The sequence below is a fragment of the Eutrigla gurnardus genome, assembly GCF_963514095.1.
Source record: "Eutrigla gurnardus genome assembly, chromosome: 14".
In the NCBI taxonomy this organism is placed as follows: domain Eukaryota; kingdom Metazoa; phylum Chordata; class Actinopteri; order Perciformes; family Triglidae; genus Eutrigla; species Eutrigla gurnardus.
This window is the reverse complement of record NC_139937.1, coordinates 24,500,188-24,786,904: the sequence shown is the minus strand read 5'-3', so window position 1 is coordinate 24,786,904 and position 286,717 is coordinate 24,500,188. Positions and strand designations below refer to the sequence as shown.

The window sequence follows — 286,717 nt, the reverse complement described above, 5'->3', positions numbered from 1 at the left end:
AATTTACATAATGAGAATCCCGAGATAAATACCAAATATTCTTTGTTCCTAAACAACTTAAAATCCCTTTTTCTAGAGTCCTTCCAGAACCCTTTCATGTCACACATCTTTTTAATGGACAATCATATATTTGACATTTTTTTCTCTCCAAATAGCACAGTAGTTGTAGGAGTCAAAGAGGGAGATTAGGAAAAACACCCACACAAACACTCCCTTGCCCCGTTCATACAGCAAAGATTAAAACGGGCTAATGCCGTCACTGAACAAGGATTACACGTGTGCCTTGCAGCGATGACGAGTCGCGTTTCAACGCCGCTCGGCTGCTGATGCAGCTCCTACAAAATCCTCTTGAAAACTGATTTTAGATTTCAGCCTTTTTTCCCAACATATTGCTTTTTAAATTCTCCCGACACCTTTCACTCACATCTCCATGATGAACATAGAGCGGGGCAGGTTTGCGTGTGATTTCTACTCATATTTTAGTCCCAACTAGCGCCGATTCTTCAAACTCTCTCTACCTCGGCCTCGATGCGGAAGGCGTATGCATCCGCCGCGTAGCTGTAACGTTGCCTGCAGAGCCGAGATACAGTAATAGACTATGACAGGGCCTTTTCTCTACCTGCCCGCGGGGCAGTTAGTCATGTGCGGTTGAAGTCAAGCTCGCCCTCTCAGGACCTCCACAATCCAGAGCATATTCTGTCAGCAACCCCATCTCCCCGACAACATTCTGCTCATGTCATCTATCAATCTTTACCTTCGCTTATTCACGAACCCCCGAGTCAGGCCCGGAGATGTGACAGTGACTGCTGGTGCTTCTGGGGCTTCGCTGCCCCCCTCCTCCCCCTCCTCTTGCAGAATGGCCCATCGAGCGGTAGACGGCCAATCACATGTGACAGTATGAGGACCGCAGACCTTCGGAGGAAGCTGTTTGTGGCGTAAACAGCCTCTGACAGCAACACTGACTAACAATACACACAGCTGCAGAAAGTGGAGCTATTTATATCCTGTAAAAAAACCCAACAACCAGGTGACAGAGCAGAGATGAAGCATGCTGGGAAGCCAACGGCACCGACATGAAAAAGGAGAAAGAAAAAAAGAAACTCTTTTTGACATCACAACAAGCAAATATGAGCAGTCAACTTTCATTTGAGCAGAACGCCTTCATGCTGCCGAGATGTCACTTCAGCGCTTTTTAACGTGGAGCCGTAAAGCAATGGTTGAAGGTTAACGCAAGGACAACACGCATATACTGTATCTACAAATACAATTACACTGACGATGCCACCTTTCATGACGGGACATTGGAGAGAAGTCAATCGCAGTTTTTATATATCTGCCATGTTGTTGCAGCTCAACAGTTTGGCAAAGCCCCCAGACCCCCAAAGTGCTGACACGACTCCCTCTGCACACAGAAACAGCCACTTCCTATCGGTCTCCTGACGCACGGCAGGAACGCAGCGCATGTTTGCAGCTGCATCATAAAATATGGGACATGAATGCATTTTTCCTGCATGTCCAGGCTAAACGATGAGCGATGTCACTGGATGCGGCATCACTTCGGTTTTCAACGAGTTTAGAAATCACACCAGACTTCTTTAGTCCACACCTCCGGCTGCATTAGCCGGCTACCTGCGTTACACTAGGACTGAACTGTCCTCAGTCCAGTTGCATTGTGGGTAATGTAGGCACCAGGTTTTGACAAGAAAGAAGATAATAATAAAAGATATCTCTGGTTCTGCACCATCAATTTTGATCCTTAAAAAGAAAATAGCATGATGAGAGTGCATCCTCGTAGAAGCTGCGTTGTTTGGATAAAAACCAATCTGTTTGGTACATGTGTTATACTTCTGTAAGGTAATCCACATACGGACATATCGGAGGGGGTTGGAGGAGTGAAAGTGGTTTTCATAAACACCTTTATATTCTCCAGATGAATCCCCGTTGACAAAGTACAGCAAGGAAAACACAGAATCAGATGAAGCTCTGAAATGTTTGCTTCAGGATCCCAAATAACAAAAAACACAAATCTCACCTTTATATTATACATGTTTCTATTAAGAGAAAGCAGCAGTACACAACTTCAGCTAGTTAGTATATATATATATATATATATATATATATATATATATGATAAGTAGGCGATTAACCAGGTACATACTCCAACAATAAAAAAGCACAGAGATAATTGAAAGTAGCAAAAGCAGTTTTGTTGTTTTCCAGAAATACGAGAACAAAAAAGTTGCTAATACTCGAGGGTAATAGGGCAATGCGGAACGGCGAATGGATTAAGAAATTAACTTGTTTTCATCTTGTTGCAGTTCATTATTTCAAAGAGAATAAGACATTAAGATGTTCTTTCAATAAACAAAGGCTGATTAATATCCACGGCAAACAACGTCTAATGGCTCCTGTCTTGTTTGAGATTATTTGGGGAAATCTTCACAAACATACAAAGAAGCCTTTCATGCCCCCCCCCCCCCCCACATCCCCAATCCAACACTTACTGAGAGAGAAAAAAGGAGAAAATACATTACATTTGCCAGAAACAAACAAAGACTCCTGAAAGCAAGAAGTACAAAGAATGTATTTGAAGTGTGAGAAAAAAAAATCCAGGGTTTCAACTTCCAAATTGTCTTTTGTCAGATGACGTCGCAGCTTTGTGAGATATTAATAATGAATATTGTGGATTCAGACAGCAGGCATTAGAGCCGGGCTGACCCACGTCGGCTGAAATCAAACAGGTGGTGCTGCTCGTCAGGACCAAAAAAATCTGCCTCATTACGGACTCGGAGTCGTCAGCTACATCAAAGAAGGCCTCTTCTTCCTTTTTCCCCCCGGAGGGAGCGGCTCGGGCTACGACCTGCAAACTAAACAGCACTGAACCGGAGGGAGATTCCTGTCTGATCCTCACCTCGCCTCGCTCCTTCCCTCCATACAACATCTTTAAGGTGCACGCAACAAAGAGAGAATACATTAAATGGCAATTCCAGGTTTGCGTTCCACTGATGACCAGCGGAGGAGACAAGTGCTCACTCGGAGACCCGCCCACTAAAGTGATACAAATGAGGTGTTTATGTGGCGTCGACCTCGAGTGGTTGAACCATTTCGGAGGGGGCGGGGCTTGGGGGGCTTTACTGTCATGAAATAAATGTGATGATTAAGTGGATCAAAGGACAGTTTTTACACAACTTTTTTATTTGCTGCTAAAGTGGTTTGTCATTTTTAATTTGTGTCTTTGTTAAAGGAGTAGTTTGACATTTTTGGGGAATGTGCTGACGCTATAAGAAGGTCATTACTGTGTTAAAATAAACACTTATTATAACGACTATAAAACAGTTTAGGATTCTACTGGAGGCAGCAGAATCTTTCCCCTTTGCTAACCGTTATTATGCTAAGCTAAGATGAGTGTGTCCTGGCTCTATACATATTTATCACATACTGTAGACATGATAGTATCCATCCTGTTATGGGCAGGAAAATTAATGTATTTGAGTATGTGAATAATTTTTTTTAACCTTTATTGAAACAAGAAAATGTCTCATCTCTTTTACAAGAGAGTCCTGGCCAAGACAGGCAGCACCACAGGTTAGAAACAACAGAGAAGATATAAATATAGATCAAACAGAGCATGTACAGACTGTTCCAACATCAATAGGAAGGGATTTAAATCTGTTTAGAGAAACAGCTCCTTCAGTTTCAGTTCATTCTGCAGCTGGTTCCATGCGGAGGGCGCAGCATAACTAAATTAATGAATTATACCTCTCAAGATCGGGTTTGAGTCCAACGCTGGGACCTTTGACGTCACACCTCAGTCTCCAATCCGTCATCTGTCCAATAAACCTGACAGACGACAGATCTTCTTATAGTTTCTACATGCAGAACACACACATTATCGCTCAAAGTTAGGAGGCTTCTTTCCAAATGAAAGCTTGTATTATTTGTGACAATCTACCTTGTCAATCAAGATTAGCTGGAGTCACTGAAAGATGCAGGATTTCCATCCAGTTCAGTGCTTCCTCTGTTCCACATAAAAATGCATTATTCAAGTCAGGAGCAGCTCGGTTCGCGACGCGTCTTCACAGAGAAGTTTGAGGATAATTCATGGCGTATATGCAGCAGGATGATGATGATGATTCACATCTGTACACACAGCTGGGTTGAAAATATCACGCTTTAGCAGGAAAGGTCTTCTTGCAGTCCAAAAAATAGATTATATACTGTAAAAAGGCCATATTTTAAAGTTTCCATAAACATAAAGTAATAAAAGGAAGTGTTCTCATTATTAAAAAGGTGAAATTGTAAAAATTCATGTTTTTATTCCCGATGAAACGGAAGTAAGAGTGTCTTTAGGTTCGTATCAGACGTGCAAACTCACATGGAATCAACATTTGGACTGTCAACTATTATTGTTATAGTTTTCCCTGAGAGGCAACAGGTCCACACACACACACACACACACACACACACCCACACCCTTGTCATTTTCAGATTGATTGACGGATGGATGATAAGATACTATTGGTTGAAGTTGGTACTAACTCACATTTTATTTTGTTTTACAGGAAGAAAATATGATTAGATGTTTACATAAAAATGACAATATTTGTTAAAAAGGCCATTTTTCATTTCATCTGGACTTTAAGGCAGCGTGGACTGAACATTTTTTCAGATATACTGCAAGGCCGGGTGTTTTGCTTTGCAGCCACCTTTTTAATGTGGCATACCACTGCATAAAATGGTATTGATTGAATAAAAAAGAGCTGGCTTCCACTCCACCCTGGCATCCCGAGCAAGCAGCACTTACAAATTGTGATCTATGGTGAGTAAAACTCCTCACGTTGGCGAGTTGCCCTTTCATTTATCACGGTGAGCGTAATCACTGTTTATCTGTTTCGCATCATGGCTCCTACCTGCAGAGCGGTCACTTTTTAGTGGCATTAAGTGAACACGTGGAATTCGATGCACGCCCGGGAAATATCACCTTTAGTGCCGTGAAATAATATTCAGGAAACGCATTCATCACTGCAAGATATTTCAAATAACGTAGGAGACGTAGGAGAAAAGGAATTTAAACCCGACTGGGTTAAAGGTTCAGGAACTGCGAGGTAACTTCTCTAAGTGCTACTAAGGATAATAAATCTCATCAAGTTTATGTGTTTGGATGATGAGCCAAACTAGGTGTGAGGAGGGGGAGGGGGGGCGCTAATGATAGAAAGGCATCCAGACGAGCAGCGTGGTCGTGATTAGATCTCACCGCATGTCTGATGAGTAATTCATCTGCTCTTAATGTGCTGCAGCTGCAGCCTAATGAGCGAGGCCTAGAGAGGAGACCTGGACACCAGCTTAACCATGACTCGGCAGTTATCGCCTCCAATGTGTGGGGGTCCGGAGTTCAGACACGGAGGGCTCCACACTTCCACTTCAGTCAACTGGCAAAATCCCACCTATCTGTTCTGTATTATTTATATTAGCTCAGACTATACTGTATAGTATAACTATGACTCAATATACTATACTTTATACTGTAGCTATGACTCAATATACTATACTGTATACTATAACTATGACTCAATATACTGTACTGTATACTATAACTATGACTCAATATACTATACTGTATACTATAACTATGACTCAATATACTATACTTTATACTGTAGCTATGACTCAATATACTATACTGTATACTATAACTATGACTCAATATACTGTACTGTATACTATAACTATGACTCAATATACTATACTATATACTATAACTATGACTCAATATACTATACTGTATACTATAACTATGACTCAATATACTATAACTATGACTCAATATACTATACTATAACTATGACTCAATATACTATACTATATACTATAACTATGACTCAATATACTATACTGTATACTATAACTATGACTCAATATACTATACTATATACTATAACTATGACTCAATATACTATACTGTATACTATAACTATGACTCAATATACTATAACTATGACTCAATATACTATACTTTATACTATAACTATGACTCAATATACTATACTTTATACTATAACTATGACTCAATATACTATACTTTATACTGTAGCTATGACTCAATATACTATACTGTATACTATAACTATGACTCAATATACTATATACTATAGCTATGACTCAATATACTATACTATATACTATAACTATGACTCAATATACTATACTGTATACTATAACTATGACGCAATATACTATATACTATAACTATGACTCAATATACTATACTATATACTATAGCTTTGACTCAATATACTATAACTATATACTATAACTATGACTCAATATACTATACTATATACTATAGCTTTGACTCAATATACTATACTATATACTATAGCTATGACTCAATATAATATACTATATACCATAGCTTTGACTCAATATACTATACTGTATACTATAACTATGACTCAATATACTATACTGTATACTATAACTATGACTCAATATACTATACTGTATACTATAACTATGACTCAATATAATATACTGTATACTATAACTATGACTCAATATACTATATACTATAACTATGACTCAATATACTATACTTTATACTATAACTATGACTCAATATACTATACTGTATACTATAACTATGACTCAATATACTATACTATAACTATGACTCAATATACTATACTATATACTATAGCTATGACTCAATATACTATACTGTATACTATAACTATGACTCCATATACTATACTATATACTATAACTATGACTCAATATACTATACTGTATACTATAACTATGACTCAATATACTATATACTATAACTATGACTCAATATACTATACTGTATACTATAACTATGACGCAATATACTATATACTATAACTATGACTCAATATACTATACTATATACTATAGCTTTGACTCAATATACTATAACTATATACTATAACTATGACTCAATATACTATACTATATACTATAGCTTTGACTCAATATACTATACTATATACTATAGCTTTGACTCAATATACTATACTATATACTATAGTTATGACTCAATATACTATACTATATACTATAGCTTTGACTCAATATACTATACTGTATACTATAACTATGACTCAATATACTATACATACTATAACTATGACTCAATATACTATACTATATACTATAGCTATGACTCAATATACTATACTTTATACTATAGCTATGACTCAATATACTATACTTTATACTATAACTATGACTCAATATACTATACTATATACTATAATGATGACTCAATATACTATATTATATATACTATAACTATGACTCAATATACTATACTATATACTATAACGATGACTCAATATACTATACTATATACTATAACTACGACTCTATACTATACTATATACTATAACTATGACTCAATATACTATACTATATACTATAACGATGACTCAATATACTATACTATATACTATAACGATGACTCAATATACTATACTATATACTATAACTACGACTCTATACTATACTATATACTATAATGATGACTCAATATACTATACTATATATACTATAGCTATGACTCAATATACTATACTTTATACTATAGCTATGACTCAATATACTATAACTATGACTCAATATACTATAACTATGACTCAATATACTATACTATATACTATAACTATGACTCAATATACTATAACTATGACTCAATATACTATACTTTATACTGTAGCTATGACTCTTCTCTGTTCTGGTCCTCAGTGGTGGAACGAACTCCCGACTAATGTCAGGACAGCAGAGTCACTGCCATCTTCCAAAAAAGGCTCAAGACTCACCTGTTCAGACTTCACCTCGACTCTGCATAACATGACCCACTAACACCTCCCCCCTCCCCCCCCCAAAAAAGAAACAAAAAAACAACCTTATAGCACTCTGATCGTAGCACTGTTGCTCTTGAAGTACTACTTGACTCAGATGAGGACCTAACACTTGTTCTATTTTTAGCTCTTACTTTATCGGCAATGATACGTTGTGGTTTCTTTGTTTCCTTCTTTTGACAAATGTACTTATTGTAAGTCGCTTTGGACAAAAGCGTCTGCTAAATGACCTAAATGTAAATGTAAATGTAACGCCATGTTGTATGTCAGACTTCCATGTTAGACGCACGAACCAGGATTTCCAGTCTGAAGGAAGCGAAACGATAAAATTCACCTATGAAAAGAGATGCTACACTTCAACAACATCCACTGTTATGTGCCCAGCGTTCATTATTGCTCTTGTCAGGGCTTGTACGCCAGAAAAACGCTTTAACAACTGCATCATTAGGAAACAATGTTTGTACTCCACATTAGTGTGGTGATTTTAAAAGCATACTTTTTGTCTTTGAATAAACTGCCAGTTGTGTCTATGCGAAATGCCTCTTTACATATGGAGTGCTCTATAGCGTCCTTGTTGTTATGCTAAGAGGGCTGGAGGCTGGATGCATGTGTGGAGGGGTTGGAGAAATGATGAGAAACAAAAGGGAGTGACTGGCTGAGAGTGATGGAGGTGGCAGCAGCTGCAGACGTCGAGCTGCCGGTTCCTGGGCGGCTTTGCCTTCCAAGAACCTTCTCATCCGACACAGAGCTGGGCATAAGAACCACTAGCCCAGTCAGAAGAAGCGCTAATAAGAAGAGGCCTTATGAATTATTGATTGTGACCCCCCCCCCCCCCTCTTTGCAGCCCAGCACCCCTTTTAGAAACAGATTCCCGTTAAATCCAGGCGGCTTTGCTGGGCTCTCAGTTGTGGCTCTCTGAGCACAGCAGCTCTCCAAGAGAACGGGAGCGAAAGTTGTTCCAGAAAGAGAAACCAATTAAAGGCGGCATGGTGTCCTCTAGCCCCCCCCCACCCCCCATGCTGCTATCCCATGATCCTTTAACTCCTCTCCATTGGTCGGAGTCAAACCTTTCCCCCAGCAGTGTCCCACTAATGTTCAGGCTGCCATTGTTGATCTGAGGTCCAGACACTTCTTTCCTATTCTCTGTGGTCCACCACCCCAGACCCCCACACACACACTCACACACACACACACACACACACACACACACACACACACACACACACACACACACACACACACACACACCCCACCCTGATTGACAGTTTTCTCCCCCGTGGTGAGACCACACTGTTTGTTGTCGACAGCAACACGTAAAACCCAGAAGTCTCTAGATCGCTAACCACCCGGTCAAATGCACTCACAGTGTGGAGTGTGTGTGTGTGTGTGTGTGTGCGTGTGTGTGTGTGTGTTTGTGTGTGTGTGTGTGTGTGTGTGTGTGTGTGTGTGTGTGTGTGTGTGTGTGTTGGGGGGGTTTCAATGTATTCCCCGATCTCATTGTGCATTCTGGAAACACGTCAGTCACCCACTCAAGGACGGGCGAGGCCGTGTGCTTAACATGCAGGGCCTACATGTATGAAATCACCACTCTGATGCTAATAGATATTGACAAGGAGGCAATCTTGTTTCATGGTATTTGCGGTCCGGTGCAGACGTGACGAGCGGTTTGCCGAAGCTGTGTTGCAAAAATAAATAAATAAATAGCTGCAATTGACAATAAATATAAAGTGATCAGTCATTAAAATGCTAAATCTCCATTGTAGCTGCTTGGGAGCCCAAACAACCAGTAGATCTACAGAAAATATACTCTAATAATCAATTAATCATTTGAATAATTTAGCTCCAGCTTCTCAAATGTGATTTTTTTTTTCTTCCAGGAAAATTGAATACCTTTGGGACAAAATAAGAAATCTTTTCAGACTTGATGGTCATTTTTGTATTATTTGTTGTCGTAGAGAAACCGGTCGGTGGATGAAAGGATGATGGAGAGAATAGGTAGTTTACAGTGTGACTGCTTTGTGTATATTTACAGATATTTACTCCACAGTATTTTGCTCCTAGGTTTATCCATTCCCTCGGTGAAATGACCCCGAGCCTCCATCTGAAGAGGCCTGCTTCATTAACCAGGGGTGAAATGATTTGTGCTGAACAGAGCACCATGAAAGGGGACGGACCTGGACTGTGAAATATTTTTTTCTTCAATATTTCACTCTCTTGCGACAACTATGATGGAATCCACACAAAATAAACAAGAAAAATAGTTTCCAATTCTTTGCTCTTGTGGCTTTTTAACTTAGTTTATTTTATTTTATGCCTAGGCTATTTGAATAGAAAATCCAGAAAAAAATGATCTCCCAAATGAAGTCTGGAATTCGGTATCTGTTATCGAATTCAGTGGCTGTCCACACAAATGAGAGTGCGGGGAGATCTGGTATTCATGTGCTTGCTCACCTCGAGGCGAGCTCTTCACTTATATATGACTGTGTATAGTATCCATTCCACAGCTCGCCATGCGAATCTCTTGCTTCTCCCTCGCTCATCCAGGCAGGTCATAGGGGCTGCCAGATAAGCAGAGCTATATTGAAATATTCAACAGGAGTCAGAGACTAGACCGGAGTGTTAATGGTGTCTTGGTGGGCTGGATGGAGAGGAGGATGAGGGTGGAAGAAGAAGAACGGAGGAAGATGGAAAACAAGAAAACAGAAGTGGATGATGAAGATGAAGCTGAACTAAAGCCTGACGTTTCCCTCAATGCAGACTCCTTAGTTAGTTTCCTAACATCCAGAGCCCTCTCCTGGCCAGATGGATTCCCTGTTTGCCGTTCTGCTCCTTACCAGACCTCCGTACCCCCCAGATCCTCACAGATCAGGACCGATGATCATCATAACACGGCAGTGTGGAAGCTGCAGCGGCTGCCTTGGGTCAGCCAAGTGTATTATGAAGCCTCACACGCTCTCCAATCACGAGGTTAAGGAGAAATGGCGGACCGGAGTTTTGACAGAATTGCTCTCGCTGTGAAAAGAATGAAACACAATGGTGATAAAATTACAGTGCTGGTAAAAGGTTATTCTTTTATTTGCTGGGGACAAGAGGACTGAACCTTGTAATCTCTCTTGTAATCACCCTGAAAAATAAATTGATTCAGGAGGAGAAGCACAAGCCCGATGTACGGGTCGAAAGTAAATTAGCACATAATCACCCCGCTCTTTTAATCCAGCTCCACCAGACCAACGGTGCCTCAGTCCATTGTTGAAGTGGGTTAGTTTAAGGTGACTGCAGTGAGGAGGAGACAAGAGGAATTAGATATTAAAGCTAGAACACTGGCATATCAAGGACTTCATCTTTATTGTAAGTGACCTAATGAAGAACCCTTTTGACCTTTTTTGCAAAGCTATCAAAAGCACTTAGACATGCTGTCGATTTTATGTTTGTTTCCTGGAGAGTCTGGGGGGATTTACTCCCCGTGGGGAAGATGCAGCAGAGAGGACACATTATTTTTTGTCTCTCTGCTCATCAAGAAGCTTTTCCTTTTCTATGTGGGGGAAAAAAATCTCTATTTCCAACCCCCCCTCACCCTTTGCTTGAGGATTTATGGGAAGCCGTTTGTTAAACAGTACAGTCTATCGTGTGTGCTGACACTCTACAGTTTAAACGGCCATTAGAAGAGCCGTTTGCCTGTTAAAACGTGGTATTACACAGCAGCCGTAAATAAACACTCCTGACAACGTACAAATAAGTGGTCATGAACGTACCGCTTTATAGTCCCGATGACGCCACTAACCATGATTAAACAGCACTTCCAGCTTTATGCTGATTCTGATCCTCTTTCGTATTTCAACACTTTAAAAACGGTTCATGTGGCGCCCGTAGATTTAAGACGGCCGACATTAATGAAACGTCAAAAGGTTCAAATCTCACCATCTGTTTGTTTTTCTCTCTCTCCCCCTCGTCTCCCATGGAGCTCCAAAGGGTTCAGTATTAAGTAAATAATTATGAAATAAATCAACACATGAGAAAATTGTGGAAAACATATAAAGCAGACAATATTGTATTAAATTAAAGGTGCTAAATACGAGAATGGGAGCATTCAGCCACTCAACGACTCTCAACATGGTGAAGGCTGCTAGCTGCTAACAGTGCTAACACATATTTATTTCATAATGTTGTTAGTTTCCATTATCTCTCCATTATAACCGTCTAATAAAGGCGCATGTTGCACAAAAATTACATATTAACCTCCTTATGGGTGCAAAATGTTTTCTATAGAACTGCTGTGGTGCTTTTACAATGCCTCCCCCCTATGCACACACACACACACACACACACCAGGATAGGCTGATATAGAAAACTCATGTTTTCCTAGCACAGAAACCCCATTTTTTTAAATAAGAATATACACTATTAATAATATTTAACAATATTTAAAGATGCAACTGTAATATGTAATTTTCTTTGTGGTACCTTAACTCAAATGACATCATTTGCACCTCGTTCATTCAGGCAGCACATCTCTCTCTTTCTGAAACTGTGGAACAGTCCATGTTTGTTGCTTTTTTGAATTCCCCCTTTTACCATCGACATCGTCAGCGAGCCCAGCAGTGTGCATTAGACATTAAAAGCCCCATATATCTAAAATAGGCCTCTGAGCATTAGAAGGAGCTGCGCTGCTTTTAACTTGCTGTGGAAAATGGGAGCTTATGCTCCCTCGCTCCTTTGTTTCCTGATGGTTCCAGCTCCACGCTGCATCAGCTCTGAGGAGCTTGGGACTTCAGAGGACTCTCTTGAAGCCATAACATCAACCATGCAGAGAGTAACACAGAAACTGTTACAAAAGTACCCTGGGAATTTGACTGTTTTCAGGATAATAAGTAGAGAGAGCCTGTGTTAACTTAGGGAAAAGTCACTGAAGAAATCCAGCACATGTCACCTTCCCTACCTCTTCTATAAGACCACTGCAGCAAAAAAGGCAATTAATCCAGCAATATGTGAGAACATATTTTCTGAAACAAGAAGTGTAGATGTTGTAATTTGGAGACAGGTTCCACAGTCCATCTGTGTGGCTCATTTTTTCCAGGAATGATTAAGACATTTAATTGATATGTTAAGAAAAATCATACAAAATCTGTGCAGCCCTCATTGTGTTGTCGCTTACAAAAACAGAGGACAGAAATGCATAAATAAATAAAATGAAATCACGAAGGCCCCATGCAGACTCCCTGGTGTTCACCTGCAATATAAAATATAGATTTTTTTTTTTTTTGGTGGAGGAGCAGGATGCTTCCACGATCATCTGGAGCTCTGCTGAGCCCACCACTCGGGTCAGACCGAGTCACAAGCAGTCTGGGAGAAGGATGTGAGGGGGTCAAAGGGTCAGTAGCATGGGGGACACCATGCTGAATGTCAAACTGAGGGGAAAACACAGTAGACCAGCCGAAAGCCACAGCACAGCTCTGCACTCAGCCAGCAGCCCTGACCTGTTGACTGAAGTATTTTGCTCTTTCTCTAACCGTATACAGCATTGCACACCAAATCCAATACAGGTCAGACTGGCATTGACCATGCACTACATGCTGGAGCAAATGCCATAACATCAGAGAGGGTGTGTGTGTGTGTGTGTGAAGGCTGCTAAAACAAGAAACAACAAACCACCATTGGTCTCCGGACAGATAGTGATGATCAATACTAGGTAGCATCACATGAGAATGTTTGCAGCAGTTCATGACGGGGTTACTACTGCATACAGGAGGAGACTCCAAGTGTGTGTGTGTGTTTACTGTGAATGCATGTGTGTGTGTGTACCAGCTGTGGAATCGGTAGCTGTGAACAATAATGGACAGAAGGCCAGCGCTACCAAGTGAAGTGCAATAACCTAAGTGCATTGGGTCGTTCCCATGGTGCACTGGCGACAACAGCGTATGTGAACTGCTCCTTACCACTCAAATAGGACAGGAAACGGGGAAATGACGTGCCTAGATATGTCCAAGGTAACACAATCTGCCTACCAGCCCCATGGATTTAATCCTTACAAAAATTGGCAGCATAAAAGCTAAATCTTGGCCAATTTCGGCAGGCTTTCGTGCCAGACTTTAACTTCTTAACGAGCAAGCTTTAGAGATGCTGCAAGGCGGGTTTAGTTCCCTTATACCGAGCCAGGATGGTTCCCCCTGTTTCAGATCTACATGCTACGATAAGCTAAGCTAACTGTCTGCTGGCTCCAACTGCATATTACTGTGCAGACATGAGAATTGAGAATGGTATGCATGTTCTGATCTAACTCTGCAAGAAAGTATAGCCGAATTGATGGAGGGATTTATGTCATGATACCATCGGTTGAAAGCTGGTTGGTACAAGCTGATGCAAGCAAGGGTCACATTTTGTTCTCCAGGAAAAAGAAGATATTGGGTTTTGATATAAAACATACAAAGGAATTTAGTTTTTTTTATATTTTGTGCCTGTGACCGAGGATGTGATTTCAGCTCGACTTAAAACAATGTTCAAAGTGTGTCAGAGGAAACATCCTGCAGACCATTACATACCACGGCAGGTGTGGCCTCGGCTTCCTGTTCTGGCATGAGTGGCACCCGGTGTGGTCTTCGGTTTAACCCGCGTTTAAAGGTTCAGTAACCCTTTAAATCACCTTTTCCTTCCTCATTCTGCTTGATCTTCAGCTAATCTAATTCCAGTGAGTCGCTGCCACGTGATCAGCTGATTAGACGTGTGTGCTAACGAGCGGTTGAACAGGTGTACCTAATAAAGTGGTCGGTGAGTGTAAATCACCACGGCGACTGCTCATTAACTCTATTGGTGCTCTGATTAGCTGTTCGAGAAGTCATTGAGCACATTGTGTGCATAGCAATTTGCACCATTTTTTTATTTTTTTTATCTGCAGCCATGCTCGTCCCAAACTGGTGCCAGGAAAAAGGAGGGGGGTGATCAACTTAATTAAACCCTATTAGACATCCTATGAGGTGGATTGGATCAACCCTGTGAGTCGTGGATGGAGGAGACGCTGATAAACGAGCCGGTGCACAATCAGACACAAAACCATCAAAAAGAGTAACAATCATGTTGTCTCAAATGATAAAAATGGGGGCATTACTCCGGGATGGATTGCCTTTTGTATGCGTCCACCCCGTTGGGTCAATGCAGCCATTAGTGGAGCTCATATTTCTACATAAAAACCCTGCTGTTCGGCCCATCCGATTGTATATAACTACCATTAGTCTGTCAGGAGCGGCATCGGACCATGCAGGGTTCCTTGTAGCAATAAAGAGATTCCTCATTGACTTCACACTAATGCCTGCCCCGTAATGAGGTTATAAGCCCCCCCCCCCCTCTTCAGGTATGAATTAAATCCTTCAGGTTTATATGCATAACTGTAATAGGCACCTCTGATAGGGGCCACGGAAATCCAGCAAAACGACAATTGCAATTACTCCGAAAGTCACAAATTTACATCATTCAAAAAGATGAAAAACTGAAGCGCTGGTTTAGGGAATGAAATAACGATTCATGTTCACATCCTCAAAGTGAGTATTCAAACATGAGGGACATAAGAGCAGCGCCTCGGCATTGATAGGGCTCCTGAAACACCTTCAGACCTGTCATTACTGTTCCTCGTTGAAATGAGCATCAAAAGGGGGGAAGATCCCCCACGGTGACATTTATAAAGTTGCCATACCACCGCTTTGATATTTCAAACAGATCTAGGTTTAAACACGCCGTCTTTGAAGACTCCCCGTTTCTAGAGAATGTCAAAAATAATACTGGCACTTTGCAGAGGGGAGAATTTGCTTAAGTTTCATCAAACAGTGTATATCGGTGAAATGTAATGCTGCATAACGTGCGATACAAGCCTGAGGAAAGTTAATCTTCTTGTAGCCCGTGTAGACGCCTGTCAAACTATCAGTGGAAGGTTGTTGTGAGGTGGGATTTCAGCGTCACGTGGACGTAAAATGCCAAAGTATATGCCAAGGAATTGACAAGCTGATTATGAGCAGGCACAGTTGAAGATAGATAAATGTACAGTTATAAAACCACTTTTATTCATATCATATGCTACAGTTTGACCATGAAATGGTATAAGAAATAAGTTGCCCATAAAGTTGGACTATTTGGTGTTCAGACACAATCCTCTGTTTCCTATTTTATCCCCACTTTATGGGCGACCCTGTATAAGAAAGCGTGTTCTTGTCGAGGCCTCTGGTCATTTTAACCAGATAGACTTTTATTTACTTATTTTTGCAAACAAACTTCCACTCTCTTGTCACAGTAGGATATTTTTTGGTGGATTGAAGGTAATTGCCAGAAGGTTTGACCAAGAGGAGAATGTTCTTAAGAGTGGATTCCCGTTTTCTTTTTATCATGCCCTCAAAAATCTATGGTATTAGATGAGCGACTTTGAGTTCCAACCCAAAGGGAGTTAGCCATCCCTGCTGTCCCGTTAACAACGGTGCTCCTCCCCAACCACCCACAGCATCCCAGTAATGGTTTGTTATGGCCATGCCCTGAAAAGTGATGATACACCAGTTTGGCCGGGCCGTGCTTACTCACCGTTAAATAGGGATATCTCTCTTTTTCTTTTTTCTTCTTTCCCTTGAACACCTTGCTCCGCCGCTCTGTCCATCATAATAAGAGCTCTTGTATCCGAGCCCTGCCTGTGAGAGAGTAATCGTGTGAAGCAGGGAATAACATATCACTCGGTATGCCTCAAAGCTCCTGTAAAGCCATAGTCCTAATGAAATATTAATCTGCGGCTCCCCGCTAATGATAATGCACTATCAAGCATGAGTTGCTCCCGCTGTGGCGGGCAGCTTCCCTGTCACATCCGTGTTATGAAAGGATATTCCTGCTTCTACAGCCCGCAAATGAGATTTGAATCTGTGAATTACAAAATGGTTAAAGTGGGCAGGACCGCCGCCTTTATGAATCCTTTACGGAGCCTGATTTCCTCCGACAGTTGCACTAAAGACCTTTCAACAGTCGCCTGTTCTCACTCTCTCAAATGTACTTTAAGCCAAGACATCAGCACATTCTACAAAGTAGGCTGCTTTCTGCCCCGTGTAACCCTATTAATGCCTTTTTATTCAGTAAACATCCATCCATCTTTCCTTAACCTTAAGTAAGTGGTTTCAGTTGCCTTAACTTTAAGATGAAAACTGTAGAGCTCCTAAGGCGACGCCAGTTTCCAGTGAACACAAGATAGCTTCTGCATCACGCAGTTTCTCAGCCTCACTACTTTGGAAAAAACTTTTACTCATGCCCCCCCGAGGCCGTTCTCTCCTGTTATTACTGAGAAAGTTAATTAAAATGATGCTAACGCTACAACAACAACTGCTGAGCCTCACATGGTTTTACCTCGAGTAGCTAGCTGAATGAAAATTTAACAACAGCATGATGATGTCTTTGACGATTTATTTGCTTGTGTGTCCATCGAAAATTACCATACGATGACTAGGTTTTCATTATGTTGAAATATTTTCACGTCAGTATTTGTAGGAGGAATGAGCTGCTGCATAACATCCAAAACCTTTAAATATTCAGTTTACTATCACATAAGCAAATCTACTGAGAACCTTCCTTAATAAGTCAACTTAACAATTAGCAGAATTTGTTTTGTCATAGATTTTTGTAAACTTTTGTAAACTGTCTGCACTTAACCCCACTTTATTTATCAAACTCACAGAAATGTTTTTTGTTTCATTTCTTTTTATCTGCTATTTTATTTCACTAGTTTTAACTGTAAGGTTACCTTGAGTGTTCAGACAGGCGCCCTTAATTAAAATGTATTATTATTATTATTATTATTATTATTATTATTATTATTATTATTACATGTGCTACCTTAAAGTCACAGTGTGTCGGATTAGGGAAGGTTTGATTTTGGCGTTTCCGGTTTTCACGGGGATTGTCAGATTTTCTCTACAAATAAAAATCTGTTTTGAAAAATACCATCATTACATTAAAACAATTACATTAAAATTAACAAAAGGATTGTGCAGCAACTAAACCTGCAAAAAAAATTAGCCTAAAAGAAAAAGGTATAAACCCCGAAGCGCTTGCAAAGCGTGAGGCGCAACAGCAGCAAAAATAGTCCAATTCACATAGAACGGCACCAACAGCCAAACGCAGTGACAGTCATATCGTTAGCATTAGCTTCAGAGACTAAAATCCTAGTTTAGTTTTTTTGTCACGTTTGAATTCCCTGCCTGAAGACTTGACTTAAAGAGGTACACGATTCGTGTTCCAATCAGCGGCCTCCATCCACTCTTCCTCTGTGAATTCGCTCCACTTGTGCACAACACACTGGTTCTATTCAACTCCTTACAAATAACAACATGTTAGACCAGCGAGCCTCCAAAGCAGAAGATTATCTGAAGCTCCACTGTCCCCTCCAATGATTCGTGCCACGCCGAAGCGACAAATGTGTGTTTTGGTAGTTCACACAAGCAGCTGTGAACTCAAAGGTGTCCACCCACACGCAGCGTTTGAAAATCCAAGAGATCAGATCTGCAGTGAAGTTACACTGATTGACAAGCGAGTTCAAAAGGAGCATTTTATCGCTTCGCTTCAAAAGGGACGACGTGTCTCCAACCGACATCCAGCCGACGCCGGGCTCTTTCAACTCCAAATTAATTTCAGTCCGGCGAGAAAAAAGGATGGAAACATTTAAGTGTAAAATAATAAGCCACCTTCTATCAATTCTGCGAGAGATGCTATCAGAGCCTCTTGGTAATGAAACTGGAGATCTAATCCGGGGAGAAACTGTGTTGTCAACAGTGATTTAAAGCTCGCAGCAGAAACACCTCGCTGAGACGAATCCTCCGTCCGCCGTTAGAGATGGAAACAAAGCGCGACACCAGTTCCACGTCAAACAGCTTCAGCGTTGCTCGTGGGTGGATTAGCATTGGTGATTCCCCTGTGTGTTAAAACGCTTCCTCCAAAGCAGAGTCCCAGTACGACCTCTGACCCCCGGGGGTCACGACGTTGGGGGTCAAGGACGAGAGGAGTATATATGGTGTTGGATAAAAAGGAGTTCTTACACTTACGTCCTCTGAAAAGCTACATCCTGAGTGCAGCTTTCAATTCCAGCTGTAGAGTGTGTGTGTGTGTGTGTGTGTGTGTGTGTGTGTGTGTGTGTGTGTGTGTGTGTGTGTGTGCATACGGGAGTGTGTTGCCAGTAGGAGGGGCAGCCTGCAGGACCCTGGCACGGGAACTCCTGCCCATCAGGACTTGACGAAAGGAACAGATGGAGCTCTCTGAGGTGTGCTCTCAGCTCCGAGTCTCCCTGATCCAGCATCGCCGCCCCTCCCCCCCCCCCCTCACCCTCCCGTCCACCTCCCCCCCCCCCCAGCTGTGCACAGCCTCTACATTTCATCAAAGCACGCCGGTCACTGTTTTACGGTGAAGCCACGGCCTCGTGTTCGGGGCTAATGCAATATGCAGCGATCAAACCCGAGCTGATCGGTCTGAGTGATATTGGGAGGCGTCCAGCCACATTGTGCCGATCGCTCCAGCTGCTGTAAGTGTGTTTTATTAAATCACATGAGCGCTGCTCAGCCTGAGAACGGGTACGAGTGGGGAAGTTTCTGCTCGATGTTAAAGAAGGCAAAATCACGTCATTTTTCAGGTTTAAAGATTGACACATTACATCCTACTTCATCACATTTACCTTATAAAGACATTATTCTATGTTTCATCTATGATTTCTCTCGTGAGCAATGTCCTCATCCACACTCCTCTCCAGGCTGCTCAGGGAATTCGTTTTCAGTTCTTTTTTAGCTATCTCTGTTGTCACCTGTCTGTTAAAAAACTGTGAGGGTTTTTTTTATATATAAAAGTGTGAGAATTTCCTTGAAGGGAGACGAGCTGTCTATTTATTTGTCAGTATTCTTCCACAGGCGGATTCTAAACAATAAACTATATGGTTTTAATTAATCTGCACACAGCTTCGGTGTGTTTTCTTGAAGATAAAGTAAGGCAAAAGCAAGGCTTGATTTTTTAATTTCCCAGCATCGTTTGAACCTATGATTGCATATATATATATATATATATATATATATATATATATATATATATATATATATATATATATATATATATATATATATATATATTATTGGGAAATAATCAAGGACTTGTGGTGCTGCTGTTCTTTTCTTAAAAAAGTGTATTTACCCAGAAAAAGAGCCGAGCGCTGCTTTTCACTCTTCACAGACTTGCAGCTGAGAGATTCTCCGTACATTGCACCCCTGAGTAGATGCAGTTGGGGGGTTGAAGACCTTGCTCAAGGGCACCTAATTAGTAGTTGGGGGCAAGAGATTATTCGCTGCCTTCCTGCACCCAGAGAAGTTCAATCCGTTGACCTTCTGCTCACAATCTTGCTTCGCTAACCTTGAGGCTACAGCCACCTCCGTTGTATAAAAGAAGCAGAAGCACACAGCCGCGGCAAATGTGCTCCAGCATTACCACATTAAGGTGTTTCCATGCTTTTGTCTCCCACTGTACTCTCGTGTGAATTGGAAGGACGAAGCCGGTCTTTTTTTTTCACATCCTAATAACCTCTATAATCTGCCCAGTTGTTTCTCATTTATTATTCTTTATCGATTTTCATCATCATTCCTAAACCTCCTCGCAGCCCTTTCCCCAATGAATCATTCTCCTCTCTCTCTCTTACACTGTCTCTCTATCTCACACACTCACACACACACACACACACTCACACACACACACACACACACACACACACACACACACACACACACGCACTCCAGCTGATGTTGCAACTCCCAATCGATTCAGTGCCCCAAGCATATGAAGTATGGTGCTATTTTATTTCCAGTATAATACATCACAATCATGCATGCTTATGGTTTATTGTTTTGCGGACGGAGCTCGTATCGTAGAATGCATTGTGCGGTTTGGGTTATTGCCAGAAGTATTAATTGCAGTTTGCAATGTTGAGATAACTCAACAGTGTTTGACAGCTAAGTTGCGGTTGACAAAAATAAAACTTAAGACAATATGGGAATGGAGGAGGAAAAAAAGCAATATATCTGAGTAAACATGCAACTTTTTCATAACCTGAAACTATATTTTTAGCCTCCGCATCATTTATGAAAACGTGATTCTTCCTAATGTGTGTTTTTTTTTTTTAACGATCCAACAATCAAAAACAGAGAAAAGCACTCTTATCCGTAAAACTGGAAAAAAGAAATATTTCACATATTTGCTTGATATTTGCCTGTGTAATAACCTGGATTCAAAACAATCGCATTTCATCATTCTATCAATTTGTAGGCACATAATCCTGCGACATAAAGCAACACTTGATCATTCTAAGTTGTGTTTCTGGCTACCTGTTGAGTGTGAGTCCAGCTCTTTTTTAGCTCCGGTTTGGTCTCCACCAGCTCTTTATTTGCTCCAATGCTCCACTATGACATCCAAAAGTGTTAATTTAAAACAGGTTTCACATCTTCTTTTCATCATGAAACATCATGAAATGAATGCTGCAACAGCTAACCCACTCTATTATAAAAATATTGAGCGCCAAAAATGTCCTCAGTGATGAGTTGAGTCTGTTATGATGGGCTGCAGCCAATGAACAGCCAGTAAGGACAGAAAATGACGCCGCCTCCTATGAAAAAATGGATCGCGGTGAGCAGTCCCGAGGCAAGCGAGCGATGAAACACGTAAAATCCAGAAATACCCTCCGTCTGGTTTCGATGTAGCCAGACCATAATTAACAGTCATTAAGTTGATCCTTTATTTCTGATGAAATATATTTCATTACGTTCCTTTTTTTTGCTCTGTGCACGGCTGCAATCCCCAAGTAATAATTTATTCAATAACAAAATATTATTTTAGTAAAAAGCAGGATACAAGAAGATGAGAGTATGGAAATAATACAAAATGTAGCTTTTTTAAGCTGATTAATACATGATTATTTGAAGTAATAATGAACGGATTAGTCTGTATAAAACCTTTGCAGCCGTAACAGAAGTGTGTTATACGTGAGGCCGAACTGAGGTTATCAGTTGGTTCATTCAGCACTGATCTGGCACCGGCGGGTCAGCTCTACTCACTGCACTTTCCACCACTGTCTTTTCTAATTTCCTCTTACCAGACTCTCGTGTCATCGGGATCTCTATCTGTGGAACCAATGCCTTAAAGGATTAATAACTGGGGAGATGGAGGCGCTGATAAACGTCGCCTTGATGGTCTCCTGTCTGAGACTGTACAAATTAACTGCAGTTCACTTCTCTCTCCACGCTTAGTCGGCAAACATCATCTCACGGTAACCCTCCGCTGTGTTTGGCGTTCTTTGTCTTCAAACATCCTGGATCTCTAATCATGTCGGCAACTGACCTGTCAACAACAACAAAAAAAGATACGCAATTAAAGTTGCTTCACTGCTGGGGGTTTTTGCCCGGCGGCTGAGATTGTACCGAAATGATCTCTATTGATGCTCTGAGGCGCCCGAGTGTGAAGGGTTTTAATATGATAATACGAAGTGATGATTTGGAACAAATTCAAAGCTCTTAAAAACGCCTTTCAGAGTTGTAGCGGAATGTGTTCACAATCCATATGGTGAGAGCCGTGTCTCTGCCAGAAACAATATCTGGATGGTGTTGAAAGACCCGGAACGATGAAAAAAGGTCCATTAATGAGATTCTGTCTGGTGTGTGACTCCTAGAGGGGAGGAAGGGCTACCTGTTTGTTGTCTTCCTCCAGATGCCCATATCCATTTCAATGGCTCTGCCTTAGCCTTAGGTGATTTCATCTCGCTGGCTGGGCTGCAGTGAACCCACACGTCGTGTCCCAGGATGCAACACCTAGTATATTTGATCTATAGCTATAGGAGCTTTAATTCTCCTGCTCCATCCATTTGGTATTGATAACATCATTGTTATCAATACCAATACCGCTGTAAAAGACAAGACATTTGCCAATTATTCCACCTTCATGGTAGTGTTGTTGTGTTTGGCCTGTTTTACTTTTAGTTTTAGTCTAGTCTTTGTCTCAAGCTATCATTTTAGTTTGTATTAGTTTTAGTCACGTTCATAATATTTTTAGTCTAGTCAAGTTTTAGTCTCTAAAAGTCTGAGTAGTTTGGTCTCATTTTAGTCTCAATTGTCTAGTTTGAGTCTAGTTTTAATCTAGTTTTAGTCGACGAAAACTGACGTTTTAGTGTAGTTTTAATCTAGTTTTAGTCTAGTTTTAATCTAGTTTTAGTCTAGTTTTAGTCGACGAAAACTGATGACGTTTTAGTCTAGTTTTAATCTAATTTTAGTCGATGAAAACTGACGTTTTAGTCTAGTATTAATCTAGTTTTAGTCTAGTATTAATCTAGTTTTAGTCTAGTTTTAGTCGACGAAAACTGATGACGTTTTAGTCTAGTTTTAATCTAGTTTTAGTCGACGAAAACTGACGTTTTAGTGTAGTTTTAATCTAGTTTTAGTCTAGTTTTAATCTAGTTTTAGTCTAGTTTTAGTCGACGAAAACTGATGACGTTTTAGTCTAGTTTTAATCTAATTTTAGTCGATGAAAACTGACGTTTTAGTCTAGTATTAATCTAGTTTTAGTCTAGTATTAATCTAGTTTTAGTCTAGTTTTAGTCGACGAAAACTGATGACGTTTTAGTCTAGTTTTAATCTAGTTTTAGTCGACAAAAACTGACGTTTTAGTCTAGTTTTAATCTAGTTTTAGTCAACGAAAACTGACGTTTTACTCTAGTTTTAATCTAATTTTAGTTGACGAAAACAGATGACGTTTTAGTCTAGTTTTAATCTAGTTTTAGTCTAGTTTTAGTCGACGAAAACTGATGACGTTTTAGTCTAGTTTTAATCTAGTTTTAGTCGACAAAAACTGACGTTTTAGTCTAGTTTTAATCTAGTTTTAGTTGACGAAAACAGATGACATTTTAGTCTAGTTTAAGTCAGAATTGTCCATGACTATTTTAGTTTAGTTTAAGTCAAAGATTGTATTTAGCCAAACCCATTTCACGATTCAAACAAGATTATCTTATTATTATATTATTGTTACCTTATAGACTCAAGAATACATCCATTCCAGACACAGAAGACGCTCCGATTTGAATTTACAACATATTTATTTTAACAACCAAATATGTTATCGTGACATGACCACCATTTTCGCTGCGTCTCGTCTCGTTTTCCTCACGTGATAAAGACGATATTTAGTCATAATTATCGTTAACGAAAGCAACACCCTGATACACATTTAATACAGTAGAACTGTCAAAAAAATATTAAGTATAAAATAATAATAATAATTAGCATTTTGTGCACACAAACACAGTAGCAACATAATAAGCAGCATATTTCTACAGGTTTTGAAATGTTGATATGCGGAGCAGCCGTCTAATTTGTAGGTCGGGGTTAACGATGTCATTCCGACTTTCCGTGTCAGAAATGCGACTTCGGGTGGCGTTCCAGTTGAAATATCCAACTGGGAACTCGGAAATCCCAACTCCCCAGTTGAATTGAACGCAGCACTAGTAACAGTAGACATCACACACACACACAGTCACATTAGTGTCCGGGACCTCTGGGTGCTACAACGAGCCAGAAACATGGATTTTCTTATTCTGGCTGATTTTCTCCGATGTGTTTCAGAGATGCGAGGCAGAAAGTATCCCTGAGAGCAAACGTATTTGTCAAGGCAACAACATTGTGTCTGGCGTTCCCTCGTGTTCCCGTTGTTTGTGATGCACATCGAGGGCTGAAAATAAAACACTTAAAATGCAATCGGAGGTCAGGTTGAGTTGCATTTTTAGAGATTAGATTTGAACCAGATTTCAAGACACAGTTACGGTTTCTTTTTCTGTGAAAATGAAATTTATTATAATTTTATTTATAGCTTTTTTTATGGACCAGGCATACAGTAGGAGCCTGCAACCATAACTTCATTTTTTGTTTTTTTTTACTCTGCTATGTTGTAAATTTGGTCTCTAACTCGCAGTATTTCGGAGATGAAATAGATGTTGAATGAAATGTTACTCTTCTCTCCAATAAAATACATGAATACAGGTGAAGAGAAAGAATAAAAGTGACACTAAATGAAAAACTGATGTTTCAGTTCTATTTGAAAACACCAGTTTAGTACAGAAAAGCTACTAAATGGAATGGTGACATTCGTGTACATATATATATATATAAAGTTGGAATAATTAGCAAATGTCTTGTTTTCAAAGCACCAAACAAACGCATTAATTAATTTAATCTGGGTAATTGTGACACTTAATTTAATCATCGCACCTGGTCAAACGTGATTACTGATGCATTTAAATAGGAATAAACAGAGGAGGATTGTTTCTGAAAACAACTTTAAGGGCAACAGTGAATATAGTGTATGTATAACAGTCATAATATTTAATGCAGTCATCCATTAATGGACTTGGAAGTTGCTGAGTAAGGCTCTCTAAGTCCCACGCAGCTCCTCATCGTTCAACCAAAAGATGAATATTTCAGCTACTACGAGAGATGATTTATCAACGTTCAAATAATGATATTTACCCAAGAGTAGTCAGCAGATTAGGAAGTGTGTGTGTGGGAATGACTCATGATGGGGTTGTAAAAACGGCGGCGGAGTACTCGCCACACAGTTTAGTGGATTAAGGAGTGCCGGAGTCACACTCAGACGACTGTGTCAACAAGGCGAGCTTCCCCCCTGAAAACCGCCGGCGAAATCGATGCGCCGCACGCTCCCGGGACGCTTTAGAGGTTATGCAAATGAACGAGGGGCCGGGATGTGACATTTTGAAAGCCCTGGATGGATCACCCGCTATTAGCGAAGGCTTTGACGGATCTTAAAAGGTACTTTCCTTCCCGCGCGATGGCGGTTCATTCTCTCTCGCCTCCTCTTTCGGCATGATTTGTGGTCAGCGGGGTCATTGGTGAGGTCGTATAAGACAAACACCGCTCCTGCTGTAAAGGGAGGCCCGCCTCGTAAATGGAAGCACAGCGGAGCCAAGAAACCAGGAAGCTGATTCTGTGTTGCATCCCGCCGAACAAACCCGGAGCTTAGTGAAAAAACAAGCCTGTAGAACAGCGAGCACGTAGAGCTAGAACGGCAATTAGAGGCAATAATTGCTCATATGTTAAAAAATGATCACGCAAACACACATCATCCAATGAGAGAACGTCACATTCACTCTCTCCCCCGTTAAAAGGTGAACATTGTTTCCACGGCGCCCAAGTGACACGTTAACCTTCATATAAATTGGTGCTGCAGTTAACTGATGAGATGACAATAGCCTTAAAAAAACAACAAATGAAGGCAGATGAGGCTGCAATTATCTTGTTAAAAGCCCTTAAACAGAACAACTGGGTGAAAGAATAGGGATGTTGATTGAATTCTGACACACACCAGCACTCAGTCAGGGCTGGGATGGAAAAATCACTGTTACCTACAAATTATTTTAATAATTTGATCTATTTATGGCCCATTATGGGTCCACTTCCATTCGCCCACGAGGTACCGGCCATTCGTTCTATAATCACTCGGAGCTGCAGTAATAATAATTAAAACATTTGGTTATTTTCATTACAAATAACTCCTGGGTTGTGAATTAGTGAAAGGTCATTCCTCTGAGAACCAACGGCAGGATGTACAATGTGGACGTTTGGTATTTGGGGTTTTAAATGGGTTGCACATTCTGTAAAATGAGACTGCTGCAGGGTGACAATAAGAACCCACGACAACAAATAAAGACATTACAAATCCATCCCACAAACCTGCATTACATATAAGTCAGACAGCAGCTTTCCTATTATGTGAAATGTTCCATTTGTCGTCCAGGCGGTGGCACCCCGAAAGCATTTAAGGGAATATATACTACCAAGGGAAACATCCTGTATTGTGCAGGAGCAGGCACACAGTCTATTGACAGGGATATACAACATGATTACTATTTTTTTTTTTTTTTTTAAGCTCTAGCCGAGGCAGGCGTCCAAAGCTGTGAATCAATGTGATTGTGTGTGCTGATGGGAAGTGATGTCAGACATTCAGTGGTGAAGAAAAACATGTTTTTTTACGGGTTTGAATGATGGTCATCAACTCATCGTCATGGTAACAGACGAGTACAGTACAAGCATGATTATTCCAACTCCAATTACCAGAGGCCCACATCAAGTTTAATTGTTACATCATTACGAATGTGATTGGCTATTCAATTAAACTACATTTTCTAATCTTTAAATTCATTCTGTAAATCATCCACTAAACTATATTTAAAATATTAAACAGCTATCATGAATTACTTATTAATGTGTTCTTTATAATAATAATAATTTAACCTGTTGTTAAAATGATGAGTGTGACTGCAGTGATCCTAAACCAGCATCAGAGCTGGAGTAATAATACGTTTTAATACTAACGTAAGCGTTCACAGACGCCACATTCATCATGATATAACTTCTGGCGTCCGTGTGAACGACGGTAAAACGATGGTGCTAGAGAAAGTTCAGTGACAGAAACAATGGAGTCATTCACGAACACCAAGGGACCTGACTAGTGTCTGCACACAGAACAAAAAGAGGCACTTCCTGATGGTTGTCACAAAGGACCGCAGACATGAATATTTAAAGAGACGCCACCGGATGAAAAGACTAAAGGTGTGATCGTTAGGAGTCCCAGGACTCAAATAATCACATCCCGTTTCATTCAAAAGGCAAATCAATGCATTTTTCAGATGTTTTCTGTTAATTATGTGGACCTTTTGATTGCATGTACTTTATAGACTATAACATAAGTAGTGTACAAATCAAGCTATAGTAAACTCTGGGCTTTCTATGAACAGTGGCATCACCCGCTTTCAATCTCTAGAGGCTTTGATACTTGATACATGGTGATCAAACCCTTGCAGATCATTTAAAGACACAAAGCGAGGTGTGATTCAGAAACACCGCAGTTATTTTATCAATACAAGCTGACGTTTAAACTCCCTTTGCACATGTGAAGTAGGCGGGGCCAGAAGCTTGAGGACATAACAATTACCAGCTAATGGCTAACTCGTTAGCAAACATGTTTCATTTTTCAATTCCTGTCACATACTACCTTTAAAGCATTGCTTGTTTTAGGAGGCACTTTTACTCCAACAGAGGAGGGAAAATAAAACATGCATCAGAGCTTAGAAACAATGATTATTTCCTCAGTTTTGGTCTCAACGTCCTTCCCAAGGCTTGCTATTGGTCAACAGTGCACATTCTTTTGCATCAATGTTAAAGTTAATCTTGAGCCCATTCACACTAGCTGTGTTTCCATTAAATTGTCAATGAAATTTTAGCCAATGTTTTTAATTTGGCAAAACAAGGTATGCAGGTGTTTCCGTCAAATGGTTTGCTCCGAAGTTGGTGGTGTTGGCTACCAACACGTTGTCATTTCTATCTCGTCACAAGTAGTTTCACACAGGACACGAACCCTGGTCTCCTGGTTGAAAGGCCTGCGTTTGGTCGACCAATCCAACGTGAGGGGTTTATTTTCCATCTTTACACTCGGCGTTCCAAAGCTGCCTCAAACCAGCGTAAAAACTTTTCTCTCCACAGTTCATATCCATTGAAGTGACTGCTGGAATACTTGTTTATGCCAAATTAGCAGAACTCAGCTCCCAAAGCAGCTTTGATAAGTAGCTAGAATACTTCCAGGGATTTGGACCTTACTTGGCTAAATTCCGCCTTAATTAGGGCAGTACTTTGGGCTGAGAAGCGGTGACAACACAGCTTGAAAAAAGGGTCTATATTGACTTACCTTCTTCATCATAGCATTGTAGCCCAATCGAAGCGGTCGCTGTTCTTTGATCGAGGCCTCTTGTTTGGAAGGAAGGAAGCTGAGAGCGTTGTCTTATATTACTCCTACCAAGTTGTTCTTCCGAGCCAAAATTCAAACTAGCGACCTTGTCCAACACACACTTCTAAATCCATTAGTAAAAAACATGGATAACTACAGCCACTTCACTCAGTGTCGTAACATTATGTTCTGTGATACGGCATGAAGAAAACCTATTCCCGTTTTTTTGCTCCCACCATTCATAAATAGATCTCCATTGCGTATTTCACCAGAGGACAATGGAGTCACAGCGAGGCATGTCACACAAATCTCCATCGGCGATGTCTGACATCTAATCTAATCTTGTCCGTCCTCCATTTCATTTCACTGCTGGTTTAACAGACTATTATGTTTTTAGCATTTTTGCCTTCCGGAGCACAGACCCCTCCTGTAACGCATTGAGTGACTTCTCATCTGGGCCGGATACTTGGCTTGCCACGGCTATGGATGTCACGACGCCTCATAAACCTTCAATGAATCAATTATTGTGTCTGTCTAGCGGAGCTTTCCAAGGACTCCAATGAACTGTGTGGGGAAAAGAAAAAGTAAAAGTCTGCTCCTGAAATGACACGAACAAAAATGGAGATCAGAGAAACGACGATTTTCAATCAAATCATTATAAATTGGTAAGAAATGATGTGCCATCATGTGTATAGCATGTGAGGTTGGTTTCTCTGCATGGGAATGATATATTATTCCTTTTTATGGCACTGTGTGCATCAGTGTTGAACCAAAAAAAATAAATAATAATGTTCTGGGTCGTCTCTTTATTCCGATATTCTCATCTCTTGCTTCAGGCGAAGACAGCAATACACCAAATGTACACCCACGTGCATCATTTCAGCAGCATCCCCTTTGGTGACGAGTCCATTCCCACAAGCAAGCAACCTCACAAAATATCAAACAAGTAACAAAGGGGTTTAAAGTTATACGGAAATGTAAAATCACAGACTTTAATTAGCCACAATCAGCTCTCGTTAATCACATTTCCATAACTGTATCTTCTTATTTCGTCTTCTTCCCACAGAGCCTGCTTGATACTCTTTATTACACTTTTCCCCTTTACACAACGTACTGTAATTTTATTTACTGCTTTCACTCAGAGACCTTTGGCTCCGGCTGACATATGAGTCTGAGCAACCTGTGCCGCGATGCAATACCTGTGGTACCGAGATGATGAAGTCATGCATTCAAAATCACATTAGCATGGCTTTGACCAGTTTTACATAACGTATCCCCGGATGCTGCGGCTCCCACAGAGACGTGAATAAAGCATAAGGTCTTATGCAGTATCTTCCTGTGTTCTAAATATCCCAGCTCAACTTTTTTTTTTTTTTATAAATGTGCAGTATTTATCATTTGGAATTCCACACACACAAAAAAAAAACCTCTGTATATCACTGGGGGAAGGAGAGGGAAATTGCAAAGGGAGCACCGGAATAAATTATTCGCAGACAAACCTTTTATTCCAATACAGAGCACAGAAAACAAGTGTGCCAGCTCCCCCAGTAATTCAAGAGGTACTTTTTCTTTTGTTCTTCCCTTTGTTTCCAGCGCGAATGTGGAAATAGACGTTGCTAAATAATGCCCCTCCCATTTCCCAGCTCCCCCACGAGCTTCGTCTGTCTTTCCTGTTTCACGTTGGCAGCCTCTCCTATAAGCAATACATCATTACCTGTTGTCTGTTTTCACTAACTCCGAGTCTCCGCTCTATAATTTAAATTACAAGTGACAAAGTCCATGGTGGGAACTGGCGGGAGCATCCCCTCCAGTGTTTATTAAGAATACCAATTGAATAAATTACCTGCGATGGGCTGCATAATTGAGTTGACCTTATAAAAATAACAAGAAGAAAAGGCTCCCCCCTCCCCCTCGCCCTGTACGAACCTCACCCTCATTGTTTGGACTGGATCCCTCTTATTAAGACTTCATTACCGCCACACTATCAATATTTAATCCTCATTCTCTCCAGCTGCTTTGGTTGCGGTGAAGATGATAGTCAGAGAGGAGGAAAGACTTGGTCAAAGGAATGAGATGAAGGAACGCTCTTTCATCGTACATCTCTGAATGGGACTGTTGACGCAAACGAGGCTCGGGCAACGGGGTATTGTATAATGACTCGCACACCCATATTAATGTGTGTTCAAAACAACTAATTTTCAAAGTTTTGCATGATGACTGGAGCCTCCCAAACAACACACACACGCAGATGTTTCAAGCCATTGGTTGCGTCGGAAGCCAAAAGGGTCAAATATGCACCCAAAGAAAAACCTCTAATAACCGAGGTAACTTCGGACGGTAATGAATCTGTGTTTTCCCTCATTTTAAATTTTTTATTGTATTATACACAACTGCATTCATTTTCAAAGTTTTGCATGATGAGTGGAGCCTCCCAAACAACAGACACACTGATTTTCAGGCTCTTGGTTGTGTTGGAAGCCAAAAGGGTCAAAGAAACACCCAAAGAAAATCTCCTAATAACCGAGGTAACTTCGGACGGTAATGGTCTGTATTTTCCCTCATTCTTATTGTTTTACACACAGCTGCATTCCTATTAGGACGTTAAACACATTGTTAAAGACGATCTTTGCAGGGTTGGTATATATGAAGTCCAGGGATCCGGACTGAAGCCCACCTCGTCCAACGCTTCCCGTGAATGCTAAGGCTCCTAAAGAACGGGATTATTGCGATGGCGAAGCAGCTCGTGGGTAAAACCCTTCAAGTGTTGGTGTAACATTCTCTTCAGCTCAGTTTCTTGATCACTTCGAGTGTTGCGTCAATCCGAGAAGCAGTTTCTCCAGGAGTGTTCCTCAAGGCCTTGCTTTCGCTCCATACACTGCGGTTCAAGCGCGTACTTGAATTATTGATGCCCCACAGGTACGTACACTACGGTAAATGATGCATAGCCTAGCATCCACTCATCCACACTCGCTTGCCGACTGTATTAAGAAAGATGTTTTCTTATTGGCTCAAAAGAGGTTAATTGGCCGTTGTGAGCGACCGCTGTCGACGATCATCACACAGGAGAGAATAATTATCTACTTGTGGTGTCGAACGCCGTCGATTCTCAGCTTCCGAGCAGCAGAAGTGCTGCAGCGATGCAGATGTTTTGTACGACATGGAAGTGTGTTTACTTGGTTATCTGTGTGTGTTTTCTCCACGCTGTAGTGTGTGTGTATCTCCTGTATACTGCATGTGTGTGTGTGTGTGTGTGTGTGTGTGAGAGAGAGAGAGAGAGATCTTGAGATACCTGGCATCGCTGCTGCCTCTGTTTGTTTGGCTCCAGGCTTTCAGACTGTCAGCGCGAGGGCTGTGTAGTGAAACAAAACATGCTGTCATCTCCGTAACAAGTGTAGCCGCCGGGATTCACACACACACACACACACACACACACACACACACCTCAACAAGATGCTATGGCACAGCCTCTACCTCTCTGCGTTCTGGCTGCAGTGGTTGACACTTAGGACCACAACCGCTCCGGGGATGTTGGAAAGCCATGAAACGCTCTTCTGTTGCCGTGTTGTTTCTCCTCCGTGTTTCCTTTAAGCTTCATGCAGCTCAGTCATATTTTTTTTTTTTTTTTTGGGGGGGGAGGTTTGGTATAAGTACATTAAACGAGGCAAATGTGACAAGATTTTAATCATCTTGGGGAAAACAGTATCGGGTTGAGATAAGGACTGATACGTGGAGACAATCTACAAAAAGGCCGACGCCTTCTCTCTCTCTCTCTCTCTCTCTCTCTCTCTCTCTCCTCCATGCAATTCCAAGCCAACTTCCATGTTGTTTGTCTTTGCCCATCTGTTTTTCTAAACGCCGTGCTCCTGGAGGCACATCAGCCCTGGTCTGTAAGCTGTTACAGACGGGAAGTCAAGCGCCTCTTTCAATTACTCTCTTATTGGTTCGGCCCTCCCTGTGGACAGGCCGGGCCCAGTGTCAATCCTGCTGGTAATGAGAGGAGATCTCTCCCCGTGGAGACGCCGTCTCTTTGGGTCTACGTTATGTGTCCTCGCTCTCCGGCCCCGACCAATAGGAAGTGCAGATGGGGGGCAATGCATGTGTGAGTGTTGTTTTTTTAAACTCTGCTCTTGACATTTTCTGCAGTCGACACACACACACACACACATAATCTTTTTCACAATCTCCATCATCTGTGTGAATCCAGGCTGTGACCAGCTGAGCGCCATTGTTCGCCGCCACGTCTGACATTCTGTTCACCGGAGCACGCTGCGCTGTTGTCTACTGTAGCTGGTGGGTGTACATAATACAAAATCCTCTCCTCTAAACCCGGAGTGAATGGCGAGTGTGTGTTGCGGCGTATGTGTGTGTAAGTGTGTGTTTGCATTTCCCAGCCAGACAGCTGTACACCAGCCCAGTGTGAAGGTCAGGCTACAGGCCGACCAGCAGCAGGAGGTGTCACACCGGGACAGGCCATGGCAGCCATGCACAAAATTGCCTCAACAGATCACAGACCTCCACCCATCTGCTGTGACGCCAGATTGGGGGGGGGGGGGGGGGGGGGGTTAGAAGGTTGAATTCAGTGGTTGAGCTAATGGCCCTCAGACGGAGTGATTTGTAAATTAAGTGTTGGTTTTTTTAATTTGTGGATTCCTGAAATACGATCGAGATGCTCTGGGATTATTAATGAGGAGTGATGAGACGACTTAAATCTCCTCCTTCTTCAATATTTAAATAAAAGTAATATTGCCATCTAGCAATAACAGATTATGTATCTTGTGACAAGATGATGTTGTTGCTAGGCAGCATTTCCAGATCAGAGCTGCTGGGCCTGGTTTACTGTGTCTCACCACTAAACCTTGCCAGCTTTGACACCTGGTAGCTGACGTCACGCCGCCGCCTGCCATGCTGGAAGAATAACAGACATACAAATATTGCTTGTGTGTCAATAAGAAATAGCTGAGGAAAAACAAAATGAAGGAATGCGTCAGGAGCTCACAAACACTCCTGAAAAGCACAAGGAGCGCTGTAGTCGTGTGTTGCAATAGAAGCGGGATGACAATATAATACAGCATCATCCGCTCTCCTGGAACCTGACAGAAAAAAACACCGGCATCATCACAAAAAAAGAAAGGAATGATTTGGTGAAGACGTGGAGAAGGAAGTGACAGAGCAGCGACTTAAGTTTTCCTGCGTCAAAGTTTAATTACGTCGTCGTGGAATGGAAACACAAGACAAAAACTGCTGACCTCTGGGAGAATTTGATGGCACACTGCATAGAATATGTATTATTATTATTATATACAGCTCTGAGATTGGTCGGGGGAGCTGAACAGAAAGTCGAGCGCCGTTTTCTGTCGGCGGTTTCTATTTCTGTTTCCGCTCCTTGTGGCTGATGTGTCCCGTCTTGGAGGAGTCAATCTTCCTCACAAAGGAGGAGCCTGCCTTCCCCGGGGACATCGTTTATTCATGTTTCAGATTTATTTTTTGCTGCCATGGCCTCCCTGGATTCACACCGCATTCATTACGGGGGAGGGGAGGGGGGGGGGCGGTAATGAAAATTGAATTCATATGGCGAAGCCCCACATGCATTGTGTGACTCGGGTGCAATGTGAAGGTCTCCTCCCTCCGCTGTATCCGGATGCAGCCGCACTTCCAAAGTTGAGATAAGAAAACATTGCAGTTGAAAAAGTTTTCTAGGAGGAAAAATTGTGGCAATTTGAAGTAAAAAGAATATTGAAGGATATAATTTTTTTTTTTTTTTTTTTTGCAGGTAAAACTCTCAGCTTCTCTTCGTTAAAATAGAAAAATTGATTCCACGGATGGACCTGTCATCTGATATTTATCTTATCCAAACAACACGACACGTTACGAACCTCTGTAAAGAAAGAAATGCTTTCAAATGACATAATAGGACAATCTTCACTCTGAGCCCCGGATCTATACTCGATACTCCTAAATGTGAAACATTCTAAATGAAGTGATTTGACAGTGAGTTATTGATTGACGCTATTGTCCCACAGAACATCAGACAAAAGGGAAAACGGAGGAGCTGCTCACAGCTGGAGAAAACAGAAGAAATACAACAAATTGTTGAAAGTGGTGAGACATCTCCAGGAACATCTCTGAGAGAACTAAAGTATTACATCTGAGCAAACATCATTTGTCTTTGTTCAGTTTAATTGGCGGTAGCTTTTCTGAAATAGCACATTTGATTGACGTCTTGTTTCCGTTCCTGTTATGGTGAAGGATTCCTGAACAAACTAAAAGCTAAAATGCTGAAAACAAGCGATTGGCCGTTGAAGGTGAACGTGTGAACAGTGATTCCAGACAAATCAGTGCACATTTGCATTTGTTTGGAACTGTCCGTCTACTTTACATCCAATCAATGAATTCTGTTACACAGAAAATCCGTCCGAAATTCATTTAGTGGGCGAAGACAGTATGTGAGATTCATACAGTATGTCTGCAACCAGACTGCATACTATTTCCAGGTAAAATATAGCACACTGGACACATATCCCACAACGCAACGCAGTATTGATGACAGCGTTCATAACAGACAGCTGTGCAAAATCAATAACGCTGCAATTTAGGTGTGAGTATAAGATTGCGGTGGGTTGCCATAGTTACGCGTCCCATGGTTCCTGAGGAGGCTCTCGGGAAGTGATGTGATAATTACAGTTCACAGCATCAGGAAAGAAACATACTTATTCCCGCGTAGGCGTGGTGAAGTACACAAAGTGAGTACGCAGGACGCAACAACCATCGCATACAAACGCTGCTCAAATAATAACAATAATGTTCCAACATCTGGGAGGTAAATCTAAAAAGATGGTCGTCTATACTTCTAAGATCTGGCTTTTTTCAATCCTGCTGGTTGCTACTGGCAACCGAGTGGTGAACTGAAACCAATAATCTATATCTATAGTCAATAATCGACTGATTTCAACAGCGATTTAGGGAAAGATTATATTGTAAAATATAAACTCCCGTCTCTGTTATTGACAGGTAAAATAAATACATTTGTTTGGTGGTCTATCAGGGGGAGTGGCTTGATGTTGATTGACGGATTGATTTACAATATGAATGATCATATAATGCATATATCATGTTTATTTTTTACTTTGAAATGAGGATTTATTGTGACGTGCGTGCCGGCCGACATGAAGTCAGAAGATTCAAATAACTGGACTCAGAATAAAGTGAGGAGTCTTCCGTCTCCTTCCTCCTCATCTCCTCCTGCTTCATCTTCTCCCCGTCCTCTTCAACTCAGCCTGATCATTCGTCTCCTTTACCTTGAGTATATTCTCCCTTCATCCGTCTCTGCGACGCCTTTCTGCCGCGCGCTCTTGCCTGGCAGGTTGGCCTTTTTAAATGACCGTTTGTCATTGTGGGAGGCGTCAAGTTGCTTTTCGTGAGTCCTCAAGTATGAGGCGGGAGGGAGAAGGAGGGGAGTGGTGGCATGAAGGGAGAGGAGGAGGTGGAAGGAGGCAGGAAAAGGGCCGAGGGACACAGGAAAGAGGGGAGTGGGAGGCTGATTTAAAGAGAGAAAATAAATCCTCCCTTGGCTTTAAACGACTGTGTGAGAGAGCGTTTTTCACGCCTGATCCAACACCAAATTATGAAAGGTAATCTCCAGTGTGAGTGTGCGACACGGCGATAACTCGGGCAGGTGGAGAGGAATCCTACATCCTTAAGACCAGGAGCCGAGCCAGCTGATTTTATCAAACATGGCTGATGAGGCCTTTGCTGTCGGCGGTTTTCACTCCCTCTGTAACACCCTCCTCCCTCCCCCCTCCCCCCTCTCATTTCTGTCTTACAAGCTCACTGGGCCCAGCCCGCTGACATGCTTCACCACGACCAATAAGCACATCCCCACTGTCGGGTCTAGAGTTCACACTGCTGACATCGCCAATTCATTAGTGTCCACTGACGCACAGCCAAACTCTAAGTCATAATGCCACAAGGCATTACATTTTACTTTCTTTCAGATCGTTCCTCCCCCTCCCCTCCCCCCCTCCCCCCTCCTCCCAGTTTTGTCTGTTCAAAGAAGTGATTTAAAAAAAAAACCCTGATGTGCTCCATTCCTTCACACCCAACAACCTTAATAGATGAGATGAAGAGTGAATGTGAATGATAGTAAATTCTTCCTGTTGCATCTGAAGCCACAACCAGGAGAAAAAAAAACAGGCTCATTTATGTGGCTGGCTTCCTCTGAGCCCTTTCAACACTTTAATTAAATTGGATCTGCCTCCTAATTATTCTAATTGATAAATTATGACTTGATTATGTCACATTACAGCTCTGTAAATGTAAAATGCTCATTTGCTTGACAAATACAACGATGTGAGCGTTTTGAAGGGGGGCATGGGAGGCCTCGGCCGCACCGAGGGGAATGTGGGGAGCGTTCAAGATCGCGTTTATTATCAGTGGCTGCTCCGGGTTGGACCATTATTTGTCTCCTTTAATCACAAACGCACTCAAGAGCTCTTTTCATTTCATCTCAACAACTAATGTGGGAATCGAGGGTCCAGACTTCGTAACACACGGGATGTTATTATATTCTAAATACATGTTCTTTACCTCGGTGTTCACTTCTGTCTATATGACAGAACCAAACCAATATAAAGATATATAAAGATATATATAAAGATATATTTTAAACCACATCAGCTTGATGATTTTCTGAATGTAAAAAAAACAGCTCCTGGAGAAGGAATTATTTATTTTATTTATTTATTTATTTATTATTATTATCATTATTATTATTATTATTATTATTATTATTATTATTATTATTATTATTATTATTATTATTATTATTAATATAATTAATTGAAGTTTGTATTCACAACTTCAATTCATAATATATATATATTTTTTTAATGATTTTGTTTAGTTGTGATCCTATTTGAATATGATCCATTTATCATCAGCTTGATGATGATTTTCTGGATTTAAAAAAAACAGCTCCTGGAGAAGGAATTCTTTATTTTATGTATTATTATTATTAATTGAAGTTTTTATTCACAACTTTTATTCATAATATATATATATTTTTAATGATTTTGTTTAGTTGTGATCCTATTTGAAGATGATCCAGACCTCTTTGGTGTTTTTGTTAATCCCGTTCTTCTCGTTGAGTCCAGTGTTGTTGTTTTTTTGTTTTTTTTAATAGAAGTTATTCTTTAAAGGAGGTGAATATGACGACGACACAGATCAACTTCATCCACGGTCTAAATATTGGAGTCTAAATGCAGCTCAGCTGTGATGTGACTCTCTGATAGAGGAGTTCGGTTCAGGCAGGAACAGGAAGTCACATACACACTCATGTAACAAACAGCCTATAAGCATGACTTCATACACTGAGTGGAGCTGGTGAATTCACTAGACTAACATCTAAGGTAGACCCCGGATGTGTGATGTGACGACGGTTTAAATGCCTTCACAGGGAGATCATTAGTGTGGTGCTACAGTGCACGTCCTATCAGTTCCAGCTGCACGGCTGCAGTGTTTCTCTGCATGCGGCAGCAGAGCTGCTGCACAATGATGCTACTTTCAGCCGCCGGAATCGGAGGATTACAGGTTGAACACAAGACTTTGCCAGCGCTTCGCGGCTCTCTTAAAGGTCGTCTGAGCAAAGGGGAAGTGAAGATAACACAACGTGCTGATGGATATAATACTGGGTTAAACAAGACGCGCCTCAAAAAAACAGCCATTGAATGGGGATAATTGTTTCTCAACAGCTAGTCGTGTGATAACTTGAGGCACGTTTTGGCCTTGTGTGCTGCTAACGCGTGATCATTTAGCTTGAGGTGAACCAGCTCAAATATATGCAGAATATTCATGTGGATTTGGAAAAGTAACTGATAAATATTTTAAGAAAGTTTCAAGAAAATGTGTTGAATTCTGAGAAGGGAATATCTTGAGGTTTTAAACAAGTGGTTTTGCTGTTCAGGAACTTGTGAAATAGTCTTAAAAACCAACATGGAGGCACGATGGCGTGATGTGATATTACTGCCACGCCTTCCTGCCCCCCCGTGTCGCGTGCACATGAACATCGTCGTCCCCCTCGAGGGTTTTTTACTTCGCTTTCGAACTGAGCCACTATACTGCTGCATCCAGCTGCAGCTACTGTATGACGAGAATGTTTTCTGACCGAGCCGAAGTTAAAATAACTCAAATTACAGCGCGGTCATCATCCACTCGTCCTGGCCTCTGAGCATCAGACAGCAGATGCTGCCGGATGACACAGAGTGGTGAGAGCTCCCTAGTTAATGAGGTCTCCAGGGTTCCTCGCCCTCCCTAACTGCTTTTTATTCCCCCTGTGTTTCTTTGTGTTGGTTTTTCCCTCTCACACAAACACACAAACACACACAAGTGTTTTCTGTGTGCGCCGCCGATGGCCGCGGGCAGTTAAAGTTCATGCTGGGGGTCAAAGGTGGTTGCATGATGTGCAGGCTTCTTGGGAAAAGCTTAACATTGAATTTTTCTTTTGATTTGGCGTCCAAAATGCTCATCGGCCGCTGATCGTCCTGTTTGCTTCGAGGAGAGCGTCGACACTCACATGGGTTGATATCTTCATCACATTAACTCACTATGATGGAGAGCATCGATCATGATGTGTTCAAGTGATGCGTCTTCACCACGGAAGCAATTAAGTTTCAACAATTACATGTGTTTAATTAACGTTAACAAACATTAGGTTGATGATGTCACACACACACTAGAAGAACTAGAAACATTGTTCACACTGAGCAGTGAAATCCTTATTTTGCAGTTTCCCGTCACACAGTGACATCAAACAGAAAATAATACAAATATATACTAAAAACTAAAAGTATAAATGTATACAAATATGTACAATGTAGTTAGGTTTAAGAAAAACGTGACAATCTTAACTCCACAACACTTTGGGACACGAACAGTGGCCTCCTGCCAGCGACATGTAATTCACCGTCTGTGTAATGTTTGGGTTCTCTCCGGGTTCTCTACGGGTTCTCTCCAGGTTCTCTACGGCTTATCTACGGGTTCTCTCCAGGTTCTCTCCGGTTCTCTCCGGGTTCTCTCTGGGTTCTCTCCGGGTTCTCTCCGGACTCTCCGGGTTCTCTCCGGGTTCTCTCCTGACTCTCCGGGTTCTCTTCGGGTTCTCTCCGGGTTCCCACGTTCGTCTTCAGTGAAAACACAAGTAGCCCAAACTGACCGATCACAGTTCTTCGTGTGGTGCTCCATAACTCCCATACCCCTTTTCCACCAACGCGAACCATAGTTCAAGAGCCGGGCCGGTGCCGTGCTGGTTCGCAGTTGGTTCAACTTGCGAACCGTCCGAGAACCTGTTTGCGTTTCCACCGGCTAGAGAGCCCAGAGAACCACGTCATTACGTGGTTCTCTGGGCTCTCTAGCCATTCCCCGCAGCGCTAATTTCAAGCATAGCAGACATGTCTCTTCAGAAAAAGTGTTTATTTTGGTAAATAATACAATAAAATACACAAAATACTAAAATCACAACATTTTTTTAAAGTGTAGAACAGTGTGTGATCAATAGATCGGAGTGTTTGATGTTTAGTCTGCAGGTTGGACCTCCGTTCAATATCGCCGATGTCCGACAGCTCTACAAACACAAACCAGAGAACAGCGGTTTAATCACAAACGTGTCCACGACGCTGTGAACACAGATGTTATGTTACGTTGGTAGTTGGTAACGTTTAGTGAGCCAACGGCAGTCAGAAAGTGGCATGCTAACGTTGTTGTTAGCAATATCACGCTAGCTGGCTAGCTAGCCGGTCAGCCTACATTACCCGAGGAAGCAAAGCCACTAGTTGCTGCTGTTACGAACGTAATCACTAGCTTGGTAAACTAAACAGAAATGTGTCGTTGGTTAGCAACGAGGTGAAACATTTTAAAAGTGAAACTTACCGGGAACAGTAACGTTAGTAAAACTCCGCAGCGGCGTATTTTCCCCCGTTGCCTCGAGCGTTAACCCCGCCCCCAGCCCCTAACGTAAGCCGGGCCCTATTCCAGCCCAGCAAAGAGTTGGGGCCGCTCGGGAACCAGTTTTCCAGGCCGAGAGCCGGCTCTTTGTCTGTGGAAACAGGAAGAGCTGGTTCGCGATTGGGCACCGGCTCCGAACCGGCCCTCAAAATGCATCGGTGGAAAAGGGGTACCAGAGACCTGACTTGAAGCTACATTTTGAGTTGAACCAGATTATTTTCACCTCTTGATTTTCCAGGTAAACCTGTGATGTGTTTAATACTCCCTCAGTGGGCAGGTTTACTGTGCAGGTGTGCAGCTACAGTAAATATAGTACATTCAGACAGGAAATCGGTCTGTAATCTGACTTTGTGGTGTAATTTATTCCTCGCCTTCATGTTCTGAGGGGGATGACAACAAATAACTGTGGATTTCAGTCTGGGGCCTTGACTTGTCGCACACTGTTTGGAAATCACTCCTCGGCATATTTATCTCAGAAATGAAGCCGTGTGACTTTGAACAAACGCTGGGATGTGACTTTGTCTGTCTGTGTTACCTACTAGAGCCCTGGGATGGATTTAGACCTTCGCAGCAGTTAACCATGTGCCATTAGAGGTGTTAGCAACGGGGACATATCACTTGTCAGGACTAGAAGGTTGTTTTTGTTATAATATGTTTTTTCTACCCGCATTTAGACTTTAAATTAAGCACGGATCACTTAGACGGAGGAGTAAACATACTCACATCTGTGATGGCGTTGGAAACTTTCATCCAACGCTGAATATTTATCCAGCCGAACGTGTGACTTCATCTGTTTCTGTTTCATGTTCGCTCTTTGAGGAAATTGTATTTTTTCTTTGTAGCCACGAGCAGTGTGTGTTTTTTTCTTCTTCTCAAAGAGGATTGTTTTTATGTTAACAATTCTTTCTCTTGCAGATTAACTAAACTGTCTGCAGCGTTGATGACAGTGAACAAAGTGATTGCAAAGGATTACGGTGTGTATTGAGCTCCCAATTATGGAATTTCTCATGAATGCCTTCTGAAAATGAAATAGCAGAAAAAATGCCAGTGTGCATATTCCCCCCGTGAGGTGATGAATTCAAATCAAGGAAATCAGATGCCTCGGTGGTACTTTGAGTCTAGATTTTGTCTGTTCTCTTCCCCCCGAGCTCCAACTGACAGCATAAATCTCACTTGGTGGCATTTAAGGCCAAGGACAATATTGAATAACCAACCGCAGCGGAGTGACAGATTGATCTACCGTGAACATGATACAGATGTAACGATGCTATTCATCTTCTCAGCCTGTCAGTGTATTAAGATGCAAGGTGTGTTTCCCGTGCCCCGGTAAATAAGCTTTTATTGCATTGAAGCCTCGGGGACTCATCTGAATATTTAAAATCTTTGGATGAATACACTGATTTAGGAGCTTTGAATATTCCCCTCAGGGTGCTGATGAGAATTTATGAGAGTCGATTCAGTTGATCATCATTAATCTTTGGAGTGACAGAAAAGAGATGTTGGATGATGGTAGGGGGGAAATGAAAACAATCAATTAGGGTTAAATTGTAATTGATATGTAGAGAAAGGGACTTTTTTTATGAGAAAATATTTGTATTTTTAATGTTTCAGTGATTTACCTCCTAATGCCAATGAAAAAGAAAAAATGTGGAATCATCATGGCAGTTCTCAGAAACGAACCCATTTTAGCATTTTTAGTTTTATATTTCGATGTTAAAAACTCTGGCGAAATATTAAAACAAAACAAAAAAATTTGAGGCAAGGTGGGTTCAAAGTGATATCAAAACCTCAATCCATCACCGGTGCGGTATGTCTCTGAAAAACCCACATCAACTGAGGTGGATATTGATCATGATACCGAAAAAACCTGTGAGGTCAAGAAAAAAGGTGCCTCGGAGGGGCCTCCAATTCCCACAATCCCCAGTTAACCCGAACATCAGCACAAAGTGAAGCATCTCTCAAGGTCAGAAGAGACGCCTCTACCTACATAAATCATGAGAGGACTCATCACAAGAAAAACTCCAATGCCCATAAGCGTCACTCAGTCCGGGTACGTAAGCATTTTTTCCCCCCGCAAAGGCATCCATCACATTCTTCTTCTTGGATTTCTATTTCTGTTTTTTCATGATTCATCTGTTTGTTGCAGGCAATCCAATAAAGGTAAACCTACGGATCTATGTGCACAGATGTTTCATATATTCTTCTCCCTGAATTAAAACCTCAACTGGCCTGGAGGAGCGAGTCCAGGTCCGTGTGAAAACAAGCAAAATCAAAACTCCAATAAGCCTATTTACTGTAGAAATGTGTTGAAAATGTATTTTGTGATGGATGGTTGTAGCTTCTTTCGGATCATTTCCATGCTTTTAAATTCTCGAGTGCCAGCGATATCAACACTCGTTGGGTAAAATCCCCCCCCCCCCCCCCGCTCGTGTCTGGAGCTTTAAATGTGATGTTATCAGTTGCAAAAGTTGCCCCTGGAGGACAGAATGGCTTCTTTTAGCAGATTGCTGAGTGAAATGAAGACGTATAGAAATAGCATCTTTCCCATTTACAGCAAGGCTGGCGTTATTCTTATCATAAACGGATCCCATAAAAAAGACCAAAAAGAATCTAAACACTTTCCCGCCCCGATTACGGCTCTCAGCCCCGAGCCCATTTCTTACTACTGAAGACATAAATCTCTTTCAAATGTTTTTAGAAGTCCCAGTAATTTCCTCAACAGCTGCATGGTTAGTTTTCTACTTTAATAGGAGTAAATCATGCATTTGTTGGGGATTATTTGGTGGATTCATTCTCATTTGCTGCTCTGGAGTGGCGGTCACCAACCTGCTTGTGATATCTTACCACAGGTTGCACGTCTACGAGTAGCAAAAAACTAAAAGTGACTGTTTTATTCAATGTGTCTCAATGATCGGACAACAACGAAGGTCTATAGCGTCTAGAGATATGATCTCTATCAGTACTCTTACCTGCTAGGATCAATTAATTCTTGATTTCTATCCTTTAATTGAATGTTGGCGATAAGAAACACATGGAATATCAACATCATGCATGAACATGATGCATTATAGATAATAAATCTTCACCAGGCCTAGAAAAGAGTCCTAAGAATAGCAGATTTTGATGCGCTGTGCAAGTCTCTTGCCTTTCGCTCATCTGTAAGTTGTGGTCAAAGTTTCCCACAAAGGCCGCTTAGTGTTCCTTTATCACGAGTCGTTGATGCACCTTTTGAGAAAAAATGGCTAATTGAATAGTCGATACCTCTTGCGATTCCTGGAAATTTGCTTATTATTGATCCATCCTCCATCTTTCCCGCTGTGCACCAGATGCATTTCTCTATCGATCCTCGTATCAGACTGTGCAACGTACCGGCACAGTATTTTTTAAATCTCAGGCTATTATGTATCGATTGCGAAAAAAACTTTTCATTTTTGCTCTGAAATACATGCAGCTTTAGTTTGTGGGGGGGAGTCGTTTTCAGCTCAAAAGCAATATCTGACTCAGAGGAGCATTAATTGTCACATTCATAATTTAAAAGGCATTTGTTTCCATTAATTTGACTACAATGTTCCTGTGCTGCAGCTACAAAGGGCATCCTCCATCACAATAAAATCCTTTCCTCTGTCATCGCCAACATCATCCTTTTTCTGAGGCTGTTTGAAATCATCCAAATCAGTGTTAATTCAAGCCTGCTTTACAAGACGTCTATATATGGCTCCGACTTCAAGCTACACCGTTTGCGTTTTTTGTTTTTTTGATACAGAGGTACTTTGTTGTTAGGAACCTGAGGAGGAGAAAAAAAGAAAAAACAGAAGTCTATTTCTGTCGAGCGACAACCCTCTGCAGTCTCGTGGATGTCAGAAGTTGAATTTACAAGAGAAAGGCGGTGAGTGCCCCGCCGACACGCTGCAGCTCTGCTGACAGACGAGGAGGAAGAAGCGGCGGCAGCTCAGAAGAAACCGCGCTCCTTGTAAGCCCAAGTCAGACGTTTTGGCAACATGTCCACTGTTTCCAAACAACAGTCTGGGCTTTTGTCACTTCATTCTATCTAGTTTATGTTCGCCATGCATTTATCGTTTCTTTGGTCTCTATTTTGTTTTTATCGTTCTGAAAGTGAACTTAAATTCCGACTATGTTAAGCCCGCCATAATAAGGTGTAAAAAGCTTTACAAGGTTAACACGTTTAAGTATTTGTCGCATAATAAGTCATTTATCTTTAAAAACGCAGGTTTCCAGAATGATTTGACCTTGAGATTCCTGCTTTCCTCACATTCTCATCCCGACTCATTCAGCCTGCCGTCGAGCCGTCGACTTAACAGGAAGTAGTTTGACTTGTGTTTATGAGAAAAGTCCCTGTGTATGAATACATAATAGAGTTGTTTTTTTGCAGAGCCTCAGCCGTGATTATGACTTATGAATATGTATACTTTAAATCTTGGAGGCTTCGGCTCTGCTTTGGGAAGGTTTCCAGGCTCTGGGTAAGTGATGGAGAGCAGAAGACAAGCGGGGCATTGTCCCGGTGTCTGCATCAGCAGGTGGTCACACAACGAGGTGGCAACTCACAGATATGACAGTTATTATTTATGGATACAGATCCGCGTTGCTCACAACTACTGCTGTTATATCAAGATGCAGCTATAGGTTTCCTCCACATACGGTACGTTCGTTGTGCCGCCTCGGCTCTAGACGGACAGACAGAAGGACTCAGAATGCATTAAAGTCTATGTAACCTGTTCGGATGCACAAATCCAACTAGGATGCCATAGATGTGGGAGTGTCACATGATGAATAGCCGTGTTGGGTTGCTGTTGTTCAGCTCTGGTTCTAACCTCCTGTTTTGTTTCGGTGAATTCCCGCCGAGTCTGGATCATATCATGATTACATGTTGCAAACCCAGACCTTTAATATCATTCATATTCATTGTGGAGTTGATCTAGTAAAGGGTCGGGTCAGCCAAAGTACAGAAAGAGAGTTTTGTGAATACAATCCAGGTATTTTTTATTAACAGCATTGAACCAAATGACTTTCTGACCTGGTTAATTACTGGTTTACTGGTTCTGAAATCACTCCTTCGTTCACAACGCCTCGTATACGACACTCATTTACTCATTAGTGAGCGGTAAATTGAGATTTCAGACACGTTTCAATCGTCATGTTTTAAGAAGAAGAGAAAACATGTCACGATCAGAATTAAACAGGCAGTAAATATAAGGTAGGAAGTGATGTCAGAGCCGTCCACTGTTACTGTGAGTTAGAGTCTCGGGTCCTGCAAAGAGCTATTCGTTTTAATGCTTTCAGCAAATTTTATTCAATAAGCCCCCATTGTATTGGTGTGGAGACATAAATCTCTGCATGCCCAGATACATTAGAGGTAATTGACTTATGTTTTTATCTTAATTTAATACACCAGATTAGCATAAATATATAATAATTGATAAACCATTATATATAATATCATTTGTACAGCCTATCTGTTATTCATTTACATTTATTTCAATATAATCATTTTAATTATTGCAATCTTTGTTACCTTATGAGACAAATACTTTTAAACAAGTACTTTTAAAGCACATATATTTCACTTCGTCTCTGTTTCTATTAAACAACGTGAAGTAAAGAGAAGCTCATGTTTTTGTGTATGAAGATGAGAGATTTAGCAGAGTGTTATCCAAACGCTGACACACAGAAACACACAGCCTGCTGTCTCTCTCTCTCTCTCTCTCTCTCTCTCTCTCTCTCTCTCTGCATGTGTGAGTGAGAGACTACGGCTCGTACTGTGCCCAGGTGATGAATGACCGGCGGTGGATAAAGTACACAGCAATAACCTCCAGGCAATCCGGGAGCACATCGGGGACGAGCCGGCGAATTTATCATTCAAATGTCAGAGGATTTTTATCAGGTGTTTTCTCCCGTGTCCTCTGATTTATTCTACAATTTATAAAAGTCACTCTGAGTCAGCATTCGACAAGTGTCATCGCAGCCAAACACATGGGAGGCTCGGGGGGGGGGGGGGGGATTGAATTTAAAGGTGACCCCATTTGGGTTTTTTGTGCAAATTAATCTTAATTTTGCAAATTGTAGAATTATTAAATCTGTCTTCAGCATAGGAGCGTGAGTGGTGCTGAAGCCAACAGTGTGCTACAAAATAAACCGATGACCTCTCTCTCCCTCGCTCTCTCCCTGTCTCACTCTATCTCTCTCGCCCTCTCGCTCTGCTCAGATGAGTGGAGTGCGTGGGTTTGGGCGGCGGTGTAGGAGGCACAAACCCTGCTGAGCCCCGTGGGCTATGCACACTCATCAGCACATGGAGTGCACTTCACTATCTTGAACAGAATATACGCCCCCCTATCCCCCTCCCCCCCCCCCTCCTCCCATTACACAAATGGGTCTACAGCAGTGGAAAAGTTGTCTCAGCGAAAGCGCTTGGTTTTCCCTCTCTGGCGGGGCTAATTGTTAATCATTTTCCTTTTAATTGTGGTGGTGGGCCCGGCCTCTCCATCTAAAGTGGCAGGCCTCCCAAGGCTGGCCCCGGCGTTAATGTAATGTTCAGTCTGATGCGTTCAGTCTTTGGGCGGCAGGCTGTCCCCCCAGCAGTCACTGAGCACAGCATGGAGGCGGCCCTGGAGGGCCAGCCCTCTCTCCGATGCGTGATGTGTAAGCTGCTCCTCACTGGAGGCGGGGGAGCCTGGCTTCTCCGTCTTGCCCCGGCTCTTGCATCCCTCTCGGGGGGGCTTGGCAGTGCCCATGTGGGGGTGTCGGTGATTGATGGTGCCCACTCCGTTTAACACACTGTGGAAACCCAGCGGCAGATGGGGATCTACAGATGCACGCTTCGCCGCGACGATTCACACACAAACCCCAGATCTTGTGTCAGTGTGCTGTTTTTAAAAGTGCAGTAGTTCATGTTGGCCGTCTCTCCTCAGAGAGAGCATCCATATGAATTATCATATATGACACATAACGTAACTAATAATTCAAAGTACTATATCAATCTTAAAGACACAAAGACATGGAGCCTGTTAAAATATTCTCCAGCAATGTGAGGTTTCAACTGTTCTATCCATTAAAGCACCAGCATGTAGGATTTAGTGCCATCTAGTGGCGAGGTTGCAGATTTCAACCATTTAAATCCCCCCCCATTGTAAGGTTTGTCCTATGTGGGCTACTGTAGAAACGTGGATCAGCAACATGGTGGAATAATGGATATTCCTTTGCTTCCAAATTTTTTTTAATTATTATTATTTATTTAAAATTTGCCGCAAATGTTTGGGAAAATGTGAATCTATATAAGACTTCTAGCTTCAGCTAATTTTTTTTAATCTTTATTGAACATAATAACAAAAAAATAATAACAATACAAACTAAATAAAGCGAATGAGCAGTAAAAAGGAAAGCAAAAAAAGAAAAACAAGCAAATGGGATCCTCAGAATCCTAAGCGATAAATACATGACTTAAATAATATTCATGTTCAAAAGGGATAGGAAGAAGTTTAAAACTTTTCTTTCTATTTTTTATAATTATTTATCATTATTAATCATAAACAAATAAAAAATTCAGTTTGAATCAGTCAGTATCTGATATTTAACTCGTGGATTTGCAGCCTTTAAGTGTTAAGTGAATGAATCAGATGATAAGGAATGTACTGTTTGATGCAGACACTGCAGTTATATGACATATATAACATATAACATATTATATTATGTCATCTCAAAGTGGGCCACGTCACAAACAGCTGCTCTCTGAGCTCTTTGAAAGGTCGGCGGCCATCAAGGTCAAAGTTGAAATCATGTGAACTGAGAGCGTTACGTTTGGTGGCTGGCATGCAGACCGACGAGTGTCATTGTGTAATTATTGAACCATCATCCCTCCATGTCCCGTAGTGTCGAGTCAGGTTAGGTAGGTTAAGACATTTAATAAGTCCTTATCAACTTAACTAGAATACATATGTGAGTAACTTAAACATCCCAAAGTAGTTTCCATGCAGGGAAAAAGGGGAGGAGAGGGAAGGAGGAAGCTATTTGTCGGTCTGCTGAAGTGGGAGGAAGTTCCATTTAATTGGATTTTGATGTGCACCGTTGTCATGGCAGCCAGATCCCATCCTTACACATGAACGTACGTGTTGTTCTGTGTGTGTGTGTGTGTGTGTGTGTGTGTGTGTGTGTGTGTGTGTGTGTGTGTGTGTGTGTGTGTGTGTGTGTGTGTGGGCTGGAAGGAAAACTGGAGACAGGAAACAAAAAGGGGGGAAGAATGATCTGACACAGGAAATGAGCCTCTATAAAGAGCTTTTAGCCGTGATGGAGGTATAATCGGTATTATTGATCGAGAGAAATGAATTTGTTTGGCCGTTTGCCACGGCGGGCTCGGGCCACAGCTGGTTAAGTGACCAAAGGGTCCCTCCGTCGGTGGCGAAAGTGAAACCGCAGCCAAGAGGTTTAGTGCATGTGTAATGAAGGGACACAAAGTCCATCTGCATCTCAGTCTGCTTTGATGCTTTGATGTGGCATGTGCTCCGTCTCCATTCATCTCCGACGGCGACGCGAGAAAAACCTCAGATTAGCAGGACTCGCACATCGTTTGTCGGAGCCCCAAACACAAAAGTCCTGGGCCTGTTTGTTTCTAAAACCCTGAATCAAGCGTTGGAGGAAACGTTCCTATTTCCAAGTAACACGTCGGAGAAGTAATCGTTGAGACAGAAGCACGAGTCTCGCCTCACTCCGGTGGACGGCCTCGGATCTCAAGTGCATCGCTGAAGGGCACGTCACTGATAGTTCAAGTTCTCTTCTGACACTTTGATTCATATTTCCTAGAAGCAGTGTAGTCCAGCTGAATGAGGGGCACGGGCTCCGGGTGGCTCTCTGCAAAGGAGAGCCAAAAAAGCCTGTCTATTTTCACGTTATGACAGTTGTTTATTCCAGCAACACATTCAGGAAACACACAGCAACATTGTGAATTTATCGCCTCCTCGCGATGATTTCTGTTTATTTGCATCACTCAGGAGGAGGAGGCGCTGTACCTCCATGTAGCCAGCAACAAGGTTCCATCAATCAAGGCTGAAATAACTGATATTGGTTCGTAACATCATCTGGTTTACTACAGTGTATGAATGGATACATAGGACGCCGAAACGACTCCATCATGATGACGATTTGTAAAACGTCGGGAAGTCATGCTTTGTTAAGTCTCTCCACAAAACAACAAGCAAACAACTTTTAAAATGCTTGTTTTCTGAATGGAGTTTGGGTCAATCGGAGGAATGCTATGCTAACAATGTAGCTGCACCATCGACACTTATAATAACGTAGACCTAGACATAAATACGGCAGCGACCTTGTTGGTTTATACGAGAACAATATGAGAAATACTTCAACTTGCACGTATACACGGATGCAATATTTGCATCGTGTCTTTACATTGACTTTGCAAAAAAATATGCGAAAAAATGAGATTTTGGTTTGAACACACCATAATATTATAAACTGATCATGTAAAAACAACAACTAAAGACTAAAACAATCAGCTAAAAGACACTAAAAAGTTCTGTCCAAGTTGGATGATGACACTGTGGGTTTGTTACTATGAGCAACATTTTTACGACACACAGCAGTTTGATCCAGTGTGGATATAGTGCTAACGTTAAATAGTTCCTACACATTTCAGAGAAAGTATTTGCCAAAGACAGATGGAGAAATAAACTGTGGTTCTGCGAATGAAACAGTCAATAAAATATAAATAATGTCAGGCTAATGTGGGGATTCAAATCTATAACTTTCATATTGCTTTTCTTCGTTTCGCTCGTCTAATCTTCATGCCGCAGATTTGTTTAGAAAAAAGGAAACCGGACGTCTAAATGTGAAATCAAAGCAGCTTTGCATGAATTTGACTTGTGATTGATGATACGAGTGTGTGTTTAAAACAGCCAAACCCAACGGAGCTGAACGCACAACGTGAGGTAAATGCTGTCATCGCTGTGAACGAGACGTAGCAGAAGTAACCACTTCTCTCCACAAACACTCCGCTGAATTAATCGCCGGTCCCAGTCCACAGAAACAGAGTCATTAGTCTGGAATTCCCGGCCGGGTGCCAACGATGTTAAGAGTGACATAAGGCGAGATTAGCCATCCATCCTCAGAAGTACCGAACTGAGTCACAGCCGAGTGTGAATGTAAACACTAATATTGACATGGGAAGCTCTTGTAGCTTAACTGTACACAAGGGAGCTCTATAGCCAATCCACACACACACACACACACACACACACACACAGAAAGACGAGGACCTTATGTCATGAAAAGTACATCCTCCCTTTGATTTTGAACACAAGCAGAAATCAGATGCTATTAAAATAATGTACAGTCATTGAGAGAATCACCGTTAGTGTATGGAGGAGGTATTAATAGATATAATCTCTCTCTCTAAGTAAATATTACTTTAATAACTTCAACAAACTGTATGCAAGTAGAGCAGAAACAGATTGGTTGATTAACTCATTCAATAAAAGAATAATTGGCAACTATTTCGATAATTGTTTTAGGCAAAAAAAGGCCAAACATTTCACGGGTCCAGCTTCATTTGCTGCTTTCCCTCTTAATAACTTCAATTTATTTCTTTAAATGCAAGGTTTGGACTATTGATTGTACAACGTTATCACTGTAGCCGAGGGGTAAATGACATACTCCACTATTTTCAGAACTTTTACAAACTGAACAATCAGTTAACGGGAGGAAATAACAAACATATGAATCCATGATGGAAATAGTGAAAATATATTCATTATTTGAAGTCCTTTATACAATGGTGGCAACATATTTTCACTTTTTTCAGCATATATTGTTAAAAAGCTGCTGCATATGACAGGATATATTCAGCAATTTTCAGTCTTGATTTAAAATGAAATGTCATGTAGTGTCATATCACAACAGAAATTATCTCAGGACATTTAACACATGTTGCAGGACTAGAATACGCTCATGATCATGAGTTTTATACATTTATTAACACCCAACATCACCCAGGAGAAAGAGTTACAGCGACAGTGGTGAGAAAAACTGCCTTAACAGGCTTTCAGGCAGAAATCTGGTGCAGATTTGGTGTTATAGTAGTAATGTAGTAGTAGTATTAGCAGTAGTGGTAGTATTAACAGAAGCAATAGCTTTCATTAATTCCAGTTTTCCAATAAAATGCGCCACTACTATTATTTGTCCACTGGGGGTGCCACTGTCCCAGTAAGAGCAGGCCCTCTGCTGGATATGAATATATATTCAACGTGCATACGTACTATATGAGGCAACAAAACAAAGCAAAACAGAGAAAAGTGTTTTGGTGAATGAGAGGCCAGTGTGTTCACAGCTCCTTTCAGTGCTTAAGGAATATAATAATCGCTGCTCCTCTGACTCATTATGGTGAAAAATACTAGAAATTACAGGAGAACAGAGAAGATAAATGATTTGTTGGCAGGTTCCAGGAAACAACAGTCTGTTTTTTAAGTCGTAGCCCAAAGATCGGAGAGACATCTCAAGCTGTTCATTGTGTTTTTTTGTAAAGGTTTTCATGAATTGTGAATGTTTTCAGAATAAAACCATTAAAAGCTAAAAAAAAAAAAAAGAAAAGACAGAATTGGCTACAGACAGAAAAGAAAAATGACCATTCTGCCTCTGGATATGTTTTATATGTTAAAGCGACACTGAGTTATAATATGTTTCGTATTGTTGTATGCACAGACTTTTATTTTGACATCTGCAATGATAGAGGGGAAGAAGGAAGTAGGAAGAACATGGCAGCACCTGCATAGTTGTATAGCATCTCATCCAAATCAATCCATTGTGTGTCCCTCAGAAATCAGGTTTTTTCCCCATAGATTATTGAAACATTGGACATTTTCTAGGTTTTACAAACATAATAGCTTAATGAGTGCCTTCATGAGAGACTCATTCATTAGGTGCAATCATCCCAGGCTTTTCACAATAAGAGACATCTCGATGAAACAGCCCTAAAAGCATTTCATAATGCCTTCATTTCCACTTTAAATCATGCGTTTTAGTAGTCTGCAGGCACCATGAGCTTCACCAGAGTCTGCAGGCTCATCATGTGACCTTCACCTGCTTCTGCAGGCTCATCATGTGACCTTCACCTGCGTGTGGGATAATATACAGTAAAACTGCCTCTTCAAGACTTTTAAAGGATCATCTGTAGGGCTTTCAGTGAAAACCGCTACACTTTAACCCCAAAGCCTCTGGCTCAGGGTCCTGCTGGAAAATGAAAAATGGGAGCTCTACTACTCTTGAATAATCTTGGTTAAAGTAAAGGTAAAGGTAACAAGAGTGAGATTTCTGTAGAGATGCAAGCATCATTATATGTGACGGGGTCAGGATGATAAAGACACATTCCATTTAATATCCACCAAACAAACTGTTTTAGAGTGAATATCCCTTTTGGAAGGATGCAGCTGGAGCCTAAAAACCTAGAGCAAACCACATCACAGCATCTGAACATCACCTCTGGACAGACTGATGCTCGTAAAGTGAATCAGAGCAAAGTCGGAGGGGGTTTTAAGTCGAGGCACTTTAAGGTGGAATCTACAAATTGGCCATTTGGGTAAATTTGGGTACCATCTGTGCCGTTTGAAATCTTCTCAGGGAACCGTAAAACTAATTTGATTTCATGTCTCCATTGCAATTAATTACCTCTAAATACAAATGTTTTTGACTTTGCTTTGAAAGATCAATCAGTCAGACCTCTAAGTAGCTGAGATGTATTTATTAGTGCTCATTGAAATTCATCATGTGCCTTTCATGAGATAAACAAACACACATCTAGGACTCGTATGTTCCCAAAGAAAACCGGAATCTATTTGGATCGCTCAAGCCTGCATTGGGTGCCAAAACCTGTGTAGTACCCCTTTTCAACCACTAGATGGAGACATAGAATGAAAGGCTGGTTGATAGATGCTGGAATCGACGCAGAAATGACGTTCGCAGCGTTGATATACCCTTGAACACAACTTTTGATTAACACAGCGAAGGTAAAAGTGACATTTTTTCCCGTGTCGGTAATTTTATACTCAGAAGTCAAACTGTCGTTGCTTCATGTTTCTCTGAGCAACTTTGTTGTGAATGAACGGGGTCCCCTTCAAACCTTGTATCCAGTTGTCTTTATACGTCAATGGTAGCAGTCGCAAAATCCCTAGCATCACTATCGGTGCTAGCATCATGCTAGCATTGTTAGCATGTTGTTGATGTGTCCTCATTTAGTTGCTTGGAGCTGGAATCCTGTTTTGAACCCTCTAAAATGTGAACGTACAACTTTCACCTTAATTAAAAATCTGTTTTCTGGAATCGTGTTCAGAATAACATCAGCGGTAATTTGGGTTTGTACCTGAAATAACCTGGATTTTTCCATTTAGATGCAAATTAGGTTCATTAATAGATACATAAATGGATTGAAGCTTTCAAGAGAACTTTTGAAAGAAAAAATAAACACATCATCCTCTTTATAAGCAATGCAACACATTTGTAATGTAACAGCTGGTCCCAGTTTGGACCCTGTGGTCTTAATGGATCAGAACCACTAATATAGAATGGTTTAAAATGAACTCCACCTCCTCAAACAAGGACAATAAGATCCTGAGTGATGGTGCATGTGTAAAAATAGTCTAATCACATTTTTTTCCTGATTACACTTGTAGTGTAGTATTTTATAATATGGAGTAGTGGAAGAACTTTTACTGAAGCCTCTGAATTCCTCCTTCACTGGCAGGTATCCAAAATAGATGAGGAAGCACCTCGGCGTTATGTGCGAGCACTCAGATCTCACAACAGTGCTAACGAGGAATCTGGAGCATCCAAATTTAGTCGAACGAAATCCAGGGTTAATCACCCAGGATGCAACGCAGATACTCAAGCATCTGTTAGAAAGTATGGAGGCTTGCATGAAAAATCCATTTGCTCCTCAAATAAATAGAGGGGAACAGCGAAATGACTTTGAAATCCCTCAGTAGAGAAGAAACATGAATTTGTCTTTTAGACCAAGTTAAAAATTAAAGTTAAATTAAGTTTAAAAGGGACGTTGATTTAAACGGCAAGTGTTTTAAAAATGCATAAGCTATAATGGGCTCTCATTTCTCATTTGAAATGCACATTTTAATTGTGTTTGATGCCGAACGAACTCGCAGGAAGGTTTTTGTGTTTGGCGAGGCCGTATTTAGCTGGGCTGTGCAAATGTTGAAGATATTAACCCTCATCTATCGCAGGCCAAGTGAGCTTAAGTGCCTCATAAAAATCTCAAATATTTGGACTCAAACAAGTAAGATATGGTGATGGGTTTTCTGCACCGTGGCTAACCCTGCACTACAGAAAGCTTTGTTTTGTCCCCGGAGAGACGGAGGTTTCCTTTCGCGGCCGAATCTATTCTGTTCTATTCCATCCTGCTCTAACTTCCACACCTGAAGCTGTTGTGAAGATCCATCCATCGTCTACCGCTTATCCTGTATTCAGGGTCGCTGGAGCCGATCCCAGCTGTCATTGGGCGAAGGCAGGGTACACCTGGACAGGTAACCAGTCTATCACAGGGCCGACATGTAGAGACAGACAACCAAACAATCTACGGGCAATTTAGAGTCACCAATGAACCTATCCCCATCCTGCATGTCTTTGGACTGTGGGAGGAAGCCGGAGAACCCGGAGAGAACCCACGCTCACACGGGGAGAACATGCAAACTCCACACAGAAGGAACCCGACCTGACCTGGGAATCTGACCCGGGACCCTCTCGCTTCAACACTTATGTCACATTAAGTCCAATACAGAGAAGTGAAAAAAGAAAAAACAGAATCCTATGGGAAGATCGGTGCCCATTCATCTTTAACGTATCTCAACTTGCTGCTCCGAGGCTGGCGATGGAGAACGGAACCAAGGAAGAAATGGGAAAGGGAAGGAGAGAATTTGGAAAGAGAAAAAGAAAAGGATGAGGGAGGGGAGAACACTGTGAATGATTGATGAGCAGACAGGCCTGTTGGCTGCGTTCGCCAAAGCAATAAAAATAGACTAATCCATCCTTTTCACTCCCCCGAGGATCATAACACCACAGTCGCCACCGAGCCGAGTCTGCTCACTGACCAGTGTTCAGGAAGCAAAAACACTGGAGGAGTTAGTGCCAAATGGTATGCAGCCTTTCCTATCCCCCGATCTGTACCTGTCCGTCTGACTCTTGTTTGGTTCACAACAAAAAAAACTGTCCACACTCATCTCCTGTGTCATTTCCCCCTTGACCACCCACTCATTCACGCTGCATCCTGATGACCCTTTTTTTCTCCCTCTTGTTTTTCCATTTCTCCCCATCAGTCTTCTTTTTTTCTTTCCTTCTTCCACTAAAGAGTGACCCCTGGTGGTGGGGAATGTACTCACAGGCAGTAATGGCACATCTTTCTCTTCTCTGGGGGACATGAACCGTGAAATCAGCCTGGCATTGGCTACACTGTGACAGACCCTCTGTCTCAGGGCCATATTTGCCCCCTGCTCTCCTTCCTCATTTGGGAAGTAGCACCAGTCAGCAGGCGAGGTTGGCCTCCCTGCATCGCGGTGATTCTCCTCCTTTCTATGGCCACAGCTGACCATGTCATTAACAGACTCCGCTGTTAATCTAGTGGCAATCAGTGTTTGTCTCAGATACCTGAAATAATGTGTTTCCACAGTAGAGTAAGAAGTAGTTAGTTATTTCAGTTTATCTGTTGTTTAATTTAGTTTATTTACTGTTTACTTATTGTTCCTTCATATTGTACTCTTTGCCATTATTTCATTATTTATATTAATTATAATATATTATATTATTATTTATATTAACATTTACATGATCGAAATAAAGGCAAAAGACCAATATTTGTAAGTGTGTATTATGGAAATCAAGATTATTGCAATATATGTACAATATTTTAAAAATATCATACTAATAATACACATGTTAATACATTAATGTTTTGTAGATATTATGTGTAAATAATCCAGTGCTTTTATGTACATATAACACAATATCTCTCCACATCTCTACATTACGCTTTTGAATGTAATGCATTTGCCAAAAAAAGACATACATCCAAGTTATAGATGCTCTCACTACAGTAACTTCCCACATGCGTGTGTATTACGAATGAATGACAGAATGTAAGCTACAGTTGTCTCTTAGTTTTATTAGTTCATTAAAAAGCACCTCAAAGATAAACAGAATTATGACTTCTTTAGTTTTCCATTTCATCCGATACTGTTCTTCTTCATAACCAAATCAAAACAGATGACTTCTCATTAGCTGTTGAAACGACGGAGTGACTCATCTTTTCTGAGCCTCGCTGGCTGCCGGAGAAACAAAGTGGATATCACCGGATTTACCAAAGTCAAAACACAGGGAAGTGAATCGTCTTAACGTTTTAAGTTATGACACAGACAGAGACTTCCTTTTGAAATGCGGAGTGCCGTGCGCTCGGCTGTCTTACAGGAAGTGTAATTTGGTTACGATGTCCTGAGTTTGACTTCAAGTTTAATTTTCTCCGTGATGTAAAAGAATGACGTATGCAGACACGAACTACGCTTTCATCGTTCACGTAAGGCATCGTGACGTTAGCGGTTTCCGTTTTGAGGATTCAGCTGGAGGCGTGAAGTAGATGTTTGCTGGAATCAGGCGATGAGGCGGGTTTTGTGACTCAACGTTAAATTATGGAACTTAAAGGTTGAGTAGGTAATTTGGAAAAACCACAGAGATTCTGACTTTGAACGCGTCGCCGAACCAACAAAGCCCCGCCCCCCGACCTCTGTTCAAAGCCGATCCCCCAGAATGAGGAAGTAAACATCAGCAGACAGGCAGGCCGTCCAATCTCCAGTCCTTTCTCCCTTTTTGATTGGACAGAGTTTTTCCAGTCCTGCCACGGCCACAGATGACATTTTTAACATCTTTTTTATGTCGGAGCATTTAACGTATTCATTGCTATCGGTATGTTACGAGGATTCCAAGTAATATAACAGAAAGTGTTACTGGATAGAATGACCGACTCAACCTTTAAGTGATATTTCACATGAAGATAATTTACTTAAATGACCTTAGTAAATAAAAATGTGCCTTAATGGGTTCAGCTGGCTCGTTTAGACCTGACTTTCCTAGCGGCCGGTCACGCTCTGCTCCGGACCACAGATTTTGTCACCAGATGAGACCGGCCCCTCTCAACGCTCTCAATTACCTCACATGATTTATTTCGGATTTCATTTGATGAAATCCCCCCAACCCAACCCAACCAAACCCAACCCAACCCGCCGCCACTGAGAAGAGTTTTAAACCTCAAATGGTGAGATTTTGATTCAAGGAGATCCAAGTGATTAAAAGTTAATTGTTGAAATTTGTCAAGGTGGCTTGTTTAATTATGGTGAATCGTTTGAACTCACCCGACTCAAAATAGTTCCCCGCCGCCGAGGCTCGTCCACGCCGCTCTTTATTTACTTTGCAGGAGTCACGGCGGTGACCCCGTAGGGAAGATAATTAAGGTGGAATCAACATTTCACGCCATACGTGATGAGCATATCAAGACAATTATGCTCTTTGTGAGGAGGAGGACGGGGGAGAGGAAGCGCTGATAGCCGGTGTGGCGGCGGGTTTAAATTGTGACAGTTTTGAGTACTCAGATGTGGCTCATCCTCAGGCGGCTGCTTACACGAGATAATTAGGTCCAGTGTTGTAGCTGGAGGAGGTAGATGGTGAAGTGGAGGTGCATGGATTCAATCAGCCTGGGTATATATATATTTAACCGTACTGTTAAGCACTTCAGCTATTCCCCACTCAGTCGCTACCCCCCCTGCTGCCACTGGGGAGCCCCACCGAACCGCTCCACGCAGCTCTTTCACATTTCGCCGGGCGCATTCATCGCCACTGATGTATGTGTCAGGTCATAGTCCTCCATTGGCATTCATGTATTCCATCATTTTCCCACTGTATTCGATAAGAAGAGGAGCCGCGAAGAGCTTCCTCGCCTCCCGCAAAGTTTGAACTGGGTCATGAAAAAGGCCCCGCAGGCCGTTTCTCTTTGCATAAGTATTCCTTTCATGGCACGCCAGTTACACAGCAGATACTCCGGCAGAGTTAATTTCACGTGAACCGCTGCCCTCTTTCCCCTCTTTGTCAATAGAGAAAGAGTACATTGGATACCCTCGGCGTCATTGAAGATACTCAACTGGAAACATACGAGTTATACGACTGCAGGGTTTTATTTTCCATGTCTGTGTGTGTTTTTATATTTTACATTCTGAATATTTAGCATCTCTATTCGATATTGCAACTAATGATTATTGATTATTGCAGATGTTACGTATGATCCGAACTTCAAAAAGGGATGGTGATAGAAACCTCGTACACCTCTGGTGTTTATTATATATGTTTATAACAGTATTCTCTGGACCGGTGGACTATTTCTCCAGCACTTACTGAGACCTTATGATGATTATAATATTCCCTGTTCATAGATATTTCCAAACAGAAATAAATGACACATCCATATCGTATATAAATAGAGCCAATCATAAAAAAAAGTGCTACTTTGCACAAACACAAACACACACGTACACTCATGGAATATAATTGCAAAGCTAAATTATGGCGGCCATGGGGAAATGGGAATTATTTTATGTGTGCTGTACTCATTTCACGCCTCATGGACTCTCACCTTTGGTATGAATGTGCATGTCTTTCAATGCGGTTTCAGGCACAGGTCTTTCTAATGAAAGAATAATGGAAGCATTCTCCCTTTTTAATTGGACATTGTTAGAATGACATATCAATCCCGCTGCAGAGATGCCCTTTCCATGTATACAGTAATTGAAACTTTCCCCGTTTCCCCCTCAGTCCCCCGCTATACAGGAGACTGAGAATGCTTATGTCTTGCAAATCAGGACCTCCCGCGTGGTTGTTTATTGTTGACTCCGCTTTACTGAGTATCATTATATCAATTCATTTTTTTAAATTCATTTTCAGATGCTCACCTGTTTAACTATCGTCTGGATTTCCAGGTCGCAAACACGCTAATGTGAAAGTCTCTTTTTTTATTCTCATTGATTAGCAACGCTATTATTATTGCCGATTCATCCGCCCTGATAGTATTTGTTTTATGCAATTTCACATTCCAAAAACTCTGATTTTCTCATTAGCATTTTTCGCAATTACCCAGAAATTCTATTAAAGTTCTTGGCAATAAAATGACAAGAAGTGATCACCCCATTAAGCCCCCGAGCTAAAAACAACATTATGTGCACAGTATTGTATGGTAATAATATTCATTAGAGGGGAGGAGGGAAAAAAAACAACAGCAGTGAATTACTACCTGTGTTTAACCACTCAAAATTCCATTTCAGGTATTCATGGCATGAGGCTGACAAGTGAGCTGAAGCCGAGCAAATAGAAGCTGGCAGCGGCTGGATAAATGGCTGCATGTTTGGGTCATGATAAGGAAGAATTACATTTTTACACATGACTGAGGAGAGGAAAACAAAGCCTGGTGTGGGGTTAAAACGCTCTTTAAACTGTCGGGAAAATAACCCGGCACAAAAAGCATCATTCTCCGTTAGTGGTTTCAGCTTTTTCCTCAGTGGTGGACGTAAGTGATTTAGAGCTCATCAAAATGACACAGTATGGCCCCCCAAAGCACACATAGTAAAAAAAAGCATGATAGTGGTCCGCGGGATGGCGAAGGTACTGTATCAATCTTTAGGGGGGCGTTCCTAATGGAGCTATTAACGAGTCAGTTGTCATATTCAAAGAACTTCATTAATCATGACAGGGATAATACTCCCTCATTTAACTGGACACTTTCCAGATTCTCCATATTCTATACGGTCGGATGTAACACTTCAGGCTTGTTTATAGATTCATATCCATCCATCCATCCATCCATCCAGAAGGTCTGACTCATATCCTCTCTTCCCCCCTGCTCAATGTCAACCTGTCCTTCACACATGTGATTAAACTGGAAACGTGCAAGTACGCCAGACAAAGCCGGATTTTGCTGAATAGTAATGAATCTCTAATGACAAGGAAAGTTCTATGTTGTTTCGTATAATTTCTACATATATATTTATATATATATAATACATATTCTATATAATAGAAAGTAATTAGTGTGAAAATACACTCTCTGCTGGCCATCAGGGGGCGACGACTCCTCCTGGTTGCAAGAAAGAAGAAGTCCGATTCCACGGACGATCACCTGATTTATTATCTCAGTAAACTTTGTAAACATGAGTTTATGGTCTCTATCTCAGCCTCACTACTTCGCTAAAGCCCTTGCTACCAATAGAATTAGCTACTAAGATGAATTAAACACTTAGCAGTAAAGTTGACCTTGAGTTGTAGAAGCTAACTTTGCTAACAGCTTCACGCCAAGAAGCCAGCTTGATACAGATGCAGTAAGGTTGCCTCTCAGGGTGACCCATAACCCTTCGTCCCCTCTATTTCCTGTCTGTAATCAAGGCGAAAAGCCCCAAAAGATAATCTTACTTAAGTAATTTATAAGTCAATCAACAGAAATATAATCACCAACTATTTTTAATAAGAACATGTGTCAAATTCTTGCAAGTTCCAGCTTCTCAGTTCTCAGATTGGAGAATTTGTTGCTTTTCTTAGTTTCATTGTATATTGAAATCTATGGCTCTTGGACTGTTATTTGATCAAAACAACACATTTGAAGATATCACCTCTGAAACTGAAAATGCAGACAGATTAAACTATCTTCAAAAGAAAGCATAAATGCAGTTTTGGTTAAATTCTGTCATAAAGGACAACAAAAAAAAAGGTTGCAGACTTTACATTGCCCTAGCCAGTTGTCAGCTTGGCTCCTGAGAGCCAACTCCCACCGGGGTGTGAATCAGAAATCTAACAGCTAATGGCAACAGTCGCCCCATGTAGTGCTACTGACAGCAAACTAATGCCCACACATACAGTGTGGAGCTGTCAACACCCCGCCATGACCCCGTGGGTATACGCTGGCAAGAGAAAGAGAAGAGATATCGGCCCCTAGTTGAAATGGATGGCTGTTATTTCTTTTTGCAACAAGAATATACGACATTGAGAGCATTCATTTGGCAGCAAAAAATAACCCTATTACTTATTTAAAGATAGAGTGGAGTAATATCGACCTGAGCAGAGAATTAGGATGCTCTCCCGCTGTGTGTGTTGTTATCTGAGCTTCTCCGTGCTCTGCACTGTGCATATATGGCGTTAACAGCTGGAATTCAAGCACTCCGGTTCTCCCTAAGATATACACTCTTGTCTCCGTTAGCAGGTTTTCCATAGTTTGTAGTTAGCTATGAGCCGCCGGCTCAGGTGTCACCATGTTGAGAGCCATTGAGAGGCAATCGAAATGCTTCCAATCTCGTCCCATGCCCCCTTAAGCCCTTGAGCCTATCACCAATAAGGGTGGATGGTCCTCTTCAGTGTTTGTCGGTATAATTATGAGAAGGAGTGAACTGAAGGACTCAGAGAAGAAGTATATTATTAACTCTTTAAACATAATTCAAGCATTTATCTTCAGGCTCTCACATCACATGTGGAACTGCAGCAGGAGAATCTAAAATGCCTGCAGATGGGTGAGAAATTGAAAGAAACATTTCATGTTGGAGTCTCTACAGATACAGTTTTGATGATACTGGTGGAGAGCGCTGTCTAGAACATCTCCGAGGTGTTCAGGTGGGTTGAGATCTGGTGATTGTGAAGGCCTATAACCCATAACTCATCTCTATAAACAGATTCTGCATCTATATGCTAATTGGAGTTGAAACAATGAAAAGGAGGTTTTGGCCCCGATAGCCGCCGGCTGCACCAGAATTATAGTCCCTTCCCCTCAGAGGCGTATCTGTCGTCAGATCGATGCCGGTGGCTTCAGAGGTTGGACCATGACATATGATTCATTTTCATACTCCATTTTCATGCAAACCAGTCATGTGACTGCTTTAATCTGTGTCTGGAGATCTTGAATCTTCCCTCTTGAAACTGAAAATGAATCCAAATGTCTCCAGCTACTCAAGTCTTGTATTTTATTACATGTTGTCATCCTTTTGGGCCACTGGGGGGCAGCACAGACAACTCTACAGAGTGAAAAGCCCTCTGAGGCAAATTTGTGATTGGGGGCTGTATATGTAAATACCAATGAATTGAATCAAATTGAACAGATGGTTATTATTCATTATCCTACAATCAAATCAATCACATCTTGGTGATTTAATTGATAAACCTTGTTGTTTGTGCTTGATTATACACATCCTAAACACCATTTGCTCATCATTAGTACTACAGTAGCAGCCTGGGGAAATGGTCTTGGGCCCAGACTGAAACCCGTGTTGACGTGGGTATTTACCAGGCAGGGTGGGTCAAACGAAGGGACACTATTGGTCAACAGATCTCAGCCTCTGCTCTTTTTATTTTGAATACCTTTTTCAATATGTCTCTTGTTAGTCCTCAAAACTTCTGGAAGCGTAAAATGATACTGTACGCTGTATCACTTTCCCTGCACATGAAGCAAAAACCCAGGAATGATTATGCATCGTACTGTATGAGAGCAGAAGGAATTAGAAGCTCTCCAAATCTCTTATAGCGTTATTTAATTAACAACAAAGCCACCAACGCTGCAGGATGTCATGAGAGGAGCGCTGACCGGAGGGAGGGAAGCACCGAACAGCTGCACTCGTCACGATGAGCCGTATCTCCGACGTTCAGCAGCGCTTGTGTTATCAGTGTATACAGGTATCGTCAGCATAGAAGAGTAGTCCTGAGGGGAACACATAAAAGATCAAAAACCGAATGCAAGAAGAGGGAACAGCTGTCTCCACGTAGAAAGATCTGGGGAGAATCAAAATGTCTTCTAAGATTTATACAAAAACACATGATGTATTTTTGATCCTTAGCTCCTACAGGCCATAACCGCTCAGATACTTGAGGGAGCTGAAAGTGGAAAGCTCATTCCGGACAGTACTCCGAACCACAAGGCATCGCGGCCCATCCATCTTGAGCGGCACATGGCAGAACGCGAGGCGGGTCATGATTTTTCAATTCTGTTATTTTTGCACCACGGCGTAGATATTGTGACTGAATCTCCACAATATGAGCAGAAAAAAAAAAAGAAAAAACTCCAGGTTTCTTTTCGCCTGAGATTCCGAGCAGAGAGAGAGAGAGAGAGAGTGCATTAATCATCACAGCCTCCCCTTCTAAGTTAAGACAGGGAGCAACAGCTGGGGGAGAGGAGCCTCGGCTTTAAACAGTACAGACTGCAGGAGGTTCAGCCATCACTTCTTGTTGTGGATTCTGACATCAATAGTAATGAACACCTTGGAGCGTTGCCCCGACTGCCTCCACATGAATCGCTATCACAGGTGAGGCGGGGCTGTGGAAGAAGTTTTTCTTTGTGTGTCTTTGTGTGTGCTGGCTTGTAAGCGTGCAGGCCCTCGTGCATTTGTTTGTGCGCCCCTTATGTTGGGGGCAGATATGAGTAATATGCAGAATAACACACAGGCCTCAATGACCTAAACCGACAGCGACAATTAATCAGGAGCGTGTTGGTGCTCTTGGACGCGGCCGGGGCCTCATGCTGAGGTTACACCTGCGAGGGGGCTCGGAGCCGCAGTGGGATCCGGTGCACCTACAGAAACCATCTTTACATGATCTATGGTCGGCTGGGGCCACATTTATTTCAAGCAAGGAGGCGAGTGTGTGCATGGTTGGTGGACAGTTAAAGGCTCAGTTCACACTAAAGGACAGAAACATATATTTTCTCATGAAAGAAAAGAAAGAAAATAATCTTATTTGTGCAAACAAACACCAAACTAGCAGCATATATAAAGGTGAGTGAGAAATAAGATCCTTTAACAGAATACATGGCAGTACAGACGATTGCTTTACGGCAGAAGTCTTCAAAAAGACAAGAACCGGTGGAGGGACCCCTATTACATATCGTATAAAATGATGTTGCTTATTAAACCGGGCAAATAATAATGTGTAGTGCCGTGTATAACAGTACTTTGTATATTTATATTTACAGAACATATTTTCTATATTTCTATATTGGCATTTCTACATCACAATTTCACCTCATAACACTGAATAAATAGGAAGATTTTTATTTTCTTAATATAGGTTGTATTCATGTTAAGGTGTATTTTTTGGACATACTTACATTTTCAGAAGAAATGAAGCTTGGGATCAAATTATTTCAGGGACCCCCTGCAGTAAGTATATTAACTATTTTTCAAGGCATTTGAGATCATAGAATGCCAAAAAATGATGACTAGAGCCTATTTTGTAACTAACAACTCCCATTCGTTGTTAGAGCTAACCAATCAGAGAACAATGCTATATATTAATATGTAAATCTTAACTATCAACGGCTGCTGATGGAGCTGCCGCTGATGTTTTGGTGGCTGTAAGCTGGAGCTGATTCTACTTGTGCTACTGTTGTGTTTTAGCAAGTGTTTTACTTGGTAAAAGTTAGCTTTAATGTAATCGTCCCCCCTTGAAAAGAACAGCTGGCCCCCAGTTTGGCCACTGTGGCTTTAATGGGCCAGAACCACCAGCAACTCTGGAGGGCAAATATCTGCTCAATGCTCTTCTGTGTTCACCAGCTAGTTGCTAACTTTGTGAGCCGTTGTGTGCTGGCAGGTATACAATATGTTTTCTGGAGACTTTTTTTATCTTTATTTTACCGATTTAAGTGAGGGGGCTTGCGGCTTCAGAAAACCTTGATGGGACCGCTCCAAAACAGTAAAATCTTAGGCTGTAAAACCAAAACATCGCGTTTAAAAAACACCGATATTCTCCGGAGATCTGAGAGGAACCGATAATTCTCTGTGGGATTGTATCTAAAAGCTTTCCCATTCCACATTCTTTTATCCAAATTTTTAAATAAAAAATATTGATGAGCAGTTGTTTGGCAGTATGACAATGAGAGAGCATATACAGCACAATAAATCACATTTTTTAAAAGGCAAGACGTACACTTTGTTGTTTGATTGCTGGCCGCTCAAACTGATCAAAACCGAAACAAATCAGCGAATGCAACGCTGAGCTGAATGCTTCGACGGCGTATCTCCTGGGATGCCTGTGAGCGGCAGAATGGAGTGTAGTCACTAAATTGCAATCACATCCTGCTCAGGGAATTCAGCTGTCAATAATCAAAGCAAATGTAATTAAGGACCCCGGCTCTTTTGTCCGATCTGCCATCAGCGCTAAAGCCACCTAGCATGCTTCAGTGCCTTACACCTTCTCTTCACTCACTCACAATGCCGGGAGGTCTTTTGCTCGCTGATCTATGTAGGACAAGCAGCGAGGTGTCTGAAGTAATAAAATGAACAAGATGAATGTGGGGGATATGTTCATTTGAAAGCTCTTGTCACTGCCGGTTTGTCGTCCAGCTGCACAAAGGGTGGAGCCGTCCCGCCTGATTTACTTTAGATTCAAACCGTGGCTAAATTGGAAATCGTGAATCACTTTGACACCGTTGGTGCAAAAGATGGATTACTCCAGTTAAGAGGGGCTGCCGCTTTCTTTACTTTGGTTTCTTGTTAAAGAAATCATGCAAAAAAATTAATTTTTCTGACAGACGGCTGACCCGGGTAAAGCAATAGGAAAAGGGGAGGCCAGGCACCGAGGCGCCACAAAGCTGTGTTTTTATCACGATGCCGGCTACATCCAAGCGCTCGCTCTCGGCAGCACAATGAGCCTGGCTGAATATTTGATCAACTGTCTCGGGTTTAACAAGCCTTGCCAAACTACACCTGCCTGGAGGAAAAAGATATGTCTTTGAGCACCCTCCCCTCCCCTTCCCCTCCCATTGATGCTCACAATACCCAATCTGCTCTAATCTCATCCAATCTTGGGCTCTTGGAATCTCAGCGAGGTTCAAGATTTGCATTACTGAACAATGTCGCCCTGATGCCAATGGATGCCTTCCAATATAATCTCGCCATAAATTAGAAAAACAATACGCTCAACCACAGCACCACTGTTGGCGAAATGGAGCTTTTTTTTTTTCCAGATCAGAATTCAATAAAACACTATTCAACTGTCCTTCACGCCAACTGTGAGCCAACTGATATGTATTGGAAGCTCTCCGTCATAGAAAGTCATAAGTCGTACAAAGGTGTGACTCACTGTGTGTGATCTCTGTATCCTCCTGTCTTTCAGTCTGAGCTTGAATGTGTGTGTGTGTGTGTGTGTGTGTGTGTGTGTCAGTGTGTGTTCACCCTCGACTCATCGTCGCTGGCTGCACCTCATTGCCCAGCAGTAATATCAGGCCTTGCAGACACCTGAGACCGGTGGTGTGGGCCCTCAGAGGAGGCATCCGCCTGGCAACCGGCCCTGATTACTTTCTCCACTCGCCGGAACTCAACTTTGTATATGCCATTAACCAGCTGCACGCGGTGTGATCCCAACTCGACCCCGCGCACAACACACACACACACACACACACACACACACACACACACACACACACTTCACAGCTCAACCAACAGCCTACTGAAGCCATCTGCAGACCAACATCTTCCATAATCTCCCAGGGAGACGTGAAGAGGAGGCTAACGCGATGAGAAGGTGACATCTAGTGGGCAAATTAGGGAACATCATCAAACTGTTACATGTAAACAGTTGTGGTAATTAGTAATATGCAGGGTAAAAAAGAAAAGAGAGCTGTTAGAATGGGATATCCATATACCAACCCAGTTTGGGGAAATCTCTTTGTGCTGTTAAAGATGTAATTTATTTCCTTTCTTGAAAGTTGCAACTCTTTACTTTGCCACTTCATTTTAGATTTTCCTCACAGCAGTTTAATAAGCAATGCAGAGACCATTATTATTGTATGTGATATATTTATCAAACAGATATATTTACCTTTTATTCCAGGGGCCTTCTCTGAATACCTTAAAGGCCCTTCTGTGTTTCCCATTGGTTGATATATTTATTATGTACACCTGCTTTTCCTCTTTGATCCGACAGATTGTACCTGATTCACACGATAGATTCCTGCAGGAATTGTGTATTTTGTTGGTCGACCTGGAAGTTAGTTCTCTTGACAAAAAAACAAAAAAAAAAACAAATGGGATCTTTCCATTGGCTATAAGTTAACTGCAAAAAAAAAAAAAAATCTTCACAAATGAACACCACTTTTCTGAAGCGTAAAGGCAATCGCAATAATCGTAAAACTACCCCTTCTCGTCCCCTACAGGAAACTAAATGATGTTTAGTCGCCCCATTTAATTACCTTTCTAGAGACACATTCAGATTTCACCCTGTGGGGTATTAACTGACATATTTTATAGAACTAAATGATAAAAATATCGTATTAATCAGACAGGAGCGGTAACTCCAACATTATGTCTCTTTACATTATTCTGCATTCTAATTAGTTTTCTTTGTCTTCTTTATCTCGTTAAGTTTTGTGGTTGCTTTTATTTCTTGTATATTCTCTTCAGCCTTTGCTTTCAGGAGGTTATTTCAGTTTGTATGAGTTCTGCCAGCCTTTCCTTTCCTGCAACAAAACAGATGCTTAAAGCTGCCGGTGATGAAGCTCGCAGGCTTTCCCGTACGAGTGCTTTAGTCTGAAATCCCTCCAGATAGCTGACTGTTGTGGGTTTGCCATGTTGGAGTGATGTCTGAATGTATAGCGAGAATTATTACACGCTAAACCGTTTCAATTCATCTTGATGGGCACGAAGCAAGCACAATATACCATCATGCATTGTGCTGAAGGAATAATATGAGAGCAGAGAGAGCAGTGCTATTGAGACAAGCCCATTAACATTATTATTATAATGATTCTTTGTTGTATTTATTTTGTAATTTGGGAAAACATGATAATATTACCGTTCCTTTTGTTCTTACCTTTCACAATAAAAGATTCCGGAGTAGAGTCCTGATTTCAGACACAACCTCTGTACTCATCAGTTAGCACTCCTTTTCTTTATTGCAATTAGATCATATTAAAATATAAATATATGAAGTATTTACATATCGTAAACTTGTAGACCAATTATATTTAATCCACCTCTTATTTTTGTAATATCCTGTTTAAGCGCCGGTAGTTGTTTGACAAACACATTTTGTAATCTTGGAGAGTTCCCGGTCTTTGGTTTTGTTTCCTGTTCTGTCTTGAACGTGTGTCATGCTCAGTTTTACTTCCTGCTTTGGTCTTTTTCCCGTCACTTTTCAGCCCCACCTGGGTTTTATTGGGTGATCAGTCACTGGTGGGGTTTTTTTTTCCTGGTTTCAGTTGCAGCTTGTTTCTACATTCCAGCCGTTTGTGTTGGATTTACGTCTGTTACCTTCCTGCGTTTGGGACTAAAGCTCTGAGTCCTTTTTGCTCATTGAATCAGTGGAAGTGGATCTGCTGCCTCCTCAGCTCTTCATCTGCGTATTAAAGAGTCTGAATTAAAACCTCAAAGTCGTATCAGGCCCTCACCGTGACCTCGCCACACATGCTTTTTAGCTTGAGTGCAATGGAAGTTACCTCTCCGACACAATCAAAGTGTCCTGAAGCAAAACTACGTGTAAAAAAGAGGTTATAGCGCTGTTCTTTTGTACCACAAAGTCAGATTAGTTATGTTAAACATAGGATGTCAGAGTTTTCTACATCAAAAAGGTTCTCTATCACAAAGGTGCTATATAAGGCCTATGAATTATTATTATTATTATTATTGTTATTATTATTATTATTATTATTATTATTTAGATCTATTAGCTGCCACAATTAAAGCTTCTCTTGGGAGAAAGAGAGAAGATGGTACATTACTGATGCCACCGGATAAAGTCACTTTAGCACAAACTATGCATCTGGTTGCCATGGGAACATACAGAGTTGGGGATGTAGAAAATGCTCTTTTTGACCTACTCACTATGTTTGTAGTGCTCTAAAATAAGCCTTCCATATAATAGCTGTACATTAATAGTTTAGTATCATTAATGAGTTTGACTTTTACTTGCATATGAAATGCCGTGTAATTTACCATTTTCTAAATATGCTGCATAACGTTTAAGCGCTCTATATGTGTCACAATATGTGAGATTACATGGAGTGATAAAAATAAATATATTAACAATTTTCTGCCAACGTTCCACTTTTCTTATTGTTTTTTTACTGCAATTATTTCATATTCTTCTCCTCATGGGAATGTACACACCTGACGAAGAAAGATTATTATGAAATTAAAGTCCCCTGAATTCAAATTAGTCCTTTCAAATAAAAAAAAACAATATTTATTCAACTATATTGACTTATTTATCTATTTATTGGCTCGTTTATTCATGATAGGACTTTACATTATGTTTAATGTATTTATGAGTTACATATTGAGTTAAATGGCATTCCATATGATCTTTTCCACATGAGGGATATACTTATTGTCTGTAAACAGTGTTTTTGTGTGTTTTTTCCTGCCCCAGTATTCCGTAAGTCCCCTGAAGGCACCGAAGCAAACAACAAAGAGCGTGTAAACGCAGGTCACGCAACAAACAACACGACTAAAGGAGGAGCTGGAGGAGCGCAGAATGTCTGAGTGACGGCCAAAAGGAAAACACCTTATCTAATCTTCACTTTATGCAAATATGTCCGGGCTTCGGCGGCGTGCCTCCCGTCAGGAGGAGCGAAGGGAGCCGTTCCCCGGGAGGGAGGCGCTCCGCAGCCCGGAACAGCCTCCAAACTTACTGTACTTCAAACGCATTAACGGGACCGTGAGAGAGGCTGCTGCCGACGAGCGGAACAGGAAGAGAAAAGGAGAAGAGAGGACCAGGACGCTCTCGTTGGAGGTACATTTCGATTTTCGTTGACGAGAAACGTCATGGGGACTCTGTAAATCACCTGAGTCAGGTAGACGCAGGTTCGAGACCGCGACGCGCTGCTTCCGGTTCTGTGGTCGAGTATGAAAGAAGCTGAATGTTGGGCCGAAGGTCGGTCTCTGTCCGGATACTAGTGTCCTCTGCGTGTTCCTTTCATTCAATGTAAACGCCTCATTATCAGCATGACACTGATTTAAAGTGAAACTCACATTTCAGAGGCAAATTGTAACAAAACATGTAGAAAAAGTGTGTTTATATATTTGAAACTTGTTCTTGTGAATCCTTACTGTACTGATAGTGATATCCTGTTGCTCTTTCTTCCAACAAATGTGCTTCTTGTAAGTCGCTGTGGATAAAAGCATCTGCTAAATGTAAATGTATTATTAGTTTAAAATGATTTTCATCATATGTCATCTGTCAAAAATCAAAAATGTCTAATATGCGGTGGTTTAAGAACAAAATAAAGCAGCAAATTCCCACATTTGAGCCCCCTGAAAGTACTGATTTGGGGAATATTTGTTCAACTATGACAAAAGACTGTTAAGGATTAAAATGTACAGCTTTATTGTCAATTTCACTGTACAAACGGTGATATTAGATACCAGATAAGACAATACATTAACACTAAGGGAAGCAATAAAGACAACAGATGATGACATTTATCTAAAAATAAACTATAAAATTGAATAGAAAATCATAAAAAAGTGTACTATGATACGTGGTTGTAGTACGAGCAGCAAAAAGGTCTGTATACAATGAAAGGGGGAAACTGGATGATGATTGATGAACTTGTATTCCTAATAAAACATACTTTCCTCCTCCAGCCGTCGGTGAAAGTCCCCCTTCCTCGTCTATGCTGCTGAACAGAAGACCCGATGCTCCAGGATGGATCAGGCACTCGCCCACCAGACGTCAGGGTTGGACCCCCTCGAGCCCGACAGCGAGGAGCTCCGGCTCAGAGTGGACTTCTTCCGGAAACTGGGCTACTCCTCGGCCGAGGCCAAGGCCGCTCTGAGGAAGCTGGGCCTGAGCACGGACACCAACTCGGTGCTGGGGGAGCTGGTCCGGAGCAGGACCGGCGCCCTGCCGGGCCCCGATGGCGATGAGAGGGCCCAGAAGGACCCTCTGCTGCCTCCCAGCTGGACTCACGGACCCTGCAGGACACCGCAACTCAGGGAGCGGAAGAACGCCGAGACAGAACTGAGGCCTGTCGTTATTGACGGCAGCAATGTTGCCATGAGGTAACCTTAATGATGCGTCATCCTCTCTTTTATGGGACCATAGATTATTGACTTAAATCCTAATTTACAATTTCCACAGTTCATTTTTACTGCTTTGAACGGCGGCAGGTGTAAAACTAAACCGTCAAACTGCCGTCCCCCTCATCTGCAAGCTGTTATTAAACCCTGACATATGGATCATGTTGTCACTTTAAAAGAAAAAAGGCGGAGGAGTCCACCATCCTGCCCCTGCATGTTTCTTTGTAGGCCACTGCTTCAATATGCAAATTCTCAGTACACACCTGAAAAATCTCAGGAAGTTAACAGCGAGTAACAGCCCGAGGGAGGAGAACATTCAAAGGCATGTGATGTTTACACAGATCAACTGTATTATGACGTCTCCCCATGGAATGGAAGTATTTTATTGTCATCGTTCCTCCCCTCCCCCCTGTGTTTTTCTTTTTACAGCCATGGCAACAAGGAAGTGTTCTCATGTCGAGGCATCCAGCTGGCAGTCAACTTCTTTCTGGACCGAGGTCATAACACCATTACTGTGTTTGTTCCCACCTGGCGTAAAGAGCAGCCCAGACCTGATGCCCCCATAACAGGTGAGAGTCCGAGGGATGGTTGTCAGTGTTCATTCAGACCCGCAGGCAGCAAGGCAAGACATTATATAGCATAACAACAACAGGGCAATTCAAAGTGCTTTACATAAAACATTAAAAGCATTGGAGAAAAACGATTAAAACAAGCCAATAATAAAATAAAGTTTAAAATTAAAAAAAATATATATATAAATATACATGCATCTCTAGTTTTTTTCCTTCAAATCTTTCAAACCAATTCCCGATTGTATGACACAGTTGATGTGCTACATTACTTATATAAAATGGTCAAAGATTGCCCCAATAAATAAATGATTATCATCGATTTTACTGCAGAATCGTTCATTCAAAGCAGATGCGTCATAGGATCTATTATTTCTCCCAAGAAATCCTCACCGGAAAAACACCAGCGTCACCAGACAGTATTCATGATACTGATCGTTGCTGGTGCTGCTCTGGTGAAAAGCCTTTATCACAGTCAAAATATTTTGATCTGCCTTTCATTGACTCTCAGTCACGTGGATTTTCACCGATAAGAGGAAAGACTCGAGCTTAGCTGAGCGCCTGGAAACAGGACGAAACTACGAATACATTCTTGGCTGAGAGCCATATATATATATATATTATATTTATTACTACTATATAACATGTTGTTGAGTGAACCTCATAAGGTGTTGGTAGGAGTGTTATAATATTGATCTCAACCTTTTAATCAGCCAGGAATATGCAGTTCTTTTTCTTCTTCTTTCACATGTAAGACCTTTTTTCTTATGAATGAGGAAATGGTTGAATATGAAAACTGCTTCAATCTCCTCTGAAACTAAAGCCAGAGGTATGCCTCCATGAGATCCAGTCCCACAGTAGCTGCCAGATACTGTTTCAATGTTGTCTGAGGCACGAACCACTGAACTGCTGCCAGTTGAGATTGTGAAACAGAGGTTCATTCAGTCGGGCAGCCGAGTTGTGTTTCCTTATAGGTGACGTCGGGTAAACGCTGAGAAACCGCTTCCGTGTGGTACATGTTAAAACATAAAGAGCTCTGCATGTCAGACTTCTGAGTCACAAATTGTTTCTGGGTGGATCTGAACAAGCCAGATTAAAATCACATCCACACCATCTCTTTGAGGATGAGAATCGGGGTTTGACGCGTCGTGTTATCAAGCGCTTCACGCTGTGAGCAACTGTACAATGGAGGGTGGGTCGCCCTGTTGATAAACACATGCTGTCCTCACCTTGTGGCTTCAGTCATTGCGGCAGAAAGGGTGGAGCGACCCGAATCTTTCATTTTCAATCCACCAACGAGGAAGTAAGTCAGTCATTCCTGGAAAAACCCCAGCAGGAAGTACAGGCGTGTTTTTTTTTCTTTCTACTTAACGGCTGACAGTCGTCAATAACAAGATGTTCAGTGAAGACAGTCTCTCTAACCCGGCCCTCAGATTTCACTTTCAGGTTTCATTGCACTTCCAAAGTGCTAAATAAGCACCTGCAGTGTGTGCTTTATGTTTCCATTCAGTCATATAGCACTTAGAGTAATATGATATCGTGTGCATGTCAGTTTGTACAGTTGTTTGTTCAGGTGTCGTTGATTCCCCGGGGCTCTGCCGTCTTTACCTCGTGATCGTTTCTTTCAGACCAACACGTCCTGATGGAGCTTGAGAAGCGGAAGGTGGTGGTCTTCACGCCGTCCCGCCGCGTGGGCGGCAAGCGAGTGGTCTGCTACGACGACCGCTTCATCGTCAAGGTGGCGTACGAGTCGGAAGGGGTCATCGTGTCCAACGACACCTACCGCGACCTCCAGGGAGAGCGACCCGAGTGGAAGAAATGCATCGAGGAGAGGCTGCTGATGTTCTCCTTTGTGAACGACAAGTAAAGCAATTAGTCTGTTCTTCCACGCGAGCGCGTTGCCGTTTCACACGGCTCGAGGCACATTGTATCAGAAATGTGTAAACAGGGAAGCGGTTTGTGATAAGAAATCAGTCATTCACGGGTCTTCTTCTGTAGGTTCATGCCCCCGGATGACCCTCTGGGTCGCCATGGCCCCAGTCTGGACAACTTCCTCCGGAAGAAGCCTCTGCCTTCGGAGCAGAAGAGGCAGCTCTGTCCGTATGGTGAGAAGTGATTAACGCTCCTTTATGCAGGAGTAAGCCGGTTCCTGATTGAGATGACCTCTAACTTTTTATGTCCATCTTTTGTTCTCTCCTCTAGACAAAAAGTGCACGTACGGGATCAAATGTAAGTTCTACCATCCGGAGCGGTCCAACCAGTCCTACCTGTCCCTGGCTGACGAACTGAGAGAGAAAGCGCAGATTTCTAGTGTGAAAGAAGAGCGAAGTGCCCGATTGTCACCCAGACCGTTTCAGTCTGATCCTGGGCCTGCTCATTACGCCTTCTCTCACCTTCAAGAGTCCAACACAGAGCACATGGGGGACCGTCAGCAGAGCTCCTCACATCCCGGTCAGGTGCGTGAAAACACGCCGCTACAGTACTGGGAGGATCAGAGGAAAAGTCCAACTCACATGGCGTGCCCGTTAACGGGAGGCCCGTGTCAGACGGAGTGGCCCGGGCTGCACTCCGTGCCCAGTCATTACTTCACCAACGCCTCCCACGAGTACCTGGATTCTGGCCTCGGCTCTTATGAGAGTCAGTATTCGGACTCCCACAGGCTCCGCCCCCAAAGTAACCACGCCGGACCCCGACATCATCTAGAGACAAATAACCAGCCCTGCAGGTGCTGCTCCCACGTGGTTCACCAGCACGGAGACTCCAAGCGTCAACACAATTACGACACCTACCCTCCCAGTATGTTCCCGGCGGGCGTCCCGCAACAGAACGGCCTCCATTACAGCGGAGCGCCACGCCATCAGCAACATTACTGGTCGGATCCTTTTCAGGGGCTTCCCCAAGGCAGGGCGTCGTGCAGCCTCCCTAACTCAGCCTCCCACAGCAGCTCTTACAAACAGGATCAGTACCACTCCTGGGGGCAGCAGCAGTCGCCCGCCGCCGCCGCTGCGTACGATCCGCGAAGGTCGGAGCTCCGCAAGAAGCTGCAAGCCATCTTCAACCCGCATCAGGTGGACACAGTCATGGAAATGTTTCCACACGTGATGAATGCGGAGAAGCTGGCGGCGGAGATCCTCAACCTGAAGGCTCAGAGCGGGATATTCTCATAAATCCTCCGATGATTCTTCTTCCCCTTCGCATCTTCCTCCGATCCAAAATAGTCGTGTTGACTCTTTATTATAGCAAACAAGGAATCACTTGAGATGCTTTGTTTAAGTGTCTACAGTTGAGTGATCGATTGTGATCTTGTCATCCAATGTTTTGGGTAAAAAAAAGTGCCTCTAGAGCAAAAAAAAAAGATGACTGAGAGTCTAGAGCTTCAACTGTTGATGCATATTGCATCAAATGTGATATATTTTATATATTCTTTTTTCCAAAAATAAGTTCTCATGCAATACAGAAATAAGGAGGGAAATGTATTTTTCTTTTCCTGTAGTTCTCCAGAGCAGCTTGTTCAATATTCTTTCTACGAGGTGAAGCTTCATTAAACCATAATCTGTTGGTGTTGATCCAGTTTTGTGTTTTACAACAAAAACAAAAAAATCCCCACTGGAGTAAAGTGAGAGGTGGACTTTGACACCAGGAAGAAGGACTCTGCTGGTGTGTCACCAGCGTTTCCTGTCAATCTGCATCCCTTTAATGAAACACTTCACCGCCACGTGTTGCTGTAATGCTACACGTGTGTTTGGGTCGCTGTGCTTTTGGAAACAGGTAATATAAACGTTGGAATTGAGTTCTCATGAACATGGGAATGTATGTTGTAAATCACTATGTAAATGTATACTGTGATTCATGGTAAGCATGGTAAAATAAACACTAAAAGTGGAAAATAAAAGGTGTCAGTTGGGTTGTTGCTGCACCGGCGTTTCTTGAACTTATGTAATACATGGGTAAATATGTGTCCAAAGTTTATCAGGAGCTTTGGCACTCACTCGTGCTTGCATCACACCCTATTGTGTAACATTCCTTCCAAACTCCCGTACATTTCACAAGTGCTTCTCCTAGAATCAGGGAGAGCCCGTGCTTTCACAAACTTAGAACGGTTCTTGTTGCAAGCTTGAGCAAATCAGAAAATCCTTCTTTTTTTCTCCACCGTGTGAAGGGGAAAAGGTCAGACTCGGTTTTAACTCGGCAACAGTCATGGTGCCCAGTGGATGAACCCTAATAACCTTTTCTTTTCTCTCCAGGCAGGAACAATTTCCTGTATCGGTCCTTATGACAGCGGAGCTGAATCCGTCTGTCATGTAGACATCTATCTATCTATCTATCTATCTATCTATCTATCTATCTATCTATCTATCTATCTATCTATCTATCTATCTATCTATCTATCTATCTATCTATCTATCTATCTATCTATCTATCTATCTATCTATCTATCTATCTAAACTATTGACGTTGTCATCAGTCCCTGCTGTACTTTGTGTTTAATGCTAATTAGCCAATGTTAGCATGCTAGCACACTAAGCTAACAGGGTGAAAATGGTAGACAGTCTACCTTCTAATATGCTATTATCATTGTGAGCAGGTTCGTAGTGCTCGGCTGGTTTTCGTTGTTATTTTTTTACATTTTTTTGTTTGTTTGCCAAACCTGAGCTTGTGCTTGAAATGCAGCATTTCTCAGTGACATTTATGACACCTCATTGGTTGATTTGTGAGCTGACTAGTCCACCAAGTAACGCAACAAAAAGAACAGAAATTGTGTTTTTTTTTATTGTAAATAACAGACAAGACAATACACATATGTTACACTTTGATACAAAGATTTAAATAATTATAATAAGTGATCAAAGTCATGTGTTTAACTACCGCTCTGCATTCTGTTGACCATCCGTGCATTTAAACGGGCGGTTCAACGTCATTCCCAGGCCATCAGCAGTTTATGGAATGGTACGAAGGCACCATGGCCGGGCTTGCTGAAAACACAAACACAATAACACACCACTTTAAAGGTTCTCTATAGGACATCCAGATCAGTAATGTAGCAGCAACCTTCGGTTTAGCCTACAATGTAAAGATATAGTGTACTGGAGGGTTGTTTGCACTGTTAGCTGCAAGCCTGTGGCTCAGCCGTCACCGTGTTGAGAGCCACGTGGAGGCAATAGATATGTTCAATTCTGAATTAGGCACCTTTAAAATCTTCCTCTTCAACGAATGAGCCATGAGAAAATGAAAAGTAAAATATCATATAGAAGTTGATTTAAAGATATCGAATTAAATTACAAAATGTGTAGAATGCAACCGTTAGTGTGCATATTGAATAGGTTTATGAAGAAAAAGCTAAATTAAAGACCCATTTTCCAAGATGTGTCATTGGTTTACACCTCACATTCCCCGTCCATGCCTCACCTTTTAAATGCTTTAATTTGAGGCTGACAGGTTTATCACTAACTGCACACGATTAGCTCAAGTGTGTCCGGAGGCATTGTCTGGCTGTTAATTACCTATGGGCCGCAGTGTGATGCCTTCATTCAGACACACTTTAATGGGATTGTTATGTATTTAACCCAGGCTTTGGGAATTTACGTTTAATAACAGATGATCCTGCCAGAACATAGCTGTAATTGAAATGTATATTGTGTGTTTCTGCCGTGTGATATCTGAGTGACGCGGTGGTGGAAGACAGGACGCTATCAATGTTCACACAGTGAGAAAAGGAGATCAGTTACCATTCAAAGTAGCTGTTTCCCCTGTGGCTGCCGTCATGGAATCCGTGATCAGGCGCCTGCAGCTCCACCCCCAGATGGAGATCTGCCTCCCCCTGCAGGTGGCCCAGGAAACGGATCGTCCCAGTGCTGATCCGGCCGGACGGCAGCATGATCCTGACTCGGTGGCCCAGCTCCAGGTCCATGGGGGAATGGGGTACAAAAACCCGGTGAGGCCCTTTGGACGTCCTCCATGATCTCACACTGGACGAACAGAGGGATACAGTCAGTAAAAAGATAGCTGATCAACTCTATAGTACTTTAATTGCTTTAGAAACAGCAGAGATAATTAAGTTTAATAAAAAAAACATAATAACACACTTTTATTTTGTTTTAATGAGTAACATTAAAGGAATACTTCACCCATTTGCATTAATATAAGCTTTGTAACCCGGTAGTATTTTTTAATGGTCTCCGATGACACAGATATCGTCATTTTGTATTACTTATTACTAGAAATTACTAGTATTACTCAGTACTAGAAGTATGTGTAGATTTGTTCGTAAAGTTTCATCATGTTCTCTGTGTTCTCTCGTTGATGACTTTCAGACGGAGATGTGCAAACCTGGCGAGGTGGGAGTGGCCTGCGGAGCTGTGCATTGTGGGAGTTGTTGTCTTTTATCCACATGTGCCAAAAAGACACCATCTGCCTTTTCTCGGTCAAGAAGGCACCAAATTGAGTAAATTCAACTACATATATGACCCACTTTCAGTACAGATGAAGTATTCCTTTAATTAAATGTGTAAACTGTGTAGTGTAGTTTGACCTTTTGGGAAATAGCAGTAGCCAGCTGTGGGGTTAGCTTAGCTTAGCACAAAGACTGGAGGTGGAGAAACAGCTAGCCTGGCTCTATCCAAAGGTAGGTAAGCTAATCCTAATGCAGACAGACACGAGAATATCTTCTCTTCTAACTCCCTTCCAGCGCTGCACCTGGTGGCTGAAGAGGGTGTAGATGAAGATCTGGAGCTCGCTGCCGACGATGAGGAGAGCTGGCTGCCCGACACCTCTGACCCTCTGCGTTGGAACATCCCTGTTGAGAGGCCGGCCGTTTATTAGAGAAATGATTATTTCCAGAATACAAACGACTTGTGAGTGAGGTCAGTCATACTGTCTCTCTTGGTACTTGAACACTCCTCTGCTTCTCCGTTGTCCACGCTCGACTCCCTCCGCTCGTCGCCATCGCCCTCGCTCACCAGAACTCCAGCCTGAGAGGCCGGTTGAGGGAAGGGAGACGAGTTGGTAATACTGTAGTTACTAGTACTCAAGTGCAAGTAGCTCAAAAATGGACTGGAGTATTTCCATTATTTTGCAAAGCATCAGTTTTTAATCAATTTTTATGGATTTAAACAACCAACATTATAAGAAGTTGTTGAATTAAGCTTTCAAGATGCTGCTTACATATAAATGCATCAACAGTTATGACCAATAATATAAGATTATAACACAGACAAGTATTTTTTTTTTTTTTTTTTGCTTCTGTACATTTTTTTTTACCCCCCTTCTGAAGTCATGGTACTGCACACCTGATGACGTAGCTCCTCCTGTTTCCTTTGCAGCTCTGCAAACCTCCTCTCCCATGATGCCCTCTCACAGGCCACCCTGGTCTTCAGGGACAGGATCTCCTTCTCGGTTTTGGTGAGTCTTTTGTGAAGGGGGGTGGTGCGGTCGGGGCTGCCCGGTATGGCTGCGATCACTTTACATTCAGACGCTGACAAATCAAGTCAAACGGGGGTCACTGCATTATATCTGCACTTTCTGAGGAGATGTAAAGCAGCAGAGTGCAGACGGACCTTTGGCTTCATGAACCAGATAAGACAATACAGCTTATTGTTGGCAGACATTCAAGCCTAATTAAATGTCATAGACGGACTTTATTCCATCATAACAATTGATTTTGTGGGAAACCCAAAGGTCTTCGTTCATAATCTCTCCAAAAAAAGACCATTGCACTTTTAAAGCTTGTGAAACGAGAACACGCCGGCATCTCTGAACACATTTAATCCAGCTAAATAAAGGTTTTATTTGTATCGGTCATCATTGATCCTTACCCACGAGGTGTTTGGGCTGTCGGCTCGTGTCCTCTGTAATGTGCCGTTGCCTCGGTAAGAACTTGATAGCATTGTATGGGCATATCTGAAATGCAAATTCGCCATAAACAGAAGAACCTTTTTTCTAAACATGTTATTGATATGATATCCAAATTTCAGCACAAGTGACGCATTTGACGGAGGTTCCACTCACCCAGAGGAACCTGCAGGTGCACAGTATCCCCTTGAAGGTCCAGGTAAACGCGGTCCACAGGATGTACGTCGTCATGTTGGAGCATGTTCACCTCACATTGTGCTATTCTGACTGGGGAAAGAATCACTGCTGAAGTTTCTCCCAGATTGGGGAAGTAATGCATCTGAGTTTATATGGATCTCGACATTAGAGTGTGTTTATCGGACCTAGTTTCCCTGGACTGTGGTCTAATGAGTCCAGAGGATCAGGTGTGATCAGGCTGCTAAAGAAAGCCATCTGTAATCGGCACGCTATGAAACAAACAGGTTAAAAACGCTGATGGAAGCTGAATATCGGGGGAATGAACAGACAAAGCTGGACACTGACCTTTGCCAGGGGCTCGACTGGTGGATGGGAGGCAACGGGACCATGTGGGGGGGTCATCAGGAAACGGTGGGTCCCATTCCCGCTCTCCGTCCTAGTCCATGTCAACGGAGCTCACTGACCTGTTGCTATGCGCCGAGTCTGCGAAGCGCTGCTGCTGACGGCTGCTTGCTAGGTAAATCTGGTCTAATCCTCTTAGTTACACAGTCCAGTTGCATCCAGGCTGCTTAATGTGGGCTCCTGAGCCTCATCTATAAACAATGAGAATAAGTCTCCACATGCAAACCGTTACCTCTGTAAGGAGTCGCTGTCAGCATCCATCTGTTCTGAATCAGTTGGAAGAGCTGAAGAAACAAATTACATTTCCACAGTGGCACAAAAGCACATGTTTGTTTGTATTTGCTTGTTCCAGATCTTTCTTACTGAGTAAAATATTAAAACCAAAGACCACAGATGCGTTTGACCCCCCTATGACCCCTAATGGAGGCAAGTGGACATAGTTAAACATAAAGTACAAAAAATTTAGATTGAAATGGATTGAAAGAAAATCATGTATGTATGTATGTATATATATATATATATATATATTTGTGTATGTATATATTTGTTCAGGATTTCCAAGGCAAATGCAAAGTCAATGAAAAACCTGCATCCATTGTCACAGATTCCTAATTCCTCATTTTCCTGAATAAACGATGGAGGGCTGCGAGGATCCCAACAATGGCGATGTGTTCAAACGTGTTCACGACACTTTATGTTTATAACATTGTACAGAAGATCATCTTTCATGACACAAAACAAAATCACATTTTGGAATCCTCTGGATTTCACGCGTGTTTAGTGCATGATTTCTGATCTGGTTGGGGATTATTGAAGAGCTGTTTGTTCAGCCTCATGTGTCTCACTGTTGGGAAATCCATCCATCCATCCATTTTCTACCGCTTATCCTGTATTTAGGGTCACGGGGGGGCTGGAGCCGATCCCAGCTGTCATTGGGCGAAGGCAGGGTACACCCTGGACAGGACGCCAGTCTATCACAGGGAGACATGTAGAGACAAACAACCATTCACGCTCACATTCACACCTACGGGCAATTTAGAGTCACCAATGAACCTATCCCCATCCTGCATGTCTTTGGACTGTGGGAGGAAGCCGGAGAACCCGGAGAGAACCCACGCTTACACGGGGAGAACATGCAAACTCCACACAGAAGGAACCCGGGCCGACCCGGGAATCGAACCCAGGACCCTCTTGCTGTGAGGCGAGAGTGCTACCCACTACACCACCGTGCAGCCCTGTTGGGAAATCAAGTGTGAAAAGCTGCAGCATTTCTTCCTGGTTGATTATCCTATTGATTATAGCACACGAGTCTTTGGTTTCAAAGTAAAGCTGGTCATTGGAGTGAAATGTGAGCCCTGAAGCAAACATCCACGCTGTTAATTGTTGCGTGTGAATAGGCGTATGGCTTCAGCTCTCTTACGTGGTCAGTTTCTGTTCGGCTGCATTGTTTGCATTCAGAAAGACAGAAAAGAAATGCCCTCTTATCTCCGGTCATGTCCTCATCCAGGGACATGCAAACAAACACTAATCCTTCATTCCACGCTTCACAAAATACCACAGTCTCTCTTTTTCCGAGATAGTCACAGTACATTTGAAATAACGCAAATGATGAGGATATTTACATGGATATGCAGCTGCACATGACAGCCTCTGTTTGGAATAGACGAACCGGTCATGCTGTTCTTTCTTAGATGAAGACGTTGAATATATATATATATATATATATAATCCCATATTGATCAGCGTAAATAATAAAAAAAACAAAATCTCCACCTTGGACAATAAAGACTTTGTATTTATAATAATATAATATTCAAAATGAAGTTTATGTCTTGCAACCCTGAATTAAAGATGTTGGTTCACATTTTTTTGGAAGTTTGTCTTCAAACAACCCCCCTCCCCCCCCCCCCCTCTCTCTGTGGTCCATCCAATGCCCCCCCCCCCCCCCCCCCCCTCTCTGCAGTAATTATCCCTGAACCCCCAGGGACTCAACACACGTCGCCTAGTAAATACACTGTTGCCCATAAAGTTGACACAATCCTCTGTTTATTCCTATTTAAATGCATCAGTTATTGACCAGATGCAATGATTACATTATGTGTCAAAATTAATTCATGCATAACATTTGTTTGGCGCTATAAAAGACAAGACATTGATTGTCAAATGATCTATTTTCTTTGATTTTTCAAAGCAGCACACTTAGAAAACCGTAACGGTTTCAGCAGAAGCTGCACACATTTTTAGGCACGCTCGCATTTTTTTAATCCTGTTTGCTCTAAAAGAAAAAAAAAGAGGCTTTTTTTTAACCCTTTTACATCACACCACCAGTCATACATGCATCTACTTAACAATGTATGCTGGAAAAAATATCTATTTCTTTGTATTTTAATTCAAAATCCAATTTTCTTTAATCCTGGAAAACAGAAATATGATGTTTACATCAGCTACTGATGACCAATTTAACTAATAATATCTGCAACAGAGGTCGAGAAGGTCGTGAGCTAATCTTTTGAACGATCAAATCAAATACCTCCCAACTTTTCCCCCACCTGTTTCACTCATACTCTGACGTATGAGTGAAACAGGTGGGGGGAGAAGTTGACATCTGGATGTTGAAATGTCCCACATCTCTGTTTGGATTTATTACGTTTTTATATAAATGTACATAAAACACAGCAGACATTTCTGTGTGTTTCATGAATCTGCAATGAAAAAAAAGAGGAGGACTTCTGTCACCTCGATTGTGCAAGTGGCTTTTGTGTCGTGCCCAAGAATTCTACGTTCTCCGGGCCACAAAGAGGTAATTGTAGTCTGTGGGGGCTTTATGGCTGGCAGAGAGAGAGAGGGGCTCTGATTTCACATTGTGTTGAACAGAAACCGGTTCCCTATACAACCACAGTCTCACCTGGACTCTTATAGACTCACAAAAGGCTTAATCCACTCAGATATGTTTGGTTAAATCTTTAAATGGCGGCTGCTCAGTTTAAATTTCACAAAATAAAACCCAACAATGTGTATTGTAATGTTCTTTTATTTTGAAATCGGTGATAAACGGTAATTAAAGGTTGTTTACTCGATGTATGAAGGATAGTTTTACTAAATTATTTGTATTATTCTGTACTGTTAATCTCTCTCAGACTGCAGGGGATAATTATACCAAATGTTTTAGTTTTGACATATAAATGCTCTGTTTTTATTATGAAAATACCCAAATCACCTTCTTTTTTTTTTCTGGAATCATTACCACATCGATTCTGGGGCATCTTTAGACCCACCCAGCAACCGCCGGCCTCCAGTCTCCTCCTCCCACACCACTATAGCGGTTGCAGGTGAGAGTTTCTACTTCTTGCGTTGCCACTTCAGTGCTGTCGGCAGGAAGCGAAGGGGGGAGGCGACAGAGAGAGAGAGGGAGAGAGAGAGCTCATTCACTTCAACCACAGCTGACAAAAACCCCTGACAAAGTGGACCTCAGGTGAGTTGGACTTCCATAGAAACATTTTAAATGTTGAATTCTGTGAGATTTAAACCCATCACTAAAAGAAAAGAGTTTTGATGTTTGTGCTCGAGGAGTGGAGTGATGCAGGTCAACAACAGTGATGCTATTGTAGCCGGTGAATGATGCAGCGGGGAATCTCCTGGTTATTTTTTGTTTTTTGTTTCGGTTACAAATTGTATTTTACGTAAGGATTATCAATATATTGATGATTAATAATGAATAAGTTAATCGCTAAAACTATTTTTGATAAATGTGTCTAATCAGTGAATTAGAATTAGATTGATCTTGTTTTTTCAGATAATTAATAATTGTGTTACTGACAATTGACTCAAAAAACTTACAATTTAATGGAGTTTTATGCTTTATTTTTTGTTCTGGCTGCAAATTTATAGGTTTTCTCATCCTTACTGGAAACACACAGACATCATTTATTACCCTTACATTCGTAAACAGTCTCTTATGAATAGATTCTGCTTTCATGCACTCGTCCTATAATTCAACTTTGAACTGGGTTCACCGATGAGTTCACAGGACCAAACAGGAACGTGGTGATTTAACAGCAGGAGGAATTGGAACACCTGAACACATCACTCCGCTAAACATCAAAATGAATATCCGATCTTCACTTTTTTTCTCTACATTTTCACCTGGAAGCCAAAATGGCCAGTGTTGTCATTCAGTTTCCAGGGTGTCGAGCCCACAGGACGCCGTGAGGGGAAAAAACAAGCCGTGCTGCTTAGCAGTTCTCCCGGGGGGGCTGATGGAGGAACAAATACATTTTAATTGTGTTCACTGATGAACCGCTGCAGACGGAGACACTCGTGTGTCACTACGCAAAAAATAATGTTGACCTCATGGAGGGGTTGACCTCTGGAGAAAAAAGCTTACATACAATTTGTCATTATTGTGAGTACAGCATCACCGGCACCATTAGGGGGATCCCGCTTCACCGGAACAATCCGAGGATTGTAAACAGAGCAGACCACAAATCAAAAAGGAGCAGCCCAGATGGGTTACGATGAGCGAGCACGGCTGTGATTCAGAGACCTATTAGCCGGCGTTGGGTAAACAGTCTGAATTGTGGCCACGTACCCGTCATAAAGGTCTTTTGTCGGCACACACTTTTCTTTTTATTGCTCGGTTTATTCTGCAAGCAGAGATTTGTCATTTGGTGGACGTTAATGGCAGAACATCCGTCAGCTGTTTTATTCATGTTAATTGCATGCTTTGCCCTTCCCTTTCACCAGGACATGACTTCATTACAGGCCGGACAAAGAGCTCGCTCCCTTTCTGCACATACAACAATGGCTTCCACTACTTTTATAAAACAAACGGGTATGAGAGTGTTTGCTTGTTTAAAAAAAATATATATTAAAATGTGCTTGTTTTTTTCTGTTTTTCTGTTGTTTTTAACATTTGTTCTGTTTTGCTTTAAGGTTATCTGTGTCTAAGGTGGAACTTTCACGCTGCCGTTTGTGAATCAGATTCAAAATCTCAATAGTTTTACTAAATAGAGGTAAAATAAAATACAAAGGAGTAGAATCAGTGAATCTGTTCTCTCCACCAACCTTATCTGTAAAGTCACGTTTATTTTATACATAGCCCCAAATCACAAACGTTCCAATCTGTACAATATGACACCCTTTATTCTTAGATCAGAAAGTATAGGGGAACATTTCCTGAACCATTACATTTAACTGTTATAAATAGGAAAAAAACACAGGATGAGCAACGGAGGACAGTGAGACTATAGATTATAGAACATTAACAGAGAAATTACAATATGGACAGTCAGGAAATTATTAAAAAATGAAATAAGTAGAAAATAAAATCATCTCTGTAAAAGGACATCATATTTTAAATGTTGGGATTTCGCTGTTTTCTGTCCAGACAGTCACATATTAATGTATTGTATCACGTTGTCATAATACGGGTGTTTGTAAAGAAATAAATGCAGGTAGAGAACCATAGAAACATTTTGTGCCAATCGATAAACTTGATGTTGAGATATTTCATTGATAAGTGAAAACCGTGACGGATGATCAATAAAATAATGAGGTATAATCCTTCAGACACTGTCGGCATCAAGCTTCATTCTTTAAGATATTCAACTAAATAAACAAAAATATCAAAGCGGTAGAACTAAAATCATGGAGTTGGTAAAACCAGTAGGCTTTATCCTCAGGGGACCACGAGTTTCTGTGTAAAATCGAATGGCAGTGGATTAATAAAAGAAGTTCCCATATCAGCCTTTAAATTGATAATCCTTGCCTTTCAGCCTTTAAAGAAATGATTCCAAGTGTTTGTCTGTAAAGGTTCGCAGTCATCCAGGTGATGGTGGTCATTGAGCGTTATTGTAGGGAACTGGTCTGGACTTGCTTTAGGAAGTCAGTAGTTCTGACTGACGAGTGGGGAGTCCAACCCTAGAAGAGATTAAACACTTCTTCAAAAAGGTCCAGTTTCTTTTCGATAAGGCTTTCAAGGATTCAAGTGTTTATTTTTAGGGTAACCAATGCAAGACAAGTGCAATTTCCCTGATATTATAAAAACGCTAACTGCAAAATGATGTCACATCTGGTTTCCATACACTGAAATACAAATTTCCCTGTTATGTTTCCCAAAATAGCAGGCTGCACAGGTATCCTGCGCCTCCTCCTGTTAGGACTACTTCTGCCATCAGTATTAGTGTTAGGCCAAGGTTCCAATACTTCGATGACTACAAATTCCTCCACGTCAACCACAGCAAACGCCACTACTACCCAGCTCCCCACCACCTCAGGAATCGCCAGCACCATGACCACCGCTGGACCCACAACAGCCGCCATGCAGTCACCGACAACAACCGGTGCCCAGTCTTCCACCTCCGCCACCATTGGAGGTACAGCCATAACCAGCACCACCCAGTCTCTCACATCCACAACAACCTCCGGGGGCTCAGCATCCACCACTTCCACCCAGTCCCCCACAAGCACCTCTGGGGACTCAGCATCCACCACCACCGCCACCACCCAGTCTCTCACACCCACAACAACCTCTGGGGGCTCAGCATCCGGTGATACCACCCAGTCCCCTACAAGCACCTCTGGAGGCATGGCAACCATTACCCCCACCCAGTCCCCCACAACTACTGCCACCTCTGGAGGCATGGCAACCAGTACTCCCACCCAGTCCCCCACCACCACCTCTGGAGGCATGGCAACCAGTACTCCCACCCAGTCCCCCACAAACACCTCCGGAGGCATGGCAACCAGTACTCCCACCCATTCCACCACAACCACCTCAGGAGGCATGGCAACCAGTACTCCCACCCAGTCCCCCACAAACACCTCCGGAGGCATGGCAACCAGTACTCCCACCCAGTCCCCCACAAACACCTCCGGAGGCATGGCAACCAGTACTCCCACCCAGTCCCCCACAACCACCTCCGGAGGAATGGCAACCAGTACTCCCACCCAGTCCACCACAACCACCTCCGGAGGCATGGCAACCAGTACTCCCACGCAGTCCCCCACAACCACTGCCACCTCTGGAGGAACAGTAGCCACCACCACCTCTGGAAGCATGGCAACCAGTACTCCCACCCAGTCCCCCGCAACCACCTCTGGAGGCATGGCAACCAGTACTCCCACCCAGTCCCCTACCACCACCTCCGGAGGAATGGCAACCAGTACTCCCACCCATTCCACCACAACCACCTCCGGAGGAATGGCACCAACCAATACCATCCAATCCCTTACAACCATGACCACCACCAAGGGGTCAGCAATCCCCACACTGTCTGGCACCAGCACAGCAACCACTGCCAATTCTGCATCTTCAACTTCTGTCCCCATGTCTAATTCAAGCAGTTCTAGTAACGCAGGAACCACCTCTTCCCCCTCTACAGCCATGAACCAGTCCAGCCAGTACCAGTCCATGCCCACAAGTGGTTCCATGACCCCAATGATGTCCACCAGTCCCATGTCAAACTCCACTGGTAAGTTTTCGTCTCACTGAATAATGATAAAATGTTAATTTACTTGTCGTTCCCTATCTTTGATTGTGTCATTTTGCCTGGTATGGTAGGAACCTCTATGCAGAATTGGACTTCAATGATGGTAAGTCCACTTTATTAGAGATTAGATGGTGTAATGTTGTATAACGTGTTTCCCATTAGCCACTCATCTTGATCATGCACCTCTCATCCCTCTCAAACACAGATATACTGCCCCTCATTCACCTGTAATTACTCAGACTGCTATACAATGTACACCAGTCAGAATGCCACTCCATGTGCTGCTGGTGTCTGCTGGTGTCAGGTAGGGAGGCAAACTCTGACAAAAACCTCTTGAACCATCTTGATGGATTGCCGAGAACAAATTATAATAAAATGTCCTACAATTCATCACAACTTATGTATGTATGTGCAACTAAATATACAGCAAATGTCTATATCAGTAATCCACGCAGAAGCAACTGAGCAATTTGAATTATTGAGTGGTATCTAAAAGCCAGAAGGACCTTGTTTGCATCCTCCATAATGTAATTCAGTATAGTTTGATATCTTGCTGTATGGCCAATGGCATTTATAGAAAGATAAAAAGGCAAAAAAGCGGTTGAAATGTTTCTTCTAATGTGTCATTCTGCAATGCATCAGCTGATTAGACAGATGGACATGTGCTACACGGTTAGCTGCAGCGCCTACTGTGCTGATAGTTGCGTCAACGCCTCTCAGACCAACTGCTCTGTCAACTGCTGCAATTCCACTGGCTGCCTCAATAGCAGTTTTGCATCCATGATGATGACAACCACAGGTGAACGCACTCGTCTTTTTACATCCCCCATTTCCTCCCGACTCGCACAATTGTTTCATTTATCCATCAATCGTCGCCTCACACTGTCTTCCTCACGAGCTCTTCATCGTACGTTTGCAATTCATTTATTATTTTTTATGTCTTATCTTTCATGATTATAGCAATGCCAACAACAACAACAACACCAGCCACAACAATGACCACCAAACCGCAGACCACACCCAACGTAAGGACAATAATAATAATAATAATGTTTATTCCATATAGCACCTTTTATAGACAAAGTCATTAAGTGTTTCACATGATAACAATTGTTGAAATAAGGCATACCACTGGAAATGAAAATTTTAAAAATGATTAAAAGGGAGCAAAAGGGCTAGAGAGCTGTGTGTATCAATAAATCCAGTTCACTGTGTCTCAGACATGTCTAATAGCATATTTGTACATGTTCATAACAAATGATTGAATATTTTGTGTTTTTCTTCTCCAGGGGAACAAATGCCATAAAGGTACATGTACTGGTAAAGACTGCTACACAGGTTTTCAAACGGCAGCAGTATGCTCCTCCTCACAGCCACACTGTCAGGTGAGAACCGCCTCCGGAGTCCAGCTTTGATGCTTTTTCTATGCATTCACCTTTAAACTGCCCTTACCTCACATACATGTATCTTTTTTTAAAGGGATACTTCACCCATTTGCATGAAACTTTGTATCGTAAACTATTAGATCAGACCTATTACCGGCCCCCTCGAAGTCGGATCACAGGACCTCATTGTTTTCAGTTTTTTCTCTCAGTTTTTCCCACCAAGAACAGACAGAAACCAGACATTTAGATATGATTGATGGTTTTGGTGGTTTTGTGACCTCCTCGTTCCCCGTTTGCAGCTGAAGAAGGAGACCGTAGACACCAAGGAGCAGTGGACGGCAGGCTGCACCACCAATTGTTCCGGCCAAACCGCATGCAAGACCACCACACCTCCCCCGTGTCATCTGGAGTGCTGCAACGCCACCAAGACCTCCTGCCTTTGGTTAAACGGAACGCTGAACGTCCCCAACTTCTCCACAAGAGGGCCTCAACTTCACGGAGAGTTGATGGCCTTTTTAATTTGCCTGCTCGCCGTCACTCTGCTGCTGTGAGTGTTAGCTCAGCTGCGTTTAGGTCATCAGAGCTTTGTGTAACTCTCAGTAACACTATCACACCCTTTTTTATGCCACTGCCATCGTGATGTATATATGTATGGAATTATTGTCAAAGCCAGTCACAATGATGACTTTGTTTCTTGTTTTATTAGAATTCACCCCAGATTTAACTCTGGTTCAAGAGCAAAGGAGCTTTGAACAGTATTTTCTAAATGAAACATTTCAGGAATCAAGTTAAAAAAAACATGCATCACGTCACATTTAAAGTGCAAATCACCTTTATAAGTAACTGATATTTCACAAATAAACTTCTCTGTAATCATTTCAATTAGCTGATTAGCTTGTAACTGGTTTGAGCCACGACCTTGCCTGTTAGATGTCATTGAATTCAGACGCTAAGAATTGTTTTTATTTGTTTTCTTTTTCTACATGTTAAATCGTTGGAACATTTTGATTTCAGACGGGTCAAAACACGGCGTTTTAATGCTAACATGGATGTTTTCCTTACCAGAACCTCTCCCTCTATAGAAACGCATCCTTCAGACCACCGTGAGAGTGACGCAGCTATGACTCTATATGCACTTTATTAAAAACACAAATGTTGAGCTACAGGGTGTGGTGAGGGACGTTTGGCTACTCTCCTTGTCTAATAGTGTTGTGAATCGTGAGTTGTATAGTGTGTGGTTTACAAAGTCTATTTTACGGTATCATGTAAATGTTCAATGAAATCGGGATTGTTATAATACATTGTAGTTTTGTGTACTGTATTGAATATTATAATTGTGCCTTAAGATGACATGGATCTAATAAACTATATGTTAGAAGATTCTTTGTTTGAGTCACATATATTTGGGGTGAAAGGTGAAGGTTATTATGAAATGTGATGTCATAAATGTGGATGTCGGATTTGGCCTAAAAAATACACTATCACAGGCCAATTCTGTGTATGCTAAAGTATCCCAATATGATGTCAGATAAAAACAAAAGTTCAAAAAACAAAACAAAAACAAATAAATGGACCTAGAAATGTGATATATCCCCCCCCCAGGTTGGTTTTAACTGCAACCAAAGCGTCGCTATAACTGTGCAGAAGTTGGGATGAGGACTCTATAGCGGGATATAATCCTCTGTGGATCAAACGCCTGAGGCCTAAAATCCAAACCAAAGATGACAGCCCAGATGTGACGTCACCGCGGGCAACACGACTCCTCGAGCGAGCCCGGATCGGTGCGTGGCAGTCCGACTGGGCCGAGCCAGCAGCAGCAGCAGCGGCAGCAGCAGCAACGACACCACGTCTGGGTCGACGGGGGAGGAATACGGGATTACGAGAGAGACCACCGATGTAGAGTTCACAGCTGAGGTCCACGATCCGGGTTTATTGGAGTGTGGAGACGTTCACACGGAGTCCCCACCATGGATCAGTCCGTCGCAATCCGGGAAACTTTGGGAAAGGAAGAAAACTGCATCATAGTATCCTTTGCGACGTTCGCGCTGGTAGATTATCGACACTTCGGGATTAACCTGCTTCATAAACTAACTCTGTTGAAGAGCTCGAAGGAGATTTTTTTTTTTTTTTTTTTTTAAGCGGGCTGTGAGATTAATCTTCCACATGTTGACATCCACCAGTGTTTAATAGCCTACAACCTCACTGATGACGCGGATTAAATCCGGGAAATGTGTTTATGTTGGAGTTTGTAGCGCTCCTGTAGGTTTGGTTGTGGTCGGGTGTGACTTCTCAGGGATTTGGTGCCAACGCCTGCAGTGACACATTTAATCCACCAGATGGCAACGTTGCGTCACCAAGCTGCTGTTTTCTCATTTTGGTGATGGAAGAAGTACAGATCCAAAGTCCTGCATTATTACAGTGTTAGCTTAGTCAGTGTGTCGTCATGAAACTGTGCTGAAAGTATCAAAAGTACCTTGAATGCACTCGAATTATGATATAATATATTGTAATATTGAGCACTAAAAAGCATTTTAATATTGCATGTATAGGTGGAGCTTATAGTAACTATTCCAGCTAAAACATTTGAGGTGTAACTGAAGGAGCACATGAACACATTTCCACTATCCATCCTTAACTAAACGGTGCACATGCTGTCCAGTGCGACGTCGTCTTTGATGACGTCACGGAGAGCAGACTGCTCGGATTGGTGGAGTCTACAAAAGAGCATGCGTGAGTTGTTCAAAGGCTCGTCTCATTTCGCAAGGAGAGGGAGTGACAGGATTATGCAATCCAGGGCAACGACACCAAAGTGCCCCAAAAGAAGTTGCATTGACCTGTCTGACACAGTTTAAATGTATAATATACTTTATTTATATATATATATGTATGTTGTGAAAATAGTTGCATTTACTGCATTATTTTCTCTATTTGCCTGCTTATTTATTGAGTCCAGTGCATGTGCCTCCAGACTGCTGACTAAATCCGATTGTATTATTTTGTAGGATCTTTATTTACAACCATCGAAGGATGGCTATCACCGCTGACGACGTGGCTCTGGAGGACGTCGTGCCCATCTCCCTCCACTTTGCCGTCGTGGAGGGTGAGCTGCTTTTCAAATGTTCGGCCTCGTTGTGAACGACAATTAACAAGGAGGGTGCCAGAAAATAATGATGTGTTCCTCGAGATAACAACTGTTTCTACTGAGGAAGAGAAAATACATGACATGTCATTTCTCATGCTTGCTTTCTATTTTCACCTTTTTTTTTAGTTACCACACCAGAGGAGCTTGCGGTCGTGGGTGAGTTTCCCTCGTTTCTATTCCAGCTCAATCATAATGCTACATCCACTGCATTAAAACCACACTTTTTCCTCCCTTGTGTTCTTCACCCGAGTCTAGGTGCCGATACTAAAGTGAGAGTGAGCTACCAGGAAGAGGAATTAGAGCTGAGACTTCCTTTTGGCTCCCACTCGCGGCTCTTCCTCAGTGAGGTCAACAGGGCGTGGAGCGGTAGGTCGGCCCTCAGAGATGTGTGGTATTTTTCACGCAGGGCTTCCGGCTCTAATTGCTTTCACTGAGGATCTACGCAGCCTTTTGGGAAAATTCCCAAAGTTTTGAGAGGAAAAAAAGGCACTTTAATTGAACTGAGAGTCACTGAAAGTCATAAATACATGTGGAAAATAGGGACCCCCCCCCCCTCATCTGTTGACATACTTTTGGGTTTAGCAGTTCATATCTTATTTTCTTTTCCAAACAATCTGCTCGAAACGATCTGTTTGGAGGAAACCTGCTCAGCAAGTCTTTCAGTTGCCTCGAGGTGACAATATGTGAAAAACTATGAATACCTTTCATTCGTTTTTTCAAATTTCACAGTTTACTGGAAAGTAAATTTAAAAAAAAAATCATTACGGACGTGTTAGACAGTTGGTGGCTGAGTTTCACAGTTAACACCAATTTTCAAACTACAAACTGGTGCTGTCACTCCAGCTGTCAGTTAATGGGTGTGTAGGTGTGACGCATGGCTGACAGAAAGAAAGGAGAGAGACAGAGAAGGGGTGGAGTTTGGACGCCTGACTCTGTGTCTTTTTCGCAATATTTGTTTACAGAAGGACAAGATGAGAGCAGTTTAAAAAAAGACATGTATCTTCCTCTTCACTGCGTTACTTGAACATTTTTTAAAAACTTTTTACTTGACTACCCGTCCATCTGAAGAGCCATTGGGAAGGTTAACAGACGGCCTGTTTTGTTAGGGATGTGTCACCTTTGCCACCGGCTCACTATTTTTCACGTTGGAATCTGCCGAAGCCTGTGTCTGTTGTTTCTGATCCGTGGGACTCTTAACGATGAGCCTCAGGGGCTTTTAACCCGGTGAGGGAAAACCCGTGATGGAAAGATTGAATGACCAAGCAACCGTCGTTGTTAAGAGGAAGAGTGTGAGAAGTGGTGAAGGTAAGCAGATAGAGATGTCTTGAACGCACAGCAGGACCTTTGACCTGTGGGGTGTCGGTGGTCTCACATACGAGAAGAAAAAGAAATATTGCATCCTGATAGATAGGCGCTCTTGTTGAAACCATTGCCGAGCTTCAACGCAATCAACGTTCAGATCTCACTCTTGTTGTTTTATTTGCTCCCAAAGTGTTGCGATTATTCTAACTTGTTCAAATTCTCTCGCCCCCCTCTGTCCGTGTTTCTGAAGATGTTTGCAAGTCGACCACGCAGGCGCCCAAGTTTGAATGGACCGCCAGGTACCACAAAGCCACCGGGGGCCAGGGAGCCGTCAAACAGGCCCTCGCTCCCCTCGCCGCGACGCTCACCAAACTCAACCAGCACCGGAAAACAGGTTTGTCATTTTTAAATTCATATTTGCAGAATTTCAAACTGTCTTCACGTCCAATTAAAACGGCAATTAGACTGGAATGGGTCTATAGTGTTTGAGCAGTGGATGACACGAGATGCTAGTCTTCGTATACTCATTGCTCTTTTTCGGCAGAGATGCAGATAACGTCTACATCAAAGGGTTTGCATGACAAAATGGGTCGGTTTTGCAAGTACCACTTCCTGTAAATGTGTTTGGCCTAACCGATGAGAAATCTACTCATCACTGGCTGATAGCCAAACACAGAAAGACACCGTGGCACATGATACATTTGATGTGTCATAGCAGAAAAGACACAAGTGATAATGACTTACATTAATGATGGCTCCATTCCATTCAAGTGTAATGCCAGTGAGACAGCTTTGACGACAGCAGTGCGATTAGGCCTGCAGAACTAGACTGAATGCATTATTATTGTTATTATTCATTATTAATGTTATTGATAACACGTGTGGTTATCCTGTGTTTATATTTGGAAATTACTGCCTGGACAGTAAGATAGCAAATAATTAAACATTATAAGGTGATAATTAAATAAATAGATTATAAAATACAATACAGAAAAACAACGCTTGCTCCTGGGTGATGTTGGGACTTTGAAAATATATTAACTCTGAAAATCATGAGCGTATTCTAGTCCTGCTCAATGTGTTAAGTGTCACTATAAATAAAACATAATTTAATTATTAAAATTAATCAATTAAATAAACATTAGCAGCCTATACAGGTAGGTTTTAAAAAGTTTTTTTTTAAATGTGGCACAAACTTGGGGGGAGTTTGTTCCACACTGAAGCAAACACTTTCATTAAACAACTTTTAGGGCTTTAAAATAAAAAATAATGTCTACCTCTAAAGATTCCACATGAGCTCTGTGAAATGTAGAATCTGTAAAATGCTTTGTATGAAACACATACTGAGTTTGTCCCAATTGGCCTTCCGCCGTGTCGATGGCCCATTTCACACAGATTTCATACAACATTATGCCTTTTGCATGGTTGATTACAGCCGTATTGTGTATAGCACACGCGCATGTCATATGTAAAACCGTATCCTCTAAAAAGAGGATGTACAAATGCTATGAGCTCCAAAGTTATATAAAAGGCTCTTTATTAAATTATTTTTGTCGTCTCGAAATGCACGGTCGTAACTTCCTGATTGTAATACATTCTTATTTTGTGGTGAAGAATTTTCCGGTCGCGTTTTCGGCATCGTTTGTTTCTCCGCAGCAGCAGCAGCAGCAGCAGCAGGGGAAGGTAAACTCCTCCTACTAGCTTTATAACGTTAGCATGGGGGCGGCAGCTCTCACACACAATCTGGGCACAAATGCTCTTCTGCACATAATGCGTGGGAGATGTCTACCGTAATGAGAGACTCTGGTATGAACAAAATATTCCTACATTTTCTTGTTTCGTTTTTATTGAGGTGGTAAAACGGGAAACCCATCACTGTGACGTAGCTAATTAGCTCGCCTGTTAGCTAGCTAACTTAATGCCAGTGAGTAGTAGTTTGTATTTGAACGAAGCTAACTTTAGCCAGATAAGCTAAAGGACTAGTCTTCCTCAGGAGGGGTGGGGGGATGATAACCCCCCCACCCTGGTTGTAATATGTTCGTATTATCCCTGCTGTGTTTTGCGGCTTCAATGCTAAGCTACGTTAAGCTAGCCCGCGTAGATAGCCGATGTACGACTAATAATAACGACTAATATTAACGTCCACGGCGTTGCTATGAGACAGAAGAAAATGACACACCTGCGGTGGTCGGTGGTGTAATAACGTGTTTTTTTTAAGTGACACAGGATTGTGTAAGTAATTGAGACACCTTTTCTTGCCTACTTGAGCCACTGTGCTGTTATATTATCGGGCTGTTTTCACAGATTTCTCTTGGGGGCTCGGGTTTAAAGCTAGTTTAGCCAGTTAGCTTAAATCTGGTGATCTGTCAACTTATCGTCCGGCCGTTTCTCGGTGAGATAAAAGTGCTCTACTGTCTGTTTTGCTTTTATACCTGCGAGAAAAGCCTCCCTGTTAATTCAGCGGCGGTTGACGGTGAACGATTAATCACAAAAATGGGTTCCTCTGCATGTTTATGACCTGTAGTTTTATATCATTAGGGGGGAAGTAGTGATGTTGAACTTTGTGCAGTCGTACTACAACAGCGTACTGAATACTGAGCCTGTGAACTCGTATAACTTGACATTTATGCTGACTTGTGTGATCAACCGCAGATACAAGGCGTAAGGGTGTGAAACGTGCGGTTAGTCAGACTTCATGCAACTTGCTCCTCGGTGGTTAGTTGAGCTCGTTAAGAATAAAGCATGAGCAGGAATTCAAAATATGCCATGAAATAACTGAGCTACTTGCACAACAAAACCCTCATGCAAAGGCGGTTGCTGCTCTTGGTTTAAAGTTGACTAACTGATGAGCAGCACATTGTGGCAGAAAGGTTCAGGTGTGTGTAAACGCTTAATATTTGATCCGAGGCTAACATTTTCTCATAAATGAATGTGAGTAAACCAGCACGAATCAAGTCGGTCGCCAGCCTGAGTTTCTTATCGGTATTTAATACGTATTTTATGTTATGCCAAAGGGCAAAACATTACAATAACTACCATTCATGAATTCACATCAAGCCTCAAGATGTGTTTTAATTCTTGTTTTGCCAGTTCACTGTATTGTGACAATGATAATCTCACTTTTATTTGGTGCAATGGTGATTGTTGTTTCATTGTTGCTGTTCTACATTTTCCACATACAGTCTTCTGTTGTATATCACGTTTTTTCCACCTAGTATTCAAAGCATTTCAGAATGAATACACTGCACAACACAATTCGGTTACTGTACCATCAGGTTATCTTTGCAAACTATAGATTAGAGGAAAACTGACCCTTGGATTGCCAAGACGCTGATTGATAAACAATGACTCATTAGAGTTATTCTGTGTGTGCAGATGGAGGTTTTAACCATCGCAACGTTAGCATTCCTGTGCACACTAACAAAAGCATTTCACAGTTTGCTGGCGGTTTTCTCAGTCAAACAAAGGGCTAATTTATTTTCCGTTTCCTGTTTCTGGAAACACCAAAGACACTGTTTTTGAATTAAAATGTCATCAATTTATCCTTCTGGGTTTTTTTTAACAGTGCCTATAGTTGACCTTGTGTAGCCTAACCTGTTTCTTGTTTATTTTTATTTTTACAAAGTGAAAAAAAAACCAAGCGTAAGCATTTCTGACACGTTGACATTTACTCAGCTGGATAACATTGTCCACAACCTGGTGCCTTTACTAACGTTAGATTTCCTTTTGTCAGAAACAATAATGCTGCAGGCCAATTGTGTTAATAGTGATAATACCAATTAACTTGTGATAAAGCTGACCCCAGACTTTACTGCTGCGTTAGACACAGCTGTGACAAAAATCACACCTTTCTAACAGACATTGTGCTGTAGGAGAGGCAAACTTACTTCAACTTTAATTTGTATTGTTGGAATAGGATTTCTTTTTTAATTTTCCAGTCGCCTTGTGTTTTATGGGTTTGTTACCTCTGTTTCATCTCTCTGACCTTGTTTTGAAAATAGTTGTATAATTATATTAGCAGTACTACTGTTGATATGTCCATAACCATGTCCGTTAAATCAGTTTATTTGAGCCATGAGGTTCAGATCAGAGGTCTGAGAGAGATTTAAGAGGTTTTTGGCAGTTTTGCAAAGAGGTCATACAACGTTTACAATCATGGAAGCCTATAAGTATCTCATATTTTGGGCCATTAGTGCTGTTGGTCAGGTGCACTCTTAATGTAGCTTGTTATAGCTGTGTCGAGTTTAATTTCCCTCTCTGAGAATTTGGCTTTCCCTGTCAGAGCAGCCAGCTGTGTTCCTTGCCAAGCTGCAGGAGACAGGGGCCATGCTGTCTCATACTTCACATGCGCCCATTAAATCCAGCTACTTAGGATGCAATAACTGTAACCAACTGCAAAAGGCAGCCTCAGTCGATTGAGCACAACAACTGAGCTGAGTCTTGGCATTTTTATGACTGTGTTACTGTGCGCTTTTTTAAAATTCTAAGTGGTAATTATCTAGTCTTGTTGGAATATGGGTTTGCTAAGGGTTGGGTTCAATCTTATTAGACTGAATCGTCCGAGGCTATCATTACCTCGGGCCGAGTTTAAGATAATGCTAATGGGAAGGTCTCCCAGCCAGCACCGCACGACACACTGACACATAGTCTTAACTGATAACTTGCAAATATTATGTAAAATTGTGATTCAAAGTGGACTCATTTCTAATGGACATTTAACACGTTAAAAAAATGAATCTTCCTTTTCCATCCTGCTCTTCCCGAACAGAGAAATCATCGGATAAAAGGGCAACTTTAGAAAAGGAGAAAGTGTCGAACAGCAGCACGCAGAAGTCTAAACAACCCTATTCCAGCCTCGAGAGGTAAGGCCTTTTTATTCATTCAAATGCGGGAGCTCTCAAAACTCTTTATACGACTGTGTCTTTTGGAGTGTTCGGAAAATCCTACAGCTTAAGTGATAGTACTGATACTTTCATAAGTTTCAAAAGTCTTCTTTCCTGCCTTTTATTGGTGCATTGCTGCATTTTTTGGTTTCTTAGCACCCCCTATAGGCCAGTGGAATAGTCCTAAACCACTGGCAGGAACTGTGAACTGTGTATTGTGGCACCTGCTACAGCTGCAGTTTTTTGGAGAATTTGACGGTTACTTGACTGCAAATGTCTTCTCAAGTAGGACTTGATTGGGCTTGGATGTCTTTGCTGATAGCGTGTATGCCATGACGTCTAGTTTGCACACCTTGCTCACCCTAAGTGTAAGTGCATAAGAAAGCAGAATTATGTTAATGCTTTCCTCCACCAGTTTTTCAACATACTGTATTCTTGCCTGGCAGCAGGCAGAGTGTTTCATTAATTTAAAGTTGTCAACATCTGACTTGTAAATTTGCTCAGTTCGGTTGTTTAACTTGGAAGCTAGTGCTGCCACTTTTGGAATGAATGCCTGTACTTTAAGATGGAGTTTAGTTACAGCATATTCCTGGAAGATTACAGGGTACAGGCATATTACATTTCCTACTCTCCCCTCAGCCTCGTTCCATATTGATGGCATGGAAATAGAGCTTCGCTGCATAGCCTGGGTTCCTGTTGCCACTGTGGTGATGTACTGTACATTAGGCTGCTAGCCTGAAGCAGAGTGGAATGCCTTTTTTATGCCATCATCGTCTAGCTTTTAGGAGAGTATTATATATATATATGCACGTAGGCTCGAGTATCCTGAATGTGAACTGTCCACACAGGCAACCAAACCTTAATGTTGTATGATAATTTGTTCCCTCTGAAATCACACCAGCGGGACAAAATGACCCCATTTCTATATCGGACTGTCTCTCGATCCCACGCCTAACTGCTATTTCTCCTCTCTGCTGGTATTCAGTCAGGGCAGATCCAGTCGAGAGGACCGGGATGACATGGTGCGCTCCTCCAGCCACACCCCGTCCAACAAAGCACAGATCCTGACCATGCCGCAATTCGGCCTGCGCGACAACCTCATCAGGTGTGAGCTGCTGAAGAATGAGGACCTTTACACCTACCCGGAGGACTTCAGGTATTTTACTCTGAACTGCCTGTTCTGTTAGTAATGCATCTGTGTATTTGGCAGATTGGTGTAGCTTGGACTGAAGTGATCATAATGGAATCCAACAGCATATCACTATCATAGCAAAATGTTTTTATTTCCTTGTCTGGGGCTACTACACAGTTGTGTTGAGCCGTATTCTGTTGGCCAGTTAAGGATTTATGATATTTTCTGAAACAGCGTGATGACTTTGCTTTGCTGAATTAAGCTCCACTGTCTCAGACACTGTCAAGTAATGCACCGGTGTAGTGCATTAGCTGCTGTAGCTCAGGTTGTTTATACCAGACAGTTGAAATCAGCTGAAGTCAGCATCATGGTTCAACTAGGATGCCGGCACTGCCTCCTGCTGGTAGATCTGGGCTTTGATATTTGCACTAAAGAATATAGAGAAGAATAAACAGGAATATGGATGAAGAAGGAATCTTAAACATAATTAAGTTTAAAATTCCACTGTGATGTGGCTCTGTGACATAAATAATCTATATGCTGTGTTAAAACATGTACAAATACATTAAGATTTGAAGAAGTATAAGAATATGGTGCCTCAGTGGTGGAAAAAAAAACCCTTACCTATAGCACTCTGATCGTAGCACTGTTGCTCTTGAGGTACTACTTTACTCAGATGAGGACCTAACACTTGTTCTATTTTTAGCTCTTACTTTATCGGCAATGATACGTTGTGGTTTCTTTGTTTCCTTCTTTTGACAAATGTACTTATTGTAAGTCGCTTTGGACAAAAGCGTCTGCTAAATGACCTAAATGTAAGAATATCAAGAAGCACTCATGTGGCATTGGCAGCATAGCGAAGTGGATGGCACTCAAAAGTTCTCTGTGGAGTTTGCGTGTTCGGTTTCGCCCGGGTGCTTTTATTTCCTCCCACACACCAGACATGAAACTCAGGTTTTTTGGGATCTCTTAAGTTGCCTTTAGGTGTTAACCAACCTTTTGCTCAAGGCCTGCTGGGAAGTTTCCATAATAGAAACTTCAGATATACAGAGAGCTTACACTGGGCTTTGCATTGCCTGCTTTCATCACATCTTACATGTCGTGGAAAAAATCTATGCTGAAAATTCAGGAAAGCAGCAGTCCAAGATTATTGTACATTATTGTATTATTGTACAGCTTTAGTATCTCTCTAGTTACCTCATAGTAGGGACATTTGTGCACAAAATATAGAGATCTGTGCTGCTCCTGTACAGCAGCATGAACGGAGCAGCTGCTGCATGAAGGTCAGAGAAGAAGGGTTTTGAATGTAAGGAAGCTGCTTTTCAATCTGGACCTGCAGAATAAATCTCACTGGGAAGGTAATTGACGAGGGCTGCAGTAAAGCAGCAAGGTCATTGTTTCACTATTTTTAAACATCCCAATGTGAACTGGAGATTGTAGAAAAGTCTGCAGGATAGACTAAAAATAGCTGGCAAACAAACTGCTACAAAACTCCTTTTCGCCAACTTCTCTTCTCTCCCTGGTTTTGTTTCAGCTTTTTTCTCGGCACATACAATGTGAATGGGCAGACACCAAAGGAAAGCCTCCGTCCTTGGCTGAGCTGCACTCCGAACCCTCCTGACATGTACTGTGTGGGGTAAGTCACATCCACCCTGCTGGAGAATAGCCTCGCAAGTCTCTGCTTAATCCAATTACACAGACAGACATTTACTGCTCAAACCTCTGACAGATGTATGCAACCATTGATCCCGTTTGAACATGCCCACCCTCAGAGTCAGCACTATGTGTAATCCTGCTTATGCTTCAGTTTTCTACTTTGTGGGGGGGGGAAAGTGGGAAAAGTTTTGAAAATACCATACTGGGTAAAGCTCAAACATCAACATTTAACTGTACGTCCTTCCTGATAGTTTTCAGGAGCTTGACCTCAGCAAAGAGGCTTTCTTCTTCAATGACACCCCCAAGGAGCTGGAGTGGACGAAGGCTGTGTCCGAGGCCTTGCATCCAGATGCCAAGTATGCCTTAGTAAGGAATTCTTCTTCATTTTAAATCATGTTTTTCCTGTACTGATATATTTATTACCCTATGGGATGGCACTGGGCCTGTGAACAGCCCCACTTTATTCTGTCTGTAGAGCTTCTTTAGCTCTTTTTAACATGGATGCAGGTGATGTGTATTTGTTAGATTGTCTTTGAACTTTTCTCTGTTACAATAAACACAGTAGCTCATACAATCTTTGCCTGTGGGCACAGTAACTGTCTACATAACACTGCACAAGCACATTACACAGTTTATACCCAGGGAACAGATGATGTCCCTGCTTATTTGATGAGCTTAGTGAGGTTTTTTTTTTAATCTCCTTTTCTTCCCCATATTTGCTTTCATCTATTTCCCTTTTCTTAGAACGCTGACTGGCTTATTTGCTTCCTCCTTTCATTTTAGGAGTCATTTTAGGACGGACAGGATGTCTGTTAGTTATGTGGCTAAAGTTATGTGGCAGTAAAATGATGCGCCGTTTCTTCATCCACTGTCAATGCTCTCACTAAGGCACACTTGGCTGTAACTGACACTGTATAGCTAAGCATACTGCTTCTCTCAGACATGCGATGACACTAAATATGTATGTAAGTGTCGTCATTGGTCACAGTAGTTGCAGCCAAAAAACAGTTAAGTTGGGCAGTTTTGAGCTTCATGTGGCTTCAGGATTAAATAAAACATTTCCAACAAATATGCGTGCTGCATTACACTGTGAATTGCTGTGTATGTTTTTCCCTTTCCTATAAATTCCATTTGTAAATCTACTCATCTTGTGCTGCAGGTGAAGTTGGTGCGTCTAGTGGGCATCATGCTGATCTTCTACGTGAAGAAGGAGCATGCAGAGTTCATCGCCGACGTGGAGGCTGAGACTGTGGGCACCGGCATCATGGGAAGGATGGTAAGGACTGATTTTATTAGTCTTATTCTTGCTTACATTAGTCTTCATGTGGATTCGCTGGTGTTTTGTGTATTATATATTAGATATTGCATTAAAGCGCTGAGCTGTTTAGAGCAGTTTTGATCAGAGTCCATGCTTCCCTTTGCATGTACACAAGGGAACACATGTCACTCATCTCCGTCCATTTCCTCTTTTTACTCACGTATCAAATATCAGTCCTTGTTGTTTTCTGATTCACTCTCCTTTTACGTTGCTTTTCAGAGATGTAATGAATGCATTTCATCCTAGCAGAGTTCTGTACAAACTTCCAGGCATCTGGTGCCAAAAATGTAAAAATCATGTTTTTGTAACGTCACTGGTATTGTGTTTGGCTTCACATTAAAGACCTTCCATTGCCATTATATAAATGCATTAATGTAGTGTAGATACTGTTAGTATCAACAGTAGCTCTACACATCAACATTAGACTATTGCTGCAAATTAATTAGGCAAAAATAATGACAGTGTTGTTTAGTTAGTCGTACCAGCTACAGGCAAATGGAAATACATAAAAGGCAATCTTGTGCACCAGGGTCCTGCTGTGATGAAAATGTAAAAACTTTTTCTGGTTCCTGCTTTTGAAGAGTTCTTCGCTGTAGTGCTTCATCATCCATTTGGTGCTCGGTCCAGCAGCGCCAACTGCACTGTTGCAGAATACATTATTCTTGTCTTGTATGTGGCGGTGCTTACTTAGCAGTCCCTGCAGTGTAGAGCACATGGCTGGCTTGTGACCAACGGGGGCCTTTGGAAGTTTGCTCCATCCTTTCCCGCAGTAAAGAGAGACTGGTTTATGATCTGCGCCCCAGAACCATCTGGAACATGCCAAGTGTCATTGTGTTACTGTCAAAAACAAATGGGCATATATATAACTGCATAATGTCTAAAACATAGCATTTTCTCTTCATCCTTTTGCAGGAGCTTTTAGTTGCGTTGTGTTCATTGTTATGAATTTCTCTTTCTCTCTTCCAATGACTCATTGGTTTGCAGGGAAATAAGGGCGCCGTGGCAATCCGTTTTCGCTTCCACAACTCAGATATCTGCGTGGTCAACTCTCACCTCGCTGCCCACATCGAAGAATACGAGAGACGCAATCAGGACTACAAGGACATATGCAGTCGTCTGCAGTTCCGCCAGCTTGATCCGACCCAGCCTGCACTCACTATCATGAAGCATGAGTATGAAATGTTATAGTGTCACCATATTTATTGAGTTGAAATATTGCAAATTTGTATCCGATGTGACAATAGTTTCTCCTTATTGAAGTCCTCTTCCTCTGTACCCTCACCAGTGTGATTTTATGGATTGGAGACCTCAACTACAGGATCAGTGAACTTGATGTCTCACACGTGAAGGAGCTAATCAGCAAGAAAGACTTTGAAAAACTGCACAGTTATGATCAGGTGATATAAATGATGGCCTCTGCTTTTCTGCTATTTAAAAAAAGTCTTTACTCCTCATTCTTGTTTATGAGTAGTGATACTTACCAGCTACATAATGGCCCTCAGCTCAAGCGGCAGATCGATGAGGAGGCGGTGTTTGTTGGCTTCGTGGAGGGGGAGATTGATTTCCAGCCCACCTATAAATATGACACCGGCTCCGACAAGTGGGATACAAGGTAATCTGAAGGAATGGTTGTAGCATTTATAGCAAGTAGATCATACATCAATGATACGGTTATGTTCACAGTTAACATGAGAATAGTTGAAATGCGAAGTACTGCTCTTATAATCCAACTGTTCGTGTGAATGTCAATCAAAGCTTTCTAGTCTACAAGCATACAAACATCTCTTTATTTATGTCTTCATATATCAAAAACACTTTATTGGACTTCATGAAAATATTTGGCACAAGAATGTATCACAGCAGCATTATGATATAAATATGGGGTTCACAGAACCAAATTGGTTTTGTAATGTTATGCAAATATAATGTAAAGGGGAGGTGATGATTTATTAATGGGACTCTACACCGTAGTAGTTTTAAAACAGCTTGAGCCCCTGGGCTTACTTCAGGCCTACTCGTACTGAGCAAAGGATGTAGTTAAAAACCTTTAGCAGTTTATCAAAGTTAAATGCCTTACACTAATAAAAGCATTTAACTACATCGTTGGCTCAGTGAAAGTGTGCCTGAAGTAAGCTCCCAGGCTTTTTCTTTTTCTATAATTGACTAGTTTGACTTTAGGAGCACCTTGAACTCACCTGGACTTTTTTTGTTAATGGTTTAACACGTGAAGGGTCTTCATACAAAACTACAACAACCTTTAATTTGCACTCATGGCCTTAATAAATGTATATTTAGCCACCCATTTTACTGGCTATTAAATAAAGTTATCAGCAAACATGACCCACAATAAATGTGTGGTATGTTTTGCTCTTTCACCATCACCTATGATGTGTGTACAAATACACTGTGTATGCATTTAGATACTTTGTAGAGAGAGAACATGAACATACATTTATGAATATCTTTGTTTTCTTCTGCTTTTAGTGAAAAGTGCCGCGTGCCTGCGTGGTGTGACCGTATCCTGTGGAGAGGGAAGAACATCATGCAGCAGCATTATCAGAGTCACATGACTCTGAAGACGAGTGACCACAAACCAGTCAGTTCCCTGCTCGTCGTCGCGGTAAATGATTCAGCCGTCTAACTGGGTTCATCTTGGATTTCTTTCATTTCGGTTCTTGTTGTTTGAGATTGATGCAGTGGTCCTCGTTTTGAGGAGAGGTGATGCATCAATGTAAAGCTCTTAGTTTTTGCAATATTATTTAAAGGTCACATGACAGATGCTGCATTTGTTACTTGCCTCTTACATGTTTCTTGTCTGTTTCTACAGATCAAGAGAGTAAATGCTGAGGCATATAAGAAGACCTTTGAAGAGATCGTGCGCAATATAGACAAAATGGAGAATGAGTGTATTCCATCTGTAACCTTAGACAAGCGAGAGGTAAAGTTTCACATTCAGTCCTATTACGCTGTAGTAGGTGCTATGATGCGTCTACTTGTACAATCATTTACCTTCTGGTTGTGTCACTTGGATGAATTCAGTTAGTAAACTACCACTAATGATATTTAAAGGATACATTTACGTGGAAATGGGTAACATTTTTCCATCTTGCCTCATGAACGTGTTCCTCTCTGTTTTAGTTCCACTTTAAAGACGTGAAATACATGCAGCACCAAGCACAGACATTGAGCCTCTTCAATGACGGGCAGGTCCCGTGTCAGTTTGAGTTCATCCAGAAGCCGAACGAACCCACCTACTGCAAGCCCTGGCTGGCAGCCAACCCCCCCAAAGGCTTTATCGCTCAGGGTGAGTCCAGAGTTTCATCCCCGTGTTTCAGTTTGATAAAGATTCCTTGTCCTGCTTTTGGTTTTAGACATTTTTAAGTAGACTATGAGCGATGAGGCCATATCTCTCTCCTTTCTCTCCCCCTTTTTCTTCTTGATTTAGATATATTTTTTAACTTACAGTTGAATTTGTAAAGCACCAAGACATCTGTAAAGATATGTCTTAGTGCTTTACAAATCCTCCAACAGTGCTACCTCAGTGAGTGCTTGTTGTGACCCTAAAACAACACAGCAACTCACTCATCATCAGTTACATAATCCTGACTGTTCAACCGCTGCCTGACTTTATACGTGCATCTATCTCACCATCTAGGTGCTTCTGTGGACATTGAGCTTGAGGTATTTGTAAACCGCTCAACGGCGCCTGAACTTAACTCTGGGAAGGAGCAGATCGAAGACATCCTTGTGCTCCACCTGGAGCGTGGAAAGGACTACTTCATCTCCATGACGGGAAACTACCTGCCCAGCTGCTACGGCTCCTCCGTCCGTTCATTGTGTCAGCTGAGGGAGCCAATCCAGGACGTGTCTCAGGAGACGCTCCTTGAAGTGGTGAGTGCTCCCATGTACCTCTTATCCATTCGGTGTTGTCCACAGCGTATTCGTTTTTAAACAAAATAGTGTTTCATATTTTAAGTTAAACACTCTTGATTCCATTTTGACTGAGCTGATTCTCTTTGCTCGGTTTGTTCTCCGTCTCAGGCGGAGATGTCTGGTGACAAGAATGCAGCAAACGGTGAAAAGCCTTTAGACATTCCTAAAGAACTCTGGATGATGGTGGATCACTTGTTCCGTAATGCACTCAAACAGGTAACAACGTTAAATACTCTAGTAAAATCAAAGAACACTATAATCCTATTTTGGTGGTTTGCAGATCCATATCCATTGAGGTAATTATTTTACTCTTGGCCTCTTTTCAAGCTTTTTGTGTCTTACATAAAAGGACAAATAGTTTGCAACAAGTATTGAGCAAAGATAAAAAGTTACACTGTTGTTGAGTCCACAAAGGCACTCCTATAAATCTAAAAAACAGGGCGTGGATGACATTTTGTTTGACTTTTGCCTTTGAGCCAAGTAGCTTCAAAGACTCTGCATTGATTTGAAGAAGGGAATTAACCTTTACTTTTTTAATAATGAATGAAGTTCATTGTAGCTCTACTATGCCTCAAACCAGAAGAGCATATTCAGCCCAAGTGAACTTTTTTGTAATTTAGCTCCTTAGTGTTATAACTGTATTTTACTGTCCTCTATTTGCAGGAAGACATATTTCAGCAGCCTGGGCTCCGAAGTGAATTTGCTGAAATAAGGGATTGCCTTGACACTGGCATTCCCGATTCTCTCCGTATCCTTCAACACCATTTCCATCATTACCATCGATGGGAAGTAATGCAGTATAGTCATGCATATTTGTTTTATTCGTTTTAACAACCACCCATTCTATATATAACCCGTCCTGTTCAGTATAACAGGAGAAAGATGGAAGTACGGTGATAATTTCACATCCAATGTGTGTCACATTTCAAATACTATGCTGTATTTCTGTCTGTTTTGTCTTTCTGATGGTTAAAGTTACTATGAAGAACTTGTAATGGGACATGAAATGTTTCCCTCATACTGATGTCTATATGACCTACATAAGTTAGAGACCATCAGTGAGAAGGTTGGCTAATTCTATATAGTTATTCTTAGTGCTTGTCGTCGGTGCCATCAGACAAATTCATGCAGGTTCACCAGAAACTCCCACAGCTTCGAACCCAGCCGGGCCTTTGGTAGCAACCAGCCCATCGTGGACAAACACAGATCCAGCTTTGCTTCTGCCTTCAACCTGCAATCAAAGCTCCGGCTGGAGGTGGAGAGCTCTTCGACCGGGAGCCGTGGGTCCTCCTCTGGCCAGGAGCAGAGCTTCACCTCGCTGCCCCGGCCAGTCCCTACTGGGAGCCAGCCACCAACACTTATACCTGACCACACTGCAGGATAAGCAGGAGGGAAAATCTGCATAGGAGCATCAGAGCCAGCTGCAGTAAAGTTAGAGGTTTTCTAAAGGGGTTCGGAGACACTACTGCTTGTGTCCACAGGGACCGCCAAATTCAACACAAAATTGAAGTCCCTCATAGTAGCTTTAACCTGCCCTTTTTGAATGAATTCTGGGATGTAACAATGCAATTGATTAATGTTTTCTATTCAAGAATTATGTCCTTGACGCCACTGACCTGCAGCGGGTAGTAACCACTCAGTGGCAGAGGCCTTGCTTCTCTTCCTAGATGCCCTCCCAGAGCCTGTGGTTCCCTTTGTCTTTTACCAGCAGTGCCTAGAAAGCTGCTTCAATGCCAGTCAGTGTGAGAATGTGAGTGAGATAGCCCACACTTCATCACTGATCACCATTAATCTGTTCCATGTTGTGTGAAATGATCAAAGTTAACCTTTAGCTTTTTTTAAAATGATGTTAATTTCTTCTGTCTTCAGGTTATTTCCATGCTACCTCAGTGCCATAAAAATGTGTTCAACTATTTAGCTGCCTTTCTTCGTGAGCTGTTGAAGAATTCTGCTAGCAATCGATTAGATGTCAACATCCTGGGTAAGAAACGGAAACAGCGATTCCGTCTTTTTCCTAAGCGAAAGTGTTATTATCTGCTGCTTTCTGCTTAGGTCGCATGTTGAGTAAGTAGAGAGAAACCAACGAGCAGAGCAATAGAAAGTGAAAATGAATAAAAATCTAATTTGATGCTCTAGTCCAACGCTATTCCAACGCAGGGCAGCATTTTCAGAAAGCTAACGGACCAGGGGCCTGACATTGTCCCTGATCCACTCGTCCTCTTTCTGGCCATATGAATTAATACCCGTTTGTCCTTTTGCTTATTGGTGACCTTTTCGAACATACACTCCAGATGTTACATGTAGTTTTCTTTAAAAAAAAAAAAAAAAGGATAATAAAGATATGTGCTTCTTCCACTGGGTGCCTTAAGTTTTAAAAAGGTGACAAATAAATAAAGAGAGAGGTAGAGATGCTGTGCTGCAGCCAGAAGAGCTGCTGACTGAGATTACTCTGATCGGCATCCATGAGAACTAATTACCATATAATAGATTTGTGCATATTTCTCACTTTCACCATGATGGTCTTAATAATTTGCTCCACCTCGTCTGCTCGTGACATACTGTTCTATATCTGTGATCCGTACACACTCACACACACACACACTGACGGCGCATGGATCATAGATATAGGAAAGGCTCTTTTCAGGCTGCAACGTGATCAGTTATGAATTGGTTTATCAATGCATAAGAAAATTAATTTATTCACAGTATTGTGGCAACATTCTGTTATTTGCAGGATTTTTTTTCTTTGGGTTTTTAAATTGTATATATTTGTAAACAACTGATCATCACTCACCAAACCTACCTTTTTTATAAATAATGGTTGGATAAACAAAATTTTAGCAACATCCAATGTACACATGATTTATTATTATTCTTGTTACATAACTGAAAAGAAACTTTGTTGTACATTGCTATATCTCTAATTTATTTTCTCTCTGCACAGCCACCATTTTTGCCTCATTGCTGCTGAGATCACCTACAAAGCAGGATCTTGCAGAAAAGAGGAAGACTCAGGAGTTCTTTCAGCACTTCTTGGTCCAAGGCTCCTCCTAGATGGAGAACCCGCTCGTCCTTCACGCTGAAGCTGAACACTAGAAAGTATTCCAATATTTAAAATAAAATAAAAAACGGTAATGATTTATTGCATTAGCTACAGTGAGTTCTTATCTGCAAATAATTGTTTCACAAATTGATGCACAGTTTATTGTATATCGTTGAGCATCTGTAGAGACCTAACAATTTCTAATGTATGTATATTTTATTTAAAAAAAAAAGTAATTTGTATTTTCATGTTTCAACAGCATATTGTTTTTTATATATAAAACTATTGGAAAGGAGGTGTGTGTATCTGGTGATTTCCCTCTCCCTCCCCCCAAAATCAACAACACAAAATGAACATGTATTTTTATAATAATGTATGCTTGTGTGAAAATACCCTACTTACATTCAGTTAATAGAATCACGTTTGCCACAATAATAAAAAAAAGTTTAATTCAGCATTAGGAATGATATTTAATTTCCCATAATTCATCACGAATGTCTGAGTCTGTGACGTTGTTTGGTATCATAGGGAGGGGGATAGGAAGAAAGTGCTAAACATCCAGAGCATAGTGGATAAGCCTTTTAAAAAATTGCACAGGTAAATATATTTTAATGTAATTCCCCCTTTTTTTTCCTGGTCGATGAACGTGAAGAGCCGTGCTGGGTGTCGTTGTGTCGCTCGCTAACACGAAACTGTCATTCTCGCAGGGGAAGACAGCGGATTTCTACGTTGACTAGCTAGCTCCCTTAGCTTAGCTGTGAGGCAAACCGTTGCTAGCTAGCAAGCGCTTTATGAATGTGGAGAGAAATATAAGTGATAGTTGACTTGGCTAGCGTGGAAGCTAACGCTAGCTCGTCGCAAAAGGAAAAAAGCCCAACACAGCTACGGTTGTGTTGACCCTTGCGTTCGAGTTGTTAAACGTAAGAACGTGCTAATGGCGAAACATGTATGATTGGATGTAAGTTGGAGGAACTACGGAGGTTTGTTATTTGTAGCAGGAAGCTAGCGACGTGTCCCTCAGGCTAGCAGCGATGTAACGTCAACGCTAGAGCCAGATGTACTGTGAAACAACGTCAGGTCAGTATCAACCAGCGGGCTTACGCTAACGAGGCTAACGGAGCAACATCATTTAGTTATTCGGGATATTTACGAGTCGCTGCGTGTTTATCGGCTCACTGTTTTTTATTTGTAAACGTTAGCTAGCCGAGTTAACGCAAAACTAAACCGGCATTCTTGTGTGTGACATTTGTCTTTATGTTTTTTTTTTAAAGCCTAAGGGGAGTCTAATCGAGCGTAAATTGTCAATATTGTGTGTTAAATTGGGTTTGAGTTTAACCGTTACTGTCTCGTGACTTCAACAACCCAATCCGAAAGTTCTAGATCTCGCTAACGTTAGTTTCCGCTAAACGGGGCTTCTGTGTCCTCGTCTTCACCCCGCAGGCTCTCTGGCTAGCAATCCGTGTTCAGAGCTAATTCACTTTTCTTTTACATTGACAAACGGGACTTGGCATTTATTTATATTGGCCTCAAGTTTTTCACACATTGGGTGTGTGTGTGTTGTTTGTACACTGTTACTTTTGAGATGCTCTCTAGGATATATATATATATATATATATATATATATATATATATATATATATATATATATATATATATACATACTGTACAATGTTATAAACACAAAGTGTCTTGAACACATTTGAACCCATCACCATTGTTCGGATCCTCGCAGCCCTCCATCATTTCTCCAGTAAAATGAGGAATTAGGAATATGTGACAGTGGATGCAGGTTTTGCATTGACTGGATAATTTGCCTTGGAAATCCTGAACCAATATATATGTATATGGCAATATGGCTCTAGATCTGCTGCTATGTTAGAGACTGACCAAACCTCTCAGAACACTTGGGGCAGCTTTGCTTAATGTACTTGGAAATGCAGCATTCAGTTTGATTATATCACACATCTAGAAGGCATTCCCAGAAACATGAGGCCTGCTCCGACTGTTTAAAAAAAATGTATTTAGACACTCGGTGCTGCCTTTTATTAAATACATTTGGGACTAGTTAGTCATATCCTACATTTCACTCAAATCGCAGTGTAATTTAATTCATTTTCATTAAAATGACAATGTTATATTGCAGGCTGTAACGTCAACAGTGTGAGTGTGCAGTCCTCCTTGCCCAGGAAGGAGAGGCACCAGGGACCATGAGTGAGAATGGCCCTCATACAGAGGCGGCAATGTACTTTGAGGTGGAGGTGGATCCCCTGGAGCATGAAGACGAAGACGAAGAAGAAGAAGATGAAGAAGACAAGACCCACTTTGAAAAAGACGATGACCTGATCGCCGAGCCGTCGTCATCTACTGGACGGGTGTATGACCGTACCACGGTGCTCATTGAGCAGGACCCTATCCGGCTAGATGAGGAGGGTGAAGAGGAGGGTCACTGTGGAGGGGACGAAGACGGGGTCACCTTTCTAACTGAAGGGGAGGGGGATGGAGACGAGGAGGATGGCTCTTTGGCCTTCATGACCGACCCTGATGGCATGTCACAGGGTTATGTGCACCACACCATTTCTCCAGACCAGATCCAGTTCACGATAAATCCAGGCTCCACGCGTATGCCACGCAACATAGAGGGGGCCACCCTCACCCTGCACTCTGAGTGCCCAGAGACCAAGATGAGAGAGGTAAGCCTAAATAATTGCATCTCCTCCAAATGGATATACAGCGACTGAAATGAGTATGTGCTTGTTGGATTACTAAGTGCCTCTCTTTTGTCAAGTTTAATCTGAACAGGGGTGTACAATGATTCCAGTGAGCGGCTTCTTTTCGTGCGGTTTTATTCGGTTACATATAGCATGAATTCATTTTTCACGCTGGGTTTTATGTATTTGGTGCTGAAGTAATTGCTTAGTTTTATTTGGTTGTCTTTGAAGCATTTGCTTGGTTTGGTTTGTGGAGGCAACAGAACAGCTTGTGGCTTAAAGATGAATCTAACATGTCTGATGGCTTTACAAACTGTGAGATGTGTATTGTAACAGTATAGCAAGTGTTGTTATTTACTTATCTTTCCTTGGTGAAATGCAAAGTACACAGCTTGAGTCTGGTTGCTCACTTGGGGTAGCTGGAAGTTGCCACCTCAATGCAATACCCCAAAGAATTCTAGTCATGTCACCACCACCTTTCTCTGTTCATGTGGAGAATTTGCAATATTTTGACACCTATTCTGGCTTTATTAATGAACGTGGACTATAAAATCATCTTGACGGCAAGCGTGCGCTGGTAAAGCAGCTGGTCCTTGCCAAATGAAAGGTAGGGTGCTGAAGAACTACAGGAGAGAACTCAGTCCTGTGTTTAAGGGGTTTTAAATGTCAGATGATGCACACTATATTCCCATCAAAGAAATGCCAACACCATTATATGCCAAACACATCGAAACAATACGTTGTTAATTATTGACCAGTGGCCTCAACGTAAATTGAGATGAAGAGTCCTGGGAGGATTGTGATATATCTGGTTCCTGATGGGGTTTAAAATATATTTGATCCATTACAGATTGTATGGGAGGGACAGAAGCATAGAGGGATGGCATTTTGTATATCCTGCATTAAATGTGCTGTAATCTTATACACTCGAGCAATATACCCATGATATTTTGTTAGGATTCAGTATGTGTGTTTAAATGAAGAGACTTCTACAGCTCAATGCATTGTTTTCATTTTATTAATACGTAGGCACTTTCTCTCCAGTGCTGGTTTTAAAATTGTGATGACGTAGCAAATTCTGGTTTCAGCAAGATGAGGCGCGGTATGAGGAAAGAACTGATCAGTTAGTCTGTTGGTGTCAGCCCAGTTTGGGACACTGAGAAAGAATGATTGGAATTTTATAAACACTATTTATTATTTTAATTGTGGACCCCGCTGCCATCACCAGGAGAATGACATTGACGTTGTGTATGAGTACACATTTCTATGGACGATGATCATTTCACTCTGGATTTGTGGAGAGCTTGCGGTGTGTTTTCTAGTTTGTGAGCAGAAACTGCACAAAGAAGTTAATATTTCCTGCAGCAACAAAATGGCGCAGCACTGTTCGTTCTGAGTCACGAGAAAATGACATACAATATGTGGTGATGTTTCACATCCTCTTTTGTAGTCACATTTTTTTTGTTGACATGAGGTTGAGAGAACAGGGTAGTGTCTTAGTGAAGGAACGTGCCTGTAAGGCGTTTAACCCGGCAGAATACTCACGTAACAAAATCTGAAATATAACACTGTGTTGGTGGAGTTTGGCCTGTATTTGTGGTTGTTAACGGCTGTACATCTAGTACGATGATTGTATAATCTGTTTGTAATGTTGTATTGTCTTGATGGCCATCATTGTCCTTCCATTGTATAATCTGTATAGCTGTCTTTGCCATTGTTATGATGTTGTGGCTTAATACTTAAATATCCCCTAAACTGGAGTGCAAACACCAGAAAATTAAAGGAACCGTCAATATAATTAAGCTCCATCTAGAATCTTTGTCAAATATTATTTTGATTCCACGCATAAATCTTTAATTTATTCCAATGGAGCCTTTATTATTAAAATAACTGTATGTAGTGAATTGTGAAAGTCATGACAGGAGCAGACAGAATTCAAGAGTGTCAAGCATTTAGTAAAATATTGCTGTAAATACACTTGCATAACCATTTAATTTGTAATGGTGTGGCCTTATTTCCACTATGCATGCATGTGGCAAACCAAAGCATACAATGCTCTCTCACAGTCATCAAACTGATTGTGGAGCAGAGTCACGATGGTGTGGGAGATGAATACAACACTGAGCTGCAGGCCTCCTACAGCGGCTTTGCATGGACGTGTTTCACAATGTTCACAAACACACAGCAGATAAGTGCTACTGCATGTTGTGTCATCATTCAGAGTCGGGACGTTTTAATAAATTGTACACTTTGTATTTCATTATACACTATGTATTTCATTTGTCTTGGTTTCATGGAATTGTGTCGCAATTTCAGCAGAACCGACCACAAAACAAATATCCTGATTTCAGATAGATTCAACAAAATTAAGCTTTATTCATTACATGTTTTAATACTTTGTATAAGAAATGATTTACATTTATAATCCACTGCCGTGGAGATGGTTGCTGTGAAACAGAATTGGATGGGATGTTTTGCATGCGCTTCAGTCGTCATTGCTGTCCTTTGTGCTCACCCGCCTCATGTGCTGACGGGTGGCTGAGTCATTGAGTTCAGGTCTTGTCTGAAAGGTCAAACTGAGTCAGACTATACTCATTGTACGGCTACGCTGGTTAACACTGAGAATCAGCAAATTCTTGGCTTTTTGAAATGCACGTTAAATACTCTAATTGATTTGAAAGGTAATGTTATCTTTGTTTCAGGATGATTTATCAGCGTTGAATTCAACACCGTTAAAGCCCCTCTGTTGTTCTTCTATCAGGTGAAGCGCTACCAGTGCATGTTTGAAGGCTGCACCAGGACGTACAGCACGGCAGGAAACCTGCGAACACATCAAAAGACACACCGAGGCGAGTACACGTTTGTGTGCAATCAACAGGGCTGTGGAAAGGCCTTCCTCACCTCTTACAGCCTCAAGATCCACGTCCGCGTTCACACCAAGGAGAAGCCTTTTGAGTGTGATGTGCAGGGCTGCGAGAAGGCCTTTAACACGTTATACAGGTAAGCCTTTACGCCGCTTTGTTGCCTTTAATTTCTCTTTATGGGTGCTGTTCAGATGATCATCACCAATCTAGGTTTTGTTCGCAATTGGATTGTGTTATGAGAAGGTCCTGTCATAAAGTAGATGGCCTTACTAGTGTTATTCAGAAAGAATAATGAGTAAATAATTAAATATATTATATATATATATATTTTTATGGAGATGTGATCTTATTTAATATTAGGTAAATCTGTTGTCTGACATTTCTGAGATAGATACGGCAGATAGATCTATTTTTGACAACACCAGGCCCAATTAGTTTTAGTCTAATTTGCATCCACATCCGAGCCTTGTTCATTGGTTCGGTTGCTTAACGAGTCTTCAATTCCATGTTAAAGGCTGGTACTCAGGGCAGCCAACCATTGTCACACATGATATGGGGGAATAACATTACTTTCCTCTTCCCGTCTCCCGTTTCACCCAGATTCTCTTATTTGACCACCATTGAGAGAAATGTGTATTTTTGTTTTCAGTTGTTTTCCCTGTCTGACTAGATTCTGTTCTCATCTTAATGTGGACTCAAGTGTCTTTTTCCCTTCCTTGCCTTTTAGACAGTCTTAAAATAAGTGCAACTGGAACCAACACATGCTGTTTAATGCCACTGTGCTGCTGTTGTTTCTCCCGCTGTGGTTTAATGCACACTTGATTGTCTCTGCAGATTGAAAGCACACCAGAGACTCCACACAGGCAAGACATTCAACTGTGATTCGGAGGGATGCACAAAGTACTTTACCACACTTAGCGACCTGAGGAAGCACATTCGAACACACACTGGGGAGAAACCATTCCGGTGAGCATTTCCATTATCACGCCAGGTCTAATCCACCCCTATTAGAAGATGAAGGAAACGTGATACTAATAGATACTCACAGACAACTCTTTTAGTCTGGTTTATTTAAATAAAGTGTTGAAGGATTTTTAATATTAGAACGTTTTTCTAGTAGTGTTTGTCACTCTGTTGTTTTAGGAGCTGGTGTCTTGAAAATGCATCACTGTCTATTTACATATTTCTGATTATTATATGTCTTCAGGTGTGACCATGATGGCTGTGGCAAAGCCTTTGCTGCAAGTCATCACCTTAAAACGCACGTACGGACACACACAGGTACACATTACCGGTTTGTTTTATATAACTTTGATTTTTCTACAAAAGCTTCAACAAGGTTTTCAGCTATGCTTGATTTGCATGTACATTATTACCAGTGTCTCCCACAGAGTTAATTTGAATAGCCCAACCAAATAGATTTTTCCTCAAGCTGAAAACATTTGTTATTTTGTATTCACCATGTCAACATTTTACCCAGTAAAAATGAAGTAGCACCTTTTATCCTATTGAATGATGAAGGTGTGAAGTTTAACTTTCAGTTCTCGTTCTCTAGGGGAGAAACCATTCAACTGTCCCAGTGATGGCTGTGAGAAGACTTTCAGCAGCCAGTACAGTCTGAAGAGTCACATCCGGGGCCACGACAAAGGACAGACCTTCACCGTCAGCCTCACTCATCCGCTCTCTGAAGTGAGTCACTTAACTTAATATCCCGATGTCGGCACACGTTTTCGATGCCTGAGAGCCGCATAACACTATGTTCTTCATAATATTCACTTAATTAAAACCGTGTGAATTTGTTGCATGACTGCAAAAACCTGAGTTTAAGGGGTTCACACTATATGGGAGTAACCACAGGCAATCTTGACAGTTATTATGCAAAAGAAATGGCTTCAGATGAATAAAAAGTCAAATTATTTTGACATTAACATACAAGAGGTGTTGCTTTCCTTTCCAATGTCTCTATCCTTTGCTGAAGCTTAATCCCAGAGCCGTGGTACGTTTAATCAGATCCAGTTCATCTCTTAATTGCAGGATGCAAATCACTCGCTGTGCCTCAGTGACTTGAGCCTCATGTCTACAGACTCGGAGCTACGAGAGAACATCCATAATGTAAGTCTGGCCTTTGTTTCAGATTTGTCAAACAGACGGTGAATTAAAAATATTGAAATGTAAAGATGTCAATTAACAGGCAGCTGTTTTTCCATTGTCAAAACCAATACATTCTAGCTGTTGCAGTTCTTAGTAAGGTAATTTAATACATGTATCATGTTTTAATTTTATTTCAGGCTCATCATTTGGACCTCAACAATGTGACCCCTGTGAAAATCTTTGAGCTCATGTTCCAGAGTCCTGAAAATAGTGTCAGCCAGGATGATGCCCATCCGAACGGTCAGTCCATCTCCACAACCCGTCAGCTTGGAGTTTATTGAATGTTCTTGTTCACTGATGGGAGGCTTTTTTTTTTCTTCCTCAGAGAGCCTTGCTGAATCCTTCAGCCTAGAGACACCTACACAGTCGGTGCTGGCGGATGGGTCGTCTCTCATCTCTTTCTCTCTGCATCCTACCTGCTCATCTTCCTGTTCCCACTCAACTAAAGTTGTGGAGGCTCCTTCCCTGCTCAGTCAGAGCTCTTCCTCCCAGGCCTCCACCCCTGCCTCCGCCACCGCTACTGTCAGCTCCACGCAGCCTCCCCCTTTCATACAAGTAGCCGGGCCTCAGCAGATCTCCGATGTGCCTGCCCAAGCCACTGTCCAAGCACCAAACCGTGTCACCCCCCAGCACTATGTGGCACTGCCGCCCACATTCCTACAGCCGGATAGCACCGCCCAGACCACTCCTCTACCACCAGCCATCTCCGCTCCAGCTCCGGTGGCTCCAGCACTGACCACCACAGCACCTGGCGCTGCTCCTGTGTCTGTTGTTACGGCCACGACAACAGACGCTGCTGTGGCTACACCTGTGCCTTTGGCCAACAACCCTGTCCCCAACGCTGGCCCTGGTTTGACTACCACCCCTGCCACCATAACCATAGCTCCCACTCCTACCACCATAACCATAGCTCCCACCCCGAGCCTGCTGCAGCCCAGCCTGGTCATGTCTGACCAGAACCTCCAGTGGATCCTCAGCAGCGCTGCCAACAGCCAGCAGAACCCAGAACAAACTGTGAGTATGACTTGATTTGTATCGGTCCTGTTTAAAAACAAATATCTACACGCATACAATTAGGGATTTAATCTTCTAATCATCAGTGTGTTCATGTGGGAGGATTAGCAAGAACATGCAAAAACTATACATTTAGCAAATGAGTATCTGAAGGGAACTAGTGGGGATTGCTATGGCCTTGGCATTGCAGTAACTGGAGTAAAGGAATGGGTCTTTATCTTACTTTCATACACCGATGCACCACACACATCCCTTCAATACAGTTAAAAACTGGTGTAAATCAACCTCATAATCCTCTCGCCTAACCAGCTATTTTAAATCATTTTTTATCTGCTTCAACTGTGGTGTTTAATGTTTGTTTACAGCCACATCAAGGAGCTCCTAAAGTGGAAAAAGTCTTCTTCACTACAGCCATACCAGTGGGCGGAAATTCTGGTAAGTCAGTGGGCAGTGAGTTATTATGTTTTGGACATTGGCCAAAAAGGCAGTAATGAAATCATACATTTTGTTTAGACATGCAGTGCTGCTTGACCTTAATAGGATTCATTAAATAGTAGATTGGTGTCCAGAGCGCTCCACTTGCATCACAGTAGTTTTATTATATAAATGCAGTTCCAAGATGCTGACGCTCATTTAATGCACAGTGCTAGAACCGTTAAAATGGTATCCCATTATAATATTTAACGAGAACATGACAAGTAAAGGCACGGGAGAAATGATATTCAAAACATTAAGGATAAGAATAGAACAAGAATTAGAGACTTGCTTATCAATTTACCTCTTTTTAATTGAGCTTTTTTATTATTGTCATTATCCTCTTAAATTGACTCATGACGAATTCTTGCTCCGATAAAAGTGAACTGTTAAAGATGCTGTCGAAGAACAAGATTTAATTTATTTGTTATTTTATCGATATTAACTATCTGTTCTCTTCTCAACTGATGAATGCCGACTTCTTACGAAGCATTTAGTAATGTCTGACCCCCTTTCTTTTGATATACTTTGCAGATTTGGAAAGCTGCCACATCATATTTGTTGTTGTTTTTGGTGAACTTTAAATTCTGTTTCTGTTTCCAGGCAGCTCAGTTCAACAGATCGGCCTCAGTCTGCCCGTCATCATCATCAAACAGGAGGAATCCTGCCAGTGCCAGTGTGCCTGCAGGGACGCTGCTAAAGAGAAGAGTTCAAATAGTGCCTCCTCCGTTGTTTCAGCCCCAGCACAGCCACAGCCACCAGAGCCCCCTCCTCCCCCACTACCACAACCCCCAGAGCCTCCACATCATCCAGCCACTTCATCATCTTCATCCCTCCCAGAGTCTTCCTCCAAGGTGGGTGAGGTGAGGCTGGAGGCCCCCGCTGCTGCTCCTTCTTCTTCCTCCTCCTCCTCCTCCTCAGCTCAGACTTTCTCCACGATAGTGAGCAGCACTGCCACAAACCCTCCCCCGTCTGACGGGTTAGCAAATATGGATGTCTCGGACTTCCTGTCCCTGCAGAGCCCTGAGACAGCTGCCAACATTGAGGCTCTGCTGCTGGTGGCTGATGACTTCAACATGGCCACCGATGGCAATCCTTAGAAGAAAACGCCTTCTGAGTCCGGACCATGTGTTCGTCTGTTGCACCTACTGATCCACTGGCATCAACTCCACCAACGTCTCGAGTCATTCTCTACAGCGAAGGCTCTTCTTTCTTCCTATATAGTGTATCTCCCCCCCAATCGTGCAACATATATATACACAAACTATGTATATTTTTCTGTTGAGTCTCATTGCAGTAGTTGAGTTTTTAAAAACAGGATTAGTTTTTGCTTATAGAGATTTAGCAATGTTTATGCTAAAGAATGCAGGGAAAGGCAGTAGATGCTTCTGTTCTAAACATAATCTGTATATAATAACCCTCAAAATTCACTCTGAATTGATTGAATGAAACAAATGGGTGTTGTCCAAGCACTGATATTGAGAGTTCAATTTTCCTTGAAGGTCAGACACCTGAGCAGGAAAAAACAAACCTTGTCTGTATATCCTTGTACTGTACTGCAGTCCTAACAAATGCTTAAAGCTGGTATGCAACTGAGCAGAATGCACTGTATGTTGGAGGAATTTAATTTTAACAAGCGTTGCTCCCAGTAGGAATTTGAAGGGGTTGGCCGCATCAACCCCCACATGGCTGTCCTTCAATATGAAGAGATTTCCTCTGTATTTTGTTTTCTAGGAAGACTAGTGTAGTCCAGAAAAATGTGAGAATTCTTTCATTTCTTTCGACAGTTATTTACTAATTGAGAAAAGAACCTGTGATCCAATCTGCCTGTCTTTAATTGAAAATTAATACATCAATAAGTTGCCTATAACTTAAACTAATTTAAATATGTACATGTTAATTTATTTAAATACTTGATTTTTTTCATTTTACTGGTAATACTATTATCCTCAAGATAACAGAAAATCTATTAATTTATTCCAATCACTTGTTGTGTTTTTAAGTTGAGCTGTTTTTATGTTACTGATTTTTTTTTTTTTTTCTTTCCTTTTCAAAGAACGTAATGGGTATTGCTTAAGCATATTTGGCAGGCACCTATAAAACAGGCACCTATAGTAGACTGCACACTGAACTGATCTGCTTGTTTGCAAAAACATTGAATGAAACAGTAAAGAACTACTGTCAACGTCCCATATATTATAGGGCTGTAACCCTCTCAGGGATGCATCAAGTCATAACTGATCTTGGTTCCCTGAATTTGTTACCCAGACATTAGTTTTTCATACCCGATGCCCCACACTTGCAGTAGCCCTGCGTTTTTTGCTGCACTCGTCCCTGTTTATTGCACACTAACTTGTAGAGTGAGTAATCTGAGGTGCAGCACCACTACAGACTTTTTGTATACAACTGCTGTAAAGTAGCATTTAAAAGATGGTGTCCTGGTGACAGTGTAAATACAGTACATTTTAGTGTAAACATCTTTGAGTAACTTGTAGATGATTCTAGAATTTGTATTTTTGTATAGACTTTTGAATTCCTAACTCAGAATTTGGAGCTAATGTACATACCCGAGGTAATGTATACCCTCTATCTTTGCATTCTTCGCCCAGTCACATTTATGCAGAAGAGTTTTTGCTGTGTTCAGTTGAATTGTTGGGCTTTTTGTACAGTCCCCATAGGAAGAAAATATATGTAACACATAGCCTCCTGCTCAGAGTATAATTTAACAGTATTGTTTCACATGGGACACAATGCAATGATGATAGAACGATGGCATTATGCCCCGTATACTAGAGAGTGTAGAGCTACTTTGGCCTTACGACATAACTATTCTATGAGCCTCCTTGCCTTCAGTCTTCAGCCATTGACATGCCAACACACATCTTCATCGAGTCTCGGGCGTTCACACACAGCAGCGGATCACAATAAGGCAAAAAAAGCACTGGGACAGAAAAGCGTACGTGTTTCCTAGAAAACTATTGATTTCCAGCTGTCTGTTTTGGAAAGTCGTTAATGGATATGCAGCATAACCGTTACAAGTGATGCGTGATTCTACATTTTAGATCCAGGTTTGGGTTTCTTTTTTGCCAAACATTTAGGGAGTGGAGCTTCCCCTAGAATCACAGATGCCAAGAAGGCACTTAGGTACGTTGTGAAAGGCTCCAATCACACAATTTGTGCTCTAAACCATTCCGTGTATGCAGTATTAGATATCAAGTGTGTCTACTTGGTTCAATTGGATGACAAAATGTGGATGATTTACTCAACATTTCCTTTTTAAGACGCTCTGTTAAATTACTGCCAAGGGTCAAGCTCATGCCATCAATGTACATTTCCATGCATACAGTCACACAACTATGCAATTTTACTTGTGGCATTCACAAGTTTAAATACTGACTCTGAAAGTATTTATTCCTCCCACCATTAAATTATATTCTGCCACAACCTGACATGCGGAACTCCAGAGGTTAAAGTTGCCTTTCCGATGCATACGATGTTGAGCATGATTCTTGAACTCCAGAATATTACATTTCATATTTGGAGTGGTGTGTCCGAGTACTGTTCCCATAATTGTTGCAAAACACGGCGATCCTTTTTTACATGTAGTTTAAAACCAACTGGATTTGTTTTGAAGGAGTCTTTGGTGAATGATTCTGTTTTAAGAATTATTTTTGGTCAAAACGTACGCAGCTTCTCTTTTATTTTCCTTTTTTGTTTTTTTTTACTTTTACAGTTTGTGAAAACATGTTTCATTTGGGCTCATCCCATTGATGTAATCATCTCCGCCTGTCACATATTTAACAACTTTTCGGGATAATTTCTTGGCTTTCAGTTGTCAATATGTTCTAAATCAATAAGCAGAGAAATAGTTTGACATGTGGCCCAGGTTTGTCTCTCTGAAGTTTGCCTGAAATGGTAACGTCAGAAAGTCACTGATGGAGACATTTGGAAGCATATTGTTTGATCACAAAATTGAGATCAAGAATTTCCCACAATTCTTTTTCCAATTGGGCAATGTTCAAAAGAAAAGAACTATATGCTTCCAAAGGAATGTCCTGACACCCAAAGAGTGAGAATTAAGGATTTGTATTTTTAAAAAAAGAATGTATAATGTGAAAATATTTGCTTATGCTTGTTTCGTATAAAGTAATATGACAAATACATTTCTGAATTGAGAGCAATATAATACTAATAAAACCTTATCCTTGTCACTGAAACACATTGTCGATTATGCTCAATTACTTTTTATTTCATTTATTGGAGGCATATTAAAAAGGGGGGGGGGGGGAGGAGGGGGGATACTGTTCCACTTCTGGTCACTTCTGCTTCAGTAACGACACAGTCTGGAGAGATTTTCTCTGTTGGGGGAAAATAAAGATTGGACTTTTATAATTTGGATAAAGTCACAAACTTCCAAAGAGAGAAAAGCAATCTCACCCGTAGAACATCATTCAGGTCCTTCAAGTCTTCCAGGACTCTGTTGCAAAGGGTTATCCTATCAGACAGGTTGCCCAGTCTGTCCTCGACCTCCAGCTCCAGCATGTTGCTCACGGTTTTGTGCCGACAGCCATCAGACAGTTCAAGCTTCAGATCATGGCCGACCTGTTTGACAGGTGAGACGCCGTCATCGGCCTGCAGGGCCAGCTCTGCACGACCTGGAACTGTTTCACAAGCATAATTAGAGAAACGTCACTAATGTTAAACTGAGAAACGTGTGTATTGTTACCTGCATCTGAAGCCATGATGGTAGATTTATTAGTTGTCCTGTAAACTCTGCGTTTCAATATTGTGTGTGGGTTTTTAAGCAGGTGCTCACAGGTGATTCTAATTTCCCCAATTAATGAGTAATCAGGCCATGCAGGTAGTATGTGGGATCATTTGGAGGATTCATATATTAGATTTTTTTTATTTTATTTATTTTATTTTTTTTGGCATTTGTTTCAATATAATCTATTGAGTGATTTAATTCAAAACAGACACCTTACATCAATTTAAGCCCAAACTTTCTTCCCCTGCAACACTGAAACAACGTGCTGCTGGCCCTTTAAGAAAAGCAGCGTCACTGTTAGTGGGCGTCACCCGGAAGTTTTCTGTCATCAGACGACAACATGCTCCCCGGCCGTGAAACGACACACCCGCCGCCGCCGCTCCGCTTGTATGAAGCCCGTGTGTAACGTCGCCGTCGAACTGTTCCGATCCAGCGTTTCTTCCGGTTCCGCCGCGGCTCGTCGACGCGGAGGAGAGATGTGCAAAGAGCTGAGGACCAACGTGCTGCGTCTGCTGCCGCCGACCTCCAACGGGCCTTCCGTCCGCCACGAGGGTCAAACAGGTGAGCTCAAACGTGCGCGAGCCTTCCACATTTTTAGCCACAGTAACGTTTGGCAGTGAGTAACGTAAACATCACAGCATGTTACATCAGACTCCCCGTGGTTCCTGTCACGTGTCAAATACACGCCGACAGAGTAGTCCAACACTGTGACGTACATACACGTCATAATCAGCTGTTTTTTTTACTCATTATGTATCCTATTTATAGCTTCTTCATGTGTTTTACATGCAAACTAAGTAAAAGTAGCATAATGGTGTTTCAATGCTGCTTTCATGTATCTTGTGCGTTACATTTATTTATTTTTATGGTAAAAAATGATGCAGCACAGACATCAACATCCTGACATGTAATCCCCAGGGTGGGCTAAACTCCAAAGCTGAATACTACATTTCCCATAGTGCAGCTGTTAGTCCAGCCCCTCTATATTCTGACCTTGTTCGATGATGTATATTTTCTTCCCTGTACCTTGTGGTGGATTATCTTGTGTTTTGAACCTGCAGATGGTGCTGAAATCCTGAGGTGCACGGCGAAGGCTCTGAAGGAGGGTCACGTGGTCGGCGTGCCCACCGACACCATCTACGGCCTGGCGTGTCTCGCCCAGAACTCTGAAGCCGTCGGCAAAACCTACGACATCAAAGGTCGAGATGGACACAAACCGCTCGCCATCTGTGTCGGGGAAATCCAGGATATCTACAAGTAGGCGTACGAACGGGTGACTGCTGAGAGGGAGGGGGGGGGGAGAAGGAAGAGAGGAGAGAGAGAAGGATGTTTTCTTCGTAGACCTGCATAAATGTTTTCGTGGAAGCGGCAGAGAAGCATTTTACATTTCGAGTCACGGCTCACCTGCTGTCACAGAAATATGAATGAATTAGCCAGGTAGCGTTGTCTTAAATTAAGGCTTTCATAAGTAAATTGCAAAATGATGAGAGGAGATGAGGCACAACATCGTGGAATAAAACATGGACCATCACAGACTTGCAGTCGTATTCAACTTTCTCAGATTATGACTCAGCGACTTCATTCCCTTTTCGGATGGACATCCCTCCACTGTATCTTTTTAAATAAATAACGTTGTTTGCTGCCATAATGAATGCTCTGAATCCCTTTCAAACAACGTTCTTGTTTCCGCGGTCAGGTACTGTAAGGTGAAGGTGAAGGAGGCGCTGTTAGGTGACCTGCTGCCCGGTCCCGTCACTCTGGTGTTTGAAAGATCCGAAGTACTGAACACAGATCTGAACCCCTTCACTTCGGTACGTCCACTCCCTTTATAACTGGTGTTATAAAAGAAATGTGAATATAAAATCAATGTAATTCTACATTTCCACGTGTCTCCTCAGCTGGTAGGCGTACGTATCCCGGACCACGCCTTCATGAGACGCCTGTGCCAGATGTGTGCCGAGCCACTCGCCCTTACCAGCGCCAACATCAGCTCACACACCAGCACCGTGGCCGTAGAGGTCAGTGGACGACTCGGCTCGCATTTCATGTTCCAAATGTTTCACTCTTTTAGTTTTTAGCTAATTCTTTGATGCCGTTTTTCCTCCCGTAGGAGTTTGAGGATCTCTGGCCCAAGCTGGCGGTGGTGGTGGACGGCGGACCGATAGGAGACGCCAGCCGCCTCGGATCAACAGTGGTCGACTTGTCGGTCGTCGGCAAATACCGCATCATCAGACCCGGCTGGTGAGTTTATGCAAATGTTGTTTGTGCAAAATGTTGCTGTCTCTTTGTAAAATGTTGATATTTTTTACATATTAACTGCCAAAATGATATACTATGATGAGTATGTAGGAGGCTTGGGCCGGTTTAAAAATGTTTAAACCGGTTTGATATTAAGCCAAACACCGGACCGGTATAACAACTTTAACCACTCGTTCCCGAGTGAAACATTGGGCCTTTTTTACACAGAAAACTGCGCTATAATCACGGAAAGGAGAGTCCAAAAATAGTCACGGGCCGCTGATGTTTTTAATTTTCCAGAACATGTCTTAAGGACAAATGCTGGTTCAACAGATTTACATAAATCAAACCGGTTTAGCCCCATACACTGAACCGGACCGTTGAAATCGGCCCAACTCTAGTATGGATTTCATATTTTAAATCATTTATATTGAATGTGGTATGGTTTTGGGACCCTTTTGGACTGCTGATGCACTTTTTTTTAATATAGATTCAACAGTCCTACACTCTTCAAATGTGATCGTTCGTCTGGGTTTCCTGTTTGCTACGGAACGCAGGAAAAAGAAAGATGCATCTAAATTCATTAAGCACCTGCCAGTGTTTTTGGTTTACTGCTGTTCCTTTTGCAACAGTATCATCACAATGTCCTCCACCACTGGGAGGATGATCCTGCAGCATCTGCTGTGATTATGAATCATCTGGAAACTAGTAAACACACAACGTAGTCGAGCGTGTGCAGGCAGAATATGGAAATACTTGAGTTTCAGGGTCTATTTTTGTCTCACACATTGACACATTAAATGAGAAATTATTCTGTTTCAGTGCCTTTTCTTCTACGGTCGATGTGCTGGAGCACAAATATGGACTGTCGGAGGACTCGGGGAAAGATTGACCTTTTGAACTCCCTCAACGCACACTGAGACGCACAGCCATCGCTGACCACTGACTTTTCATGAATCCTTTTCCATGTTCATGTGGAGGAATGAGACATTTCCCCGGGAAGGACTAAGGATCGACCCGATGGCTGATGTTTCTCCAGTGGCTGCTCCAAGGTCTGGACTTATTATTTTTACTTTCTGCTTATGTGTCTACCATCATGGGATTATGTGGGATATGAATGTGTCGCAGTTCTCTATTTTAGAGTTCTGGAAACGCAGAACAAGGTCAGCTATATAGTGGGATTTGTTTTATTTATTATTTTTTTGTATGAAACTAAAACTGTGGCTTAACAGGAAATACAATGGTTTTTAATATTTCTATACTGGTTAGAGGTGGTGGTAGACCCCTGTTTTATGCCCTATATAATAATTTTGTCATAACGTAACAGATGGGAGATGAGAATTTCCCTGTATTTATTTATCGTTATTTCAGTTGAACAATGCAAACATGCACTATAATTGGTCACCTGCTACAGTTACAATAAGTTTTGTTGTAGCTTTACCTGAATTTACTGTAATATTTCAGACTTGTTAGCATCCCCCACACTTTTATGTTTAAAAACTGGACCACTTGTTCAAATTGTCATCTTCTGATGTAAAGTTGTTTTAATGGATTGTACAACCATGGCCACAATAAAAGTTTTTTTTTTTTTCAGCATTGCAGTTTTTTTCCTGCACAAGAGAGAATAAGAGCTTTATGTCCGTCTTTATTTTTAGATGCCTGGAACTTAAGTGTTTTTTGAAGGATAAAGAGAAGAAAAAACCCTCACAAACGCACAAACCACTCATAAGCGCCCTTCACAACCAGAGCATACGTTTATTCTCAAAAAATGCCCATCTGAAAGTACATTTCCCTTTAATAGGCGGCAGGATTCAATCCCATCTAACTCCATGTAGCAGAGTGCTCCAGTAATGGTGCATCATATAGCCACGCGAAAACACATTGAGCCTCAACCTTCAACCTTCACGCTTAACTTCTGATTCTGTTGACTTTCCTTGAGTGACAGAAGATGAACACTGATCAACATAACCATGAGGTTGCCTGGCAACCAGCAGAGACTCCAGAAAGTACCACATAATATCATTTTTACAATCCGCTTCACTAAACAAATGAGGTATGATGTGTTAATAAATTAGCTTTAGAGGTGGTGGCAGATTCATTGTTTGACCTGAAAGTATTTGTGAGTTGAAAAAGGCTAAACGGCTGTCTTCACCTGCATGCTTCACCCCTAATTACTGCTTTAAAACACCATGACTGTCAACTCACGTATGAAAAGAAATTTAAATAATAAGCCATTTGATAAAAGAAAATAATGAGGAATGATGTTTAGAGGAATTATATAATGTGCTGGATTTTAATTTCCTTTAAAATAATACCAGAAAATATTAACTTTACTTTTTAGATTTATGTAATTAATGTCATTATGTCTGCTTGATGTAAAGTCTGATGGCTTCATTAATATGCAGGAGGGCAACAAGGGATTTCAAACCTGTAACAGAGTCTCATTCAGTTTGACAGCCAGCTGTGGATGAAGGTGAAAGCATGAAAGTGATTGGTAATCGATTCTATTCTATAACTGCAGGGAGGGGGAGGAGTCCCACCGATCATTTGAGAACTCTTGTGGAACCCTTTTTAAATGCTGCTTCACCCAGAAACCCCCTGAGACGCGTCACACCGCCGACTCTGTCCGCTTCTTGCAGATCAGCACGCGTGCACGAGACATACGCGCGTGCACACACTCTGCAGAAGCTCTCCCCTTAAACACACAGATCTGGTCTGCATCGATCCGGGTCTGGAGCATCACATGAGCCACGTCTCCTTCTCCTTGTTGAACTGCTCGGCCCAGCGGCGCGTCAGATCCAGGTAGTGGTCGGGCGCGTGCGGCTGATAGTCCAGGTACACGCGCGTCACCGTCTTCTTGGGCACGGCCCTCTCGATCTGCGTGCCCTCGTGCCACTCGTTGAACGACGTGATGGCGACGACCTCCGGCCTCACGCTCAGCGCCGCCTGCAGGCCCGTCTCGTAGTAGCGGCCGTTCACGCGGTTGCGCATGTTGTGGTTGTTCCAGGGCCGCACGCTGGTGTCGATGTAGCCCGGACCCACGCCGGGGATGAACAGGAGGTTGTTGCCGTCGCAGAAGGCCTTGATGGCCTTCCAGTTCTGGTGGGAGGAGCCGAAGGAGAAGCCGTTGGAGGCGAAGTACGTGTACATGCCGTCGAAGCCTCCGGCGAGGATGTCGTGCTTGTGGCGCTCCTCCACGATCAGCGCGATGAAGACGGAGTCGTAGGCGGAGCCGCGCACGCTGTGGGCGCCGGCGGGGGTCAGGAACTCGGACCAGGACTCCGGGGGGGTCAGGTAGGCGTCGTAGATGTAAAAGAGGGGGAGGCTCTTCCCCGTGCTGGAAGGGAACTTGTAGAAGGCTCCGTGGTCGCCATACCTGTTGTTTTAAAGACAAAAACAGTGAAATAATAACATGGCGAGACAGTCGATGTGACACGTTATTAACCCTCCTGTTATCCTTGACCCCTTTAATGCATGTCTATAGATTTGCTTTCTATGTCCTCCATACCTTTGTTGGAAACCATATTTGGGTTTGCATGTGTTTGACAGGTTCTCCTGATCCTTCAGGTTTGGAAAGTCATTCATAAGTCATGAAACTCGCCTTTATGTAATCAGAAATGCGTCTCAGCTTTGTCACGAATGTTCTTTCAGCCGTGCATGAAATCTTAATGGTTCTCTGACTTAAGAAGTGCAGCCTACCTGTCGATGATGTACTTGATGTTGTCGTGCACACTCTGGTCGTTTCGTCCTCGGTATGGTTGGAGGTGAAATGCAACCTGGGAAAAAACATGCAGACAAAACATGTGTCTTATTACTGCCGTTAAAAAATCAACATTTAGTTTCTAAGGGAAGATCATCCGACTGCAATATGGTTTTTACAAAGGAAATATCTCAGTAAGATGCATGTTATTTATTTGTTTTGTTATTTATTTATTTATTTTTATTAGGGGCACTGAATCACAGTACAGAATATAAAAAAAAATAAGGTGAGATGCAATTCTGCAAAACAAGTTAGTTATTTTGACCTTGTGTGACCCCGAAGTGTAGCACCATGTTCCAACAACTACAGTGTTTACATGATTTCCATAAAACCGGAGTACAACATGAAGCGTCGGCCACCAGTACAAGCGGACCACAGTTAGCCTGTCAAGCAGGAAAAAAACACATTTCACATTCTGTCGCTCTGCAGCTGGAAGTGCCGGCCCTCGGGTTTTTGTAATTGATGAGAGAAAAGCAGCAAAGGGACCCGAGGTGACGTGTACGAAAAAGTGCTTTAGTTGAATATTTTAAGAAATGGCCAGAGAATTCAGAGATTTTGAATAATGTATGATCAAACTTAATGGATGTAAGATGTCACGACTCATGTTGTTTGATTCTTCCCGGTGAAAGTCTGCATTTAGACCTTAAAACAAGACGGATCGGACAAGTCGGGATTTTTCCCCTCATGGTTTTGCACCAGCGGAAATGTTAAGTGATCATTCAGGGTTTTTTTTTTTCTTTAATCTTTGTAGCCAATTTCATGGTAATCTATTTAATAGCTGCAGAGACATTTTACTGAAAACCAAAAAAAAAAGAAAAATGTCTGCTGGTGGCGCTGGAGTGAAAGTCATGGGTTCAACAAAGTCATTCAGTAAAATGTCACGGCGATCCGTCTCATCGGATTGGTCTGCAGTCCGACAGATAATCTGCAGGATTAGAGTGCAAATCTGTCACTTTGTGAAATCTAACTTTCGGCATTATGAAAATGACATGTTTGTTCACATTTAATCTCTGTTCCACCTGATGTTTCCTCCAGGGGAGCCGTATCTGTGGAGAGGACGCCTGCTGGCTGCACCGCCGCCGGCTGCACCGCCGCCGGTGTCACTGTGACATTGAGCCTGAGTGTACTAATGGATTAAAGTGATGTTTGGAATTGGCTAAAGCCGAGCAAATTGTTTTAAGCTGCATACGTCTATGGATGAGCTGTCAACTGGACCGAGAAAAACAGAAGCGTCTCCACTAATGGAGATGCTAAGTGAATCTGATGTGCTACATCTTGATGGAAGATGCTCTCACAATAATAATTTGAAGAAATACAGTGGAAGGAACACCTTGACCATCGGAGGAAATCACAGCCAGGAGACAATGTTTGTGAAAGCCATAACTCTCCAGACTTGTTGTGTGGGATCAACCCCATGATTCATGCTGAGCAGAGTGGAATTTAGTGCCATGTCATGCATATATAAAGGTCCGGACCCTTATGGCGATTTGATCGATTTCAACACCTTTCCTCGCAAGAGCGTCGGTTTCAATCCGTGGTGAAAGCCGGTGGACGCGCGGCGGTCACGTAACACCGAATGGAGCTGATACATCTGGAAAAGTGTGGCTGATGCCATTAAAGGACACCCTCAGGCGTTATTCCCCCGTGTACATGCAGCTACATGGCCTACTTATTGGACAGAACTTTCACAGCCCCTCAGGGTGCAGATTGTTCAGAGAGGCAAACTGAGTCATGGGACTCATTTTCCCCTGTGCTCTCTCCCTCCTGCACCCGGCTTCCAATCACCCCCACCGTGCCCCCCCACCCCCACCCAACCACCACCCCCTCAGCAGGAGGACTATTTCAGCTCCTCTTCAAGCTGAGGCGGAGCAGCAGCTCCACGTGAACTCCACTTGTACAAAATACAGGCCGTGTGTGTGGGTGCTGCTGCAATACTGGACTTATATAATAAAAAAAAGTACATTGCTTTGCTTGTGCAGCGTTTCCTAAGAGCATCCCAAGGGTCGGTGTGTTTTTAGCGATGTGGTGTGGGATTGCCAGTGTGATGGAAGCTCGGCCTGTTTTGGGGCGAGAGAGCTCTGGTTTCCATTCATCTCAGGTTTTCAGGTGGAGAATCGTAGTTGTGTGACTTTGGTTAAAAACCACGATGGGTGTTTTCACAATTTTGTGGAGGAGCTTGGTGATAAAATCTAGTGTTAACACACTGTTTACACACATTTATCTCTTCTTATGCCAAAAATATATAATATTTTTTCCTGTAAAACACATCATGACAAACTCACTTTTTCATTGTGCACATACATTGGGGTGGAGTGACTTTTAAGCAATCCAGTCAAATTTGAAGAACACACTTTTTCCAGCTTCTAAACATGTTAAATGTCATGTTTTTCTGCGCTACATTATAGTAATCTGAATATCTTTTTGTGTTTGGAAGCAATTTCAGTAAAACATTTTAATACATCAACTTGAAATGAAATATCAATATAGTTTATGTCCTGTCTGTTTAATATTGTGCTCTCTTTCTGGTGTTTATTCCTAAATAGGATTAAATCCTGGAGAGGCGAATGCCTCGTTCGTGAGCCGCATGAAACCGCTGTAAAGACTCCTTCTGTCTCAGATCGCTCCGTCAGGCAGGAGGAAGACTGCTGAGCTCACTGTAACCCTCGTCTTCACTTCGGAGGAGTGCTGCCGTGACAAACCAGCCAAGACGGCAGGACAAGGAAGGACAAAGATATGACAACAGTGCATGTGGACAGGTATGCTATCCCTCCGTCACAGAATCCGTTTTAATTCTTATTTTCATGAAGAAGATTCATTCTTCCTGGGGGTTTTTTCCCGGCATTGACTTCTATATTATTTGCTCAGTTGCATGTAATTAAACGGACCCTCCAAGGGCCCGATGTTGCAAAACAACACTGCTCATGCATTCCCACAAACATTTCTCAGCTTGGCCGGTCGCCACCGTGCTTCTAAAAGCAGAACCGCATGTGTGTTTCCTGATCTGATCCATCTTTTGGCCGTTGCCGGCGCTCCTGTGGGACCATCTGTCCCTCCTTTTGGGCTCCTCTCGCTCCTTTTACAGCCTGCCGTTCGGTAGCAAAGAGCAAAGACATTATTTAAGGTGGCAGCTTTAGAAAATTTGCATTTGAGTTGCAAAGGATCAGAGCCAAAGTTCTCTACATTGTCAGCATTTAAGCAGAACTTATGCAAGAAGGAGATAAATGTCCTTATGTGCAGAGGGAGTGGGAGGAGTTCATCAAACACGAGGAGAACTCGGAGGACATGCTGAAAGAAACTATTCTATGGCTTCTGCTGCTCTGCTTTTATATAAGACACTTCCTTCCCATCCCGAGGATGTCGTGCTCGCTCAGTCACCCGGGACAACAAAGCATTAACTCCAATCTAATAGCTTCTCTCCTGACAGCGTTACGTTTAAAACCTCGTCAGGTCAGCGTTGCATGTCTAATCCAGGCCTTCTCGTCTTTTCTCACACAGAGATTCATTATTTCTTTGCCCGCAGCCAAACAACAGTCTAAACAAATGTGATATCAAATATGACAAACCGCCTCTCATCAGGAGTTGTTTATACGGGAGGACGAGGCCAATATCACGCCACTGCTGGAAAACGATCGTTCTCTTCACATCGGGACACAAACACTGGCATCGTCATGAATTGGGTTGTAATGATCCTTCCTGTGACTTTGCTGTATGATTAACCTTGGTGATAACTTTGATGGTCAGTGACGGGTTAAATTATACATACGTTTAAATAGGAACATACATCAAAACACAACCTGCTGACCAAACCATAGAAATATGAATAGTTAGAGTAGTGGTGTTTTTTCCATAGTTTGACAAAGATTTGATGAAAATAAAATCTAAAATCTCGATACTATGACCCCCGTTGATCATTTTATTACCCGTGAACATGATTAGGAATGTCAGTAACAATTATTTTCATTCTTTTTGATTAATTGTTCATCTATAAAATACCAATAAACATTAGAAATTATCCCTGGTGACATCTTGAGAGACAGTTTGAATTTATATTAATATTACATTCATATTAAGGCAAAGAAAAGCAGCCAATCCCCATATTTGAGATGCCATAGCGAACATGCTCCATTATTTTTGGTTAAAGAATGATTAAAACAGCTAATTGAATATGAAAACATGGATTATTTTCCATCAACTAACAGATTCCCGTTGCAGCTCTAAAGATCGTAGAAACTCAAACAGAACCTGACGGTAATGTTGATGCTTTTATCCGGTCGGCCGGCTGATCTTTCTTTACTTAAACATTTAGTGTGTCGGGCGAATGCTGTTGGTGCATTATTAATGGCACCTGCTTTGACATAAGAAGACTCTTTCAAGCCTGTCTCTCTTAAATGCCATGTTACATTCATGCAGAAGCTTCCGGATGGCTTTGAATATTCACATAAATGTCATCATGTTTCTTCAACTCGTTTTAAAGAACGTTTGGGGGGAAGCCTCAAACTGTGTCGTCATCTCTTATCTTTCTTTACCCTTCATTGTCTGGAGAGTATGTGACATAAATTGTACTGCATTATGTACAAGTGTACCTTGTAAAAGTGTAATACTCCTTCGATACAGTGGCAGGAGGCAGAGAGACCAACAGGGTGGGCAGTCATTTTCTTCAATGTGCCATTTTCCAACCTAATTGGCAAATCGGTCATGTGGTTTTGCTAACCCCCCCCCCACCTCTCTCCACCCTGCTGATGTGCTCCGGAGCTCATTCAATCCCCACTGAACAACCGATCCGGCAGCAGCAGCAGCTATTTGACCTGTTTTTTTTTTTTTGCTCTAATACTGGAGATGTCACTGCGGCTGCAAACATCCGGAGTCAAACCCCCGAGTAGCACAGGCAGCTTCATAGGAGGCAGCAGAACGAGTTCAAAAGCTCTCAACCTTCCTCTCCTGTGACAAAAGCAAACCGCCGCCTCTGTGTGGAACTCTCAACGCACAATGGCTGCTTTGAGATTACTATCCTGAGCAGCGTTCAGCTCTCTACTCACCTCTGTGAAGCATCATTAATCCCTTTCCAGCTCCGTGTCACGGTGCTCTTAGTGAGATGAATGGATGGAGAAGGAATGGACGGACGCATTAACACGTCGGACCTCGGCCTCAATACTCCAGCAGCACATTGTTTGTGTTTGTTGTAGCTTTTCTGTATTCCCAGAGTCACATTTCAAGCTGCTTTACTGTATGTAACGGAGTGCCTCAAGGTTCCGTGCTCAGCCTACTTTTGTTTTCTTTCTTCGCTGTCGCATGGAACGATACTCGTTGCTATGCAGATGATGAGGTGTTGTATTCTTCTCTCCCTGATGCATTTGATAATACACTCTACCATTACTGTCGCTCAGCTCACTAAACGCAGATAAAAATAGCTTCATAATTTCTTCTGCAAGACTCCAGACATTGTTAAAGCTCAGGGGTGGGCAACATAACGTGTTGCCTGTGACAAATATACAGGTATTTTCTCTTTTAAGCAACCTCAGAGTGAACAAATTCAGTCTGATTTTTGTATTTGAGACACAAGTAGTGTTTCATATCATCTGCATAGTTTAATTCTTAAAGTCATTCTGACTGAATTACTTTCTTATGCCTGGCAATTTAACCCTGTGTTCAATTTTGAATCATTATCTTGGATCACAAGACATCTGTTGTTTGTCTCGAGTAGACGGACAGAGATAAGGAAGCCTTTCTGCTCTAGCCACTTGGAACACTTTCTGGTAACTGTTTTTATCCTCAATTGTGTCTTCTCTTCGCCTACTCGTATTGTTTAATACTATTATGTGTCTTTGGAGTTGTGTATTGTTTCATCTCAAACTTTTTGTGCTCCTGTCTTCCTTGTCAAAGAGGCTGGTTCAGGGGGAATAACCTGGTTAAATAAAACACTAAAGAAAAATAAAAGGTTATGAATACCCGCTGCAATGCCCACACCATTACTGATGGAAATCCAACTCTTCCATCAACAGCTGCTGATTTAAAATCCACAATCAACACTCATTTTCCTGCATGTGTGTAAAAATGTGCTGAATATTATGACTCTTCTTCCAGGCTTGGACTCGTTCCCTACTTTGTCAGGTCTTTCTCTCTCTCTCTGTCTCTCACACACACACACACCCACACACACACACACACACACAATGTGCTGACGCCTTTTACCTTGAGGTTGTGTCTATATGCAGCATCCAGTACAGCTGGTACCAAATCCTCAGCGGGTTCCCCGTTGTCGTCGGCCAGACCGGGAGGATACCAGGACAGGACCAGAACCCCTAGAGACACACGGACACTAATGACTCTGATCATCCACCCTGTACCAAAGACACTACCTCAGAGGACAACTACTGCTGAGAACCTCTGTCCAGAAAATGTCATATGAATCTCTGGAGGCGTTGTTAGGCATTGTTAAAATGATGTATGGATTTCATGCTGATTGTGAGAAACCCTTTGCTTTCATTAATCTACAGTAAGGTTTTCACGCATTGAGACCATTCAACTGCTCTGGATAATTATCACGTTTTACAGGAGCAGATGCTGGTAAGGTTTTCTGTATGCATGGTTGGATTATGAGGCAATACAGCAGGTCTCTTTGTAGTCATTCGGCATCTCAAGTCATTTAGTGTCTCTTTGTGGTTTGTTTCGGCACCAAATGCAGTTGGTGCATTATTCATAGAACCTGCTTTTGACTTGGGAACACTCGTACCACTCTGCTGTTTGTGAAGCCTTTGGCTTGGGTTATATGGAGGAGAGTGGATTCATTTTTTTATCTCCACGACGACCCGCCCATCAACCATACCTTGCACCTAATTGCTGTATATGCATCTGTCATCTATGGACTATTTATTCTATCTTGTTTAAGTGGCAATCTTTTCACGCAGCTCGAGTGTGCAACAGCTCATATATTCCAGTGGAGAAATGCTTCCTCGTGCTACGATGCTGGTCAAGAAATAGCTTCATGTCAGCCACGAGGATCTGGCACATCGGATGTGCACTTAGAGCTAATTCATTAAATAAATGTCCACTTGCTGTGGAGCAATGGGGACTATTAGATTACACACCCAACTATGTTGGGGTGTATTAAGAATGAGGTAGCGGCTATTTATTTTATTTATGGGCCTCTGTGAAGCGGTGGGGGAAACAGTCATCAAGCCAAATGGAACTATTTAGAGTTTGGCTGGCTGTGGTGTCTAATTAAATTGATTATTTTGACTAAGCATTGCGAGCCAGCGCTCCCATGATCCATCTGTCACGGTCGGGGAGGTTTGGATTGGGATAGGCGATCGCTCTGGGTGAGGTACAATAGACAACTCAGCTGCCGGACAGGGACATCGGGGCCTATCATGTGTAGGCTGCTGACAGCCGGACTCAACAGGCTGTTACTGGATACCGAGCTACAGGACTTTGATGTCTTTAAGGGGAAGCCATACAAGTTCTTGAAAAGACTCACAACATACCTGTTAATAATTCATGAGATGTCCAAAAAAGGGAATCTAAGCTTTAAGTTCTCAGAACAGCCATGAGGGACATTAGGGTGATAATTTAATACTGTACATTTACTTTTATAAGTTCAGAAGACAATCCAACTAAACCTTAGATAATGACACAAAATTTAAATTGGCATCATTTAATTCCCCTTCAGTATTTGAAAACTCTTGCCACCCTTTTATTTTTATTTGTATTAAATCTGTTATTATATCTCGATATCAATCAGACTAAGTAAATATCTCACTTTATATTGACTGTCAATGGAAATGTATTCTATGAAATGACCTGATGTATATGTGTTCTCACTAGTAATTAGTTAATTAAAGTAATGGTTCCAAAACGTCTTCTTATGAAAAGTATAGAAGTTGAACAGTTCATTGCATTAAACATTGTTTTTTTATGAATGTGAGTATTTCAACATAAATAGGCTACTTATGAAAGCCATGTTATTGATTTCAACCAGATTACACAGCCCTTAGGGACATACTGTGTTGGGGAAAAGTAATTAAAATTGAACCACAATGTATATTGCTTTTAATCAATTCCTAAATCAATAGTCAGGAAGGTGTTCTACTCATAATGTAGACCCAATAAGTTGGTGCTTTTTAAAGTGCCTCTGAGCTGAGCGTGTAGGGAGCTGTCCAGGACGTGTGGTGCTGAAAATGTTTCCTTCCCCACAAGCAGCTTCATAGATTATTCTGTGCAGCAGCTGAGCAGGAAAAAGCATCAGTCTCCTCTTTATATCTTTCTATCCCTCTCAGAAAACAAATGTTGAGTTCCCTATACCTGCTGCGGATGCCCCGATCTGCTCCATGTGGGACTCCAACACGTCCGGGTCCCTCGAGCTGTACGGATTAAGTTCGGGGTAGAAACTGGAGCCGATGTCCTCGGGCGGCATGTGTCTCCCTCGCGGGTAGCTGGATGCAATTTTGGGGTCCCAGTGTGGGACCAGGATGTGGTCCCAATGGATGTATTTGCCGTCCATGTGTGGGTTGCCGTACCAGGTGTAGTAAAAAATGTGGACGTCATAAAATATGATCCCCTCGGGGCCGGAGTTTGACGAACCCGCTTTGGCGTTGCCGCCGGCTGGACGCGCATGACCCGGGGACGCGGTGGCGACACGGGACGCGGAGCGTCGGTCCATCTTCCCCGCTATCATCGGCAGGAGCTCCAAGCCCGGAGCCAGATCCGAGAAGCCGTCGGTGGGCTTCAGGGTCCTCAGTCCCATCATGGTCCCAAAGACGAACAGCGTGAAGAGGAACAACGCGATGCACCCTTTCCTGCGTAGTCTGGCCATGTTCGGCTGGAGTGACCGGCAGAAAGCTGTAAACGTGGACCGGGACCAGATGAACCCCTCTCTGTCTGGTCTTGTTTCTGCTTCCCCTGCAACGAGAGTCCACCTCGCAACCTACGAGCTTAAGTGTCCTGCTGGCAACTGCAAATGGCAAATCCGCAACTCAAAACAAAAAAGTGGCTACATGATTGCAGCGCGGTCGCAGCGGGCTCCACACCCTGGAAGTAACCGCGTCCGTGTGTCTCCCGTCGGCTGGAACAGGGGCGGGTGTTCCCGTGCAGACCGCCCTGACACCGGACACAGACGGGCGACCGGCGTCGGGGATGATGCTCTCTCTTCCAGAGGAGTTTCCCAGCCTCCGTGGTTGGTTGGTTCCTATCAAAGAGGCGGGGCTCGTCTCATCTCGTTTTTATCTTATTTACGCAGACAGAAATATGAAACATGTGTGTGAATGTTGGCAGATCAGCAACAAAGTGATGGATTTATGGCTGTCGGAAGCGACGTCACCACGACTCGTCACAGATTCTAACCTCTTTAGCACGAGCCGCGGAATCAGCTGTCATAATAGTTTTATTAAAGTTAATTCGTTTGATTGATGGCGCGGTGAGTTCAGAGCTTTACTGACACCTAGTGGTCATTTTATGTAACGTACGGTAATTCACGATGCTGCCTTCAGGTACCGCTGGGAATTATGATGTTGTGATGTCCAGTTTAATATTCGAGATGCATCTAATAATAAGCAAACATATTCATTTTTAATTGTATGTATGTTGACTTTGAACAATATGAAGGAGCTTCATTCACATTAATTCACAATAGTGGCCTATTGAATAAATTAACAACAGAGAGTCACCATTGCAGTCCATTAGCTCGTTGCACCTTGGCGGGAGTCCAGCAGTGAGACCTTGGCTTCTGGCCACGATGATCTACTGGATCCCTCCATGTTTACTGATACTTTATTAGATTGTTTGATTTGTCTACTGAGCAGTTTGTTCAGACAGAATTCTGCTTTACAGGAAGACATTATTGCTTCCTAAATGTTAAATGTTTTGTTTTATTTAGCAGATCTGAGATGTTTCAGTAAACCTGAGATCTTAGTCGGAGGTTCTGCTTCATATTATAATATATAACCACTCTCTGGCCAAGAAGCCTGTTTATAGGGACATTCATTAATGTATTCATTTTTATTTGCAGTTTCTTGAAAACACCAATTTACTTATTCTAACGCATCGTTATGGCGCATAGTTTTCTCTGATCTGTGCAATTATAATTTACATAACTTGGATCGGATTAATTATATCGATTATGTATTATATTATTTTATGTGCCACAAGGGTTCATGCAGTTGTTTTTAATTTGTGGGTATTATTTATTTTTTAATAATCATGGTAAAGTAAATAATTTAGTTATCTTTCGGCCAATTAAAAGATCACTTTCCTCATTGCAAAGAAACGAAGGTGATTTGAGATGATTAAAGTTCACACTTGATTTCTGTTTCAGCTCCGTTTCGAACCAGGAATTCTCAGGTTGAAATGCAAATAATTAAAAACCAGTTAATTAAGTTGTTTCTAATGGGGCTGAGTGCAGTGGAACATTTTAAAAGCATTGTTGCACGTGATGTGATCCGAGAGCTCGTCGATGCAGTTTCTAATTGTTGGCATGTTGCAGTTGTTTCTATCGGCCACTAGAGGTCCCCACATCTCTGTAAATGAGTCCACTGCGTTGTGTGTTTTGGTGTTTGCAAACCTGCAGACCCGTTAATGTTTTCATGTGAATACGTTTAATTTCTTTGCTGGGCCTTGTTGCCGATTTGTTCAAGTGCAATTAATTTATTTCGACTCAACAGATATGTATGGAAGCTCAGCTCAGTAAAAAAAACACTAACCCTAATTTTGACATTTTTGCTTATATCTTAGGAACGGAGGGTCGTAGAGACTCGGGAGTGGGTGGCGTCTGTCTAATTCGACCCTTCTGAACACGCCAGTCTTTGTACCGAAGTTCTACCGAACTTTGAACCGAGTCTCTGCGACCTACCGTTCTGGAGATACAGCCAACATAAAAAATGTATATATATGTATATATATATATATATACAGTATATATATATATATATATATATATATATATATATATATATATATATTAGAGCCCGACTGATAAAGGATTTTGAAGGCTGATACTGATACAAATTTGTCTGTTTGTTGATTTAAAAATCCGATATTCCGATATATCGGCCGATTTTTTTTTTTTTTTTCAGAAACAAGTAACAAAATATTAACAGATTTCCCTAACATTAGTTATTTGTAGTTATTTAGTCTTCACTAGAATAATATGATAATGCAGTTTAAAAATAAACTTGTTTATTTTATTGTCACAACGGAACAGAGGAACATCAAAATATATTAAAGTTCTGATAAATAAAATGCATAAAAATACAAACTTCAGATATAAAACTTAAAGTCCTTTGAACAAAAACACAATAACAACAACAACCAAAGTTACCAGTATTAAAAGACTTGGTAAGCTTCAAAAGGGTGTTTTGTCCGTTTTTATTTTATTTAAAAAAAATTCATTTATCGGCCATTATAAATGCCGATACCAATAGTAACCGATAGTTTGGAAAATGCCTAATATCGGCTGATAATATCGATATATCGGTCAGGCTCTAATATATATATATATATATGAGTAACTTATCAACTATTCATAATGATATTACGTCTTTACGCAAGTAGTCACATTCCATTTGTCTTTCTTTCTGCTGTCTTAACCTTCATTTGATTCCTTTCACTTCCTCTTTATTTCTAAAAAGCTAAGTGTTCTGAGGAAACAGTGAGCACCTGTGTGGAAATATTACGCATTTTAGTCCTTTTTGTTGTGGAATATGCAAAAGAGCTGCCCACTCTTAAAATCCCGTTCATATTCTATAACACAGCTCTGGTTTCTTCTCGTGTGATTCCCTTCGACAGAGAAGAACTGAGGAGACTTACGTTACTGTGCTACAGACAGAATGAAAACACTGTTGTGCTGATGAACACTTCCCTCACAAATCTTTCAAGAGCTGCGCGTCCCACCCAGACGAGCCACCAGTCTGACATGACTCCGTTGTTGGATTATTACCACTGACCCTTCAATGCTGGTAAAAACCTTTATTTGCTTCTTCATCAATTTCAAAAACAAAGAATGGGGTATTATACGATGCTTCATGATAAAGTCAGGCGGTTTGTATTTCAACCTCACGTGCTCTTTTTTCCAGAAAATAAAGACATTGTATGCTGAACATAATTGTTGGCTGTAAGGTAAGACTGAATATTCGGGAAACTCAGATTAATTCCAGCTATAAAATGTCTGATTTAACATGTTAGGACATCCAGTGGAGCTGTACAGAAAGAGTTATTTCTTTATCACAAACATTCATCAACTGAAGCAGTCTAGTTCATTTTAAACTGTTAAATACGTTATTTAAGTCGATATCATTTGAGTTTTCTCACTTTTATTAAAAAGTCCATCTATCATATTCATGTTTTACCTTTTTTTTCTGCTGCATTGTTCTGATGGTTGTAGTTGCATCCGGGATCAATTTGCAAACCATTTAATATGGTTATTAGTATATATATATATATATATATATATATATATATATATATATATATATATATAATTCAAATTCAAATTAATTTGTTATCAGTGGAGAAAAGCACATTATTTACTACAGAAATATTATCCTGCTCTAAGTTAATGCAGTAATGTTTAAAGATTTGTTATTCCAACTAATACTTACTTATTTTTTATCTTTATACGTTTATTACTTTCAGCAACAAAAATCAAAAGTCACAGGCAGATTGTTAAGAAACAAACCTTTAGAGTCAATGCCAAGATTTGCCTCTAAGAACAAGATTTATTCCAGATTACCCTGAATATTCATGTTGTAATAGTTAACCAGGAAATAATAATGAATACTTGTGGTGTGTCCAGGACTGTCCCTCTCTGTAGGATCACCAGCCTGTCAGGAAAGCATGACGGGTGCTGTGAAGGTTTTCCTCATATTCTGTCTACTTCAAGGTAACGTTTTCCACACTTTAATGCTTTTCTGTGTCTTTCACACGTTCACAATTACTCACAGATATTGCAAAAAATCTGCTTTTGGTCTTAACGTTGACTTCTTGTGGGTGTGTGCTCCTTCTTATCTTCTGTTAACCCTGGCTGACATTTATTTTGTTGCTATGGTTTCACCTCAGGTAGCTCATGCCAACACTGGGCGGCCTTCATACCTCAGACAGTCGAGGGTCTAAGTGGATCCTGTGTGGTGGTCCCATGCACTTTCAGCTTGCCCTCTGATTGGGATCACCACCTGGACGACTCCTGTAAAGCCATTTGGAAGAGAGGCTGGAGCCGAACGCAGGTGTTCGACTCCAGCCTCCAGCCAAACTTAAACATCGTGCAAGGAAACCTAACGGGCGTCCTGCGCCAGAAGGACTGCACCACCGTCTTCGACGACCTGCTCTCGGACCACTATGACAGATATTACTTCAGGCTGCAGTGCGACAACGATCTGAAGTTCAACTTTCCACCCAGCGTCCTCATCACCACTCACAGTTTGTGTTCTTTCCTGTTTTACACGTTTACACATCTTTTTGGTTTCTCTCTTTCCTAACTCCTCGTTTTCCTGACTCCTCAGATTCTCTTCCCAAGCCGACGATAACACCGTCCAGGCTGGAGGTGGAAGAAGGGACTCCGGTGAGGTTAAACTGCTCGGCTGTAGCTCCCTGTCCCAGTCTCCCCCCGGCTCTGACGTGGACCCCGACTGTAGGCGACATCGAGGAGAACGCAGAAACTAAATCCATGACCTCTGTTATGAACTTCACCGCCTCTTACCTCCACAATGGACAGAGGTTCTTGTGCAGCACTGTCTACACCCGACACGCTGGCAACAGTGACCTTTTATATGAAAAAGGTCTGACCCTCCGTGTTCTTTGTGAGTACTTTTCTGACGATTTTATGTTTTTTGTTTTTGTTTAAGCTACGATGGTGAATAAGGGCCACTGTAGGAAAAAAAATGGCGTTGAGGGGTTGGGGCAATATTCCGGGAAGAAAAGTCACAAGTTTGCGAATTTAAAAAGTGACAAATTTGCAAGTTTATTACGATGCTAACAACCAGCATTTATGCTAGCTAACTTCCCATGAATGTACGCATTTTTTTATTTTTCAAATTAATAACGTCACAACGTGTGACAACGCCTCGCTAAGGTCCTTAGGGTGACGGCTGTTGATGGTTATTGTTGGTTTTATTTATATGGGATGAAATTTTCATCTTGTGGGTGTTTATTTTGACTTTTTTTCTCTGAATATTCCCCACCTCTGTCGTCTCCATTTATTTTCTTCCTACAGTGGACCTTATATTCCGTCATACACATCATATAAAGTCCACCTCATTTTACATAATTTTTTTTAAAACTTTTTGATAAATTTCTGTTTGTTTATCCTCCTTGAGCATAACATCTGCACATAATCAGTGTATTAATCCTTACAACTGCAGATTAAGATTATTGCTGCCTGGTAACTCTTATAATTTATAACTTATAATTACTTTCATAAAGCTGTATAAATGTTTTATCAATATTAATAATCTAAGTAGTTTCAACCTCTTATATAGCACTGATTATTACAAAGAGGTTGACATGTTCAATTGAGTTGTAATATTGGCATGTCGTACTTCTTAAAGGGATAGTTTGACAGTGAGTACAAACACACTTGCAGAGAGCTCGATGAGAAGATCGATACCACTCTCATGTGTTCAATATGAAGATGCAGCCAAGCAGCTGGTTAGCTTAGCTTAGCACAAAAAGCAGAAACGGGGGAAAAACAGCTGTCCTATCTGAAGCTCATTAGATCTAAAATAAAATCTCTTCCAGATCCTCCAAACAACACGTCGGTCAGCTACCCCGGCCCCGTAGAAGAGGGCAGCACGGTGACGCTGACCTGCAACTCCAACGCCAATCCAGCCGTGGACAGTTACACCTGGTACAGAGTGGATGGGGATCAGGCGACGGCGGTGGGTTCGGAGCAAAGCCTCACAACTACCGTCTCAGAAGAGCACAGCCGATTTTACTGCGCAGTCAGTAACGGATACGGAAACCAGAACTCGTCCACCATTCAGATAGACGTACAATGTAAGTTAGAGGGATCACAAATATTCACCAGCACTGATGGACTGAAGCCATGCATGTTTTTTGTTTTTTTCCCAGATCCACCCAAGGAGACCACAGTAATCGTGGACCCTAGTGGTCCTATACTGGAGGGCAGCTGTGTTTCTCTGCTCTGCAGGACCCGTGCAAACCCACCTGTGACCAACTACACCTGGTATAAAGACGAGGAGGAGGAGGAGGAGGAGGAGGAGGAGGAGGAGGATGAGGAGCCCAGATCGAGCTTGGTTATAAACGCCGTCGACCCGAGTCACAGCGGTAACTACCACTGTGCGGTGAATAATGAGCTGGGAGAGGAGATTTCAGCGCGGATTCAGCTGGACGTTCAATGTGAGTTGATTTTTCCACAGTGAAGACATTGATTCACACTGATAACAAATAACAAAAGCATCCATGTCTCAGTGTGTTCATATGCTGAACATGGCTCTACTGTATCTCCAGCTGTGGACACCCAAACATGATCCGGAGCCAAGACTCAACACAGCGTCTCTGCTGTGGACAGTAGCACACACTGTCACATTGCGTGACAGAACCTCAAAGTCTGTGTCAGCGGTCCGTCATGAACGAGCTCCGTTGTATGTGTTCATTTGTGTGGAGATGTTTTGACTCCTTCTATAGACAGAAAATGAACATGTTTTCTCACATCTCCAAATTCATTCTTGGTGATTTTAGGTACTTTGCCTCCTGCTTCTCATTATTTAATGCACTGTAGCATCCATAGATCTTTCACCCCTAATATATTTGAGTTTGCTCAGTTGCCCCTTTTTATCTACGACAAAAATCTAGGGCCACTGTAGAGGGGAAAAAACGTGGCCGTATTCAGAGAAAGAAGTAGATCCATGGGAAATTAGCTAGCATATATGCCTGTTGTTAACATCGTAAATATATGACTTTATAGACTTGTTAATTTCCGACTTTTTAAAAAAAAATTCCACTTCATAATCTTGTTATTGTTCCACTTTATAATCTCGTAAATTTGCCGCTTTATCTTATCTTTATTTGACTTCCCCCAAAACAAAAATGTGCTTTTGTGTTAATCTTAGGATGATAATGAAAGGCATCAAACGCTCTTTTTATGAAAGGTATCACGCTGTGTGACGCCAACTTAAAATTACAAATCGCTACAGCCTGAAAGCCTGCTGCAAATCAACCTTGAATCATTAGTTGGGGAACATGAATTGTGCATTCCCAATCAATAAGCAATAAGCCTGAACGCCTGTCTAACGTAAAGGTGATCTTCTCCTCAGATCCCCCCAGGAACACCTCGGTGTCTCTTCAGCCCTCTGGTCCAGTGCTGGACGGCAGCTCCGTGACTCTGACCTGCGAGAGCATCGCCAATCCAGCGGCGGAAAATGTCACCTGGTTCAGAGTGGCGGGAAGAGAACAGGAGACGATGGGCTTCGAGCGAGACTTCACCTTCAATGTGACCAAACTCTCGGAGGATCGCTATTACTGTGAAGCTGTAAATGTCCACGGAGCTGAATACTCGACGCCTACCAATATTGACGTCATATGTGAGATTGATTTATTTTTATTAATCCTAAATCCTTGAGCATGTGCAAATAGCTAGTTACCTTCTCTGTCTCAGTTGCTCCGGAGATCCTGCCTTCTTCACGCTGTGTCAAGGTTTTATCCCTGATCCGATGTTCCTGCGACGTCCAGGGGAACCCGCCTCCCTCTCTGATTTGGGAATTGGCCGGGGAGCCTGTCAATCACTCCGCGGCCATCCCGATCAGGGAAGTTCCCCTGGGGAGCGCGGGCACGAGGAGCTTCATCACCCTGCACCGTCTGGACGAAGACATGCCCTCTCTGGTCTGCCTCGGCATCAACCCACTGGGCTCCGATAGTTTCACCTTCAACATATCCTCCAGCGAAACCCAGCTAGGTAGAGGAACCTGCAGGATGCTGCACTTCTGATTAACCTTTTCCTTCGCTGACAGACACCATCTGTGTTTCAGGCCTCCATGCTTTGTCCCTTTTCATCGGCTCTTCGGCGGGAGCTCTGGGGATGCTGCTGGTGTGTGTCCCGCTGCTTCTCTACTTTTGCAGGTGAGAAACATGGAAACATAACTGGAAGACAGCAGCTGACGCCTTCACGGACATCGATGTTTACATTTTTGAAACTGGTTTCAATTCGCTTGCTGGGCGTCAATTTCAATTGCTGCCACAGAACATTCATGAAATGAAAGAATTTAATAAAAGATAATAAATGACTGTATATAAACAATACATTTTTTGTGTTGGTTGTAGGAAAAGGAAAGGCAGCCTTTCACTCAACAAGGGTTTGGTGGACACTTCTGACTTTTTGGTTGCTAATGGGGTGAGTTTACATCCTTGCACACATGTGCTGATTCATAGTTAGATACATTGCTTCTGTCCGGCTCTCTGATTGTGGGCTGGTAGCTGTTATTTAATTCAGAAAGAAACTCTATATGAATTCTTCTTCTGTTTTTGGCACATACCATTTACTTTAAAGGTTGAGGAGGTGATTGTATTCAGAAACACTTTCTGTTATATTGCTTGATATCCTTGTAAAATACCGATAGCAATGAATATATTAAATGCTCTGAAAAAAAAAAGTCATCTCTGGGCGTGGCAGGACTGTATAAACCCTGTCAAATCAAAAATGGCTGCCTGTCAATGCTTACTTCCTTGTTGTGTGCACTAGGGGGCGGGGCTTACTCGGTTCAGTGATGCATTCAAACTCAAAATCCAAATGACCTACTCTGCCTTTAAGTATTCAATACAAGATAAAATTATGGTTTCAATGGAGCGAATATCATCTCATTGGGTCTAATTGTGTAGCAAAGAAATACCATTTCTTCTCCATTACTTCAGCACATCTCTTGTTTTTCCTTGTAGACCAACTCTTCAAATGTGGATATGATTTATGCCAATAAAGCTGTTCTGGAAGAGGAAGGAATCGTGGAGGAAGATTCTCTTCACTATGCCAATGTGGACTTTGCTAAACTCCAGGCTACGTCGAAGGCTGTGCTCGGGGAAGGGGAGATCCGAGGCCTGGCCTCAAAGACGGCGGAGTATAGTGAAATCCGACTGCAGCCTGCAGGAGACGCAAAGGAAGACGAGACAATTGCTGACAACCATTCAGGACAAAGGAAAGACACTGATGGTGTCATAGGGCAGGTCTGTGAAAAGGTTCTGGATAGCTTTAAGGGATCAGGGCTACAGGATGTTACTGTGTCAGCAGAGCTCAATACGTCTGCAGCACTAGAGGTAGGAACTGTAGAAAACCTGATTTAAAGTCATTAATGACACACTTATGGCTTCAAGTTCAGATCTCAACTTTTATCACTGTTACTATTTTTCCTGGTTCTTTATTGAAGAAAAAAAAAAAACAGAAAAACCACCAAAACATGAATACATATAGTTACACCACAATCAACCACAACAGTAAATGTCCCCCTCTTATCTAAACGTATGACCTTTATTCTTGTGTGGTTGACTTCTTTAGATAAATGCTGTCACATTTATCATGCTACTGTTCATATTTAATATGTTAATGCTAACATTTGTCTGACCTTTCTGTTCATTCATGATTCAGAACCTTTGAAAGAAGCAGTTTATTTTTGTTTGTTTTTTGTCTGAAGACAACATAGTTTGTGCTTGTTTATAAAACAAAGAAAGCTGTTCTATAAGAGCTGAATTCAAAGAGTGTTATGAATGGTGCATATGGCACATTGTTTTAACATGCATACGTCAGAAACAAGGAACTCTTTTACAGTATCACAACATTAAGGCAATGTCATCTTGTGTTCATGAATGTCATAGTGGTATCAATAAATATTTCAAATATGTACATTTGCATATGACCCTTTATTTTATAATTCAGGATTTTAATACAAAATGTCTTTTTTACTTTCATATTTGAGGGGCCATAGATTTGATTAAGTTCATATCATTGGTTAATTTCCTCTCTTCTAATTGAAATACATTTACATACTATGACTATTTTTTGTGACTTTGTCAACAAACTATACTGACTTTTTTCATTACTTTTTCGACATACAGTACTATGACTTTTTTCGACATACTATACTATGACTTTTTCATGACTTTTTTCGACAAACTATACTATGACTTTTTCATGACTTTTTTCGACATACTATATTATGACTTTTTTGTGACTTTTTTCGACAAACTACATTGACTTTTTTCATGACTTTTTTCGACATGCTATACTATGACTTTTTTCGTAACTTTTTTCATGACTTTTTTCGACATACTATACTATGACATTTTCATTACTTTTTTCGACATACTATACTATGACATTTTCATTACTTTTTTTCGACAAACTACATTGACTTTTTTCGACATACTATATTATGACTTTTTCATTACTTTTTTTGACAAACTATATGACTTTTTTCGACATACTATATTATGACGTTTTCATGACTTTTTTCGACATACTATACTATGACTTTTTTCATGACTTTTTCGAACATACTATACTGACTTTTTTCATGACTTTTTCGAACATACTATACTGACTTTTTTCATGACTTTTTTCGACAAACTATACTATGACTTTTTTCATAACTTTTTTCGACATACTATACTGACTTTTTTCATGACTTTTTTTGACAAACTATATTATGACTTTTACTTGACTTTTTTTGACTAACTATACTATGACTTTTTTCGACATACTATATTATGACTTTTTCATTACTTTTTTCGACATACTATACTATGACTTTTTCGTGACTTTTTTTGACATACTATATTATGACGTTTTCATGACTTTTTTGACATACTATATCATGACGTTTCATGACTTTTTTTGACATACTATAATTACTTTTTTCGACAAACTATACTATGACTCCTTTCGACATACTATATTATGACTTTTTCATTGCTTTTTTCGACATACTATATTATGACTTTTTCATAACTTTTTTCGTCACTTTTTTCGACAAACTACATTGACTTGTTCATTACTTTTTTCGTAACTTTTTTCGACATGCTATACTATGACTTTTTTCGTCACTTTTTTCATGACTTTTTTCCACATACTATACTATGACTTTTTTCATGACTTTTTTCGACAAACTATATTATGACTTTTTCGTGGCTTTTTCGACATAATATATAGGAGCCAAATGTGTTTGGTTGTGTTCTGAGGTTTCTGGTGTAATTCACTCATTGTGTGTGTGGGGTCGCGGTGTATATAGGTGGCATTGTTCAGCCCCTACCCGGAAGGGCAAACGGTTTTCAACCGCTATGGCGCGGAGACGCTCTTCATGACGCTGTTTTGTTTGTTTGATTGTTTTTCTTTGTTTTGGGCAATGCATAGCAATAAACCCACTGTGTCGCAACTCAACGGACAGCGTGGACATTCATTCAATGCGGTATGAGAGCGATATCGGCGAGGCGTGTCAACCAGGTTATTCCGAAGTTAAATACCTCAGTAGCTCTAGTATTAGACTGAGCTCCTTTAACATAATATATTATGACTTTTTCATGACTTTTTTTGACTAACTATATTATGACGTTTTCATGATTTTTTTCGACATACTATACTATGACTTTTTTCGACAAACTATACTATGACTTTTTTCATGACTTTTTTCGACATACTATACTGACTTTTTTCGACAAACTATACTATGACTTTTTTCGACATGCTATACTATGACTTTTTTCGTGACTTTTTTCGACATACTATACTATGACTTTTTTCGACATGCTATACTATGACTTTTTTCGTAACTTTTTTCGACAAACTATACTATGACTTTTTTCATGACTTTTTTTCGACAAACTACATTGACTTTTTTCATTACTTTTTTTGACATACTATATTATGACTTTTTCATTACTTTTTTTGACAAACTATACTATGACTTTTTTCGACATACTATATTATGACTTTTTCATTACTTTTTTCGACATACTATACTATGACTTTTTCGTGGCTTTTTTCGTATATGTATTTAGCGGTGGATAGAGAGGAAACATGGGAGAGAGAGGGGGAAGTGACATGTATCAAAGGATCTCCAGCCGGGATTCGAACCTGAGGCTGCTGCATATATGCAGACATGGGTAAATGGCATGCACTCTAACAACTCAACCACCTGCCTGCCATGAATAAGCCTTTTTATGACTGTTTTGGACTCACTTCACCCAGACTTTGATTGACACGCGATACACAAGCATATGTTACGGCTTTTAAATCAATTCACTTCACTTCACTTTTTTTTTCGACACGAAAAATTTGACCATGGCTTTTTATGCTTGTTTTGGACTCCCTACACTCAGACTTGACGCGACAAGCGATACGAGCGATTTTTATGACTTTTTAATATTTTTTATGAATATTTCAAGAATTTATTTTGACTGACTTTTTCGTGAATTTTCGACATGCTTTTGTATGACTTTTTTCTAAAAAAGATTTAAGATATTCTTCCAGCGTAGAGAAGTTTTTATTTAGCAGTGGACAGAGAGGAAGCATGTGAGAGAGATGGGGACGTGACATGCAGCAAAGGACCTCCAGGCGGGATTTGAACCGGTGTCGTCTGCATATATGTTTACATGGGTAAATGGCTTGCACTCTAACCACTAGGCCACCTGCCAGCCATGAACAACCCTTTTTATGGCTTATTAGGACTCACTTCACCCAGACTTTGATTGACACGCGATACACAAGCATATGTTACGGCTTTTAAATCATTTTTACAACATTTTATGAATTTTGTCGATTTTTCACTTTTTTTTCGACATGCTATAGTATTACTTTTTTTTCCCACGAAAAAATTTGACCATGGCTTTTTATGCTTTTTTTGGACTCCCTACACTCAGACTTGACGCGACAAGCGATACGAGCGATTTTTATGACTTTTTAATATTTTTTATGAATATTTCAAGAATTTATTTTGACTGACTTTTTCGTGAATTTTCGACATGCTTTTGTATTACTTTTTTCTAAAAAAGATTTAAGATATTCTTCCAGCGTAGAGAAGTTTTTATTTAGCAGTGGACAGAGAGGAAGCATGTGAGAGAGATGGGGACGTGACATGCAGCAAAGTACCTCCAGGCGGGATTTGAACCGGTGTCGTCTGCATATATGTTTACATGGGTAAAGGGCTTGCACTCTAACCACTAGGCAAGGCAAGGCAAGGCAACTTTATTTGTATAGCACATTTCATACACAAGGCAGACTCAAAGTGCTTCACATCATAAAACAAAGTGAGAAGAAAAAAGAAAAGAAAAATAGAAGAATTAAAAGAAAATAATAAAAAAATTTAAAATGCATTACAGAAAGAAAATAGAATAAAAACATATTTGCAATAATTAAAAACAGTGCAGACATTAAAAGATTTAGCAGAAAGCTATGGTGAACATAAAAGTTTTCAGTCTAGTTTTAAAAGTGGTCAGAGTTGGGGCAAGTCTAACATCTTCAGGAAGTTTATTCCAGCTATTTGTTGCATAGTGACTAAATGATGCTCTCCCGTGATTGTTGTTTACTCTGGGAATCACTAACAGATTAGTCTCAGAATATCTTAGTGGTCTAGAAGGCTTATGTAGTGGGAGCATATCAGTGATATACTTCGGTCCTAGACCATGTAGTGATTTATATGTGAGCAGGAGGATTTTGAAATCAATCCTCTGACATACAGGGAGCCAATGTAAGGATTTAAGAATTGGTGTAATGTGCTCACATTTTTTGGTCTTTGTAAGAACTCTAGCAGCAGCGTTCTGAACAAGCTGTAGCTGCCTGACAGTTTTTTTCGGAAGACCTGCAAGGAGACCATTACAGTAGTCTAGCCTACTAGTAATAAAGGCATGTACAAGTTTTTCTAAGTCTTGAGCTGACATGAGCCCTCTAAGTCTTTTTTTAGACTAGGCCACCTGCCAGCCATGAACAACCCTTTTTATGGCTTATTTGGACTCACTTCACCCAGACTTTGATTGACACGCGATACACAAGCATATGTTACGGCTTTTAAATCATTTTTACAACATTTTATGAATTTTGTTGATTTTTCACTTTTTTTTCGACATGCTATAGTATGACTTTTTTCTCCCACGAAAAATGTGACCATGGCTTTTTATGCTTGTTTTGGACTCCCTACACTCAGACTTGACGCGACAAGCGATACCAGCGATTTTTATGACTTTTTAATATTTTTTGTGAATATTTCAAGAATTTATTTTGACTGACTTTTTCGTGAATTTTCGACATGCTTCTGTATGACTTTTTCCTGAAAAAGATTTAAGATATTCTTCCAGCGTAGAGAAGTTTTTATTTAGCAGTGGACAGAGAGGAAGCATGTGAGAGAGATGGGGACGTGACATGCAGCAAAGTACCTCCAGGCGGGATTTGAACCGGTGTCGTCTGCATATATGTTTACATGGGTAAATGGCTTACACTCTAACCACTAGGCCACCTGCCAGCCACGAACAACCCTTTTTATGGCTTATTTGGACTCACTTCACCCAGACTTTGATTGACACGCGATACACAAGCATATGTTACGGCTTTTAAATCATTTTTACAACATTTTATGAATTTTGTTGATTTTTCACTTTTTTTTCGACATGCTATAGTATGACTTTTTTTTCCCACGAAAAATTTGACCATGGGTTTTTATGCTTGTTTTGGACTCCCTACACTCAGACTTGACGCGACAAGCGATACGAGCGATTTTTATGACTTTTTTATATTTTTTATGAATATTTCAAGAATTTATTTTGACTGACTTTTTCGTGAATTTTCGACATGCTTTTGTATGACTTTTTTCTAAAAAAGATTTAAGATATTCTTCCAGCGTAGAGAAGTTTTTATTTAGCAGTGGACAGAGAGGAAGCATGTGAGAGAGATGGGGACGTGACATGCAGCAAAGGACCTCCAGGCAGGATTTGAACCGGTGTCGTCTGCATATATGTTTACATGGGTAAATGGCTTGCACTCTAACCACTAGGCCACCTGCCAGCCATGAACAACCCTTTTTATGGCTTATTTAGACTCACTTCACCCAGACTTTGATTGACACGCGATACACAAGCATATGTTACGGCTTTTAAATCATTTTTACAACATTTTATGAATTTTGTCGATTTTTCACTTTTTTTTCGACATGCTATAGTATGACTTTTTTTTTTCCTGAAAAAATGATCATGGCTTTTTATGGCTGTTTTGGACTCACTACACTGAGACTTGGTGCATCAAGCGATATGAGCGATTTTTATGACTCTTTCAATTTTAAATATTTTTTTATGAATATATTCTGACTGACTTTTTCGTGAATTTTCAACATGCTATAGCATGACCTTTTAACAATATGATCAAGGCTTTTTTTTTCTAAAGATTATTTTCTTGCATAGACACCTTTGTATTTAGCGGTGGATAGAGAGGAAACATGGGAGAGAGAGGGGGATGTGACATGTGACATGTATCAAAGGCAGTGGCGGCGCCAGAGTATTTTTTCTGGTTCAACTACGGTGGGGCTAACTCATACGGTGGGGCTCAAATCAATGTCAGAATTTCAATGTGAATATATAACACCCAGTGGCGCTGCCAGCCGGAATCCAGTACGCACTGGGAGGACTTTTTTTGAAGGTGGAAAAAAAAAATTGATGCTGCTGAACCGGGCCGGATGCAGCCGCATTTGAGAGGACGATCGCGCGTGTGTGCGCAATTACTGTCACGTTCAGGACCAGACGTGGACTCGAAAACAGGAGGTGAGGACCCAAATGCAGTTAAAAAAGGATTTATTTCAATAATAAACTAAATACAAAACAAAAACTAAGACCAAAAACAAAGTATCAAACCAGGAAGACCACAAGGCAAAAACACGACCGTCAAAAGAAACACTTACGAAAGAAAACCAGAACACAAAAGGACACGGAAGGCAGGACGCAGGTACAGAGAAAAATCCAGGGACATGACGTGGTGCAGCATGCAGGGGGTAACAGATGACAGCGACAATGAACCGACGATGAGACAGGGGAAACACACAGACTATATACACACACACACACACAGGGAGGCAGGGAGCTGACGAGGAACAGGTTGAACACATTAGGGCAGGCAGGGTAATCAACACGAGAGGGTGGGGGAGTCAAGACAGCGGAAACAACAAGGACCAGGAAGTACGAGACAGGAAATCACAACGAGGGCAAAATTACAGAATAAAACAGGAAATCAAAATCAAGAAAACACAGATCATGACAGTACCCCCCCCTTAAGGGACGGATCCCAGACGTCCCCAAGGTCCATGATACGTAGGGCGGGTGGAGGGGGCCAGGAGGAGGGGCTCAGGATACGTAGGGTGGGTGGAGGGGGTCAGGGGGCAGGGCTCAGGAGGCCGGGAATGAGGGCGACCCAGCGGACGGGGCCGCTCAGGAGGCCGGGCATGAGTGCGACCTAGCGGGCGGGACCGCTCAGGAGGCCGGGCATGAGGGCGACCTAGCGGGCGGGACCGCTCAGGAGGCCGGGCATGAGGGCGACCTAGCCGGCGGGGCTGCTCAGGAAGGCGACGTAGAGCAGGCGTAGGACGGCCCCCCGTCGGAACAGGAACGGGTGAAGAGCGGGCTCCCGGACGACTGCGGGGAGCAGGCGTCGGACGGACCCCCGTCGGAACAGGAATGGGTGACAGGCGAACCCCCAATAGGCTGCGAGGAGCAGGTGTGGGACGGTCCCCTGTCTGGGCTGGTGCCGGACGATCCTCCGCCGGGACTGGTGACGGACGGGCCGCCGACTGAAGACCACTGGAGAGTGTCGACCGGGCCGCCGACTGAAGACCACTGGAGAGTGTCGACCGAGCCGCCGACTGAAGACCACTGGAGAGTGTCGACCGGGCCGCCGACTGAAGACCACTGGCAGGTGTCGACCGGGCCGCCGACTGAAGACCACTGGCAGGTGTCGACCGGGCCGCCGACTGAAGACCAATGGCAGGTGTCGACCGGGCCGCCGACTGAAGGCCAATGGCAGGTGTCGACCGGGCCGCCGACTGAAGGCCACTGGCCGAGACATGGGCTGGTTGCTTGGCTGTGACCGAGGCGTGGGCTGGTTGCTTGGCTGTGACCGAGGCGTGGGCTGGTTGCTTGGCTGTGACCGAGGCGTGGGCTGGTTGCTTGGCTGTGACCGAGGCGTGGGCTGGTTGCTTGGCTGTGACCGAGGCGTGGGCTGGTTGCTTGGCTGTGACCGAGGCGTGGGCTGGTTGCTTGGCTGTGACCGAGGCCTGTGCTGGATGCTTGGCTGTAGCCGAGGCCTGGGCTGGATGCTTGGCTGTAGCTGAGGCCTGGGCTGGATGCTTGGCTGGAGCTAAGGCCTGGGCTGGTAGCATGGCTGGAGCTAAGGCCTGGGCTGGTAGCTTGGCTGGAACTGTGGCATGGGCTGGTCGCTTGGATGGGCGGGCCTCCGCTGGAACTGGTGACGGACGGACCCCCGTCAGAACCGGTATGGGTTGAGCACTCGTGAGCAGCATCGGGGAGGCTCGCTTCCTCGTGCCGCACCTCCTCTTCGAGGTCGGCAACCGACGAGCCAACTGCCGGTTAGCCAGCTGGATGCTCCTTGGCCCTCCCAGGGCCAGACGAGTACCCCAAAACGGGTTCGGGCAGGAGCTGGGAAGCTGTGCTGTGGCTGAGACATGGTCTGGTGGCATGGCTGAGACTGCCGCATGAGCTGCTAGCATGGTTGTGGCTGAGACATGGGCTGGTGGCTAAGCTGCGGCTTCAAAAAAAAAGTTTACTTGCAGCAATTTGGCAAGCCCTGCTAGCAGGATTAGTAATGAAGTCCACATACCACTGTATGACTCTAAACCCATTGACTGCTGGGTCCTCCTTTGGTCGGTTCATTCTGTCACGTTCAGGACCAGCCGTGGACTCGAAAACAGGAGGTGAGGACCCAAATGCAGTTAAAAAAGGATTTATTTCAATAATAAACTAAATACAAAACAAAAACTAAGACCAAAAACAAAGTATCAAACCAGGAAGACCACAAGGCAAAAACACAACCAACAAAAGAAACACTTACGAAAGAAAACCAGAACACAAAAGGACACGGAAGGCAGGACGCAGGTACAGAGAAAAATCCAGGGACATGACGTGGTGCAGCATGCAGGGGGTAACAGATGATAGCGAAAATGAACCGACGATGAGACAGAGGAAACACACAGACTATATACACACACAGGGAGGCAGGGAGCTGACGAGGAACAGGTGGAACACATTAGGGCAGGCAGGGTAATCAACACGAGAGGGTGGGGGAGTCAAGACAGCGGAAACAACAAGGACCAGGAAGTACGAGACAGGAAATCACAACGAGGGCAAAATTACAAAATAAAACAGGAAATCAAAATGAAGAAAACACAGATCATGACAATTACGCATTGCGTGTGTTGGCCCCTCTCCACTACACAATACAGCTCGGCTCTAGTCTCGTCACCTCTCTGCTGCTGAGCACTGTGGGCCGAGCCGATGCATGTCTCTCTCCCCGGGCCAGCAGAGTTATCATACCGTACTGTGCGTGCGTGTCCAAGCGTGTGTGTGCGTGCGTGGAGTGCTCACAAGCGTGCGCTTGTGTTTAGGTCGGGGATGGAGGACACAAAAAACAATTTGCACCGGGGCCTATCACCATGATATACACTACTGATTTCACTGATACTGAAAACATTAGATTTTGTCTTAAAAAAGTATTTTTCCATTTGTTGTTGTATTTGCCGTTTCTGTGCGTACATTGAAATTGAATCCTGGCGGCGGCGCTGACAACACCCTCCCGCAGCTATAAACACGCACACAGTGAGAGAGAGAGACAGAGACAGCGAAACGTGAATAGTTACGTTAACAGCCGGGACCCGAGTGGTCATCTTCCCCTGCAGGTGTCAACGGTGCGTCCGTAGTTTTATCCAACACGCCCGCCACCGCCATCTGTTGTCCCGTCCGACGACGTTTAAAAACAAATGTATCCATGATCAATTTTGACCAGCTTACTAACGTTAACTTAACGTGAGTGACTATAAGCCGCTAACGCGAACTGCTAGAGCCAGGTAGCTTACAAACTAGTAGCCTGCTGTCTCTGTGTCGAGCATACACTAAAAGCGGGCTCACATGAGTGACGTTGACGTACGGACAGTACAGTCTGTTAATGAACCCAGATCAGTGACAGTTGTCATCGCAGCTGCCTGAATGCCGTTACGACGTGACGTGGTGGTGCTGTTGAACTCCGCACTTTTCACATGGGAGAGAGAGGGGGATGTGACATGTATCAAAGGATCTCCAGCCGGGATTCGAACCTGAGGCTGCTGCATATATGCAGACATGGGTAAATGGCATGCACTCTAACCACTCAACCACCTGCCTGCCATGAATAAGCCTATTTATGACTGTTTTGGACCCACTACACTCAGATTTTGATTGACACGCGATATAGAAGCATATGTTAGGACTTTTACATCATTTTTACAACATTTTATGAATTTTGTCGATTTTTCACTTTTTTTCCGACATGCTATAGTATGAGTTTTTTATACTTTTTTATTAATACTTTTGCATTGGTTTTCTGTTAAAATACATACATTTGTTTGTGCTTGTTTATAAAATAAAGGAAAAATATTCTTCTTGCTATTAATTTGGTTTTTATACAAAAGATGAATAGGCCTACAAAGTGTGTTATGAAATGGAGCATTATGCATAAGGCACATTGTTTCAACATGCATATTTCAGAAACAAGCAAATGAATTGCTGCACAACATTATAACATTAAAGCAATGTCATTGGGACTGTTTACCAAATGACAAAACAATATGTACAAATATGTACATTTTCCGACATGCTATAGTATGACTTTTTTTTTCCCTGAAAAAGTTGACCATGGCTTTTTATGGCTGTTTTGGACTCACTACACTGAGACTAGGCGCGTCAAGCGAGATGAGCGATTTTTATGCCTTTTTAACAATTTTAAATATTTTTTTATGAATATATCCTGACTGACTTTTTCGTGAATTTTCTTGGTTATTTTGTTGTTGTTTTTTTCTTGGTGGTTTTATGGTAGGGCTGACACAATTCTTGATGGGGCTATAGCCCAACCAAGCCCCTCCCTGGCACCGCCACTGCCTCTACTTCATCCTCACTGGTATCCGTGTCAGATTTAGATGGAGTTGGATCTCTGGCTTTGTGTGCTGACATTCTCATAGTCCTCCAGCCTTTCTTCATTCTGAAATGTGGAATTGATATAGAGTTTCTTTCTGAATGTCAAACAGGAAACATATATTGGCCATAGATGATATCAACAAAAAAAAATTTAAAAAATAGTGTAAAAAAGTAGTAAAATAGTATAGTATGCCACTAAAAATGTTTTTTTTTCATTATAAATATATCACAAAAATATGACAACACATCATAAAAAGTCATGATAAATGTAATGGTAAAAAGTCATAATATAATATGACATACTACGCATCATAATTTAGTATATAACAAATAATTTCCGAAAAACAATATAGTATAATGTAGCAAAATGCCATTGTATAGTATGTCCTAAAAAATATGAAAAAAATGAAATGAAAATATAGTCATAAACTATTCCATAAAAATTCCAAAAAGTAAATAAATAAAGAAAACATAATATATATAGTCAAAAATCAAAAATAATGTATGTTGATTAAAAATCATTGCATGGTATGGCATATACAAATGGTTTGAAAGATAATACAAAATTAAATTAAAAAGTATGGTATGCCATAAATAATGCCATTTTTCTTTCCAAGCCCAGACTGAGTTAAACCTGAGAACAAAGCTGACTCTCACAGACCAAGTAGTACTCATGTACTCGTGTATAATTGGTAGCTTGCCTCCTAATAAAGGACCGTATACTGTACCTCTTAAATCGTGATTCCACGTATTGTTCTCTTAATGAAGTTGTCGTGACTCACTTGTTGTCCGGAGGGCGGATTCACAATACAGTAAACACTGTCGATGCCTGACGCCGGCCTGTGGAATAACAATGGTGACGCGAATTAAACATGCGATAAATGACAGGGAAGACTCTCATTGTGTCATTCGTGTGTGAGGGATCCTTTGACTGCAGTAGAGCCCGACCGATAAAGGATTTTGAAGGCCGATACTGATACAAATGTGTGTTGATTTAAAAATCAGATATTCCGATATATCGCCGATATATTTTTTTTTGCAGAGAAGCGTAACAAAATATTAACAGATTTCCCTTCACTAAAATAATATGATAATGCAGATTAAAAATAAACTTTATTTTATTCTCACAACGGAACAGAGGAACATCAAAATATATTAAAGTTCTGATGAATAAAATGTATAAAAATACAAACTTAAAGTCCTTTGAACAAAAACACAATAACAACAACAACCAAACACAAAGTTAAAAGACTTGGTAAGCTTCATAAATATAACTTCCAACAAGACTGGAGACATTCTGTTAAGTTCTATGAGGGTGTTTCGTCCGTTTTTATTTTATTTATAAAATATTAATTTATTGGCCATTATAAATGCCGATAAAGATAGTTTGGAAAATGCCTAATATCGGCCCGCCGATATATCGGTCGGGCTCTAGACTGCAGTGTGAGCAGCGGTCTCCAGCTCCCCGTCCCACTGAGTGAGCCTTGTCCTGGGGGGAGGGGGGGTGCTGCCTTACGTGCTGTCTGGACGGTGCGGCTGCTCTTGTAAGTGGTCGTCCCTGCTCCTGAAAGGCCCCGCCATACCAGGGTCATCCGTCTGATCCCTCCACCAAGCCTGAATCGGTTTACACACACAGACACACACACACACACACACACACACACACACACACACACACACACACACACACACACACACACACACACACAGTTGTACGTCATATTGTTTGTCGAGATGTGTTCAGTAAAGAAGTAGATATCATCACAGATGTGTCATCACCAGAAAACCGTTGTTCGCAGTTCCTTGCTGATTTGATTTCTTTCTCTTGTGTCTGAAAACACATTAAAGGGACATGACAGAGGTTATAAAATGACCAAATCATCGATGAAACGTGTTTGTTTTCATTCTTTACCTGTAGCCCAAGACAATTACGAGAATGAGGAGCGGGATGAAAAGAACAAAGAAGATGCGCAGGGCATTCGTGAAGCTTCCTGCGGTTTAAAAAGAGACAGATCGTGAGTATAAAGATTTCACGTTAAAGATCACGTGACCCTTTCGAAATTCACTCACGGTCAAACAGATGGAGCGGCTCGGACGACATTTGATCGATGTCATTTTTTGCGATGCAGTAGTAGGCGCCGGGCTGATCTGAATACACCGTGTGGTTCTGATGGTCAGACACCTTCTCATCCCTTCCCCCATCCTTCACCTTGAACCAGGCGTACTGAGAGACTGGGTCGCTGTGACTGCTGCAGCTCAGCGCCACAGCGGTCGTCCCGTCAGGCCGCTGATGCTCCGCCACCCTTGTGATCTTCGTGTGTTTCGGAGCATCTAAGAAGAGAGGGGATACAATATCTTAGTGTGCAAAGATCATACAGTAATGAAAACATTTTTTAAAGTGTTTTTGGCACCCCCCAGTGGTCACTTTTATAATAGACATGTGGGAGAACTGGGAAGTTTGCTCTCCTGCCTGAATTAGGCTTTCCATGCAAGCACAGGGAGATCCCAGAACAGAGCCAATATTTATAGCAGGGGTGTCAAACTCATTTTAGCTCAGGGGCCACATGGAGGAAAATCTATTCCCAAGTGGGCTGGACCGGTAAAATCATGGCATAACTTAAAAATAACGGCAACTTCAGATTTGTTTCCTTTGTTTTACTTTGGTCCAAAATAGTACAAGCATATTCTGAAAATGTACACACTACAAATAATGCTCTTTACAGAACACTTCAAATTAGTTGAACATTCTGAGGAAAAAAATGGTGCAATTTCAAGAACACTATGCCTCAGTGATTGGAACTTAGACTTCGTCTCAGTGTAACTACAAAGGCATACAACTTTGAGTCACAGCCTATGTGGGATTCAACAAAATACTCTTCTAGGTATCAGATACTGCATTTATCATTTCTACATCTTAATCCTGAGCTAACTCACCACACCATACAAACTTAGGTAGAAACTATACTAGAGGGTTGAGTTACTCCATGCGTTGTAGGCTACTCTAATTATTGATAGAAAAATAAAAGCTGTGCATGATGCATGAAAAATGCATTAGCAATTTCAATAAACCAACCTTATGAACTGAAGTGACTGACATTATTACAGTAAATCACACACTGTTCACTTTCTTTAAATTTCCACAGAAGATATTAATTTTCACAGAATTATATCAGGCTTCATAAAGTGTCCCATGCAGCATTTTAAGTGGGGTTGCCCACTCTTTATTTTACTATTTTGTACTATTTTACTTATGAAAACGCGGTAGAAGACGTAATAAGCAGAACGACAAAGCAGCTCCGGGCTGCAACTGTTGTTATAGAAAATATACGTGTGAATCATAATTCCATTCTATATATTTTAATTTGAGACAGATGGAGCAAGTCTAGGTCCATCTTGGTTCATATGGGGTAGACAATATAAATACATGTCCAACCTGTAAAGTATTATACATTCTGATGTACCATTACTTTAAAATTGAAGAGAAGATCAATAATTGCTGCAAGTTTTGAAGTCATAGTTTGTGGTGTATTTTGTCACATTATGTCTCAAGGTGTCAAAACAACTGAATCAAACTTAATCATATTTCATTCAATGGTGGAGGAATATTGGTATTTAAGTAAAAGTAGTATAAATACCACACTATGAAAATACTCCAGTACAAGTAGAAGTCCTACATTCATATTTTCACTCAAGCAGTACAACTACTTTAGCAGGAAATGCAAAGTAAATGTATGAATTACTTTGATATTATATAATACTATGTACTGTTTTAATGTCTAGTTTATTCTATTCGGTAAATTATCTATAATGATGCCTTATATTTTCTTAGTTAATATGTTTTGTAGGTAAACTACAAATCTTCAAAGTAACTACTGTTAATCAAATAGAAAGTATGTAGTTGAATATGGGTGTTAATCTGCAAAAAAAATAAGTTAAACCTCATAACTGTATTTATGCAGTGCAGGACTTAGAGAAAAAACAACAACTTGTAGTGAGCTTTCTAATTGTGATATAAACTCTTTGACATAGATGCAGCACAAGGAGCTGTGAAACTTACATTGGACTTCAATTTTAAATGGGTTTGACTCTCCAGTCCCCACAGTGTTAGAGGCTTTACATGTGTAGGCGCCATGGTGATCGGGTTGGACATGTTCAATGACAAGCGTCTGCATCTCACCAATGCGCATCCAATCTTTGAGCCAAACGTAGGCGTGTGGTTGTGGGTTGCTCCTCGTCACGTTACATGTCAAAGTCATTTTACTTCCTTGCATAACTGTAGAAGCAGATGACCACGCCTCAACTACAGGCTTACCTGAAAGGCAAAGTGTCGATATTTCTTTATGCTGATGACACAATGATAATCAACCAAGATTGTAAATCAAATAAATTATAATATATATATATATATATATATATATATATATATATATATATATATACAAGCTTAAAATATAGACAATCACAAGCAAAGTACTCACATTTAACATCGACAGTGAGGCTTTGTGATGTTTTCTCCCCGTGTTTGTTTCTAGCTTTGCAGTGGTAGTTTCCCTTCTGTGACTCCTTAATCGATCCGATTACCCACTCTTCCCCTGCTGCCCCTGTTCCTAGTTGCTGTCCATTTCTAAACCATGTAAAGTTGGGTTCAGGACGTCCTTTGGCGGAGCAGGTGAGAGTCATAGTTTGTCCTTCCACAACATTCACTGAGGTTATTTTAGCCGACGTGTCTCTGGGAGCGTCTGTGTCAACAGATTTAATACGAGTCCGGAAAAATCAGTCAACACACAGCAAGATTGTTCACTAAATATGCTATAAGAGACATATTTGATTTTAGTCCGAGTACACAGTTATCTCAAGTAATCGTTTTATCCGAAATAAAACATCAGTTTTTAAAAGAAATAAAATAATAATGATTATATTTTTGTCTTAATCTGTAAAGTAACTTTTAACTAAAGGTAATGGAGTAGAAGTATAAACTGGCATAACATGAAAATACTTGAGTAAAGTAGCTCAAAATGTTAAATTAATACAGTACTTACTGTCCGTCACTAATAATAGTAGACATGAATATGAACTTACATTCGACAGATAAACTGATTTTCCGAATCAAGGATTTGTCTTCTTCGTTGCGTGTTTGGCATGAAAACTCCCTCCCATCGTCATTCCAGTCGGCTGTTAAACTGATGGTGCTCCTGTACATCTGATCTGCTGTTGGATTATTCGTTAAGGATCGTCGTGTCAAACTTCTGATTTGTAGTTCTGATCGACAGGAACTTCGAGTGGAGCATGTGAGCGTAACGGTTCCATATTCCTTTATGACCGGTGGTTTCTCAAAAGTGATCAGGCATGGATTATCTGAAAACATGACAGTGAGACAATGTCAGCAGCAAGTAATAAATTATCATCAATACGGTGCAGATGAATACTTTTGATAGAAGAATGAATTGATACTTTTTCTGCCTTTCTGCTAGTTTTCATATAGCATTATTAGCTAAGCTGAACACTGACTGAGTTACAGAGGCTTTCAAACTAACAAATGCTCTAATTGATGATTTTTTGGCTTTAAAATTTAAATTCACGGAGTTGAAAAACTGGATAAAAAGCTCAATTTAAAGCTGGAGACGTGATATTTTCACTTTCCCAGTGTTTGACTGAAAAACAGAATTTTGAGATTAAACCTCATAATTGTTAGACTGTTTCCACATAATTGCAGGATACAGACCTAGTGACTAAACTTAACTTAATTATTAAACCATAAGAACTCAGACTCATGTCTCCTTTAAGGAAAATACATTTTATTAATAATTTAATAAATGTTTTCATTGATTTTATGTTCTTTAAATGTGTTTTGAATTCAAAAACAGGAAATAAATTAAATCAGAAATTCATTCAGCTCACATCAGATCACATCAGCCATTTTAAGGTTAGAAGGCTGACATTTTCAAAACTTGCTTTATATAAATGAGTTTAAAAGAAATGTGGACAGAACTGTTTAAATGTAACACATAATAAAGCATTAGAAGGGTGACATTTGTAGAAACTTACCTTTAGTAACAAAAACAGGCTTTTTTAAATTAGCTAGTTCTGTCAAATGTGCATGTTTGCATCACTTGGAGACTTGACATGAATTGAAGTCAAGGATGAAGCTTTTTTCAGGATATTTAAAGTGTTTAACCCCCCCCCCAAAATACATTTTTCAACCATAATTTCTGCCTCCAGACCAGTTCATCTCTCAGTATTTGCGTATGTAGTTTATTTGCTGTATATTCAATATATTCACGATTACCTGTAACTGTCAGCATCACAGGTGGTTGGGTAAACCACGACCACGAATGTCTTCCAAGAAATCTGAAGGAGTAGCCTCCACTGTCCGTTATTCTCAGGTCGCAGATTAAAATACTGACTTTCCTTGAGGATGGAGAGGAACTGCTCTGATAATTGACCCAACTTGAAGAAGGAGAACCATTATATGTCACTCGGGCTGCAAAGTCAGGATCCACGGGACGTGTTGTTTCATCCGTGCTGTAAATGACGGTGCCGGTTAAAACCTTGTTAACCCATTCTGCATCCTTTACCCAAAACCAGTATGCACCATCAGTTCTAACTGAACGGCCGAGTTCCCATTTGAGTTCAATGCAGGACCCCTCTTTAGCCGTCAGACTACTGTCAGTGACTTTGAAGAGGTCTTCGTAGCAAGAAACATCTGTTGGTGAAAACAAAACAGAAAAAATCAGGAAATGTACGTCTCTTTAAAGCAAATCTCATGAAAAGGTAAACATTGTTATCACATGGAATAATAAAATTCCTACTTTTTATTATTGCCAGAAATACCAACCAGCCGACTGTCCGAGCGTTCATTTTCATGTGGCAATACATCTTGATATCTGAAACTCCCCAAACAGAATTACATTATAGTATCATCATAACACCATGAAACCGCTTCTCTTTTCTTTATTTACACTGCACTGAAGTGATCTCGCCTTGGTTTTAGTTCCGCTCTCAAAATGTTCTTCTTCCTCTTCTTTTTTCTTTTTCTAACAGTTCTTTGAACGATCTGCATTTTCATCCTCATTATTTCTCTCTCACAACTAGCAGAATGTTATTATGTTTAATGGAAAAAAATTAAAAAACACAAATGTAGTTGTAATAATTGTGTCTTCGTTATGGCTGAGCCCAAAGATGACATTTTTAAGGATTCAGGTGCTGTTTCTTTTTCCTTTCATACCTAAAATATGACTTAGAGGAACGTTGTTTTTATTTCTCATTAAAGTATCTATCAATCCATCCAGCCACCCATCCAGCAATCCATCCGTATTGCCTTTTTTTGACATCCACTGTGTGTTTAAATCACATTCGTCACCTTCACCATCCATGCGTTCAACACACCAAACAGTATATGTAGAGTGCAAATAGTACAACACATTCGTTTACAGATTTGATCATTAAAGTTTAAATTTAATATCATCAAAGTGATAATAGTGGGGAGGTTGTTAACCTGTTGCGTGTCACCGGCACTTTTTTTTTTGCATAGTTTCGCATTAATTCCGTTTAATCGCATATTATTTTGAATGTGTCTGCGTCATATACATCATCTGAAAGCTGCGAGTCTCGTGAATCGAACAAAGCCAGCCGTTTTAGGCTCACGGAGACACATCAAAAGCAAACACAGCTTGTGTGCAAGGAGTGCACAGAAAAAAACCCAATAACAAGACATGAGTTCCCTACCTTTCGAGCTGTCTGGAAGTCCAAAAACAACATGTGGCATGATGAGGCTTGTTCAGGAGGGTCTTGGCTAGACTTGACTTGATTTATCACGCCGACGAGAGCTGCAGGGGCCTGTACTACGAAGCGAGTTCAACATACCCAGGGTATCTTTCACAGATCCAGTTTAAGTAACCCTAACAGGAGATAAGCGGTCACACGAAGCTGGTTATCAACTCGTTAACTCAACCCAGGGTTTACCTGTCCAGCTGTGAGCGCGTGCACATGAAAGAGGCGGCGTTTGCAGCATTTGACCAATCACATCCATGGATCAGTCTACGGCAGCGGAGCGGCGTATTTCACGTACGAGGAGCGAACCATAATCTTACAGAAATACGAAGAAGTTAAACACATAATGCAGGCAAGAGGCAACCGTTTCATCTGTAACATGCAGGAAGGACAGATGGCAAAACCTCGCCAACTGTGTGAATGCGGAAGTCGTATTAATAGTATTAGTAGTATAATATGACTGCCTCATCATAAGGACACTAGATCTGACTGATTTGATGACAACAGTAAATTCGCTGATAGTTTAGTGGTAGAGTTACCACCCTATGTTACGAGGCTCATTGCAGCGGCCCCGGTTCAAGCGGCCGTCTTTTAAATCATGTCGTCGCTCTCTCTCGTCCCTTTAACTCTTACGATGTCCTTCCGCAATAAAAGGCCAAACACATAACTTTAAAATGATGAATGTGTTGCTTGGATGTATTCTTATAACGTGGTTTATGACAATATCAGCCTCATTCTTTCAGCTGCAATCCCGGCGGTGTAAAAAGGACTTGGGAGCAAATCAAATAAATATACATCATTCATAGTGGTCAGTAGGCTGTACGCTGACAAAGACAAAGTCTTTCCCTCCGATGAGAATCTGCATCTCTCATAAAAAACATCGTCAGACACAGACAAAAGGGTTTTGCCGGTCTCTGTACACTCTATAGTTCTCCTACGAGACCCTCTGGAGATACGTGTCCACAGGCAGCGGTGTTTCCCCGCGTCCCATTCATTAGGCTTGTTCGGGATGGTCTTGGCTTGACTTGACTTGACTTGACTTATCACGCCGACGAGAGCTGCAGGTGTCTGAGGGGGCGGGCTAAAAGAGACGGCAGCCAAACGCCATCAAGTCGGACAACAAAGTCAACGTGACTATAGTGCTCAAGCGATAGAACACAGCAGCAAACCAAAGAGGATATGTTAATATATATATATATATATATATATATATATATATATATATATATATATAAATACATACACACACACACACACACACACACACACACACACACACACACACACACACACACGCAAGGCAACATGTGGAAGGCATTATTTTTTCCCAGTATATTTGTACTATCATTCTATGTTTGTATTAACCAGACCTCACATATAAATAGACTCACAACACAATGCACGGAACTTTAGATCAAGCCATGAGATGCGACCAAAATAAAAAGAATCATTTCACCACAAGGTGGCCGCCGAGTGCGGACCTGAACACACGTCATTGAACTTTTAACCAATTGCCGCGTTTCGGATCGCATGCATTTGCGCCGATGCATGAACGAGACTTGAGAGTTTCCGCCGGAACTCGTCATAAACACGTCAAGTTCCCACCACGTCCAAGTCGGACACAGGTGCACTTCACGGACCGTTTTTTCTTTTTTTTTAATTTAAACTTTATTAATAATTGTATACATAACAAAAACTGTCGCTCCAGGGGAAACTTCACGGACTTTGGACAAAGAATATGGCCTGCTCAGTGACGCTGGCTTTCTTCGTCGCTGACGAACTCGAGCCGAGGCATTTGAAGTCCCGATGTTGACGGAGGCTGAGGAATTTTCTCACGTGGGAAATACCACGTGATAATTCTAACCAACTGGGGCAACGTTGAGGGGAGTGTCTTATGTCCGCACTTATTTCAGACCATCTGCAGAGAAAAACATGCGGAGGGAGGTACCCTGGAGATACCGCAAGTTTTTAAAGTCATGTGACATGTCGCAAAGGGAAGTTATCACCAGCATTTGTGACGTTTTTTTCCCAGAATGCGTTGTTTTGCGAGGCAAATGCATGCGCATGCTTGATTCGAAACGCGCCTAATGAGAACCATTCCGCTGTAGCGGAGGTGTGGACAAGCCAGTTGCAGCCACCGTGGACCGCGCTGCCAAGCGCTGCAAGAAGCGCTGCAAGAAGCCCCTCTTAAAAACTTGTTCCCGCGATGTTTTGGGTCACGTGATATGGTCGCGACCCTGTGACGTCTTTGTAGTCGGCTGCTAAGTCGAACACAATTCTAGCCATCATGCATCGCTTTCAGGATAAGCGGTAGACAATGGATGGATGGACGGATGGCTTTCTACATTGGTTTCAAAGTGCTAACTATAAGAGCTAGCTAACGTTAGCTAGCTAATGGATTTAGCTAGCTACAAACAACCTAATGGTTGGTTAGAGAGAGAATAAAATCACTTTTTTAAATACTTTTTGTTCTTATTTCTTTTACTGAAAAGCAACACAAAATGCGCAGAGGAAAAGCTGTGCTCTGGCCATGGTGAGGTACCCCTCGTGGGAATGCAGTAATGTGATTGGCTGAAAACGAGGGAGGCATCGGATTGGCTACAGAGAGTTCCTTGTTGAAAAAATGCATTTGTGAATCCAGCCACGTCAGGAGAGTCTCAAAAATCCACAAACAAATACAAACCAGTTCACACACAAATGCTAACAAGTTCACAAATGAAAAGCGTCTTGTAAATTCAAGTTTAACAGTTTGTATATAAATGTAACAACATACAAATATATTTTTGATGAAAATTGCAAATATTTTCTTAATTCATATATTTATGGATTTACATCACATTTATTTAGAACGAGACACATTTGTGTGTGGATCAGACGTCAGGCCCTTGCGGTGGACGTAAGGGGGGTCCGCAAGGACGTAATGGCACTCCGCCACCTGCGTGGGGGGGGGGGGGGTTAATGAGAAAAAAACGAATAAAAAATAGAAAGAAATGTTCTTTTTATAAGTAGTAGTTGTAGTATTGGTGAAATAAAAAAGTAGAATTATATACCTCCAAGCACCCATAATGTAATTTGGCACAAAGTGCCAAACGCAACTCTGTCTGGATTTTGCCCTACAAAAACCACTGCAAAATACTCATTTTTGGGTGTTTTTTTATCTACTTTCTACCAGTTGTTGGTCAGGCTTGTGGCTGTGGCTTCATCCAGTTTTTAGGCCTAAAGACCAGAGCCACAGGTAACTCTCTTTACTCAAAAATTTAAAAAAATTTAGGCGAGGCAAAAATCAGTGTTAGTAACACTTAGAGTAAATCTGACACTTGGAGAAGAAACTTCAAAGGCTGTCACATTTATCATGCTACTGTTCATATTTAATATGTTAATGCTAACATTTGTCTGACCTTTCTGTTAATTTATGATTCAGAACCTTTGAAAGAAGCAGTTTATTTTTGTTTGTTTTTTGTCTGAAGACAACATAGTTTGTGCTTGTTTATAAAACAAAGAAAGCTGTTCTATAAGAGCTGAATTCAAAGAGTGTTATGAATGGTGCATATGGCACATTGTTTTAACATGCATACGTCAGAAACAAGGAACTCTTTTACAGTATCACAACATTAAGGCAATGTCATCTTGTGTTCATGAATGTCATAGTGGTATCAATAAATATTTCAAATATGTACATTTGCATATGTGACCTTTATTTTATAATTCAGGCATTTTAATAGAAAACGTCTTTTTTACTTTCATATTTGAGGGGCCATAGATTTGATTAAGTTCATATCATTGGTTAATTTCCTCTCTTGTAATTGAAATAATTCATGGTATACTATGACTTTTTTCACCATACTATACTGACTTTCTTCATGACTTTTTTGGACACACTGTACTATGACTTTTTTATATTTCTTTTTACATGCTATGACTATTTTTTTTAAACTTTTTTTGCAATGCTAAACTATGACTTTTTTTGACAAACTATACTATGACTTTTTTAATTACTTTTTTCGAAATACTATACTATGACTTTTTTCATTACTTTTTTGACATACTGTACAATGACTATTTTTTGTGACTTTTTTCGACTTACTACATTATGAATGTTTAAATGAATTTTTCGACAAACTATACCAAACTTTTTGGACACACTGTACTATGACTTTTTGATTACTTTTTCTTTTTACATACTATGACTATTTTTTATGACTTTGTCGACAAACTATACTGACTTTTTTCATTACTTTTTCGACATACTGTACTATGACATTTTTTGTGACTTTTTCGACAGACTATACTATGACTTTTTTCGTAACTTTTTTGATGACTTTTTTCGTGACTTTTTTCGACATACTATACTATGACTTTTTTCGACAAACTACATTTACTTTTTTCATAACTTTTTTGTGACTTTTCGACATACTATACTATGACTTTTTCATTACTTTTTTCGTGACCTTTTTCGACAAACTACATTGACTTTTTTCATAACTTTTTTCGTGACCTTTTTTACAAACTATACTATGACTTTTCTTTCATTTGTTTGACATACTGTGCAATGACTATTTTTTGTGACGATTTTCGACATAATACACTGACTTTTTTTGACAAACTATAGGCTACTATGACTTTTTTCATTATTTTATTTTTTACAAATTATACTATGACTTTTTTCATTATTTTTTCCGACATACTGTACTATGACTTTTTCATAAGTTTTTTCAACATTATTAAAAATCTGATATTATAGAAAAAAGTCATATGTTGAAATGTGAAATTTCAGCAATCAGCAATCTTATTTTCTTGTGTCCCCTTCGTGAAAAGATCCAAGCAAAATAAAATTACCATGAAAATGAATGAAGTAACCTGACAGTTTATCATAACAGTATTCTTTAAACTCATGACCTTTAGTCTTGTGGTTCACTGCCACAGAGAAAGGCTGCCACGTTCATCATGCTACAGTTTATATGGAAAATATCAAAGCTTACTGTTATCACGCAGGTCTGTTTATGATTGATTAAAACCTTTGTATAGAGTGAAAGAAGAAGTTACACTGAGTTTTTTATACTTTTTTATTAATACTTTTGCATTGGTTTTCTGTTAAAATACATACATTTGTTTGTGCTTGTTTATAAAATAAAGGAAAAATACTCTTCTTGCTATTAATTTGGTTTTTATACAAAAGATGAATAGGCCTACAAAGTGTGTTATGAAATGCAGCATTATGCATATGGCACATTGTTTCAACATGCATATTTCAGAAACAAGCAAATGAATTGCTGCACAGCATTATAACATTAAAGCAATGTCATCTTGTTCTGTTTACCAAATGACAAAACAATATGTACAAATATGTACATTTTCCAATGCATACTTTCTCTTACAACTCAGCAGTTTGACCAAAAAATGTGTTTTTTTATGTTAAAATTTTAGGTGCCATGCATTTGGATTAGAGTAGATTGATAAAAACACGTATTTAATATCGGCTCTGCCTGTCAAGTAGTATTTTTATTCAGATATTGACCTCAGAGTACTGTGTGGCCTCTTCATCAGTTCTGCTGGAGTCTCTGCTGGCTCGCTGGCGTCCAGGCTTCACCTTGAAGCTCACCTGTGAAGGAATAATTGACCTCTACTCAGTGGCGGCGCCAGAGTATTTTTTCTGGTTCAACTACGGTGGGGCTAACTCATACGACGGTGGGGCTCAAATCAATGTCAGAATTTCAATGTGAATATATAACAACACCCAGTGGCGCTGCCAGCCGGAATCCAGTACGCACTGGGAGGACTTTTTTTGAAGGTGGAAAAAAAAAATGATGCTGCTGAACCGGGCCGGATGCAGCCGCATTTTAAGGGGACGATCGCGCGTGTGTGCGCAATTACGCATAGCGTGTGTTGGCCCCTCTCCACTACACAATACAGCTCGGCTCTAGTCTCGTCACCTCTCTGCTGCTGAGCACTGCGGGCCGAGCCGATGCATGTCTCTCTCCCCGGGCCGGCAGAGTTATCATACCGTACTGTGCGTGCGTGTCCAAGCGTGTGTGTGCGTGCGTGGAGTGCTCACAAGCGTGCGCTTGTGTTTAGGTCGGGGATGGAGTGCACAAAAAACTATTTGCACCGGGGCCTATCACCATGATATACGCTACTGATTTCACTGATACTGAAAACATTAGATTTTGTCTTAAAAAAGTATTTTTCCATTTGTTGTTGTATTTGCCGTTTCTGTGCGTACATTGAAATTGAATCCTGGCGGCGGCGCTGACAACACCCTCCCGCAGCTATAAACACGCACACAGTGAGAGAGAGAGACAGAGACAGCGAAACGTGAATAGTTACGTTAACAGCCGGGACCCGAGTGGTCATCTTCCCCTGCAGGTGTCAACGGTGCGTCCGTAGTTTTATCCAACACGCCCGCCACCGCCATCTGTTGTTCCGTCCGACGACGTTTAAAAACAAATGTATCCATGATCAATTTTGACCAGCTTACTAACGTTAACTTAACGTGAGTGACTATAAGCCGTTAACGCGAACTGCTAGAGCCAGGTAGCTTACAAACTAGTAGCCTGCTGTCTCTGTGTCGAGCATACACTAAAAGCGGCTCACATGAGTGACGTTTACGTACGGACTGTACAGTCTGTTAATGAACCCAGATCAGTGACAGTTGTCATCGCAGCTGCCTGAATGCCGTTACGACGTGACGTGGTGCTGCTGTTGAACTCCGCACTTTTCACATGGGAGAGAGAGGGGGATGTGACATGTATCAAAGGATCTCCAGCCGGGATTCGAACCTGAGGCTGCTGCATATATGCAGACATGGGTAAATGGCATGCACTCTAACCACTCAACCACCTGCCTGCCATGAAGAAGCCTATTTATGACTGTTTTGGACTCACTACACTGAGACTAGGCGCGTCAAGCGAGATGAGCGATTTTTATGCCTTTTTAACAATTTTAAATATTTTTTTATTAATATATCCTGACTGACTTTTTCGTGAATTTTCGACATGCTATAGTATGACTTTTTTTTGGGGGGGGGAAATATGACTAAGCCTTTTTATAACTATTTTGCACTCACTACACTCAGATTTTGATTGACACGCGATATAGAAGCATATGTTAGGACTTTTACATCATTTTTACAACATTTTATGAATTTTGTCGATTTTTCACTTTTTTTTCGACATGCTATAGTATGACTTTTTTTTTTCCTGAAAAAATTGATCATGGCTTTTTATGGCTGTTTTGGACTCACTACACTGAGACTTGGTGCATCAAGCGATATGAGCGATTTTTATGACTCTTTAACAATTTTAAATATTTTTTTATGAATATATTCTGACTGACTTTTTCGTGAATTTTCGACATGCTATAGCGTGACCTTTTTTTAACAATATGATCAAGGCTTTTTTTTTTTAAAGATTATTTTCTTGCATAGACACCTTTGTATTTAGCGGTGGATAGAGAGGAAACATGGGAGAGAGAGGGGGATGTGACATGTATCAAAGGATCTCCAGCCGGGATTCGAACCTGAGGCTGCTGCATATATGCAGACATGGGTAAATGGCATGCACTCTAACCACTCAACCACCTGCCTGCCATGAATAAGCCTTTTTATGACTGTTTTGGACTCACTACACTCAGATTTTGATTGACACGCGATATAGAAGCATATGTTAGGACTTTGTCGATTTTTCACTTTTTTTCCCGACATGCTATAGTATGACTTTTTTTCCCCCTGAAAAAGTTGACCATGGCTTTTTATGGCTGTTTTGGACTCACTACACTGAGACTAGGCGCGTCAAGCAAGATGAGCGATTTTTATGCCTTTTTAACAATTTTAAATATTTTTTTATGAATATATCCTGACTGACTTTTTCGTGAATTTTCTTGGTTATTTTGTTGTTGTTTTTTTCTTGGTGGTTTTATGGTAGGGCTAACGGTAGGGCTGACACAATTCTTGATGGGGCTATAGTCCAACCAAGCCCCTCCCTGGCGCCGCCACTGCCTCTACTTCATCCTCACTGGTATCCGTGTCAGATTTAGATGGAGTTGGATCTCGGGCTATGTGTGCTGTGCTGACATTCTCATAGTCCTCCAGCCTTTCTTCATTCTGAAATGTGGAATTGATATAGAGTTTCTTTCTGAATGTCAAACAGGAAACAAATTATATTGTGACAGTATTGTGGCCATAGATGATATCAACAATATACAATATATTTTTTTAAAAGAGTGTAAAAAAGTAGTAAAATAGTATAGTATGCCACTAAAAATGTTTTTTTTCATTATAAATATATCACAAAAATATGACAATACATCATAAAAAAGTCATGATAAATGTAATGGTAAAAAGTCATAATATAATATGACATACTACGCTACGGAAGCGTATTGCATTCACTTGAGTAATTTTTTTTTGGTTTGTTTTTTGGAGTAATTATTTCTGTTTTTCTGAGTAATTTATTTCTTTGGTCTGTTTTTCGGAGTAATTTATTTCTTTGGTCTGTTTTTCTGAGTAATTTATTTCTTTTGTCTGTTTTTCTGAGTAATTTTTTTTTGGTCTGTTTTTCGGAGTAATTTTTTTTTTCTTTCTGTTTTTCAGAGTAATTTTTTTCTGATTTTCTGAATAATTTTTTTTCTGAGTTTAGACAGCATTTGAAACAATAGACGCATTCATTCCTTTGTGAAAGCTCGATAATGGAGGCCAACATGACCGACTTGTTTAGTTTGATCAAGTTCTACTTTGATCTGGGATTAAGACACTGGGAGATAGTCCTGTCTTTGAGTCATATAGATGGTATTACCATAAGTGTATCCACTTTACGCAGGCACCTGAGGACTTTGCGGCTGAATAGCTGAAGATGGGGCATGTGTATGCAGGAGTCACTACAGGTCCATGGGAGTCACTTGCAGGTTCTCGCGGGAGTTCGAAGTATCGCGATAATTCAGAAAAAAAATTACTCCGAAAAACAGAAAAAAAATTACCACGAAAAACAGAAAAAAAATTACCACGAAAAACAGAAAATAAATTACTCCGAAAAACAGGAAAAGAATTACTCAGAAAATCAGGAAAAATAATTAGTCAGAAAAACAACCAAACAAAAAAAAATTACTCAGAAAAACAGACCAAAAAAAAATTACTCAGAAAAACAGACCACAGAAATAAATTACTCAGAAAAACAGGAATAATTACTCCAAAAAACAAACCCCAAAAAAAAATTACTCAAGTGAATACAATACGCTTCCGTACTACGCATCATAATTTAGTATGTAACAAATAATTTCCGAAAAACAATATAGTATAATGTAGCAAAATGCCATTGTATAGTATGTCCTAAAAAATATGAAAAAAATGAAATGAAAATATAGTCATAAACTATTCCATAAAAATTCCAAAAAGTAAATAAATAAAGAAAACATAATATATATAGTCAAAAATAAAAAATAATGTATGTTGATTAAAAATCATTGCATGGTATGGCATATACAAATGGTTTGAAAGATAATACAAAATTAAATTAAAGGAGTCATCACCAGGAAATCGCAATTTCTCTTGTTAAAACATGCATATCTGTGTTTGACCTCAGTTGAAACTTGCCTGAAAGGCTGGAGTTTGAAAGTGGCGCCGTTTTTTCGCTTCTGCTCTTTTTCCGAACAGGAATAGCACACAAGGGTGTGCATTCCTAAAGCACGAGATTTTGATTCTGCGCCTACGGTGACGTCACCGTGGAGGCTACTTGCATAAGCCCACCCCTCTTTCACCACCCAACCCCCCCCCCGTCCGCTACCTGACGTCCTGCTGTGAACGTGTCTCTTCAACCGTCTCTGGCTCTTCACTCTCCGGTTCGGGTTCCGACTCTGGTTCGTACATAAATGCCTGAATTCCGTAAGGTTCGTCATTTAGTGTGTGCGCCATGACAGGGGGCTGTTTATGTTTTGGAGTCTGCATGCAGGCAAGCCCCCCCGGCTCTGTCCTTCCTGCGGCGAATCAACGCGCGCCTCATTACATATTATACAATGCACATCCGGACCAGTCAAAACCTCGCGCGTAATCTCGCGTGATAAAATCGCGGTACGAAAAAGGGTCAGAACAAGCTCAATGTTTGATTAAATTTTTTTTTTTTTTTTCTAATAAGTTTTACGAATTGATCCAAAGCGATCCAAGGGGGGCTGGATACGTATAAAACCAGGTGATGACTCCTTTAAAAAGTATGGTATGCCATAAATAATGCCATTTTTCTTTCCAAGCTCAGACTGAGTTAAACCTGAGAACAAAGCTGACTCTCACAGACCAAGTAGTACTCATGTACATGTGTATAATTGGTAGCTTGCCTCATAATAAAGGACCGTATACTGTACCTCTTAAATCGTGATTCCACGTATTGTTCTCTTAATGAAGTTGTCGTGACTCACTTGTTGTCCGGAGGGCGGATTCACAATACAGTAAACACTGTCGATGCCTGACGCCGGCCTGTGGAATAACAATGGTGACGCGAATTAAACATGCGATAAATGACAGGGAAGACTCTCATTGTGTCATTCGTGTGTGAGGGATCCTTTGACTGCAGTAGAGCCCGACCGATAAAGGATTTTGAAGGTTGATACTGATACAAATGTGTGTTGATTTAAAAATCCGATATTCCGATATATCGCCGATATTTTTTTTCTTCAGAAAAGCGTAACAAAATATTAACAGATTTCCCTTCACTAAAATAATATGATAATGCAGATTAAAAATGAACTTCATTTTATTCTCACAACGGAACAGAGGAACATCAAAATATATTAAAGTTCCGATGAATAAAATGTATAAAAATACAAACTTAAAGTCCTTTGAACAAAAACACAATAACAACAACAACCAAACACAAAGTTACCAGTGTTAAAAGACTTGGTAAGCTTCATAAATATAACTTCAAACAAGACTGGAGACATTCCGTTAAGTTCTATGAGGGTGTTTTGTCCGTTTTTATTTTATTTTTAAAATATTCATTTATTGGCCATTATAAATGCCGATAAAGATAGTTTGGAAAATGCCTAATATCAGCCGATAATATCGGCCCGCCGATATATCGGTCGGGCTCTAGACTGCAGTGTGAGCAGCGGTCTCCAGCTCCCCGTCCCACTGAGTGAGCCTTGTCCTGGGGGGAGGGGGGGTGCTGCCTTAAGGGCTGATTATGCTTCCGCGTAGTGATAACGCAACGGCAACGCAACGGCCACGCAGTTGCTTGGAGACCGTGATGGTTCTGCGTTGGGTTTACGTGTCGAAATGCAATTCAAAGCCACACCGGTAAAGGGCGCTATGGTTTTTGTAAAGACTGACCGACCGACCGAGACTCTTGGCGTATATCATCGTAAGCTTCGTTATAGCGTATTTGTTTACCTTCCGGCTTTAAACGTCCACAATTTTTCAGAACTTGGTGTTTTATTTCTTTGTGCAAAAGCGAGAAGGTGCAAACAATAAAACGAGGTGAAAACAATAAAAGTAGCCTTTTAAAAGTTTAAATGGCGGTGTTTATGAGTGGAAACCGGATAGCGGTCTCCAGCGGATGTAGTTAGCGGACCAATCACAGCCAAAGCCGCTGCGTTGGTGTTGCGTTGGTGTTGCGTCGCCTCGACGCGCGTCGAGGATTTTTGGGAGGTACGCGTCAGGCCCTTGCGTCGGACGTAAGGGGGTCCGCAAGGACGTAAGGGGTCCGCAAGCCCCCTTGCGTTGTGTCGACGCGGAAGCATAATCCAGCCTTTACGTGCTGTCTGGACGGTGCGGCTGCTCTTGTAAGTGGTCGTCCCTGCTCCTGAAAGGCCCCGCCATACCAGGGTCATCCGTCTGATCCCTCCACCAAGCCTGAATCGGTTTACACACACACACACACACACACACACACACACACACACACACACACACACACACACACACACACACACACACACACACACACACACACACACACACACACACAGTTGTACGTCATATTGTTTGTCGAGATGTGTTCAGTAAAGAAGTAGATATCATCACACAAATGTGTCATCACCAGAAAACCGTTGTTCGCAGTTCCTTGCTGATTTGATTTCTTTCTCTTGTGTCTGAAAACACATTAAAGGGACATGACAGAGGTTATAAAATGACCAAATCATCGATGAAACGTGTTTGTATTCATGCTTTACCTGTAGCCCAAGACAATTACGAGAATGAGGAGCGGGATGAAAAGAACAAAGAAGATGGACAGGGCATTCGTTAAGCTTCCTGCGGTTTAAAAAGAGACAGATCGTGAGTATAAAGATTTCACGTTAAAGATCACGTGACCCTTTCTAAATTCACTCACGGTCAAACAGATGGAGCGGCTCGGACGACATTTGATCGATGTCATTTTTTGCGATGCAGTAGTAGGCGCCGGGCTGATCTGAATACACCGTGTGGTTCTGATGGTCAGACACCTTCTCATCCCTTCCCCCATCCTTCACCTTGAACCAGGCGTACTGAGAGACTGGGTCGCTGTGACTGCTGCAGCTCAGCGCCACAGCGGTCGTCCCGTCAGGCCGCTGATGCTCCACCACCCTTGTGATCTTCGTGTGTTTCGGAGCATCTAAGAAGAGAGGGGATACTATCTTAGTGTGCAAAGATCATACAGTAATGAAAACATTTTTTAAAGTGTTTTTGGCACGTCCCAGTGGTCACTTTTATAATAGACATGTGGGAGAACTGGGAAGTTTGCTCTCCTGCCTGAATTAGGCTTTCCATGCAAGCACAGGGAGATCCCAGAACAGAGACAATATTTATAGCAGGGGTGTCAAACTCATTTTAGCTCAGGGGCCACATGGAGGAAAATCTATTCCCAAGAAAAAATCATGGCATAACTTAAAAATAACGGCAACTTCAGATTTGTTTCCTTTGTTTTACTTTGGTCCAAAATAGTACAAGCATATTCTGAAAATGTACACACTACAAATAATGCTCTTTACAGAACACTTCAAATTAGTTGAACATTCTGAGGAAAAAAATGGTGCAATTTCAAGAACACTATGCCTCAGTGATTGGAACTTAGACTTCGTCTCAGTGTAACTACAAAGGCATACAACTTTGAGTCACAGCCTATGTGGGATTCAACAAAATACTCTTCTAGGTATCAGATACTGCATTTATCATTTCTACATCTTAATCCTGAGCTAACTCACCACACCATACAAACTGAGGTAGAAACTATACTAGAGGGTTGAGTTACTCCATGCCTTGTAGGCTACTCTATTTATTGATAGAAAAATAAAAGCTGTGCATGATGCATGAAAAATGCATTAGCAATTTCAATAAACCAACCTTATGAACTGAAGTGACTGACATTATTACAGTAAATCACACACTGTTCACTTTCTTTAAATTTCCACAGAAGATATTAATTTTCACAGAATTATATCAGGCTTCATAAAGTGTCCCATGCAGCATTTTAGATGGGGTTGCCCACTCTTTATTTGACTATTTTTGTACTATTTTACTTATGAAAACGTGGTAGAAGACGTAATAAGCAGAACGACAAAGCAGCTCCGGGCTGCAACTGTTGTTATAGAAAATATACGTGTGAATCATAATTCCATTCTATATATTTTAATTTTAGACACAGAGGGAGCAATTCAAGGTCCATCTTGGTTCATATGTGGTAGACTATATAAATACATGTCCAACCTGTAAAGTATTATACATTCTGATGTACCATTACTTAAAACTTGAAGAGAAGATCATTTAATTGCTGCAAGTTTTGAAGTCATAGTTTGTGGTGTATTTTGTCACATTATGTCTCAAGGTGTCAAAACAACTGAATCAAACTTAATCATATTTCATCCAATGGTGGAGGAATATTGGTATTTAAGTAAAAGTAGTATAAATACCACACCATAAAAATACTCCAGTACAAGTAGAAGTCCTACATTCATATTTTCACTCAAGCAGTACAACCACTTTAGCAGGAAATGCAAAGAAAATGTATGAATTACTTTGATATTATATAATACTATGTACTGTTTTAATGTCTAGTTTACTCTATTTGGTAAATTATCTATAATGATGCCTTATATTTTCTTAGTTAATATGTTTTGTATGTAAACTACAAATCTTCAAAGTAACTACTGTTAATCGAATAGAAAGTATGTAGTTGAATATGTGTGTTAATCTGCAAAAAAATAAGTTAAACCTCATAACTGTATTTATGCAGTGCAGGACTTGATGAATTGATTAATTTTAAAGCTGTGCAAGATGATAGATCCACTCATTGTACATTATGATTCTAGGTCAGAGATTGAGATCTGTTGCCATTTTAAAATCAAGTTGTTTTTATCTTTTCATACTTGGCAATTAAATAAACAGTACGGTGACCTGAAAGCTGTTGAATGTAATGCTAAAACCAGCAGTACAAAGACTAGAAACAGATGGAAACAGCTAGCCTGGCTCGGCCTGAAGGTAACAGTCGGCCAAACAGCATCTCTAAATTGCAGTAATCATCACGTTGTATCTCTTTTGTTTAATTTGGAAAGAAACTGCAGGGTAAAAACGTAAATTTGTCATTGTTTACATGAGATTATGCATCGGGACATTTATAGAATTCTTCCCTGGCAACTGCTTCCCGCATAAAGAGATGCGTTCGTCATTTTGTCATTTCTGCTTTTGTGTGGTTTAGTCTCAGTTTAGTCCGAGTACACAGTTATCTCAATTAATGGTTTTATCCGAAATAAAACATCAGTTTTTAAAATAATAATAATTATATTTTTGTCTTAATCTGTAAAGTAACTTTTAACTAAAGGTAATGGAGTAGAAGTATAAACTGGCATAACATGAAAATACTCAAGTAAAGTAGCTCAAATTGATAAATTAATACAGTACTTACTGTCCCTTACCTATAATAGTAGACAAGACATGAATATGAACTTACATTCGACAGATAAACTGATTTTCCGAATCAAGGATTTGTCTTCTTCGTTGCTTGTTTGGCATGAAAACTCCCTCCCATCGTCATTCCGGTCAGCTGTTAAACTGATGGTGCTCCTGTACATCTGATCTGCTGTTGGATTATTCGTTAAGGATCGTCGTGTCGAACTTCTGATTTGTAGTTCTGAAGGACAGGAACTTCGAGTGGAGCATGTGAGCGTAACGTTTTCAAGTTCCTTTACGACCGGTGGTTTCTCAAAAGTGATCAGGCATGGATTATCTGAAAACATGACAGTGAGACAATGTCAGCAGCAAGTAATAAATGATCATCAATACGGTGCAGATGAATACTTTTGATAGAAGAATGAATTGATACTTTTTCTGCCTTTCTGCTAGTTTTCATATAGCATTATTAGCTAAGCTGAACACTGACTGAGTTACAGAGGCTTTCAAACTAACAAATGATGTTTTGGCTTTAAAATCTAAATTCATGGAGTTGAGAAACTGGATAACAAGCTCAAGTTAAAGCTGGAGACGTGATATTCTCACTTTCCCAGTGTTTGACTCAAAAGGAAAACAGAATTTTGAGATTAAATCTCATGATTGTTAGACTGTTTCCACATAATTGCAGGATACAGACCTTGTGACTAAACTGTGACTAAACTTAACTTAATTATTAAACCATAAGAACTCAGACTCGTGTCTCCTTTAAGGAAAATACATTTTATTAATAATTTAATAAATGTGTGAATATTAAATCAGAAATAATTTATTCAGCTCACATCAGATCACATCAGCCGTTTTAAGGTTAGAAGGCCGACATTTTCAAAACTTGCTTTATATAAATGAGTTTAAAAGAAATGTGGACAGAACTGTTTAAATGTAACACATAATAAAGCATTAGAAGGGTGACATTTGTAGAAACTTACCTTTAGTAACAAAAACAGGCTTTTTTAAATTAGCTAGTTCTGTCAAATGTGCATGTTTGCATCACTTGGAGACTTGACATGAATTGAAGTCAAGGATGAAGCTTTTTCCAGGATATTTAAAGTGTTTAACCCCCCCCCCCCAAAAAAAATACATTTTTCAACATAATTTCTGCCTCCAGACCAGTTCATCTCTCAGTATTTGCACACATAATATATTTGCTGTATATTCAATATATTCACGATTACCTGTAACTGTCAGCATCACAGGTGGTTGGGTAAACCACGACCACGGATGTCTTCCAAGAAATCTGAAGGAGTAGCCTCCACTGTCCGTTATTCTCAGGTCGCAGATTAAAATACTGACTTTCCTTGAGGATGGAGAGGAACTGACCCAACTTGAAGAAGGAGAACCATTATATGTCACTCGGGCTGCAAAGTCAGGATCCACGGGACGTGTTGTTTCATCCGTGCTGTAAATGACGGTGCCGGTCAAAACCTCGTTAACCCATTCTGCATCCTTTACCCAAAACCAGTATGCACCATCAGTTCTAACTGAACGGCTGAGTTCCCATTTGAGTTCAATGCAGGACCCCTCTTTAGCCGTCAGACTCCTGTCAGTGACTTTGAAGAGGTCTTCGTCACAAGAAACATCTGTTGGTGAAAACAAAACAGAAAAAATCAGGAAATGTACGATTCTTTAAAGCAAATCTCATGAAAAGGTAAACATTGTTATCACATGGAATAATAAAATTCCTACTTTTTATTATTGCCAGAAATACCAACCAGCCGACTGTCCGAGCGTTTATTTTCATGTGGCAATACATCTTGATATCTGAAACCCCCCAAACAGAATTACATTATAGTTTACATTTTTGTATCATCATAACACCATAAAACCGCTTCTCTTTTCTTTATTTACACTGCACTGAAGTGATCTCGCCTTGACTTTTAGTTCCGCTCTCAAAATGTTCTTCTTCCTCTTCTTTTTTCTTTTTCTCACAGTTCTTTGAACGATCTGCATTTTCTTCCTCATTATTTCTCTCTCACAACTAGCAGAATGTTATTATGTTTAATGGAAAAAAATTAAAAAACACAAATGTAGTTGTAATAATTGTGTCTTCGTTATGGCTGAGCCCAAAGATGACATTTTTAAGGATTCAGGTGCTGTTTCTTTTTCCTTTCATACCTAAAATATGACTTAGAGGAACGTTGTTTTTATTTCTCATTAAAGTATCTATCAATCCATCCGTATTGCCTTTTTTTGACATCCACTGTGTGTTTAAATCACATTCGTCACCTTCACCATCCATGCGTTCAACACACCAAACAGTATATGTAGAGTGCAAATAGTACAACACATTCGTTTACAGATTTGATCATTAAAGTTTAAATTTAATATCAAAAGTGATAATATTGGGGAGGTTGTTAACCTGTTGCGTGTTGTTTGCACTAGTTTCGCATTCATTCCGTTTAATCGCATATTATTTTGAATGTGTCTGCGTCATATACATCATCTGAAAGCTGCGAGTCTCGTGAATCGAACAAAGCCAGCCGTTTTAGGCTCACGGAGACACATCAAAAGCAAACACAGCTTGTGTGCAAGGAGTGCACAGAAAAAAACCCAATAACAAGACATGAGTTCCCTACCTTTCGAGCTGTCTGGAAGTCCAAAAACAACATGTGGCATGATGAGGCTTGTTCAGGAGGGTCTTGGCTAGACTTGACTTGATTTATCACGCCGACGAGAGCTGCAGGGGCCTGTACTACGAAGCGAGTTCAACATACCCAGGGTATCTTTCACAGATCCAGTTTAAGTAACCCTAACAGGAGATAAGCGGTCACACGAAGCTGGTTATCAACTCGTTAACTCAACCCAGGGTTTACCTGTCCAGCTGTGAGCGCGTGCACATGAAAGAGGCGGCGTTTGCAGCATTTGACCAATCACATCCATGGATCAGTCTACGGCAGCGGAGCGGCGTATTTCACGTACGAGGAGCGAACCATAATCTTACAGAAATACGAAGAAGTTAAACACATAATGCAGGCAAGAGGCAACCGTTTCATCTGTAACATGCAGGAAGGACAGATGGCAAAACCTCGCCAACTGTGTGAATGCGGAAGTCGTATTAATAGTATTAGTAGTATAATATGACTGCCTCATCATAAGGACACTAGATCTGACTGATTTGATGACAACAGTAAATTCGCTGATAGTTTAGTGGTAGAGTTACCACCCTATGTTACGAGGCTCCTTACAGCGGCCCCGGTTCGAATCCGCCCTGCGGCCGTCTTTTAAATCATGTCATCGCTCTCTCTCGTCCCTTTAACTCTTATGATGTCCTTCAGCAATAAAAGGCCAAACATATAACTTTAAAATGATGAATGTGTTGCTTGGATGTATTCTTATAACGTGGTTTATGACAATATCAGCCTCATTCTTTCAGCTGCAATCCCGGCGGTGTAAAAAGGACTTGGGAGCAAATCAAATAAATATAAAAACATAATTCAAAGTGGTCAGTAGGCTGTACGCTGACAAAGACAAAGTCTTTCCCTCCGATGAGAATCTGTATCTCTCATAAAAAACATCGTCAGACACAGACAAAAGGGTTTTGCCGGTCTCTGTACACTCTATAGTTCTCCTACGAGACCCTCTGGAGATACGTGTCCACAGGCAGCGGTGTTTCCCCGCGTCCCATTCATTAGGCTTGTTCGGGATGGTCTTGGCTTGACTTGACTTGACTTGACTTATCACGCCGACGAGAGCTGCAGGTGTCTGAGGGGGCGGGCTAAAAGAGACGGCAGCCAAACGCCATCAAGTCGGACAACAAAGTCAACGTGACTATAGTGCTCAAGCGATAGAACACAGCAGCAAACCAAAGAGGATATGTTTTATATATATTAATATATATATATTACACACACACACACACACATACATATACATTAATACATACTGTATATATATATATATATATATATATATATACACACACACACACATACATATACATAAATACATACTGTATATACAGTATATATATATATATATATACACACACATACACACACACACACGCAAGGCAACATGTGGAAGGCATTTTTTTTCAGTATATTTGTATTATCATTCTATGTTTGTATTAAACAGACCTCACATATAATAGGCCGACTCACAGTACAATGCACAGAACTCAAAGCGACCAAAATCCATCCATCCATCCATTTTCTACCGATTTATCCTGTATTCAGGGTCACGGGGGGGCTGGAGCCGATCCCAGCTGTCATTGGGCGAAGGCAGGGTCAAAGCGACCAAAATAAAAAGGCAAATCATTTCACCACAAGGTGGCCGCCGAGTGCGGACCTGAACACACGTCATTGAACTTTTAACCAATGAGAACCATTCCGCTGTAGCGGAGGTGTGGGCAAGCCAGTTGCAGCCGTCGTGGACCGCGCTGCCAAGCGCTGCAAGAAGCGGCTCTTAAAAACTTGTTCCCGCGATGTTTTGGGCCACGTGATATGGTCGCGACCCTGTGACGTCTTTGTAGTCGGCTGCTAAGTCGGACACAATTCTAGCCATCATGCATCGCTTTCAGGATAAGCGGTAGACAATGGATGGATGGATGGATGGCTTTCTACATTGGTTTCAAAGTGCTGACTATAAGAGCTAGCTAACGTTAGCTAGCTAATGGATTTAGCTAGCTACAAACAACCTAATGGTTGGTTAGAGAGAGAATAAAATCACTATTTTAAATACTTTTTGTTCTTATTTCTTTTACTGAAAAGCAACACAAAATGCGCAGAGGAAAAGCTGTGCTCTGGCCATGGTGAGGTACCCCTCGTGGGAATGCAGTAATGTGATTGGCTGAAAACGAGGGAGGCATCGGATTGGCTACAGAGAGTTCCTTGTTGAAAAAATGCATTTGTGAATCCAGCCACATCAGGAGAGTCTCAAAAATCCACAAACAAATACAAACCAGTTCACACACAAATGCTAACAAGTTCACAAATGAAAAGCGTCTTGTAAATTCAAGTTTAACAGTTTGTATATAAATGTAACAACATACAAATATATTTTTGATGAAAATTGCAAATATTTTCTTAATTCATATATTTATGGATTTACATCACATTTATTTAGAACGAGACACATTTATGTGTGGATCAGACGTCAGGCCCTTGCGGAGGACGTAAGGGGGGTCCGCAAGGACGTAATGGCACTCCGCCACCTGCGTGGGGGGGTTACTGAGAAAAAAACGAATAAAAAGTAGAAAGAAATGTTCTTTTTATAAGTAGTAGTTGTAGTATTGGTGAAATAAAAAAGTAGAATTATATACTGTACCTCCAAGCACCCATAATGTAATTTGGCACAAAGTGCCAAATGCAACTCTGTCTGGATTTTGCCCTACAAAAACCACTGCCAAATACTCATTTTTGGGTGTTGTTTTAATCTACTTTCTACCAGTTGTTGGCAGGCTTGTAGCTGTGGCTTCATCCAGTTTTTAGGCCTAAATACCAGAGCCACAGCTAACTCTCTTTACTCAAAAATAAAAAAAAATTTAGGCGAGGCAAAAATCAGTGTTAGTAACACTTAGAGTAAATCTGACACTTGGAGAAGAAACTTCAAAGACTGTCACATTTATCATGCTACTGTTCATATTTAATATGTTAATGCTAACATTTGTCTGACCTTTCTGTTAATTTATGATTCAGAACCTTTAAAAGAAGCAGTTTTTTATGTTTTTTTGTTTTTTTTGTCTGAAGACAACATAGTTTGTGCTTGTTTATAAAACAAAGAGAGCTGTTCTATAAGAGCTGAATTCAAAGAGTGTTATGAATGGTGCATATGGCACATTGTTTTAACATGCATACGTCAGAAACAAGGAACTCTTTTACAGTATCACAACATTAAGGCAATGTCATCTTGTGTTCATGAATGTCATAGTGGTATCAATAAATATTTCAAATATGTACATTTGCATATGAGACCTTTATTTTATAATTCAGGCGTTTTAATAGAAAATGTATTTTTTACTTTCATATTTGAGGGGCCATAGATTTGATTAAGTTCATATCATTGGTTAATTTCCTCTCTTGTAATTGAAATAATTCATGGTATACTATGACTTTTTTCACCATACTATACTGACTTTCTTCATGACTTTTTTGGACACACTGTATTATGACTTTTTTATATTTCTTTTTACATGCTATGACTATTTTTTTTTACTTTTTTTGCAATGCTAAACTATGACTTTTTTTTGACAAACTATACTATGACTTTTTTAATTACTTTTTTCGAAATACTATACGATGACTTTTTTGAAATACTGTACAATGACTATTTTTTGTGACTTTTTTCGACTTACTACATTATGACTTTTTAAATGAATTTTTCGACAAACTATACCAAACTTTTTGGACTCACTGTACTATGACTTTTTGATTACTTTTTTTTTTTTTACATACTATGACTATTTTTTGTGACTTTGTCGACAAACTATACTATGACTTTTTTCATTACTTTTTCGACATACTGTACTATGACTTTTTTCGGAACTTTTTTCGTGACTTTTTTCGACATACTATACTATGACTTTTTTTTCATAACTTTTTTCGACATACTATACTATGACTTTTTCATGACTTTTTTCGACAAACTACATTGACTTTTTTCATAACTTTTTTGTGACTTTTCGACATACTATACTATGACTTTTTTCGTAACTTTTTTCGACATACTATACTATGACTTTTTCATGACTTTTTTTGTGACCTTTTTCGACAAACTGCATTGACTTTTTTCATTACTTTTTCCGTGACCTTTCTACAAACTATACTATGACTTTTCATTCATTTGTTTGACATACTGTGCAATGACTATTTTTTGTGACGATTTTCGACATAATACACTGACTTTTTTCATTATTTTTTTTGACAAACTATACTATGACTTTTTTCATTATTTTTTCCGACAAACTATAGCCTACTATGACTTTTTTCATTATTTTTTCCGACATACTGTACTATGACTTTTTCATAAGTTTTTTCAACATTATGAAAAATCTCATATTATAGAAAAAAGTCATATGTTGAAATATGAAATTTCAGCAATCAGCAATCTTATTTTCTTGTGTCCCCTTCGTGAAAAGATCCAAGCAAAATAAAATTACCATGAAAATGAAGGAAGTAACCTGACAGTTTATCATAACAGTATTCTTTAAACTCATGACCTTTAGTCTTGTGGTTCACTGCCACAGAGAAAGGCTGCCACGTTCATCATGCTACAGTTTATATGGAAAATATCAAAGCTCACTGTTATCACACAGGTCTGTTTATGATTGATTAAAACCTTTGTATAGAGTGAAAGAAGAAGTTACACTGACTTTTTTATACTTTTTTATTAATACTTTTGCATTGGTTTTCTGTTAAAATACATACATTTGTTTGTGCTTGTTTATAAAATAAAGGAAAAATACTCTTCTTGCTATTAATTTGGTTTTTATACAAAAGATGAATAGGCCTACAAAGTGTGTTATGAAATGCAGCATTATGCATATGGCACATTGTTTCAACATGCATATTTCAGAAACAAGCAAATAAACTGCTGCACAACATTATAACATTAAAGCAATGTCATCGGGACTGTTTACCAAATGACAAAACAATATGTACAAATATGTACATTTTCCCATGCATACTTTCTCTTACAACTCACGGTTTGACCAAAGATGTGTTTTTTTATGTTAACATTTTAGGTGCCATGGGTTTGGAAGCTCCGGTAATTTTCAATAAAGTAGATTGATAAAAACACATATTGAACAATTGGCTCTGCCTGTCAAGTAGGATACGAGTATTTAAATTCAGATATTGACCTCAGAGTACTGTGTGGCCTCTTCATCAGAGCTGCTGGAGTGTCTGCTGGCTCGCTGGCGTCCAGGCTTCACCTTGAAGCTCACCTGTGAATAATTGACCTCTACTTCATCCTCACTGGTGTCCGTGTCAGATTTAGATGGAGTTGGATCTCGGGCTTTGTGTGCTGTGCTGACATTCTCATAGTCCTCCAGCCTTTCTTCATTCTGAAATGAGGGGATTCAAACAGGAAACATATTATATTGCGACAGTATTGTGGCCATAGATGAACTATACAGGACATTATTTTTCTTTTCTAGAGTGAAAAAAGTCACATTACTGTAGTAGAACCACAAACACAATATAGATCAACCATCAATATGATTTAGGCATTAAACAAAATCGCCTACAACGCTGTAATTTAAAACAACTGAACATGGTGACACGAAAATAAATTTGATTATGCATTTCTGACCTTTTTAGGTTGCTTTTGCTTGGACACCACAGCATACACATCCATGTTTGACTGTTTGTTCCTAGAACAACAAATATCATCATACATTTGCTACATCATAGCACCGTTTATTGTTTAGTTTCTAATATGAAAAAACCCCAAAATGTCTCACTTTTCCTCATCTCCGAAGTATAAAGAAGCATAGTTAAGAGAATCCTCCTGTTCATGTCCAACTTGCTGTCTGATTGTTTTTGGTGCAGAAGAACCCTGGAGCAGATGCAGACAGAAGACCTCAGTGAATGTACAGTAGCAAATGAATCAGTTAATTCATGCCTTCAAATGGAAGCTGCGGGTCGTCTGGTCATTCATTGCTCCATAATACTGAATACTGAATGATTGCTGTTCCTGACAAAACAGTGAGGACAGAGCTACAACACAGTGGGCAAACAGCAAGCAACAGCTTGATCATTGAAAGACACATCCGCTTGTCTAAAATAGAGCCACGCAAACGTCAAATGCCATTACAAATGTTTGCATAATGATAAATATTATATTTGTTAAACTGAAATTGTATTTAACAAAAAAATAAAAAGAGTATCAAGTAACAAGTAACAAGTAGTATGCCACAGTAATTGGCATAACAATTTCGTAGTATAGTATTTGTCACAAAAAAACTATCAAAAGTCATAATGTTTTTTTCATAATAAATATATCACAAAAATATGTCATATGACAATACATCATAAAAAAGTAATGATAAATGTAATGGTTAAAAAGTCATAATATAATATGACATACTAACAAATCATTTCTGAAAAACAATATAGTATAATGTATAGTATGTCCTAAAAAATATGAAAAAAAAATGAAATGAAAATTGTCATAGACTATTCCATAAAAATTCCAAAAAAGAAAGAAAGAAAGAAAAAATAATATATATAGTTAAAAATCAAAAATAACGTATGTTGATTAAAAATCATTGCATGGTATGGCATATACAAATAACAGGATGGTTTGAAAGATAATACAAAATTAAATTAAAAGTATGGTATCCCATAAATAATGCATCTTTCTTTCTAAGCCCAGACTGAGTTAAACCTGACAACAAAGCTGACTCTCACAGACCAAGTAGTACTCATGACATGTACTCATAATAAAGGACCATATACTGTACTTCTTAAATCGTGATTCTACGTATTGTTCTCTTAATGAAGTTGTCGTGACTCACTTGTTGTCCGGAGGGCAGATTCACAGTGCAGTAAACACTGTCGATGCCTGAAGCCGGCCTGTGGAATAACAATGGTGAATTAAAAACCACACACATGCGATAAATGACAGGGAAGACTCTCATTGTGTCATTCGTGTCTGAGGGATCTTAAATGGATCCTTTGACTGCAGTGTGAGCGGCGGCCTCCAGCTCCCCGTCCCACAGAGTGTGCCTTGTCCTGGGGGGGTGCTGTCTTACGTGCTGTCTGGACGAGGCTGGCATCGTTGGCCATTTGGACGGTGCGGCTGCTCTCGTAAGAGGTCGTCCCTGCTCCTGAAAGGCCCCGCCATACCAGGGTCATCCGTCTGATCCCTCCACCAAGACTGAATCACACACACACACACACACACACACACACACACACACACACACACACACACACACACACACACACACACACACACACACACACACACAGAGTTGTACATCATATTGTTTGTCGAGATGTGTTCAGTAAAGAAGTAGATATCATATCACACAAATGTGTCATCACCAGAAAACCGTTGTTCGCAGTTCCTTGCTGATTTGATTTCTTTCTCTTGTGTCTGAAAACACATTAAAGGGACATGACAGAGGTTATAAAATGACCAAATCATTGATGAAACGTGTTTGTTTTCATTCTTTACCTGTAGCCCAAGACAATTACGAGAATGAGGAGCGGGATGAAAAGAACAATGAAGATGGACAGGGCATTCGTTAAGCTTCCTGCGGTTTAAAAAGAGACAGATCGTGAGTATAAAGATTTCACGTTAAAGATCACGTGACCCTTTCGAAATTCACTCACGGTCAAACAGATGGAGCGGCTCGGACGACATTTGATCGATGTCATTTTTTGCGATGCAGTAGTAGGCGCCGGGCTGATCTGAATACACCGTGTGGTTCTGATGGTCAGACACCTTCTCATCCCTTCCCCCATCCTTCACCTTGAACCAGGCGTACTGAGAGACTGGGTCGCTGTGACTGCTGCAGCTCAGCGCCACAGCGGTCGTCCCGTCAGGCCGCTGATGCTCCGCCACCCTTGTGATCTTCGTGTGTTTCGGAGCATCTAAGAGAGGGGATACAATATCTTAGTGTGCAAAGATCATACAGTAATGAAAACATTTTTTATAGTGTCTTTGGCACCCTCTGGTGGTCACTTTTATAATAGACATGTGGGAGAACGGGGAGGTTTGCTCTCCCTGCCTGAATTAGGCTTTCCATGCAAGTGCAGGGAGATCCCAGAACAGAGACAATATTTATAGCAAATGTGTTACAGCAAATGGAAAATAAAGTTGTATTTCTTTACAAAGGTTAGGTTTAGGCAACAAAAAAAAGTTAAGTTCAGGCCACAAATCCACTGACTTAGGTTTGGGGGAACAAACGCATCCTTGTTCAAAGTCCTGCATTCTTGGATTCATCCATCTGCCCACCCACACGTAGTAAGTAGTGTTTCTCAGTATTATATTATATTATACATCTCAAAACCCAAAAAAGGATAATAATTAACTTTCCATTGGCAGTGTTTTCATGCTGAGCAAAATTAAAACGATAGCATTTTGTGACTATTTCACGAACTGTCGTGAGACTGGGTTTTCTTATTCCCATTTAGTTTATTTTTTATTAGAATCTAATCCAATCTTTTTACTCTCAGACATCTCTATTTCCATATCCTGGTTGCTCTGTGCACCATCCTGAATGCATCGGTCTACTCACACTTGACTTTAACCTCAGCTTGCTGGGAGTTTCCAGTTCCAATGTCGTTTCTGGCCACACAGCTGTACAGTCCGCTGTCAGCAGGCCTGACAGACTTAAGGTCGAAGGTTGGCGTCGTCCCGATGATTTCACTCTTCCCCTCGGTCTTCTTCATCCAGGTGACGGAGGTCACCGGTGGGTCGGACCGAGCCGTGCAGCGCAGCGTCAGTGGCTGGTTTTCATTCACAACGAAGGCCGGCAGAGCTTCTACGGTCACGTCTTCGGGATGATCTGCATTTACCAGAAACACAGGACAGAAAGGAGAAGGTCTGGACATTGTCAGCTCATTAATCACAATTAAAACATTCAATAACTGTTGTTATAGAAAATATACGTGTGAATAGTAATTCCATTCTATATATTTTAATTTGAGACAGATGGAGCAATTCAAGGTATAAGTCTTGGTTCATATGTGGTGGTGGACTATATAAACATGGAAATGGAAGTATTATACATTCTGATGTACCATTACTTTAAAATTGAAGAGAAGATCATTTAATTGCTGCAAGTTTTGAGGTCATAGTTTGTGGTGTATTTTGTCACATTATGTCTCAAGGTGTCAAAACAACTGAATCAAACTTAATCATATTTCATTCAATGGTGGAGGAATATTGGTATTTAAGTAAAAGTAGTATAAATACCACACCATAAAAATACTCCAGTACAAGTAGAAGTCCTACATTTATATTTTCACTCAAGCAGTACAACCACTTTAGCAGGAAATGCAAAGAAAATGTATGAATTACTTTGATATTATATAATACTATGTACTGTTTTAATGTCTAGTTTACTCTATTTGGTAAATTATCTATAATGATGCCTTATATTTTCTTAGTTAATATGTTTTGTATGTAAACTATAAATCTTCAAAGTAACTACTGTAAATCAAATAGAAAGTATGTAGTTGAATATGGGTGTTAATCTGCAAAAAAAACAAGTTAAACCTTTTGATGAATTGATTCATTTTAAAGCTGTGCAAGATGATAGATCCACTCATTGTACATTATGATTCTAGGTCATAGATCGAGATCTGTTGCCATTTAAAATCAAGTTGTTTTTATCTTTTCATACTTGGCAATTAAATAAACAATACGTGTATGGAACCTTTGGTTTGTTTGAAGCCCCGTCGAATAACTCACATTTCACCACCAACATCCTTTGTTTGCTCGTCTCTGAACCTTTCCTGTTTTCAGCGCTGCAGGTGTAGAAACCTTTGTGGGCGGAAGTCACATTAAATGCATGTTGGAGAGTGTTGGCGGGCCAGGCATCAGCGGGTTGGGTGAAGAATGTTGAAGACTTTGATTGGAAAGTCCTCATCAAGGTGAGCTGCGATGGTGGAAAGCTTTCAACGGAGCAGCCGATGGTGACAAGCTGACCTTCCCTGACCTCCGACTCCATCGACAGCGTGGGCTCGGTGGGAGCATCTGCAGAGAGGAAGCAGCTTAAAATAGTATCCATATACATCACATATATAATACCACCCTTATAAAATACTCCAGTACAAGTAGAAGTTCTGCATTCATATTTTCACTCAAGCAATAGAATCACTTTAGCAGGAAATGCACTTTCATCAAAGTATGAATTACTTTGATATTATATAACTAGATCACGACTATTTGAATGTCTAATATCTAGTTTATACTATTTGGTAAATTATCTATGATGGTGCCTTATATTATGTTTTGTATGTAAAATATAAATCTATACTGAATAGGTCATCCATGAACAGGAGGTTGACTTATGACCTGAAAGCTGTTGAATGTAATACTAAAACCAGCAGCGTATTAGCTTAGCTTAGCTTAGCACAAAGACTGGAAACAGATGGAAACAGCTAGCCTGGCTCGGCCTGAAGGTAACAGTCGGCCAAACAGCATCTCTAAATTGCAGTAATCATCACGTTGCATCTCTTTTGTTTAATTTGGAAAGAAACTGCAGGGTAAAAAAAATCAATTTGCCATTTTTTACATGAGATTATGCGTCGGGACATTTTTAGGATTCTTCTCTGGTTGCCTGGCAACTGCTTCCCGCATAAAGAGATGCGTTCGTCATTTTGTCATTTCTGCTTTTGTGTGGTTTAAGCAAATCAACCGTGAATTGTGAGCTGTAGAAGTGATGGGAAGTGGAATCAGTTGGAACGGTTAGAAAGATCTGTTTCCCTCACTGTTGCCAATGTTATGCTAGGCTAAGCTAACCAGCTGACTCCAGTTTATATGTATTATTTAATATTGCAATATGTATCATATGGATATGAGAGTTTAACACATATTCTCGTGTAATCAAGCAACCTACCTTAAACAGACATGTTTTTAGGGGGGGGGGGGGGTTAAAGTGAAAAGAGACAAAATAATCAGCCATTACTTACAGACTACTTGAATGCACTTTTTTTCACTATCCTCCCCCGTATCGATGATGTTGGTTGCATTGCACCTGTAACATCCCTCATCTTCCCTTTTCACTGAGTCCAAACGTAGCCATTTTAACTGCGTTGTCTTGGACTTCCACTGTGAGGAGTCCAGCTGTCCGCCGCTGCGGTATCGGTACCAGGAGTAAGTCTGCGGGGCAGGATAGGCCACAGTGATACAAGAGAATATGAGGATGCTACCGACTCCCACTAACGGAAACACTTCATCATTTTTAGTGATGGAAAGGGTCGTGTTCCTCGGGGCGTCTGAGAGGAGAAAAAACAACAACTTTAAGTGAGTTTTTTAATGGCGATATACACTCTTTGACATAGATGCAGCACAAGGAGCTGTGAAACTTACATTGGACTTCAATTTTAAATGGGTTTGACTCTCCAGTCCCCACAGTGTTAGAGGCTTTACATGTGTAGGCGCCATGGTGATCGGGTTGGACATGTTCAATGACATGCGTCTGCATCTCACCAATGCGCATCCAATCTTTGAGCCAAACGTAGGCGCGTGGTTGTGGGTTGCTCCTCGTCACGTTACATGTCAAAGTCATTTTACTTCCTTGCGTAACTGTAGAAGCAGATGACCACGCCTCAACTACAGGCTTACCTGAAAGGCAAAGTGTCGATATTTCTTTATGCTGATGACACAATGATAATCAACCAAGATTGTAAATCAAATAAATTATAATATAAATATATATATATATATTACACACGCTTAAAATATAGACAATCACAAGCAAAGTACTCACATTTAACTTCGACAGTGAGGTTTTGTGATGTTTTCTCCCCGTGTTTGTTTCTAGCTTCGCAGTGGTAGTTTCCCTTCTGTGACTCCTGAATCGATCTGATTACCCACACTGCCCCTGTTCCTAGTTGCTGTCCATTTCTAAACCATGTAAAGTTGGGTTCAGGACGTCCTTTGGCGGAGCAGGTGAGAGTCATAGTTTGTCCTTCCACAACATTCTCTGGGGTTATTTTAGCCGACGTGTCTCTGGGAGCGTCTGTGTCAACAGATTTAATACGAGTCCGGAAAAATCAGTCAACACACAGCAAGATTGTTCACTAAATATGCTATAAGAGACATATTTGATTTTAGTCCGAGTACACAGTTATCTCAAGTAATCGTTTTATCCGAAATAAAACATCAGTTTTTAAAAGAAATAAAGTAATAATAATTATATTTTGTCTTAATCTGTAAAGTAACTTTTAACTAAAGGTAATGGAGTAGAAGTATAAACTGGCATAACATGAAAATACTTGAGTAAAGAAGTTCAAAATGGTAAATTAATACAGTAATACTTACTGTCCGTCACTAATAATAGTAGACATGAATATGAACTTACATTCGACAGATAAACTGATTTTCCGAATCAAGGATTTGTCTTCTTCGTTGCTTGTTTGGCATGAAAACTCCCTCCCATCGTCATTCCGGTCAGCTGTTAAACTGATGGTGCTCCTGTACTTCTGATCTGCTGTTGGATAATTCGGTCCTGTCAAACTTCTGATTTGTAGTTCTGATCGACAGGAACTTCGAGTGGAGCATGTGAGCGTAACGGTTCCATATTCCTTTACGACCGGCGGTTTCTCAAAAGTGATCAGGCATGGATTATCTGAAAACATGACAATGAGACAATGTCAGCAGCAAGTAATAAATGATCATCAATACGGTGCAGATGAATACTTTTGATAGAAGAATGAATTGATACTTTTTCTGCCTTTCTGCTAGTTTTCATATAGCATTATTAGCTAAGCTGAACACTGAGTTACAGAGGCTTTCAAACTAACAAATGCTCTAATTGATGATTTTTTGGCTTTAAAATCTAAATTCATGGAGTTGAAAAACTGAATAACAAGCTCAAGTTAAAGCTGGAGACGTGATATTCTCACTTTCCCAGTGTTTGACTGAAAAGAAAAGTCAGAATTTTGAGATTAAATCTCATAATTGTTAGACCGTTTCCACATAATTGCAGGATACAGACCTAGTGACTAAACTTAACTTAATTATTAAACCATAAGAACTCAGACTCATGTCTCCTTTAAGGAAAATACATTTTATTAATAATTTAATAAATGTTTTCATTGATGTTCTTTAAATGTGTTGTGAATTCAAAAACAGGAAATAAATTAAATCACAAATTCATTCAGCTCACATCAGATCACATCAGCCATTTTAAGGTTAGAAGGCCGACATTTTCAAAACTTGCTTTATATAAATGAGTTTAAAAGAAATGTGGACAGAACTGTTTAAATGTAACACATAATAAAGCATTAGAAGGGTGACATTTGTAGAAACGTACCTTTAGTAACAAAAACAGGCTTTTTTAAATGAGCTAGTTCTGTCAAATGTGCGTGTTTGCATCACTTGGAGACTTGACATGAATTGAATTCAAGGATGAAGCTTTTTCCAGGATATTTAAAGTGTTTAACCCCCCCCCAAAAATACATTTTTCAACCATAATTTCTGCCTCCAGACCAGTTCATCTCTCAATATTTGCATATGTAGTATTTTTGCTGTATATTCACGATTACCTGTAACTCTGAGCATCACAGGTGGTTGGGTAAACCACAACAGCTGATATCTTCCATGAAATCTGAAAAAGTAGCCTCCACTGTCCGTTATTCTCAGGTCGCAGATTAAAATACTGACTTTCTTTGAGGATGGAGAGGAACTGCTCTGATAATTGACCCAACTTGAAGAAGGAGAACCATTATATGTCACTCGGGCTGCAAAGTCAGGATCCACGGGACGTGTTGCTTCATCCGTGCTGTAAATGACGGTGCCTTTCAAAACCTTGTTAACCCATTCTGCATCCTTTACCCAAAACCAGTATGCACCAACAGTTCTAACTGAATAGCCGAGTTCCCATTTGAGTTCAATGCAGGACCCCTCTTTAGCCGTCAGACTACTGTCAGTGACTATGAAGAGGTCTTCGTAGCAAGAAACATCTGTTGGTGAAAACAAAACAGAAAAAATCAGGAAATGTACGTTTCTTTAAAGCAAATCTCATGAAAAGGTGAACATTGTTATCACATGGAAAAATAAAATTCCTACTTTTTATTATTGCCAGAAATACCAACCAGCCGACTGTCCGAGCGTTCATTTTCATGTGGCAATACATCTTGATATCTGAAACCCCCCAAACAGAATTATATTACAGTTTACATTTTTGTATCATCATAACACCATAAAACCGCTTCTCTTTTGTTGAATGACACTGCAGTGATCTCGCCTTGGTTTTTAGTTCCGCTCTCAAAATGTTTCTTCTTCTTCCTCTTCTTTTTTCTTTTTCTCACAGTTCTTTGAACGATCTGCATTTTCTTCCTCATTATTTCTCTTTCACAACTAGCAGAATGTTATTATGTTTGATGGAAAATATTTAAAAAACACAAATGTAGTTGTAATAATTGTGTTGTTCTTTTTCCTTTATCTACATCTATCTATCATCCATCCATCCATCCATCTATATCTACTAACCCAACCATCCATCCATATTGCCTTTTTTTGACATCCACTGTGTGTTTAAATCCCGTTCGTCACCTTCACCATCCATGCGTTCAACACACCAAACAGTATTTGTAGAGTAAAAATAGTACAACACATTCGTTTACAGATTTGATCATTAAAGTTTAAATTTAATATCATCAAAAGTGATTACAGCAGGGGGGGGTGGGGGGTTAAGGCTGCTAGTGTATACTTGTGGATATAACAATATGAACTTTTGCTTAATAAAAAAAAACACTACACACAGACCACCTTGAAGATGGAGATAAACCATTACAGACACATTTTTACAGTTGAATTAGGCCGTTAAATAGAACAAAATTCTTTAGACTGAAAGATTAAAAATGAATAAAAAGCTTGTTCTCACCTCAGACGATCCACTTGTCGCCCACACCATCCCTCCTAAAGTAAGAATAAGATTAAAAAAAGGAAGTTTTCACAGTTGACCTAAAATCTGGTCACATTTGCATGCCCCCCATCATGCACGAGAACACAATCTTTTATAGTTGCACTGATGAAGATGATAAAAAAAAAAAAGAATCTTCCTTCAGATTGCCTGCTGCATGCACCCTCCTCTCACTTCCTCTATTCACTTATAGTGAAAGTCACTGTTCGGGGTGGGCCAAGTCTTCAAACAGCCACTATTCGTGTGCTGACAGAATATAAACATGATCCTTTAGTCCAACTAAAACATTGTTAAAACATTACTGAACTATTCTACACATTTCTTATGTTGCAAAAAATAAATGTAAACCACACGAATCCCCCTCGGGACAAATAAACAACTCTTGAATCTTCAACAAAGAAACAGGTTTGGCTTCACTTCCCCTCCCCAAGAGCAGCGGCGGCTATCTTCCCGGCATCAGACGCCATTTCGTCGATGGCGGCGTTCAAGGCTTGCAGCATGGCGGCGAAGGAGCGGCTGGCGGAGCGGGCGTGCCTGGGCATCGCCATCTCCACCAGCGTGGACGAACCCGCGGCCGAGTCCTTTTCTGCCGCCGCCAGCCGCTTCTTCACCTCCCCTTTGGCGACCTCCACCGACAGCGCACAAGTCCGCAGCCCTTTGAGTCTGGCGGGCTCCAGGCCTCGCTGCCGCGCCAGTCGCTCCACCGATTCGTCGTCCAGACAGAGAGATAATTGCGCTTTGGTTAGAATCCGTACCGCTACGCTTGAGTCCACCATGGAGGCCACAAGGGGAACGGGGATGGCCGACACCCCGCCGGACAGCGAGGCGGCGGCCCACACTAGAGCTTTGAACGCCTCCTTTTTCTGAACCACCAGGGCAGAGGTCAGCGTCGGGAGAGCGAGGAGAAGAGCGTGGGCTCGGATCTCAGGTAGGTCTCTCCCCAAGTCCTCCAGCAGGCCGGGGAGGTCAAACCTCTCCAGGGCGGCGGGTCTCACCAGGTAGATTTTAGGAAGTGCCACACCCTGCGATGTCAGCACCTCTAGACTGGCTTTCCTCTCTCCTTCCAGCTCTTTTTCTGTGCTTTGTGCCGAAGCCAAGAGAACAAAGTACACCGTCTGCCGCTGCAGTGAGCGGGCCTCCAGGAAAACCTCCACGCTGTTGGGTTGCGGCGTCCGCGTGAACGTCACGAAGACGGCGTTGTAGCGGGAGAACTTGACTCGATCCATGTATCCCGCGGGTTCAAATGGAGAGGTGGACGGGACCGGCGGCAGGTCCCACAGGCGGAAGTCAGGGTGTTTAGGGTTCGGGTAGCTCGCCACCTCCTCCGGGGCGACCGGGGAGGGAGACGGAGCCGCTCCCTCGTCCCCGAAACCGAGGCCACGGAGGGAGTTTATGAAGGTGGCCTTTTCCTCGCCGCGGTCCCCCATCACAGCCAAGTTGATCCTGCTGATCAGGAGATCCTCCACGGCATCCTTGACATCTGACAACTTATTTTGCTCGATGGACTCTTTGAGGGTCTCAAGGAGGTTCAGGCTTCTGAGAACATCAGCCATGTCTGTGAAGACCAGAAAGATTAATGAATCCTTCATGAATATATGTAACAGACGTGATGACACATAAATAAATAAAAGTGGCAGCTTTTAAATAGTAACCTAGTTTCTGGCAAATATTATTATTAATAAAGACATACATCCAGGGTCCAATAGGAGCTGGATCAAAGAAATATAACAGAATAAAAAAAGACAGATCTGCACCCCAAGTAGCCTTCAAAAAGGGAGCTGCATGTGGATCTGAAGGTTTGTGTGTCCATTAATAAAAAATAAACACGTTGAAAATGCATTCAACACAATGATGAACACACTCACCTCCAGATCTGGAGGAGAAGCGGGGTTCAAATATTTGTTCTCGGTTGTCAAATGTTGATTCCTCTGCAGCTCTGAAGTCCCGGCGGAGTCGAGTGGATCTATTTAAAGGTGTCCAGCTAGTCGGAACATTCTAATCCTGTTAACTCAGCCTTAATCCCAAATCTACAAGCACATTCATGTGTGTGTGTGTGTGTGTGTGTAAAGATATTTTCTTCTCATGCACATTTATGAGCACATAAGTAAAAATACATGCAAACATACATTTTTAAATAAATAATAATTACCGTTACATTTACATTCATTTTTAATTATAATTAAAAAAGCTCACAATTTATAATTGCCTACAAGAATTGATTACCTTCTTGTAATTAAGGTATGACAACTAGTTGGGTGAGGTTGATACACAGAGCCTGCTAGGAGATATATTATGTTTCGATTTGCTTTCCTCCTTTAATGATGTTGCACAGAAAATACAATATGAGAAGAGAATATGAGTTTTGTTTTCTATTTGTTTGCTATGAAAGCAGTTTCATGAATTTCAGTTTCCCAGCAAACGCCTTATAGAAGTATTACCAATAAAGAGGAACAAAGTAATACTCATCAAATTGAGCGATGTATTTGTATAGACTGTATACTGCTCTCTTCTTTGTGAGGAACCCAGTATGCAAATCAGGTTGGCGTTTCAGAAGCTATTTTAGGCTCACATCCTCTCACACAATCATTTCCTGTCTTTGTGACAGCAGAAGACAGTGTTTTAAATTCAGATGTACAGAATGGAAGTTCATTTCAAATACAAAGCAACTGGACTTTTTTCAAAATGATCCAATGACCAAATGTCCGATGACATTTTATAAATTTGATGTTCCAATGGATTTATATAGTCAAGGAAGGTTTTTAAAAAATATACACCTAAAACGACAAACTGTTATGTTTACAGTTTGTTTTTGTAGGAAGTTTTAGCTTTAGAGGTGCTGGAAGATATATTTTAGAACTACACAGAGACTCCCATCTTCATGCTAAGCTAAGCTAAGCTAATTGTCCGCTAGCTCTAGCATAATGCACGGATGGTGTTGACCTTCTCATCGACCTTTTAGAAAGGTGGAGATTAACCCATAAGGTCTTACTACTGGATTGCTTCAACATGAACTTGGATCATATTTAACGAAGACACAATAGCATTCTCTGAAAGAGACTTTCTATATGCAGTAGCGGGGGTAAAATGAAATAACAGACACCTCTTCTGCTACAGGTATGCATGTTTATTTGTGTGCGAAGTAACAACAGGACAAAGCTGCACTAGCAAACATAGAAGAAGATTTTCATATAGATGGACTGCATTCATATAAGCTTTTATCCAAAGCAAACAAATCAGGGGAATATTTATGGTTCCGGGTCTTGCTGGGGATCAAACCTGCGACCCTGCAGTCACTGAGTGACCTCAGCCGCTCTGACTCCTGAGCCACGACTACACTTTTGTTTTGAACAAAAGGGCACTTTGGTACAAAAAGAGCATTTAAGCCGATAAATACGGTATGATAAACATCAGATGTCTGAGAGCTGAACTGCTTCATGCAGCTTCTCATTCTAACGGATTGATCCAGTGTTGGACACCAAAGCTGGATTTCTCCTTTTCAACGTGACGTCAACCATTCGTTTGTGAACTCCGAGTGAAGGAAGTGACCATATTTGGACTGAGTGGGAGCAACAGGTGGATCTGACGGACACAAGCAGCACCCTTACTGGATCTGGATCCATCTGGATTCTGGTGACGGTAGCTAACAAATTTAGCTTGATAATTCAAGGTCAACTTTACAGCTAAGTGTTAAAGTCATCTTAGTAGCTAACTAGCATTGGTAGCGTGGTAGCGACCTGTCAATCAGCAGGTAAGCCCCGCCCCCTAAAGCATCCCCTGCTTTCTGGTCTGGTGGACTCTAAATGGACCATAATGTACTAAATGAACATCATGCTGGATTGAAGAAGACTTGAAACTAGAGATTGAGACCATAAACTCATGTTTACAATGTTTACTGAGATAATACATCAAGAGAGAAGAAGTAAGTCATTGACTTCCATGTAATCAGACTTCTTTTTGGCACCAGAGGAGACTGCAAGTTTAAGGCACTTCAGCGATTGGCTTCACTTTTAAGTAGAAGTTGGCGCCTTGTCAAGACCCCTTTACACCACTCAGAGAAAAAGGAAATGGAATGAACTATTAATCGTTAAGTGATCCTCGGGTCTCGCTCGTTATGTCATTCACACTGGAGTACACCGCCATGTCCTCACGTCCCTCCTCGTCTTCCTCCCCTCCTGCAGACATACAGGGTTCAGTCTCCTCATCTTCCCCCATCATCACCTCCTTCCCTTCACTGTCCTCCCCACCGTTGTCTTGTCTCACATCGTCCTCTTTAGTCTTTATTTCAGCGTACTCCGTCTCTGGCGTTTCCTCTGCCCCGGAATCGAGACTCTTCCTCTTCAACAAGGAAAAGTTAATGGCGGAGTATTCCACGTCTCTCGGTTCCCCGTCACCGTCAGATCGGCCTCCTTCAGCGGCCTCTTGGTCAAAGATCCTGTCATTTTCTGCTGCTTGACCAGCACCGCTCTGTCAATTCAGAAGTTCTATACAATTTGCCAGCTGATACATGAAATCTCTACGTCATTTATTGTTTTCAGACATCACTCAACACAAAAACACCAAGTAATTCAAACTTTGCAGGGCTTCTTGCTGCAAATAGTTTATCCTTAAGGTTCACTGCCACACATTTCTATGTCTTCAATGTTTTTCATTTAAATGTTTATATTCTGATCGTCAAGGCTGCAACCAGTTCTCTCTCAGTTCTGGAGGTTTGAATTTCCGCTTGAATCGATATGGTTGGTTAGCCTATAAAGTGTGTCTGCTTTAATTTGAATTATAATTAAGATTGCTGTGCAGTCTTCTCAATCAGTGGTGTGATCTCATCACAAGATGTATCTTTGGGCGAACACTTAATCAACATTTAACGTGTAGATTAGAGCCAGCTGTGTTAAATATAAATAAAATATAAATACCAGTGGAACCGCTTGAGTCGTCACCATCTCCAGAGTCTCAGCCGTGTTTCCAGAGCGCTTCCGTTTATTTCTGGGGACAAAAAGTAATTAAACAAATGTTAACAAGCAAGAATAGTCATTCTTAAAGGGGTTTTTAAGTGTGACCGCACCTGATGAACTTTACATTACCATTACCTATAATCATGCTATGACTGCTTTGGATTTTTGATCGTGCTCTTCCAGTTTTTTTTGCTTAAAGAAACGATTCGGTTCAAACCAGTTATTTCAGTTAACAATATTACAATTAAAAAAACAGAAAACAGATTCAAGCAGTTTTCTAGTTTATACACATTAGAAACTGATTATGTTTACTGCTTTTATATCGACATAAATACATGTATATGTGCTGGTATACTGGAAGAACACATTGCCTTGGAAAATGTGTCATGTATATATTATCTTAAATCACTGGTTTGTTCCTTAATGACTTATCAATATGCCTGCTTCCCTTTTTTTATATATAAAAACAAATTAATACATAGATGCCAAAAGGAAGTAAAATAAATGTAATAAAAAGTTCACCTGCAGCTTTTTCTCAGCAAACAGCAGATGGCTGATGAAAGGAATATCCCAATGAAAAATGCAATGATGACTTCGGGCTTTATAAAAATGATTAAGAATGAGTGGAGTGGATCTGGAATGGGGGGGTAACAGACACAAGAGGGGGAGTTTCAACACTGCAGGTCAGATCAGAACAGCATTCAGACGTCTTCACATGTTCAAACTTTTAGAACTCGCCCGACAAAATGTTTATTTGGTAACACTTTAGATCAGGGAGCACATTAACCATGAAGTAGTTTCTTATTAGCATGCATATTAGTAGAATATTGACTGTTTTTAAGCCATTATAAATCACTTACTAATGCCTTATTCTGCAACTACTAGGCCGTTAACTACTGTGAGAGTTTTCCATCAATAATATCCTAATTACTGCTTATTGATAGTGAGTTAGGGAGTTGTTGTAAACCACTTAATAAGAATAAGTTAATAAGGAACTAGTTCATGGTTAATATGTGTTCCCTAATCTAAAGTGTTACCGTTTATTCTCATTATGTCGCAACAACCTGAGGCTGAAAAATCACCTTAAAAAGCCTTAAAAATACATCAACATGCGTGAAACCTTTTATTCAGATTTAGCTGAGGATGCTTCAATTCTAAAAGTAAGGTAAAAGTCATAAGGTTGTCTTTTAGTTTCACCAACCGTCTTGTTTGTTCTCATTTCTCCTGTCTGTGATGCAGCTGCTGCCGACACACTGCCCTGTGGTGGGAGCTTTTACAGAGACTGTGCTGCTGCTGATGGTTGACACGTCAGTCACATGTAGAGCATCTTTAAATGAGACAAAATCACCCAGAAGCCTTAAATATATAAATAAAGGTATTTTGGTGTGTTTGTTTAAGGGGAAACAACAAATATATTAATATTAAACAGTGAGCATAGAAAACCACAAAACACAAGACAAGCGGTTGACCTCTAGACGAGTTAAACTCTTTCTAAGATTGAATGTTTCACCTCAACTTGAGATATTCATAGTTGAGTTTGAGGCTAGGAGAAATTTACAAACTAAATATTAAAGTTAGTCTGCATGCATTTTACGGATATTCAGTAAAGGTCGTTCTCTGCTCTGAATGACTCAGCGACGTGATGACGAGGAATACAACTCCTGCAAATCTTCTGTATAAGAACCGTTTCTTCATCACTGTTATGTTGACTTATTTCCTGAAGGTGTTGTTCAGTCTCACCCTCCTTCACGCTGTTATTCTCAGGGATTAGGACGTCCTTTGCATCTACGAGACAAAATTATACTTAATTACATCCCAAAATGCATCAGAATTAACATATAAGCAAACATTGCAGATCCAGAGAGTTAAGTGAGATTAAAGTGTGCCGTACTCACAGGTCACACTCAGAGTCACCGTCTCCTCTGTGGTGATGCCGTTTGTGAAGCCGACCTTACAGGTGACGTTGGTGCCGTGGTGTTTAGCTGAAGGGTTAAAGGTCAGGTTTGAGCTGTGTCTCTGTGCGACGGCAGTCAGATTCTCCGTCTTGAAAGCGGTGAGGTTTCCTGTGATGTGACGGTCCGTCTCTCCGGCTCCTCTCCAGATCCAGGTGATCTCAGGAGCCGATCCGGAGCAGAGACCAGGAGCAGTGCAGGTCAGCGTGGTCTGCTGGCCCTCCATCATCAGAGGAGGAACCGTCACCGTGGGCTTCTGGGTCAGACCTAATGGGGAGAGAGCAGTCTGAAGGTCACTTTAGTTTATTTAGAACATGTAAAATAAAAAACTAACAATAACAAATGAAGTGAACAATACAAACATTATGAGCAAATAAATAAATAAGATAGGAAGAAGTTTTCATTGGTCTGGTTCTACCTCGTCTCCATAAATCAATTAACACAATTAAATAATATTTATTTACACAAACAACGACCCCGGTGCCCTTATATACAACCCTAATATCCCATATATATATATATATCTTAAATAATGACTTCCTCCTGCCTTAAATTGATTCATATGTAGACTTTGCTCCACAAATTCACCCCACAAATTGAAATGCACACTCTTCAACATGCACATTTGATAAATGAAATGTTCCTCTTAAATTATAAAAACCCCCCTCTCTTAAATTAGAGCCCAAATAATCTGACACTTAAACATTACAATGGGCATGAAATAAGAGTCACAAGAACTGCTGCAGTTCCTGCTGGATGCCCACAGAGGTCGACAAAATGCCCTTTTTTGTTGCATTTCTTCATACCTTTAACGGAGACAGTTTGACTGGATTGATTTTTTGTCGAATCAACAACTTTGAGCCGATACGATCCGGAGTCCGACTCAGTGAGGTCATTGATGATGATGCTGCAGTCCCCTCGAGTCACGTCAGGCTCCAACGGCGACACTCGTCCTTTGAAACCAGACTTAACCTTGTCTTTCTTGTCAGAGTGGAATATGATGTCTGAATCCTCACACTTTCCTTTAGTTGGTTCACATTTCTGCCAACGAAATTTTATGTGTGCAGACTTGTTGGTAGAAGTGAAGGAACACGGTATCACCACACAGAGTCCGGCCTCGGCTGTTATTTCTCCTTTACTAAGAGTGATACACAAACCGTCAACACAGCGTTCCACCCCTATCGGAGCATCTGTTAATGGAAGCCGAGAGACATAAATAATTAGATTAGATTAGATTAGATAGTCCTTTATTCGTCCCACAGTGGGGAAATTTACAGCGCTACAGCAGCAAGACAGTAAAAAATAAGGATAATAAATAATAAACATGCATTGACAAGAAAAGTACAATATAAAAAAGACATTAACACTAAGACTATATAAAGAAAGTTAAATAAAGTAGAATGTATAATGTACATAATAGACAAATTCCAATAATGCATTGAGAATAAACCACATTTAAATAAATGATGAAGAAAGGCTGCTTTTTGTTTTACTTTGCTTGGACTTTTAACATAATTCCTTCACCCATAAGTCTTAATTGTTGGCATGATAATAAGATTGTAATAAAGATGTATACCTGTGTTAGCAGCTGTGCGTCTCAGGCAGAAGAGCAGAGTCGCCCAGATGAGAACAAACATCCTGATTAAACCACTGAGGCCGTCAGTCTGTGCTCCTGTCGGGGGGAACAAGCCGTTTAAACATTTTCATGTTCCAGGTGATGAAACCGGAGCAGAGCCGCCTCCACGGTCGACCTCACATATTTAAATACACCATGATACAGGATGTTGCATGTTCATGTGGTGTAATCATGTTGATTCAGGGTTAAGCAGTAGTTAGTCAAGAATGACTTCTACTCATCATTCTTTTTAATCGATCAGATAAAAGTTGTTTGTTTTTTTTTTACCTCTTTTTGTCTTGTTGTCCTGCTCCTTCCTCTCCAGTCATCTCTGCTCAGAACTGAGTCTTCCTCTCTTCCTCTTCCTCTTGTACTTCTTCCTTCTTAATGCAACAACAAGTTTCCAGGAAGTTTCTCTACACACTGCTGGCCCTCCCACACTCTCAAAAAGCTCCAAAATGAATGAATGAATGAATGAATATATATATATATATATATATATATATATATATATATATATATATATATATATATACACACACACACATTTAAGAATTAAATTAAACACGTCTTGTTTATTTTTTTAGATCATCTTCATGACTGTGAAAGGGAGAAGAAATTCTGAGAAAGGGGAAGTACATACAGTATGTGTTCTTGTCCGTGTTAAGAAAGTCACTTATCTTTTACATTGTGTAATAATGATGGTCAATTGTCCAAGATATCAGTCATTACTTTAATTATTGATTTATTCATGTACAACTCCCTGGATTAAGTGCATTAAATGCCTGCAGACAAAAAAAAAAGTAGTATTTCTTTGAATCCTAGTTCTTAATTCACTGCAGCTGCCTCTTAAACATGTAGAGGTTATTTTTAAGAATTTAGTTTGAGTGGTTTATTGTGACACATCTTTACAATTAATCAGAAAACCCTGAAGCATTTAAACCTTTCCTTATATGGCGTTGCTGCAGTCTCTCTAAAAGGTGCTTGACAGTAACTATATTTAGCTTCTCTGTGCGTATTGAACGCTCACTACGGACCCTTTACCAAGTCGTGTTTTCTGTTTTCGGTCAAGTTGACTCCTGTAACTCTTAAAAAAGGGAAGTCCTCTGTGACTTCTTAAAAAAAGAGCATTGATGGTGCAACAGAGACACATTGGACCAAACATTTTATCAGTTTGACAAAAAAATAAATACAATGAAAAGTAAGATGTTTAAAAAAAACAAAACGAAATATCAGCGTTCTGAATTATATCCAAGCATGGGAAATGAAGGCGTAGATTCACAAGTGCAGTCATGCTTCATGCCAAATGCTCACATCAACATGCTAACACAGTTCCAATGATGATGCTAACATGCTGATGTTTATGTACCATCAACCATGTTCATCCTCTTAGTTTAGCATGTTAGCATGATGCTCATTGGCATTGAATGCAACGTATACAGCTGAGGCTGATGGGAAAGTCATTAACTTCCATGGTATTTTACATTTACATTCAGGGCATTAAGCAGATGCTTTTGTCCAAAGCGACTTACAATAAGTACATTTGTCAAAAGAAAAGCTGTTCAGCAAATATACCTTAAGTACAACAGTGCTATGATCAACGTGCTACAGGTAAGAACATGGAAGTGCGGTTGCTAGTGGGTCATGTTATGCAGAGTGGAGGTGAAGTCTGAACAGGTGAGTCTTGAGCCTTTTTCGGAAGATGGCAGTGACTCTGCTGTCCTGACGTTGGTCGGGAGTTCGTTCCACCACTGAGGACCAGAACAGAGAAGGGTCTGGACTTTGCTGAGCCACATTTGTTTAATTTCAGCGATGGTGGTACCAGCCGGCCAGCTGAAGTAGAGGAGCGAGGTGCTCGCTTCGGGGCGTGTGGTTTGACCAGTGTTTGAAGGTAGACGTGTGCCGTTCCATTGATGGCCCTGAAGGCCAGTGCCATCGTCTTGAATTTGGTCTCATATTGAAGGTGACATTTTGATACATCCTCTGGGGAACATCAATGTCTGTACAACACTTAATGAGAATCCGTCCGATAGTTGTCGAGATATTTCAGTCCTAAAGTCAGACGACCGACCAACGGACGATGTTGCAACACTTAGAAGCTGAAAGAGGGACACCTCTCCTTTACACAGGGGGACAGTGAAGGTTACATTTTAACTCGGGTGCCATTAAGTAAGAAGTTATCTGGGTTCACCAGAGGGACAGTTTGGCACATGCTATTCCTGTTGAAATGAGACGTCTCAAACAAGAGGACGGCAGCGCTTGCCTCTTTGCATGCCACTGCAGTAACGGTGGCATCAACGCTTTCAGAGACGGGGGTAAATTGGAAGGTTTATGAACCCGCTGAGTGACAATAAAACGGGAAAAGAGAAATTCTGTCCAACTACCAACCCTTATCCAATCCTCGGTCCCTTCAGTTTTTGACTCTGGTTGGATGCGGCGTTTGAAAGATCACCGCCATTAGAAGCTTCTTGCGGGACGAAGAAAACAATCAGTTTACGACCATCAATCAAGTAAAGAGCAAAGAAAGTTCATCCTTGAGCAACACTCCTCATATGTCTCCCATAATGTCCTTCAGGTTGGAGTACACCGCCATGTCCTCCTCGGCCTCCTCGGCCTCCTTGACCTCCACCTCCTCGGCCTCCTCCTCCTCAGGAGCACAAGGATTTGCCTCTTCCTCCTCCCTGATCATGGCTTCCTCCTCTTTGCCCTCCAACGCATCACCTTCCTGTGCACCGTTGTCCTGTCTCTGCTCTTTCACCTCGCTCTTAATTTCAGCGTACTCCGTCTCTGTCGTTTCTGGCTTTTTCGCTGCCTCCCTCAGGTTGTTCCTCCTCAACGCGGTGAAATCGATGTTGGCGTACTCGACCTCTTTTGGGACACCGTTGAGATCAGGGGACGCTTGCTTCGCGGACGCACTTACTCCGTCTTCTTCGACCGCCTCCTGGTAGTAGCTCTGATCCTCTTCGACCGCTTCGTAAGTATCTATCTGTGAGGGACAACATCATGTAAACGACTCATTCGGCACCTGCTGCTTTTGGACAACATGCGAGGCGTTTCTATCTGACATATTTCGTTACTGAAAACTATTTCCTTCAAGTTGTACCATCTTGGAATGGCTGTAATTCAATGGTATCCATTCAAGTCTATGCAGTTTTTTCAAAAATGACCTTAAAGCATGTTTTTGGAGATACTGTAATCCATCCAAATATATATCTGCATTTATCAAAGTAAAATTACTTCAATCAGATCTGTCTGTATATAAAAAAATCTGACACTTCTATTAGTTCAACTAACCCAAACTCATCCATATGTCCCCTGAAAGCGTCTTTTCTGCAAATCGATAAATGGTCAAACCCTTGACTAAAGTGTGTCTGACTGAAATGTTAAACACGGAAAGCCACATTTAAACATATGATATATTGGGGATGGTTGTTTTGACTAATATACAGATATTACTAGATGAATGGATATAAATACCAGCGGATCCTCTTGACTGGTCACCAACGCCAGAGTCTCCACCACATTTCCAGAGCCCTTCTGTTTGTTTCTGGGTAAAAGAAAAAAAGCAAATAAAATCAGCTGCATATTTAAATGTATGTATAAAGAATATTCACGAGGAAAACCAGAAATTAATTCTTTATTTATTTATTTAATAGTGTACCTGTGACACTTCTTTGCTGCAAGGAAAATGGCCGCAGAAAGAAGTACTCCGATGAAAAAGGCAATGATGACTTGCAGCCATGAAATCGTTGAAAGTACTTCTTCGAACTGAACTGCAATAAAGAGGAACAAAGAGGAGGTAAAAAAAAACATTCTGCTCATCTACATGCAATCATTAATTTCCTTTTGACAGCTTGCCCAGTGGTTGTCCAAATAAAAAGGTTGCAGTAAAACAAATGAGGTACTAAACGATGTGATAAACCTGCGGTCTACTGACAGCTTGGAGAACACGTACCATCTTTCTCTGGCTCGTTGTCTCTTCGGATGGTCAGGCTTTCTATCGCTTCTGCATTCCCGTTGCTGCCGAAACATTCCACGGAAGTGCCGTCGTGATCTTTTACAGCCAGAGTGGCGGTGCTGTTGACTGTGTGTTTGGACACGGTTGTGATGACAGAGTACTCGGTGGGTTTCTCCAGCATCCGCCACTTGATGGTGGGTAGAGGAAAGCCCTCGCTGATGCACACGCAGGTCATGACCTCTGACCGGGTCACGCAGCCGGAGGGACTTGAGAACATTGATAACCCTGCAAGCAGAAATCATTCAACAGTCATCAACAAAATGTATCGTGTAAATTCAAACTTCCTCTGAGGGCAGTCTACGTACACGTCACGGTGACATCAGCAGATCTGGTCAGGGTCGTGTCCAGGTGTTGCACTGTACAGATGTACCGGCCAGAATCTTCCACCGACACATTGGGGATGACGAGCGTGGCCGACCCAGTGTGGTTCTGCGGCTCAGTGTGGTTCTGCGGCTCAGTGTCGTTGTACGGCTTTGGGTCCGAGCCGAGTTTAGTCCATGCGACGTGAGACGGAGGGACACTCTCAACGCTGCAGGTTAAATTCAGGGCGTTTCCCTTGGTGACGGTCGTGTCGCCGGCGATGACAGGATTCTTCACATCTGTGAAGAAAAATGAAAAACTAAATATTTGAGGTTGAGATAAAGAGGGTGGAAACAGATGGTTTTTGTTGTTGTTACTGCATTCATGCATTGTCTCATTTTAAAACAACCACCAGAGGGCGCCAGTGGATTTCACAGACAACAAGTGTTCATGCTTCTAAATCTTTGGATCCAGTCTGGCTGAGAACCAGATGGAAACCTTTCATTTCATTTAAACACACCTTAAAGGTTGAGTAGGTGATTATATTCAGAATCACGTTCTGTTATATTACTTGGAATCCTCATATCATACTGACAGCAATGAACAAATTAAATGCTTGGATTAAATATATATATATATCATCTGTGGCAGGACTGGAAAAACCCCGTCCAATCAAAAACGTTGGAGAAAATCCAAACCGTCGATTCTCTGACGTTGTCAGTTTGGTGATGCGTTCAAAGTCTCTGTGTTTTTTTCAAAATGACCTGCTCAACCTTTAACATGGTCCCACATATGTATGAAGGTGCAGGTAGTGGATTTAAAAAGCCTATTTTTCTGCTCTTAACATAATTTCACCTGATGACAAAAACAGAAATGCAACTAGAAAATATTTACAATGTACTTACATATGACTGTTACATCAACAATTTTCATCAGGGTTTTATTCTGATATTTTGCTGTGCAGGTGTACACTCCAGAATCTTCCGTCGTCACTTTCCGGATGAAAACGGTGCTTGTTCCACTTTCTTCCTGCGGGAAGGTCTCAGTGCTGTTCTGCAGATCTGTTAAAGGGTCGTTCTGCAGATTCGATTCCGTTCCGTTCTGCATGTCTTTGTCGGGCGATTTCGTCCACGTGACGAGAGATGGAGGGAAACTTTCAACGCTGCACGTCACATTCAGAGACTCACCCTCCTTCACGCTTGTACGCCCAGTGATTTTAACTTCCTTCACATCTATGAGGGAAAATAACACACTGTATTATATGCAGTGTTAGGGTGTAACCCAAAGAAAAAACCCGAGATCACATCTCTGAGTGAACATTTTAGAGAAATGGGAATTAAAGTGTGCCGTACTCACAGGTCACATTCAGAGTCACCGTCTCCTCTGTGGTGATGCCGTTTGTGAAGCCGACCTTACAGGTGACGTCGGTGCCGTGGTGTTCAGCTGAAGGGTTAAAGGTCAGGGTTGAGCTGTGTCTCTGTGTGACGGCAGTCAGAGGCTCCGTCTTGAAAGCGGTGAGGTTTCCTGTGATGTGGCGGTCTGTCTCTCCGGCTCCTCTCCAGGTCCAGGTGATCTGAGGAGCCGATCCGGAGCAGAGACCAGGAGCAGTGCAGGTCAGCGTGGTCTGCTGGCCCTCCGTCAGAGGAGGAACCATCACCGTGGGCTTCTGGGTCAGAACTAATGGGGAGATAGCAGTCTGAAGGTCACCATTCACTTCCATTAGAGCTTAAATAATCTGATATTTCGTTAAACATTTCAATGCGGTAATAAGTAGTGATATCATTGAGTCTATGATATAAGTACATTTAAGTGACTACGCCCACTTCTTATATACTGTCTATGCCATAGACTGTTGTGTCCTTCATTGGTTTGCGGACTACGGCTTTGAAGTCTCAAGTTCGGCATTTTGGCCGTCGCCATCTTGCAATTTTAGTGAATGGAAGTAGGCTCATCTTCTCAGAGACTTCCATTCAAACGGATTTCGTCTTGCAGCCAGAGGAGTCGCCCCCTGGTGGCCAGCAGAGAAAATGCAAGTTTAAGCCGCTTCACAATTGGCTTCACTTTTCAGCACTCCGAGTTAAATCAGGAACCGCTGCAGTTCCTACTGGTTGCCCGCAGAGGTCGAAAAAATGTTGAAAACATTACTTCACGCTCCATTAAGACATACAACAAAATACGTTATGATGAACATCATCACTTCTTTGTTGTAGCACTTCATACCTTTAACTGAGAGAGTTGCTCTTGGAGAGAATGTAAATCCATCTGGAGAGCTCCCCAGTAAACCATTAACTCTGAGCTGATATGATCCAGAGTCCGACTCAGTGAGGTCTTTGAAGATGATGCTGCAGTTCCCTCGAGTCACGTCAGGCTCCAACAGCGACACTCGTCCCACAAATCCAGACTGAACTTTTTTAGTGTTAGTGTGCAATATAATGTCTTGATCACCACACCTTGCTTTAGATGGGTCGCATTGGTACCAGACTACATTTTGGGGTGTAAAGCGATAATTAGTACTGAAGTAACATGGTATAACAACACAGAGTCCCGCCTCTGCTGTTATCTCTCCGTCATTAAGAGTGATACAGAATCCAAATGTACAACTTGTTATTCCCTCCACTGATGCACCTGATAATAGAAACAGTGAGACAAAAAAACAGGGTTATTCACATTTTGACAACACACCATGAACATTAATAAATAATGGAGAACACTGTTAGTAGTATGTGAATGTCTGCTGTGAGCCGGTGTTGTGCCAGTGTAGGTATCCCCGACAGAAATTGTTTCCCCTGGCTGCGGTAGCGCGCATTCATTCAGGCGGAAGCCTGAAGGCGGAGCAACAGCGTTATGATTTTATTCTTTTGTACGTCTTAACGTTGTACAAGTACTGAACGGCAAAACGAAGGTAATCATTTCCTCATGTGATTTGACATATAGCACGCTGTAATTCAAGTCCTGGTATGGAATTTGTCGAACTAAATATACGTCAATATCCAAAATCAAGACCACTGTGATTGTTTTCTGGCTTCAATTACGTCTATTTAAGCTACTTCACTCGAAATGTACTATAGTAGACAGATGAAGTCTGAGCATCAAATGATTTATTTTGTTTGTTCTTTAGATACTACTCTATAACCTCTGTGATTATGAGCAAGTTACTTCTCTTATACACAAAGTTATGGGGGGGAAACAGATTATTTCAGACGTTTACATGTCTGCCAGAATTTGTATCCACCCTCAAAATAGACAGAGGAAGTAGCTCCCGCAGCCAGGGGAAACAATTTCTGTCGGGGATACCTACACTGGCACAACACCTGTACCAAACCAACTCCTTGATGAGGTCGTCTACTCTGCTGATCAAATCTTAAATGTTGGCACGATAGCATGATTATCATAAAGATGCATACCTGTGAAAGCGATGCTGCCCATCACAGAGAAAAGCAGATTCGCCCAGGTGAGGACAAACATCCTTGATGATTTGAGAAGGTCGGTCTGGACAAAGTTCACACTGAAAGTCCGATAAAACATAAGAGGAACTGAACCAAAGGAAGCTCCGAAGCTGACATCACAGATCTTATTACAGGATGTGGCACGTTCGGTTATTCCGCGGTTGCACACTTCACCGCGGGGACTTTTACTCCGATGACATTTGTTACGGTGAAGCACTTTGTTTGCGAAAGATGTGATAAACTGTAAATGAGCCCTTCTACAATGATTGGGCCTCCTGAGTCTTTCACCGAAGGCACCACCAACTGTGACAAATACAAATTCATCTTTAAAGGTCCACCTTTGCTTGACCAGCAAATCCAGTCATGTCAAAAGGCTTTTTTTTAAATTAGTTATTTAATTAGTTCATCAGTTCGACAACTTAACTTCTATTTCCAGTCCAACATGATAGTTTAAAGATAGGAATGTTGTGATTTACCTCTTTGCGTCTCGTTCTGCTGCGTCTCTCCACCGTGACCTCGGCCGAGTTCTCCTCTTAACGAGTTCTTCCTCTTCTTGCCTTTTCTATTTCTGACCTCTTTATGCAACAGCAAGTTTTCAGGAAGTTTCCCCACACAGTGCTGAGCAACATCTCGCCTCTCCTTAGACCGACTTCTATATCTTGCATTATATATCTTATTCTTTCATACATCTCCTCTTTTATGCTTAAGATAATCTCTATGACAACGAAGTAATGTGAAAGTTTTTGATTTCTTGAGAAACCAACAAAGTACAAGCACTGAACAAATCCCTTATTTCTTTCTTTTAAGTCTTAATATTTGATGATAATAAGCGACGCCTACAGCCTAAAACCAAACGAGTAGTTTTAGTCTTAGACAGGGTGCGAGTTACGGGGGAGCAGGGGGAGCCATGGCTCCCCTGGTGGCCACCTGAGCTCCCCTGGAAACATGATTTGTGAAATTTGGGGGGAGCTCTAAAATATTGATATGATTGCCAAATTAATTATATTTTGGCCATGGTTTTCCCTCAAAGGTGTAAAATAAGAGAAATAAAATTGTATTTTTAGTTCGTGATTCATGAAAAAAGTGTTGCCTGCTTGCACGTCGGAGGCGCTTGAAGCGTGGGGCGCTGTATTGTAAATAATAGGCTATTGCCATATTGTTCATGGTTGGTGCCGCTGGCTGCTCTTATCGCGTGTTTGGCTCTGTGATGTATGATGTGATGATGATCGATCGGGGTGTTTCATGTAAATATTGTACATAGACCTATGGTGTGCGTGCAACGGATTTTCTCTTTATAATAGGCATATGCTGTTGCTATTAATGACAGGATCAGCATTTAAACTTTGCCCCCCTCAAAAAAAAAAAAAAAAAAAAAAAGATCGCCCGCCCCCAGCCCCGGCTCCCCCGGACACCGTGGTATAACTCGCACACTGGTCTTAGAGTATTACAATTAACTTGTGACAGATGAAGTACACCGAGCACCACAGTCATATAGAAAGTATCTGCTTCCAGCTTTTCCTCATTAAAACTGCACGCGTCTTCGGAAGCACTTCTGCATATTTGTGTTTTCTCTCATTTTATTGTGGATACGGTTCCAATGTACCGACATTCCTTTGTGTTCCCCGTATCTCTGACAACTTCCTGTTTGTGCTACAGGTGATTATGTTCAGAAACACTTTCTGTTATATGACTTGAAATCCTCGTAACATACCGATAGCAATGAATACATTAAATGCACTTACATGAAAAAATAAATGTCATCTGTGGCCGTGACAGGACTGTAAGAACCCCGTCCAATCAAAAAATTCAGGCCGGAGAAAATAATTGGACGGCCTGCCTGTCTGTACTGTACCTTTAAGGTGCTCGTAGCTTCTTTTAAGGAAGAACTGGCTACAGTTTGATCCCGATCATTGTCTGAAGCCTCACACAGATTTAGTAGTTATATCAGGAACTGCTGCAGGTCCTCCTTGTTGCCAGTAGAGGGCGACAACACATCTTTTTCGTCCCACCAGGGGAAAATAGTTTTGCAGCCAGGGTTCACACACAAACAAAATACAGAAAACCACACCGACAGATCTTTACTGGATGTATTTGGTGTATCTTCGTACCTTTAACAGAGATGTGCTCTTGTTGAGGATGCAAATCCATTGAATATCAATTTTGCGAAAACTACTAACTCCGGGCTGATACGATCCAGAGTCCGTCTCAGTGACATCATTGATGATGATGAATCTGCAGGAGTGAACCCAGGCTTGACTTTGTTGTTCATGTCAGAATGGATAATAATGGCTGAATCATCACATCTCTGTTTCGATGGTTCACATTTCTACCAAATTTTATTTCTGGGGACATTTTCAGGGCGGAACTGTTGTCTCCACCGCTGATACACCTGTCAATGCAAACAGTGAGACAAAAACAGGAAATGAGATATCTCACAGCGGTTATCATCAGCAATAAAACATAATCTCATAATAAAGATGCATACCTCTCATGGAGATATTCTCTCCGTCCACAGGACAAACTTTTGTCTGTGAAGCAGAAACATTTTATACAGAATGATTATTAGACAAAACAGGAAGTATATATATATATATATATATAATATATATATATATATATATATATATATATATATATATATATATATATATATATATATATATATATATATATATATATATATATATATATATATATATATATATATATATATATATATATATATATATATATAACACTTCCGGTGATGGTGCTTTCGAGGAACAAAGAAAAGACATGAGAATCAGACAGCTGTTTGTTTTCTATCAATAATCAACTGTTTCCAGTTTGTGTTGTTTTCATTTTATTTATGGATTTGCGTGGAACTGAAGACAGATGAATTTGCTTGAGGCGTGAAAGACTTGTTTAAAATAAAAGAGCAAGCAAACTACATCATTGCAGAAATTCTACTGTTATTAACTAACAGTGGAAAACCCTGATCTGAATTATTGTGTCAATCATATACAGAATATAGAAGAAAAGAAAGAAATCTCCATCATGATAATTATGATCACCACAAAGTATAGGACATACACGTTTGCTTTACAACACACATATGATAAAATATTAGGTAAGGCATATTTATACTTCAAAATACTAGAATAAAAAATAAGAAAAATAAATAAAAACCTCTCAAAGACAGGATCTGGTTATTGACTTTGTGCATACAGGCAATTTAAGAATGCTAGCCAGCATGTGCATCATGAAGTCAACAGAACAAGGTCTTAATAAAAGGCTTATGTGAGTCACAACAGCTGGCTGGAAATAGCTTTGATTACATGTTCAGAGAACTGCATTTGTATAAATATATCTACAGTAATTCATTCTGACTTTTTCTATCAGATTAAACACAAATTAACTCATTTGTGTGTTAACATTTGTACGATAGGTGTTTCATTTTAATAAACACGACGTGAGGAATAAAGATATCAGCCGATAATGAGGCAACGGAAGTTTTTACGGTTGGGAAACATGCAGCAACTCGTCTGTTGCAACAGGCATGAGAGCGACGGCGATGCCTTTACGTTGCAGAGCATGTAGGTTTGTAAGATGACCCTTTGGATGTAAAGTCAGGACATCTCAGTCTTTGCTTTATTCTTTTTTTAACGCATTCTCTTCATTTAATGGAAGTGCAATATTAATACTTATAAATCCCTTTAAATGGTTGATGTTTCTCACTAAACTCATATTAAGACAATGTTCCCTGAAAACACTTCCCACACTGGCCTTTTTATCCATAATTTAAAACTTATACGTGTCAAAACAGTCATGCAGGGGTTTTTCCTGTACATACTGGCATCCATTCAATCAATATACATCTTATTAATAATATATTATCGACACCATCGTTATCAAGTTAGACTATTAGTGCGTTTTGATATTACACAGGTTCATCAAATGTCTTTGAATAGCACAACCAGCCGGCTCGTCAGCATCACACCTTCTTTTTTTTTTTTTTGCCGTCGATGCAACCTCGTGAGAGCGAAGCATCAAAGTGATGTGATGCCTGAACTTCCCGCGGACGCCAGGGACGATCGGCGATCAGCGTCCTACGACCTTTCGGCACGATTTGAACACACACACACACACACACACACACACACACACACACACACACACACACACAGACACGCACACACACATATTGTCTAGAAGAGATAACACTTTGGCCACTTGCGCTCAAACGTGTTGTGCTTTAGGTTTTTTCAATCAGAGAGCTAAAAAAAAGGGAGGGGGAGGAAGTAGAAGATGAGACATTTAGCGTTGGCGGGAAAATCAACACATTCTTCAGATAATTGGAAAACGCTTTAAAAAAAGGAGCAGTGAAACTGGACTGCTTGAATTAACAAAACCTTTCCAAATCATCATCAACACGAGGCCAGTGAAGTTACAGCACACATGGCTTATCTTCTGGGGATGTCATGAACACAGGAAGGAGAGGAGAGAGGGTTTGCTCTCTGATGACAGACAGTAGATACAAGGGATCAACAAAGCTCCAACCCCGATGCTTCGACTGGCAGCAGACACGGTGACAGTTACATGTGAATGACAAAGCAACAAAAGAAACACGGTCGCTGCACCTTTTAGAGCCCATGTACTACAGTGGAGGCTAGAAACGTAGTTTACATCTGTCCAGTGGGTCACGCTCGGACCACAAAGAGTTCCAGTTTCCCAAATGATGGTGTGATGTGTAGGGGGGCATCCGATGGAGGAGGGGCAGCATGAGGGAGGGGGAGTGGTACATTATATATACGACAAATCTGAAGAAATCTAACAGGGCAGAACATGTTTGGGGCTGCCACGGCGTCTCGCGTAGCCGAGGGATCAGGGAAGGATCGCGATTCATTTGGCTTTGATTTCCGTGTAGTTGCTGCCATCATCCCCCCTCCCTGAGGCCCCCTCCCTGGGCCTGGCGCCGATAAACTCCAGAGCAGCGTAGTTCAACTCTTGCCTCTCCAGTCCTGCCATAGAGCCCACAGGTGGATAATCCCCGTCTTCTCCCTGCAGACAGAAGGGACTAATCAGACGAGTGGCCAGGTGCCGGCGACACCTCCGGGGCGACAAAGGGGAGAGCGCGACAGACAACATAAAGAAAAGATGTTAGTGGTTACTGGTCGGACAACTGACTGGGAGACTATGGGTGCATCCCAACTCTCTTAAGTTGCATCCACGCAACGTCGGAGCCCCTCCCACTCCGACGCACGGCGAGACGTAAGGAAACCACGTGGAGAGGGAGGGAGAACTCGTTTCAGCTGATCACAGCTGGATCAGCTGATCACACCTGGATCACATGTCAGTTGGATCTCACAGCTGCAGAGACTTTTGATGGCGTCTGTGTCTGAACTCCTGTTACCCGTTGAACAAACATACATGAATAAAAGCCGGTGTTCTGTATTTCTACTGGCAGTAAAAAAGTTTATATTATTTATCTGGAATTTGCATATGTAGTTGTTGATATTCTGATTGCGATTTGGGTCTTTAAATTTTACTATTAATATTTCTACTGGAAAATATGAATGAGAGTAAATGTTTACATTTAATTCAGGAATTATCAGCCTCATTTGACTGAATATGACAATAAAGTATTTCTTGCTGACTCTCCGATTATAATTATATCCATAATAAAATTTAAAGGGGGAAGTAACAGATCATCACAAGAGAAATCTTTCTTATAAATAATAAAGATATTTGTGTAACTGTGAATATGACTAAAAAAATGCAAATATACATATATAAAACTTGTAGTTAACTAAATCAGTCATCTGTCTCGACTCCAGTGATGTTGAGATGTATCAGATCAGTCCCATCAGCTGCATCGTCCAATCAATAACTGATACGTTCTAGATGGCGGATCAGAGCAACTTCTCGGTGATGAGCGAAATAAGAGACTTGGGATGAACCCGAGATGTTTCGTGTTAGTTGGGTAATTAGTGTTAGCGATGAGGCAGCCATGCAGAAGGCAGAACCGTGAAAACAAGCGGCAGTACACAGAAGCTGATATGCCAGGAGATGCATCTGTCACTGAGGCTTGTGTTTTTAATGGGGATTCGTTTAGGAACCTTACCGTAGTCTCCTCTAGAATGGAGTTAAACTTTGAGCCCAACAGCTCTGTCTTAAGCTGTGCGAGAGTTAGGGGAGAGAAAAAACAGACAGAAAAAACGCAGAGAAGCGATGAAAGCAAGAGAAAACAGTGTGTGGAAAGGTCATGGGTGGAGCTTGGACTGCTAGTGGGAGAGACTCGTTTTCAGAGGTCAAACTCGGCTCTCGCAGTTTAAAAGCGGTTGCATGACACAAAACTGTAACCCCAAAACAATATGAGAACGGTCATCCAGCCCATCCTCCACCATAATGATAATCATTGACATCGGCATGTCTCACCACTTTCTTCCTCAGATTTTGTTTGTCCTTCTTGACTGCGCTGTAGTACAACGCTGGGTTCTCCAGGACCACGTCCTGCCTAGGGTTGCCATTCTCTCTGGGGGGACGGAGTCACATAATCAGACTCGGCCCTCGACTGCCACTAACGCAGGGCGACACGCCAAGCCTGGGCATCCATTGTAAAACAACAAGCTCTGTGAGGTTATGCTGGAGGCGCGACCGTGGGTGTGAGTGACGGGGTTATTTTATGGGTTTAGTCGCTGAGCTCAACACCCTCTTCAGGGGTGGTTCGTCAAAGAAAGCGTGCAGAATTTGGGGGGCCAAATATGCCGTTGAGGCCAAAATAAAGCACCTTGGTTAAGAGGGCCACCTGGGTTTGATTTAGCACAGCAGGTCAAGGATACAGAAGCAGAGCAGGGACTCGAGCCTGCAAAATATAAGGTTAGTCCAGCTTCGCTAACCCGCTCCACAAGGCAGCCAAATGTGGATCTTCCAAGGATTTCAGCAGGGACTTGGTGTGGCAAAAGAAACTGCTGAATTGCTCTGGAGAAATGGTTCAATCCCACATTCACTCATACACAATGTGCATCAATGCGTTTTAGAATGGATGACGAGGCTCAAGTGTTTCCTTGGATTTACAGAAGATGCTTTGTGAGGAAAATGGCGTCGGCCTCTCGTTTGGCTGGTCTGTACTCACTTTTTGTTGTTGTGGCCGACGTATCTCACTGCCGCAATGATGAAGGCGATGACCGCCACTCCTCCGATGGTGCCGACGATGACGGCCATCATGTACTTTTCTGAAAACAAAAAAAAAGGTGAGCAAGATTAAAAATGAGGACATACGAGTCCGTTATGTATCGTTATGAAGACGAGAGAATTCAAAGTATGAGGCTGACAATGATCTGTATTTTTTTTTATTGTCACAATCCAGTGAACGAAAACATCAAAGGTGTTGAGCAGGTTTTAAAGTAATCCCACAGGACTACAACAGCTCATAATCCTACAAAGCAACTAACACACAGGGATTAATCATCAAATAAATATCAACGATTTTGTAAATTTCCCTGGTGTGGCACTCATAGGATTAACTTATCTTAGAAAAAACTAATTTTGATCAATTCCTGGTTGGATCAGCGAATGGAGTTGCAAAGTTCACTTTTTCACCATCCTTCTCTAAAGTAGAAGTTAAACTGCCGTCGCTATGACTTGGGTCGCAAAACCCCCGAAAACAAAGCATCTGGTGTCAAAAGTCCCGTCAAGTCAACTCCATCGATGGCACTCATCCATTCCTACTCAAGAACAAATAAAAAACAATAACAACAAAATTCAAATATATAATTATTTTTCCGGAAAAAAGCCTTAATTATCTCCTAAAACAGCTGGGCACTCTGGGCTCTGTAGGTTTTTCAACCTACAGAGCCCAGAGTGTTGTTACTCAAACAGAAGGAAACGGTGCATTTGTTTGGGGATTATTGAGCGTATATGCAATCAGGTCAAAAGGGTCATTCCGTGTCATTTCATAAAATTTCTGAAAATCTTCCCACCTGACCATCTCAGAATGTCCTGAAAAAATTCAAGTACAAAGACACACTTGTTCATAGGACAAATCCAAAATATTAGGTCTCTACTGTCAATAGTTTTCTCATGAAACATCATTGAATGAAGGGTAGTTTAGACGGTTTTTGGCATCATGCTCTGAAAAGCCATTTTTAAACAGCAATATCTGGAAAACTATCTCACCTGTGGCCTTCAAAATTTTTACAGAGTATATGTGTTACTAATAGCCTCCAGACATGGAATATCAGGGATGTAGCTCAATGATAACCTAGTATGGTAGGTACTTAAAAAGGGGCTTGTTGAAATAAAGTAGTACATTTGAAGGGTGGCTGAGCTCCCATATTTGCAGATAAAAGACTTCTATCACTTCTGCCTCTATCTCTGGGGTTAGCTTAAACATTCTACAAAATATGGTCTCTCTTAGATTATTAGTTTCACAGATATTAAAGCTCAAAAATGGAAGTAAACACATCTTTGCCCAACTTCAGGGTCATATTCCAAAAAACTGACAACACCTATCAGGTCCAAACTTACTTTTTTTGAAAGATCATATTCTTGTTAAAATCATATTTAAAAATTGGGAGGGTGTTTTGCCTCAATTTGTCGCAGTGATTTTTTAAAATCCTGATATTGGTGGGGTTTTTGTGGCCGTTTTTGGTACTGCATGTCTTATTATCCTACAAGTAAACATCACAGCAGGGCAATTCAAATGTGTTTTTTACCATTTACCAAAGACTTACATGTGACTAAATGCTACTGATAAATTTAGCCTCACGAAAACATTAAAATGTAGCACAGTTGTAGTTACAGAGGCAATAAGTCCTTGAATGTGAGTTAAACATGGTGAAAGCAGCTTTTAATGTCTTATGAACAAATATAGCATAATATTGAAGACTGTACATTTTGTCATACTTTAAGTACATAAATTACACAACTAAACCAAATAATAATCTTAATTTGAGCATAAAGATTTTGAATTACAGTAGAAAAGTCTCCAAAGTTTGATATTGAATAACAGTTTGTCTCTATGCTCACTATGAGACAATATGTGAGTTATGATCACAAAAGGTGGATAGGAAGTATCAGAGATGTTTCAGATCAAGATGAAGATGTACTGGTTCAGTTCATGCACCCACATGGCCCTACCAAGAGTTTCTACTGGCCAAGAAGAGAAGACATGTGCAATGTCCCACTGCAGCATAGAATTGCCAGATTTGACGTTCCCTCTACAGAAACTGGGCGCATGTATGCCATCAAGAAAGATGAGCACAACAGAGCAGAGATTTACATTACACAATTTCTAAAGTGACTGACAAATTAATGAATGTGACGAAGGAATTGGATCTAAAAGATGAAAAATGTGATCCTCACAGTGAGCATAGAGAGAAACTGTTATTCAATATCAAACTTTGGAGACTCTTCTACTGTAATATAAAATCTTTATGCTCAAATTGAGATTATTATTTGATTTGGTTGTGGTATTTATATACTTAAAGTATGACAAAATGTACAGTCTTCAATATTATGCTATTTTTGTTCATGGTTTAAGACATTAAATGCTGCTTTCAGCATGTTTAACTCACATCTAAGAACTTATTGCCTCTGTAACTACAACTGTGCTACATTTTAATGTTTTCGTGAGGCTAAATTTATCAGTAGCATTTAGGCACATGTAAGTCTTTGGTAAATGGTAAAAAACACAATTGAATTGCCCTCCTGTGATGTTTACTGGTAGGCTGTTAGGACATGCAGTACCAAAACCAGCCACAAAAACCCCACCAATATCAGGATTTTAAAAAATCACTGCGACAAAATGAGGCAAAACACCCTCCTGATTTTTTAATATGATTTTAACAAGAATATGATCTTTCAAAAAAAGTAAGTTTGGACCTGATACGTGTTGTCAGTTTTTTGGAATATGACTCTGAAGTTGGGCAAAGATGTGTTTACTTCCATTTTTGAGCCTTAATATCTGTGAAACTAATAATCTAAGAGAGACCATATTTTGTAGAATGTTTAAGCTAACCCCAGAGATAGAGGCAGAAGTGATAGAAGTCTTTTATCTGTAAAACTGGGAGCTCAGCCACTCTTCAAATGTACTACTTTATTTCAACAAGCCTCATTTTAAGTACCTACCATACTAGGTTATCATTGAGCTACACCCCTGATATTTCATGTTTGGAGGCTATTAGTAACAGATATACACTGTAGAAATTTTGAAGGCCACAGGTGAGATAGTTTTCCAGATATTGCTGTTTAGAAATGGCTTTTCAGAGTATGATGCCAAAAACCGTCTAAACTACCCTTCATTCAATGACGTTTCATTAGGAAACTGTTGACAGTAGAGACCTAATATTTTGGATTTGTCCTATTAACAAGTGTGTCTTTGTACTCAAATTTTTTCAGGACATTCTGAGATGGTCAGGTGGGAGGCATTTGATGAATTGACACGGAATGACCCAAAATAAACTACAATGCCTATGTGCACAGTAATGAAGGAACACTTTTTGGTCGGTTTGTTTTGGTCTTTTCATGGGATTTGATTACAATAAGAACAATGTAGAATATCACCAGACTTACTGCATGACATATAAGAATGCTGTTAGAAGGATGATGAACAGACAGGAGTAGATGCATGTCTAAAGGAATCAGACCTAAATAATGGCTTTTGGTGTATGGTTCGTCTCAACTCACTCTCCTGCTGTAGCTCCAGGTGTATGCTCTCTCTTCCGTACATGTTGTAGATGCTGCAGTGGACGTTGACGGCGGGGCCGCCGTTGTCGATGCGCTCGCCTTTCTCCCGCAGCTTTATCATACCCGTGGAGGTATGTCCATCCGTGTGCGTGTAGAAGTTGTACCGGCCGTCCGTTTCATTGATGGTGACGTTCTGGTCGGGCAGGTAGAACTCAATGGTGGGTTCAGGGTTTCCTGTTGCCATGCAGACACACTGGACACCCTCCCTCACTACAGTGCACTTTGACTCCTCCAGAAGGATTGGGGCATCTATTAAAGGAGGAATTATATGAATATGATACATAAGTACATTTATGCTGCTCCAATTTAATCTCTAGCAAATGAGTTAAACAAATTCTGAGCTCCGTTTGAGGCCATCGGCAGCCAACAAGTAAGAACAGCTCGGCCGGTTGCACCTTTCACACCCGTCACCCTTTCTAAGCATGAATTTTGGGATGTTCGACCGTGTGAACTCCAAAAAAAAGGCATCAGGACCACAAGGTATGAGTGGAAGGGACCACAAACCGGTGTTCACCGTGGCATTCATCCTGTCCCCGGATCAGTCAGTCATACCCACATGCTTTAAGAAGTCCATCGTCATTCCTCTGTCCCAAAGCTCAAGGAAGGGCCTGGGATTAAACACCTCAAAATGCATATGGATCCTGACTTCCTGACAGGCAGATCCCAGGTCCCAAACCTCATCGTTAACACGGGAGCACCCCAGGGGTGCGATTTGGGCCCCATTCTGTTTTTACTGTACACACACACACACACGCACCAACATGACCAACTGGTTTATGGACACAACCTACTACTAAACTTCAGTAGGGCTATAGAGCTGATAGTTGACTTTGGGAAGAAGCAGGGAAGGAACAACGCCCCCATTGATATCAACTCGTCCTCGGGGAAGACGATGAAGACAAGAAAACTCCTCATGCACCTCAAACACCTGAGGAAGTTATGAGTATTAACTTCAAATGCTGAGGAATTTCTACTCCTGCACCCTTGAGAACATCCTGGCAGGGAACACCACTGCCTGGTATGGGAGCAGCACAGAACGAGACCACGAGGCCCTACAAAAGGTGGTTGGCTCAGCTGAACATACAAAGATACTGTGCCCTACCCTTCCTAAAGGACACTTACACCAGGCACTACAAAAATAAGGGTAGGGGAATCATTAAGGATCTCAACCGGAAGGATGTACCGGATACGCCATGCTAGCACTGAGAGGCTCAAGAAGAGCTTCAAGGATCCTCAATGAGGTCACTGCCTAAAACCTACAGATCATTATATTTCCATATTATGTTGGGTGGTGAAACAACTCACACTCAACCGTGATGTTGAAGGAGCTGCTGGCTCTTCCGTGCTCGTTCTCCGCCAGGCAGCGGTACTGTCCGTCTCCCTGCGGTGTGATCTCTACGACCTCTAGAACCGAGAGCTCGTCGGCGGTGATGGTGCCCACCAGCTCCCCGTCCTTCAGCCAGGTGAGGGTCGGGGCCGGGCTGCCCTGAGTGCTGCAGTGCAGGGCCAGTGTGGATCCTTCTTGTACCGTCATAGAGTCGTTGACCACGGGCTCGCGGGGAGGGTCTGCAAACACATTTAGGAATATAATTCATTAAATATCTTAATCGGTTACACATTTACACTTTCCTGGAAGTCTAAGCCATACTTCGGGCCCACTGGAGGGAAGGGAGGAATGGGAGAACCAGGACTGTGTCAGACCCTACTGCAATAAAACAAGTAGTTTTCAAATGGGACTTTGGTGCTCAGAATCATTACTGCTTTTGCCCACCGGGAGCCGCCATAATCAGCACAAAATGAAAGTTCATTACTCTTCCTTTAAGATGATGAAAAGTCAAGACTGCATTAAATTACTTATACCTTAAACTAAAGCAAATTACACAATGCTTTCAAATAACATATCAAACAGAACTTCAAATACAACCTTCCTGCAAGTGTAGAGACAAAGATGAACTCTCAAACCAATAAAAAAAACACATGAAGAATCCTTTAAACGCCATAACCTTTAAGAATGATCATCTGTCTGTGATTTTTAAGGCACTATCGATCAACACTGCAACAAGAAATCGACAGCTATGAAAAGCAAAGAAGCAGTGACATTAAAACAAGTTTCTTTCTTGTTGTGAAGATTAATTGGCCGTGGCATTCTATGGTCACAGTCTGACTGTGACTTGTTCCACAACAAAAGTAACTTGATTTATTGTACTATTAGTATGTTGTATGGATTTGGGACACAGCTCAGATTTCTTTCTTTTTTTTCCCTTCAGAATATTTCACCATACTCTTCTTTATTGTTCTGCCATCGCCTCCTCGTGGCTCTGAAGCTCTGCAGTGGTTATTGATTTATTGGTGAAGCAAGGACAGTCGGGGAAAACACTGAGCATCCGTGTCAACGGCAGCTAAAGGGGCGATTTGAGAAGTTCTTATAAATGTTTTCGGGCTGTTTTTATTTGTTCCCTGTTGAATTTAGCTGTCCTTAATCCAGATGCAGGCTGCAAACTTACTATTTTTAATGGACTATTCCTATTCCTCCCTGATTCTCCACTACATACTAACTGAATACAGCTTGTATGTGTGTGTTGGCGTATGCTGTTTCATGGACTTACACTTGACAGCCAGGTACAGAGAGGTGTTCATGACGCCGTAGCCGTTGTCCCCGACACAGGTGTAGATTCCCTCCTGCGCGGGCGTCACGTCGTCCAGGGAGAGGGAGATGTTGGACGCCGTGTCCCACAGCAGCTGCTGGTCTCCGAACATCCAGGAGATCCTGGAAGGGGGGTTGCTGTCCACCTCGCAGTGCAGCATCACAGAGCTGCCCTCCATCACCTCCGAGGACACGTTCACCCACACGGAGCGAGGAGCGTCTGTGACGAAAAGTAAGGCGGGGAATTTAATATCTCAGGTTTGAAAAAAAATCTGATTTTGCAACATATAACACGACATTAAAGAGGATACGTTTGAGTTCGGACAACCTCCGAGTCAAGTCCCTTGGAAAAGCATCATCATTTCTTGATGACCTTCTAGTGTGAGGTGCTCCTCAACTTACACTTGACGTCCAGAGAGATGAGCCTCTCATAGACCAACGTGGTGTTGGGGTAGTAGACCCTGCAGCCCAGGAGCTGCCCGTTGTGCATAGGTCTGGGCGTGAAGGTGAGGGTGCTGGAGAGTACCGCGGTGTTGCTCTCCTCCAGGGAGTCGGAGCTGAACTCGGGGTCGGGCAGGTAGTCGGTGTACATCCACTGGATCTCCGGCGTCATGTCGGGGCAGTTGTCCGGAGCGTAGCAGGTCAGCTCCAGACTCTCGTCGCTGACGATCTCCTCTGGGACGTCGATGTTGGGTTGATCTGGTGGACAGTAAGAGGAACTTTGTGTGGAAAGCAGTGACTTCATGTAGAGATGCAAGAAACCAAAAATAAGCAGAAAACAAGAGTGTAAATCTTTGAAGGCTTTGTCGCAGGAAACTGGATTCGCTTCAGGTTTTTGAAGATGCTTCACCTCTCATCCAAGAAGCTCCTTCAGATATTGTTGGCTAGTGAGGAGTACAGATATTTAACCCTGCAAAAAGGTGAAGACTCCAGAAGTCCAGTTGCCTGCGACAAAGCCTTCAAAGGTTACCATGATGTGGATGGACAGACTAGAGCAAAGATATTCTGATCAATAAAATATAATGATAAAGCCGAAATGGAAAGGTTGCAAATGTCTTTCTTCAGTATTTTCAGCCTTGAAGAGTGACCAGTGACTCACCCAGAACTTTGAGCTCAGAGAAGTCCGGGTACGTGTACATGTTGGCTCCACCGAGGTCGGCGCGGAAGTAGTACCTCCCCGAGTGCTCGGTGCCGATGTTGTTGATGAGCAGGGTGCAGTTCCTCTGGTGCAGGTCGCCCAGCAGCTTGGTGCGGCCCTTGTAGCTCTCGTGCACGACGTCCGTGCGCGACTTGAAGACGACGGGAGGGAAGAGCTGAGGGTACGGCTGGCCGAAGTACCAGATGCCGTGGGTGCCGCGGTACGGCCGGATACCAGACGGGTACATGAAGGTGCACGGGATGACCACGCAGGAGTTGGTCATGGCCGAAATGTCCCGAGGAACCCAAACGTTCCACTGGCAACTGGCATCTGTTATCAGAGATGGAGCGTAAGGTCGCTGCGTGCATGGCGGTGAATGTGAAGTACAGTGGAATTGTGGGATATTTTACCGTTGATGATCAACAGCAGCGGTAAGAAGAGCTCCAAACACCACATGGTCTCCGCTCAACGCTGGACCATAGACCTCTGCAACACATAAGATCCTTTCAGTCACGGCACATGAATCATCAAGAGAAATATAAATGTGTTGTTTACAGCCTCGGTGCTGCTGCATGACTCACCACATGCATCTCAACAAGAATCACACTAAAATTAAAATGTTTCTGAGGTTTACCAGCATGGCAAAAAGAGTAAAAGTCAAATTCTACAAAGGAATATCGAGTCTAAAGATCAGTGATTCAGATACATATTAGTATATAATATATACCGGTTTTATTTATCTCATCTTATTTATTCAAATGTCTTTGCTTCCTCCGTGTTGTGTCGTTCACCCTTATTCTCATTCTATCCGACTTATATGGTTTTATTTTTCTTTCATGCAGCACTTTGTATCATTAAGAAAAGTACTATATAAATCATAATAATTATGTTTATATAAATTAAAATATAAATTTGTATTCACTCTCATTTGTAAAATATGTGAAGGGTTATGAATGTATTAGTTTAGCATTTCTGTGCTTTTATATGTCCATTTGCTATCTGAAACTTAACAATTGAATGTACTTCTACTTCAATTTTATTTTGAGCTGTGGTTGTAAATTCAACTTTATTAGCTAATATTTTGTGCAGAATTAAAAATACTTTTAAAACAAATATGGATGAAGATGCTTGTTTCTGTAAAAAGAAGTGCTGTGATTGGTTCCTGTGTGTGTTTTTTTTTTACCTTGAAACGCTGGTTAGAAACAGACAGAAGCTCTGCAGTGTGTCAGCAGCTCCACTAGAGGGAGTTCAAATCACACCCAGACAGCCGGACAGCCTTCTTCTCTGAAAACAGAAAGTGACATCAGCATCATCAGGCGATGACATCACCCCCCCTCGCTCTCACGCTACCGTAGTAAGTGACACGACCACGCCAACTCAGCACCTGCTTGCTCGCCCTCAGTGGAGTCCCTCATTGCTGTGAATGGCGCCCACTGTGGACCCAGCTGTGACACCAGACCTCATCATGTCATCAGCAGATTACGGACACCACTGTATCTACGCTTCTCCCTTAAATAAATCAGCGGTGTAAGGAGGGTGATGACATTCACTCATTTAAGAAGTCACACAAATCATTATTTTTTTTCTAAATCCATGTTATAGTGTTTCACAAAGGCAGCTAAATAAAAATAAAAGTGAATATCGTGTAGAAATAGGAAAGAAAATGAAAATAAAAACACTTTTTAAAAGATATCAAAATGTTAAAATAAAAATAAGGAAGGGCTGTCCTCAAAAGTATGTTTTAGGACTTAAAGGGACAGTGTGCAGGATTCAGGGGGCTCTGTTAGCCCTCTTCCCGGACTCCAGAACAGACTACCAAACACAAGTTCAAGAGATGGTCTTTTGCATTTTTACGTTTCCTTAAAGGCCACCGTAGTTCGTCGTTGTTGTCTTTTATTACGACCTCTTAGCAATGTGCACAACGGTTTTGCTGATTACTTTTAATTAAAAGTAATCAGTAAAATCTTAAATCTATTCTCAAAGCGGGAGCCAGTGTGATCTATTCTTGGGAGCCAGTGTAAAGAGGCTAAAAAAGATCGATGTGATAATGGTTAAAAGCCTGGCAGCTGATGTCTCACATCTATAATGTGGTGAACTTGTTAGCAAAGAGTTGCTTATTTAACATCCAGCAGTTTCTACCCAACCTTGTAATTAAATTGGAGTTGTGTTTCTGGTCACCTGAAGATGAATGGATGTCTGATATTTACTCTCTTCTAGCTCCATTTTGGTCTCCACCAACTCCTGAGGGAAATATCTGGCTCTTTAGCTGCTATATGCTCCGCTATGTTCACCAGCCAGTCTCACACTGTGTCTGCCTGCTCTTTGGAGTCAATCAATAGGCTGCTGCAGTAATCCAGACGTGACGAGATGAAGGCAAAAAGAGTCATTCAATTTCCATTCCAAAATCCAACAACAGATGGTTTTGTTCACTTTATTAAATGAGAAAACTACAAGTTGGGTCTGGATTCTGTTCTTATCTATCTTTGTTTTGTCTGGATGTAATAAGAATAATCTGGAACTCTCCAGTCAAATCAAACTGACGATAAATAACAACGACTAACTCACAAATAATAACACTTATCACTCTCTTGTAAATGTTACCCCATTACATTCACTTAGCCTCGACCGCTCACACAGTAATATATGTGTCACTGCTTTCTCTGTGAGTTGAAATTTACATTTTCAACGCGCTAATTAGCAGAGTATAATTTAACATCATTTCTCAGGTGTTCCTCAGGCGATGACGGTCTGAACCGTATGTTAATGTTCACTTTGACGGTGACTGTTACCTGTGCAGCGGGTGTAGAATTAATACATGCAGAGATAGAAGCGGAGGATTTAGCCCGTGCTGCAGCAGCCGGTGTGTGCAGATGGCAGACTGAGAGTGGATTGTGCATTAGAGCTTCGTGATTAACACGTCCCAACATCTCACGGAGAATTCACGTCCAATATTAGCCTCGTCGCTTTTGTTTTTCTGTTGTTTTCTCGTAATTTCAAGAAGCCGTGGATTTCTTTTCCCCACGGAGCTCACCGTGCACCGTGCAGTCACAAATGCATCGCTATTAGACGACTCAAGGCACGTTTATTTGCCTTCTACTTTCCCATTTGCAACTCTTCTTTAAACATGCAAGAACCTTTTTAAGCTGATGTGGTGAACTTGTTAGCAAAGAGTTGCTTATTTAACATCCAGCAGTTTCTACCCAACCTTGTAATTAAATTGGAGTTTCTGGTCACCTGAAGATGAATGGATGTCTAATATTTTCTCTTTAAGCTCCATTTTGGTCTCCACCAACTCCTGAGGGAAATATCTGGCTCTTTAGCTGCTACATGCTCCGCTATCTAGTCTCAAACTGTGTCTGCCTGCTCTTTGGTGGCTTCAGTGGGGTTTTAAGAGCTTTTTCGATGTCTCCTGTGGCCGAAAACATCTATGAGAGAGGAGAGCGTGAACCATAGCCGTAAAGTTGCAGGCCGGACCGATACAGCGTGAGCTAAAACTCACTATGAAGCTCTGTAAAGCTGAGGGGAGAAATATCCACTCCAGCCATTTACAAAGTCACATTTTCAGACCGTCGTGACGCAACCGTCGTATTGTAACAATCCCAACTTTTCTCCAGTGTTGCGTCAAGCTCCACCATCTGCACTTCAACAAAAGGCCAAGAGCTGGGCAAGTGTGTCCAGGCTGTGCATCAGCAGCGGCAGGAGAGAATGGAGCCGAGCGGCCAGGCCGGACCACTGACACCACCACCAACCCCCACCAACAACAACGGGCCCCATTGATGGGGCAGACGAACGGCTGGCACCGAGCACACAGCATACGTGTGCACACGCAAACAAAACACTTGCCTCATACCAGCCTCAGCACCAGACTCCTGCTGCCTCTCCGTCCTGACTTCTTCTTCCCGTTTCTTCTCCCCGAGTTGGTCGTCCCGCTCTGAATCCCAGATGTCAGACTCTGAGGCAAAAGGGAGATAAAGGGAGATGTTAGAGGGAGACAAGGGGAAGAGAGGGAGTCTGTGCGAGCTCTGGTTTACATGCGTCGTGGGCAGCTCTGAATATGCGTTCAGGCATTTCTGGAGCCGTTCTTTGGCCCACTCGGCATTCCTTTCCTCGGTTTTGCCACTTCCCCGATCCGTTCCGGCGTGTCCCTTGGTGCCTTGAACTCCGCCGCCTCGGATCACACTTCCCTCCGCGGTCAAAGCGCAGTATGTTGACTTTCATGGAACTGTGACACGCAGATGAGGCAAGCGATGACTCAATATCACTCTGAGAAAGGCAGCGAGAGGCCACATACGGCGAGTAGGAGGAACGTAGGACTCGTGAGGTGAATGTGGTCATGTCGATTCCAGATTTACATGAGTTGGATGCATAGTTTGATCTTGTTAAATGTCACCACTTGAAAAAAAACTTAATTAAACTCGAGAGAATTTGAATTCCAGAGATGAACAAAGTGCTTCAGGGCAGGAATCATTGATCTCTGCAGACGTATGCAGATCTAATATTTTCCCTGCCGAGGAATGTCCGTGGGCGGGGAGCACAAGCGTGGATCCACTCCGAGGTCCACCTAGTTTACATACGTAAGCGCAACAAAAGGCAACTTGTGTTTCCAAGTGGCACTTTACCCCCCCACGCCCCCTTCCCACACTCTCATTGTAACATGTAACGTGAGTCACTGTGTCCAAAAGCCTTTAGGCCTCCGGCCAAGTGATGGCATCGACCGACCCTCAAGGGAATCCCTCCGTAAACCAGAGCTGAAGAGGAGAATGCTGCATTGATGAGTCGTGTTCAAACAAATACCCAGCATGCCAAACCACCCCCCACCCCCCCCCCCCTACACACACACACGCAGCATAAGCCAACACACTCCTCAGTGTGGGGTGTGCAGCTATGTGACCTTCCTCTGCCACCCTTATGTGCCACTTCACAGTGTGTTCACATGAAATGAAAGGACAAATGTTTGAAATGTATGTAATCTAAAAGCACATCAGTGCACGTTTGTCTTCGCCGCCGCCGCGTGCAGAACCTCATCCTTCTGACATCTAAACCCGCGATGGATGATTTATTTCCACGTCTCGGTTTCAGGGAACAATAAGGTCGCGGCACTTTTTATGAGTCATATCACATTATTGAAATGGCTCACACAAGCAGTCGACTGTGCCGTTTTCATTGTGAATATCGTCTCCGTGTAGAAGCGCTCCGCCGTGGCTCTTGGACAGGGTGGGGAAGAAAGGGGAAAAAAAAAAAAAGAATGGGAACCTTGTATGCAGAACACTGCCCATTGTGCAAGGCAGGAAAGTGGAGGATTTTTTTTTTTCCAGGCCCGCTCACAGCTTGTGCTTTGCCGTTTGCCCGTGACGCGCGTTGGTCCGCCACAAGCTCGGGCCCCACACTAAAATACTCAGAGGAGCAGATGGTCTTAAAACATGACTGCTCCCCCTCCCACACATGCCGAGCTGAGCTGCGATAAGCACACACACACACACACACACACACACACAAGATGCTAACATAAACACAGAGACATGCCAATGTTCGGTCTGTCCAAGGTACTGCAGAGGGTGCTGGCATGAATTAAAGATTCAGACTGGGCTTTGAGGCCACCAAAGAAAATAAAACCATTGCGTTGGCTCTTAAAATAGATACTCTGAAGTACAAGGTGCATGAATAGCTCCATGTGATTTTTCTTGCTCATAATGTGATATTTTAGCAAACAAAATCTATATCATGCAGCCTCTTTTGGTATTTACGTTTGCTGCTGTTCCTCATTTTTATTAACTTTCCTTACAAGGAATGTATGATGGTGTAGTTTATATGAGATGAGTCAGAAACCACAGAGGATGACTCGAGAATGTCAAGTGTGTGTGTGTATTTGTGCATTTTCCCTGTTTTGAACATCAGATCAGCAGGCAAAGGTTGAGATGGATGATATTTGAGACATCGGAGTGAGCTCCGACACAACGAGAGACCAGGAGCACCGACAGCTGGACTCCATCTCTCCTACCTGGCAAGACCCGAGAGTCTCTGGCCGTCCACCGGCCCGGTGGGCAGATGGCGAGCCACGGGCCTCCTCTCCCATTAGAGCGCTCTCTCCTTCCGCTCCGAACAAAAGGGGGCGACAAACGGAGCCGTCACCTGTTCGGGCCACGTCCCAACACTCGCTAAATCCATCCAAGTGAGGCAGTGGAAATGTCCAAAATCACATACAGAAAGTCTAATTGGATGAGAGGGACTTGATTTTTACAAAGCACATAAAATAGGATTTAATTAAAGGTAATAATCTGGAAACTCAAATATGTCACCACTGTATTAAAGTACAAAATTCACCAAATATCACCACATTTTTATAGAAAATAACCATGTCTCTCACTGGTTTCCATAATGCAGACCGCTTCTGCTGACTGACTTGTTAAACTGTTGTTGTGGTTGGCCGTATGTGTGAGGCTCTTCTACCTGGCATGTTTGGATGTGGTAACGTGCTCTGGTGATTACAGGCACGGCTCGCCGCTAATGGAACAGGCAGCCAAATCTGTCCAGTAATGATTGGCTGGGCTTTCAGCAGCCCCACGCCAAGAACAACACACACACACACACACACACACACACACACACACACACACACACACACACACACACACACACACACACACACACACACACACACACACACACACACACACACACACACACACACACACACACACACACACACACACACACACACACACACTCATTATCTAACTCGGCCTTACTTGTGACTCATCCAACTCTCTCACTCATCACCTCATCGATGAACGCTCACGCAAACCAGCTGTAGGTGTTTGATCCGAAAGAACAAAAAAATAAAAAAATAGCGATATGAGCTCAGATGACAGATATGAATTAATACAAAATAATCACAGAGAATGATTGGAAGTTATCACTTATTCATTCCTCCATTTGTCCTCCACCTGTCTTTCTCGCTTAAAAAAAAATCCAAAAGGTCTTAAAAAAATACAAAACAAAACAAACAACCAATCAGAAGACAGCGTTGCTGCTCACCTGTGTAGGTGACGGTGGCCGACCTCCCGGCGTTCCTGTGTGAACAGATAACAGATCCAGCAGCGTTCCCTCTGACACTCACATGCCAAGCGTAGCCAGTAAGACCTCTCGCCACTCTCTGTACCAAGCCCCAACGGTGGAGAATAAACCGCCCCCCCACCACCACCATCATCATCATCATCACCATCATCACCCCTCCCATATGAAAATCAGCCTTTCAGTGTAGCAGCATTGTTCTGAGGCTTCGCCCCGAGGCTCAACCATTCATAAATACACCCGGGGGCCACAAAGGGCCACACTGTGTCCGCCCCCCCTCTCACCCCAAGAAATATGGGTGAGGCTTTGAGCTGCGAGGCCTTGTCTATCCAGTTGCTGTACTGAGCATATTTGAGCATTTTGGATTGATGGGACACAGAGCACATCCCCACTTTTTTTTTGTTTTTTTGTGTAGTAACAAAAGACAGGAAGTGAGTTCGGGAGGGGCTGATGAAGATCATGAGGACTCATATGAGAGAAAGTAGCAAGGAAGTCTGTCACTGTTTTGAGTCACATACGGTAAATCTGCTTTTCAGAGCGTGACGTCGCGGTTAACAAGTTCAGGTGTACAGCCACAGAAACTCGCTTTTTGTCATGTGGTGAATGTAGGTGGAATAAATCTGGATAGCAGTAATGTAAGTTTGACTGAAAAAAAACATGGTTGATGGAAACTGGAGGTTACAATTTGCTATAAAATGTTAGAAATGCAGCTTCACATTACACAGACATGTAAACAGAAACGCTGATGAGGTTCTTCACACTGAGTCTGAGACGCTTTTCAACTCCAACACAAAAGCTGAAGAATTCGAAAGTCACACCTCGGTAGACACAGAGAGCCTTTAAGGCAGCGTGAGGAACCCAGAACTACGTTTTGATAAAAACTAGTGAGGCGTGAGATGAGCAAGCGTTTTTGTCTAAATGGCTTTAAGTAGGGGTGGGTAAAAATATCGATACGGCAATATATCGCAATACTTTCTCGCCCAATACAATATCGATTTTTCAACTCCAAAGATCGATTCAGTTCAGTGTTCAAAGAGTGACACAAAAGGAGAAACATTATTTATTTATTATTATTATTTTTTAATTTTATTTTGTGCATTGTCACTCTGGGTACTTTATCCTTTTTCATTTTATTTTCAATATTTATTCCAGTGAATTTCATGGGAATTAATAAAATGGAGAGGCTGTTTTGAATGAAATAGTTTTGACTCAATTTGTCCTCTGATCAATATCATCTGATGTACATATACAGGTACTTGTGTTTTCATCTTTATTTATATCACAATATCGTGATCTCGTGATACGTATCGTCACCAAAGTATCACGATACGTATCGTATCGTGAGGTTCTTGCGAATACTCACCCCTAACTATAAGTAACGCTGAAGCATTTTTAACAGAATGCAACTTGTGTTAAAAGTTAAAAGAGCATCACCTGCTCCTACATGTATGTATTGATTATGAGTGATTAAAAATACCATGTAGGTTATTGTGATCACATTGATGTGAGGCGTCCACGTCGGTATTATCGGTTCTATCGGATGTTTCAGGAAAATAAAAGCTCCCCAGTCGTGATTACAACTTAGATATTGATCTGAAGAATCATAAATGCTTCTCATTCAGGGACGTCTATGTCTTTGTCATAAATAAGCGTGTTATCTTAATGATGCTTTGGCCGGCGTAGGAGGACGGCGATGGAAGACACGACAGACTCCTCCTCCTCGCCGTCCTCGGATTGGACCACACAGTGAACTGAGGTCACTCTGAAGCTGCTTCTAAACACACGTCCATTTTTATTTGCAACAGTTGGATCGCCATAACTTCATTTAAGTTTAAGATATTGTGATGTTTCTGCTGGTGAGGTCACCGTTTGGCTGTTTTAAGGGCAGCTAAAGATGCCAGCTAATCCTTCCTACGACGCGTGATTAAGCGTGGCGTTCAACAGCATTCAAATAGTTGCGTGGTGCTGTGGCCGTGTCATGTACCCCCCCGACACAGTGGCCATTGTCTCCCGAGGCCTTCTGGGACAGAACAGCTCAGCTCGAGCCTGACACCGCACAACACTGGGAAGTCGATGTGCACAGATAATTGTCTTTTAATCACAACAATCCCCTTTTTCTGTGGCCTCGCTCGTTTGTTTCGACCTTTCTGTCTTGGTTGGAACTCTTCTGGCCTCTTTTAGTCGTTTCCAACCGGCCACTTCGTGTGGCGTGGTGATGGAGCTACCGTTTACTGTATATATGTTGATCCGATTCTGTTTTAATAGTTAATTAATTAAGATTAAGAAATTAAGATTAATTTCTACTGTAGTGTACATGCTTTTATCTGAATCAAAAAAACGTTGAGGCGATGGAATAAACTCACATCCTCTCCCTGCTTGTTTAAGGGTTGATTTGAAGGTCTTATTGATGACTTCCAAAGTATATTCTAGACCCTTTAAAGTACCGGATGGACCTTTACATAATTACTTTACTTTCATCAGGAAACATATCCTGAGTTTTATCCGAGCTGGCTATTTGCTGTTTTATAACTTTTTCCTTCTCTGTTAAGCATTTTGAAAAATCTACAATAGATAAAGTGCTTTTATGTTATTAAACACAAGAGCATCAAACTATTAAATCCATAAAAAACATCTTTGATCCAACAATTTAAGCTTGGATATAAGAGAGTTTAAAATGCACCCGACACCCAAAACCACACAGGTGACTTTAATTGTTTTGGTCAATTAAACCTTAGAGTGGCGTCCCTCCTGTAGTTACGAGTCAAACAAAAGTATTCCTTAATGACATTCGGGTCATTTGGGGGCGGGGCAGTAAAACTAAAATGTCAAATATTACCTCATATAAGTATTTAAGTAAAACTATTTCCGGGTATCGCTTGTCTTCATTCATTTTTACGTTTCCAGTCGAGTTGAGCGACAGCGTCGGGCGACTTAGTGTCACTCGTGGGCAGATCGGGTTTGATTGACAGATTCTCAGGGGCGATACCAGGATTTTTTAAAATGAGGTAGCACAGACAGGGGGGGGGGGGGGCTGTCAGGGTTGTGCTGGACAGAGACGGGTGACAGAACAACACACTGAGAATGGATCCATTGTCCCTCTTTACTGCACAGAAGCAGTGGATGGCTGCCATTTGCAAAAGACTGTTTTTAAATCTCTCCACCTCGAAGGTTTTACCTGAACCAACTTATCTTAAACCGTCTCCGACAAATAGAAAGTTGTTTCTCTTCGAAAGTTTAATGGACAAACAATTACGAACAAATAAGGACTTTGATTTTAAAAGCCTGCAGCTCAAATTCTGTATTTAAATACCTGAAGAGTCATATTTTCAGTTTAAGATCAAGTTCAGTTCCGAAGTCAATACTCGCTCTCAATTAAGTTGTTCCGATTCCGATACCAGTATCGGAAATGCCTCCGATTCTGCCGAAAATGCTTGCATCGGTATCGGCGAGTACTGGAGTCCAGGCACCGATCCCATACCACGTCATTTATTAGAAATAGGAATTTATTTAACAGTTAACAGTTGCGCTGTGCTGCCATCGGCTGCTGCTGTTTTTTAGAGGGTTGAAGGAGAATTGATCACCTGACACCTGCTAAAAGGAGCTAATGTTAGCATCATGTCGGCGGTTTGGCAGTACTTCACAGTGGATGTTCCCACCAGTAAGACGGCGACATGCAACATATGCAAAGACTCAATTTCCAGGGGTAGCACGAGTGTTGCACTACTGTTTTATACTGTTCTATTTAAAAATAAATGGCTTCCATTTGCTGTATTCATTCATGTTTTACAAAGGGTTAAACCTGATCCAGGCCTCAACACAATGACACTCATATATCACAGTCATGCAGGCGTAGAATGATCTTTTTTTTTAAACACACTGGTATCGGTATCAGCCGATACCCACAGCACGAGTATCGGTATCTGGAGGGGAAAATGCTATCGGAACATCTCTACTGTCAATACTCATTCCATCCTTTCAGAAGGAAAACGACTTTGTATTTACTTATTAGGGTTTAACGAGTACTGATTTTTTCAACGAGGGATTATTGACCCAATTCAGGATTTCCTATCCCCCCCTCAAACACGCTGCTGGTCACACAGGATTTCTATTCCCCAAAGGTGCAACTAATCTCAAATGTGTCCTACTTGGCTTAACTTCCCATATTGCGCCCCAACTGTCATCGTGTTGCTCGGATTTGGAGCATGAAATCATTTTTATCAGAATTCCAGAGATTTTTGATATTTTTTGTAGAAATCCATCCTTCATTTCAAAACTACTAGATTTAAAAAGTTGTTTCTTCATCGGTATTTGACCTAATGACTCAAAAACCACCACAGACACCTTGAAGCCATGAGAGCAATGTGTTCGAGGTGACAGTTAACGTGGGCGTGATGACGGGAAACGCTGAGCACGATAATTCACGATCATTTTTCAATGTTTGTTTTTCTGTTTGTTCAGCCAAGAAGACACAATGCATTCCATCCATTACTTTGTCTCTAAGCATCACTCTTCTCCATTTAAACATGTTCACAGCTTTAAATAGATGTACTTTAATAATAAGATTATGTGGAGGAGCTGCATGATCATCCGTCCCTTTCATGCTTCCACTAAATCCACCACATTCGCTGTCTTTCTGTCGCAAAGAAAGGATTTTAAAAAGTGATGAATTTAAACCAGAAGAGCAAAATGAACATGAGTCGGGAGTGAAGCAACACAAGCCAGCGGAACGTCAGGGTTTACAAATCTGACAGGAATTATTAATAATTGTAGATGAGAGCTCTTACCTTATCAGCTGATCTGAAGCCAGTGAGGAGCTCAGAGTCGTTTTCTCTCCTTCGGCATTTGCTTTCTCTGCTGCTCTCCCTCCTCTCTCTCTCCCTCTCTCTGTCAGCAGATTGGGTCTTTGGCATACTGAACCTGTGATTGGAAGGGGGGGGGCTGGATGGACAACGGTTACCGATGACACATTAAATCACAATAAAAGTCCTGTTAAACAATAGACCATCACACATCTCCTGCGGCTTTAATAACACTGTGATTACAAGCTGCAACACATTAACACTCAAACGTTTATGCACGTGGACATGGGGTGTTTAATTTAAATTGGTTTAAAATGAGGCTGTTTGAAAAGTTTATTTCTAAAAATGTCAAAGATTACTAAAGATGATCTCCATCTTCCTAATATCTGACCTCGATATTCTTACATAAACTACAATCTGAAACATGCAGCACAGGAGCAGTGGAAACATTCCCACCTTTGTTTTTAAGTTTAAATTTCAAAACGTATGCTTACATCGTGTAACTTGTATCACTTTTAGATTTTCAGCTTTACAAAGAAAGTATTTTTACTGCGATTGATTTCCAAAGATCTGGCAAAAGACAAAAACAGAGGAAGAGAAATGCTTAAGTTGAAAGTCGAGGTTTAGGCTTGGAGACGACACATTTCCGGGTGAGAAGGTGTGTGAACGAGTGTTGGAACGTGGCCCATACATTTCTTCATTAAATTTGGCTCTCGACCGTGAGAACGTGAAACACTAATTCTCTCCACCGTCTCCTCCAGATGGATCAGAGGTGAAATAAAGCTTTAAGGGTCACTACAAACTGAAATAAGGTTCATGATAACAGCAGCATTTTCGTTAGGTATGTACTTGCGGGAACCGGTCTGGGGTTTCTGAAGTGGGCCTGAGGACCAGTGGGAGTCTCGTGGAGGATTACACAGCATCCCCGGGAAAAATACAATGAAACACTACGACACTGATTCAACAGTGTCCTCTCTGTTGCCTCCAACCAGAACAGATAATATAACTCTATAAAAAATAGGGTTTTTTTTTTGTGTGTATCACTGATGTCCTTTAAAAAGAGTTGGGAAATCTGAGTTGGTGGATCCACCAGATCTCAGATCAGCCTTGAAAAATACTGGACACAGAATTGTGGTTTCTGTCTGTGCGGACGATGAAATTGCAATAAATATTCTCTGCATTTCTTGAGCATCCTTGATTTAGACAGTGAGCAGCATCAGTGGAGAAGGTTGGGAAAGTCATATAGTAATATTAACCCCAGTTATATAAGTTAAAGGTGATTTTTGTTCACTTCCTGCATTCCCTCACAAGCATTGGACACGAGAAATGTGCAACTGACCCCAAAATCTGTTTTAATGACGGCATATTTAGGACTATTGTTGGTTAAAAAATAATAATAAAATAAATACACAAAAAACAAAGCCAGGGCAGGGGATATGATTCAGATTTTATATACCCTGATCTAAAGTGGCACATTTATGAGAAAACACTTACAAATTTGTGATTAAAATAAACTTGAATATCCTCTAAGATTACAAAGTTGTCAATTTACAAGAAAAAAATATATCTAAGAAACAACATTTGTCTTGTAAAGGTACCACATCACTTTACACCGCGGTCACATGACCCACCCAGTCCATTTGTGTTTGGCCTCCGAAATTAAAATTTTTTATTATTGCAAATATGTTTTTATTCTCGTTTTCCTGTAATGCATTTTTAATTTTGCCTTTATTTTCATTTATAAACATTATTAATTTTTTTCACTTTATTGTATGACATGTTATGATGTGAAGCACTTCATGTCTGCCTTGTGGATGAAATGTGCTTTACAAATAAAGTTGCCTTGCCTTTGTACCAACAGTGGCCCTGATATGCCATCGTGATAATTGTCCATTTTAATAAATAATATTAAAGAATGTCATCAAATCAGGCCGTATTTATAAAGCAGCCATTTGTCTTCATGACATAAAATCAGTCAGCACACACACATTCCTGTCTGATGAGGTCATCCAGGATGTTCTCAAACACTTTCCATGAATGTGAACAAGTGTAAAAAAAAAAAAAAGACGCAACACATTTCAATATAACTGTAACAGTGATCGCCGTCACAGCTCTCATCGTGGGGACGTGGAGATCAACGGCACTCACCTCGATCACAGTAACCGTCATCATCTTCGGAAAGCCCCGGGGTTTTCAGCAAGCTGCAAGAATTCAACACACAACCTGAAGCAGAGGATCATGGGAGCTCCAAAAAACAGATTTGCTGATGAATTCTTACCTGTTGGTTTATTCTTCTGTTAATCATCCGGAGCTCCAGGGTTACTACTATGAGACAAAATGCTAAGTTTGTGTAAAATAAAATGAATCCCACTGGGCTTCGGACGTTTCATGGCACAGTAATAATAAATAATAAATATGCTTCAATCTCTTTAAATGTCAGTCAAACAAACTAGTATCACTTTAAAAAAACAAATATTGTTATTGCGTCGCAGATAGGACACGTGTATTGTGAAAAAAACTATCTAATAATCTTAAATAAGATGATTGTATATCATAAGGTCTCCCTGCATAAATATGGGACAAATAAATAATCATAAGTATTTTTGTTTTCCTGTATTTTTTAAAATCTATTTCTCCACTCGTCTACCATCACTAGTGATGTGACAGCTTTATCACATCACTAGTAACGATATTTATGATTATCCAGAAACTGGAAATTCACCAACATACAGTTTTTTTTGTTTTTTTTTACTGCGATTCTCGATAGAATCCTTTACCCAACCCTGAATTTCATTATTAAGTTTAAAATTTAAAAAAGATGAGATGAGATTGTGTTACTTTTAGATTTCAAGCTTCACAAAGTAAGTAATTATCACACATTTCTTATGATAGATTGTGTTACATTGTGCCATCATACCCGAGTTAAATTAAACACAATAAAACCATTATAATTATAAATAAAATTAATAAATAAAGTTGCTTTTTACAACATCCCAAGATCCAGGGAAACACATCGACCTGCTATTAAAGGACACACAGGCACAACAGCACCATCTAGTGGTTAAACTCAAGTCAAATAAATTGCCTGGCAAGAGCGCTTTATTGTAAAATTAGGTTTGTATCACTTCACAATAAACATTAGTGTTTTCAGAGTGTTTTACTGGTCGGCTGTACAACAAACTGCAGGATAAAACTGAAATCTTATGTTTCACCAACAAACAAAAGAAGAATCTTCAGTTTTACAGGATTCTACATACATTGAAAACTCAACTAAAAGCACAAAGCCAAGATCAAATTAATTCCTTTAAATGTACATAGTCTTTCTTATAAAAAAAAACATACACAGCTCATTTTTCACATATAAAAAGACAGAAAATCTAAAGACCCCAACAAATCTACATCAGCTAACTGAACCTACATAAAAAATGTTAAAATTGAAACCAATCGGAACGTTTACTCATCAAAAAAAAAAGAAAATCACCTTTGCAGTGAATCTTTTCATCAACTCGACGTCCACATCTACACGTTACACTCTGTACACTCTTAAGGCACTTGTGGCAGCCACAATGTTTTACATGAAAAAAAGGGTGCATATATTTCATCCGTGCACCTCGTTTACTGGAAATTATGCGATATAAAAAAAATTAAATCAGCACAGCAAATTTAGCAGTGTGACTAATATTTACAGTCTTAGAGATCAGCTGATCCAGAGCTGCAGGTCGCTGACGTCGGTTGGTTTTACACCACCAGGCTCTCCCGGCTCACAGCGCCATTCTGGAAAAACAACAAGAGTCGAGTCCACAGATTAACTCAGATTAAATAAATATGCATAAATCCTAATTTAAAGTCCCAGTCGGCAACATTTTTTTGATCATATTCACTGAAGCCGGCCCTACGCTCCGATAGAACAACATAAATCATCCGGTTTTAGAAAAAAGCGTGCCTCCACGTGGACGTAGAGCCTGTTGTTTCAGCACGCAGGGCTGTGTTCCTGCACACACAGAGCCCCTCCCCCCTAAAGGTCGTTCCACTATCACAGGGGGAGGCGGAGGGAAGTAGCAACAAGCTTCTAATTCCTTGTTAAAACCCGAAACGAGGAGGTCCAAAACAACCAAGGAAAAGAAAACACCGGTGGAAAAGAAGGAAAAAAAGAAAGATGGCGGCGGTATTTCAAAAGGGCCAGTAGGTGTATCTGCAGAAATGTAATAAAATATTCTAACTATGTTTCCGTTAGAATGAGCCTCCACATCTTGATAGAAAATGAACAAAGATGAGATGGTCTTTCTGTTTTTACTTTGCATTGAATGCCACCGTGGGGGGAGAAATGAGTATCACCGCAGTTTAACCTTTAACCTTACAGCAGAAGAAATGTGGCTCCTTCCCACAGTCATAACATTTCGTTACCATAATTATCAACATTTTCCATTTTTCTTAATGTCGGCGTCAGGGTTCACGATTCACAACGAAACTCTGGAACTTCCAGTGCTTTGAGAGTTTACGGTTCTGTTGCGACTCACCTTGCGGAGGTTGCTTTTCTTAGAAGATGACACGCTTTCATCTTCACTGTACGGCGGGGGTTGAGGCGGCGGGTAGTTGTCACGGCGACCGGGGTGTCCAGAGGCGGGGACCTGAGGAAGCGGCGGGGGTCCCCGCGGCGCCCTCCCCCGGTCCGAGCGGTCGCTCTCGCTGTCCAGTCGCTCCCGGCTGCGAGCCCTCAGCTGCTCGCCCATCTTCTTCCTCTCCATGGCTTCTCGCAGGATGCTGTCATCGTAGTCCTCCCGCCTGCCCCTGGCGTCGCCGCCGCCCCGCTGGCGATCCCTGTCCAGGTCCATCAGGTCGTCGCGGCTGCGGGTGCGTCTCCCTGGAAGGCCACCGTAGCCCCCACCGTCTCCCCGGCGACGGTCGTCGGGGGAGTAGTCGCGGCGCCTGTGGTCGTCGAGGTCGCGGCTGTTGCCGCTGCGGGCGCTACTGCTCCACCCGTCATCGGAGCTGCAGAGACACGGAGAAGCACACGACGAGGAAACAAACATTAGATCAGCAGCTGGAACGAGTTAAACTTTAAATTAAAGCCCAGGTTTAAGTCGAGCAGAAATGAAACATTTAACCCTTTTAGATCACATCCCTGCTCATATTGTTCACCTATTTAACAATATATGACAAACAATTTTAAATAAAAAAATAAAAAAAACTTTATACTACAATTATTTTTTATCCAAAGCTGTCATTTCTTGATCACATGTTAATACTCAGTTTATAATCTGCAGAGAGCCAGCAGTCATCCTTAATGTACAGAGTAAGACTGTTTTGGAAAGCATTTTATATTTGAACCATTCCATTATAAGCAGTAATGGAAACTTCGATGTAAGACATTTAGCAAACCTACAGAGAACAGTAAATACAGCTTCATGCAGTCAGAAGAATGAATGCATCGCCTCTTTCGTAAACTCACATTTGTGCCCAGGCCTCCCTAAATATTATATTTGTATAACAGCATCTGTAGCTTCTTAGTCATGTTGCCTGTTTATGTCCACTTGTCGTCATTTGTCTGCAATAATGTGCCTCAATTTATGTATTTTTTTCTGTCAGAAAGAAGGTTTTTGGTTATCTGGAGGAATTTAACTGATGAGCTGATCTGTGATGGAGCCTTTGAGATCGCAGTAAAAACAAACAGAGGAGGAAGGAAAGTATACAAATCACAGATGTTGGGTACTTACCCGCGATATTACTACTACACTGATGTCTCAGCATTACGGAGAAAAGCCTTCATCGACTCGAGAGGAAGAGAAAGTCCACTAACAAGCAAACATTTTTGATCTGTTTACTCAAAATAACATCATCACCCAGAGGTGCTTGCTGAATTTCACTGAGCTTTATTCACTGTGTATAGCAAGACACACATCAGCTGGTTTACTACAGCGGTATGAACCCAAAATCAACTATTTAGCTGTGATTTAATACCATTAAACGGATAAAAAGGATGCAGAATTAACGACAATATGCCGGCAGTTTGTAAATAGTCAGAAGTCATGGTTTGTCAGGTCTGTGTGCAAGACAATAAGCAAGTCGTTTTTAAAATGCTTGTTTTCAGAATGGAGTTCGGATAGATCAATAGCTGAGTATCAAAGGAATCAAATGACAACACAACAACCTTCTTTTTTAAATAAATAGCTCTCAAAACAAGTCAATTAATGCTCCGGATGCTGTTTACCACAACACGCTTCTGTGAACCTGGAATTCTTTTTGAGATCTTACAGTCGGTCACCGAGGGGATTTCCCCCGGGAGACGAGTGTAAAAATATCTGCCGTTCATTATGAAACTGTTGCAGGGAACGTTAATGTGGCTGAAGTCATCGCTGAACACAACCACAATGGATTTTCTGATGCCAAATAAAAGTAACAAAACATTCGCAATCGGGTACAGCCCTAAAATAATAACAAATAAAGGTTATTTTGTGCAATGAACCATCTACCTGTGTATGTCCATGACAAAATGGAGGTGAATGTTTAGGTTTGGAAGCTCTTCTTTAGAGACTTTTCTTCCCTTTATTCCACTCTTTCAAGATGTAAAGTATTACATTCGGTCTATAATCACTTGTTGCCAGCTTACTATTTAAATACACTTTAAATCCCAACTTCACTTGTTATGTTTTCTAAAGGATCGTTCTGCTTGTTGAGAAACGAGATAAGATACATTCTGTAGCCTAGCGGAGCTGTTGGCTGCTTTTCTTGCAGCCCCACCAGGTAAATAACCACTGCTAGCTGGGGTGATAATGCGTATCAGGGATGTAAGGCTCACCCTCTCCTGCCTCTGGACTCCTCTGGGCGGCGTTGTGGTGGGCGGTCGTCTCGGCCGTAGCGGCGTCCGATGTCGTCCAGGTTGTCCATGGAACGGGCACGCGCACGCTCCCCCATGTACCCGCCGCCATGGCGGGGGTAGTCGTCACGCCGGTGGCCCTGCTGGGAAACACTGCTGATGGTGCTCATGGCCTCATCCCTGTCCCAGACTGTGGTCAGTGGTGGCGGCTGGGAACGGCCGCCGCGGCCTCGAGGCTCCACGCTGTCGTGCAGGGAACTGACTTCGGTCATAGCATCCACTGAGAGGGGAACAGAAGAGCAAAAACGTCATCAAAAAAATGTTGGCGATAGGGCTGCTGGAATGAAAGTCTGGGAACGAGTATAATCCAAATAGTAAAAAAATATATTGTTATTGAATGCTGAAATTAAATTTTGAAATGTGTGTTGATTTTTTCATAAACGTGTGCTCTAACGTTAGCAAATCTCGACCTCCTCGCCTACCCGCATTAACAAATGCTTTTGTTACATGAAGTCTGATGAACAATAACGTTTTCTGAATCACAATTTCACTATCACTATTTATTTATTACTTAGCAAGAAAGCTGTCACCTGTTGGTAATGCAACATATTTATTGGTAATGTTTTTGGACACCCTCTAGTGGACAGGAAGTAAAACAACCACATTGCTGATAATAAGCCTGTGTAGTGTAGTTAGTATAAATAATAGGCTGAATTTGAGCATTCAACATACAGATATATTTTTAATATTGAAAAAAATATGCAACTTCGACCAGAAGAGCATGAAGTGATGAGTCACTCACAACGGTTGTAGTTGCCAGGTCTGGATGGGTCCATGTTGGCCAGCTCCCTCTCCATGTAGTAAATGGCACGTGTGGCGTTCCCATCAGGGTCCACCTGGATGCGATAGCCACTGCGAGCTGCTAAGAAGAAGAGAGGAAGTCAGATTTTAACGCTGCTTCCAGTCCGAGATCCTCCAAGTCCTCCAATCTTCTGGGTCATGTGATTGCCTCCCATCGGTTGTTTATGTTACATATGTGAGGCCACACCCATTTTTATTTGTTTGATAAATGCCCTGATTATTAACGATTCAGCCTCTATAAAATATATATATATGTGTGTGTGTGTGTGTGTGTGTGTAAATAACTATCTGCTAAAATAAATAAATAAAATAAAATCGTTTTGGCTTCACCAATAATCGATATAAATGCGAAAGCTAAACAAAGCTAAGTGGTGCAAGTCACTTCAAGAACTCTGCTGGTGAGAAAGCCCCGTGGAAACAAACAGAAACTTTTACTCACTGTGGTCCCCTACCCCGTCTTGGTCATGCAACAAAGGCACCTGGGAGCCCTGTCCAACTGCACAGACACAACAAACACATTTAAACAGACATTCAACCAGTTTTGTAGGGTTTTTTTTTTTTTTTACGTCACAAGGAAACCAGTCAGTGACTAATCCCTTGAGATTCAATCGGGACTGCAAAGTCTCACCCGAGCTGGCGCCGTCATATTCACGACTGTACCCGTTGTGGGGCGGCGGGGGTCCGGCTCCGTTGGGCAGGGGCAGCAGGGGCAGACCGGGCTGGTTTATTAGCGGCCCACCGTATGCTGGCTGAGCATACATGCTGGGAGCATAGAGGGTGGGAGCATACTGGCTCATCGGGATACCGCCTTTCTTCACGGCTTTCCCGGCCTCGTACACTGTGGCATAACGCAAGTGGAAGGAAAGCGTGATTAACAGGAGCTAACAGGGAGCAAAGGACGGTGCACATGTTAGGCTGGAACATTAAATGAATGATTACAAATTGTTGCTAATGCTGAGATAAACTGAGACAGTTGATAGCACTTCCATGTCTGTCCATTTAAGGTGAAGCTACAGCTAGCAGCCGGTTAGCTTAGCTTACACTGCAAATAACAACAAATATTCCCATGAATCAAAACTCTTTTTTTACTTTTAACATGTCAGTCTTGAAAAGTAAAAAATATAATATGTCAATTAGTAAGCTTTAGAGCTGCTGGTCTGAAATTTCTTATCACTTTGGTACAGAGACGGGCTAGCCGTTTTCCCCCTGCTTCCTTGTCTTTATGCTAAGCTAACATTAGCTAAGGTAAGGGACCCGTAGCTTCATATTTGCCAAACAAACATGATAATGGTATCAATCTTGTCATCAAACCCTCAACCATAAAAACATAACACAAAACATTTTTAATATACTTATACTAAATAGCCACATTTACAGATTTAAGTGGTTCATTTTTGTTTAATGTTATCAGACGGACGTGGATACAAGACATAGACAGTTAAAGCCTTTTGAGACTGAGATTAGTATTTTACAAGGTTGGAACAAGCGTTTTGATTTTTCTTTCCTTTCTTGAAGATGTTTTTTTTAATTTAACGAAAGGAGACAAAGTTTCAAATGTTTAATGTTGTCAAAGTGTAAGCCGACAGTAGTTTACCCACATGACATATAGCCTAATATCGGATTCTGATTTGAATCGGAAACAGACCTGAGATTCTGATCTGACCAGACTTTTGGTGCCAACTGTTGCTACGTGACATTAGCGAACATTCGCAAATACATGCATTTGGTACTCACATGCGCGCGGGCAGCAGCAGCGGTCGGGGCAGCAGGGGCAGCTGATGTAGCAACAGCAGGTGTGTGGACAGCACTGGCACCAGCAGATCCCGATCAGGAGCAGCAGCAACAAGAAGCCAAACACCACCAAAACCACCAGGAGCCAGTCTGTGTGGGGAAGCAGAGGGGGGCGTTAGACACATTCACATCAGAGATTTACATTATTAATCCACAAGACCTGATGCTTCTCCTCTAAGTGGTTTCAACTTGTTACTCGTTCGAGTTTGACCACAGGATTAGTTGTGTTTATTTGCGTCACCCGGGAGGCGGGGCTTACATCAATGTAGAAACCGACAATGTTTCCTCAATCATGGCTGAAATAACCACGATTGCTGATAAAAACAGAAGTAACTACATAATGACGATGATTTGTAAAAAGGCCAAAGTCATGCCGTGTTCTGTCTGTCTGCAAGATGATAAGCAAATAACTTTTAAAATGCTTGTTTTCTGAATGGAGTTCGGATTGGAGGAAGGCTATGCTAATAATGTAGCTGCTCCATCAACACTTATAACATCTAGACATAATCACCACATACAGTCTCTGGTTTGGACACATAGTCTGGTTTGGTCTCTGTACTAATGTGAGGGTCTATCGTAGACCTCTGGGAGACCACACACCGCTATAGGTTATATCTTCCATGTCTGATTCAGTGAAAAATTTAAATATTTAAAAAATTTGCTTCGCATTTGGTGTTGACGTATCTTAATCGGTAGCATAAGTCCAGAAAATGTCATATTTTAACAACAGGGAGAACATCAAACTCAACATAGATTTGTAGCTCTGGACTACAGATACATCTAAATATAATAAAACCCTGGAGGAGAAGAATATTGTGTTTTTTGTTGCATCTTCTCTTTGAACACAAGTCTTAAGGTAGCACCTTGTAAATTCATGACCGGTCAGTCAAACAGAGAGAGGTCGTTTATGTTGGTCTAATCATAGGTGGGGCTCCGGGGCTGCAGCCAAAAAGCTATCGGTTTTTGCAAGTACCAGCCTCTAGTGCAAGCCCCACCTCCAAAATCTCATCATTCTGCAAACAATTCCATTTCTGTTATTGAGTGTTCAGAACAACAAAGCTACAGCAGCACTGTGGGTATTTTTCAAGGTTTTGTCAAACCGGTAAAGCCGGTTCACTTCTGAACCCAGGACATGAATTCACTCTGCAAGTCAGTTCAGGCAGAGAGAGGGAGGGAGAGAGAGAAAATGTCCATTTAAATGAATCAACTACTGGATTGTTGGAGGCCCGTGTTCACCGATAAGGGAAATATGTGCTGGATGCCCTTTTGTTGCAACCAGGCAGCTACAGAAACAGCAAAGAAAGGGAACCGGAGGCAGATAAGGAGTGTAGCGGGGGGAACGTTAACGGGTTTAAGTGAAGTAAACACAAGCAGAACGTATCATTACATTGATACATTATCGTATAGATGAATCATACTGGTATTTTATTGTTGGTTAATGGGCACGTGGACTGGAATCAGGAAGCAATGCAGCCGGGGTGTTGTGAGTAAAAAGAAAGAAAAAAGGTTCCGATCCAGTCGCCTTTACAGCTATAACCTAATCGTCTACCGGGGGACTAAAACATGACTTGTACTACCTTCCATAACCAGTAAGTCAATGCCAGGCAGGAGGTCAGTAGTATTTGACTTTCTCTCTGTGAAAGAAAGATAAAGCCACAATTACTTAAAAGTGGTATCGCTCTTGACTTTATCTTATGACTTAGTCAGTAACCTCTCTGTTGACTACTTAACGGTTTCAGGCCCGGTTTATTATTTAGAAACGTGTAATCCCGTGTGTGTGAATGGGAGGAGGAGGGGGGGAAGGAAAAGAGAGGAATAGTCCCAACAACATCAAAAGGCCTACGATAGTGACTTACCGAGGACAATTAGCTCTGTGTAGTCTTGGCCGTTTCCTGAAAGGTCCGTTGCCGAGGCGACAGAGCAGAAGTAGACGCCGCTGTCGCCCCACGCCGTCTGCGCGATGTTCAGGTCTGCTTCTGTGGGAAACAAACATTTTTGGGGTTTTTTTTTCGCCCTTCAGCTCACCTGCATTCAACTACAAACAATGCACAGACCTTAATTGGGTACTTTGTCTGGTTCACTCCTAAAAGTGCAGTTTTTTTCTTACACAGGTTTAGAATAAAATGGTGGTTAATTCCTTTAAAGTGAACATAATTAAAGTGAAAATTAAAACATGTTATGTCTTTCTCAAATGCTATCTCAGCTGCCTTCTTATTTTATTGTTTATTCATTTCTAATTTTATCTTGCAGGTCATGAATTTTATCATTCATCTTTGTATTTTATTTTCTCTCTGAACTACTTTGTTTTGATAAGTGCTCCAAAAATAAAGTTGTGTTTTGCAACTTGATTTAATTTTTTTGATTAATCATTTGGCCTGTAAAGCTTAAAAAATGTATTAAATATGCTCATGGCAATTTCAAATTTCAAGTTCTCCCTCAAATGTTGTGTCTGATCAACAGTTAAAATAAATAAAACAAATGAAGGATAAAACATATTTTTCAAATATTCTGCATTTTTGCTTGACTTTAAAAGATGAATTGGTTGATAATGTTCTGTTGATTGTTGTAGCTCTTTAATTACATTTATAATAACATCTACCAACTTCATAGCAACATATTTTTTACAAATCTTTTTAATCTAATTGTACCTGCCAAGACTAAACATTAAATCCTCCCGTATACATCTTCCTTCGGTTTCAAAGCGTGACTCACGGTTTAGCACGCTGATCTTGCGACCCTGGTAATCCTTGCCGAGCGTCACGGCTTCGCCTTGCTTGGAGGCCACGGTGCGAATCGTCCTCAGGTTGTCAGCACACTCGATGTTGGGGTCGTAGTTGGGGTTTCCCTGAGAAATGATGTTCTCCGCGCTGCTGGGATTCAACGCAGCCTGGATGGGGTCCCGGCAGTAGGATTTGTAGCGCCACGTGACGATGGGAGGCTGGCCGGAGGACTGCGACTGGTAGTTGCAGGTGAGGGTGACGGGCTGGAAGAGGATGACGATGTACCTCTTGGTGGGGCACTGCACCGGGATGGCCAAGGTGGACTCTGGGAAAAAAATGTTGGGAGATTTAAAAAAACAAAAAAACAATGATGAGGCCGAGTGGTAAACGATGATCATGATGTTAGTCACATTTCACAACACTGGGTTAATGTTTCCAATTAGTACCCTCAGGGCGTGGTATAGGACAAACAAATATTTCCTCACTGCAAGTATCACTGTGGGTGTAATGAGTCATCATGTTTAGTTTCCAGACTGACCTTGAGATGCATCGGGCTTTTGGATGCACGGCACAGGTTGGTTGACAGTGAGAGAAAAAAGGTGGTTTCCTGGGCATACTCACTAGTTTCATTCCCCCACAGAGCTACTCGTAAAAAAGGCCCTTAATTATGTTTCTAGGTCACATTCAGAGAAACGCCAACATTTTGTTTACAAAAAAGCCCCTTAATATATATATATATATAATAAGAAATCACATCAACGTGAGTCTTTGTCGCATTTCTTTCTTTCATTTCCTTCAACACTATCGCAGTTTTGTTTGTAGACATTACAGAACGCACAGCGGTAGCATTTCTGCCAAAAAATAAAATAAGCACACATGTCAAAGGACATAAAAGTCATAGTGAGCAGGATTGTAAAGGACCTCCAGCCAGAATAAACTCCTGATTAATCTTCTAATAAGTTGTTGCATTAAGGGGATTGCAGCGATGCGTATTGGGGGCTTTCTGGGGCTTTTGGACGATGTAGTTTGAGTTGCTGTTGAACTGAACTGTTCAATCTTATCATATATTCCTATTTATATTATTATCATATATTCAAATTGTGAGCCCCGCCCTGACTTGCTGTCATCCAGCAGCTTGTTGATGTGAAATGTAAAAGGACCAATAAAATGGTTTGGTTTTCAGGTGGCACATTCAAATTAAACATTGCCTTTCCCAAATTACACCAATTATTTTAATACAATACATTTCTTTGAATTAATTAAATCTGGTATCAGGTTACATGTTTCCTAGAATATATATATATATATATATATATATATATATATATATATATATATATATATATATACACAAATTCTAGTAACCTGATACCTGATTGAATTAATTAAAAATGAATGTATTGTATTAAAATAATTGGTGTAAGAATACAACTTCCCCACAAGAAATAATCTATTAAAGTAAACCAAAAGTAAAAGTATCATAGTCTGATACTGCGTGAGTCCTGAATTCATTTTACTTCAGTGAAGTAAAAACTTATTGTGCAGAAAGGCGACTTTCACTTTGTTTTGACGTCGATTTCACTTCTGTTTTTAATCACGAAAGAGCATTTTAATGTCACACGTCAACGTTTTAACGTTTTGTTGATTAGCAGTAGTAGTATTAGTAGCATAATACTGCACATTGTGTTCGTTTCATGTAGCTTGTGACTACAAGTGTCAAATAAATAGTGTATTGTAGGCCTATACTATACACTTATATACTAAGTAGCCTGGCCTACAATATTTCCCTCTTAAATAAGAGAATTTAACACAACATTCGCTTTAAATAATCCCTTACATTTATTTTAACAGCCCAGACAATTGTGACTTCTTTAAAATAATAAAAATTCACCCCGAAAAAATATGTCAAAACGAGAAAGTGTCGAGCAGCTGTAATGAGTATTTATCAGCGCGCTTTCCACGGAAGAGGCCCACCCAAAAAAAGGCCAACTTACCTGTCGCCATGAAGGCGGCGACGATCAGCGCCCACAACATGTTTAATCCTCTTTCCCTTCGACCGTTCTTCTGATTATTTCTTCCGATACACTAACACAACTTCAGCTTACGCATTATATTCAGCGCGATCCTACTTTTCCTCAACCACGTAGTTTCAGCTCCATTTTGTGTCTCTGTATGTTGGAGGAGAGGAAGAGGAGGAGGGGGGGGGGGGGGGGGGGAGTACCTGAACGCCCCACGTGACGTCAGCCGCGCAGCCAACAGGTGAGCTGCCAGGGAAAAGGTTGCGAAACGCAGCCGGTTGTAAACAGTTTGGGGTTGTTTTTTTTATTTACTTGACCCCAAGATAATTTGTTATGAGAGCAAGATATAGTTTATTAAAATTAACTAAATTAACTTACTTTATGAAGTTCATTTTTGTTCGCTCAGAGAGATATTTGTCCAAGAAATAATGTTTAATCTACCCGCTACTTGGTACGGTCCAAACACTGATAACACAGACCACATATCAAAGCGCCACTGTTTGTTAATGTTCAACCAGCAGTGTGTGTGTGTGTGTGTGTGTGTGTGTGTGTGTGTGTGTGTGTGTGTGTGTGTGTGTGTGTGTGTGTGTGGGCGGGCAGGCAGTAACTAAGAAACCCAGCAGGTGTGAGATTTTGCGACTGACTATAGCCCGGTTGTACCTTACCATATATTATTACATTATAATATTAATACAAAGTATGTTCACAATTACATTTAAACATTTTTTTTAATTTCTCTCCATTTATTTGTCAGCTAGTTTGCAGATTCAGATCGTAAACTTGCATTCTCTCAGCTGGCCATCAGGGGGCGACTCCTCTGGTGGCAAAAAGAAGTCTGATTGCATGGAAGTCTGTGAGAAAATTACTCTACTTCTCACTTAAATGAATATCTCAGTAAACACTGTAAACATGAGTTTATGTCTCAATCTCTAGTTTCAAGTCTTCTTCAATCCAGCATGATGTTCATTTAGTACATTATGGTCCCATTGAGCGTTAGACCGTAAAGACCGGATGCTTTAGGGGGGCGGGGCTTTAATTCTTATACTGTCAATCACAAGGTTGCCCCGCCCTAAAGCATTCCCTGCTTTACAGTGTATTTAATGTTAAATGGGATGCATTTTATCATAGACTTCTATGCAATCTGACTTCTTTTTGCACCCAGAGGAGTCGCCCCCAGATGGCCAGTGGACAGAATGCAAGTAAGGCACTTTTCGAATTGGCTGAAAGTTGCCGCCTGGTTGGCCGACACGGTGGTACTTGTGAAGTACAGGACTTCTTCCACCATAATTATTCACTAATATATTACATTGCCTGGTCTAGTACCATAAATAAGACAGAACCATATAGATGTTTAAACAATGTTTTATTAAAATATGTCCAAAAATACACATTAACATGAATTCAACCTATCATAAGCAAATATAAATCTTCCTATTTATTAAATGTTGTCATGTGAATGTTAGAAATGCCAATATAGAATTAAAATATGTTCTATAAATATATGAATCTGACTGGCTTAGCGTTGTATACAAGTACTACATGGCTGCACTATTGGCTGCACTACACATTATTATTGGACCAGTCTGATGAGAAAAACTGTTTATGATATGTAATAGGTGGTCGCTCCACCACGTCACTATAAGCCAACGGATCCTTGTCCAGAAAAAGGTTGAAGACTAATTTAAACATCATTAGCAGCAAGTAGAGCTAAAAGAAGAAAGCCGTCTTCTTCACTGTTGACCACCTTCAGCACTATTCCAACGAGAAAGAAAAGAAACATGATCTCAGTGTGAACAAATATCAGTCCACTCCCGTATGCTGGGATTTTGCAGCCACACAGATGCAGATTAGAGTATGAATATGAATGCTTTTGTATTCATTGTTTATTTAACTATGAGGAGTGGGCTCATTAAAGAAATGGAATAAAACAGACCGAACCTACCTCTTTTTCTGGCAGCACTAAAAGGAAAGAATAGAAAAAAAAAACAGATTTAAATTGTGAAATGTCACTTCCCTTATCCGAAACAATGAATCCATTTTATGCCAAGACCTTAAAATAGAATGCTATCAGTGACTGTAAGTAATGTGAGAACATACTGAATCACACTTACCTTGGAAATCACCAGCGCTGCCGCCAAAAGGGAGACTGGAAAAGTGAAACCATGACTTTCATGCTGCATTGCTTTTTTGTTTCTTTCATCTCAAATCATGCAAATCATTCAGCGCTCGTGTGAAATACATACCAACAGTTACGCTAGCAATCAATCCAAAGCGTGGGCGTCCAGGGATGCTGTTGTCCTGCTGCACACCTAAAGAAATGAATTCAAATAGCATCTTTAACTTTTTATTTGTAATAAAACACAACAAACTGCATTAAATGACAAGATCTGTCTGTCTGTCTGTCTGTCTGTCTGTCTGTCTGTCTGTCTATCAATTTTATTTTATTAATACTCTCTCTGCATTCTGGCATACAACAGATGAACAGATTTTTCTGTTCATGCCTTAATATTTGTGTAAAACGTACAGTCTGGAGAGATGTGCAGGCTTCCTCCATCATTATCTTCCACATCCCTTCTTGGTCCCACGTCCTCCGAGCAGTAGATGACGACCTCGGAGTGGGCGTGGCACACAGCACAGCTCTTCGTCGCCGCCGCCGGCAGAGGAGGAGAGGTTTCAGAGCATTCTGGAAGCATTTCATGGAGGTCTCTTTGGTACAGATGAGTGTCGTCGTCACTGTCGTATATGTTCATCAACTTCAGGCATCTGTCCTCGTCCGTGCAGGTGAAACACTTAACTGCAGTCAAAACAGAGGAAAGCATTGATTGTGGAAAAAAAAGAGCTGCTGGTGTGAATGTTTATCTGAGAGCAAGAGTGCTTAAAAATGTTATAAATGTATTTGTATATTTGAAATATTAAAAATATTAACTTACGTTTTTGGTTTGCAGGAATTTGAGCAACTACAGCAGATAATATAGAGAAAATATTAAGTTTAAAATAAAAAAAAAACATGGTGAATTATTGCTCAAAACAGTGTTCAGCATTGTGACGGCCTTCTCTGGGGCTCATGTGCATTGTTTGTTCCAGGGTCGCTGGTGCAGAGCGACGTGTTAAACGAGAGGTCGTGGGTTCAGATCCCAGACGAGCCCCTAATTTGTTAGAAAAGAGAAAGAGATCCCACAACTCCAGCTTGTTTCAGTTTCTTCAAGACCTCGTCACACTGCACCAGGACCCGGGTACACGGACAGACACATGAGACCCACACAAGCCCTGACAGCGGCCCGGGCCGTCACAGAGTTATTCTTCAAGTTTCAACGTACCAGGAAAGCCCTCAGTGACAGGAAGACATACGGCCGCCATCAGACATAGAACGTACACTGGAAATACAGACAAAGAGAGTACTGAGACACGAGAATTAATCTTTCAGATTCACCTCAAATGCAACTGAAGTCTACGTTTATACAGCCTACAGTATAATACCGGTAGTCTGGTTTTGCTGACACCGTGGTGTCGCAGTGATGTCATGCATTATAATGAGGTGAGTCATCACTGACATTCTTCCCCACGCATGCATATAAATGGAGAAGACAAAAGAAAAGAACACCTCTCACTATAATGTAGTCCAATACAAACAAAATACAAAATACAAAGTAGGAGAAGCTTAAAGTTTTGTATGGGAAGCTTAAAGGCAGAGCTGTTGTAGTGAACAAATATGTAGCTTTTCATTTTTAAGTTTGTGATATATATAATACTGCATAAATGTGTATATTAGCTCATGTGATAACAATGAGGAATTCAAGAAATACAATTTCAATTAAAAATGTATCAGGATTTAAATATTTACGTTTCCGGGACTTCCCAGCAGTTCTTTTCCAGCGGGGTCTGTGGTTTCTTCCTGCTCCGGGAACCAGCAGTGGACTGGATTTTGCAGGTTTTTCCATCTTGCTGTCTTCTTCTACCTCATCTGGCTGCCCCTCTGTACCGAGTGAGGGTAAAACGTCGACAGACTCTTCAGGGCTCGTCTCTGTCAGACCTCGTGGTGGAGCTTCACCCAGTGGAGGCGGTGTCTTGATGCCCTCCTCAGCAGACACTGAGCGTGCCTTTAGATCGGCAGCAGGGTCAAATATTGCTTCCCCCTTAGGAATGGGTATCACGGAGCTGCCTCTATCTGCCACCGGAAAAGCACTTTGATTGTAATCATCACTGAACTTGTGTTTCATGTTAGAGGAGAGGCCAGCATCGCTGGAAAAATAGAAATAAATATGAAATGAATTAAATCAAAACGTATTTTACCTGCAACAAGGGAAACGCATACAAGCAGCTCACATCACAGAGGAGCCATAAAGAAGTTCAGATTAATCCAAACAAGATAAGAAAAGGAACACAGGCCTACCCGCTCTCTTGGGTGTGTCGGCCCCGGCCACCTACAAAACAGAAATACAGTGAAACTGCTAATAATAGCAAATTGCTATTGCTAATTGATTACAAACATGCAGTTTTTATTTTTGTTTTTGCCTCAAACACAGATCAGATTAAATTACCAGAAAAAAAAAATACATTTTTACGAGACAGTATAGTGGTTAAAGCCACATAACGGCTCGCTGCAGCAGCCTGTACAGGAAAGTCATTTCAACTGCGACACAATTCCATCGTGGTTTATTTCTCGCTTGGTTTGTTACTCATTTCCTTAGCAATTGATGTTAAGAAAACCTGTGATTTGATCAGAAACTACAATGCAAGTTATGCCCCATTTGGAAAGTAATCTTGATAAAACCGGTTTGCAGGTCAGGGATGAATGAAGCATGCAGACCCGGGAGGAAAAAAAACATGTTTCTCTACTCCCAAAAGCCATCAGATGAGGGGAATTTAAATAAATAAACTTACTTTCTGGTCGAGGTTGGAAAAAATAATCCGTTGGGTGGGTCATGTTTGTAAGTATGGGCACAGAAGATACGTTTGTGCCAGCGAACTTTGTTTGAATGGGACACATCAACCAGGAAATTACTTTTATCTGCTCGTATCCTCCCCTGAAACTAATATGAATACAAGAACTCCATCTAGTGGCAAGGCATCTTTAACGAAGTGTGTGTGTGTGTGTGTGTGTGTGTGTGTGTGTGTGTGTGTGTGTGTGTGTGTGTGTGTGTGTGTGTGTGTGTGTGTGTGTGTGAGACTCATTTATAACAACAGATTTTGGTTTCGTTCTTAGCTATACAACACATTCATAATGTGCGACACCATGGGGACGATCAAAAGAGCAGACTCCCCCGAATGTGAACATCAACCCCTCCTAAAGATTTTTCGTTTCAGCTCAAACGTGTTTAGGAATTTTAGTGAAGAAGCTTGAAATGAGTCATACATTCTCATCACAAAGCTCTGCATTTCCTCTTTCACACTCTCTTTCTGCTGAACGGGTCTGAACTCAAGCTGTGTTCTCTGCATACATTCTTTTTACTGCGTTAACCAAGTGGCAGCATTGCAATCATGACTTCCTGTTGAATCCCGTGATGCCATGGTGGTGAAATGGTTTCTGTTTCTATCCCTGTAGGCTCGCTGAGAAGCACTGATGGATTAAAACAAAATGGAACATTGGAAATAAAGGGCTGATTCTGTGTCCCCAACCTTAAACACAAAACCTCACAATTGTATTCATGCAACAAACGCTTTATACTTGCTTATTTGGTCACAAGAATGCAAACAAATACAAGACATTACCATTTGGGGGGGTAAAAGTGAGTAAACCGTATTGTTTGGCGTCATGATAAAAGTAGGCCTACAATATCATGACGAGGCTTACATATGTCACACTATGACAGATGTGAGTGCTGTGGTGACATCAGGAAGCTCATACTTCTCACCGGCTTTTTGATGAAAGCTGGCACCTCGGTGAAATCTGGAAACAATATGAGAGAGCAATATTTCCAGCCAGTAACAGCAGAAATGTTCACATTGGAACTGGGCGTTGGGGGAGGGGGGGGGGTGCTTTATATACATATAAGGGTAAGTGACAAATCAAAGGAAAACTTTCAGAATCAGCTGAATGTTTGCTTTCTAGTCTCCCAGTTTATGTCTCCGGTGTTTTTAGACTTTAGCCACTTTAAAGCTACTTTTTTAATTCGCTGCCTGACTCCGTTGTCTGTTGTCCGATAGGCGCTATGAATGCTATCATGCTCAGAACGGCAAAGCCAACATGCTGATGATGATTAGCAAGTACCATGTTTATAGTCATAGTTTAGCATGTTAGCATGCCAAAACACAAAGTACAACTGAGGCCCAGTAAGACACTACAGACTATAAGAAGTGGACGTAGTCATGGTAACGTAAGCTGTTGGTTTGTGGACTCTGGTTTTGAGGCCTCGAGTTCAGCATTTTGACCGTCGCCATCTTGGATCGTTGCAACCAGTGGAAGGAAGTGACCATATTTGGACTGCAGAAGAGCGACGGGTGGATGTGATGAACTCATGCAGCAGAGCGGCACCCTTACTGGATCTGGATCCATCTGGATTCTGGTGTGAAGCTGCTAACAAAATTAGCTTCATAATCCAAGGCCAACTTCACAGCTAAGTGTTAAAATCATCTTAGTAGCTAACTAGCATTGGTAGCATGGTTGTGACATGTCAATCAGCAGGTAGCCCCGCCCCCTAAAGCATCCCCTGCTTTCTGGTCTGGTGGACTCTAAATGGACCTGTCAATCATCAGGTAAGCCCCGCCCCTAAAGCATCCCCTGCTTTCTGGTAAATGGTAAACGGCCTGATTTATATAGCGCTTTTTTCCAAAGCGCTTTACAGTTAAGACTGACATTCACCCATTCACACACTGACGGCAGAGTCAACCACGCAGGGCGACAGCCAGCTCGTCAGGAGCAATTAGGGTGAGGTGTCTCAGCTAGGAGGAGCCGGGGATCGAACCGGCAATATTGCTGTTGCCAGCCAACTCGCTCTACCTCCTGAGCTAAACCCTGGTTGATGAGATAATACATCAAGAGAGAAGTAGGACCATTTTCTCATAGACTTCTATACAACCAGAGAGGAGTCGCCCCCTGGTGGTCAGAAGAGAGAAGTAGGACCATTTTCTCATAGACTTCTATACAACCAGAGAGGAGTCGCCCCCTGGTGGCCAGCAGAGAGAAGTAGGACCATTTTCTCATAGACTTCTATACAACCAGAGAGGAGTCGCCCCCTGGTGGCCAGCAGAACGAATGCATGTTTAAGGCATTTCTGCATTGGCTTCACCTTACAGAACCGACGGTTGCCACCTGATTGATACCTGAAATTGGTGCTAGTTTCAAAAAAGTTAAGGGATCAGTAAAGTTATTACAACTTAAGCCTGAGGAGAGGTTAACTTTGGTTCCTTCATCTTCTGGGTGACGTACAACATCTCTTTGCAGCATTAGATTGCGTAAAGGTGTTACTCATCAGCATGGGAATGCCCCCTTCCCGTTACGTAGGTTGCCTCCACACAGACTCATCCATCACGTCCTCCGGTTTATGAGCCGCCTTCTATTCTCATTGGCTCGACGCTCACAGTGTGTTTTTCACATTCCTGACCTGGAATCAGGCGTGCCCGTTTGGTTCGAGGCCTGATCCAGGATACGAGAAGGCGTGGAGCAGGTATATAAAGAGAGGCAACTATGTCGACTCATGTTCAGACCTGACGCAGCTGCTCTTCCTCTCCAGCAGCAAAGGTAAGCACATGAGACACAACAGACGATGACATTGATCTTATCCACTTTTCTTTAGAACATTTTGAATTAATTGTACTATTCCCTCCAGTCAGCCCAGTCTGGCTCTGGATCAGTATAGATTAGAGCACTTTAGGAGCTTGTAATTGTGGCAAAATGTCCTTTATTGAACAAAGTGTTTTCTTGCATTGGATGTTGTTTTTTAAAATGTCTTAGTCCGCCCTTTGTGAATGTTAATAACTGTTTCTATAACATGAATGTGATTGTGAGAATTCATTCTCAAGCTATTGACTGAAATTAAACATGACGGTGCGTTTTGCTCCAGCTAATGCAAGGACTTTCTTTTAACCCTTGTGGACGAACCAGTTTGTCAGCTTTTTCCATGTCCCAGTTATTCAAACCAGGTTGCTGCAGAAAGCTGACTGGAGGCCTCTCATCCGCTAAAGTGGTTCAAAACGACAAACACGTCTGCTTTGAAAGGCGTGTGGGAGCTTTTATTTACGCAACAGGCTCAGTTAGGGTTCATTTACTCGGTCACCTGAGGGGAGCAGCTATCTTACATTATTTATTCATCTGCTTTTTGTTTTGTTTTTCTTGTTTTTTTAAGGTAACTTCAGGATTCAGGATATCCTGGTTCCAGAGAACACCCACACGAGTACAACTCATTTGTTTAGCGATACAAATATTGATTCCAATTAAATTCAGCGGTTTCGCTTGAAGGAACAGGCTCTGACCTTTCTTAAAATAAAAAAAAAACTGGTCTTGAGTTGCTCAACCGAGGTGACGCTCCTTTCCTGAGAACGCTCATTTCGACTGATTTGAGCCGATTTGCTTTGACAGACAGTTGACAGGTTCATTCATGCGGAAAGGAAGCTCGGATATATATAAGATACAGAGGTAGGACATAAGGAAGTACAAATATTTCCTCAATAAATTCTACTTAAGTAACTTATTAATATGACGTGAGATTCAGTTAGCCCAAAAAACAACAGCCAGTTGAAATGTCCCTTAAAGTGATACTTTTACAGATACTTTGAGTACATTTTTGTCCTTCAAAGAGATACTTTATACTTTGAGTACATCTTTGTACTTCATAGAGATACTTTATACTTTGAGTACATCTTTGTACTTCATAGAGATACTTAGATTAGATTATGATGCATTTTTAAGATTTAATGTTGAAGTAAATCATCTGTATAAACTGTTGGATAGTTTCATCTATGCCTATTCTTTTAGCTACTCATATATTTTATATGTAATCATTTATCTTCAAAGGAACTAGCTCTCAAATAAATGTGGTGATGTAAAAAGTCATGAGGTATAAAAGTAGCATCAATACTTCCCACTATTGGAGGCCGTTTGTATTCAGTGTAAATATGCTAAAAACACACCTGATGCACACTAATAATTGGAATTGAGCTCTGGTTGATCATAACCACAGCTTGTGTCTGACTTGACGCTCCACAACCACAAATATTATGCAAGCTGGCTAAGAGGAAAGTCCCCAAACCAACAGCAGCATGAAATGTACTAAAACAGCGTTTTATCCTCCTCCTCCTCCTTCCCGTAAGAACCTGTAATCCTGTCTCTACTTTAATCTATTTTTAAACCTGAAATGTTTTGTTCATGGTTTCATTTCTCCCAACCCTAAGGGTATTTTTTACTGCTGATTTTACCCTGTATTTGAAGCGCCTTGAGATTCTCATTTGTATTTTAAAGTGTGCTCTATGAATTAAATTATTATTATATATTTATATATATATTTTTTTTTTTCCTGCAGTGTAGTTGCCTAAATTCCAGCGTTCACCGTGATGGCGTACTCCACCGGCACCCTGGCACAGGGCTGCTTTGGGAAGGTGTACCGGGAGAAGTACAACGACACCTGGGCGGCGATTAAGAAGGTCCCCAAACATCTCATCAGTGTGAAAGACCTGGAGAGAGAGTGCGAAGTGTACAAGTAAGTGTGTGTGTGTGTGTGTGTGTGTGTGTGTGTGTGTGTGTGTGTGTGTGTGTGTGGTGCCTGTTAATGTTTGCAGACTCAAACTTGGCTGAGTAGATGATTAAAAAGCAAATACTTCTAAAGCAATAAAGTCACAAGTCCTGAGGATAAACTATCCAATCACTAAATATGGGTGAACCATTCTTTTTAAAAGAGCCTCTGCTGTCACAAAATTGTTCATAGTAAATCATTGATTTTAAATATTATTTTTAAGCCCCTTATTCCGTTTTACCTATGAGCGTATCCGTGTAATTCATTTGTTCATTTCTCTTTCTCTCTGCGACCTCCTGCCATCTGATGTGCAGAAAGGCAAATCATCCCAACATAGTGAAGCTTCTGGGCAAAATAAATCTCAAAGACGGAAAATGGATCATTCCAATGGAGTTCATCTTCGGGGAGGACCTCGAGACCACCATCTTCAAATCATCAAAGTCTAAAATACAGGTAAAGTATATTTGCCTTTTCATGAAACTGCGGATAAAGCCAGGAACACACTACATGATTTGAAATGTATAAGAACAATTTGGGTTGCACAAATAAGTGCAGCATTTTTGTGACACACCCTGTGCATCAGTTTAGAATAAAAATCGCCTTTTCATGCGGACCAAATCTCAGGCTTGACTTTGTAGTTGAAAAGCAGTTTCACTCAAGCCACAAAGGAAACGGAGCATGCAACTCTACGAGGACGTTGGCTTGCAGGTTATGTGGGTAAACTTGATCTCACATTTTTTGTTTCCACAGCTGACTCCATCTATCAAAGGCACGATCATCATCGGCATGTGTGAAGGGCTGCTTCACCTCCACTCCAGAGATATTGTCCATCAAGACCTCAAGCCTGAAAACATCATGGTGAGTGAAGGCCTGTACGAGGGGTTCAAGTGCTCTAAAAACAAGAAAACGTCCTGTCTCAAGTTAAATGAGGTCGTCAATGAGATTGCTGCAAGACGGATAACAAGCTTGACCTGACGCTCTCCTCGGGGTTGACTTTTACTTCTTTTATGAATGACTGCTGTAATGATGATGTTGCCAGTTCTGAAAGGCATTAGACTCAAGTGAAAAGTGAAGCCAAAGCTGAATTGCCTTAAACGTGCATTCTCTCTACTGGCCATCAGGGGGCGACTGGTTGTAAAAAAAAAAAGAAAATTAGTTCTCACTTGATGTATTATCTCAGTAAACATTGTAAACATGAGTTTATGTCTCAATCTCTAGTTTCAAGTCTTCTTCAATCCAGCATGATGTTCATTTAGTACATTATGGTCCATTTAGAGTCCACCAGACCAGAAAGCAGGGGAAGCTTTAGGGGGCGGGGCTTACCTGCTGATTGACAGGTCCATTTAGAGTCCACCAGACCAGAAAGGGGGGCGGGCTTTCTGGTGATTGACATTTGGTCCAGACTAGAATATAAATTTTTGGTTCAGATATTCATGGAGCCCAGAGGATAAATCATAGGGAAGTTGTGATTGTTCCTCTAGTGCCACCACAAGGTTAAAATGTCCGGTTTTCAATTAATTTTCTTCTCAACAATTAAACTGATTGCAGTGAAATTTGGTTTGCGCATTCATGTTCGACTATGGATTCATTGTAATTTATTTAGTGATCCCTAAACTTTCAACTATGAAGAAATGTGACATTCCCATCAGCCTCAGCTGGACTTTATGTTTGGTGTAAATGGAAAATGGTGTCATGCTAACAGGCTAAAACTAAGATGGCTGAGCTGCTGGCATACCTGAAGACTCTTCCATCGAACTCAACAACATTACGTTTTGTAATTACATAAGAGAATATTTCAACAAGACCTAATCATCATTTGGTCCTACAGGTGGAGCATAACACGAACAGAGCAGTCATCATCGACCTGGGACTGGCCAAGTTCTTCCGATTCGGACTCAACTCTGCGGTGGACATGGGGAACGAGGCCTACTCGGCCCCCGAGGTGCTGCAGAGGGGCAGCCAGCGGGACCAGCGCTCAGACGTGTGGGCCATGGGGAAGATCATCGCCGAGCTCTGTGCCCGGATTCGGCTGTACACGCCCAGCGTCTGCCCCGCCAAGATCAAGGAGATCCTGGAGGATCAGCAGTATTGCCGTGCTGTGTGTAGGATGGTGGAGACCGACCCGAGTCTGAGGGCCTCCGTGGGCGGTGTCATCAGTGAGCTACGAAGGGCTGCGGGAGTCGTCACCACTACGTCCGTTGAAAAGGATCACCTTAAGCCACCTTCGTCTCACATTAATGTCAGAGACCGGTCTCCGTCTCCGGCAAACAGAGCTCCATCACCCTTCAACAGAGATCCAACGCCGTTTAAGAGAGATCCATCGCCGTTTAAGAGAGATCCATCACCGTTTAAGAGAGATCCATCGCCGTTTAAGAGAGATCCATCACCGTTTAAGAGAGATCCATCACCGTTTAAAAGAGATCCATCACCGTTTAAAAGAGATCCAGCACCAATGAACAGAGCTCCATCACCGTTTAACGGAGAGCGTCTAGCACACAACAGGTCTCCGTCGCCGCTTAAGTGGGAGCGCTCCCCCAAACCGGACCTCAAAGCTTTGCGTCATCGAGCTCCTTCCCCTCAGAGGACGGAGGACAAAAACAAAAACCAGGCCCTGGTCCCGACCGGCGCCCCCCAGGTGACCCAAGACTTCCTGAAAATGAGGTTGTACCAAGAGGCCGCCAAGGATCTGCCCTGCAACCTGCCCACGACGGGGAGGGTGGTGGTGCGGCGCTTCGAGCAGAAAAACGGCGAGGTCGAAAAATGGGAGCAGAAGGAGGTGGTGACTCGTGACGGGAAGATAGTCGAGTTCAACGACATCAAGTTTGATAGCAAGTGAGGATGAGAGCTTCAGGGGTTCGTTACCCGGCAGAACTGCATGCGCTAACTGAGCGGTTAGCTCGGGGGCGGCTAACTTTTGGTATCTTCTTACGACAGCATGAAAAATACGTCTCTGACGAGCTAAAGGGCGGACTGAGATGAAGCCGAAGTCGTCCGATTGAAACGGCTTGGGTTGTGCTCCAACACGATGTTCAGCAACGTCAGGAATTTGATTGAGAATTAATTTCGCCTGCTTGCCGAGACAGAAATCTGTGCAGGCACGAACAACCTACCATCTGTGAATGTTTTTCAGCATCTGAATGCAAACAGGACTGTGAACATGGCTCTTACATTATGTGTATGATTATGTATGTAAATACATTCTTAAAGTTCAGTTGTTCAGATAGATTTTTGTTTCCTTAGGATGCGTTCATGTTCATATTTATTGCACCTTTTTTGATTAGATTGTCATTACTTTAGTTGTTTTAATAAGCAGAACTGAAAGTCTTTGGTTGAAATTGTTAAACAATAGTGTTTCTAATATTTCCCTTCGCTCATAAGTCAGATTTATTAAGGGTTAAAACTCTTCAGCACAGTGTGCAACTGCAGCCAAGCAAACCAACAAAATAAAAAATTCTCAAGTAAACATTACTTACAATTTAAGAACAGTTTCTATCAAAAGCACTCAAGTAAACTTAACTAGCAAGCAGTAAAATGTACTCAGAAATCATGAATATAATTTTGTGAAAAACTAGTAAAACTTACTAAGGAATAGTAAGTCAAATTTAGTGGAAAACTAGTAAAACTTTCTAAAGGAATAGTAAGTCAAATTTGGTTACAAATACAGAAAATTGCAAGTAAATGTAACTTGAGTGCTTTTGATAATAACTATTCTTAAATTTAAGTAGAATTTCTGTGTGGTAATTGTTATCTAGCTTTTTCGAAGTAAATTTAACTCCACATTAGACCACCTTTGCATCTATTAACTAATGTATATTATTAGCTTTATACTTAAGTGACATTTATAGGTAGTCGTCCTTACTAAGCATCATTTATGTATTCTCTAAAAATCTGGCTACTATCAGTGACGATGTGCCTTATCAGTCTGCGTATGTGTTTACAAATATATCTAAACATTGTTCAAATATAAATAAAAATCTTTAACATATCTCTTGTGCTGAACTCTTTAACCAACGTTGATCTGAGGCGCTGAAGTGAGGAGTGGAGGTTTACGGCAGTTAAATGTAGTAGAACCCAAAAAGGTTTGGGGTTCCTGTCAGGGTGACCCTACCCAGAAAAAACAAACATGAAGGTGACAGCGGTCCGTTCGGGAGATTCAAATCAGGCTGCAGTGACCAACGACGTATATTCATCAGTGATTCATCTGAATGTTGGCCTATAAAACAGCGGAAACTGCTCTTTGCAAAAAGAATCAATGCTTACATTTGAGATGCTGGAACCAACAGGAAAAACACATGAATCATCAAATGTTTTGGGGTTTATCCTCCTGGCCTTTATAAAAAAAAAAAAAAAAAGAATATATATATATATATATATATGAAATAAATAATATATAAAAGAAACCTCAAAAAGCTTTTGTGATAGAAGTTTACTGATCTGTTAGAAACAGTAACTGCTTTCATCCTGATAGGATTTTGAGTTGTTTTGCATTATCAGGTCAATTGTTTGTAAATTTCAAGCGTTATCTGTGATGTCATCACTCATGTCATAGAAACGGATGTACCTTTGTGGAGGAGTCAGTGGGGGGGGGGGGGTGTAGTTTTCCTTAAGTAGCTACAGGTCAGCAGGGGGCGCTGTCCTACAGTTTAACAGGCACGTTATCAATCAGCTGGGGACAAACGGGAGATGGATAATACTTCCTGTGACCACTATGTTTATTGTATTGGGAATAATATGCTTAATAATAGGTTATAATTGACAAAACGACAAAAGTATTTTTGAATAATCAGTTTATTAATGAATTTAAGGCCACTATGGACTGTGCAGAATTCAAAGAGAGCAGAAATAACTCACAAAGTCACGTTGCCCTTGGTAGCTTCAGTGCCACCCTGTTATAACTGCTGAGCTTATCCACATCAGAACAGAGTCCATCAAACGGAAAAGTAACTTCAAATGAAAACCCAAAACGTCCGGTCAAGTCACCGATGGGAACTGTTCGCCGTGACGTCGGGAAATATAAGCTTCCTTTGTACATTTTGCTCAAAAATGAAAACTGGCGTCCTCAAAGTGACAGTGAGGAGCACGCCGCACAGCAGACGCTTTCAACGAGACGGTTTCCAGTTCACAACAAAGACACGTGAGCATGCGGCATATTTTTCTAGATAAGCACTGATATGCATCGTCTCCACGTTGTGCTCATACATTCCCTCTTTAATAGGTTTGTTGCCATGCATATTTACTCTCGCTATAGAGATGCTATCGGATCAGTGACCGAGTGTGGAAATACTAGTAATGTGTGCACGTTTCTAAGGCCATAGGAGTTGAACATGAATTCACATCATTATGAAAAATCACAGGCAACCAGTCGCAGAGCTCGACACGTCCACTTCCACAGACAAACACCACGATAAGAGCAAAATAAGATTTTCAGTACAGCATTGGGGTGGAGGAAAAAAGAAAAATCACTTCTAATCATCAAGAAATATCCTTATCCCTTCACTAAGAAAAAATAAATCTGTGGTTTGTACATTATCGGAATACATGTTGGTTTATGATGCTTTGAACACAGAATTGGAAAAATGCTACAAGTATTGTGTATTGTGAGTGTTATGGAAATCATTCCCAGCGCGCGCGCGCGCACACACACACACACACACACACACACACACACACACACACACACGCACACGCGCACACGCGCACACGCGCACACGCACACGCGCACACAGCTTTCTATACATCACAGCTTTCCATGCAGTCGTCTTTGGTTTCAGCCTCCTCACCTGCCAACACAGCCACTCTCCGGATGAAGGGACCGTTTCTTTTATGTCGTGTCAACAATCAAATGTGTCTCGAGTGGAGAGAAGTGAAGAGCAGAGGGTCAACATGCAGAACAAGGGCACGAGTGGAAAAGGAAATGTGATAAAAAAAATAAAAAAAGAAGTGGCTTTGAAGTGTCATATAGTGGAGGAACAACTTCACATTGAAGATTACACAGTTACTTGTTTTTATGCATTTGAAACGGCCCGTTTCCTCAACGACGAGCCTTTCAGTTGCATCACGAGTGTTTTAAATGATCAAAATCAGTCCAAGATGTGTTATCACCCTGCAATTGAACTGATGATCAAAAGAATCATAATGTTCTCTTCAGTCAACAGCAAAACAACTTCCATTGCCCCTACCTGTGTTGTCTATATGAATAAATTTGGCTACTTTAAGCTTAAAACAGCAGCATTTAATAACCTCGACTCCTGGACCTGATGCTGCTGCAGATGTTTATGTTTTAGTCTTTTTTTTTTGTGCAGAGCAAATGTTTTTTAGCTCATTTAATCTATAAAATATTTATAGATTAAAGATAGAAGACGGCAAAAGATACATGATAAAGCTTGACTGCATATAACGTGTTGTGGGAGGAAGCCGGCACTCTTAAGGGACACATTTACAGAGGATGTTTACACACAACACACCATCGACATGAAGCAACGCGAAGCAAGACGGACTCCATTTTGATGTGAAACTCAAGCTCACCTCGAGGCAGAAGACTGATCCCCGTCACCAAGGCCTGCTCTACTTCATAAAAGGCAAATACACAAAAAAAACACGGGGAAAAAAAGAAGAAAATCCAATCACATGAAGCTATTCGATATGCTGAAATTTGAATGGATGAACTGAACTGTGCCAGGCTTCACGGGATTCAAGAAATGTTTACACTCGACTCTCATTCACGACACGACAGGAGGCAACAAGTGTGTGTACAGCATCCGTCACTTTGAAAACATGATGAAGAGTTTGTCCGTCTCCCGATGGACGGACCAAACGGCTACAGATCAGCATCTCTGCGTAGGAACCCTTTCTGAAAGAGACCCCCGATATTTGCAAGATGCCATGTCGGCCGCAGTAACTGTAGTGACACACAAATCTGTCAAGTTCCTTCATTCGGCACTCAATGTAGCAGCTTCGCACGCTCAACTGGAAACAAGAAACCGTTTCCTTCACTCGTGAATTCATTGGCGTTGAAAATATATATATATATGCGAGTGTGTGACGCCTCAAATGCAGCTACTGCGATATTGTATATAATGAAAAGGTAAGAGTGAAAAGAGAAAAGAAAGAACAAGCTTCTAAGGCATCACAAGGTTTAACCAGCGACCACAGCGCCGTAGATATATAAACTCATAGAGTCCAACTCTTAGCCTTCACTCTTCACCGTGGCTCCATTGGAAGAAGAATCAGTGATGTCATAGGAACCGCGGTGGAGAGCTGTCACCTTTCTCAGGGTTGACATTCAGGTCCATTGTTTTTATTTGTAATAAATCCGGTGTTTTTAAAAATCACCCAAAATCGCCCGTCTGTCCGCAGGCAGTGATGTTGGTTCAGCACAAGCAAATTCCTCCAAACTGATGAAAAATATCAAAATGGGAGGTGGGGGGGCGATTGAGGAGAAAAAACACCATCCTACAGCAAGTACTAATAGGATTATCTCATTGGAGTTCTGGCAGGGAGAAACATGATCAGCGGTCCCGGAGACTATTTCTCTGAGTGACCCTCTTTGAGTTTGGTTGGGATCTTTGCTGGGACTTCGGCAGGCGCTCCGACGGCAGCTTTGCCTGCAGCTTTGGCAGGAGGAGGTGCTGTTGGGGGAGGTGGATGTAGGCCGGCCTCGGTGCCGATGTTGACAGTGATGTTGGTGTAGAGAGGCAGGTACTGCCGCGAGATTGTCTCGTACTCAGCCGTGTTCATCCCATCCAACTTCCAGGTCTGACGCGTCTTCGCCAGCATGTTGAACCTTTAAACGGAGCGCAAAGACAACATACATCAGTGTTTCGCTTGCACGGTTTAAAAACGCAGCAGATACTGTGGTTTCCGTGATGTAATCAAGCAGTGCAGTTTGTTTTTCCTCGAGTCTACATGCGTCAGACATCCCACGTGTTTATGGTACCTCTTTGGGTTCACGTCGTTGCCTTTGTCCAGCTTGTGTTTAATCATCTTGTAGCGGCCGATCCTCACTGATGGACGAGAGATATACATCCCCCCGAGAGACACTCTGAGTAGACAGGAAACATGGCAGTCTTTTATACAGCTCAGCAGGGTCACACACACACACATATCTCCTTATGTGGTTCAAGAAGACACTAATCCTGTATCCATAACAGACTTGAAATGTGATCATTATTCAATCTATTCAGTTTTCAAAGCTGACCTACATTACAGTAGCAGTGTTGGATATTAATGTCCCCTCAAAGATCTACTCTGAATTCAGAGTTCAAGCAGAGCTTGGAAACTAAAAGCCTCAATATCCGAGTGGCACCTCCCAGTCTGAAGAGCATCTGTTACTATTCTCACCTGACTCCAATATCGTCGTCCTCTCCGCCCCAGCCCCAGTAGTTGTTGGGAAAGCCGTTCATCTTGAGGTAGTGCAGTGGCGTGAGAGCCGACACTCCTCCAAAGTACATCTTGTACGGAAGCCTGGAGAGGATTCAAGTAGTTTGAATAAAGCATAGAACGCGTATCTGTGAAGGAACGTCCATCAGTGACATTCACAGACAAGGAGGAGGACGTACTTGTAGCCGAACTTGTCCATGGCGATGGCTGCATGCTTGGGGTTGCTGTCACAGACGTATGTGTTGCGATCGTCCTCTGGAATGAGGTCCACGTCGTGGAAGAAGAGACAGTCCCAGTCTTCCTCCTTCATGGCCTCCCGGAAACCCACATTCATCAGCTTGGCCCTGTTGAACGTGTAGTTTCCAGCCTGGGGGGGGGGGACACAGACACCTAATGTCAGAGCAGGGCTGTGTGTCGCAATCATCTAATGTCAAATTAGCAACAGAGATTCTTCAGTTAAAAATATAACAACCTATCATAATACTGTATATAAATGATGAACTGTCAAGCTGGAACACATGGAACTCAATATGAAACACTCACCACCAGACCTACTGCTCATCTCTACTACAGTGTTAATTAAGCATAATTCCAGGCCTTATTCAGGTGTGTATTCCTTAATTAGCAACCTACTAGACTTAGTCCACCAAGCAGGGGCGATGCAAGGACAGATTCAACGATCTGGCGGTGCAATGACAAATCCAGCTCAAGAGGTGGAAGAGCTAAAGTGCAGAGGAGCACACATGAATCAATTGCTACAAGCAGTTTAGGAGATTAACCCGTCTAAGCGACTTGAGCATCCTCTGGGTGCACATCCAGAGTCCGACCACTAGAGGGCACACTTCATTTGGTCTGAACTGCAGCGAATACAAATGATGGGATCCCTTCCATCCAAATTAACTCATCTCAACCTCGTGCTTCTGAAGGGGAGCGAAACACTAGTTAATGATGTTACTTAAATCCCATATTCACCCGCTGACTCTTCCTTTAGTGGATGACGTACAAGGCGTTTCTCACCTGGTGAATGATGTAAATTCCATAGTTGAGCTGTTGTCGCTGCAGAAAAGGATGCAGGTAGTATAGCAGGAACTTCAGGTGGTGTTCTCTGTGTCTGTGGGGAATGATGATGGCTGTTCGGTGCCTCGCCTCACAGTCCGGCGGCCTGTAGCGTCCTCCGCGCACCACCAGTGGGTTTTTCCTCTGAACCTCGGCCAGAGTGAGCCCTGATGGAAAGTTGACGTGGATCGGCCCACCTGTGAGCAGAAGATCGGCCTGCTGTCATTACCGGACGAGAAACCAGATACTTTAATGGAGTGGATGCAAATTCTCTGGTTGGAGTATGAGAAGCTATGATTTGAATGTGATATTGGGCTTCAGCTGGATGCAGCACGATAAATTTGAGTACGCAACACGGATTTATTTTTGTGCATTCATTCCGCTAGTCTCACTGGAAATGTCCATAAACAGGAAAATTCATTCAGTCTAAGAATTCAACATTTGGATGGCTGGAACGTGTGTCCATGGAAACAACAGCTCAAGCAGTAACACCGATAACCTGCTTCCAGCTCGAATCCTACAAGGGAAAGTCTTGAAAAGGACATTTGCTATTTCGATTGACAATATTTACAAATCTTTTTTTTTTTTTTTTTAAAAAGGACATCGCAACTAATAATCTCACAATATCTACCAACTGATTGCTTGCTTACCGATTACTAATTTGCCCCTATATCAATATCTACATTAATGCAGGCGGACAGGACAGTATGTCTTATTGTTAGAACATTAGTCTGTGTCTATTATACTGAATCCAAAGGGCAACCCCCTGTTTGCCAGGATTTTATTTACCGTGCCTCTTTTCTGTTATCAGTATAAAAAAAAATCAATACTGACTAACCAGCAAAATAAACAAGACACCCACTAAGTCAAGATAGAAAGTCCCGTTAGACACAAAAACAGGAGTAACATCCAATTTCACTGAAACTCATAAGGTTTTAATCACTTCCTGCTGTCTGTTATAATATTCACTAACACCTCAAATACCTTTTGTTTAGAATTAATACAAAAAAAAGGTAGCCGTTATCAGCATGTAGTTGGCAAAGTCTTCCTAACACAGGACTTACTTATAAGAGGGGACGTCTTCGGGCAGTAGGGGATGTCATCTCCATGGCTTTGAGTCTTGGATAGGCGGGACAGGTTGGCGTATACATCCGCTCCAGCGATGGCCGCCGCTGTGTGGTTGCGGCCTAACAAGCCGGTGGAGTCAGGCTTGCGGAAGATGCGGATGAAGTATGAGACCCTCTTTTGATATCCCTCACGGGACAGCAGTGCCATGACCACCAGCTGGATGCCCAGGAACATGAAAAGGTAGCGCCATTTGGAGTGGATGCTGACCATGGCGACGGCTCGTCAAAGCAGCGACGTTTGGGAGAAGGCAGTGCAGAAAGTCACGACTCCCGAGGAGGGGAAGTGATGATTGTCTACTGTGTATTTAATGGAGGCTGGTGTAAACTTCTGTGTGGCAACACGAAGTGAATGTGGAAGTTACTGTAAACTTATATGCAATAATCTGTGGGAAATACGGATATAGAGCAAAAAAACAACAAAAAACACAAAAAGGCACTTTTGGTTGGCTGTAACTGAAAAACACCAGAAAATAGAAAAATATTCAAAATCAAAGAAAAAAAAAAAAAAGTCTGGTCTACGTTTCTCTAGTTCACTGCATCACTTGCTGCTCGCCACTATGTGGCAAATATCTCCAAAGTTGACTGTTGGTCCAATTTGTGATTGGTGTTGGGGGGTAATGCCAGTTCCACATCATGTAGTTTCACCCCCATTGAATTCCAACCTTTGCTCTGTGAAGCTCATTCTCCTCCGGTCAAATAAACGGCAGCGTCAGTGTCTCTCACTCACTCCCTCTTCCTCCCTTTATGCTGCCTTCTGTTCTCCCTCATGTGCTCTCCTGAGGGAGGCCTCTGCAACAACAACAGCCGCCATGACAAAAAAGGAACATATGCAGCCGTATAGGCCCTATACTTTACAGAGGATTACACAGCTTCCCTGGACTCACTGCCTGACTGGCTAGCTGGAGAGACCGTGACCAGCGTGGGAGGAGTGGTCAGGAGGTTGTGTGTGTGCGGAGAGCAAAATAAATGGGGGAGGAGGAGGAGGAGGGAGAGCTTTGATTCCAACTGCTATTGTCCTATAATGATGCAATCCACAACTCTGAGACTCGAGCAGCTCACTGGGCCGACAGCCACGAGGCTCACTGGATGCACAGGGACCGGACCGGTCACTCCAGCACCGCTCTGAAAGACAAAACACAGAGGAGGAGGAGGGACAGTTACACAGACTGATCCCCTTTGGTTCAAACTGTTGACATCAGCGATTTTGTACTGAGAGCAGCAATGCTTTTACCCACTCAAACAATGACGGATTGTGCACAATACAGGCCCAACAAATGGATTGTGTTTGTTTACGCGGAGACGCAACAGCACAGTTGGATAGCCTTGATTAATCAGGCCCAGCATGGGCTCCAGTGCAGATGCTTCCCCCAACGAGAGGCCTGCTGCCCACAGCGGACGGCAGACGGGAAGCGATGCGCCGCCACGTGGATGAAACGTCCCCGGTCCAGAGCCAACAAGCTGCAGGCTGCTGCTGTAATGTGGAGTTTGTCGACCTTACATAACCTCTAACCCTGCTGTGGTGCTGTCTGCTGCAGTGTCCGACACATCCTCAGTCGCAAATCAATTAGTGCTCGTTAAAGAAGCCAGCCTCAACCCGCTAATCCTAATCCCACTGAGTGCTAGGAGACTGGCGGAGAGACGGATCGGAAAAAAACTTGTTAGTGGAGCAGCTTTCAACGTCTCATCTACAAATCAGTAAAACCATTACTGGGTTTACCGCTTAGCCAAAGGCAAACATGTAAAGTACGTTGCAGTGAATAATAAGGCTTAAACCATGGAGAACTGAAATGTCTCAACAGCTAATGTTTAGAAGCACTTAGAGCATTGTCATCCTTTTTAGATATTAATGTCGTCAAAAGCAAGGAGATGATTATTGACTTCTAACGTTAGCGCTCCTGTGGGGATAAATTATCCGACTGTTGAAGTCACACAGCAGCTCAAATATCTGGACACAGTGATTGACCAAAAACTGACCGTGTGTTTTCATCAAAGCACCGTAGTTTGGTACGGGTTACTGACCCTGAAAAGCAAAAACAGACCGCAGGGGATCGTGAGTGTGCAAAAAAGTAGACCCTGTCTTAAATGACCTCCCAAACCTGCCCAAGGTCAGGTCCTTGAAAAAGGATCCCATTCAATTCCGGCCGATCCCAGTCCCCCCATTAATGCTTCCATCAGGTGAAGAGACATAAAAACTCATTCATCCCTGCCGTCACTGGCCTTATAAATCACTAAACATGGCTGTATGTACTTTTTATGTTTCTATTGTATTGTCCATTGATTGCTTCGTTTGTTCTGCTGGCTGCAATACAGATTGTCCCACGGGGGATAATAAAGATAGCCTGAACGTTGAACCTTGAATAACGCACGAGAAAATAATTAGTTTGCAGGCGTCAGTCACACTCTACAAAACACAAGCATATTACAGTCCGTCAACGGAAAGAGAAACAGAAGGGAAGAGTTGCATTATATTCACAAGTGTTTAATTACAATTAATGCAAATTACTCTTAAATTGAAATTTTATTTTGCAGACATGTTTTTTTAGGGCAAGATCTGCAATGCCATGTTGTTTTATAGATAATCATATGGATAACAAATTAGGCTCAAACATTATTACTAACAGGAAAAAGGTTTAAACAAACAAACCACTGATTATGAAAACTACAATTCAAACATAAGGCCTAGTTACTTACAATACAAACATACCCAATAAAGTCCAGTTGCTGAACTGTAGCGTTTGTATTTCTGCATTCTGCTTGGACAGCTGAACGTGAGGATTTTCAGTTGAAGTATAATAAAGCGTTTTCTCTGAGGGGATATGTGGAGCAAAAACGGAGAGGAAAGCCTCTGCAGATGATTTTCATCTGCATGTGGAAATGTGTGCAGATGGGAGATTGACCGCTCTCACGTTGCCTGGCCTCCATAATGACCCCATAGATTATGGATATGGTTCATAAAGATCAGTTAAAGCTTAATCCCACAGCAGGGAAATTCAACTCCATAGATTAGAAGAACACAATCTTTTTTTAAGTAACGACTAAGACGGATTCAAGGTTTTTCAGGCTCGCTAGATAAATATAAACTATCAAACATCTCAGGGTTTTGAGGACAAAACACGGCTGATAAGATCGCTGTGGTGAGCCCGTTTCAGCAGCGACATGACTAAGCATCATGCATTAGAAAAATCCCCAGAGACTAAATTAAAACTTTCTATGACAGCCCATCCTAATTCATCTGAAAACAATACACAGTATGCCTTTACAGCAGGGGGTGAAATGAGGAGTCTGGTTTGCTTCGTTGCTTGGGGCCCAATGTGCTTGAGCTGGCTTATCCAGTCGAAGAACTTGGCAGCAGACACCTCCTTCAACAACACTCAGGCACTGACTTAACACGCATATAAAGAGGAGATCCAGTGACTAGATTTAGATGAATCTCTCTGTGTTGGCTAAAGGGGCTGAAGAGGGAACCGAAGAGAGAGGAGGACAAAGCAAACTAAGGGGAGCTGGAGGGGGAGAGGGAGAGCAGCCAACAGTCTGGTTACACCATGTTCTTTTGACTTCATTGTCTCTCCTGCACGGATATCCTTCCTTTCTAGATTTACAATTTAATAAGAGCCCGTTTTGGCATGACATACACTAACTGGTACGTTTTCTGTGCAACGTGAGCATTAAAGAGTGATGGCACATAACAGCCGACAAATGGGACCTTTGCTTTTCTGCCCGTGGGGCATTAATACTGCATATATATATATATATATATATATATGGTATGTCCACATGGATGGTTACACACACATGGGTGGATGCAAGAGGAGCCATGAGGGCTGACACGGGGGTTACAATGAAGAGCCAACAAGAAAATAAAAAGCGATGAGAGTTATATTTAGATCAGCATCTAGGGACTAATAGCTTATGCACTGCTGTTCAAATCCTAAAGGACAGCATGGCACTCATGCAGTGCCCGATGGCAGCCATATCAGCCCCGGAGGGAGACAAATGAGTAGCTACACCAAGTCACAGTGGGAGCGACCACAGAAGAGGTTTCATATCCAGACATTCCTACCGAGTATCCATCGACACCAACATCTGGGACACTTTCCCTCTCTCCTCCCCCTGCTTTTTGTTTGGTTTATGCCTCTCTCCACTTGATGATGAGCAGCATTTTATGCACAAATCATCATGTTTTCAAGAAAGCAACAGTCATTTATTACCTGCCATGGCTTACTTCACAGTTGGTAGTAATCTGAGCCAGAAATTCCAGGCACAGCTGGTTCACATCAAAGAGCAGAGTAGAGATGTGGTCCATCTGTGCACCAGTATAATGCAATTTCACTCTTTTCACACAACTGATTTCAAACCAGCATTTCTGCTCATTTCTGCTAAGTGGTATTGCAAAAAAAAAGGGAAACAAAAGCTATGAAGTATTGGCTATTGATTTCTAAAGTCCTCAGAGGCTAGACGAAGTGCCTGTAAAGCAAAACATGTCGATTATTTCAGGAAATAATCAACATGACGGATGGAAATGCTCCACAATCCACAGAAATACTCCACTCTGAATATCTGTACCAGGAAAGTAACAAAATAAATAGTTGGATAGAAAAGCTTGCTACAAAACCTGGGCTAAAGTATCCGGTCTGGTAAAGGGCCTTAACCTCTTCACCCCGTTGAAACCCATAGGAAGGCTCTGCATTAGAGGATGAAGCTTACACATCTGCCCGTGTGTGTCATCACTTCTATATGCAACAGTTTATCGAGGATGAGCGAGTGCTTTCCAGTCTTAAATGTGTGTCCTTCCTGTTAAATCTGCTAAACCCCTCCAACTGTTGCTGGAAAATCTATCAAATCCCACTCGCTTTTTTGCAAGGAGATTCCCTTGAAGCTATTATTCAGGGATACAGCAGAAGACTCCTGCATGCTATGAGGACCCGTTATCAGTCTCTTTTCAAAGCATAATACTATAACTGATCAAGGCAGCAGAACACAAACGTTTATACGCATCTAACGTTAAAATAACAAATGCACTCGCCATTGAAGATGACAGTCAAAAGGGTAGATTGCTTAAAAGTGCACAGTCCCCTGGGTCTTTCAACAGGAAGAAGATTGCACGGCAGAAAAACAGGCACTCTTTCTTAAAGGTTGTATCAGCGATTCTGGTTGCCCTCACTTCCGTTGCGAGATCCAAAACAAAAGGGGCCAGCTAGCCCCTCCCTCCCGTGTTTTGAAAATGATCATGGACGCGCATTTTCATGAACGTGATTGGTTGGAACACTGTTTATTTTGCTTTTGAGGTGTTGGTAGTACCATTTGTTTTTGTGTGCGATCTCGGAGCGTAGGCTGCCTAGAGAGACGCGGTTTTTTGACGGCCTGCTTATGGGGCGGGCAGCTAGCGGATCATGAGGTAAAAACAGATGAATGTGATCATTAATGTTTCGGCCCAGAATCGCTGATATAACCTTTAATGACTGACTACAGTGAATTGTAAAAATGCTAGTAATAATTTAGTGTGTTGATCTAACATTTTGTAGGGAAGAAAAATTATATTTTTATTATATTATATCCAGTTGAATATACCTTATATACTGCAACTGGTTTCTTTACTTTGCATCTGATACCAGATTAAAAAAATGTAATAATAAATCAGTGAAACTTTGCCATTATACGTTTAAAAACATCCTAGATGTGTGCAGCATTTCCAAAGGTCTGTAACCAGAACTTCAGCTGAGAATTTGAAGACTTGAATGGTTTTTATGAGAGGAATATACAAGCTACAGCAGCTGTTGTTTCTTACCATTTGTAAAGTGCAAGTATAAAACATGTAAAATGTAATTTGTAAGTCTTGCCTGCAGCAAGGGGATGTCATTAAAGAAACATGATGAGCATTAGTGGTAGTCTGTTTTCTGATGACCTTTAACCTACAGTGTCAGAAACATTATCTATTACTATTAAATGATTCAGGGCCTGTGTCCATGTAGCGTCTTTTTCTGACAGAATGGATTAAAAAAAGCACTTTTTTATATTTTTCTATGAAACATCACTACTCTAACCACGTTGTACGATAGACAAGCATCACCTCTTTAGTCTTTTTGGGCTACTCTCCATTTGCCTTACATCGTTTTTTCCCCCCATCAACCAGAGAATGCCTTCTACTTTGCATGGATGAGCTTGTCACCGCAAAATCGGACAGGAGGAACGTCGGAGCAGGAAGGACGATACGTCGGAGACGAGGGCGATAAAAGCAAACCCCAACATTCAGTGTCCTGATCTGCTCCCACAAATGAGCTTCTCAGTCTGTTCTGATAGTGTCTGTCTGACTTATAAAAGGCCAGTGTAGACGGACGAGGCCAAAACAAGCTTCTTCTCCTTTTTCTAAAGTGACATCACCAGTGCTTTATTTTTTTAAGTTCAAAAAAGTTTTTTGGAGTTGACCTCACAGATTCCAAGAGGTGCTTTCTGAATCATGTTTGGCATCGCGTCGGTACAAAAGTCTGGAATGAAAGCACAGATATACTCCCCCTGCTGATTTAACCTTGTCCTCAGTGTACTTCTTGCTCTTCTACCGTCAACATTGTGTCACACACACTACAACATGAGACAGACAAAAAGTGATCCTACTAAAAGAGTGATTCATGATGTTGCAATAACTCCCCCGTTAGAGACGGATATCTCACAGTGGTGAAGGAGGTAAATCCGGCTAACTTTCCATTGTGAGCCTTTATCAATCGTGCCTCCTTTCATTCAGCCATGAAATATTAAGTAATCATTCATTAGACATTAATGATTGCTTTGTGTTATCTTTAGTTCATTCTTTAAAAGAGCAATAAGGCTCAGGAACCCAGAACACTTACTTCTGGACTACAGGGTTGAATTTTAAATGCGTATCGATTAATAAAAAGGGGGGACAAAACTCAAAGTGAGGATCTGGAAAAATACTGACTTGCAACTGGTTTTAGAATAAATACTGCACATAGGGTTGAAACTGAGCAGGACAGATGTGGTCAGCAGGCCCACAAACAGCTCTTACACAACATCTTTTTTTTCTTTTTCCTCTACGCGGCTGCCAAGACATTAGGAAAATATTCTTTACAAAACGAAATCAGGATTCTGTGTACGCAAGCAATCCTATTCTCTCAAGCACCAACCAAGCAAGACCAGGCAATGAAATAATGTGCAAACATGCCCTGAGAAAAGAGGTGTCTACATAACAACGTGTACCAGCGTCCTTGCCATGGCAACCCATCCTGACGCTGGCCATTCATTCGTGGGTGCAGCTGGTACATGTCTCTATGGCTGTTCCCTCGAGTCCGACTCTGCTGGGACAGACTACTGAGGGTGGGGGGGACACATCATCCTCCTCACGCTATTTCCTTCTCATCTTTCTGCCTTTGGTTGCTCATGCTGTTTCCATAGAATAGTGTTCACCTGCAGCTATAACCGCCCCACCAGGGACAGCCACTGAACTTGCAAACTAGGCAATGACAACCAAGGAGATACAGAAACCCCCGGGAGGCCTTGAAACCCACAACAAAACCGGAGCAACAAGTTACTCAACAAAGGAGAGTGTTAACTCAACAGCTCTTAGAACATTTAGTCAAACAAAATCAAACTGCATGGTGAGGAGACCGACCAAGCCTCCTGCGATTGTTGAACACTGGTGCCATCACAAAATACTACAATGAGATTTTTGATGAATAATCGTTAAGGTGGATATAATGACACTGGGTGAAGGCAAATAATAGAAAAGCTTGAAAAAGATTTAGCTAAGTTCAGATAATTTACTTCCCTTTACTGTGGTGCAGCCTTTAAAAGAACAGGGGAAAACATTTATGTAACACCAACATATTACGACATCCAAAATCTAAGTCAATATCTAGTCTCAGATCACAGCATCAATACGATATTAGTACGTTGCCCTGTCCTAGTGAGAATATGTAGTGCAGAAAAATAAAAGCAATGTGAAACGCCATATCAGATACCTGATAACAACTGAAAGTTTGGGGGGAACAATCTATTATTCCACATTTGTAATTTATGACAACAAATTTTAAAACAGACATGATTCGTGATTTTTTTCGAGTGTCATTTCAAAGTTATTATTCATGGCCTACCTGTAGACGTGTTTTTAACGGTACATAAAGCCTAGCTTAAAGGTTGAGTAAGAAAAAACAGATTCTGACTTTGAATGCATCGCTGAATTTAAAAAATCCTCCCAGAACAATCAGGAAGTAAGCATTGACAGCATGACAGCTCTGACCCAACTTTTTTTATTATTTTTTTATTGGGACGGGTTTTTACAGCCCTGCCACAGGTGATTTATTTTTAAAGTCAGAGCATATAATGTGTTCATTATTACATCAATGTTACAAGGATTTCAAGTCATAAAGCGTTTCTGAATACATTCACCTACTAAACCTTTAATAAGTAAAAGATTGCATGTGCATTGTAAAAAGAGTTTACAATAAAAAGGAATCAGTGAGTCACATTTACCCAACAGATAATAAAAAAACAAGAGTTGTGTTCTTAAGGGAAAATTTAAATATATATATTTCTGTCTTGTGCATTGATCCCCTCTTTCCCTGAAGTGTTGACTCGGTGTATCTGACAGTTGAGAGGGGGAGGGGTCGCTTTGCACGGCCTTTGTTCTGGTGGGGGGGGGGGGGTCACATGAAAACATGGGGTCAGAGTAACAGAGTCGAGGCCGTGAAACTTGTTTCAGCTGGGAGTCAAGCGACTGAGGAGAGGAAGGAAGGAGCACGGAATGGCGCAATCAATTAAGTGTTTTCAACACTCCCGGATATCTCAAAAGAGTGACAGCAGCCTCGGCTTACTCAGGAGTTGTTCCCGTTAGATAGTAATAAAGCTCCTTCGCCACTTCCTGCTGTCATTAAAAGTTGTGACACAACTTTCCATTGTGTCACCGCAACCACCGGCGTTGCCTCGAAATCGACCAACTCGAGAGGCAACTAAAAGTTGTGCGAGCGAGTAACAGTTGAACATTAACATAAAATCAGCTTAACTGTGTGAATTAGCTTTTTAACGTTAGCCGCCAACAACAACACCACCACCACCACCACAGAGAAAAAGCACAGTTTCGGGTTAAAAACCGCGACGTTCATTTTTTTTTTAAAGCTAAATCAACTGTTGTGTAACTGACGTGAGCGTGTTTTAGCCTTAAAACACAACAGATAATCAGCCACACGTTGGTTTTGGTTTCTAAAACACTTCTTCATTCTGTTAACTCACCTAAAACTCCTGCGGACTGATCTTCGCCAGCTGCGTCGCGGATGACGAACCAAACCGAGTGGCGCTGCGGTTAACTGACGTCGGTTAGCCGACTGGCTAGCTAGCTAGCTAGCAGCGACACACACACACACACACACACACACACTGCCTGTTTTCCCTTTCGTGTCGCGTTATTTAAGAGTTGTATTCTTACCAGACGGGTCGCCTTTATCCCCGCGGCAGGTTAAGCAGCTGCCAGCCGTCGATATCCCCGGCGGCCCCCTCCCTCCTCCGTATTTCCGATATGTTTTGTGAAGTTAACGACGTGCGGTCGCAGCCGATGTGACCGGCAGCGAATGAGCACAGACGGAGTCAGGTTCGTCGTTTCTTCGCCCTCCCCTTCGCTGGAAACCGCACACAGCACGATGATGTCCCCAGTTTCGCTTGTTTTATTTTTTATTTTCATAACGAGGAAATGAATACGTGGCTATTGTCGACACGTACACTACTACTAGTGTAGTAGTGTAACATCCGGATTTAACCACATTTAGCGGGCATGTTACTGGGCATATATCATTATTCTTCTTATCCTTTAGTCATAAAAAAACAAGTGATTAACAGTAAAAGGACGTTATTTACACTGTTAATTACATCTATAAATGAATGAGACTCAAACGTAGAGAACATTTAACTTTGGACTTGTAAGCTGAAGTATGGAGGTACTAAGTTAATATTTTAATACTAAGTAATTTTTTGAGATATTAAGTCATTTTTTGAGATAGGCTACTAAGTATTTTTTTTTAGATGCTAAGACTTTATTTGGAGATACTAAGTCACTTTGTTATATACTAAGTAATGCAAATGCTTATTTTTTTATTGCTTATTTGCTTATATTGCTTATTTTTTAATGTTTCTTATTATTTCCAGATACTATGTAATTTTTTGACATACTGAGTATTTTTTTGAGATACTAAGTATTTTTTTATTTTTCATTATTTGGAGATACAAAGTCACTTTAATATATACTAAGTAATTT

At 41.5% G+C, this 286,717-nt stretch overlaps 18 protein-coding genes across 36 annotated transcripts; 7 read left to right on the top strand and 11 right to left on the bottom strand.

Annotated features, from left to right (window-relative positions):
* Positions 1-70,326: 70,326 nt before the first annotated feature.
* On the top strand, positions 70,327-76,234 carry zc3h12aa (zinc finger CCCH-type containing 12Aa). Its single transcript, XM_084027366.1, has 6 exons — positions 70,327-70,484; positions 71,339-71,755; positions 72,203-72,342; positions 73,971-74,205; positions 74,341-74,447; positions 74,545-76,234. Exons 2-6 carry the CDS (start codon positions 71,400-71,402, stop codon positions 75,507-75,509), a joined length of 1,803 nt encoding a protein of 600 aa, XP_083883492.1. The 5' UTR covers positions 70,327-70,484; positions 71,339-71,399; the 3' UTR covers positions 75,510-76,234.
* An 855-nt stretch (positions 76,235-77,089) lies between these two features.
* LOC311023987 (uncharacterized protein) lies at positions 77,090-81,010 on the bottom strand. Of its 2 annotated transcripts, none has more exons than XM_084026155.1 (8): positions 80,713-81,010; positions 80,347-80,453; positions 80,154-80,238; positions 79,629-79,813; positions 79,214-79,310; positions 79,036-79,135; positions 78,069-78,308; positions 77,090-77,315 (listed from the first exon to the last, which is right to left on the bottom strand). In XM_084026155.1, exons 2-8 carry the CDS (start codon positions 80,419-80,421, stop codon positions 77,258-77,260), a joined length of 840 nt encoding a protein of 279 aa, XP_083882281.1. In that variant the 5' UTR covers positions 80,422-80,453; positions 80,713-81,010; the 3' UTR covers positions 77,090-77,257. The 2 variants fall into 2 exon arrangements, with proteins under 2 accessions (XP_083882281.1, XP_083882280.1); XM_084026154.1 differs by having other exon boundaries at positions 77,092-77,315; positions 80,347-80,457; positions 80,713-81,006.
* Positions 81,011-84,033: 3,023 nt separating this feature from the next.
* LOC311023981 (uncharacterized protein) lies at positions 84,034-91,022 on the top strand. Of its 2 annotated transcripts, XM_084026126.1 has the most exons (9): positions 84,034-84,241; positions 85,513-85,600; positions 86,892-88,241; positions 88,331-88,362; positions 88,465-88,563; positions 88,902-89,058; positions 89,220-89,284; positions 89,549-89,644; positions 89,944-91,022. In XM_084026126.1, exons 2-9 carry the CDS (start codon positions 85,516-85,518, stop codon positions 90,193-90,195), a joined length of 2,136 nt encoding a protein of 711 aa, XP_083882252.1. In that variant the 5' UTR covers positions 84,034-84,241; positions 85,513-85,515; the 3' UTR covers positions 90,196-91,022. The 2 variants fall into 2 exon arrangements, with proteins under 2 accessions (XP_083882252.1, XP_083882253.1); XM_084026127.1 differs by lacking the exons at positions 84,034-84,241; positions 85,513-85,600.
* Positions 91,023-91,442: 420 nt separating this feature from the next.
* Positions 91,443-193,088, top strand: inpp5b (inositol polyphosphate-5-phosphatase B). Of its 4 annotated transcripts, XM_084026116.1 has the most exons (24): positions 91,443-91,669; positions 92,296-92,374; positions 92,647-92,744; positions 92,913-92,942; positions 93,042-93,152; positions 94,339-94,482; positions 98,857-98,950; positions 99,957-100,127; positions 101,638-101,739; positions 102,011-102,125; positions 102,919-103,035; positions 104,062-104,249; positions 104,363-104,474; positions 104,580-104,689; positions 105,562-105,697; positions 105,905-106,015; positions 106,216-106,381; positions 106,733-106,968; positions 107,119-107,226; positions 107,674-107,758; positions 108,633-108,760; positions 108,880-108,991; positions 109,955-110,109; positions 193,077-193,088. In XM_084026116.1, the coding sequence occupies exons 1-23, from the start codon at positions 91,612-91,614 to the stop codon at positions 110,062-110,064; spliced, it is 2,721 nt and encodes a 906-aa protein (XP_083882242.1). In that variant the 5' UTR covers positions 91,443-91,611; the 3' UTR covers positions 110,065-110,109; positions 193,077-193,088. The 4 variants fall into 4 exon arrangements, with proteins under 4 accessions (XP_083882242.1, XP_083882241.1, XP_083882243.1 ...); XM_084026115.1 differs by lacking the exon at positions 193,077-193,088 and having other exon boundaries at positions 109,955-110,348; XM_084026117.1 differs by lacking the exons at positions 91,443-91,669; positions 92,296-92,374; positions 92,647-92,744; ... (1 more) ...; positions 93,042-93,152; positions 193,077-193,088 and adding an exon at positions 93,753-94,091 and having other exon boundaries at positions 109,955-110,348.
* mtf1 (metal-regulatory transcription factor 1) lies at positions 110,592-121,314 on the top strand. The gene is made up of 11 exons (XM_084026120.1): positions 110,592-110,650; positions 112,197-112,743; positions 115,523-115,761; positions 116,460-116,591; positions 116,833-116,906; positions 117,181-117,314; positions 117,660-117,737; positions 117,914-118,016; positions 118,102-118,790; positions 119,156-119,225; positions 119,868-121,314. Exons 2-11 carry the CDS (start codon positions 112,261-112,263, stop codon positions 120,362-120,364), a joined length of 2,499 nt encoding a protein of 832 aa, XP_083882246.1. The 5' UTR covers positions 110,592-110,650; positions 112,197-112,260; the 3' UTR covers positions 120,365-121,314.
* Positions 124,295-127,860, top strand: yrdc (yrdC N(6)-threonylcarbamoyltransferase domain containing). Its single transcript, XM_084026857.1, has 6 exons — positions 124,295-124,593; positions 125,094-125,289; positions 125,729-125,843; positions 125,931-126,050; positions 126,143-126,273; positions 127,093-127,860. The coding sequence occupies exons 1-6, from the start codon at positions 124,422-124,424 to the stop codon at positions 127,160-127,162; spliced, it is 804 nt and encodes a 267-aa protein (XP_083882983.1). The 5' UTR covers positions 124,295-124,421; the 3' UTR covers positions 127,163-127,860.
* Positions 128,627-139,174, bottom strand: LOC311025142 (glycoprotein endo-alpha-1,2-mannosidase-like protein). Its single transcript, XM_084027887.1, has 4 exons — positions 138,329-139,174; positions 136,220-136,329; positions 129,970-130,046; positions 128,627-129,646 (listed from the first exon to the last, which is right to left on the bottom strand). The coding sequence occupies exons 1-4, from the start codon at positions 138,837-138,839 to the stop codon at positions 129,010-129,012; spliced, it is 1,335 nt and encodes a 444-aa protein (XP_083884013.1). The 5' UTR covers positions 138,840-139,174; the 3' UTR covers positions 128,627-129,009.
* Positions 141,864-148,822, top strand: LOC311023979 (myelin-associated glycoprotein-like). Of its 2 annotated transcripts, XM_084026122.1 has the most exons (12): positions 141,864-141,975; positions 142,093-142,135; positions 142,812-142,898; positions 143,075-143,431; positions 143,515-143,811; positions 144,749-145,006; positions 145,082-145,369; positions 146,287-146,553; positions 146,628-146,924; positions 146,998-147,088; positions 147,290-147,359; positions 147,902-148,822. In XM_084026122.1, exons 3-12 carry the CDS (start codon positions 142,853-142,855, stop codon positions 148,298-148,300), a joined length of 2,370 nt encoding a protein of 789 aa, XP_083882248.1. In that variant the 5' UTR covers positions 141,864-141,975; positions 142,093-142,135; positions 142,812-142,852; the 3' UTR covers positions 148,301-148,822. The 2 variants fall into 2 exon arrangements, with proteins under 2 accessions (XP_083882248.1, XP_083882249.1); XM_084026123.1 differs by lacking the exon at positions 142,093-142,135 and having other exon boundaries at positions 141,923-141,975.
* Positions 158,546-167,255, bottom strand: LOC311023982 (B-cell receptor CD22-like). 3 transcript variants are annotated; one of them, XM_084026128.1, is made up of 12 exons: positions 167,123-167,242; positions 165,970-166,044; positions 165,447-165,863; positions 164,240-164,515; positions 163,639-163,899; positions 163,218-163,472; positions 161,231-161,491; positions 161,073-161,151; positions 160,940-160,991; positions 160,677-160,774; positions 159,943-160,000; positions 158,546-159,224 (listed from the first exon to the last, which is right to left on the bottom strand). In XM_084026128.1, exons 1-12 carry the CDS (start codon positions 167,187-167,189, stop codon positions 159,159-159,161), a joined length of 1,965 nt encoding a protein of 654 aa, XP_083882254.1. In that variant the 5' UTR covers positions 167,190-167,242; the 3' UTR covers positions 158,546-159,158. The 3 variants fall into 3 exon arrangements, with proteins under 3 accessions (XP_083882254.1, XP_083882255.1, XP_083882256.1); XM_084026129.1 differs by having other exon boundaries at positions 158,547-159,224; positions 165,970-166,050; positions 166,886-167,255; XM_084026130.1 differs by having other exon boundaries at positions 158,547-159,224; positions 166,886-167,255.
* Positions 172,361-184,835, bottom strand: LOC311023984 (B-cell receptor CD22-like). The gene is made up of 11 exons (XM_084026150.1): positions 184,640-184,835; positions 183,513-183,587; positions 183,002-183,406; positions 181,831-182,106; positions 179,239-179,499; positions 179,081-179,159; positions 178,948-178,999; positions 178,663-178,760; positions 177,329-177,386; positions 174,930-175,028; positions 172,361-172,550 (listed from the first exon to the last, which is right to left on the bottom strand). Exons 1-11 carry the CDS (start codon positions 184,704-184,706, stop codon positions 172,434-172,436), a joined length of 1,587 nt encoding a protein of 528 aa, XP_083882276.1. The 5' UTR covers positions 184,707-184,835; the 3' UTR covers positions 172,361-172,433.
* LOC311024882 (uncharacterized protein) lies at positions 189,143-208,281 on the bottom strand. The gene is made up of 25 exons (XM_084027457.1): positions 208,179-208,281; positions 207,852-207,947; positions 207,082-207,465; positions 206,219-206,542; positions 206,064-206,108; positions 205,525-205,650; positions 204,846-204,957; positions 204,285-204,354; positions 203,454-203,838; positions 198,519-198,593; positions 197,996-198,412; positions 196,810-197,076; positions 196,216-196,467; positions 195,816-196,070; positions 195,416-195,721; positions 194,193-194,477; positions 193,015-193,284; positions 192,107-192,367; positions 191,949-192,027; positions 191,816-191,867; positions 191,521-191,645; positions 191,284-191,341; positions 190,228-190,322; positions 190,077-190,137; positions 189,143-189,828 (listed from the first exon to the last, which is right to left on the bottom strand). Exons 2-25 carry the CDS (start codon positions 207,910-207,912, stop codon positions 189,613-189,615), a joined length of 4,581 nt encoding a protein of 1,526 aa, XP_083883583.1. The 5' UTR covers positions 207,913-207,947; positions 208,179-208,281; the 3' UTR covers positions 189,143-189,612.
* Positions 198,630-201,360, bottom strand: irgq2 (immunity-related GTPase family, q2). The gene is made up of 2 exons (XM_084026153.1): positions 201,240-201,360; positions 198,630-200,929 (listed from the first exon to the last, which is right to left on the bottom strand). The coding sequence occupies exon 2, from the start codon at positions 200,925-200,927 to the stop codon at positions 199,788-199,790; it is 1,140 nt and encodes a 379-aa protein (XP_083882279.1). The 5' UTR covers positions 200,928-200,929; positions 201,240-201,360; the 3' UTR covers positions 198,630-199,787.
* Positions 208,282-208,560: 279 nt separating the features above from the next.
* Positions 208,561-216,267, bottom strand: LOC311023980 (sialic acid-binding Ig-like lectin 10). Of its 2 annotated transcripts, none has more exons than XM_084026124.1 (10): positions 216,131-216,267; positions 215,613-215,713; positions 214,429-214,833; positions 213,565-213,885; positions 213,114-213,440; positions 212,214-212,507; positions 211,846-212,133; positions 211,552-211,663; positions 211,368-211,437; positions 208,561-210,876 (listed from the first exon to the last, which is right to left on the bottom strand). In XM_084026124.1, the coding sequence occupies exons 2-10, from the start codon at positions 215,671-215,673 to the stop codon at positions 210,439-210,441; spliced, it is 2,316 nt and encodes a 771-aa protein (XP_083882250.1). In that variant the 5' UTR covers positions 215,674-215,713; positions 216,131-216,267; the 3' UTR covers positions 208,561-210,438. The 2 variants fall into 2 exon arrangements, with proteins under 2 accessions (XP_083882250.1, XP_083882251.1); XM_084026125.1 differs by having other exon boundaries at positions 214,807-214,833.
* A 2,212-nt stretch (positions 216,268-218,479) lies between these two features.
* Positions 218,480-237,305, bottom strand: mag (myelin associated glycoprotein). 4 transcript variants are annotated; one of them, XM_084027509.1, is made up of 13 exons: positions 237,200-237,305; positions 234,008-234,116; positions 231,348-231,448; positions 230,575-230,650; positions 230,126-230,494; positions 229,429-229,725; positions 228,989-229,246; positions 227,688-227,948; positions 226,323-226,631; positions 222,769-222,868; positions 222,072-222,168; positions 221,758-221,811; positions 218,480-220,694 (listed from the first exon to the last, which is right to left on the bottom strand). In XM_084027509.1, exons 4-13 carry the CDS (start codon positions 230,618-230,620, stop codon positions 220,536-220,538), a joined length of 1,950 nt encoding a protein of 649 aa, XP_083883635.1. In that variant the 5' UTR covers positions 230,621-230,650; positions 231,348-231,448; positions 234,008-234,116; positions 237,200-237,305; the 3' UTR covers positions 218,480-220,535. The 4 variants fall into 4 exon arrangements, with proteins under 4 accessions (XP_083883635.1, XP_083883636.1, XP_083883638.1 ...); XM_084027510.1 differs by lacking the exon at positions 221,758-221,811; XM_084027512.1 differs by lacking the exon at positions 222,072-222,168 and having other exon boundaries at positions 237,200-237,303.
* A 7,784-nt stretch (positions 237,306-245,089) lies between these two features.
* lsr (lipolysis stimulated lipoprotein receptor) lies at positions 245,090-256,410 on the bottom strand. Of its 4 annotated transcripts, none has more exons than XM_084026823.1 (11): positions 256,215-256,410; positions 254,213-254,545; positions 253,357-253,476; positions 253,078-253,134; positions 251,444-251,590; positions 250,338-250,547; positions 250,149-250,205; positions 249,651-249,770; positions 248,831-249,128; positions 246,552-247,023; positions 245,090-245,808 (listed from the first exon to the last, which is right to left on the bottom strand). In XM_084026823.1, exons 1-11 carry the CDS (start codon positions 256,252-256,254, stop codon positions 245,773-245,775), a joined length of 1,890 nt encoding a protein of 629 aa, XP_083882949.1. In that variant the 5' UTR covers positions 256,255-256,410; the 3' UTR covers positions 245,090-245,772. The 4 variants fall into 4 exon arrangements, with proteins under 4 accessions (XP_083882949.1, XP_083882950.1, XP_083882951.1 ...); XM_084026824.1 differs by having other exon boundaries at positions 249,651-249,767; XM_084026825.1 differs by lacking the exon at positions 253,078-253,134.
* Positions 256,411-257,584: 1,174 nt separating this feature from the next.
* Positions 257,585-261,247, bottom strand: LOC311024471 (uncharacterized protein). Of its 3 annotated transcripts, XM_084026890.1 has the most exons (10): positions 261,120-261,247; positions 260,629-260,659; positions 260,080-260,477; positions 259,556-259,612; positions 259,169-259,195; positions 258,763-259,032; positions 258,482-258,547; positions 258,350-258,384; positions 258,181-258,197; positions 257,585-257,990 (listed from the first exon to the last, which is right to left on the bottom strand). In XM_084026890.1, exons 1-10 carry the CDS (start codon positions 261,223-261,225, stop codon positions 257,969-257,971), a joined length of 1,029 nt encoding a protein of 342 aa, XP_083883016.1. In that variant the 5' UTR covers positions 261,226-261,247; the 3' UTR covers positions 257,585-257,968. The 3 variants fall into 3 exon arrangements, 2 of the variants coding, with proteins under 2 accessions (XP_083883016.1, XP_083883015.1); XR_014598308.1 differs by having other exon boundaries at positions 258,181-258,384; XM_084026889.1 differs by having other exon boundaries at positions 257,585-258,384.
* Positions 261,248-263,802: 2,555 nt separating this feature from the next.
* Positions 263,803-269,888, top strand: LOC311024022 (serine/threonine-protein kinase Nek8). Its single transcript, XM_084026205.1, has 5 exons — positions 263,803-263,916; positions 265,694-265,870; positions 266,218-266,356; positions 266,654-266,761; positions 267,732-269,888. The coding sequence occupies exons 2-5, from the start codon at positions 265,725-265,727 to the stop codon at positions 268,737-268,739; spliced, it is 1,401 nt and encodes a 466-aa protein (XP_083882331.1). The 5' UTR covers positions 263,803-263,916; positions 265,694-265,724; the 3' UTR covers positions 268,740-269,888.
* Positions 269,889-270,675: 787 nt separating this feature from the next.
* Positions 270,676-286,054, bottom strand: LOC311024009 (beta-1,4-galactosyltransferase 3). 2 transcript variants are annotated; one of them, XM_084026188.1, is made up of 7 exons: positions 285,896-286,054; positions 276,403-277,587; positions 275,300-275,535; positions 274,462-274,649; positions 274,244-274,366; positions 273,840-273,944; positions 270,676-273,686 (listed from the first exon to the last, which is right to left on the bottom strand). In XM_084026188.1, the coding sequence occupies exons 2-7, from the start codon at positions 276,674-276,676 to the stop codon at positions 273,428-273,430; spliced, it is 1,185 nt and encodes a 394-aa protein (XP_083882314.1). In that variant the 5' UTR covers positions 276,677-277,587; positions 285,896-286,054; the 3' UTR covers positions 270,676-273,427. The 2 variants fall into 2 exon arrangements, with proteins under 2 accessions (XP_083882314.1, XP_083882315.1); XM_084026189.1 differs by lacking the exon at positions 285,896-286,054 and adding an exon at positions 285,703-285,840.
* Between the last annotated feature and the right edge of the window lie 663 nt (positions 286,055-286,717).

Coding starts and splice junctions, on each gene's coding strand:
- LOC311023980 (XM_084026124.1), bottom strand. CDS start 215,673: ATGTTTGTCCTCACCTGGGCGAATCTGCTTTTCTCTGTGATGGGCAGC. Junction 213,886..214,428: donor AGCAACTCTCTCAGTTAAAG/GTATGAAGTGCT, acceptor TCTCCCCATTAG/TTCTGACCCAGAAGCCCACG. Junction 211,664..211,845: donor CAACGAGCCAGAGAAAGATG/GTACGTGTTCTC, acceptor TCTTTATTGCAG/TTCAGTTCGAAGAAGTACTT.
- LOC311023984 (XM_084026150.1), bottom strand. CDS start 184,706: ATGGATGTGATTGGTCAAATGCTGCAAACGCCGCCTCTTTCATGTGCA. Junction 183,588..184,639: donor ACGCGCTCACAGCTGGACAG/GTAAACCCTGGG, acceptor GGGGGGTTTCAG/ATATCAAGATGTATTGCCAC. Junction 179,160..179,238: donor GCCGCTCCATCTGTTTGACC/GTGAGTGAATTT, acceptor TTTAAACCGCAG/GAAGCTTAACGAATGCCCTG.
- LOC311023987 (XM_084026155.1), bottom strand. CDS start 80,421: ATGACGACGTACATCCTGTGGACCGCGTTTACCTGGACCTTCAAGGGG. Junction 79,136..79,213: donor TTCAAGTACCAAGAGAGACA/GTATGACTGACC, acceptor GCCTCTCAACAG/GGATGTTCCAACGCAGAGGG. Junction 77,316..78,068: donor GGAAACAGCTACTTTGAATG/GTAACTGATCTC, acceptor TTGTGTTTTCAG/CAAGCCCGGCCATGGTGCCT.
- zc3h12aa (XM_084027366.1), top strand. CDS start 71,400: ATGGATCAGGCACTCGCCCACCAGACGTCAGGGTTGGACCCCCTCGAG. Junction 71,756..72,202: donor GGCAGCAATGTTGCCATGAG/GTAACCTTAATG, acceptor TTCTTTTTACAG/CCATGGCAACAAGGAAGTGT. Junction 74,206..74,340: donor TTCTCCTTTGTGAACGACAA/GTAAAGCAATTA, acceptor CTTCTTCTGTAG/GTTCATGCCCCCGGATGACC.
- LOC311024471 (XM_084026889.1), bottom strand. CDS start 261,225: ATGTGTCCCATTCAAACAAAGTTCGCTGGCACAAACGTATCTTCTGTG. Junction 260,660..261,119: donor TTTCCAACCTCGACCAGAAA/GTAAGTTTATTT, acceptor TCTGTTTTGTAG/GTGGCCGGGGCCGACACACC. Junction 260,478..260,628: donor CGACACACCCAAGAGAGCGG/GTAGGCCTGTGT, acceptor CTATTTTTCCAG/CGATGCTGGCCTCTCCTCTA.
- LOC311024009 (XM_084026188.1), bottom strand. CDS start 276,676: ATGGTCAGCATCCACTCCAAATGGCGCTACCTTTTCATGTTCCTGGGC. Junction 274,367..274,461: donor ATGGACAAGTTCGGCTACAA/GTACGTCCTCCT, acceptor AATCCTCTCCAG/GCTTCCGTACAAGATGTACT. Junction 273,945..274,243: donor GACGACGATATTGGAGTCAG/GTGAGAATAGTA, acceptor CTGTCTACTCAG/AGTGTCTCTCGGGGGGATGT.
- LOC311023981 (XM_084026126.1), top strand. CDS start 85,516: ATGACTTCATTACAGGCCGGACAAAGAGCTCGCTCCCTTTCTGCACAT. Junction 89,059..89,219: donor CATGATGATGACAACCACAG/GTGAACGCACTC, acceptor TCATGATTATAG/CAATGCCAACAACAACAACA. Junction 89,285..89,548: donor AACCGCAGACCACACCCAAC/GTAAGGACAATA, acceptor TTTCTTCTCCAG/GGGAACAAATGCCATAAAGG.
- yrdc (XM_084026857.1), top strand. CDS start 124,422: ATGAAGCCCGTGTGTAACGTCGCCGTCGAACTGTTCCGATCCAGCGTT. Junction 124,594..125,093: donor CCGCCACGAGGGTCAAACAG/GTGAGCTCAAAC, acceptor TTGAACCTGCAG/ATGGTGCTGAAATCCTGAGG. Junction 126,051..126,142: donor CCAGCACCGTGGCCGTAGAG/GTCAGTGGACGA, acceptor TTCCTCCCGTAG/GAGTTTGAGGATCTCTGGCC.
- inpp5b (XM_084026116.1), top strand. CDS start 91,612: ATGGATCAGTCCGTCGCAATCCGGGAAACTTTGGGAAAGGAAGAAAAC. Junction 92,745..92,912: donor CCACTTTGCCGTCGTGGAGG/GTGAGCTGCTTT, acceptor CTTTTTTTTTAG/TTACCACACCAGAGGAGCTT. Junction 107,227..107,673: donor TCCGTAATGCACTCAAACAG/GTAACAACGTTA, acceptor CTCTATTTGCAG/GAAGACATATTTCAGCAGCC.
- irgq2 (XM_084026153.1), bottom strand. CDS start 200,927: ATGGCTGATGTTCTCAGAAGCCTGAACCTCCTTGAGACCCTCAAAGAG.
- LOC311023979 (XM_084026122.1), top strand. CDS start 142,853: ATGACGGGTGCTGTGAAGGTTTTCCTCATATTCTGTCTACTTCAAG. Junction 142,899..143,074: donor CATATTCTGTCTACTTCAAG/GTAACGTTTTCC, acceptor GTTTCACCTCAG/GTAGCTCATGCCAACACTGG. Junction 146,925..146,997: donor CTCCAGCGAAACCCAGCTAG/GTAGAGGAACCT, acceptor TCTGTGTTTCAG/GCCTCCATGCTTTGTCCCTT.
- LOC311025142 (XM_084027887.1), bottom strand. CDS start 138,839: ATGGCCAGACTACGCAGGAAAGGGTGCATCGCGTTGTTCCTCTTCACG. Junction 136,330..138,328: donor GATCGGGGCATCCGCAGCAG/GTATAGGGAACT, acceptor GTGTGTCTCTAG/GGGTTCTGGTCCTGTCCTGG. Junction 129,647..129,969: donor ATCAAGTACATCATCGACAG/GTAGGCTGCACT, acceptor TTAAAACAACAG/GTATGGCGACCACGGAGCCT.
- mag (XM_084027509.1), bottom strand. CDS start 230,620: ATGTGGTGTTTGGAGCTCTTCTTACCGCTGCTGTTGATCATCAACG. Junction 229,726..230,125: donor CTCTGAGCTCAAAGTTCTGG/GTGAGTCACTGG, acceptor ACTGTCCACCAG/ATCAACCCAACATCGACGTC. Junction 226,632..227,687: donor CTTCAACATCACGGTTGAGT/GTGAGTTGTTTC, acceptor CTCCTTTAATAG/ATGCCCCAATCCTTCTGGAG.
- LOC311023982 (XM_084026128.1), bottom strand. CDS start 167,189: ATGGATGTGATTGGTCAAATGCTGCAAACGCCGCCTCTTTCATGTGCA. Junction 165,864..165,969: donor ATTTCTGGCAATAATAAAAA/GTAGGAATTTTA, acceptor TTTCACCAACAG/ATGTTTCTTGCTACGAAGAC. Junction 160,775..160,939: donor CTGCGAACAACGGTTTTCTG/GTGATGACACAT, acceptor AAACCGATTCAG/GCTTGGTGGAGGGATCAGAC.
- LOC311024882 (XM_084027457.1), bottom strand. CDS start 207,912: ATGTTTGTTCTCATCTGGGCGACTCTGCTCTTCTGCCTGAGACGCACA. Junction 192,368..193,014: donor AGCTGAGGTTAAAGTCAAGT/GTGAGTAGACCG, acceptor CCCCTCTCTTAG/ATGCTCCGAAACACACGAAG. Junction 191,646..191,815: donor CTGCGAACAACGGTTTTCTG/GTGATGACACAT, acceptor TGTGTGATTCAG/TCTTGGTGGAGGGATCAGAC.
- lsr (XM_084026823.1), bottom strand. CDS start 256,254: ATGTTGTGGGCGCTGATCGTCGCCGCCTTCATGGCGACAG. Junction 253,477..254,212: donor CAAGATCAGCGTGCTAAACC/GTGAGTCACGCT, acceptor TGTTTCCCACAG/AAGCAGACCTGAACATCGCG. Junction 245,809..246,551: donor AGAAAAGCAACCTCCGCAAG/GTGAGTCGCAAC, acceptor TTGTTTTTCCAG/AATGGCGCTGTGAGCCGGGA.
- mtf1 (XM_084026120.1), top strand. CDS start 112,261: ATGAGTGAGAATGGCCCTCATACAGAGGCGGCAATGTACTTTGAGGTG. Junction 112,744..115,522: donor CAGAGACCAAGATGAGAGAG/GTAAGCCTAAAT, acceptor TTCTTCTATCAG/GTGAAGCGCTACCAGTGCAT. Junction 117,315..117,659: donor TCACTCATCCGCTCTCTGAA/GTGAGTCACTTA, acceptor TCTTAATTGCAG/GATGCAAATCACTCGCTGTG.
- LOC311024022 (XM_084026205.1), top strand. CDS start 265,725: ATGGCGTACTCCACCGGCACCCTGGCACAGGGCTGCTTTGGGAAGGTG. Junction 265,871..266,217: donor AGAGAGTGCGAAGTGTACAA/GTAAGTGTGTGT, acceptor TCTGATGTGCAG/AAAGGCAAATCATCCCAACA. Junction 266,357..266,653: donor CATCAAAGTCTAAAATACAG/GTAAAGTATATT, acceptor TTGTTTCCACAG/CTGACTCCATCTATCAAAGG.